Source organism: Macaca mulatta, chromosome 6 (genome assembly GCF_049350105.2).
Source record: "Macaca mulatta isolate MMU2019108-1 chromosome 6, T2T-MMU8v2.0, whole genome shotgun sequence".
NCBI lineage: Eukaryota > Metazoa > Chordata > Mammalia > Primates > Cercopithecidae > Macaca > Macaca mulatta.
The window spans coordinates 42727036-42986272 of NC_133411.1; the positions used below are offsets into that span (position 1 = coordinate 42727036).

General features: G+C 38.1%; 1 protein-coding gene across 2 annotated transcripts; it reads right to left on the bottom strand.

Annotated features, from left to right (window-relative positions):
• Positions 1-69053: 69053 nt before the first annotated feature.
• Positions 69054-218951, bottom strand: OXCT1 (3-oxoacid CoA-transferase 1). Of its 2 annotated transcripts, XM_015139915.3 has the most exons (18): positions 218677-218951; positions 210398-210506; positions 209077-209167; positions 200649-200784; positions 197260-197409; positions 192424-192530; positions 190159-190219; positions 156625-156732; positions 154861-154975; positions 152135-152229; positions 149454-149502; positions 142100-142172; positions 141427-141502; positions 107861-107950; positions 95596-95676; positions 89223-89324; positions 71699-71870; positions 69054-69881 (listed from the first exon to the last, which is right to left on the bottom strand). In XM_015139915.3, the coding sequence occupies exons 1-17, from the start codon at positions 218752-218754 to the stop codon at positions 71706-71708; spliced, it is 1686 nt and encodes a 561-aa protein (XP_014995401.1). In that variant the 5' UTR covers positions 218755-218951; the 3' UTR covers positions 69054-69881; positions 71699-71705.
• Positions 218952-259237: the final 40286 nt, after the last annotated feature.

Below are 259237 nucleotides of genomic sequence, written 5' to 3' on the forward strand. Positions count from 1 at the left end.
GGATGGAGGGAGGAAGAGCATGGAGAACTGGATGAAGCAAATTTCTAGCAGAGAGAGGACCATAAAGGGAGCATGATTCAGGATGAGAAAGAAATGGATAGGACCATAATATGGAGAGACTTGAACCCCAAGCCACAGACAGGAGTCTTTTATAAAAGCAGAAGGGAAGTACTGAGTATTGTTGAAGAGGAAGGTGACATATGCAGACCAAAGGTTTTGGAAAATTAATTTGCAATAATGTAAACAGGATAGTGAAGGGTTGGATCTGGAGGAAGAGCTGGCAGCAAATTACTCTTCAGGCTTGGATAAGGGAAAAGACAAGACAACAAATGGTGAGTCTTTTCTTAAGCCTTGTATATTCATCACCTGAAATGATTATAGTAACAGGGAGATGGCAATAATAATATTGCAGGAAAGACACCCCCAATTGTTCATTTATTTAGAAATTTAAAGTTACAGAACATTGACCAGTGACAGAAATGAACTGGAACTTTCTTTCATCTTATTCTCAAATGACTTTCCATAAAGCCTGTTTCCTGGCTTTCAAATGTTCCTGAACCTGTATCAGTTATTTTCCTTCCAGGTAAATCTAAGACACACCATGGTGTCGGGAAGAAAAAGGGCTGAATGAAGAATCTATAAACAGAGTGAAGAGTGTTGGATACTATATTAGTCAGGATTCTCTAGAGAGACAGACCTCTCTAAAGGGGAGTTTATTAAGGATTAACTCACATGACCACAAAGTCCCACAATAGCCATATGCAGGCTGAGGAGCAAGGAAAGCCAATCTGAGTTCCAAAACTGAAGAATTTGGAGTCTGCTGTTTAAAGGCAGGAAGCATCCAGTAAGGGAGAAGGATATAGGCTGGAAGGCTAGGGTTGGCTCTCTTTTTACATTGTTCTGCCTGCTCATATTCTGGCCACACTGGCAGCTGATTAGATTGTGCCCATCCAAATTGAGGGTTGGCCTGCCTTTCCCAGCCCACTGACTCAAATGTTAATCTTCTTTGGCAACACCCTCACAGACACACTCAGGATCAATACTTTGTATCCTTCAATCCAATCAGGTGGACACTCAGTATTAACCATCACAAGTCCGCCCCTTGTCAACTTGAACCCATACACATCTCCTGAGATCATACACAATCTTCAAGTAAAGACAATAATAAATTCATAATTATGCCTAATGTAATACAACTATCCTTCATACAAGCGGAAATGTACCAATCCCCAACCCAAATACTATTACATAAAGTTAATGATACTTAAATGCTGATGTGAAGTCAGTAAATCTTATGTCACACAATAAAGGAGAAAGGAAATAAAATGAAGATACTTTCTTAGTACAAGCGTATACATGTACAAACATGTTTTTAAAAAAAGAGGGAGAAAGTACTTGCGACAATTACAGTCCTCATTTCTGCAGCTGGTCATGTGGTCGTAGCTGGTATTGATGACTACCTTCTTCTACTACCCATTCTGTATTCCCCTTGCCTTCAACAGTACCTCAGCAGGTCGTGGGTTTTTTCCTGGTAGAGTGACCCAAACCTTCATTCCTGAAGGGTCTGGGTCATTTGTAGTCCTGCCTGGATTGGGCTGTTGTAATTTCCCATTGACCTTAATCACAGGGCATGGTAATAGTAAGAGACACCCTAATGGATCTCCTGTATTCCATGCATACACTTCCTTACCTCCATTATGCAGTAGAAGACTGATTTGATCTTGATAGTCCAGATCAATCACACCAGCCAACATTGTAACTCCCTTCTTAGCTTGTTGACTTACAGGTAGGAGGACCCAAAAGTGTCTAAGTGGCAATCTTCCAGTTTAATTGAATCATTCTCATGTCTCCTGGTGGCATCATTCCTCCCTCTGGAACTAAGACCTCTAGGCCAGCAGAATGTAATGTTGTGAGAACAGGAAGCAAAATTTTTTCTGGTGGATCACTAGGGTTGATGGTGAGTGGTGCCACTTCCACTTCTACCCTTGATTCCTGGACCCGTGTATCCTGGCTATGGGAGAAACAGTACCATATACTGGATGCTGATTCAGAACATACATGGCCTTCTGGAGAACTTTGCCCCAGCCCTGCAAAGTATTGTCACCTAGTTGGTGGTGTAATTGTGACTTCAAAAGGCCATTCCACCATCTACCAGTCCAGCTGCTTCAGGATAATGGGAGACTTGGTGAGACTGGTGAATTCCATGAGTATGAGCCCACTGCCACACTTCTTTAGCTGTAAAGTGAGTACCTTGGTCTGAGGCAATGCTGTGTGGAATACCATGATGATGGATAAGGCATTTCGTGAATCCACAGATGGTAGAAGCATTGCATGCAGGATAGGCAAACCTATCCTGAATAAGTGTCCATTCCACTGAGGACAAACCTCTGCCCTTTACATGGTGGAAGAGGCCCAGTATAATCAACCTGCCACCAGGAAGCTGGCTGATCCACCCGAGGAATGGTGCCATATCCAGGGCTCAGTGTTGGTCTCTGCTGCTGGCAAATTGGGCACTCAGCAGTAGCTATAGGCAGGTTAGCCTTGGTGAGTGGAAGTCCATGTTGCTGAGCCCATGCACATCCCTGCCACTGTGGCCACTCTGTTCATGGGCCTATTGGGCGATGACAGGGGTGGCTGGGAAAAGAGGCTGAGTGGTGTCCACAGAACGGGTCATCCTATCCACTTAATTATTAAAACCTTCCTCTGCTGAGGTCACCTGTTGGTGAGCACTCACACAGAATACAAATATCTTGGCAATTTTTGACCACTCACAAAGGTCCATCCACATACTTCTTCCCCAAATTTCTTTGTCACCAATTTTCCAGTCATGCTTCTTCTAAGTCCCTGACCATCCAGCCAAACCATTGGCTACAGCCCATGAATTAGTATATAATCGCACATCTGGTCATTTCTCCTTTCATGCACAATGCACAAGCAGATGCACTGCTCAAAGTTCTGCCCACTGGGAAGATTTCCCTTCACAGCTGTGCTTCGGGAATGTCCTAGAAAGTGGTTGTAGTGCTGCAGCTGTCCACTTTCAAGTGGTGCCTGCATATCATGCAGAACCATCTGTGAACTAGGCCCTAGTTTTTTCTTCCTCTGTCAACTATCATAGCGAACTCCCCGTGAGGCCATTGGTACAGGCTGGGGAAGAGAAGGCAGGGTGGCAGGAGTGGAGGCCATGGTCATTTCAGCCACTTCCTCATGTAACTTACTTATACCTTCAGGACCTGCTCGAGCCCTGTCATGCATATACCACTTCCATTTGGTGATAGAATGCTTCTCTGCATGACCCACTTTATGGCTAGATGGGTCAGAAAGCACCCAGCTCATGATAGGCAGTTCAGTTCGCATGGTGACTTGATGACCCAAAGTCAAACGTTCAGTTTCCACCAAAGCCCAGTAACAGGCCAAGAGCTGTCTCTCAAAAGGAGAGTAGTTATCTGCAGAAGATGGCAGGGCCTCACTTCAAAATCCTAGAGGCCGCCACTGTGATTGATCTGTGGGGGCCTACCAAAGACTCTGAACAGCATCCCTATCTGCCAATGACACCTCAAGCACTATTGGATCTGCTGGGTTATATGGCCCAAGTGGCAGAGCAGCTTGCACAGCAGCCTGGACCTGTTGCAGAGCCGTCTCCTGTTCTGAACCCCACTCAAAACTGGCAGCCTTTCTGGTCACTCAATAAATGGGCCAGAGTAACACACACAAATGAGGAATGTGTTGCCTCCACTATCCAAATAAGCCCACTAGGCATTGTGCCTCTTTCTTGGTTGTAGGAGGGGCCAAATGCAGCAACTTATCCTTCACCTTAGAAGGAATATTTCAATAGGCCACACCCCACTGGACTCCTAGAAATTTTACTGAGGTACAAGGTCCCTGAGTTTTGTTTTGTTTTGTTTTGTTTTGTTTTTGAGATAGAGTCTTGCTATGTCACCCAGGCTGGAGTTCAGTGGCGCGATCTCAGCTCACTGCAAGCTCCGCCTCCTGGGTTCAGGCCATTCTCCTGCCTCAGCCTCCCGAGTACCTGGGACTACAGGCGCCTGCCACCAGGCCCCGTTAATTTTTTTGTATTTTTAGTAGAGACGGGATTTCACCGTGTTAGCCAGGATGGTCTCGATCTCCTGACCTCATGATCCGCCTGCCTCGGCCTCCCAAAGTGCTGGGATTACAGGCATGAGCCACCGCACCCGACCTGGTCCCTGAGTTTTAGTCAAATTTATTTCCCATCCTTTGGCATGCAAATGTCTCACCAATAAGTCCAGTGTGTTTGCTACTTGTTGCTCACTGGATCCAATCAGCGTAATACCATCAATGTAATGGACCAGTGTGATATCTTGCAGAAGTGAAAAACGATCAACATCTCTCTGAATAAGATTATGACACAAACCTGGAGAGTTGATATATCCCTGAGGTAGGACAGTAAAAGCATATTGCTGGCCTTGCCAGCTGAAGGCAAATTGCTTCTGGTGGCCCTTATGGACAGGAATAGAGAAAAATGCATTTGCCAAGTCAATGGCTACATACCAGGTACCAGGAGATGTGTTAATTTGCTCAAGCAATGAAACCTCATCTGATATAGCAGCTGCAATTGGAGCCATCACTTGGTTAAGCATATGATAATCTACTTTCATTCTTCATGATCCATCTGTCTTCTGCACAGGCCAAATTGAAGAGTTGAATGGGCATGTGGTGGGAATCACCACCCCTGCACCTTTCAAATTCTTGATGGTGGCACTAATCTCTGCAATCCTTCCAGGGATATGATATAGTTTTTGAATTACTATTTTTCTAGTAAAGGCAACTTTAATGGCTTCCATTTGGCCTTTCCCACCATAACAGCCCTCACCTTACCAGTCAGGGAGCCAGTATGGGGATTCTGCCACCTGCTAAATGTGTCTATGCCAATTATGCACTCTGGCATTGGGGAAAAGAGCATAGGATGAGTCCGGGGACCCACTGGACCCATTATAAATTGAGCCTGAGCTAAAACTCCATTAATTACCTGACCTCCATCAGTCCCTACTTTAACTGGAGGACCTCAGTGATGTTTTGGGTCCCCTGGATTCAATGTCAGCTGAGAGCCAGCGTCCAGTGGTCCCCAAAATGTCTTATCACTTCCCTTTACCTAGTGCACAGTTACCCTGGTGAAGGTGGCAGGTATCCTTGGGGAACGATGGGAGAAAGATTCACTGCATAAATTGTCAGTAATGTAGTGGGGTCTTCCCTCTACATTACTTCAAGACCCTACCCTTGAAGGAAAGGGTCCTCCCTTTCATTCAAGTGGTTCTGGGTCTGTAAACTGGCTCAAGTCTGGAAATTGATTGAGGAGCCACAATTCTCTGTTTTTATAATTCAAATTAGTCTTTTGTCCATTCGACCTAGAAGTTTTCTTCTTATATAAATTAAGTAGGAATGCAGGAGGCATCTTATCAATTTCACTTCTAGGAACACTTTGATTAATTAGACAATGTCAGAGCTCTACACAAGTCAGACAATTTTGATTGCCACTTTGCCTCTGCTGTCCATTCTGGTAGCTATGTCCACCTTGCCTTTGACAGTTGAGTGCCTCCACTTGGCTCCTGCCACCTTGGGATCCAATTATTCCCATTGTATTTAAATTTTGTAGTTGAGTGACTGTGGTTCCCATTGTTAGATCTGACATACAGAGAATAGCAATTTCAGGGACCTTCAAAGATGCAGGTGCTGCCCTCACAAATCTATTTTGCAAGGTGTTGGTCAAGAGTATATCTTCTGGACCGTCCCAACTGAGATAAGTAGGTCTGAAGTGACTAATCCACTCCACTACCCCAATCTCTCTAAGCCTTTGGATCTCTTCCCCTACATTAAACCAAGGGAGATCAGGTATTTCCAGCTTGCTCACAGTGGACCATCTTTTAATCCATATTTCAGCTAACCAAGCAAATAAACTATTAGGACCTTTTGTCTCCCCAGGCTACAACATTAAATGCAGAGTCCCTACTTAGTGTGCCTAAATTAATAAATTTAGCCTGATCCAGTTCTGCGTTCCTTCCACCATTACCCCACACCCTTAATATCCATTCCCATGCCTGTTCTCCAAAGTGCTGTTTATGTAAATTAGAAAACTCAAACAGTTCTTTTCAAGTGTAGTGAACCTCCTCACGGGTCATACTCTCAACCTCATCTCTAGGGGCCTGCCAGGACTTTAGTTATAGGTCTAGTACCAAACAGGGGTGTTGGGGGTGACTCCTAATGAGAATCAACATTATTTTGCCTGGAAACTACATCAGGGGAGGCCATCACTGTTGCTTCAGCCAGCACAGGGTTTATCTCCTCAGACAAAGGTGGAAAGGTTGATGTCAGTTTGGATTGGGAGGAGATATTGCCACTACTGGGGATGGGGAGGCTGTTTCTTCTGGCAAAAAAGGTTCATCAGAGTTTACAAGCTCAGTGTCCCCAGCTTCATCAGGGTCCTCCCATACACCTCCACTCCAAATTTCAGGGTCCCATTCTTTTCCAATCAATGCCCTCACTTTAACAGTAGACACCTGGCAAGGCTGTGCATGCACCTTTTGTTACAGGTCAGCCACTTGCATGATAAGAGTTTGTGTCTGTTTTTCCACAATTTCAGCTCTTTCTCTACAAAAGAGAACACTCTCACTCAGGGCAATCTTGGCAGATTTGAGGTTCAGTTTCTGCTTCTGAACCTGGGAAACAGAATGCCTGAGTTCATCATTTTCTTTTTTTTTTTTTTTTTGAGACGGAGTCTCGCTCTGTCCCCCAGGCTGGAGCGTAGTGGCCGGATCTCAGCTCACTGCAAGCTCCGCCTCCCGGGTTTACGCCATTCTCCTGCCTCAGCCTCCCGAGTAGCTGGGACTACAGGCGCCCGCCACCTCGCCCGGCTAGTTTTTTGTATTTTTTTTAAGTAGAGACGGGGTTTCACCGTGTTAGCCAGGATGGTCTCGATCTCCTGACCTCGGGATCCGCCCATCTCGGCCTCCCAAAGTGCTGGGATTACAGGCTTGAGCCACCGCGCCCGGCCCCATCATTTTCTTTTATCACTGTGTCCACTGAATTTAGGAGCAACGAACCAGCTTTATTACATTCCTTGGTTCTCTACATATGGTCAAAGGTATTATATACAGAGTCACTAAACTCCTTACCTCTCAGGAGTGATGAATCAGGAGTGTCAAATGCATTTATTTTGCATAAGTCTCTAAACAGTTCACACCAAGGTCTATCAGTGTTCTCCATACTGTTAGAACTAGAGTCCTTAGCATTTTGGGGTCTAATCATATTAAGCAGCCAACTCCAGAAACCCCAAAACCAATGAAAGAACTTCATCCTTATTATTCTCTTCCTCTAGTACAAAATCTGTATTAGTCAAGGTTATATATATATATAGAAGTTTATTAGGTATTAACTCACACAATGTCAAGGTCCCACAATAGGCCATCTGCAGGCTGAGGAGCAAGGAGAGCAAGTCCAAGTTCCAAAACTGAAGAACTTGGAGTCTGCTGTTTGAGGGCAGGAAGCATCCAGCAAGGGAGAAAGATGTAGGCTAGGAGGCTAGGCCAGTCCCTTTTTACATTTTTCTGCCTGCTTATATTCTAGCTGCCCTGGCAACTGATTAGATTGTGCCCATGCAGATAAAGGGTGACTCTGCCTTTCCCAGCCCATTGACTCAAATGTTAATCTCCTTCAGCAACACCCTCACAGACATGCCCAGGAACAATACTTTGTATCTTTCAACCCAATCAAGTTGACACTCAGTATCAACCATCATAGACACTTTTTGCTGAACTAACATACCAAAGTTTATCAGCATCAAGGCACAAGCCATAGTCAGTAACATTAATACAGTCATCAAGCTTGGGATCACATTAGCAAAATGGGATTTTCCACATCAGTGAAATAAGTTAGTTGAGCTAAAGGGCCTTAAGGTCAATTTCCAGTATCTATAGAGTCTCTATATTCTAGGAATTCAGGTGATGCCTGCAGACTGGGGTGATAAATATACGTTAATTTGTCTATCTATTGAACAAATATGTTTTGAGAGTCTACTATATACCAGACATTTTGCTGAGCTTTGGGAATATACAATAATGACATGGTTCCTACCTTTGACAGTGTTTATGGTCTAGTGGGTGAGACAGATAATATAAAAACAGGCAAATCTGCAAAGGAAACAAACAAGATGTGGTCATAGAGAAGGTGGAGGAAGGGGCATCTAATTTAAATAAGCAGTCATTAAATATCTCTTGGAGAAGATAACATCATGTCTAAAGGATAAGGAGGCATCAAAACAAAGTGCAAAAGGAAAAGCTTTCTTGGCAGCAGGAACAGTACTACTAAAGGCTAAAATGAAAATAGCATGACACGGAATACAAAGGAGCAGAAAGAGATAATAGGTCATATTTACTAGATACTCTCTACATGTCCTAAGTGTTCACATTTGTGATCTCTTTTAGGCCTCACAATTTTCCTATATCTAGGTGATACCATTATTCTCATTTTATAGAATGGAAAAAAGAAACAGAAGCAAAGTAATTAAGTCTCTCTCTCATGGTCATAAACACAGTAAATAGTGAAACTGGAATTGGTTCTCTGGAAGACTGACTGTCATGCCCACACTCCTAATAATCATGCTTAGAGTGTTTAAGGAACTGGAAAATAGCCATGTGGCTAGAGTACAGGGAGCCAGAATAATGGCAAGAGATGAAATTGGAGAGGAGGTAGGGGCCAGGTCAAAAAAAAAAAAAAAAAAAATGAGAGAGAGAGAGAGAGAGAATGAAGGACTATGATATAGCTTTATTTAATCCAATGTGTAAAGGGAAGCACAGAAGAGTTTTAAGTAGGAGAGCGACAAGGTACAATTTGTCTCTTAAAAGACCACTCTGACTACTGAGTATAGATGGAACAGAGCCTAGCCTTGGACATTCAGCATGATCATCATCTAGGAGCTTGTTAGAAATGTAAACTGGGCCAAGCGCGTTGGCTTACACCTGTAATCCCAGCCCTTTGGAAGGACGAGGTGAGGGTGGATCACGAGTTCAGGAGATCAAGACCATCCTGGCTAACATGGGGAAACCCAGTCTCTACTAAAAATACAAAAACAAAATTAGCCAGGCGCGGTGGCGGGAGCCTGTAGTCCCAGCTACTCAGGGGGCTGAGGCAGGAGAATGGTGTGAACCCGGGAGGTGGAGCTTCCTGTGAGCCGAGATCACACCACTGCACTCCAGCCTGGGCTCCAAACCAGGTATACTGAATCAGAATCTTCATTTTATCAAGGAGCATGTGTAAATATATGTCCACTAAAACTTGAAAACCACTGGATTAGAGCAGTAGTCCTTAATCCTGGAGATATATTTGAGTCACTTGGAGGATACTTTCTATAAACTCCCTAGCCATGTGGAACTGAAATCCAATTAAACCTCTTTCTTTTGTAAACTGCCCAGTCTCAAGTATGTCTTTATCAGTAGCATGAAAACGAACTAATACAGTACCTTTTTGCTGCATCCTCCAGAGGGGAAACATGCTGTGTCCTCACATGGCAGAAAAGATGGACGGGCAAAAGGGCCAGGCAAGTCTTTTGAAGCCTCCTTTATAAGTACATTAATCTTATTCACAAAAGCAGAGCCCTCAGGGCCTAATCATATCCCCAAAGCCCTACTTCTTAATACCATTGAATTCCAAACCTATTGAATCAAAATTTGTGGAGATTGGGACCCAGACATCTCTAGATTATTCAATGTGCAACCTGTGTTGAAAGCTATTGGACCAGAGGAAACAAGAGGAAGAAGGAAGACCAACTCAGAGGCCCTTGCACTAGTGTGGGGTTTGGTTTCCCTGGAGATAGATAGAGGTGGATATACTTAAGGTATCTTTTGGAAGTATAATCACCAAAATATGCTAGTGGATTTTATGTGAAGATTTAGGAAAAAGAGAAATCAAGATGACTCTACAATTCTGAAGTGAATATCAATGGTGAATATGATAGTGATGACCTTTAGTAAGATGGAGTAAATTGTAGAAGAAACAGATTTGAAGAAGAGAGAAAAGAGGAGCTCAGGATTGAGCACTGGAGCACTCTACCTTATAATAGTCATGGGGAGAGGGAGGAGAAGCCCATAAGTGAGACTGAAAAGGTGTAGCTATTAAAGAAGAGAAATCAGAAAAGGAGAATTACAGAAGCTAAGAGAGAAAAATGTTTCAAAAAAGAAAAAGAAGTATGGGTTACATCAATGCTACCGAGATAACAAGCTAGATGAGGATCAAGTGGAGGCACCTTAGTTTATTCAGGCTGCTGTAACAAAATATCTTAGACTTGATAATTTATAAACCACAGAAATATATTTCTCACAGTTCTGGAGACTGGGAAGTCCAAGATGAAGGCATCAACAGATTTGGAGTCTGTTGAGGGCTAATCTCTGATTCCAAGATGGTATCTGATATGGTTTGGCTGTGTCCCCACCCAAATCTCATCTTGAATTCCCACATGTTGTGGGAGAGACCCAGTTGGAGGTAATTGAATCATGGGGGCAAGTCTTTCCTGTGCTGTTCTTGTGATAGTGAATAAGTCTCAGGAGATCTGATGGTTTTAAAAAGAGGAGTTTCCCTACACAAGTTCTCTCTCATTGCCTGCTGCCATCTATGTAGGACATGACTTGCTCCTCCTTGCCTTCCACCATGATTGTGAGGCTTCCCCAGCCATGTGGAACTGAAATACAATTAAACCTCTTTCTTTTGCAAACTGCCCAGTCTCAAGTATGTCTTTATCAGTAGCATGAAAATGGACTAATACAGTACCTTTTTGCTGCATCCTCCAGAGGGGAAACATGCTGTGTCCTCACATGGCAGAAAAGATGGAAGGGCAAAAAGGCCAGGGAGTCTTTTGAAGGCTCTTTTATAAGAACATTAATCTTATTCACAAAAGCAGAGCCCTCAGGGCCTAATCATATCCCCAAAGCCCTACTTCTTAATACCATCAGCTTGGGGTTAAAGGTTCCAACACTAATTTGGGAGGGACACATATGTTCTTTCAATCCACAGCAGGAAGGTCCTAATGACTATGTAAAAATAGGCCAAATGGAGGCTGGTAATGAAATCAGAAATCTGACTATAATCTTGGGCAAACAGAACAGGTCTCTGAGAACCCAAGTCAAGGTGCGGAAGATTTGAGCCAAATTGACTTACTAATGTCAGAAAGTAAATAATTAGGAAGGAAAGAGGGAATCCCATTATGCCAGGGTCAGGGTCTAGAAGAGAAAAGTTCAGAGAAACAAAGATCTATCCACATAAAGATTATCTGAGGGTCTTAACCACCAGTTGTTCTCTCCACCTCTCTTGAATAATGTAATGTACCTAGTGATGTCACCCATTTCTCAGGTAGGATCCAGATCAATCAGAAAGTCACAGTAAACTTGGGAATTATCCAAAAGATTTATTCACCTATTACATGCCAGGCAGTGGTCTAGATACTGAACAAGAGAGACCTCTCTGGTGCCTGCCTTTCTGATCTTACATTGGCATTGGGGAGAGGGAATGGGGGATGTCCACGGGAGAGGAATAGAAAATAAACAAATAGATACAAAAAATGATGTCAAGTAGTAACAGTATTGCACATCAAACTAGAACAGGGTAAGGGGAAGAGGAGGATGGGCCCCTCCATCTCCCTGGGGTAGCAACATTTAAGCAGAGATTTTAATAAAGGGAGAATTAGGATACATCAATAACCAGATTTATTTTTAAAGAACTTACCTACATAGAACAACCCTATACAGATTGTTTCGGAAATGCCAGTTTGTTCATTGAGCAAGCCCTCTTCCAAATTGATAATTACTTGTAATAAATAACTAAGGACCAGACCTCTAGGAAATTATAACAAGCCCTCTTGGGCAGTGGCTTGAAGCTCTGTCTTTTATGTATGTCTGGGCAGGATGAAGCCAGTGAATCTGTGAAGCCTTGAGGATGAAGGGGCTGTCTGAGCCATTCATCAGCTTAGTCTAGACACTGCTGAGTTATGGGATATGGGGGTGCTAAAGGGCCCAGCTCACTCCTACTCTCATAAACCTCTTTTCTTTCCTTCCACTTTAATGCATTATTATACCATTTTCTCCCAGTGGATTCTCAGAACCATAACTCTGTTACAGCACTGTAACGGTAATTCTCTCAGCAACAGCTTCTTACCAAACCCCCACCCACAAAATTACCTAACCAGACTGAGGAAAGATGTGACTCAGCTTCTATTAAAAAGTCAGTCTTGAATCAGGCACAGTGGCTCATGCCTGTCACTTCGGTACTTTGAAGGGGGAGGATAACTTGAGCCCTGGAGTTTGAGACCAGCCGACCAGCCTAGGCAACAAAGCAAAACACCTGTCTCAAAAAGAATAATTTTTTTGAAAGTTAGCCAGGCATGGTAGCATGTACCTGTAGTCTTGGTTAATCGGGAGGTTGAGGCAGGAGGATCACTCAGAGGATGCAGTAAGCTATGAGCCTGGGTGACAGAGTACGGCCATCTCAAAAAATTAAAAAGAGGGTACGTTTTTCACATCTATTTAAACCATTGCAATCTTTCCTCCATCTGAAGCCAAGACTTGAAAATATAAAGGTGAGGATTTTTCCCTCCCCAAAAAACACTATGTCTATGCTGAGTACAACACATTTACTCCAAATTTTCTATTTCAGCCAGTAGATATTTGTCACAATATGACACACTGTACATTTCCTTATAGCATATCAAGGCCATCTGAAAAACTATATTACTTCAATTAGATGTGTCAAACCATCTGCCACAAGAAAATTCGAAGTGCCCTTTCTGCCACCTGATGGAACATAGTTGATTTATTCAGAAGGTGGCTGGAACGTTGGCAAAGGCTCAGCTTTTCATGGAGGAGACATTGCTGTCATAAGACACAAAAGCAAAAACTTCACTCAAAATAAAAAGGGAAGGCCTGCTGAAGGCAATGTGAGAGATAACACAACAGATGCCCTTCTTAAATTAGTTTAGTTTACAGTAGACTGCAGATCCCAGGTCAACTTAATGTAAATGAATCTTGACATGATCCGTGGAACTTGGAAACTCTATCAATTATTCTGCAGCTGCTTTGCCATAACACCTGCATATTTTGGGTGTGGATGACATGCAGCTTCTACAAGCCTTCTCATTAAAGGCTGACATAGGAATCACCACATATGTACAATATACAACCCTTTCTAAATTTGGGAGGGAGGTGCATAGGACTGTAAGAGGAACACAGCATGTCAGTAATTTCTCTGGATTTCTTTCCTCCCTGCAGGACAACCAACAAGTAGGGAGGTAAACACCGAATGTTTTATTTTAGAAAATCAGTGGTGAGGTGTGAACAATATTAATGTAATCTCAAGAAGAGAATGGATAATTTGTCTTTCTTATAACAGGAATGTGCTGAATCATACTTTATCACCACCAAATCTGATGTTTCAAAATACCCCACGTGGAGTGGATCTGACCAACGTTTGTAATTCATTCTCCTTACCCTGCCAACTGTCTCTGAAACCCTTACCTTAAAGACAAAGTTTTCCTAACTTCGGCACTGCTGACATCTTGCACCTGATAATTCCTTGTTGTCAGGGATGGTGGCGCTGCTGTCCTGTGCATTGCAGGATGTTAGGTAGCATCCGTGGCTTCTGCTTACTAGATAACCAGCAGTACTTCCCTAGCCATGGCAATAAAAAATGCCTCCAAACATTTCCAAGTGTCCCCTGGGGTGGGAGGGCTAAATGGCACCCAGTTGAGAACAATTCCTATAAGGGTTTTGGGGAGTAGTGATGTCAGAGTTCCCTATGGCAAGCCACGTGACATTTTTCAACCTGTTGGCACCTTCAAGATGACAGCTGTGTCAAGTACTAAGTAGGAGTACCCATTGTTTCTTCATGCTGGTAATGAACCTGCCAATGAGACCCAATTCTTGGACATAAGTGATATGTGAATATGACATTACTAAAATCCCTTTTTCTAGCAGTCCCGATAGAGACAAATATGCCATTTGTGTAAGCTGGATTAAACTGTCCAAGATGTTGAGGTATCTTGTGGTCCTCTCAGCCAACCCATGGCAGAACATATCAAGAACTGGTAGTCTTCATTTCTCATTGTCTAGCTAAACACAACAAAAGCAAAGTATTATTCACCCAGATGACAGAAGATAGTAGCTCAGATTTCAGTACAACTCCTACATGAGGGGCATGTCAGGAAGCAGTGAGATCCATGAAATATGTGGGTTATAAATACTATGAAACTCAAGATAGTAGTAAGTTCATATACCCACATGACTTTATAAACTGACATGTGAAAAAATACTTTATGCTTTTAATTGAGAATAAATATGTCAGTAATAATATGATTAGCTAGATATGGTAGCACTGATATTTGACAATATTTTCCTTTTTATTTTACACACACACACACACACACACACACACACACACACAGAGTTACCCCATGGTATATTTTAACCTAGGATTTTGCTTCTACTTTACTGTATAAAGAATATAGTCCCAGGTCCTACATTACCAGTTTTCATTATCTAAAAGTAATCATTTTTCACTATGCATAAAAATGATTTAAGACACTTTAAAATCTCAGGAAATATTTTCTAAAATTCTGTTCCATTCTTTGTGAAGTGTAAAACATATTCCTTTAGTGGACAGGGATCCCCTTCTTACATGCTTATTGGATGCTCCATAGATCTTGATTCTCTTAACACTAGAGCATAATATTGCTAGATAATGATAGCAAGATTTTGCATTTTTATGGCACTGTTGCATATAGCACTTAGAACTGTCTCAGATATCATCTCAATTAATCTTCACAAACTCAACAATCCTCATTTGACAGTTGAAAAAACTGAAACTGATTTTTTTTTTTTTCCAGAAGTATCTGGGAAGAGGAGGAGGGAGACAGATTAAACACTGCGTCTCCAGTTTTCACCAAAAAAAAAAAAAAAAAAAAAAAACAGCTTCAACCACCTGTGTTTGTTGGATATAAGAGACATATTGGTTGCCGAAACTGTTCAATACCATAAATTTAGATGTTTAGATCTGAATGGTGGAAGACAAAATGTTTAAGGAAGAAATGGTAACACATTGTAATGTTACAGTCTACACTGGCTCTTAGAGAAGTTTAAGTGTTTGGTGTACCATATTCTTTAAGGATAGCAGTACCAGTGGTCAGTGAAAGTTGTAAATACAAACAGTCCCAAAGTATATCATTTAATGTATGCTCCTCCCCCTCCACCACAAATTTACCCAGGTGAAATCAGGCTAACATAAACACCAACAGTAGCCTGGTAGTTAAAGGAAAATCATAAAAGGAGAAGATATGAGCTTTGGCTAGAGAAGGAGGTAGTTTCCATTATCGTAGCTTGGTAATAACAGGAGGGCTTATGGGCACATTTTATCACGGAATCTTAGATACATTTTTAACACCAGCTGACAGAGCTACCTTCTTTTTTCCTTCCAAGCAAACTGCCTTTCTAAGCCATTACTTTTTAGCAACAAGCCCAGGTCAGCCCTCAGGCTTATCGCCCCAGCACCTCCAGAACTACTGGGTCTAGGGAAAGTGTTCTTACCTTGGGATGGTATTGACAGTGTGGAAGAAAAAAAAAGGCTTCATAATTCAGCACTTAGGAAAGCACGAATAACCTGAGTTTCATGGTCTGACACCCTCTTTCGGGAACCAAGTTACTCTTAGATATGTTTAAACGTTCAGGGGCTTATAAAAAAATTGAGGCTCATAATAGAAGCCAGCCTCCCTAAGGTGATGTGAATAGCTCACAACAAAACACTTTTGACTCAGGCAAATGTTCAGCAGACATCATAAAGAACAGTGCCCAAGTGATGGGCACTGTATAACTTCAAACTGGATAGATTTAGGAATTGAAAGCATTGAGGGTTAATCAGCCACTCCCATGTATTAACGTGTGGTCCTGCCAAACACTCTTGTCCACGCTTGTCGTCCTTTTGCAGTCACTGTGCACCAATTATCTCTGCACATTATTCTCCTTATCTCTGATTATAATAATGAGAATCCAAATGTTTCCAGAGCCTCGAGTTACTTCCAGATATTACAGAAAGAACGTTAACTCTTTTAAGTTTTTAGAGTGTCATGAAGGGCACAGCAATGGTAACATGCTAAATGGTACCGAGTGGCCAGAAAAAAAAAGCAAACCTGCCCCTTTCAGAGCCCAGCACAAAACCATGAGTTCAGAGCAGGTGACAAGAGAGGCCAGTAATAACCATGCCACATAAAATAGTGACAGAAAGCATTATCCTTATTTAAGCATTGAGTTACAATAATAATAATCCTAATGTTTTGGAGCCTCTCCTTGGTTGCAGCTGATTTTAATTTCTTAGCGTTTTTGCGGCACATAGGCTGGAACTTTGTTTTTTTGTACACAAATTCTATAGCCCTTGCTAAGTAATAAAGGCTTACGCCTTATAAGACAGTGTCTCTTGAATCTGATAACTCTTGAAAACACATTTTAAAGACTCAGGGACTTTCAAGAGAAGCCAGTCAAGAGAAGTAAGGTTCCTAGAATTTAGAGAGTATTTAGAGACTACAGAAGCATGTCATTGGTGTAGGAACCAGCTTCTTTGCAGTGAAAAGTTACTGAAGGGCTGAAACAACACGCCTGTCCTTGCAGCAGGATTACTTGCCTTTTCTCACCAGTCCGATTTATTTCTCAGTGCTGTGGGAATCCCAGACTGTACGATGGAAGCCACTGTGTTCAAAATGTATTTCATTATGCTCAATTCCTTCAACATAGCAGATGGCATTCCAAACTTGTCTAGAAAATGCCTTTAAAGACTTTCTGTTTATTACAGTGATTTTTTTAGACCCTTATACTTTGGGTTATAAACGATCACTACAATGTTTGAGTATTCATCAGTGAATCGACACCACATCTGCCTAGAATAGGAACATGTGTTCTTTTCCTCCCAAACTTGATGCTTACATACCAGCTGAAGAAATTCAAATAACAGGATGGGAACTTTCAGTTTTTCAATTAAACTTCTGACCATACTGTTAATATTGTATTCTCATTATTTTTTAATAAATAAAGAGACATGAAGGAGTTTTTTTCCAGCACAAATAGTGTCCTTCTTACTTAGGTAAGTGGATTTATTTACCTTATTACAGCAGTGTAAACTTGTATTTTTTCTGAGACCACATCACATTTCAGGATAAGACTCTCACCTATCATCTGTACACAGGATAACCTCCATGGCAACCTTCCTTCTTTTTAATTTTTTAGGATTGTCATTTTAAATGTAAATGATCTGGTTGTTTAATTGCATACACAATAGGTCAAAATATGCAACTCATTAAAATGTGCATAACATTGTGCTCTGATGTCTCTAGAAATGAAAGAATATTCAATAAAAGCCCAAATTTTTATTATCATGTAGCTTTGTGCTATTGTTTCCTACAGCTTTAACCTCTGGACCCATGCCAAAAAAAAAACAAAAACAAAAAACCAGCCAAAACATAACAATTACTTTAAAAGCTGATCCCATCATCAAGGTAGTTACTTTCCATTCCTTTTATCTTACCTTATTGTAGCTGCTAAAATGGGGGGTTCTGGAAAGATTTACATTGCCAGAGCTGCTGCTTCATAGATTCTAAGAGTCATCAGGTTATTTCAAGAATGCTTGACAAATTTGATGGAGAAAAAAACACTCCATGAAACATACACTTTAAATCCCATCATCCATGTGACAGTTTATAACAAAAAATTATAATAATTTAAGTGTATGTATATCACAAACATACACATCACTAATAGTTAACAACACCTGGGTGCCTTTGTCACTTGGGATCCATTGCTCAGCTGTGGTAAAGTGCACATCATAACCACCAACACCTGTGCTTGTTACTAACACCATTCAGGCCCTTCAGAAATGCTGCTTCTCATATCCTTTCCCTGTCCTAGAAACAGATGGCTACTACATTCAAACACCATGAAGGTTTTGGGCTATGTTCCTTTTGACACTGAAGATGAACGCAGCTATGAAGTCAGAGGAGGATTTAGGCAGCAGATTAACTTAGGTAAAAAGAAAATAAAAGACTAATTTATCAAATCCTTCTACTCCAATAGCATGGATACAATATTCTTGCATGATAAAGCATCATTTCCCAGTAGTGCTGAACATCTTTTTTCTTACCCTTTTATTATTTTCCAACTTGTAATTCTGAGGATATTCATGAATTAGCACAATATTCACAACAGTTACCCTTGGCTGAGAAACATTTTAAAATATTAAAGGTTCATGTTTCTCTTAAATGTGTACATCTAGGTATAACATCAAGGAGCACGATACCTCTTACTAAAATTGCCAACTAGTTGAGAGATTAATGATAAAATAATACTTTTATAATAATATTTAATAAAATTAAATTACATTTTAAAATATATTTTAATTTCAACTCTAAATAATTTTTATTTAAAATGTAATATACATAATTGCAATTTATATTTTTATTTTAAATATAGTTGATAATTATGAATATTAAGTTACATAAAGCTATGTAAAAACAATAACTTTACATAAATTTTTAAATTTATCATTACGAAGGTAAAATTTTCAGATAGTTGATTTATGACTTATAAATGCTCAAGCCACACAAATGTTAGGGGTGAGCTCGTTCTTTGCTTTTAGTCAAGAATTCCCAGTTTTGCGTTCAGCCCTACCATACCTGTATGGCCTCTCACCAGGTTCCTCTCTCCATACTATACTTCTAGAGTTTCCTTGGCTTATCAGAGGGTAATATGGATGGACCAGAGGGATGAAGCATCTCCAGAATTCACCCAGGTTTTTATCTTCTGCATTCTCTTCTGATACTCATAGACATACAAGGACAGGATCTCAAGGCTTTAAGGAAATAAAGGCTATCAAATGCTCACCAGAATGACTGGAAAACCCTCCCAAATCTATCCCTGGATATGCATTCAAAAAAAAATAAAAAAACAAATTTTCTTCTTGCCCTGAATCTTATCAGTTTATAAGAAATTCTAAAAATATGAAAGATTTGTTCAACTTAAGTATATAATGCATATTCTGTGAGCAAAGCAAGATTTTCTGATCAGTGAGTCATTCCCTCAAAACAAGAAAAGAAACAGTAAAAGTACTCACATGGGCTACAATCACTTGGTGAAAGTTTCTGAAACATTACTTCTTAACACTCTTCGTTATAATTTTAGATGTTTTCTTTTATGCTCTAAATTTGAAAACTTACCTCTTTTAACTTTATTTAGAATAAACACTCTTTGTATCATTATTTTAGAAATGCCTAGGATCTAGCCAATGAAGGAAGAGACTGTTTCACCAATCTGTGCACTCAAGTCTGCAAGAATCCATCTCTCAAGATGTTTAAGACATGTGTAAGCTACTATTAATAATTTGTCATGATTGGGAAAAAAATTAGGTAGTTGTTTGACTGTCAGGTTGTTACCCTAATGAAAAGCTGTCAAGATAATTTTATTTTACTCTGAAATGTCTCCATCATTTAACTGTATCTGATTGCTAGAAAATTAACCTTGGTTTTCCTTTCAGATCTGCTAGTCCCACAATGATGTGCAAAGTAAAACATAATATCAAATATTTCACTGTTTAAAGTTGATTTGTTGGATTTTTTCTATGCTATATAAATAAAATCTAAGATCCTAATCAGGAAAATGTATTAACTATTTTCCTCGGATTAAAAAAATATATCTATTAGAAAGCACCAAATGAATTCTTGATCCTATAGCAGGTACAAGTCTTATTTAGCTTTTTTGATGTCCATAGAACTGTATGATCACATAAAGCTGTAAAATAATTGACCCAACAAAATCACATCCATTGCTAGAAGTGACACCTATACAAGATTTCCTTGACAATGTTGGGATGGTAGGCTCCTCATACTAATCTTTTCCATGCATGAAGCAGGTTCAGATAACAGAAGAAAGCAGACTATATCAGCATTTTAGTAGCCCCAAGAGAATAGGTTTAGCAGGTGATAATATCTCTGGAACTCTCGTCTTCATCCCAGTTCTGTTGCTCAGTCCCCTTCTGCTGGAGCTCTTTCCCCTCATAGAAACCAGGACAAATTGGGGTGTTGGTGCAGGGAATAATGATTCGTAAGATTCTAGCCAGAGTTGAGTTTACAATTACTCCAATTGTGTTTAAGAAAAACATAGGGACATCATGTTATAGTGTTGATCTTTTCTACAATTCAATAAACTCTTGTATTAAATAGATTTTATGCACTTCCTTCCCTAGTTGATTGTAAATTCCTCATGACAGGAATAATATCTAATACATAATTGCCTTCCCCAAATATCTAACACAGTAGTAGATATTCATTAATTGTTGGCTGATTGAGATAATAAACGAACAGCCTTCTGTTCTCGAAGAAATGTTTGGCCAGGTATCCAACTAGGAATAACCACAAAAGACTGAAGAAAATATCTTTAAGCTTTTTAATTTGCACTGAAAACCTTGAAAAATTATAGGGATTTTTCAGGCCAAATTCTACCTGCAGGAGGAAACTCATAAAAATACATTAGAATCACTTTTGCCCTAAGAGCATTATTTGAACTTTACAAATTTGAACTTCACTTTTCATGACCTCACTGGTATGGGAACAGAAAACCAAGCTTGGGGCCTGCCAAAAGGGAAGTTTAATGGGAGACCCTCTCCCCAATAAAGTTCTACTTTCAGTTTACGTTCAAATCAGAGGTAAATTGCTTCTTCTCCTAACATGAGAGCACTTCAAGAAAATTTGCTTTGGTGTTGAGAAGAAAGAAAAGTCCTTAGGAAGTTATAAACAACAGCTGGCCATTATGCAGATTTGTAAACTAAATTTAAATTCACTAGAGGTCTTTAACAAATTTATCATACAGATAGATAGGGATATTGATGGTGGGGGATGCTGGGGGGAAGAGGGCAGATGTATAAACTTTCCTAAATTTTGTCTACTTTGCTGTGAACCTAAAATTGCTCTAAATAATAAAATCTATTATTTTTTTAAAAATATGTATAAGTGGGAATTTACAAAAACTTGAAACCAGTAATTTTGTTTTACATTTCAACTTTTATTTTTGATATGGGGGTACCTGTGCAAATTTGTTACATGGATATATTGCTTGATGCTGTGGTTTGAGGTATGGATCCCGTCACCCATGTAGTGAGCATATTGTCCAACAGGTAGTATTTCCGCCCATGCCCCCCGTCCTCCCAGCCCCCTCTAATAGCCTGCAGTATCTATTTGCCCACTTTTTAATGCAGTTATTTGGGTTTTTTTGTTTGTTTATTTATTTAAGTTACTTATGGACCCAGGATATTAGATCATTGTTGAATGCATAACTTGTGAATATTTTCTTCCATTCTGTAGGTGGTCTGTTCACTCTGTTGATCTTTAATTTCATTTCTTTGTGTTTTGTGCTGTGCAGACAGTTTCTAGTTTAATCAGATCCCACTTGTCAGTTTTTGTTTTTGTTGCAATTGCTTTTAGAGACTTAGCCAGAAATTATTTGTCAAGGCCAATGTTGAGAAGGGCATTTTCTAGGTTTTCTTCTAGGATTTTTTATAATTTGAGACCTTACATTTAAGTCTTTAATCCACTTTGGGTTAATTTTTGTATATGGTGAAAGGTAAAGGTCCAGTTTCAACCTGACAGACCCACAACCCACATCATATCGAATGGACCAAAGCTGGAACCATTCCCCTTGAGAGTTCAGACACGACAAGGATGCCCAGCTTTACCATTCCTCTTCAACATAGTACTGGAAGTCCTGGATAGAGCAAGCAAAGAAGATAAAGAAATAAAAGGCATCCAAATAGGAAAAGGAAGTCAAACTATCTCTCTTGAGTGATGATATGATCCTATGCCTAGAAAACCCTAAAGGCATCCATGTCCCTACAAAGGACACAAACTCATCCTTTTTGATGGCTGCATAGTATTCCATGGTGTATATGTGCCACATTTTCTTAATCCAATCTGTCACTGATGGACATTTGGGTTGATTCCAAGTCTTTGCTATTGTGAATAGTGCTGCAATAAACATACGTGTGCATGTGTCTTTATAGCAGCATAATTTATAATCCTTTGGGTATATACCCAGTAATGGGATGGCTGGGTCATATGGTACATCTAGTTCTAGATCCTTGAGGAATTGCCATAGTGTTTTCCATAATGGATGCAGCTGGAAACCATCATTCTTAGCAAACTATCACAAGAACAGAAAACCAAACACTGCATGTTCTCACTCATAGGTGGGAACTGAACAATGAGATCACTTGGACTCAGGAAGGGGAACATCACACACCGGGGCCTATCATGGGGAGGGGGGAGGGGGGAGGGATTGCATTGGGAGTTATACCTGATGTAAATGACGAGTTGATGGGTGCAGCACAGCAACATGGCACAAGTATACATATGTAACAAACCTGCACGTTATGCACATGTACCCTACAACTTAAAGTATAATAATAATAAATAAATTAAAAACAAACAAACAAACAAAAAGAAAACCCTAAAGGCTCCTGGAACTGATAAGCTAACAAAAGACCCCTGGAACTGATAAACAAATTCAGTAAAGTTTTAGGATGCAAAAATCAATGTATAAAAATCAGGAGTATTTGTATACATGTATAATGTCCAGGCTGAGAGTCAAATCAAGAACACAATCCCATTTACAATAGCCACAAAAAAATGAAATACCTAGGAATACAGCTAGCCAAGGAGGTGAAACATCTCTACAAGGAGAACTTTAATACACTGCTGAAAGAAATCAAAGATGATGCAAACAAATGAAACAATATTCCAGGCCCATGGATTAACACAATTGATACCATTAAAATGGCCATTCTATCCAAAGTAACTTACAGATTTCAACACTATCACTATCAAACCACCAAAGTCATTCATCATAGAATTAGAAAAATCTATTCTTAAATTCATGTGGAACCCAAAATGAGCCTGAATAACCAAAGCAATCCTAAGGGAGGAAAAGAAAAAAAAAAAAAAAGCCAGATGCATCATATTACCCAAGTTCAAACTATATTATAAAGTGACAGTAATCAAAACAGCATGGTACTAGTACAAAAACAGTCATGTAGATCAATGGAACAAAATAGAAAGTTCAGAAATAAAGCTGCACACCTATTACCATCTGATCTTCAACAAAACTGACAAAAATTTTTCCTATTGCTTAACAGGAAAAGGACTCCCTATTCAATAAGTGTTGCTGGAATAATTGGCTAACTATATGGAGAATTTCATTTAAAAGTGTTCCAGACTATTGAGGCTCCACGTTTCCCAAGCAAATGTAAGTCTACTCCAAAGAAATACTCCTTTACCATAGGCATCAAGAATTCCTACAAATATTTTAGTAAGGATAATGCACATAGTTAAAAAACAAAAATACCCAAGGAAACAAGACTTCACAAGTAAAATCTGGCAAAAATAAAGTGCTTAAAATTTCAAATAATAAAATAAGGCTCAGAATTGGAGATAGATCAACTATAAGCTTGAAAATATTTTCAGAGAGTATGAGATATAAAATATAATACAAAAGAATTGAACAACAATATAATAGTACTTTTAGAAATGATCAATGTAGTTAAAATAGAAAACTCAGCAAATGGATTTATCAGCAAATTGATACAGCTTACTAAAGACATTGTAAACTTAAAACTAGGCCAAAGGAAATGCTTCAGAAAGCAGCATAGAAAAAGGTAATGGAAAGTATGAATAAGTACCTAAGAAAGCATAACATACATATAGCTGGAGTTCCAGGAAGAGGAGAAAAAGAAGGGACTAGGGCAATATTTGAAGAGATAATGGCTGATATTTTCTACAATTGATGAAAAACATTGATTCGTTTATTCAGAAATCATAAAGAATTCCAAGAAGGTAATATAAATAAACTCATATCTAGTCATATCATGGCGAAATTGCCCAAAAACAAAGGTCATGAGGAAATTTAAGGCAGTCAGAGTAAAAAAAGTAAATTATCTTCAAAAGAGCAACATTTATATTAAGCAAGCCATTGGAGATGGAAGGATTTCTTCAATTTGCTGAAAGAAAATAATTGCCAACTAAGATAAGAGAGAAATAAATTCATTTTCAGATAAAAAAATTTGCCACCAACAGATCCTCACAAAAGGAAATTTTAAAAGAAGAAGTAAAGTGATCACAACTAGATCTGTGATTTATGAGTAATGAAGTCATATCCTCCAATTAAAGCATGATGAGAATTAACAATTCACCTTTGAATTTAGCAATATGATAGTCAATCATGACTTTAGATTTTTTAAAAAATTAAGGTCTTTGTGGGTATAAAAGCCTGGAGCAAAAGAAAGATTGAAAAGAGAGAAATTTGAGACAAGTATAGATCACCCATTCAAGGAGTTTGGATCTAAAGGGGAAAGAAGTGGGTATCTTTTGAGGGCAATGTCTCTAAGTGAACAGGGTAGATTGAGAGATATTGGAGGGTTTGACCTAGCTAGGAGTTCAGGGTAGTTTAATCAGTTCATTGTAACAGAAGAGAACACAGAATATACAGGTCCAGATACAAACAGGTAGGTAGATGCAGTGGTGGGAGTCTGTGGAAGAGCTCTCTGATGCTTTTATTTATTTATTTATTTATTTTTGTAACATAATAAGTAAAGTCATAGCCAAAGAATAACTGTGATAAAGAAGGTATAAGAGGTTAAGAAAAAGAAAATATGACATAGTCCTATGAAAAGTGGAAGAATGAATAGGCCAGGGAAATAGTAGATTGCCTGTTTACATTAAAGGTACAGTTGAAGCTCCAGGGTCAATAATTTAAAATAAGACTGTGCTATGTTTTTTGGTTTTTGTTTTTTCAGCCACATCTACCTACACATAAGCAGGCATTAAAGAGGGAGACAATTGTTTTTAACCACATAGGTGGTTTGGCCAAGCAAGCTCAACAAGGCAGAAGACAGCAAGGGAGTTAACAGTATGTATAAAAGAATATTTATAATAATTAATACTGAATGTGTTAAGCCAGGCCGTCTGAGAAGCAGACACCAAGATGGGATTAAACATGCAAAGATTTTTTTAGGGAAAATGCCTCCACGAGAGAAAATGAAGAGCCCAGAAAAGCCAGGCAAACTGACAGACATTGACGCATGTGAAACCCTGTGCAAAGGAGACGGGGAAGGTTGGTTTGCTGTGCAGGCTAAAGAAATCTAAAGAAGCTCAACTAAGCCTTTGACTCCAGCCACAGTGAGGCATCTAGCTCAAAGAAGAATCCAGTGTCTCCCGTGAACAGGCCTGTCTCTGCAACCCTGCTGCACTCACCACGGAGAGAGTGAGATGGTTGCAGGAAACACAGGCTGGCCACAAACATTGCCATGGATTTCAAAGCTCAAACATGGGGGCTCTTAATCGCTCCCTGTGGATGGAGGTCTGAGAGGCTCAGTCTGCGAGGCTCATTCTCATAGCCACCACAGTAAGCAAGGAAGAAAATGAAAATGAAAATGTTGTGAGATACAGTGTAAAGATTAAACTCATAAATGTCAGAATGAGAAAATTGTTACAAATAACACATGTATTATGATTCCATTTATAGAGTCCAAAGATGGACAAAAGAAAAAAAAATACATGTAAATGTATGTATAGCTTAAGTTTGCATACATAGGTGGTAAAATTAAGTAAAAGCAAAGAAATAACTAGGTAACCTGTAGGGAAGAGGGGGACACGGTGAGAAAGAGCACTCAGGAGGCGTCTTCTAATTAAGTGGTCACTGTTAGGTTCCTTAGATTACTTGGGTGTTTGCTATATAATTGCTCTTTAAAATCACTATATATTGGCCGGGCGCAGTGGCTCATGCCTGTAATCCCAGCACTTAGGAATGCCAAGATGGGTGGATCACCTAAGGTCAGGAGTTTGAGACCAGTAAGGTGATACACCATCTCTACTAAAAATGCAAAACTTAGTCAGGCATGGTGGTGCACCCCTGTAATCCCTGCTACTAGGGAAGCTGAGGCGAGAGAATTGCTTGAACCCAGAAGGCGGAGGCTGCAGTGACCTGAGATCATGCCACTGCACTCCAGCCTGGGCGAGAGAGTGAGACTCTATCTCAAGTAGTAGTAGTAGTAGTAGTGGTAATAATAATAATAATATTACTATATATGGTTTATACACTCCTTTGTGAATTTCAGCACTTTAATAATGAGAAAGAATACTGAATGAATGAATAAACAAATGATCAATGGCTCCTGCTTGGTAATTGCCTTTTCCACAAGAGCTTTTAATCTGGGCTTCATTTGACATGGCTGCTTACATTTGGGGAAAGTTAGTTGAACCAGTCCACTACCATCCTTATTTGAATTTCCAGCACTCTTGTGTTCTTTTAAGAGAACAATTTTTTTTCTTTTAAAATATAACAATAGCCATTCCTGGAAACTCATTCAGTAGCACTTTAAACAGTCATTTGGTACTTTTTAAAAGTCTTTTTATCTTCAAAGTCTCCTCTAAAGTTTCAGATTTTGTATGCTTTTTGTTCCTAAGCCAGGCAATCTGCATAACAACTGTATTTCTTTTGAAACTTCTGTGCAATTTCTGGAAACAGTCTGCTTGCCCACTATTTGTTGTATGTTATTGGTCCAGCTGAGGATTAGCCAAATGAGGTGAGAGTTTTAATTATTTTAGCTGTATTTAACTCCTACTCCTTTCTCAAGCTTATCAACAGGCTTTGGAGCTAAACATGCTTATTGTCAAATTTCACCTTTGTGATTTACTAATACCTCTCTAAGCTTCAGTTCCTTCAATTTTGTAGGGTTGATTAAAAAGATATAAAACAGATATAAAAGATATGAAATAAGACAGGTAGGACATCTCTCACCAATATCTGATGCATAATAGTGATGCATGAGTTTTCTTGGTCACTTTGCAAGCAGGGGACCTCTGGCCAGCAAAGCTCCCACCCAGGCGTCATTTCAGCATGCTACCTATCACAGGAGAGAGGCTGCCCACTCAGCCCACCGAGGCTGTGCCTGGCTTGTGCACCAGCTCAGTCTGTGGTTGGGCCAGGCATGCCCCAGCCTGCCTGTGTTACAACTTGTACCTGCATTCAGTGGTTCCTGAGTTCTTGTCCCTTACCCAAGAAGAATGAGGATATGCCAACCATTGAAGAGTGATGAAGGTGGAGAAATGTTATTGACAGACAAAACAGTTCTCAGGGGAGAGGGAACAGGAAGGTGGTCTCTCAACTAAAGTTGGGTTGTCTCTCTCCCAGTGTGGCTGGATCTGGGGCTTTTTTGGGCTCCGAATAAGAGTGTGAATGCTGATTGGTTTCTGAGCATGCAAAAAAGTTAAAACAAAGGCACCACTAAAAGGTGGGCATAACACTGCAAAAAATATAATTAGGGAAGGGTATGTATATGTAAAATAGGTGAAAGGTAGGGATCGGAGGAAAGCATACCAAACAGGAAGACAGGCTCTCACTCCAGTCTGTAGATTTACCTGGAACTTGTAGCTAGGCTTTAAATTGTCTTCAGCTTGAAGGTGGAGTTTCACTGAGGACTCACCTCTGTCTTCCTAGGCATTTGTCTGCTTCCTGCCACCATCAATAGTTATTCACTAATGGAAATAATTATTACACCTGACTACATCTGACTAATTCAAAGAGATGAAGAATATGAAAATGGGAGTAAGAGGAAAAGTCTAGGAGGGAGAATAGAGTCCATTTCTTCCTACAAATGCTTTTTTCAAAATGTAGGTAGCAGCTAGATAATTAACCAGTTTTTGCAGGTGACAGTGATTTTTCTGTGACCATAAACATATCAAACCTGAGATAGGAATGCTAGATTCCCCGGAGGCTAACCCTCAGTCCAGTCATCTTTCAACAAAGTCTCAGTGCCTCCAAGGACATGTAATCAGATTCTAGAGCCCTCCTGAAGAATGGAGGTGTTTATCTCAGTATCTGGCACCTGAAACTGTATCTGACACTTTGGGCTTTAAAGATACCCCTATGCCCCTGTGAATGCTTCCTTAGCTCATTTAACCTAATTTTCTCTAGACTCTGAGAGCACATTATGGTTACAGTTTCATCAAGAACCCCAAGTTCTTCCCAACTGAGGTTCTTGAGGCTATAGTTCTGTTAGCTACTAGGAGTTCCTCATTTTTGATGTTACATTAGTCCTTTATTCTCTCACACGCCTGTGGATTTACAAAGTGATCCTGGTCCTTTCTTCTCCGCATCAATTTAACTTCAGAGCTAGTCAAATTTTATAAGGGAATGAACAGGAAGTGACATGATCATTCATGTTATAGTAGGTCTCTCTGCAAGATTGTGCTTACAATTTTTCCTTGCTCTTCATTTTCTCTAAGTTTTATTTTTAAAATGTAATTTTTACATTTTTCTAGGTGAAACAGTGCCATGAATTATGTCACAATTTATACAGTTGCTTATATGTCCTATTATTTGTGTGTTCTTCAAGAAGCTTTCTTCCAACCCCTCTCCTGCCACCCTGCACCTGTGTTCTGTCTTCTCATCATGCCATGTTTGCCCTGCTATCTTGAAGGAGTTTGCATATTGTGATATAGTTAGGTATGGACAAGGCAATATTTCTTCTCTGTAAGCAGAATATTCTGCTTACCTAGAGTAGGAGCTAGTACAAATGTAATGCTCTCTGCGTGTGTAAAACCAATAGTTTCCATTTGAAAGAGCTAGGAGTGTGGGTCACTCAGATTTTAGTGAAGTCAAAGAAGTAAAGGAAACTTTATTACTGAAGATATCTTAATGTAGTCTAGGCTTTGATTTTTTAAGTCAAATATTTTAGTAGTTTAACACAAAAGGAATTCAATTTTTAAACTCACACATACACAAAAGGTATTCGTGGATAGTAATACCGTCCTCTACATCAAATTTGGATGCCATTCCTTGAAGTACCATGACCAAAGAACCAAAAAACAGGTTATCTATCCCTTCACACCCTGAAGAAAATGATGAAACAGAAACCAGATATTTGCAGTAGAAACTCCCCTCTCAGAAAAGGCAGAATGGGAGACAGTGATGCCTGTGATCCACAGCATTGATGTCATAGACTGCCCCAGCAGTGGTTCCATTCCTTTATTGACTCTGACCGTGCCTTAGAGGACTTGACCAGTGTTTGCATGGGGTGTATTATTTCATCATTTCAGCATGCTTCTTCCTGTTTATACAAGTTTAGAAGGCTGAAGGCTTTTTTTCTTTTTCTTTTTTTTTTTTTTTTTTTGAGATTGATTCTCACTCTGTCACCCACCACCCAGACTGGAGTGAAGTGTCACGATCTCAGCTCACTGCAACCTCCACCTCCCAGGTTCAAGCAATTCTCCTGCTTCAGCCTCCTGAGCAGCTGGTATTACAGGTGCACACCACCACACCCAGGTAATTTTTGTATTTTTAGTAGAGACAGAGTTTCACCATGTTGGCCACGTTGGTCTCGAACTCCTGACCTCAGATGATCCACCCACCTCAGCCTTCCAAAGTGCTGGGATTACAGGCGTAAGCCACTGCACCCAGCCTGAAGGTTTTTTGAGGCTTGAATACTCAGTGACTTTTTCAGATCATGCTGCTTGTTTCATTGTCAAATTAATTCCCTCAAAATATTATTAGCTCTTTTATTCATTTATCAGTAATCATACTTTTCCGTGTATCAGTAACTATACCTACCCAAGATGCTTTCCTAGACATAGTTGTCCTAGACATAGTTTTCAAGTTTGATTTATGGTTTTTATATCCTCAACCTCATTGTTACTTGTGAATGAATGAACACACAGTGGTAGAATCTTCTGTACAAGTCAGAAACTTCTTTCAATACTTATTGGGCAGAATGCAATGGGGTAAAAGACATGACCTCAGATCTCAGGAAGAAATATGGGTAGGGTGGGAGAATATATATGCATAAAAAGGAAAAAGAACAATTCAGGGTATTGTTTCAGTACTAAATTAATGGTATAAATCATGTTTTATACCAGTTCAGAAGAGGAAATAGTGGTCAAAGTGGTGGGAGGAGATGAGTTGTTGGCCTGGAACAAAGGTAAGAACTCAGATAGTCTGAGAAGGTTTGGAAGGAACTGTAAGGTATTGCAAATGGTGAGAAAACAGTCAGTGAGATACAAAAGCACATGATCTGCTGAGTAGACAAGTAGTAGACCAATGTGGCTGGCATGAATAGATCATTCATATAAGGGAGGAACAGAAGAGAACTTTGGTGAAATAAAGAGGGATCAGGCCTTAAGTAGCCTTAATGCCAGACTGAGCAATTTTGACTAGAAAGTCACAAACTGCAAAGAATTATGGGAATAATGAGAGTGGAAGCTGCGTGGAGACAAACATTATATATCTGAAGCATGACTCTGTCCCTACCAGCTATGTGATTTCATTTAAGTTGCTAAATCTGTCCTCATCCATACAAGGGGGATGATCCAACTTATGTCTTTGGTTTTGAGCAGATTCAATGAGATAATTCCTGTAAAGAGTTTAGCATACTGTCTTGATAGTACTAGGCAACAGTAATAGCTCCATTAAGAGATACACTGCAAAACTATGGAAACAGTAAAAAGATTAGTAATTGCCAGAGGTTAAGGGAGAGGGAGGGATGAATTCACAGAGCACAAAGGATTTTTAGGGAAGTGAAACTATTCCGTGTGATATATAATTATAGATATCTGTCATTACACATTTATCATAGCCCATAGAATGTTGACAACACCAAGAGTGAACTGTCATGTAGACTATGGACTCTTAAGGTGTCAGTGTGGGCTTACCAACTGCAACAAATGTACTATCCAGATGCAAAATGTTGGTAGTTGGGGATACTGTGAATGTGTGGAGGGAGGGGGTTTACAGTTTCTGCTAAATTTTGCTATGACTCTAGAATAGATTTAATTAATGAAGTGTATTTTAAAATTCCTTTAATTTTTTAAAATTACTATCACCAGGGATTAGTAGTAAAGTTAACTAATTGTGGCAAAATATTATAGGTAAATAATTCAATTACAACGATGTCATAAGTAGAGTTGAGTCTCTATACTCACAAAAAGTTTTCTAGAAGGAAGGTACATTTTACTTTGATTTCCAGGAAAGGCTTTATAATAGTTAATGTGTTGTTTTCAGTTGTGCCATCACTGTGATGATGCTTTTTCTGCCAAAAAGTAAATGACTTGTGTCTTAATTGAAGTAACTAATGTCCAATTCATTTTTTCTTCTTCATCCTATGGTATACAGATCTGAAAGAGTAATTCTTCTTGCCATGCCCTCTCCACTCCCCTACCCCAAACTAATATTTATTCTCTTCAACCTAATGAAAGGGGACACTGTGTACTCCCTCTCGAGTGTCACAGGGGCCTTATCTTATTTATTGTATTGATGTCATTTCCCTAGTAGGACTCCCATTCACTAGATTTCTAAGTGAACTCAGGATAGCCTGAAATCATTCCAAACAACAAAAAAGTATACTCCATAATTTAAGAGACAAAATATCACTTATTCATTTATATATGCCCTTAAGAAACTTCCGCTCATTACTGGTATAAGAAATGAACACAAATGAGGATTCATCAGAGGAAGAAATGACATCCTATTTCACTGAAGAGACACCACTGGGCTGATGGTAAAAGATGGGCATGATTTAAACTTCTAGAAAGGTATTTCAGAGAGAAAGAACAGAGTGAGGAAAGGCTAAGTGGAAAAGTATAAGACCATATGAGTACCAACAAGGTGTTAATTGTCCTGCTATCTCAATAACTCCTTACCAAGAAGTAATACAATACATACTTACAAAATAGTTTTTATTTCCCATAAAGTTGCCCAAGATATCTACGTCATATCGCATTAGGAAATTACCATATTAGCAAAAATTACAAATGCCTTTTCTACTGTCAAATACAAAAAGAAAGGCTTTTACATCATTTCAGTACATTTACTCTACTACATTTTACACATCTTTCTTGATAAAGTGATTAAGAAAAAAGTTGCAACACAGCCTAATTTTCTTTGCAGAATATTTCTGATTATCCAAACATCCAGGGCGGGAGAGTGCCTGATCCAGCCTACCACATTAGATTCATTGTACTTTGGGAGTTGTAAATGTATTCAGATAGAAATTAAATTTGTTTTTGAGGATCTCAACCATTTAGGGAGCAAAATTCAGGTGGAGAGCCGCATGGTATTGGAAAATGTGTCTGTCCTGTGCACTAATGTTTCTCTAGTTTTTAGCATATCTGGTATAGTTTACCAACCAGAGTGTCTTTTGAGGTTTTGGTCTCCGTACATGTAATATGAGGAACTGGAGGTGGACTCAGGTGTGATTCTCTTAATTTTTTTTACATAACAAAACTTATTTTTTAATTGTACATAATTATGGGGTAAAATGTGATATTCCTATACATAAATATGTTGTATAGTGATTCAATCGGGGTAGTTACTGAATCTATCACCTCATGCATTTCTTTGTGATAAGAACATTCAAAAACCTTTCTCCTAGCTATTTTGTAATATACAATACTTTACTGTTAACTATAGTCACCTTATGTGCGGTAGACCACCAAAACTTATTTCTTCTCATTTAAACTTGGTACCCACTGAGCAACCTCTCCTCATCCTTCTGTACCCCCTCCCTTCCCCAGTCTCTGATAACCACTGTTCTACTCTGTTTATTTCGCTTAACATGATGTCCTCCAGTTTCATCCATGTTGTTGTAAATGACAGGGTTTCATTATTTTTATGGATAAATAGTATTCCATATATCACATTTTCTTTATCTATTAATACATTGCTAGACGCTTAGGTTGATTCCATATCTTGGCTACTGTAAATAATGCTACAATAAATATGAGAGTTCAAGTTCCCATTAAGCATCAAAACCTGAAAATGGAAGTCATACATGCTGAAACTCATCATATCCAAGCAAATATCTCCTTAACGTACTGATTTCATTTCCTTTGAATCAATATTCGGTAGTGAGATTACTGGATTATATGGTAGTTCTATTTTTATTTATTTTTATTTTTAAGGATTTAGGTGTATAAGTGCAATTGTGTTACATGGGTATACTGCATAGTGATAAAGTCTGGGATTTTAGTGTACCCATCATCTGAACAGTGTACATTGTATACCCAATAAGTATGTCATTCCTCACTGCCCTCCCACCTTCCCATTTTTTTGGAGTCACTAATGTCTATTATTCCACTCTGTATGTCTGTGTACCCATTATTTAGCTCCCATTTATAAGTGGGAACATGCAATTTTTGACTATTTCTGAGTCATTTCACTAAGGATAATGGCCTCCAATTCCACTTATATTGCTGAAAAAGACTTTTTTTTTTCTTTTTATGGCTGAATAGTATTCCATGGTGGGGCATGTGTGTGTGTGTGCATGCATGTGTGTCTGTGTGTGTGTGTGTGTATTTTTTAATGCCATGATCCACTGATGGACACTTAGGTTGATTCATTATCTTTGCTATTGAGAATAGAGCTGCAGTAAACATACAAACACAGGTATCATTAATAAAATGATTTCTTTTTCTTTGGGTAGACACCCAGTAGTGGAAGTGCTAGATCACAGTGTAGTTCTATTTTTAGTTCTTTGAAAAATATCCATATTGTTTTCTGTAGACATTGTATTAATTTATATTCCCACCAAAAGTGTATAAGCATTCCCTTTTCTGTGGATCTTTGCCAACATCTGCTGTTCTTTTTTTACTTTTTACTAATAGCCATTCTGACTGCTGTAAGATAGTACCTCATTGTGATTTTAATTTGCATTTCTCTGATGATTAGTGATGTTGAGCACTTTTTTCATATGTTTGTTGGCCATCTGTATGTCTTCTTCTGAAAAATGTCTGTTCATGATATTTGCCCATTTTTTAATGGGGTTGTTTGGTGTTGTGGTGCTGATGGTTGTTGAGTTGAGTTCCTTATAGATTCTTGTTATTAGTCCCTTGTTGGATGCAGATATGGTTTGGCTGTGTCCCCACCCAAATCTCATCTTGAATTATAGTTACAATTCAAGTCAAATTTTGATATTTTGATATTGAATTATAGTTCTCATAATCCCCACATGTCACGGGAGGGACCAAATGGGAGGTAATTGAACCTTCCACTTCCGGTAAATGGTGGTTTCCCCCATACTATTCTTGTGATACTAAGTTCTCATGAAGTTCGATGGTTTTATAAGGGGCTTCCCCCTTCACTTGGCTTTCATTTTTTCTTCTTCCTGCTGCAATGTTTGCTTCCCTTTCTGCCATGATTATAAGTTTCCTGAGGACTCCCCAGCTCTGTGGAACCTTGAGTAAAGTAAACCCCTTTCCTTTATAATTTACTCAGTCTCCAGCAGTTCTTTATAGCAGCATGAGAACAGGCTACTACAGATGCATTGTTTGCAAATATTTTCAACCATTCTGTAGGTTGTCTGTTTACTCTATTGATTATTTCTCTTGCTGTGCAGAAGCTTTTTAGTTTAATTCTCTTTTCTCTATTTTTGGTTTTGTTGCATTTCTTTTTGAGGATTAAGTCATAAATTATTTGTCTAGACTAATGTCCAGAAGAGTTTTCCCAGGCATTCCTCTTGGATTTTTATAGTTTCGGATCTTACACTTGAATCTTTAGGCCATCTTAAGTTAGTTTTTGTATATGGTGAGAGATAGGGGTCCAATTTCGTTCTTCTGCGTATGCCAGCATCATTTATTTAATATGATGTCTTTTCCCCAGTGTATATTTTTGTTGACTTTGTGAAAGATCAGTTGGTTGTGGATATGCAAAATTATTTCTGGGTTCTCTAATCTGTTTCATTGATCTATTTATCTATTTTTATGCTAGTACTATGCTGTTTTGATTGCCATAGCCTTGTTGTATAATTTGAAGTCAGGTAATGTGATTCCTCCAGCTTTATTCTTTTTGCTTAGAATTACTTTGGCTACTCAAGCTTTTTTTGGCGTCATATGAATTTTAGGATTGTTTATTCTATGTGCAGAATCATGTTGGTAATTTGAAAGAAATCGTGTTGAATCTGTGTATTATTTTTGTCGGTATGGTCATTTTAATGATTTAATTCTTATAATCCATGAGCACGTAATATATTTCCATTTTTGTGTTGCCCCTTATTTCCTTCATCAGTGTTTTGTAATTCTGCTTGTAAAGATCTTTCACCTCCTATGTTAAATGTATTCCTAGGTATTTTTTTGTAGCTATTGTAAGTGGAATTGAGGTTTTGTTGGTTCTTAGCTTTATCATTATTGGTGTATAGAAATACTACTTATTTTGGTATGTTTATTTGGTATCCTAAAATTTTACTGCAGTTATTTAGCAAATCTGAGAGTATTTTGGAGGAGCATTTAAGATTTTATAGGTATAAGATAGTATTATCAGTAAACAGGGATAATTTGACTTCCTCTTTTCCAATTTAGATGATTTTCATTTATTTCTCTTGCCTGATTGCTCTAGCTAGGACTTCCAGTACGATGTTGAATAGACTGTTGAAAGTGAGCATTCTCATCTTGTTTCAGTTTTTAGGGGGAATGCTTTCAACTTTTGCTCATTCAGTATTGATATGGGTTTGAAGTTTGTGGACTCCAATCTCTTCTGGCTTTGAAACTTTCTGCTGAGAAGTCTGCTGTTAATTTGATGGAATTTCTTTTATTGATGATTAGATGCTTCTGTCTTGTCACTTTCTAGAATTTTTTTTCTTCATGTTGACTTTGGATAGTCTGATGACTATATGCCTTGGTTAAGTTCTTCTTGCAATGTATCTTCTAAGGATTCTCTGAGCTTCTTGTATCTGGATGTCTACATGTCTAGGAGGACCAGAGAAGTTTTCCTGCATTAGACCATCAAATAGGTTTTTCATACTTTTTACCTTTTCTTCTTCTCCCTCTGGAGTACCTATAACTCATAGGTTTAGATACTTTGCACAATGCCATATTTCTCAAAATTTTGTTCATTAAAAATTTCTTTATTTTTGTCTGACTGGGTTAATTCAAAAGACCTATCTTCCCACTCTAAAATTCTTTCTTCTGCTTGGTCTAGCCTACTATTAAGGCTTTCAAGTGTATTGTACGAATCCTTCCATGACATTTTTTAATTTCAGTTTTCGAAGTTCTGCTTTCCTTTTTAACATACCTATCTCTTCTTTATATCCTGAATTGTTTTCCTGATTTTTTTTTGTGTTGTTTTTCAACTTTCCCTTGGATTACATTCAGCTTCTTTAAAGTCAATATTTTGAATTCTTTATCTGACATTTCAAAGATTTCATTTTGATTGGGATCCATTACTAAAGAGTTAGTGTGTCCTTTGAGAGTGTTTTAACATTCTGTCTTTTCATACTTACAGAATGGCTTCTCTGGTTCCTTTCTATATGGTTCCTTTCCTTCTTACTTTTGAATTTATTTTCATTCCGATGGGATTTCCCCCCATTTTGAGGATGTGACTAGAGTGCGTGTTGTGCAGGATCCTTTGGCATCAGTTCTGGGTCTTTTCAATGTTAAAAATTCTGTATAAGTTCCTTGGTTATAGATAGCTTTTGTTTGGTGGCTTTCTCAAATGCTGGTTGAAGCCATGATATACTGGGTGTGGGAGCAGGCTCACTGCTTCCTCCTATGGAGCTGGGAGGGTAGTGGTCTCATGAGGCTTATCTCATTCCCTAGTGCTGTGCACTTATGTCAGCAGATTTTTTTTTTATTATATTTTAAGTTCTAGGGTACATGTGCATAACGTGCAGGTTTGTTACATACGTATACTTGTGCCATGTTGCTGTGCTGCACCCATCAACTCGTCAGCACCCATCAACTCGTCATTTACATCAGGTGTAACTCCCAATGCAATCCCTCCCCCCTCCACCCTCCCCATGATAGGCCCCGGTGTGTGATGTTCCCCTTCCCAAGTCCAAGTGATCTCATTGTTCAGCTCCCACCTATGAATGACAACATGCGGTGTTTGGTTTTCTGTTCTTGTGATAGTTTGCTAAGAATGATGGTTTCCAGCTGCATCCATGTCCCTACAAAGGACACAAACTCATCCTTTTTTATGGCTGCATAGTATTCCATGGTGTATATGTACCACATTTTCTTAATCCAGTCTGTCACTGATGGACATTTGGGTTGATTCCAAGTCTTTGCTATTGTGAATAGTGCCGCAATAAACATATGTGTGCATGTGTCTTTATAGCAGCATGATTTATAATCCTTTGGGTATATACCCAGTAATGGGATGGCTGGGTCATATGGTACATCTAGTTCTAGATCCTTGAGGAATCGCCATACTGTTCTCCATAATGGTTGAACTAGTTTACAATCCCACCAACAGTGTAAAAGTGTTCCTATTTCTCCACATCCTCTCTAGCACCTGTTGTTTCCTGACTTTTTAATGATTGCCATTCTAACTGGTGTGAGATGGTATCTCATTGTGGTTTTGATTTGCATTTCTCTGATGGCCAGTGATGATGAGCATTTTCTCATGTGTCTGTTGGCTGTATGAATGTCTTCTTTTGAGAAATGTCTGTTCATATCCTTTGCCCACTTTTTGATGGGGTTGTTTGTTTTTTTTCTTGTAAATTTGTTTGAGTTCTTTGTAGGTTCTGGATATTAGCCCTTTGTCAGATGAGTAGATTGCAAAAATGTTCTCCCATTCTGTAGGTTGCCTGTTCACTCTGATGGTAGTTTCTTTTGTTGTGCAGAAGCTCTTTAGTTTAATTAGATCCCATTTGTCAATTTTGGCTTTTGTTGCCCTTGCTTTTGGTGTTTTAGACATGAAGTCTTTGCCCATGCCTATGTCCTGAATGGTACTACCTAGGTTTTCCTCAGGGTTTTTATGGTATTAGGTCTAACATTTAAGTCTCTGATCCATCTTGAATTAATTTTCGTATAAGGAGTAAGGAAAGGATCCAGTTTCAGCTTTCTACTTATGGCTAGCCAATTTTCCCAGCACCATTTATTAAATAGGGAATCTTTTCCCCATTTCTTGTTTCTCTCAGGTTTGTCAAAGATCAGATGGCTGTAGATGTGTGGTATTATTTCTGAGGACTCTGTTCTGTTCCATTGGTCTATATCTCTGTTTTGGTACCAGTACCATGCTGTTTTGGTTACTGTAGCCTTGTAGTATAGTTTGAAGTCAGGTAGCGTGATGCCTCCAGCTTTGTTCTTTTGACTTAGGATTGTCTTGGAGATGCGGGCTCTTTTTTGGTTCCATATGAACTTTAAAGCAGTTTTTTCCAATTCTGTGAAGAAACTCATTGGTAGCTTGATGGGGATGGCATTGAATCTATAAATAACCTTGGGCAGTATGGCCATTTTCACGATATTGATTCTTCCTATCCATGAGCATGGTATGTTCTTCCATTTGTTTGTGTCCTCTTTTATTTCACTGAGCAGTGGTTTGTAGTTCTCCTTGAAGAGGTCCTTTACATCCCTTGTAAGTTGGATTCCTAGGTATTTTATTCTCTTTGAAGCAATTGTGAATGTAAGTTCATTCCTGATTTGGCTCTCTGTTTGTCTGTTACTGGTGTATACGAATGCTTGTGATTTTTGCACATTTATTTTGTATCCTGAGACTTTGCTGAAGTTCCTTATCAGCTTAAGGAGATTTGGGGCTGAGACAATGGGGTTTTCTAAATATACAATCATGTCATCTGCAAACAGGGACAATTTGACTTCTTCTTTTCCTAACTGGATACCCTTGATTTCTTTCTCTTGCCTGATTGCCCTAGCCAGAACTTCCAACACTATGTTGAATAGGAGTGGTGAGAGAGGGCATCCCTGTCTTGTGCCAGTCTTCAAAGGGAATTTTTCTAGTTTTTGCCCATTCAGTATGATATTGGCTGTGGGTTTGTCATAAATAGCTCTTATTATTTTGAGGTACATACCATCAATACCGAATTTATTGAGCGTTTTTAGCATGAAGGGCTGTTGAATTTTGTCAAAAGCCTTTTCTGCATCTATTGAGATAATCATGTGGTTCTTGTCTTTGGTTCTGTTTATATGCTGGATTATGTTTATTGATTTGCGAACGTTGAACCAGCCTTGCATCCCAGGGATGAAGCCCACTTGATCATGGTGGATAAGCTTTTTGATGTGCTGCTGAATCTGGTTTGCCAGTATTTTATTGAGGATTTTTGCATCGATGTTCATCAGGGATATTGGTCTAAAATTCTCTTTTTTTGTTGTGTCTCTGCCAGGCTTTGGTATCAGGATGATGTTGGCCTCATAAAATGAGTTAGGGAGGATTCCCTCTTTTTCTATTGATCGGAATAGTTTCAGAAGGAATGGTACCAGCTCCTCCTTGTACCTCTGGTAGAATTCAGCTGTGAATCCATCTGGTCCTGGACTTTTTTTCGTTGGTAGGCTATTAATTATTGCCTCAATTTCAGAGCCTGTTATTGGTCTACTCAGGGATTCAGCTTCTTCCTGGTTTAGTCTTGGGAGAGTGTAAGTGTCTAGGAAATTTTCCATTTCTTCTAGATTTTCTAGTTTATTTGCGTAGAGGTCTTTATAGTATTCTCTGATGGTAGTTTGTATTTCTGTGGGGTCGGTGGTGATATTCCCTTTATCATTTTTTATTGCGTCTATTTGATTCTTCTGTCTTTTCTTCTTTATTAGTCTTGCTAGCGGTCTGTCAATTTTGTTGATCTTTTCAAAAAACCAACTCCTGGATTCATTGATTTTTGGGAGGGTTTTTTGTGTCTCTATCTCCTTCAGTTCTGCTCTGATCTTAGTTATTTCTTGCCTTCTGCTAGCTTTTGAATGCGTTTGCTCTTGCTTCTCTAGTTCTTTTAATTGTGATGTTAGAGTGTCAATTTTAGATCTTTCCTGCTTTCTCTTGTGGGCATTTAGTGCTATAAATTTCCCTCTACACACTGCTTTAAATGTGTCCCAGAGATTCTGGTATGTTGTATCTTTGTTCTCATTGGTTTCAAAGAACATCTTTATTTCTGCCTTCATTTCGTTATGTACCCAGTAGTCATTCAGGAGCAGGTTGTTCAGTTTCCATGTAGTTGAGCGGTTTTGATTGAGTTTCTTAGTCCTGAGTTCTAGTTTGATTGCACTGTGGTCTGAGAGACAGTTTGTTATAATTTCTGTTCTTGTACATTTGCTGAGGAGTGCTTTACTTCCAATTATGTGGTCAATTTTGGAATAAGTGTGATGTGTTGCTGAGAAGAATGTATATTCTGTTGATTTGGGGTGGAGAGTTCTGTAGATGTCTATTAGGTCTGCTTGCTGCAGAGATGAGTTCAATTCCTGGATATCCTTGTTAACTTTCTGTCTTGTTGATCTGTCTAATGTTGACAGTGGAGTGTTGAAGTCTCCCATTATTATTGTATGGGAGTCTGTCTCTTTGTAAGTCTCTAAGGACTTGCTTTATGAATCTGGGTGCTCCTGTATTGGGTGCATATATATTTAGGAGAGTTAGCTCTTCCTGTTGAATTGATCCCTTTACCATTATGTAATGGCCTTCTTTATCTCTTTTGATCTTTGATGGTTTAAAGTCTGTTTTATCAGAGACTAGTATTGCAACCCCTGCTTTTTTTTGTTCTCCATTTGCTTGGTAAATCTTCCTCCATCCCTTTATTTTGAGCCTATGTATGTCTCTGCGTGTGAGATGGGTCTCCTGAATACAGCAAACTGATGGGCCTTGACTCTTTATCCAGTTTGCCAGTCTGTGTCTTTTAATTGGAGCATTTAGTCCATTTACATTTAAGGTTAATATTGTTATGTGTGAACTTGATCCTGCCATTATGATATTAACTGGTTATTTTGCTCGTTAGTTGATGCAGTTTCTTCCTAGCCTCGATGGTCTTTACATTTTGGCATGTTTTTGCAATGGCTGGTACCGGTTGTTCCTTTCCATGTTTAGTGCTTCCTTCAGGGTATCTTGGAAGGCAGGCTTAGTGGTGACAAAATCTCTAGCATTTGCTTATCTGTAAAGGATTTTATTTCTCCTTCACTTATGAAACTTAGTTTGGCTGGATATGAAATTCTGGGTTTAAAATTCTTTTCTTTAAGAATGTTGAATATTGGCCCCCACTCTCTTCTGGCTTGTAGAGTTTCTGCTGAGAGATCTGCTGTTTTTCTGATGGGCTTCCCTTTGTGGGTAACCCGACCTTTCTCTCTGGCTGCCCTTAAGATTTTTTCCTTCATTTCAACTTTGGTGAATCTGGCAATTATGTGTCTGGGAGTTGCTCTTCTCGAGGAATATCTTTGTGGCATTCTCTGTATTTCCTGGATTTGAATGTTGGCCTGCCCTACTAGGTTGGGGAAGTTCTCCTGGATGATATCCTGCAGAGTGTTTTCCAACTTGGTTCCATTTTCCCCCTCACTTTCAGGCACCCCAATCAGACATAGATTTGGTCTTTTTACATAATCCCATACTTCTTGGAGGCTTTGTTCATTTCTTTTTCTTCTTTTTTCTTTTGGTTTCTCTTCTCGCTTCATTTTGTTCATTTGATCCTCAATCGCTGATACTCTTTCTTCCAGTTGATCGAGTCGGTTACTGAAGCTTGTGCATTTGTCACATATTTCTCATGTCATGGTTTTCATCTCTTTCATTTCGTTTATGACCTTCTCTGCATTAATTACTCTAGCCATCAATTCTTCCACTTTTTTTTCAAGATTTTTAGTTTCTTTGCACTGGGTACGTATTCCTCCTTTATCTCTGAGAAGTGTGATGGACTGAAGCCTTCTTCTCTCATCTCATCAAAGTCATTCTCCATCAAGCTTTGATCCATTGCTGGCGATGAGCTGCGCTCCTTTGCCTGGGGAGATGCACTCTTATTTTTTGAATTTCCAGCTTTTCTGCCCTGCTTTTTCCCCATCGTGGTTTTATCTGCCTCTGGTCTTTGATGATGATGGTGACATACTGATGGGGTTTTGGTGTAGGTGTCCTTCCTGTTTGATAGTTTTCCTTCTAACAGTCAGGACCTTCAGCTGTAGGTCTGTTGGAGATTGCTTGAGGTCCACTCCAGACCCTGTTTGCCTGGGTGTCAGCAGCAGAGGCTGCAGAATATAGAATATTGCTGAACAGCTAGTGTACCTGTCTGATTCTTGCTTTGGAGGCTTCCTCTCAGGGGTGTACTCCACCCTGTGAGGTGTAGAGTGTCAGACTGCCCCTAGTGGGGGATGTCTCCCAGTTAGGCTACTCAGGGGTCGGGACCCACTTGAGCAGGCAGTCTGTCCCTTCTCAGATCTCAACCTCCATGTTGGGAGATCCACTGCTCTCTTCAAAGCTGTCAGACAGAGTCGTTTGCGTCTGCAGAGGTTTCTGCTGCTTTTGTTGTTGTTTACTGTGCCCTGTCCCCAGAGGTGGAGTCTACAGAGACAGGCAGGTTTCCTTGAGCTGCTGTGAGCTCCACCCAGTTCAAACTTCCCAGCGGCTTTGTTTACCTACTTAAGCCTGAGCAATGGCGGGCGCCCCTCCCCCAGCCTCGCTGCTGCCTTGCCGCGAGATGGCAGACTATCAGCAGATTTTTCTATTGGGTTTTACAGCTCAACCTCCAAGCCAGTAGGTGGCACTTATGGATAAGAGCTGTCTGCAGCTGATGAAGATGGTATATGTTTGATCTTTGTTTACCATGAAAAGCTCTCTGTAGATTCAGACATTAGACTGTCCTGTGGCATACATAATAGTCTGCGCTCCCTGCTTAGCCCCTGAGTGGGGACTAAGGGCCAGATCAGCAGGCCTGCCTACACCATCACTCAGTGGCAGGCATAATCACCAGGTCCAGGGTGGGATCCAGGGTACAGCCATCAAGCACCCGTGAATATACCAGGGAGGAGAGTGTACAAACCTCCACTGCTCCAATTTCTGTGCCTAGGATGGGTGGCCTAAACTCCTAATCTAAAAGAGTGGGTGCTCCCATCATATGCCTGCAGATATAACTGGAAATGTAGTGTAGAGGGTGCCACTGCACCAAGATGGGTGGTGAGAGGGAAATGGGGTGACTTAGGCTTCTACTCCAGGTGAGCAGGTGCACGGACTGCTTGGAATTATGCCCAGGTGTGGAAAGGAGAGGGCACCACTGCACCAAGATTTGTGCACAGGAAAGAAGGGGTGTCTCAGGCTCCTAATTCAGGCAGCAGGTGTGCTAAATACCTGGAAATATGTACTCTGGCAAGAAGTGGAGTAACTCCTGTGGAACATTTTAACAGCTGATGCAGAAAGGTCTTTGCAGGGGAATAAAGGGGCAACTCAGGCACCTATTGCAGTCAAGTGGGTGTGCCAAATGCCTGGAAATATGCCCAGGTGTGGAACAGAGGGAGCACCATTGCACCAAGTTCTTTGCAAGGGAAGAGAGATGTGGCCCACACTCACACTCCGGGTGAGGAGAAGTAGGGTCTGCCTCCCTGTTGCACCTCAGAGCTGGTGGGGCACTGTCTCCTGACTGACCAAGGGAGCAATCAGGTGCACCCAGCAATGACAGAGGCAGACCAGTCTCAAGCCACAAAGCTGTTCCCTCCAGAGATTACACCACTCAGGAAAACCTGCAGTTTCAGCAATTCTCCTCCCGCTCAAGTTTGAGGGGAGAAAGCCCAATTCTAGCGCCTTCTTCTGGGGTGCACTCTACCCTTGCCACTCAATTTTGGCTTTGGGGACTCTTCCCACACTCCAGAGCAAATGCTCTAATCTCTGGCTGGAGACTAAACTGCTTGTGACAGACACCACTGCCAGATCATCAAGCAATGACTGACTGCATGAGTCCAGATTAAAAATGGTATCTTCCGGCCGGGCGCGGTGGCTCACGTCTGTAACACCAGCACTTTGGGAGGCCGAGGCGGGCAGATCACTAGGTCAGGAGATCGAGATCATCCTGGCTAAAGCGGTGAAACCCCGTCTCTACTAAAAATACAAAAAGTTAGCCGAGCATGGTGGCGGGCGCCTGTAGTCCCAGCTACTCGGGAAGCTGAGGCAGGAGAATGCAGAGAACCTGGGAGGCAGAGCTTGCAGTGAGCCAAGATCGCGCCATTGCACTGCAGCCTGGGCGACAGAGCGAGACTCCGTCTCAACAGCAACAGCAACAACAACAAAAAGATATCTTCCTCTCAGTCCTGGGTGTGGGAATATGCCTGCAGCTTTACCCAGTGGCTTTTCCTGTTAGTGCCTCCCAGTGTTTCCCCAAGTTAGCTCCAGCACTTCAGAGACCCAAGGTCCTCCCTCATGGCCTGAGTTGCATGGATCCCTAATGGAAAACTGAATCACAGTTACGTTCTCTGCCTCTCGTATACTGGGGATTCACTCAATTTTATCAGCAAATGCTGTCACATAGCCTGCTTCCTGCCTTCTCTTTCCCAGGAAATGTAGAGTCCTTGGCTTTTTGGGAGAATCATTTATTCTTAAATAAAATTATTCATTATTCTTGAATAAAAGCTCACAATATTGATCTTCATGTACTATTTTACTGTGTTCAAGTGTATGAGGCACACTAAAAGCCTCTAATTTACCATTTTGGAAAAAAAAAAAACACTGATAGCTCTAGTTTCAATTTTTTGAAGAACCCCCATACTGTTTTCCAGAATGGCTGTACTGGTATACAATTGCACCAACAGTGTGTAAGTATTCCCTCTTCTTCACATCTTTGCTGACACTTGTTTTCTTTTGCCGTCTTGATAATATCCATTCTAACTGAAGTAAATAGACGGACAGCCAATTGATTTTTTCTACAAAAGTGCCAAGAACACACATTGGGGAAAAGACAATCTCTTCAATGATTGGTGCTGAGAAAATTGGCTATCAACATGCTGAAGAATGAGACTAGACCACTACCTGTCACCATATAAAAAAGTCAACTCAAAATAGGTTAAAGGTTGAAATGTAAAACCTGAAACTCTAAACCTACTAAAAGAAAACATAGGTAAAATGCTTCCCAAATTGGGCTGGGCAAGGATTTTTAAAATAAGACCTCAAAAGCACAGGAAATAAAAGCAAATACAGATGAATTGGATTATATCAAACTAAAAAATTTTGGACAGCAAAGTAAACTATTAAGAAAGTGAAGAGACAACATACAGAATGAAGAAAATGTTGTGAACTATACATCTGACAATAAGTTGATATCCAGCATATTTAACGAACTTAAACAACTCATCAGCTTAAAAACAAATGACCTGATTAAAAAATGGGCAAAAGATCATAATAGGAATTTCTTAAAAGATGACACACAGTCAACAGAAATATGAAAAAAAATAATGTTCAGCATCTCTAATCATCAGGGAAATGCAAATCTAAACCACAATGAGAAACTTTTAATGTTCTTTTGATGGCGTGCTCTAAAGTAGAGTTCACATGGTGGTCCAGAAACACTCTGTCTGATCAGCACGGTGATCTAAACTTTTTCAATTAGATGCTAAATAAATAAATAAATAAATAAATAAAATGGAGATTCACACATAAAATACACCTGAAAAAATCAAAAGACATGACACATTTTACCAAGTGATTTGCCAGTCAGATGGTTTAAATGAGTTCTTATGTCTCCCATGTGTGTACTATACTTCCCACCACTCCCTATTACTTATCCCACAGCTTATTTCACCCGTTTCCTCTAACTCTTCAATCCCTGTAGACATTTGATTTTGTAATCTTCTCAAACTTTCATAAAGTATAATATCCTTCCCATTTAATAGATGGGAGTAGAAACACAAAAAATGCTGTGTGATTATAATAAGGTTCTCATGAACTATCAAAGTCTGAAAAAGGAAATCAAATTCACTGAAACTTCATATTCAAACCATAATATACTTCTTCAAGCTTTCAACTTCTTACTACCAAGGATTATCTATCTTTCATGTGAAAGTATACTGGAGATTCATTTGGAAAAGAAAAAACACCATACTCCATGCAATTATAAGTTAGTTTCTATAGAAACTGTAGCACCAACTACATTTTATAATTATAAATGTGTGATTTTTATAAAAAAATAATTTTTCCATTAAGCATTAGCTGTAGTGACTCATATTATTGCATTAGTCAATTTCCATCTCCCTACCCTATAGATTATTGTTTCTTACATTCTTACTGTTAAGGATCTGAGAGATGTTCCAGTCCATTGTTAAAGCCATTTTCCATTGTCTACAGAAAGGCTGCTCTCAGTGGATGGCAAAAGTCTATGGTTTCATTGACAGAAGAGAAAAACAGGGCTCCTAAAATTAGGCCACTTGCTCACAGTCACAAAACAGAAAAATGGCAGAACTAGAAAAAGAACTGTATGTCCTCATCGTATTTGAACACTTTCCTTTACACCATTCGGACCATTCTGCTCCCATCTACACTCTTTTCCTTTCAGTGCTGCAAAGAGAATTGTTACTTTCTGGAAGAGTGGTGGTAATAAGTTTAATCATGGCCCATTCTACCAACCTTAGAGATGTCAACAAACTTGTGGAATTTCACAGATTGCATGGCTTTTTGTTTATTTCTGTAGAATCCTTCTTATCTAAAAATTGAACTGTCACTTCTTGACAAAATACTGGTTAAAATGGAATATCACTAGGAAATTCTACTGCTTTCCTGTTGGTCATGGCTAAATATTAGTCTATATTAGGAAAATGGTCAAATCATCTGAGAAACCAATAATTCTGCTAGCAATGTCAACCAATTAATTAAGATTAATCACCTAATTATGGACTCCCCATTGTTTGTGTTGAGGGGTACAGTTATAAGGTATCTAAAACAAAAAACAAAGTCTAGAAAACAATTATTTTCCAATCTGTGTGAGACTCAATTCTCATGCATTTTCACATGCATTTCCTGCTGTATTCAGAATTCAGTGAAGAAATTGATAAAGCAGTCTGGGATAAGAGGAGCAGGCTGCTCAGAAAAGATGGGGCTCTACCTGGGTCTTAAAGTAAAAGTGGATTACAGGTAACTGAAGAGGAAGAAAGGCAATGAAAATGCATGAGAATTTATGCCAAAACAGGAGCGAATATAGAGTATCTATAGGTTGCAAACAAGAACTCCACTTTAAATATTTCAGGAGCAGTGTGTAGGGAATAGTGAAAGAAGTAGTAGGTATAGGGAGAGACTAGACACAGTATGTAACACTGAATAACAACCAAGGAGGTGACTGAGTATGTAAACCTAAAAATAACCAAATCGAATATAAAAACAAAAACTAAATTAAAAATATTTTAAAAACCCAAATAGTTATTATTTTTTCATCCTGTTTAGTAATAGCTTTCCTTATTAAAAACCATTATATTCCATTTTATAATAACCACCCCGTGACAGACACATACAACTAAACATTGTGTTTGCTATTAGCAATACCTATATGAAAGAACTTATATTCCTGTAAAAATTTTGTTTACTTTCCACATGTTGGAAAACAAGATCTAAGGATTTACCCTGAGAGCCTTTTCACTTTAAAATTCTCTAATACTTTTGTCTGCTTAGTGATAAGTTTAGTTTGTCTTACTTTAAAATTTTCTGTCCATCTTTTATATGTTTGGGGGTATATATGCAGGTTTGTTAAATAAGTAAAATCGTGTATTGTAGGGGTGTGGTGTACAGATTATTGTGTCATTCAGATAATGAGCATAGTGCCCAATAGGTAGTTTTTCGATATTCAACCCCTTCCCAACCTCCACCCTCAAGTAGGCCCTGGTGTCTGTTGTTCCTATCTTTGCATCAATGTGTACTCAGTGTTTAGCTCTCACTTATAAGTGATAACATGCAGTAATTGATTTTCTGTTACTGTGTTAATTTGGTTAGGATAATGGCCTCCAGTTCCATCCATGTTGCTGCAAAGGATACAATTTCATTATTTTTATGGCTACATAATGTTTCACAGTATATATGTATCATATTTTCTTTATCCAGTCTACTGTTGATGGGCATGTGTGTTGATACCACGTCTTCGCCATTGTGAATACTGTTGTGGTGAGCACACATATGCACGAGTTTTTATGACAGAATGAGATATATTCTTTTGGGCACATACACAGTAATGGGATTGCTGGGTCAAATGGTAGCTCTGTTTTAAGTTCTATGAGAAATCTCCAGACTGCTTTCTTCAGTGGCTGAACTGATTTACATTCCTACCAACAATGTGTAAGCATTCCATTTTCTCCCCAACCTCTTCAGCATCGGTTATTTTTTACTTTTTAACAGTAGCCATTCAGATTGGTACGAGATAGTATCTCACTGTAGTTTTGATTTGTACTTCTCGAATAATTAGTGATGTTGAACATTTTTCCATATGCTTGTTGTTCATGTGTACGTGTTATTTTGAGAAGTGTGTCTGTTTATATCCTTTGCCCACTTAAAAAATGTTATTTTATGTTTGTTGATATGTTACTTATAGATTTTGTACATTTGACCTTTGTCGGATGCATAGTTTAAATATGTTTTCTATTATTCTGTAAGTTGTCTGTTTACTCTGTTTATAGTTTTTTTTTTTTCTGTGCAGAAGCTCTTTAAGTAGATTTCACTTATCAATTTTTGATTTTGTTGCAATTATTTTTGTAGTCTTTGCCATGAAATCTTTGCCAGGGCTGATCTCCAGAATGCTATTTTCTAGGTTTTCTTCTACAGTTTTTATAGCTTGGGGTTTTACATTTAAGTATTTAGTTCATCTTGAGTTTATTTTTGGATATGGTGAAAGGAAGAGGTCCAAATTCCATCTTCTGCATATGGCTAACCAATTATCCTGGCACAATTTATTGAATACAGAGTCATTTCCCCATTGCTTGTTATTGGTGGCTTTGTCAAAGATCAGATGGTTGTAGATGTATGGTTTTATTTCTGGGTTCTTTAATGTATTCCATTGGTCTACATCATCTTTTTTTGTTTGTTTGTTTGTTTGTTTGTTTTGTGCCAGTATCATGCTGTTTTGGTTACTATCACTTTTTAGTATAGTTTGAAGTTGGTTAGTGTGATGTCTCAAGCTTTGTTCTTTTTACTTAGGATTGCTTTAGCTATTTGGGCTCTTTTTTGTTCTATATAAATTTTAGAATAGTTTTTTTTCTTTTTATATATACTTTAAGTTATGGGGTACATGTGGAAAAACATGCAGGTTTTTTACACAGGTATAAACATGCCCTGGTGGTTTGCCACACCCATCAACCCATCATCTGCATTAGGTATTTCTGCTAATGTTATCCCTCCCCTAGCCCCCCAGCCCCTGACAGGGCCCAGTATGTGATGTTTCCCTCCCTGTGTCCATATGTTCTCATTGTTCAACTCCCACTTAAGAGTGAGAACATGTGGTGTTGGTTTTCTGTTCCTGTGTTAGTTTGCTGAGAATGATGGTTTCCAGATTCATCCATGTTCCCACAAAGGACATGAACTCATCCTTTTTTATGGCTGCATAGTATTCCGTGGTGTATATGTGCCACATTTTCTTTATCCAGTCTATCACTGATGGGCATTTGGGTTGGTTCCAAGTCTTTGCTATGGTGAATAGCACCACAATAAACATATGTGTGCATGTGTCTTTATAGTAGAATGGTTTATAATCCTTTGGGTATATCCCAGTAAGGGGATTGCTGGGTCAAATGGTATTTCTAGTTCTAGATCCTTGAGGAATCACCACACTGTCTTCCACAATGGTTGAACTAATTTACACTCCCACGAACAGTGTAAAAGCATTCCTATTTCTCTACATCCTCCCCAGCATCTGTTGTTTCCTGACTTTCTAATGATCGCCATTTTAACTGATGTGAGATGGTATCTCATTATAGTTTTGATTTGCGATTCTCTAATGACCAGAGATGATGAGCTTTTTTTCATATGTTTGTTGGCTGCACAAATGTCTTCTTTTGAGAAGTGTCTGTTCATATCCTTCTCCCACTTTTTGATGGGATTTTTTTTTTCTTGTAAATTTGTTTAAGTTCTTTGTAGATTCTGGATATTAGCCCTCTGTCAGTGAATAGATTGCAAAAATTTTCTCCCTTCTGTAGTTTGCCTGTTCGCTCTGATGACGGTTTCTTTTGCTGTGCAGAGCTCTTTAGTTTAATCAGAATCCATTTGTCAATTTTGGCTTCTGTTGCCATTACTTTTGGTATTTTAGCCATTGAAGCCTTTGCCCATTCCTATGCCCTGAATCTTATTGCCTAGGTTTTCTTCTATGATTTTTATGGTTTTAGGTCTTATGTTTAAGTCTTTAATCCATCTTAAGTTAATTTTTGTATAAGGTATAAGGAAGGGATCCAGTTTCAGCTTTCTGCATATGGCTTGCCAGTTTTCCCAACACCATTTATTAAATAGGGAATCCTTTCTCCATTGCTTGTTTCTGTGAAAAAATGTCATCAGTAGTTTCATAGGAATACCACTGAATCTGTAAATTGCTTTGGACAGAATGGCCATTTTAAGAATTTTGATTCTTTCTATTCATGAGCATGGAAAATTTTCCATTTGTTTGTGTCCTCTGATTTCTTTGACCAGGGTTTTGTAATTCTTGTTGTAGATATCCTTTACTTCCCGGTTAGCTATATTCCTTGGTATTTTATTCCTTATGTGGCTATTGCAAATGAGATCGCATTCTTGATTTGGTTCTTGGCTTGGGTGCTATTGGTGTGTAGAAACACTACCGACTTCTGCCCATTGATTTTGTATGTTGAAACTTTGCTGAAGTTGTTTGTAGGACTGAGGAGGCTTTGGGCAGACACCATGGGGTTTTCTGGGTATAAAATCATATCATAAGTGTAGAGAGACAGTTTAACTTTCTCTCTTCCTATTCGGATGCCATTTATTTCTTTCTCTTGCCAAATTGCTCTGGCTAGTACTTCCAATACTGTGTTGAATAAGAATGGTGAGAGTGGACATCCTTTTCTTGTTCAGGCTCTCAAGAATAATCTTGTTTATTCTTTCAAAGAACCTACTTTTGGTTTCCCTAATCTTTTTTATGACTTTTTTCATCTCCATTTTGTTCAGTAGAGCTCTGATTTTGGTTATTTCTTTTCTTAAGTTAGCTTTGGGGTTAGTTTCCTCTTGTTTTTTAAGTTCATCTAGGCATGATGTTAGGTTGTCAATTTGAGATCTTTCTAACTTTTTCTTGTGGGTGTTTAGTGTTATAACATTTCTTCTTTATGTCTGCCTTAATTTCACTGTTTACCCAAAAGTCATTCGGAAATAAGATTGTTTAATTCCATGTCATCATATGGTTTTCAGGGATCTTCTTGGTATTGATTGATTTCTATCTTTGTTGCACTGTGTTCTGAGTATAGTTAGAATGATTTCCATTTCTTAAAACTTGAGAATTGCTTTATGACCCAGTATGTGGTCCATTTTAGAGTATGTACCATGTGCAGATAAGAAGAACATATATACTGCTGTTATTGGGGGGAGTATTCTGTAGCTGTCTGTTAAACCCATTTGGTTAAATGTGGAGTTCAGGTCCTGAATATCTTTGTTAGTTTTCTGCCTCAACGATCTGTCTAATACTGTCGGTGGGATGCTGAAGTCTCCAACTGTTGTTATGTGGTTATTTAAACCTTTTCATAAGTCTCTAAGAACTTGTTTTATGAATCTGAGTGTTCCAGATTCATATATATGTTTTTATATATTTAGGATAATTAAGTCTTCTTATTGATTGAACCCTTTATCATTATGTAATGCCTTTGTGATTTTTTATCATTGTTGGTTTAAAGTCTGTTTTGTCTAAAATAAGATTAGCAACTTTTGCTCACTTTTGTTTCCTGTTGGTTTGACAGATCTTTCTCCATCACTTTGAGTATATAGATGTCATTGCATGTGAGATGGATCTCTTGAAGACAGCAAACAGTTGGGTCTGGTTTCTTTATCCAACTTGCCACTCTTCCAAGTGGGAGCATTTAGCCCAATTACATTCTAGGTTAATATCAATGTGTGAATTTGACCCTGTCATGGTGGTGTTTGGCTGGTTGTTATGCAGACTTAATTGTAAAGTTGCTAAAGCAATACCATAGATATTGGTATCAATAGTCTATGTACTTAAGTGTGTTCTTGCAGTGGCTGGTAATTGTTTTCAATTTCCATTGTTAGCATTCCCTTAGGAACCTCTTGTTAGGCAAGTCTGCAGGTAGTGAATTCCTTTAGCGTTTGCTTGTCTGAAAAGGATTTTATTTCTCCTTCACATATGATACTTAGTTTGGCTAGATATAAAATTCTTGGTTGGAGAGTTTTTACTATCCTTTTTTTCCTCTAAGGATGCTGAATATAGGCTTCCAATCTCTTCTGGCTTATAGAGTTTCTGCTGAAAGGTTCCCAGTTAGCCTGATGGTATGTCACTTGTAGGTGACCCACTCCTTCTTGCTAGCTACCTTTAATATTTTTTCTTTCATGTTGACCTTGAAGAATCTGATGACTCTGTGTCTTCAACATGGTCCTCTTGTATAATATTTCACAGGGGTTCTCTGAATTTCCTGTATTTGAATGTTGACTTCTCTGGTGAGGTTGGGGAAACTGTGATGGACAATATCCTCAAATATGTTTTCTATGTTGCTGTCTCTCTCTCCTGCTTTCTCAGGGACACTAATGAGTCACAGGCTTGTTCTCTTTACATTATCTCATATTTCTTTGAAGTTTTCTTCATTTTTAAAAATTCTTTTTTCATTATTTTTGCCTGACTGAGTTCATTCAAAAAGCCGGTTCAAGCTGTGAGATTCTTTCCTCATCTTGTTCTATTCTGCTGTTAATACTTCTGATGGTGTTATGAAATTATTGTAGTGAGTGTTTTAGCTCAAGATCAATTTGGTTCTTTCTTAAAATAATCATTTCATGTTACATCCCTTGAATTCTTTTACTGAATTCCTAAGATTGTTTGTATTAGATTTCTACTTTTTCATAGAATCTCTCTGACTTTCGTTGGTAATCAGATTCTGATTTATATGTCTGTTACTTCAGTCATTTCATTCTGTTTAAGAACCATTGCTGGAGAGCTAGTGCAGCTGTTTGGAGGTAATAAGACACTCTGGCTTTTAGAGCTGCTAGAGTTCTTGCACTTTTTTTTCTCATCTGTGTGGGCTGATGTTCCTTTAACTGTTGTGTAATTTGAGTATTGTTAGTCGGCTTCATTTCTGAATGTTTTTAGAGGGCCAAGACTTTGTGCAGGATCTTTATCTGTGGCTGAATTCTTGCCCTTGGTTTTGTAGAGGGATATATTATTATAGCAAAGTATTTTTGGTATTGTAGTTTGGGCTGCAATACTGCAGATGGCACTCAAGTGTAATGGTCAGTATAGGCTCTTACCCTGCTGGTGAAGAACAAGGGGGTTAGGGCTTACAGGGAAGATTGACTGGCTTCTTCTCCACAGACTGTCTGTGGTGTGATGGAGGTGCCAGTAAAGCAGACAGGCTCTTTGATTCTTTCCTAGTCCTGGGCGGTCAGTGCCCAGCATCAGTTCCCAGAGGCAACTGACAGCCGCTCTGCCACTGTTGCTACAGCCATACCTGTCCCAGCAAGATACTGGTACTGCTGCAGTGGCAGTGGCAGTGGCAGAGGGGCTGTCAGTTTAGCTGGGAGTGGGACAGCTACTCTGTGGGCCCAAGCTGAGGGCTCTGCTTGGTGAAGAGCAGGGGGAGTGGAGGCTCACGTGGAAGACAGTCTAGCCTCTTCCCTGAAGGACAGCTGTGGTATGCTGGATATGAGTAAAGCACGCAGGCTCTTTGTTCCTTCCCCAGACCAGTGGCAGCAAGGGAGGGTACTGCTACAGAAACATAGGCAGAGAGCCTGTGGATTGTCTCTGGGAAGTCCAGCCCAGAGAAACGCAGAGCCACACCTGGCTGAAATGATCCACTTGTTAATTACTTGTATATAAGAAAGTGATTGACTTTTGTATTCTGTGATTTTGCTATAATCATTTATTAGTCCCAGGACGTGTGTGTGAGTGTGTGTGTGTATGAATTTTTTGATTGTCTATTGTCTACATAGACAATTATGCAAACAAAGACAGTTTTATTTCTTCCTTCCCAATCTGAATAATTTTATTTCCTTTTCTTTTCTTATTGCATTAGTTAGGAATTCCAGTACAATGTTTAAAAGCAGCAGTAAGAGGAGACATGTTTGCCTTATTCCTGATATTAGTGGGAAGACTTCACGTTTCTCACCATTAAGTATGAGGTAGGTTTTTTTTTAATAGGTAATCTTCATCAAGTTAAGGAAGTTTCCCTCCATTTCTAGTTTACTGGAGTTTTATTTTTTATTATGAATGGATATTGAGTTTTATCCAGTGTTTTTATCTGAATCTATTGATATGATCGTGTGATTTTTCTTCTTTAGCATGTTGATGTGATGGATTACATTAATTGACTTTTGAAAGTGGAATACGTCTTGCATACCTGGAATAAATCCCACTTGGTCATGGTGTATAATTCCTATTATACATTGTTGGATTTTATTTGCTAATGTTTTGTTGATATTTTTTGCATTTATGTTCATAAAATATATTGCATAGTTTTTCTTTCTTGGAATGTCTTTATTTGGTTTTGATGTTATGGTAGTCCTAGCCTTACAGAATGAGTTAGAAAGTATTCCCTCTGCTTTTATATTTTGAAAAAGATTGTTAAAAAATTGGTATAATTTCTTCCTTATATGTTTGGTAGAATTCACCAGAGAATCCATCTGAGCTTGCTTCTTTCTCGTTTGGAAAGTTATTAATTATTTATCTAATGTCTTTAATAAACATAGGACAATTCAAATTGTTTCTTCTTGTGTGAGTTTTGGCAAGTTGTGTCTTTAAAGGAATTGGTCCATCTAGGTTGTCAAATATGTGAACAGAGAGGTGTTCGTAGCATTCCTTTATTATTCTTTTAATGTTCATGGTATCTGTAGTGGTGTTCCTTCTTTGTCAGCCTTGCTAGAGGCTAATCAATTATAGTTAATCTTTTCAAAAAACCAGCCACTGATTTTGTTAATTTCTTGTACTGATTTTCTGTTTTCAATTATGTTAATCTATGTTCTAATTCTTATCATTTCTTTTGCTTAATTTGAATTTAATTTGCTCCTCTTTTTCTTTTTTCTAAAGTGGAAGGTTAGATTATTGATTTTAGATGTTTCTTCTTTTCTAATATATGAATTAAATGCTATAACTGTCTCTTAAGCACTACTTTCATTGAATTCCACAAGTATTAATAAATTGTGTTTTTTATTTAGCTCAAAATATTGTGTAATTTCTTTCAAAATTCTTCTTTTGTCCATGTTATTAAAAATGCATTTTTTCTGTTCTTGTGATAGTTTGCTAAGAATGATGGTTTCCAGCTGCCTAGAACTTAAAGTATAATAATAATAAAAAATAAATTAAAAAAAAAAGAAAAAAATGCATTTTTTTTTAGTTTTAAACTGTATTTCTGTTATTACTTTCTAGTTTAGTCTCATTGTGGTCTGAGAGCAGACATTATATCATTTCTATTCTTTTAATTTGTTAAAATGTGTTTTATGGCTCAGAATGTGGTCTGTCTTGGTGAATGTTCCATGTCAACATGACAAAAATATGTATTCCGATGTTGTTGAATGAAGTAGTATAGATGTTCATTATATTAATTTGATTGATGGGGTTGTTGAGTTCAGTTATACCCTTACTGATTTTCTGCCTGTTAAATCTGTACATTTCTGATAGAGGGGTATTAAGTCTCCAACTATGATTGTGGATTCATCTCTTATTTATTGTAGTTTTATCAGGCTTTCCCTCATATAATTTGATACTGTTGTTAGGCACATACATGTTGAAGATTGTTGTCTTTCAGATAATTGATCCCTTTATAGTTATGTAATACTCTTTTTTATTCCTGATAACTTTCCTTGCATTAAAATCTGCTCTTTTTGAAATTTATATAGCTATTCCACTTCTGTTTTGATGCATGTTAGTATGGTATATTTTCTCCATCTATTTACTTTTGACATATATGTATTTTTATATTTAAAGTGAGTTTCTTGCAGACATCTAGTTGTGTCTTGTTTTCTTGATGTGCTCTGACAATCTCTGTCTTGCAGTTGATGCATTTAGACCATTGATGTTCAAAGTGATTATGTAGTTGGATTAATATCTACCATATTTGCTACTGTTTTCTATTTGTTGCCTTTGTTCTTCGGTCCAGTTTTTATTTTCCACTCTTTTTCTACCTCTTGTGATTTCTATTGAACACTTTATAAAATTTTCTCTTCTTTCTTAGCCTATCAGTTAGACTTCTTTTCAATGTTTCTCCTGGCTATCCTAGAGATTGCAATATACGTTTATAACTAATCCATGTCTACTTTCAAATAACACTATATCACTTCACAGGAAGTGTGAGCACCTTATAAACACAAAATATTCCTAAGTTTCTCTGCCATTCCTTCTGTCATCATTTACACATAGTATATGTAAACATATATGTGGTATATACATAAGCATACATAACTGAACATATTGCCAGTATTATTACTTTAAACAAATGGTTATCTGTTAGATCAATTAAAATAAGGGAAAAAACTTTTTTATTTTGCCTTCACTTACTCCTACTTCAATGATCTTCCTTTCTTTACATACATCTGAGTTTCTGACCTGTATTATTTTCCTTCCATCCCAAGGAATTATTTTAACATTTCTTGCAAGGCATTTCTGCCCCCTCAATTTTTGTCTGAGAAAGACTTCATTCCTCATTCAACCTTGAAAGATGATTCACAGGGTACAGAATTCTAGGTTGGTAAGGGATGAAAATCAACAGCTTATTTAGCTCCACTCTCTTCCAGTATGCCTGGTTTCTGAGGAGAAGTTGGTTGTAGTTCTTATCTTTGTTCCACTACAGATAAGTAAAATGTAGGTAAGGTGCTGTTTCCCTCTGCTTCTTTCAGAATTTTATGTTCGATTTTCTGTAGTTTACAAATGGCATGCCTAGACATAGGCTTTTGTTTTTGCATTTATCCTGCTTGCTGTTTTCTAAGCTTCCTGGTTCTGTGACTTGGTGTTGAACATTACTTTGGGGAAATACTTGGTCATTATTATTTCATATATTTCTTCTGTTTCTTTCTTCTAGTATTTCCATTATATGTATATTACACTTTTTTTTGTAGTTGTGCCACAGTCCTTGGATATTCTTTTGTTTTTTCAGGTCTTTGTTTTCATTTCTTTTCATTTTTGGAAGTTTCTGTTGATATATCCTCAGAGATATTTTCTTCAGCCATACCTAGTCTATTGTAAACCCATCAAGGACATTATGCTTTTGGTTACAGTGTTTTTTATTTCTAGCATTTTTTAAGAATGTTTATCTCTGTGTTTACATTGCCCACCTATTCTTGCATTCTGTCTACTTTATTCATTAGAGCACTTAGCATATTAACCATAGTTGTTTTAAACTTTGTTTCTAATAATTCCAACATCCTTGCCATATCTGATTCTGGTTTTGATGCTTCTTTTGCCTCTTCAACTTACGGAATTTTTTTTTTTTTTTTTTTTTTTTTTTTTATCTTTAGTATGTTTTGTAACATTTTCTTGATAGCCAGATATGATGAACCAGGTAAAAGGAACTGCTTTGTATGGGCTTTTAGTAATCTGCTGCTACAGTTGAGGGGTAGGGGAAAATATTCTATAGTCCCATGCTTAGGTCTCAAACTTTTAGTGAGCCTGTGTTCCTGGACTGTGAACTTCACAAGTGCTTCTGTTTCTCCCCTATCCCTTTAGGTGAGACAGGACAGCTAGAGTAGGCTGGAATTGGGTATTTCCTTTTCTGGGGTCAATTTGTTCCTGATAATATTTCAGAAAGTTAGGCTCTGGTTCTGGAGTTTCTTCTGGGGTCAGTTCTGGTTAAGGAGAGCATAGTTCTCTAGCATATTGTAAAATAATTCTTTCTTCTTGCCTTCCTCTCCCTTTCCCTACTAAAAGCATAAGGAAATTTTTGTCTGATATTTGCTGTAAGAACTTGGTTGAACTCCTCAAGGTAAAAGTCACAAATGTGTAGCAGCTCCCATGTGACTGAATTCCCCTTGGAGTTTTTAACTCTCAGGCTCTCTGTTTCATTTTTCCTCCTTTAAGAGTATTATGTCTTTTATCACTCTGACTGTTTCTAGATCTTTCTTTGTCTTTGACTTTTAGCTATTGGCCCCTTATATACCTACCTAAGTTTTTGTTTTTGTTTTTAATTCTGCTTAGGTTTGATGGAGCTCCTTTGAATCTGTTGTTTAAGTGCTTCTGATAATCTTGGAAATTAATTGGCCAAAATTTTACCTATTAAAAGCTTTTAGCCCCTCCCATTCTCACTCTCCTCTTCTTCTCTAATATTTTTACACAGATATTAGACCTTCTTTTTACCATGTTTCACAGGTCTTTTACATACTTTTTGTATTTATTAATCTGTTCATTTTTTCTGTGTTTCATTCTGGATATTTTATATTATGCTATCTTACAGTTTACTAATACTCTTTCATTGTCTCATCTACTGTTACACACATATATTTTTTGTTGTTGTTGTTGTTGTTGTTGTTGTTGTTTGAGATGGAGTTTTGCTCTTGTTGCCCAGGCTGGAGTGCAATGGTGCAATCTCAGCTCATTGCAACCTCTGCCTTCCAGGTTCAAGTGATTCTCATGCCTCAGCTTCCCAAGTAGCTGGGATTAAGGCATGTGCCACCACTCCTGGCTATTTTTTTTTTTTTTTGTATTTTTTAGCAGATACGGGGTTTCTCCATGTTGGTCAGGCTGGTCTCGAACTCCCGACCTCAGATGATCTGCCCGCCTCAGCCTCCCAAAGTGCTGGGATTAGAGGCATGAGCTACTGCACTCAGCTATATTGGTGTCTTGACTTTATTATGTTAGAGTTTCTCTGGTTAAATTATCCACCTTATCATTTATTTTCTTGAATGTATTTATCTTTTTCTATGTCCATATCTAATGGTTCCAACATATGACACATCTGTGTGTAAAAAATTGGGGTAATGCTTTGAAGCTCTTTCTGAGATCCTTTTTAGAGGAATTTTCTTTTTCTTTCTATTGGGTACTTCTGAAGTATAGTCTTCAGGAGAACTATAGTTGACCCTTGACCAACATGGGGCATAGGGAAGCCATCCCCCTCATGCAATCACTCTTTGACCCCAGCAATCCCATTACTGGGTATATACCCAAAGGATTATAAATCATGCTACTATAAAGACACATGCACATGTATGTTTATTGCAGCACTATTCACAATAGCAAAGACTTGGAACCAACCCAAATGTCCATCAATGATAGACTGGATAAAGAAAATGTGGCATATATATACCATGGAATACTATGCAGCCATAAAAAAAGGATGAGTTCACGTCCTTTGCAGGAACATGGATGAAGCTGGAAACCATTATTCTCAGCAAACACCGGAACAGAAAACCAAACACCACAAGTTCTCACTCATAAGTGGGAGCTGAATGATGAGAACACATGGACACAGGGAGGGGAATATCACACACCAGGGCCTGTTGGGATGTGGGGTGCTAGGGGAAGAATAGCATTAGAAGAAATATCTAATGTAGATGACAGATTGATGGATGCAGCAAACCACCATGGCATGTGTATACCTATGTAACAAAGCTGCACATTCTGTGCATGTATCCCAGAACTTAAAGTATAATAAAAAAATTGCATATAAATTTTGACTCCTCGAATACCTAACTACTAATAGCCTTCTGTTGACTGAAAGCCTTAACAATAATATAAGCAGTCTAGTAACCCATATTTTATATATTATGTGTATGATATACTGCATTCTTACAATAAGCTAGAGAAAAGAAAATGTTATTCAAAAAATCACAAGGGAGATAAATTATACTTATTCATTAAGTGAAAGTGGATCATCAAAAGGATTTTTATTATGATGGTCTTCACATTGAGTAGGCTGAAGAAGAGGAGGGATGGATCTTGCCATCTCTGGAGTGGCAGAGGTAGCAGAGGTGGAGAAGGTAGAGAGGAGGAAGGAGAGGCAGGCACACTTGGCGGAACTTAATGGAAATGCATCATAATTTCTGACTTTTTGCTTGTTTCATTTCTCAAAAAATATTTCTATACAGTACCAATACTTCTTCCAATATTTGCATTGGTTTCATTGCCTGTATCATAGAAGGGCACATGTCATAAAAGAAGTCAAAAGCAGTGTTGAATAACTGGAATCCTTCTGCCACATTATCTAATGTCAATTTGTTTTCTGGCACTGCTTCTTCTGTCTTCTTTTTCATAGTTTGGCATGGTGTAGAAGCACTCATCTTTATCAAGTCATATTCTGTTAATTCCTCTGCTGTGGTGCCTATTACCACTTGAATTTCTCTAAGATTCACACAATCCTTGAACACTTCGCCCCCTACTTTTTTTTTGACATATCTATAACTTCTTTCATGATTTTCTTGACTGGCTCTGTTATAAATCCTGTGAAGCCATGCACATATAGACGCAGTTTTCTTCAGCAGGAATGTATTATTTTGAGCTTGATGGTTTTCATCGGTTTTTCTATAACAAGGATGGCATAGTAAATGGTGTAATCCTTTTAGACTTATGTTACATTCTAACTATCAGGTTTCTCTGTCATAGCATTGACAATCTTTTCCATAGAGTAGCACGTGTAATGAGCCTTAAAGGTTCCTATGACCCTCAGTCTAGAGGACGAATTAGAGATGTTGTGTTTGGAGGCAAGTGGACCACTTTGACACCTCCAGTATTAAACTCACAGGGCTCTGGATGAGCAGGGGTATAGTCCAATATCAAAAGAACTTGAAAAGGCAGTCCCTTACTGGCAAGGTACTTCCTGACTTCAAGGACAAAACATCGATGAAACCAATCCAGAAAAGGGATCCTACTGTCCAGGCCTTCTTGTTGTATAATAGAAGACTGGAAGCAGGTGCTTATCTTTTCCCTTTGTCGGCCTAAAGAAAGAAACTGAAGCACAAAATATAATTTCAAACTTGAACTAAAATAGGAAGAGCTTCCCAGAAGACTCACACCCAAGCAACCTTGGATATGTGCTCCACGTAGCCTTTATTATAGTAGGTTTTTAAGGGCAAAAAAGGGGAACAAGGAGTGGGCTAATACAAAGTTGTTTGTCAGGAATTCTTCATGGGTTCACAAAAATAGCATTTGTTAGTGATTGTTGTACATTGTTGAACTCTAGGGTATGATTTATGGTGTCCAGTATGTGGGAGTGTTAGGTTAGTTTATAGCTATTTGTGTCATCGGTCAGTCTAGAGTCCACATAGCATGCAGCTTCAAGTGATGATTACTCAGCTCAAGGGGGAAGTTGGACACAATTGGTGTCTCATTCCTATGCCTCTCTAGGCCTGATAATTTAGAGGAGATGCACATTCCTCAGATAAAATGTTTATTTTCTTTTTTACCTTCAAGGTTCAGCAGATAGCAGTTTTATAGGTAAGGGCAATCCTGATCATAAACCTGACTGAACTTGCAAAAAACAGTAGAATTAGCCTATCCCTTCCTGCTTTAAATCCTGATGCTCTCTTCTTTTCCTTACTAATAAATTTCTTTTGTGGATATTCTGGAATAGGGCACTTTCATCTGCATTAAGAACTTGGTCAGGCAGATAGCCTTTCCCCTCAATGATTTTCTTAATGGCATTTAAGAACTCATCTGCAGTCTGTTGGTCAGCAGAAGCTCCTCCTGTTGTCTTGACATTATAAAAGTCAAACCTCTTTCTAAAATTATCAAACCATCCCTTGCTGGTATTAAATTTTCCAGTTTTAGATCCTTCATCTTCTTTTTGCTTTAAGTTGTCACATACAATGACTTTGCTTTATCTCAAATCATATTAGAGTTTATAGGTATGCCTTTCCTATAATGCAACCCTGCACCCATATAAAGCTGCATTTTCAATACAAATACAAGATACTACAAGATAAATAGGCACTTCACAAAAAGGGCAAGGATTTTGTGCCTGCTAGTATAGCTGCTGCAACAGCTTCCCGAATTTCCTTCTTTTTTTATATTTTGACAGTGGTCCTTACACTGGATTCATTTATCTTGAAATGGTGGGCAATCACAGCTTTAGACCTCGATCTTTGGTACATATCAAGTGACCCAAATCTTTCTTGTAATGCCATGATATTTCTATGCTTCTTGGGAGCACTTTCAGCACTACTAGTGGCACTTTGTATGAGACCTATAGTATTATTTAAGGTTTATGGTATTGCATGAAACACAACAAAAATGTCCACATGAGAAATCACTTTTTTACTGTGATAAGATATTTATGAGAGAGACAAACTGTGCACATGGAGATGATTAGTATGGCATGGCATTTTAAATGGAGACTTGGATACTCACAACAGGAGCTCACTGCATTTGCAAAAGAAGGTAGCTACAAAGTTATTATAGTAGTACAGTACTACTACAGTTAATTTTATGCAGTTATCACTTACTACTGTATCTTTATATTTATTTACATTTCCTTAGACTGCAAATGACACTATGTATAGTGAGTGTGTGCACAAATTTTGATACATTTTAACTTTTTATGTTAGATTTGTATATATCTTATGGTAGTAAAGGACAAACTAGATTAGTATCTACGTATATTTTATGTATTCTTGACATACCTAACTTTATTTTTCTAAGCTACTTGGTTCATCTGCAAGTTATTTCCAATTGTTGCAAATCTCCAAAATATTTTCAGTGTATTTATTGAAAAAATATCTGTGTGTAAGTGGACCCATACAGTTCAAACCTATGTTGTTCAAGGGTCAACTGTAATTGGAATTCTGAGGTCTTTAGTAGGACCATTTTTTCTTGGCTGGCTCTGATTCCTAATTGTTGTCTCCCCAACTGATAAGACAACTTAAGTTCATCTAAGCTTCTCAGACTCTTAGCTGTCACTTTGTATTTGCTTTCTCAGTGTTTTGGCCCTACAAGTTCTGTAAGTTAGCAAACACTTCAAAGGGAACAATGCCATGGAATGTCAAGTTTAAGAATATAAAACTAACCTCATTTTGCTTCTTAATTGCTCCAGAAAGTTTCAGCTTTTCTTTGATGTCCTCAAACATGTGTGTGTGTGTGTGTGTGTGTGTGTGTGTGTGGTGGTGGTGGTGGTGGTGGAGATAGTGGAACAGGTGTGGGGGTATTTTATCCAGCCTTCCTGGTAGCTTTCTGTTGCCAGATTTATCTATACCAATCTATGCCACCATTCCTGGAAGTAGAGAATTCCCAGCATGGTTTCTAAAAGAGTGATTTTCCTCATTTGCCTTCAAAAATACTCATTGTCTGCTTCATAAAATTACATGGATCTGGATATGCACATAGTCACTAATGGGACAATGCTGATATTTCACAACTCCTCATTACAAGAACAGAACAAGCTCTCAGTGCTTCTACACTTTTAAAGCAACAGGTGTCCTTGGTAATAAACAAGATTGATGAAAAATCACCGTGAGAATTTATATTCATCTTTAATGGCTTAATTAAGCAGCATTTTAAATTGCCATTCAATGTTGCTAGTTCCTGATTTCATATGCTACACTTGGCCAGGAAGAGGATATATCACTGAAAATCACAGATAATCCAACATCTCTTTTGGGTCACTAGTTTCAAGCTTTCTCTCCAAACTTTCTTTATTCTTAACCAGAAATTTTACTGTCTATAATATATTCATGTTCCGGGGAATACACAAACACATATGGAAATTCCCAAAGACAAATGGGAAAAAAGAAGTTAAAAAAGCAGGGACTATAAAAAACTTATAAATGAAACATTATCTCCAGTGTAAAGAATTTTTTTAATTGGCAACTATGTGCCAGGAACTTCAGATATATTTTAAATCCTTTCAACAGCCCTGTGAGGAAGGTATTATATCCATTTACATATTAGGAAACCCACCCAGTGAGGTTACGAAACTTGATGAGAGGCATCCAGACAGGGGGTGGCATTCCTAGGTAAACCAAGTAAAGAACTTCCTATCATTAGTAGGAAGATTACAACCATTTCTTTTTATTCCCTTTGAAAAAAAAGAAAGTCAAGAAGATCATCTATCAAGGTTTTGAGCAGATTAAAAAGGCAGCCTTTCAACACTGATTTTTGAACTTTATTTGTAGTTGAAATTCTTATTGAGATAATTTTAGTTTCACAGGAAGCTGTGAGAGATAACAACGGGGAGATCCCATGTACTCTTTACCTATTTTCCTCTGATGGGATCGTCTTACAAAATTATATTACAATATCACAACTAGGTTAATGAGAATATACTCATTTTATTCATATTGCTTATGCTCACTTGTGCTTTACTTGTGTGTGTGCGTGTGTGTGTGTGTGATTTAGTGCAGTTCACTTGTATTACATGTGGAGGTTCATATATCCACCACTACAGGTGAAATACAGAACAGTTCCATCACCCCAAGGATCCCTCCTGTGACTCTGTTATAACCACACAAACCTCTCTTCTACTTTCCTTCCCAGGTCCCTAACCACTGACAACATCTGATATGTTCTCTGTTCCTAAAATTTTATCATTTCAAAAATGTTACATAAGTGAAATAATATTGTATATAGTCTTTTGGCACAGGCTTTGTTTTTCTCAGTGTAATTTCCTGGAAATTCATCCTAGTTGTTGCATATATCAATAGTTTATTTCTTTTTATTGCTGAGTAGTATTCTATTTAAGGATTTCCCACAGTTTGTTTGACCATTCACCCATTTAAGGATATCTGGGCTGCTCCCAGTTTTTGACTTTCGTAAATAAAACTGCTGCTGATATTCTTGTATAGGTTTTTATATCAACATATGTTCATTTTTCTGGAATAATGCCCAATAGTGCATATATTGGGCCATACAGTAAACTACATGTTTAGTTTTATAAAAAACTGCCAAACTGTTTTCCAGAATGGCTATATCATTTTACATTCCCCCAGAAATGTGTGAGAGATTTAGCGTCTCCATATCCTTACCAGTATTTGGTGTTGTCACTGTTTTTATTTTAGTTATTCTGTCAGGTGTGTGGAAGTATCTTATTATGGCTTTAAGTTGCATTTCCCTGATAGCTAATAATGTTGTTTTTTTCATGCTTTTTGTACTTATTTTCATTCTCCTGGGGTTTGCATTATTAGTGATTGAAATAATAAAAGTGAACTTGATTTTTAAAAAGTCCATCCTCATCTTCTCTCTTCCAATGAGATTGTAGTTCCTCTTGACTAAATTTCTAATCCTAACCCCAGGGAATCATCACTAAGTTTTCTTATTCAAAACTGTAATTATCATAAATATGCTATAATGGATATTGCATTTATACCTTTCCTAGGAAAACTCTTCTAATATGACAAATTTCAAACATACAGCAAAGAAAACAGTATAATTAACTTTCATGTACCTGTCACCCCCAGCTTTACCCAAATTTTGCCAATATTATTTCATTGATTTTTCTATAATTGTCATTATCATCATTACTTGACAGAGCATTTTAAAGCAAATCCTCATGTCATATCATTTCACCCAGAAATTAATACTTTTCCTGACAAGGTCAAGTCATAAGATTCCCAAGATTAAGGGACATAAGTTGGTTGCGGAGCAAAGTTTCAAAATGCTTTCTATTTTTATTTTTTAAATTAGTGCTTAAAAACTATGACCTATTTGGCAGATGAATTTCTTAGACTCTTTTAGTAATTTTTAAAAATATAATTGCTCTTTTTCTGGACTAGATTTACAGGTTGTATACATATTGGTAGACTGATAGATCGTTTTGTGTTATGGTCTTGTTAAATGAAAAAAAAAATTCCTTATTAATTGGATACTCATATGAAATAAACAAATGGATGTATTCCATGTATAGAACAGGTATGTTTTCATTTTTTCCTTCTAATCATATAAAGTAGTTTTATGTTTATGCCAGAGTTGATTTTTATAAACATGTTCGGCTTTAACACCGGCTCAGATGTCCTTGGAACATTTCTGCTTCTCCATGATATTACAGATGACAATGAGGTCATTTCACAATTGCTTCTTCTCTGAAAAACACAGCTGGCTCAGTTTGGTTAGCAGCATTCTCATTGCTGCATTTCCTGAGTCACCAGAGTATTTCAATTGACCCCTTCAGTACAGATTGTATCTATGTAATACCCTTCCACGATAAAACATCTATAATCAAATGACTACAATAGCCACTGAGTGGTATGGCTTTCACCCTGGGCCAGAAGCATTCTATTTCACATCCTTTTAATAACTCTATTATTTCACTGAAACTTTAAAGTTGAGATTTTCTCAAATCAAGCATAAGTGATGTTTGATTTTTGTCCTCTAACCACTTCTTACCAGAGTTCTGCCTTGTGGCTGAATTCTTTTTGTAATTTTTCAGAGATGATAAGTTAGTTGATCTCCATATTGTTTTGAGGGCTTTTTTTTTTTTTTTGATTGGTTGGCTTTTATTGTCAAGAGTCACTTTAGCTTCTTTTTACACACGCTTACACATTTTATTGAACAACCTGTGGCAAATGTAAGGATGTGCTGAACAGAGGCAAGTAAGAAATATTAATATAACTTCAAGACCCTTTAAAATGACCTCTCATGGCACTCATCCTTTTTCTTCATAAAAAGAAAACTCAACACAATTATAAGTTAACTCTTAAGTGTGATTATGTGATTAAGAGCTATTTCTCTCCACTAGACTCTAAGCTCCATGAGGGTGAGACAATACGCTTTCTTATTGCCATATCCCTAGCATCTAGTACACTGCTGGCTCATAGCAGGCACTTATGTCAGTTAGCAACTTGCTGACCTCTGGCTCCAAATCCACCCTTCATTGCTTTGTCCAAGATAATACAGATGAAGCCTGCAAATATGACTTCTTTGCCAACTGACACTATATTAAGCTTTGTGAATAGAAGGTGCTGGAGAGACACGGGAAGAGGAAGAGCTTTATCCTCCTAGTTCTGGTGTGCTTCTCTTTCCAGGATCCTGCAGCACACATAGCTTCCCCAGTACCCAACAATCACAGCAAAATTGGCTTTTCCCATTCCTGGCTCCTGCAGTATGTGGCAGGCAATGGGGCCCAGCAGCCAGCTACATCCCCCAGCATTCTCTCAGGTGTCTGTGCAGTAGAATGCCCCAGATGAGACACCTCCCTGTTAACAGCTTCCCTAGGTGGCTTTGTGGCACCAGGAGAAGCATGGTTCCACCTCTGTGACAGCTTCCTGTTGCACCCCAGAAGCAGATTTCGAGAAAGTTCTGTTAGCATAGAATCATGTTGACTTCTCTGCCATCCAGTGAGCCACAGCCACACACTTTTGAGCAAGGTCTGGATCTCAGCCTTGGAGGCCTGTTCCTTGGATGCTGTATTTCAACCCTAAGTGTAGTAGTTGCTCCTTATAGCTGTTATTCTAATGTTGCTTAGAATTTGCTTTACTTCTTAATAGTCAATTATGCATTCCTCCAATTTCCTGTTATAGTTAACCATTCTTTATTTTAAACTTTCCCTATTCAACTCACCATGTACTTTCTGTCTCCTGATTGGACTCTGACTGATAAGACTGCTCAATACATCTTTTAAAAGGAAGTAAGGAAGGAAAAAAGAAAGGAAGGGGGAAAAGAAACAGTGACAGAGAGAGACCTTAACTATCCCTGGTATCTCTGGGCCAGTTGTGCTTGTTTGCTGTTATTATTTGGAGTTAGAAATTTTAAAAGACAAACTGAATTTTGTCTAAATATGATTCTGTGCCACTGAATTATTAGTTCATATTCTCTTTACTCACTCTTTCACTAAAAAGTTATTGAGCATCTATTATTTGCCAAGCATATACAAATAGATTTTTTTGGATAATGAAAGAATTAATACATTTACAAAGAGAATTCAGACTATAAAGCCAGTAGAAATTTCCTTGAATACCAGATTTTAGGAACGCTAGATTCCAGAACTGTCTTCAAATTAGACTACCCAACACCTCTCCTCTCTCTCCCTTTCTCTCTCCCCCTCAATTCCTACCAGTAAATAAATGAACATCATGGTGTATACCTTAAATATATGCAATAAAATTTAACATAAATGAATGAATAGGTCATTTAATTCCTGTTTCTTAAAATCTCATTGTCATGAAATGCTGCTTAGTGTTTAATTAAATTCCACACACTCTTCTTCTTCTTTCCCTTTGGACCTGGGCATTCTTTAGCTATAAACAGCAGTTCTCTAAATTCTTGTTAAATCACTCTTTTAACTTCTCTTCTGCAAGTTAAATATTCCATGGCATTTTATTCTTTCCCCATAGTTGTATACTTTTTAATTATTTGTCTTCCTGTGCCTTGTCCAATTTGATCACATTCATCCTAAATGGCATTGTTCACTTCAACAATCTCATATGGAGTTTCATACTACTGACTTAATAGAAGTACCTCCTCAGATGCACTGGCCTTCTATACTTTCTTTATATATCTAAGTATCTATACCATGTTAAATATCTTTAATTACAACATTAAAAGTTTTTCTCTTTCTTTTTTTGAGACAGGGTCTCACTTTGTCACCCATGCTGGACTGCAGTGGTGTGATCTCAGCTCACTGTGGCCTTGACCTCCTGGGCTCAAGCCATCTTCCCACCTCAACCCCCAAAGTAGCTGAGAGTACAGGTGTGTGTCACCATGCCCAGCTGATTTTTTTTTTTTTTTGTATTTTTGGTAGAGATGGGGTTTCACCATGTCTTGCCCAAGCTGGTTTCAAACTCCTGAGCTCAAGCTATCCACCTGCCTCGGCCTCCCAAAGTGCTAAGATTATAAGCATGCACCACTGCACCCACCTCAATATTTAAAATTTTTCACAGATAAACTTTTCTTTTTTTTTGATATGGAGTTTCACTCCTTTTGCCCAGGCTTGAGTGCAATGGCATGATCTCAGCTCACTGCAACCTCTACCTCCCAGGTTCAATTGATTCTCCTGCGTTAGCCTCCCAAGTAGCTGGGATTACAGGCATGAAGCACGCCCAGATAATTTTGTATTTTTAGTAGAGACGGGGTTTTGCCATGTTGGTAAGGCTAGTCTCGAACTCCTGACCTCAGGTGATCCACCTACCTTGGCCTCCCAAAGTGCTGGGATTACAGGCAAAACTTTTATATACCTGAGATAGAAACTGTGTGTATGGAAAAGATGGGAGTGAGGAGAAAAGGTTAGGAGGACACAGAGACAAACCTGGAAGGCAAATCATGATGGAAAGTTTCCACAATGAACACTTGGATTGCTGGAGGAACCATTTTTATGCATTTATTTACATACACACTAATATAATTACCAACTCTTATTTGTGAAAGAGGTCCTTAGGGATCATTTCCTATGCAATCAGTGCTGTATATTATAGAATGTAATGACAAGATGTTGCTTTAAAATATTCTTAAACATTATGTCAATTCAGAAAGGCCTGAGAGGACTCCCTGCAATTCACTGATTTTAGCAAAGATAAACAATTTTCCACATTTTATCACCTCTGATTTTTTTGAGATGCATCTCACAAATGGTGGCACACTACAATTGTCTTGGTGCCCTTGGCCTCTGGTTGCCCTACTGTTCCAGAGGGGCAGCTGAGGCAGGCACCAGCTCCCCACACCTCCACCCTTCTCCTGACCTGATCCTCACCCTGACCCTGTCTCTTTGACCGCTTGACTCCTCCTGTCTCTAAAAACTCCTGGATTTCAAATGCACAGATTTCAAGACTGGTCAATTTTCTTGGGTCATTAACTGCTTGCAATGCCTATCAGCTGCACAAGGCATCCATTAATGACTCTTGGGCAGGAAGTAATTGGTGAACTCACCTGGGACTGAGGAGAAGTCTAAAAAAATCTTAGTATCTACACAATAAAATTTCTAAGTGATAAGAAAGCAAACAAAATCATAGTGCATTTAAAAATTGATGCTGTCTTAACATTTAAAGAAAATACAATAACAAATGTTTCATATAAAGTGTGTCTTGCTGAACCCTAATGCTTTCTCACTCCAAACCCAACTCCGACCCACTCCACGGGCTCCAGTGCCATGACCAGTTTTCCTCTTTCCACGGATCCTGTTTTTCCTGTTGGAGGAAACATTAGATCTCACTGAGTATTCCTCTATGTCACCTGTAACATTTACTTTGAGGATGCAAATATTGAGATGGAGCAGGGACCCCTCTTTGAGGCCTGATGGGCCCACAGAACATAGAAATAAAAGAAAACCTAGAGTCCCTTCGAGGAAAATCCCAGGCAACTAGCTATCCTTGAGAAGTAGCTAGCCTTATAAGCAACCTGTTAAGCAAAAAGGTAACTATAGCTTAAAACAGCCAAAGAAGTGAGAGCGATGAAATATTTGGTTCCCTATAGAAAATCAAGAGAACATCTTAATTTATGTCCCTGAGTTGTTTTTCAGAAACCCAGATCCCCAACAAATGGAAAATGCTCTTTGCTGGCACACAGACCTCAGATATTAGGGAACTGAGGGCTGAACTCTGACCAATGTTCTTCATTCTGAATTTCTTCCTGAGGGGCCTGGAGGAAGTCATGCCCACAGGACAGAGCTTAACACTTTTTTTCTACTGACCCCAAGTTTTTAATCAAAGCTTAACCAATTGCAAATCAGAAAATCTTTGATTCCATCTATGACCTATGGGCCCTGCTTCAAGATGTCCTGCCTTTTTAGGCTACACCAATATACAGCCTCCATGTATTGACTTATGACTTCACCTGTAACCGCTGTCGTCTAGTCTTTAAAAACCCTTACATGTAAGTCATTGAAAAGTTTGGGTCTTAAGCATGAGCTGCCTAATTCTCCTTGCTTGCTGCCCTGCAATAATACCTCACTTTTCTTGCTGCATACCCCAATATCAGTATTTGGCTTTGCTGTGTCAAGCAGGTAATCCATGTTCAGTCTGGTAACAATCTCAGCTTTATTTCTGGGGCTCAACTGAATTAGTCTGAAGTACAACTCTGACTTTGAACATGGGTAAAGGTTAATTGCAAAGCAACAATTTCAGAAAGATGCTCAGCCACAAAGATAAAGCAAAGTCTCTCAGTCCCTCTGGTTGATGCCAGGTGAGCATGCTTACCTACATAGAACCTTTCATGTAAGCACATCTGGTAATTACAAGTCTTCCACAGGGACATTTTGCCTGGTGGGTGGCATCATCCTTTTTACTTGACAACTACATTTCCTTATAAACTGGGTTGTGTATAAGAACTGTGAGGGCAGAGGGAACAAAATTTGAATATTTGTTCCATTAGGTTTAGAGAATTTGGATTCTGTTTTATAGCTTACCAAAGAGCCACAAATCTAGTTCTATTCAGGGAATTTAATTCACATCTCATTAACTACCTTGACAAAATCCAACATTAGCCCTGAAAAGCTAATGTGATTAAAGAACTGACAGACATTACTTTTCTCCAACTAATCAAGTTAATTTTAATGGAGGTAATAATGTCTCCCTGGCAGGTTATTATGAGAATCAAATAAGCTAGCTAGCATATTGTGGGTGCTTTATAAATTATGAAGTGTTAAACATATGACCACTGCAGGTCTCTTTATTCCTGTGTTATGCCCTCCATATTCCACCTCTTGTTTTTCTTATCTCTTCCTAAGGTCTTACCTAATTATTTAGCTGAGGGAACTCCTCTAAGTCTGGTGTACTATGACCCATGTTTTCAACTAGCAAATTGATTCAATAAATATTAACAGAGCAATTACAGAAACAGATTAGAGAGTTGAGTACTCCAACCCCAAGAATGCAAAATGGGAGAAGCTACCTTCTATCCCCACATCAACAGAGGGTCTTCCAAGGGAACATCAAGGGTTTATATGCCAGCTTCTGGAACTGTCTGATTCCCTCTTAAAAACTTTAAAGGGCAAGAGATAGAATACCTGGTGCTTAGGAGTGAGCCAAAAACAAAAAAAATGGCTGTGTTGGGCATTTGGGATCCTGTAGTTTGTCAGCAGAAATAAGGGTGTTTCCAACATACACACTGTCGGCCATCCAAGAGTCAGGGTAGAGTTTCCTGAGGCCCTTTCCCACTGGACCATCCAGAGTGGCTCCCTATGAGAGGTGATAATGACCACAATCAAACACATTTGTTTCCCATAGACAAAGGAGTTACCAATTAGTTATCTGGAGTGGTGTAGGCATCATGCTCATGGAAGCTGCCGTGTGATCCACAAGGGGCGTTTGGATGATTTTACACAGATGTGTCTAACTTTATGGAGGCAGGATCTTCAAATATGTCACATAGATGCGCACTCAGATCACAAATACTTATTGGTATTTATACTTAAATCCACTTTGATATTCAGTATTGTCTTCAGTGGGAAGGCAGTGTAGACATTAAATAAAAGGAAAGGAACAATAAACAATTCTGTCACCAAAGTAATATGACGGCACAGCATTTTTAAAAGATGTCAGTTTTATAGCCAGATATTTTAATTACATCTTATAGAACCACAGTGGAAAACAGCGTATTCTCCCCTATTTTAAAGATGGAGGATCTGAAAATAAGCTTAAGAAACTCAAGATCACACCCTGAGAAAAGGGAGGAAGTTAGTGCCAAAGAAACCCACCTAATGATTAAATCTTTGCTTATACTTCCATTGAAATAACATCCCAAACTTGTGCTGAATACACTGAGATTGGAAGAGAATGAACCTCTACCCATAACTTCCCTACTCACTGTAAATACCCAGAAATGCTCTTGTGTTCTCTGGGACCAGGTGCAAGCAGTTTTGCTCATATTCTGCGTAACTTCTCTAGGAGACCAGGTCCCTCTCAGAACTCAAGAATTATGACATGCATGTTGGGTCATGCCTGTATTCCCAGCACTATGGGCGACTCAGGCAGGAGGATCACTTGAGACCAGGAGTTCCAGGCAAGCCTGGGTAGCATAGTGACACTCTGTTTCTACAAAAAATAAATTAGTCAAGTGTAGTAGTGCACACCTATAGTCCCAGGTACTCAGGAAGCTAAAGTGGAAGAATCACTTGAGCCCAGGAGGCCAAGGCTGCAGTGAGCCGTGATTGTGCCACTGCACTCCAACCTACGTGACAGAGTGAGACACCGTGGCGAAAAAGAATTACAAAAGCTGTATGATTTCACTGTGCTTACAGGTAACAAAAAGTCTGCTCAAGCAAAAAGGAGATTTATAAACTCTATCCAGGCATGGCTGGAAGGAAGTTGGCCTTAGGCACTTCCAGAACCATCTATCCAAATACCACCAGAATGCCCCGACTGACACGCTTCCTGTACAGCTCCGTGTTTTGTGTATCGCTTTCTTTCTCTCCAGCTGGAGCTCAGCTAGGTGTGTGCATGTGTGTAGCAGAGAAATGGGGTACTGGTGTCAGATTCACATTCTTATGGCTTCATAATCCAAGAGGAGTAAGAAAGATGACTTCTCATCTGTTTTTAAATGCTGGAGAAATAAACTGGGACATCCTTGGTCATATACACAACCCTGGGTATAACCACTGTCGACTGACGAGAGCTACCAGAAGTAGCAAATCCTGGGGACGTCCCCATCCCTTTGTTACCACACAGATGCTGAGCAGACTAGCACTAGAGCCAGTTCAAAATGGAAATAAACTCACAGCACTAGGCAACTAACGTGTACAGTAAAGGGAAATGTTACACAAAAAGCAAACAAGGATTCACCCATAAAGCCTTGGATAAATGATTTTTACAAACATAGCAGGCTCTGACAAGGAGCAAGTTGTGAAACTCAATGTTCATTTGATCTTTCTAGAAGAACAATATCTTTTCTCTGGTAAGATAAAAAGAAAAGCAACAACTTGACTAGAAGTGGTGATGTGTGCTGACTTCATTGTTAGCTATCCTGACAATCTGTTGCATTATTCCCACATTTAGCAATGCCATTCCCAAGTGAAATAAAGGACAGTCACACTGATCTATATCACTTTGGAATATTTATTACATTCAGTAATGCATTTCTTAACACGTATAGCACTCTTTAATCAAGAATATAAAGTCATCTACTTAGAATCACAATATCTTAAAGACGCATACTGGAATGATAAGCAAGTTTGAAGATGTAACTATCAACAATTCTTTTCAAAATCATATCAATATATTACTCTCATGAAACTTGCACATTCTAAGAAAGATCATTTTTTCCCCCCAGTACTGGGAAGGTATGCATTTCACCATGTGGCCAGCCAGAAAGGCTATTTTATATACGGTGTGTGTTACTTATTAAAAGCCTGTCTTTTCTCTAATATTGTACATTACACAATTGTAGCTACACCTGAAGACATGTGAGTTTCAATGACCACCATCACCTAAAAACATGAATAAATTCCTATATTTAGGACCAGAGGAATGATATATTGTACCGTACTATGCCTACCTCTGTCCAGAGGCCAGCTGTCTCACTTGTTCTTCAGGGTGTCTAGCCTTCTTACCCATCTATTATCTGGGATGCTTCTGAAGTCATTCCCATGGGCCCCTGTCTGGTATTGAGAATACCTCTAAAGAAGTTTTTTTCAAACCTGATCTACCCACCATGTTTATTCCCTAACACTAAAAGTTCACTGACTTCAAATCCCTAGACTTGTCCATCATTATTTTCCTTAGTTGGACAAGGCTGAATTAAAAAGACTTTGTTAAAGGAAGTAGCCTTGGCAGAAGAAAAACCGTGGTTCTGTAGAAGTGTCATTCAATATTTAAAATCTTTTCTGAACCAAAACGAGAGCCTGAAAGTGAAGCACCTTTTATTTTTTAACTCTGCTGTCACTGCTACTAAGGATTCATGGTAAATTATCCTGCAGCCCTTCTTGGCTTGAGAGGAGGTACAGTACAAGTAGCCCACAGGGTCTCAATAACAGAAATATTCTCAAGGACCCTTGAAAATACAAAGGAATACTGGACTGTTTTAAAATGAGAAAACAGAAGAATCAGTTTCTTCTGTTCCTATTCCTATAATATGCCTTAGTCTTTGAAAAGCACAGATAGATAGTTGGTTTGAACTAATTATTTCTCCCTGCTCTCCCGCACTCCTGCTTGCCTTCTTGGGCATTTGTTTAAAAGCAGTATGGGAAGAAGGGGGATGCTCTAGAAGATGTAATCATAAAATCTGAAGCCCCAAAAGAAAAGTCAGAGGAGGTTGAAGAAAACACAATCATGACAGCAACTCTCCTAACCACAAAATCACATGTGTTATCTTTCTTTCAGGATTAATAATAGTTAAGAGGAAAGCCACATCAATTTCTAGGACCCTTCTTGGGGAAAGGTTCATATAATTTAGCATACATACCATATTCAGTGAAAATGCATTCAATAAATTACCTATTATAAAGACAACTTTCTCAGTACTTAACAAATGAGATAATTATAAATGCTCCTTTTGCTTTTTATTAAAATGTCACAGCATGCCTAGAGAACAGTTTGTATGGATGCATAAAGTCTGAAACCCTAGAAGAAAACTAATCAAAAACCACCTGTTAAATACACAATTATGATTACTGGTGTCCTTTCAATTAAATCCTATGTGTTTAAAATGAAAACCACGCAGCCTGGTACAAATATTCACGTTTCAATTTGCGATCTGCTGCATTGGCATGAGTTTTGGTGAAACCTGGTAAAAGAGGAAAAAAAATCAAATTATGAAAAACTGCATGATATAAATCTCTGTCCTTTTACTTTCCAAATTTCAATCATGTAGGAAACAAGCAGCCTTGCCATAGACATTCCCTGGAGTTTCCATATGATTTTCCACCCTGAAACACTGAGACGGAATAGTTCTGTTTACATTTTGGGTATTTCGTAGTTCTCAACCTTCTTGTATTAGCTCCTAAATTAAGGATGAACAAGGCTAGCAACAAGGAGCAGGTGGAAAAGGAGCAGAGGAAAACAAAGGATCCCAATAACCAAGCCCCCTGTCAGATCAATCACTGATCTCTGAGACTGATGCCTCTGAGACTTCGTTTAAGACACAGTACAAACCCCAAGTCTCCAAAACCTCAAAAGAGATCCAGCCAATTCATAATATTGTTGAAAGATGCTTTATGTAGTCTTTCAATTACCTAAATACATATTAATGAAGAGACGTATGATCAATGATAAATCTTATTGGAAATTTCATAATCAGAACAGAAATGATACAAAGGCAATAAGAGGATTCAAAGTTATTAAAATATGGAAGTTAGAGCATTAAAACAATCAAATGTTGATTATAATTATGTTCAGTGTATAAAATAGTCAATGCTTTCCTGCAAATCTTCAAGCAGAGAAAAGTGACAATGTATGTATATTTAAGGTAGAGCTGGTTGCAGGAGAACCATAAATATAAGTGGTCAGTTTAACTGTGACAGATTTTTCAAAGTGTGGTACCAGGTTCAGATTCCTTAATTCAACATGGCAAATACTGATTGGGTTCTAGTTAGTAACAGTCCTCATGGAAAGAAGGAAATACCAAAACTTGGGTGCTTTGTGAAATTCTCAAAGATGTGGCAACTGAAATGAGCCCAATTAGCATTTTACCTTCCAGAATAAACAATATTTTCTTAAATTGATAAATGAACAAATGAATGAATAAGTAGATAATTAAGTTTCAAAGAACTAGAAGGGAGGTTCCTGATAGTTAAACCAGTATTAAAAACTGAAAGAACAGGCAATCATTTGGCTTTCATTAGGTTAAACAGTTTTAGTCCATCTATAAATAATGTCTGCATTAGCTCTTCACAATTAACTCTTTATGGTATCAAGAGTTAATGTCCTCTCTTCCATTTTTCTCCTAAAGTACTAAACCAGAATGGCAAAAAGGTCTACTAAAAGAATAAATAAGAATAAATAAGAATAAAAAAGTTCAGCAAGATTTGGTATATAGCTTAGGGTAAATGAGAACACATTATGACTTATTTCTAAGAGTAGACATAGAGACAAACAGAATAAGTAGACAAAAAGTAATATCACACATATGCACAGATCTTCAACTCTACTAAGAATAACATTTAGTATTTAGATAAGTATGTCTCACAGTTCATTTTCTTTCTTTTTTTTTAAACAACAGAGCATCTGTGGAAATAACTTAGTGAAACCTTATTTTTTTTTCTCTTTTTTTTTTTTTTTTGAGATGGAGTTTCGCTCTTGTTGCCCAGGCCGCAGTGCAATGGCATGATCTTGGCTCACCGCAACTGCCACCTCCCGGGTTCAAGCGATATTCCTGCCTTAGCCTCCCAAGTAGCTGGGATTACAGGCAGGCACCACCATGCCCAGCTAGTTTTTGTATTTTTAGTAGAGACGGGGTTTCTCCATGTTGGTAAGGCTGGTCTTGAACTCCTGACCTCAGGTGATCCACCTGCCTTGGCCTCCCAAAGTGCTGGGATTACAGGCATGAGCCACCATGCCTAGCCCAATTTAGCGAAACTTTTTTTTACTACAAATTATTTTCTATAGATGCTTCATAGCACTTCCTTGAAAAAGAAACTGGACACATTAATTTTTTTAACTAAACATCTGATCCTTTTCCTTGTTATGTCAGCCCTATTTTGAGCTCTTAATGTCATTTACTTTCTCAATGTCAAAAATGACATCAAAAGTAACACTTTATATAGACTGGCTTTGCTTGCTTTTTAATGAAAAACATCTACTAAATCACCATTTCTCATTCTGTTCTCCCAGTCTCATCAACACTGTAAATTCATGCAAGCCAAAGGAGCTTATTCTGCCAACGTGATCTACAGGCTAAGCATAAGGTGACATGATTTAGGTATAGAAGATAAGCCAATGATTTGTCTTCCCAGTGCATTAATATCCCAAAAGTATATTGCTTAACTCTGGTAGAATGCCAGTTCATAGTAGATACTGAAAGTATAAATTTATTCAATTTGGCAAGGAATGTCTGCAGCTGGCCTCTTTCAGATTCCACTGCAAACATATTAACAAGCAATGCTTTTACTAGTTTTTGTTTGTTTGTTTGTTTTGCCACTAGTTTGTTCGGGTATATTCCTGCCTGGAGAATAAGGCCAAGGCTCTTGGGAGCAAGAACTATAAATTAGTTCTATTTTATCCACATTTTACAGCTCAATATGGAACATACATTGGGTGTATGACTAGTGACGTCTGGAAGTTTATTCTACCACATAATCTTTAAATATGGATTACACTTTAATTTTTTAAGTTAAAAAGATAAAATCAAAGAAATATTGTTTCAAAAGAGGTCCACAGACACATGGTTTATAAAAACACCTATTTTACATAGCTTAAGCATTCATCAGAAAAGAAACAACCCAAATAACCAATTGAAAGTTGATATTTTCAATGGCAAAACCATTTATTAAACCACAATTACTTTCACATCAACCTAATTCTTTGGCCCACCAACTAATTGGCATACTGAATGCTGTAAGTATAGCCAAAAAAATGAAGAAATTTAACATATTCATTAACTTGTCACAGCTTTAATATGACATCATTTTGACTCTTTAAATATTTGGGAGACAGACTTCTTTCAAAATCTGAGGACAATGGGAGAAAAATAAGCCAAAGGATTCCTTAGTTGTAAAAATGTTGGGCCCTAGTAGCATAAAAGACAGAAGACTATATCGAACTTAAAAACTTCCATGTGCCAAAGAAAACAGTGAAAAACAAACCTATGGAATGGAAAAGAATATTCAAAAGTCATATCTGATAAGAAATTAGCATCCAGAATATATGAGAAACTTTGACAACATCACCAGAGAAATGCAAATCAAAACCACAATGAGATATCACCTCATACCCATTACGATGGCCACTATTAAACAGAAGATAACTGTTGGCAAAGATATGGAGAAATTAGAACCCCTGTGCACCAATAGTGGGAATGTAAAACGGGGCAACCATTGTGAAAAACAGTATGGCAGTTCCACAAAAAATTAATAATAGAATTATCATATGATCCAGCAATCCAAATTCTGAATTATATATCTAAAAAATTTCAAAGCAGAATCTCAAAAAGATATTTGCACATCCATGTTCTTTGCAGCACGATTCACAGTAGCCAAGAGGTGGAAGCAGCCCAAATGTCTACCAACAGATGAGTGGGTAATGAAAGTGTGGTATATATGCACAAAGAAATATTATACAGCCTTAAAAAGAAGAAAATCCTGTCATAGATGCTACAACACAGATGAACCCTGAATACATTATGCTAAGCAAAACAAGCCAGTCACAAAAGGGCAAATACTTATGATTCCATGCATATGAGGTATTTAGAACAGTCAAAATGATAGAAACAGAAAGCAACAAAAGTGGTTGCCAAAGGCTGTGGAATTAAGTGTTTAATGAATAGTTTCAGAGATGCAAGTTATAAAAGTGCTAGAGATCTGTTGTATAACAATGTGAATACACTTAATATTACTGAATTGTACACTTAAAAATGGTTAAGATGGTAAATTTTTTTAAAGTTTTTACCACAGTTATTTAAAAATAGGAAAGCATTACTGAAGAGCATCACGAGCATTTGCAGAGCATGAACATATGTACACGGCTCTACCAATAGCGCTGGGGACAGGGGAGCCTTTATTCCCCACTTCTCATATTCCATTCCATGCAGAAGGACACCTGTCTATTCGTGTAACTACCCTGGTCTCTGGTGTGTCCCTTATTGATGTAGTTAAATGATTATTTGGGCAGAGGAACCTTAACATGTGAAACTTAGCCTGACTCTTACTCTTCATTGAGGTCTTCACCTAGAAAGCAATGCTCTGTTTTGCTCTCAGCCATGTGGATGGAAGCTTAGCAATGAAGGCTCCCCTTGTGTAGGTGGCCTGGGTTTCTCTGGTGTTGCCTATACTTGGAAGCCAAAGCCTCTGTATTTGTGGGGTTCACACTTGGGAAGCCTGCTGTGGCTGTACACTGAGGCCACATCCCTCACTCTAGCCTGTATAATAGTAATACTTTTACCTCTACCTGCTCAGCTCCCTTCTCTCAAGCGATTCAGCACTCAATCCCCAAGAAACAGCAAAGTCCCTATCTTCATAGCATCCACATTTTGAGGGAGAGGAATCATATGGCTGGCTTCTCTATCTGTAAACAGCTCCTGACTAGAATCTCATTTTGGGTATGTGCTGAAGGTTCCAGAAATATAATCAATATTTGCATTTCTACAACAAAATTTCCACAGCCTCTACCAAGTTCCAGATATATGATGACCTTCAAGATACTGCCCTCCGATGGAAAACTCCAACTTTCAATTGATACAAAATCATGAACAAAACTGTGGCAGTCATTACAGATTTTTTAAAGAAGCTGTTTTAGGGGGTTGCCCAAGATGGCCGAATAGGAACACCTCCAGCCTCCAGCTCCCAGCGTGAGTGACACAGAAGATGGGTGATTTCTGTATTTTCAACTGAGGTACCGGGTTCATCTCACTGGGGCACGTTGGACAGTTGATGCTGGTTTGTGGGTGCAGCCCGACCAGTGAGAGCTGAAGCAGGGTGAGGCATCGCCTCACCCGGGAAACGCAAGGGGGAAGGGAATTCCTTTACCTAGCAAAGGGAAATTGAGACACACAACACCTGGAAAATCATGTAACTCCCACCCTAATACTGCACTTTACCAACGGTCTTAGCAAATGGCACTCCAGGAGATTATATACCACACCTGGCCCAGAGGGGCCCACACCCACGGAGCCTCCCTCATTGCTAGGTCTGAGATCTAACCGCAAGGCAGCAGCAAGGCTGGGAGAGGAGCGCCCACCACTGCTGAGGCTTAAGTAGGTAAACAAAGCCACTGGGAAGCTCAAATTGGGTGGAGCCCACCACAGCTCAAGGAGGCCTGCCTACCTCTGTAGACTCCACCTCTGGGGACAGGGCATAGCTAAACAAAAAGCAGCAGAAACCTCTGCAGATGTAAATGTCCCTGTCTGACAGCTTTGAAGAGAGCAGTGGTTCTCCCAGCACGGAAGTTGAGATCGGAGAATGGACAGACTGCCTGCTGAAGTGGGTCCCTGACCCCTGAGTAGCCTAACTGGGAGACATGCCCCACTAGGTGCAGACTGACATCTCACACCTCACACGGCTGGGTACACCCCTGAGATGAAGCTTCCAGAGCAAGAATCAGACAGCAACACTCGCTGTTCAGCAATATTCTATCTTCTGCAGCCTCTGCTGCTGATACCCCAGCAAACAGGGTCTGGAGTGGACCTCAAGCAAACTCCAACAGACCTGGAGCTGAGGGTCCTGACTGTTAGAACAAAAACTAACAAACAGAAAGGACACCCACAGCAAAACCCCATCAGTACGTCACCATCATCAAAGACCAAATGCAGATAAAACCACAAAGATGGGGAAAAAGCAGTGCAGAAAAGCTGGAAATTCAAAAAATCAGAGCGCATCTCCCCCTCCAAAGGAACTCAGCTCATCGCCAGCAACAGAACAAAGCTGGACGGAGGATGACTTTGACAAGTTGAGAGAAGAAGGCTTCAGTCGATCAAACTTCTCAGAGCTAAAGGAGGAACTACGTAACCAGCGCAAAGAAACTAAAAAGCTTGAAAAAAGAATGGAAGAATGGATAACTAGAATAATCAATGCAGAGAAGACCTTAAAAGAACTGCTAGAGATGAAAACCATGACACGAGAACTACGTGACAAATGCACAAGCTTCAGTAACCGACTCGATCAACTGGAAGAAACGATACCAGTGATTGAAGATCAAATGAGTGAAATGAAGCGAGAAGAGAAGTATAGAGAAAAAAGAGTAAAAAGAAATGAAAAAAGCCTCCAAGAAATATGGGATTATGTGAAAAGACCAAATCTACGTCTGACTGGTGTTCCTGAAAGTGATGGGGAAAATGGAACCAAGTTGGAAAACACTCTGCAGGATATCATCCAGGAGAACTTCCCCAACCTACTAAGGCAGGTCAACATTCAAATTCAGGAAATACAGAGACATCACAAAGATACTCCTCTAGAAGAGCAACTCCAAGACACATAATTGTCAGATTCACCAAAGTTGAAATGAGGGAAAAAATTTAAACGGCAGCCAGAGAGAAAGGTCGGGTTACCCACAAAGGGAAGTCCATCACACTAACAGCAGATCTCTCGGCAGAAACTCTACAAGCCAGAAGAGAGTGGGGGTCAATATTTAACATTCTTAAAGAAAAGAATTTTCAACCCAGAATTTCATATCCAGCCAAACTAATTTTCATAAGTGAAGGAAAAATAAAATCCTTTACAGACAAGCAAATGCTTAGAGATTCTGTCACCACCAGGCCTGCCCTACAAGAGATCCTGAAGGAAGCACTAAACATGGAAAGGAACAACCGGTACCAGCCATTGCAAAAACATGCCAAAATGTAAAGTTCATTGATGCTAGGAAGAAACTGCATCAACTAAGGAGGAAAATAAGCAGCTAATATCATAATGACAGGATCAAATTCACACATAACAATATTAACCTTAAATGTAAATGGACTAAATGCTCCAATTAAAAGATACAGACTGGCACATTGGATAAAGAGTCAAGACCCATCAGTTTGCTGTATTCAGGAGACCCATCTCACAGGCAGAGACATACATAGGCTCAAAATAAAGGGATAGAGGAAGATCTACCAAGCAAATGGAAAAAAAAAAAAAAAAGCAGGGGTTGCAATACTAGTCTCTGATAAAACAGACTTTAAACCATCAAAGATCAAAAGAGATAAAGAAGGCCATTACATAATGGTAAAGGGATCAATTCAACAGGAAGAGCTAACTCTCCTAAATATATATGCACCCAATACAGGAGCACCCAGATTCATAAAACAAGTCCTTAGAGACTTACAAAGAGACTTAGACTCCCATACAATAATAATGGGAGACTTCAACACCCCACTGTCAACATTAGACAGATCAACAAGACAGAAAGTTAACAAGGATATCCAGGAATTGAACTCATCTCTGCAGCAAGCAGACCTAATAGACATCTACAGAACTCTCCACCCCAAATCAACAGAATATACATTCTTCTCAGCACCACATCACACTTATTCCAAAATTGACCACATAGTTGGAAGTAAAGCACTCCTCAGCAAATGTACAAGAACAGAAATTATAACAAACTGTCTCTCAGACCACAGTGCAATCAAACTAGAACTCAGGACTAAGAAACTCAATCAAAACTGCTCAACTGCATGGAAACTGAACAACCTGCTCCTGAATGACTACTGGGCACACAATGAAATGAAGGCAGAAATAAAGATGTTCTTTGAAACCAATGAGAACAAAGATACAACATACCAGAATCTCTGGGACACATTTAAAGCAGTGTGTAGAGGGAAATTTATAGCACTAAACGCCCACAAGAGAAAGCTGGAAAGATCTAAAATTGACACTCTAACATCACAATTAAAAGAACTAGAGAAGCAACAGCAAACACATTCAAAAGCTAGCAGAAGGCAAGAAATAACTAAGATCAGAGCAGAACTGAAGGAGATAGAGACACAAAAAACTCTCCAAAAAATTAATGAATCCAGGAGTTGGTTTTTTGAAAAGATCAACAAAATTGATAGACCGCTAGCAAGACTAATAAAGAAGAAAAGAGAGAAGAATCAAATAGACACAATAAAAAATAATAAAGAGAATATCACCACCAACCCCACAGAAATACAAACTACCATCAGAGAATACTATAAAGACCTCTACGCAAATAAACTAGAAAATCTAGAAGAAATGGATAATTTCCTGGACACTTACACTCTCCCAAGACTAAACCAGGAAGAAGCTGAATCCCTGAATAGACCATAGTAGGCTCTGAAATTGAGGCAATAATTAATAGCCTACCAACGAAAAAAAGTCCAGGACCAGATGGATTCACAGCTGAATTCTACCAGAGGTACAAGGAGGAGCTGGTACCATTCCTTCTGAAACTATTCCAATCAATAGAAAAAGAGGGAATCCTCCCTAACTCATTTTATGAGGCCAACATCATCCTGATACCAAAGCCTGGCAGAGACACAACAAAAAAAGAATTTTAGACCAATATCCCTGATGAACATCGATGCAAAAATCCTCAGTAAAATACTGGCAAATCGGATCCAGCAGCACATCAAAAAAGCTTATCCACCATGATCGAGTGGGCTTCATCCCTGGGATGCAAGGCTGGTTCAACATACACAAATCAATAAATGTAATCCAGCATATAAACAGAACCAAAGACAAAAACCACATGATTATCTCAATAGATGCAGAAAAGGCCTTTGACAAAATTCAATAGCTCTTCATGCTAAAAACTCTCAATAAATTTGGTATTGATGGAACGTATCTCAAAATAATAAGAGGTTTTTATGGCAAACCCACAGCCAATATCATACAGAATGGGCAAAAACTAGAAAAATTCCCTTTGAAGACTGGCACAAGACAGGGATGCCCTCTCTCACCACTCCTATTCAACATAGTGTTGGAAGTTCCGGTGAGGGCAATGAGGCAAGAGAAAGAAATAAAGGGTATTCAGTTAGGAAAAGAAGAAGTCAAACTGTCCCTGTTTGCAGATGATATGATTGTTTATTTAGAAAACCCCATCGTCTCAGCCCAAAATCTCCTTAAGTTCATAAGCAACTTCAGCAAAGTCTCAGGATACAAAATCAATGTGCAAAAATCACAAGCATTCTTATACACCAATTACTGACAAACAGAGAGCCAAATCATGAATGAACTCCCATTCCCAATTGCTTCAAAGGGAATAAAATACCTAGGAATCCAACTTACAAGGGATGTAAAGAACCTCTTCAAGGAGAACTACAAACCACTGCTCAGTGAAATAAAAGAGGACACAAAAAAATGGAAGAACATACCATGGTCATGGACAGGAAGAATCAATATTGTGAAAATGGCCAACTGCCCGAGGTAATTTATAGATTCAATGCCATCCCCATTAAGCTCCCAATGACTTTCTTCACAGAATTGGAAAAAAATTGCTTTAAAGTTCATATGGAACCAAAAAAGAGCCCGCATTGCCAAGACAATCCTAAGCCAAAAGAACAAAGCTGGAGGCATCACGCTACCTGACTTCAAACTATACCACAAGGCTACAGTAACCAAAACAGCACGGTACTGGTCCAAAACAGAGATATAGACCAATGGAACAGAACAGAGCCCTCAGAAATAATACCATACATCTACAGCCATCTGATCTTTGACAAACCTGAGAGAAACAAGAAATGGGGAAAGGATTCCCTATTTAATAAATGGTGCTGGGAAAATTGGTTAGCCGTAAGTAGAAAGCTGACACTGGATCCTTTCCTTATTCCTTATATGAAAATTAATTCAAGATGGATTAGAGACTTAAATGTTAGACCTAATACCATAAAAACGCTAGAAGAAAACCTAGGCAATACCATTCAGGACATAGGCATGGGCAAGGACTTCATGTCTAAAACACCAAAAGCAAGGGCAACAAAAGCCAAAATTGACAAATGGGATCTAATTAAACTAAAGAGCTTCTTCACAGCAAAAGAAACTACCATCAGAGTGAACAGGCAACCTACAGAATGGGAGAACATTTTTGCAATCTACTCATCTGACAAAGGGCTAATATCCAGAACCTACAAAGAACGCAAACAAATTTACGAGAAAAAAACCACCCCATCAAAAAGTGGGCAAAAGATATGAACAGACACTTCTTAAAAGAAGACATTTATGCAGCCAACAGGCACATGAAGAAGTGCTCATCATCACTCGCCATCAGAGAAATGCAAATCAAAACCACAATGAGATACCATCTCACACCAGTTAGAATGGCAATCATTAAAAAATCAGGAAACAACAGGTACTGGAAAGGATGTGGAGAAATAGGAACACTTTTACACTGTTGGTGGGATTGTAAACTAGTTCAACCATTGTGGAAAACAGTGTAGCGATTCCTCAAGGATCTAGAACTAGAAATACCATTTGACCCAGCCATCCCATTACTGGGTATACACCCAAAGGCTTATAAATCATGCTGCTATAAAGACACATACACATACGTATGTTTATTGCAGCACTATTCACAATAGCAAAGACTTGGAATCAACCCAAATGTCCATCAGTGACAGACTGGATTAAGAAAATGTGGCACATATACACCATGGAATACTATGCAGCCATCAAAAAGGATGAGTTTGTGTCCTTTGTAGCGACATGGATGCAGCTGGAAACCATCATTCTCAGCAACCTATCACAAGAACAGAAAACCAAACACCGTATGTTCTCACTCATTGGTGGGAACTGAACAATAAGATCACTTGGACACAGGAAGGGGAACATCACACACTGGGGCCTATTGTGGGGAGGGGGGAGAGGGGAAGGACAGCATTAGGAGATATACCTAATGTAAATGACAAGTCAATGGATGCAGCACACCAACATGGCACATGTATATATGTGTAACAAACCTGCACCTTGTGCACATATACCCTAGAACTTAAAGTATAATAAAAAAAGAAACAGAAGCTGTTTCATGTGATAGAAATAATATTTTTTTCCATTTTTTTTATTATGGCTAATAACACTGATATATATGAAAAAGTCTTAGTAATCATTTTTTTAACAGTGCCCAAATACTTCATTATCATTCTTTTTTTGATATCCTAAAACCAAAATTTTGTCACGTCCTATTATCTGATGCTGTCACATTTAGTCTTTTACTTTGGAATTCCCAGTTTCAAAGAATTCACAGCTAATATCCAATCAGCTAATATCCACATTATGTAGGCTTTGCCCATTCACTTATCCATATCCTTAGGGATACAGGACTTTTACCAACACATTTTAAAATTGTTTTGCACTAGGATTTTACCTTTTTTACTTTATGTGGCAACATTGGCCAATCATTCCCTTCTAGAATGTTCACTGCCAGTTGAAGGCTGAGTTCTAGGGACTTTTCTCAAACAGAACTTTAGCAACTAGTACATAGTCACATATGGAGTACAATGCTAGCTATGCAGTGATAACCACAGGGAATATTTTCTGAATTAGGACATAGAATGTCTTCTGAATTATCAAAAAAGAAATACTATCTTCAATGTACTTTTGTAATTAAATGTATCCTTATTGATAATCCAGGTATTAAGTAGAACATTTTATTAATTAGGGCACTCCAGCTCTAGCTTTACAGAGAAACAACCTGTTATATGTGATTTCATCTGTCACAGTCTAAAGAGATGCCATTGATTGTCAGATGCTCAAAAGCTAGTCCTCTGGATGGTTCCATTGATACCATACCTTTTCATTCTCAGGATAATACTGACATACAAATTAACATTGCATCTCAACATCCTAATTTGGAGAAAACAAGATTACATATCCCTGTGAAAAGAAGAGATGGCACTGAAATAGAGAGGGTCTACAGAGATACTTTTCATTGGAACAGCACCTTTCATTGGAAAAACAAAGCAAGAACAGTAAAAACCCGTATTTTCATTCCTTATTTACCCATACGAATAAAAAAAGAACTATATAACCAGGGTCTTCCTTTGTACATTCTCTTTTGCTAAAAAACTGAACATTCTATGTATCTTGAAAATGTTATCTGATGAAAAGGTTAATTCTTCCACATAGAAAAAAAATAAAGAATAGCTGATTACAGACTGTTTGCTTTTCTCACTGGAGTAAGAAATCCTAAATAGTTAAAGTGTAAGCATATCCCTCCCCTTGAGGTTACTGAAAAGCTAATTAAAGATGTGCTTTGCATGCAAGGTATTACTGGGAGACTTGTTTTTCCAAAGGGACATTCAAAAAAGGTTAATAGACAAAGACCTTGGTAGAGTACCAGAAACAGTTATTATATGGATAATGAACTATGAAACACAAATTGTTTTTAAAGAAATGTGTAGGCTGGGCGCGGTGGCTCACACCTGTAATCCCAGCACTTTGGGAGGCCAAGGCGGGTGGATCACAAGGTCAGGAGATCGAGACCACAGTGAAACCCCATCTCTACTAAAAATACAAAAAATTAGCTGGGCATGGTGGCGTGCACCTGTAGTCCTAGGTGATGGGGAGACTGAGGCAGGAGAATGGCATGAACTCGGGAGGTGAAGCTTGCAGTGAGCCGAGATTGCGCCACTGCACTCCAGCCTGGGCAACAGAGCAAGACTCTGTCTCAAAAAAAAAAAAAAAATGTGTTATGCACTGATAGGTACAAGCAAAGCATGTAGTACACAAGAAAGACACACATAAAATATACATATGACTTCTCAAATAACTTTTGTTACATTAGTTTCTCCAAGATGCGTAGCTGTAACATTAACATATTTTCTTCTCATTATAAATATATTTCATTTTAATTAGGTTGGTTCTTAAATAGGTATGAGAATAATATCCCTTTCTGATATGGTTTGGTCATGTCTCCACCCAAATCTCATCTTGATTTGGAGCTCCCATAATACCCATGTGTCATGGGAGGGACCTGGTGGGAGGTAATTGAATCAGGTGGTGGGTTCTTCCAATGCTGTTCTTGTGATAGTGAATAAGTCTTTGATCTGACAGTTTTATAAAAGGCAGTTTCCCTGCACACACTCTCTTGCTTGCTGCCACGTAAGATGTGCCTTTGCTCCTCCTTCACCTTCCGCCATGATTGTGAGGCCTCCCCAGCCATGTGGACCTATAAGTCCATCAAACCTCTTTTTCTCTATAAACTACCCAGTCTTAGGTTGTCTTTATTAGCTCTGTGAGAATGGACTAATACACTTTCCTTCATTTCTTCAGAGACATTTTAGTTTTACTTTTGGTTAACTTCAAATAGACTGAGCCATGCTTTCAATGCCATTAGCTAGGTGATTGATTTATGAATAAGCACTTATATTAAAGAGCAATTATTTATATTTCAGTAATATTCTATTTTAAAAAGGGATTTGGAGATTTCTTAAATGGATACTCCCCTGACATATTTATCTGCTTTGTAAGTCTGAGTGTTTTATGTACTTATCTTCAAAGATAGGGCATGTCTGTCTTGTGATGATTAACCTGGTGATGTCAGAGGCCCAACATTTTAATATTTTCAACAGATGAAATATGGCATAGAATTTAGAGAAAGTCATAAGTCATAGATGGGTTTAAAAATAAGGAAGTATCATTTCTCTGTATGTGGCTCACATTTTTCAGTTAATCAAGTTCAACCACAGCTGCCATATAACCAAAGAACAGAGGAATACAAGGGCCTTCAAAACATAAAGTAACTTAGAGTTCAAGCTCAACCTTGTTTCTAGCAGCTCCTGGTGGTGAGTCCCCCTCCTGCTTCTGAGTCCTAAGCCAAACCTTGGCCCGTGAGCTAGAGCATAGCTCTGTTCCTACCTGCTCTCATCTAGAGGCACCCTTCCTTCTACTCCTGTTCACTGCAAAGGTCAACTCCAAAAATGATCACAAATTAATGGTTCATGTCCTGTAAACACCCATTAATCAAGCCTATAATATAAGACAAGTGGCTGGATTTGTTCACAGAAATACTTACTGCAAAATCACACCCGGTACTCTTCTGTATGTCATCTACTGTCAGCCCTTCCCAGAGCTCAATCAGAGTCAGCCCTTTTTTCTTGTCCACATCAAACACAGCCTGTCAGAGTGGGAAGAAAAAGGACAATGATAATTTCCATCACAATAATTATTATATGGCACAAAACAAAAATAACCTCACAAGTTATATAAAGGAAAGACAAGGCCAGGTGCGGTGGCTCACGCCTGTAATCCCAGCACTTTGGGAGGCTGAGGTGGGCGGATCACAAGGTCAGAAGATCGAGACCATCCTGGCTAATACGGTGAAACCCCCGTCTCTACTAAAAATACAAAAAAAAAAAATTAGCAGGGCATGGTGGCAGGCGCCTGTAGTCCCAGCTACTTGGGAGGCTGAGGCAGGAGAATGGCATGAACCCAGGAGGCGGAGCTTGCAGTGAGCCAAGATCACACCACTGCACTTCCAGCCTGGGTAACAAAGCGAGACTCTGTCTCAAAAAAAAAAAAAAAAAAAAAAGGAAAAATACGACCCAGGACAAAAGAAAAATCAGTAGTGGAAAAATGTCAACTGTAACTATGATATTTTGGTGAAAATAAATGCCAACTCCCTAATCAGCAATTACTTGTGGAACAGTGTTGATGCCAGAAAATAAATGAGTGTTGACCATGGATGGCATTTGTTACTATTGCAACCAGTTTTTAAAAACTACCTCCCTTTTGTTAAGTCTAACACTTTTGGTCAAAGGTCAATTCATGATTAATAATGATTTGAACAAAGAAAGGAATGAAGAAAGAGGGAGAGAGAAAGGGAATTTTTGGGAGGTGAAAGCACATGAATGATAGCAAAAAAGTTTATAAATGCTGTTGGGTAAAGAATTACAGGAAACAGAAGAAGATGCTTTGAAGTGTCTAAGAGTAATTATAAGAGGATAGCTATCCTGGTCCTGAAGGACATGCAAGTAACTGTTAAAAATATTCTCAAATCCTGTGAAAACATACAGTCTCAGAAAGAGAGCATGGGAATCTCCCTTTGCTATGCAAATCAAATGAAGATGCTTATATTTAGGGCAAGCACCAGAAAGCCAATCTCACCTGAAACATTATATCATTCTGGTCGGTAACACCAGGTGTTGGTAGTGCCAATTGATATGGCTTGACCTCAGCAGATAGACCCCACCTGTTGAATCTGATTTAGAACAAATGCTTTCACACTTAGAAATATAACTCGAGTGGAAATGACCTATGAGGTCACTTAATATAACCTTCCGCCCAAGAATTCTTCAAAACATTCTTCTCAGATAGTCAACGGGGTTCTGCTTAGATATTTGCAGTGGCAGGAGGCTCACTTATTTCAAGGCAGATTGTTTACTGAAGGGAAGCTCAAATCATAAGAGCTAAAACTGCTTCTCCTATGGCTTTAACTCCATGCTACAGTTACCCTCCAGCACATTAAGCACTGTTCCCTCTTTCAGTTCTCATGGTTTCCTCTTTCTCAGACTAAAATGTTATGCATCCCAGAGCTTTCCTCTCCTCTAGAGTTAACCTAAATTCAACTATTGTTTGCAGGCGTAGAATCTTTATTTTATTTTGTTTTATTTTTTTGAGAGTCTCACTCTGTTGCCCAGGCTGGAGTTCAATGGCCAGATCTCTGCTCACTGCAACCTCCACCTCCTGGGTTCAAGTGATTCTCATGCCTCAGCCTCCCGAGTGGCTGGGATTACAGGCATGCCCCACCACACCCAGCTAATTTTTTGTATTTTTAGTAGAGATGAGGTTTTACCATGTTGGTCAGGCTGGTCTCAAATTCCTGATCTTAGGTGATCCACCTGCCTGCCTCAGCCTCCCAAAGTGCAAGGATTACAGGTATGAGTCACTGCACCCAACTGATTTTTCAACTAGCTTGGAAGTCAAACCTTGAATTGCCACTTTTGAATACACTAACTAGGAGGGTAATATCAAGACACAGCAACACGTAGAGAAAAGAACCCTGGCTTTTGAGCTCCATGAGAATTCCACTCTGCTGCACAACAGTTATGCAACCTTTAGTGAACCTGTCTTTGCATCTGTAGACATATATAATAAAAATGTACTTCCCAAGATTGTGATACAAGATAAATATAAGAAAACATACTCTGAGCACCATCCCTGAGACAGTGGGGGCAGCACACAAGCAGTTTTTTACTTTTTACTCCTTAGTCGCTTAACATCTCACTTATATGTGACCCCAGATCAAAGCCCTGAAATGATTATTGACTCTAGTTGATTAATATTTTTCCCCAGAAACACACATCACTGGGACCAGTGATAACTGCATTCTTGGTTTGTCTGATGAATTCACAGATAACCTGGTTGACATTACTGGAAAAGAGGTTTGAAATATGAGACAAAATATTTCTTATTTCTCAGTAAACTTTTCTTTTGCTTGTACATTTCATGTTCCAAAAAATTTTCTGGCAGAAATGTATGTTTCAAGAGGAAAAAAATAAATGGATAATTTAGGAATGTTTGTATACTCATTAGCTTGCTTCATTCCAAAATGACAATAAAAATTTTAAAAAATGAACACTTTCTTTGCAGAAAATGTGTCTGGAGCACTATTGATAAGATTTGCTTTTTCTTGCATTCTGAACAACTGTCAATTTATAAAAATAGAACAAACAAGAAAAAAAGAGCATCTGGATTATGTTATTAAGAACAGGCACGGGAATGATTTAGAGAGAAGATAACTGTGGTATCAAACTTTAAGGCTTCAGTAATCAAGGAAAATAAATCTATCACAAATTGACTTATTGCTTTTAAAAAAACCTTATTAACACATTCATCAAATCCTAATTAGATATATTAGAAAGCCAAGTATCTATAATTTAAAAAAGGAAACTTGCTTTTGAAATATTTAGGAAACTTTCCATTTAGTGATACAAGGTGCAAACAAAAATTTGACAAAAATGGAGACTAAAACCTAAAAGCCACAATAAATTGTTCAACTATCCAGAATATTGCAAGTACTCTGTCTAAGAGATGAATGCTAATTACTTTATGACCATGACAAAAGCTTACATTATGGGTAACAGTGAATCACAGCTCAGGTGCTGGTGAGGAATACATCTTTCATTACTTCATTCTCACAGCTCAAAACCAGGGTCATAGCATCCTCCAAATTCTCTTTCAAAAGGCAACTGAAAGGAATTTTCTCTAGATCTGATAATGGCATTCTAGTCCATTGTTAGTGAGGGCTGTTACTGAAGGCTGGAGACCTTCATTGCCCTTAATGGCACTGCATTCTCATTACTCATTCAACAAGTATTTATTGAGCACCTACTATGCACAGAGCACAGCGATAAACATGCAACCTTCCTTTCCTTGAGGTACCAAAAGTTCCAGACGTAGATGTCCTTCTCTTTACTCATTCTAGCTATACAATGTCATCTATAATTAAGGCTCTAATTATCCCCATATGTTAATGACGCCCACAAATTTATTCCAATACTGACTTCTCTTGTGAGCTCTAGATCCAAATCTCCCAATTGTTTATTGCAGTATCTGACTGGGTATTCCCAGGAATATCACAGTGAGGCTGTCCAAACTGAACCTATTCATGTCTTGTATTATCCTCTTGCTTCTCCTCCTATAGTCCTGGTCTTCCTAAAGGATGCACAGGTCAACCATTCTCTCTAGTCAGAAAACTTAGGAATCTCCTCTGTCTTACCAAGAATGTGCAATTCATCAAGTTAGGTCGAGTCCATCTCCTAAATCTCTTTCAAATCTCTCCATCTGTCCTATGGTTTAGAATTTTGAGATTTTTTGCCTAGGTCTATGGATCCTCTTAACTGGCTTCTGCCTTATCTGTTTTCTGTCCACTTTACATAAAAGCTTACAGTGTTTTTCCTAATGCAAATCCAATTTATTGTGTCCCCAACCTTAAAAAAGCGAAAAATCACTGAAGGGTTCCTTACTGCCTTCCTTATAAGACCCACAGTTCTTAGCAAGACATCGACATCCCTCCATTATTTGACCCCTCACTGCCTTTTCCACATCAGCCTTCAGAATCCAGTCACACCCTTGCTCCAACCAGCTCAACTTGCGGGTTATAGGACAAGCCATGTTTTCTTCACACCTCTGTGACTGTATGTTTTCTTCCTTTTTTCCAGAAGGTCCTTGTTGGTTTTCTAACTTATGAAATTCCTACTGATCTTTTGAGGCTCACCATTCAATCCAGTTTTTTCAGCAAAAAAAGCACAAGTATTCACTGAGTATGGGTTGGCGCTGTGCCAAGTGTTAGATAAACAGTGGTGAGTGAGACAGGCAGAGATTAGAGTTTATTTCAGTATAGTGGTTTATGCTAAGTTAGGATTAGTACAAAGATTCAGAGAAGCACCCAGAAAATTTGGGGACGGATTGGGAAGACTAGCAAGAGAAATATATAGCCAAGATATAAAGGATGAGCAGAAATTAGCTAGATGGATGGGGTGGGAAGAATGTTCCAGAGAGAGAAAAAGGATGTGCAAAGTCTCAAAAGAACATGGTCCAGGGAAGAACGGAACGTAGTTCACAGCATTTTAGTATGGTTCAAGTAGGGAGAAAGTTAAAGTAGCAAGAAATAGGCTAGAGGAGAAAGGTACATACTGTGAAATGCTTTGCAAGATATGTTAAAAGCTTGTATTTAATAACACCAAAAAGCTTTCCCTGATACCTCTGCCCACGCTGCTGGGCAGCTTTTCTCTATGCCCCTAGATTAGCATCTGGTGTGTGTCTCCAGATGGCCTTTATCATGTCAATTACTCTGACTGCTGGCAAGGCTGGATGTTTGGTGTCTAACCCTTCTTCCACGTTGTCCTTTAGGACAGAGACTTTGCCTTCCTCCTTTCTGTAACACACTGTTGGGAACAATCTGGTTCAAAAGTTTTTAAAATGATAGTAAAGTTAAATATCAATATAAGTTATAGCATAAGAATACATTAGATTATGAGTGCCAAAATGAACAGTGGGCCACTATGAGAATAAATTGTTGTGTGCTATGATGGTGCAAAACCGCTTCATGATGAAGAGGGAAACTGCATTAGGTTTAAAGGACAGGTAGTATTTGGGGAGGCCGAGGATCAAGTGGGAGCTATGGCAGATAGAAGAACTGAACTGGTAAGAACAAGGGCAGGGTACACGTGGAGGTGAGGAGAGGGCTGATGGAAGGAGGAGAGGACCCACAGGAAGAAAGTTTCTGGAATTATCTTTAGAAGGACTACCACTTTATTTAAAAATAAACAAACAACCAACAGGGTAAAAGATTGCTTTGCTTTTATCTTCAAAGTAATGGATTCTTTTCAACAAGTCCTGTTCATAGTTTCGGGGGGATTCAAGAAATGGTAAAGATTCAGAATATTTGGTGGGATAAAATATTCTGCCCTTTTATCTTGTTCTTTATATGTTACCTTCATGGCATTCCACATAAGTAGTCCTGCAGAAGGCATCATTTAGGACAGAACCTCCCTTAAAATTAGCTTCTGGGAATAATAAGCCTCCTAGCCCATTTCAAAGCCTGCTTTAGGGTGCTCACTGTCACACCTCAATGAAGTTAGTGAGTCAGATTAATGCCAAGACACTAATGCTACTGTTCTTGGCAAATGGAACAGCACTAAAAGAACCTGATATACATAATTCTGTTTTATGGCTTCTTCAAGGTACTGAATCAAGAAAACACACCCTCCCAGCTAACTTAAAAGCATTGTCATTCCGACATACTAGGTTCAAATCTGAGTCAGAAGGGTGACTATAGGCAGCTGCTGGTGATGCTTCTCTGGTCTGAGCAGCTTTCAGTTGTACTCCTGACCAACATGTTCCAGCTAGTAAGAAGAATCTAGAGAGTCACTGTGTGTTTTGAAACCCCACTCTATAAAAGACAGCAGTAAGCATGCAAGAAACAGAATCCATTTCTTGGCTTACGGTGGGGCCTATACTATGATTTGCACTGAAACAATTAAAAACTCAACTTACACTGAATTTCTTAAAATCCAAAAATTTGTACTTGTGATTTAGAAAAGGTAGAAATAATATATTCTTAACTTTGCATATATCATCATCCAGCCTGACATTGTAATAGTCAAAATATAAAGATCAATAAAACTTCTCTGATTATAGCACACTGTCAAAGTTACCAAGGACAGTGATTCAATTTTGCTTGTATGTTTCCAAAGACTTGCACATAAAGAATTCTACATTTAGAAACATTAAATTGATGAGCTTTCCTATTCATTTTGCCCACAGGCTAAATTAATCCTGTGACTACTGGTGTAATACACTCTTAGAAGGTAACAACAATTTCTGTAAATGCTTACTTAAAACGTGTTTAATAGATAGCAAATAAGAGAAAAAACACATTTTACCTTTTCAGTAATAATGCGGTTGACACATTGCTTTCCAGTCAATGGTAATGTACATTTCTCCATGATTTTATGTGCATTTCCCTGTTTTAAAAAGAAAACATCAAAAAGAGTAGTTAGGGAGCAATTTTTATTTATAATTGACATAACTATAGGATAAACAGAAACTATCAGAGAAATTGTCTCCTAAGTACAGACTCTTTCAGAATTTTTGCACAGTTACGTTTTTTACTTTTTATTTGGAGGCAGCTTCTGTCCCTGAAATAATTTAGGTAATGCCAGATGAATGGCCAAAGGCAGAAATGATTTAATTGGGAAACACCCTGCCAGAAATTTGACTTCTCAATCCTCAGCCCTTGTATCATTTGATGTGAAATTTCACTAATATCCTGCTTATTCTTCCCTTCCAATGAATGGTCTCCTTAAAAAATGTGAGCAGACATCTGCCCAGGATGCAAAGCACATACAGAACACAAATGCATAAGTCCTCTTTTTAAAAAATATTTTATCTGTTAAAAAAGTAATATGTACATGGAAAACAGCAGTGCCTTGCCTCCCTTCCCCACTCTTAGAGTTGCTCTTAACTGGAATCCATTCTAGTGTTTTTTGTTTGTTTGTTAGCATTTTCTTCTGTTTCTAACATTTTCTTCTTATATCCACTTTTAAAATACTATGTTTACCATGTTATTTCTTGATTAATCAATTTTAGACCGTATCTACTAATTTCCTATTGTGGCAGAGGAAGACTTAAGAAAAACTAAAAGTGGAAAAAATGTTTTCATTCATTGACTCCCTCCTCCAGCCCTTCCTCCCACCTGCAATGTAGAATTGGCCTCTGATGCATGTCTGAGGAACGGAGTTGAACATTGGCTCTGAGGATCTGATCTTCAGATCATTTTCTTCTGTTCATGATTAAGCTACTTTTTAAGAGTCAAGCACCAGGAGCCTAAATTACTGTCTCTCTTGGGGCTGACCGCTACTCTACCACATTCTAGATCTTCTCCAAAAATGACAAAATGCTTTTATTGCTTTCTTTTGGATCTAATGTACCACATGTGACACCACTGTCATCCTTAGCCATCTCAATGTTTTACCTACTTAAATGCACACCTACTATCTAGTTTATATCTCTCCCAAAACTGGTGTCAGGCTAAGTATATGGGCAGAGGCTATGAATTTCAGATAGGTGGGCTCCATTAAGATTTCATTCCTTGTGATAGCCTGCCAACTCAGCAATGCACTAGTAATTAAAAGGCTTTAATGTACTTAAGCCAGTGAAAGGAATAAAAGACATTCAGTAGTTTTTGAATAAATGAATGTAAGAATGAATGTGAAGAGAAAAGGAGGTCTATTGGGAATCTTGGATAGATTTTTTAAAAAAACTATTACCTTAGTTCAGACAAAACTGGTGCTAAATACATATGAAGTAAGTTGACATAACACCTTTTAAAACAATCCCCATATGTTTCCAGATCTTATTGTATAAGAAAATTTATAGTTGCAGAAATAAAGTCTAATTTTCACTTCACTTCTAATTATTTTTCTTTTAAGATTTCAAATTCTGCACATGACATGGAAGCTAAATTAAACAGTTGAAATTAATGACGAATATTTGAACTTCTACAGTTGTCAGGTCTCCTTACATTTAATATATATCAAGGCATGTCACAACGAATTCTGGGCCTGACTTCAAACAAAGTGAACTATCTGCCAGCCTCTGAAGAACATTTTCTCCAAGGAGCTCTTATTTAGTTCTCATTATTTGAGCAAGATCTACATCTGGCATGAAAGCAGCCACTTGGATTTTAATGAACAACCAACTTCATTTTAGGAGAAATCAAGGATTTCAACTGACAGAATTATCTATGTCCTACCAATGGAGACCTTTTTCTAGACCATTCTCTGCATACACCCTATAGCATAGTGGTTAAGTGTGTGGGCTAGAGCCAAAAGACCTGTGTGTAAAACCTGGCCATGCCCCACATTGTCTCTGTAAGAGCCACATGCCCATGCTTCTCCATCCACCCTACCTTGAAAAATTGGGGTAAGGTCTACATGAAATGCAAGGGTCCAGTACTTAGTGCTTAATGAATGTTAGCTGGTACTGTTTTTATACAATCCATAATTAATATTTCTATAACCTGTGAGGAAATTAAGTTCCTATATGAAGTCTGACACAGGATTATGTAGAAAATGGCCTAAATACAATTCCTGAGACACACAAAACTAGCAAAAACACAACACAAATTTGGGGGCAAACCATATGGCTCTCCTAAGAAACTGGCACCAAATGTATTCCTGTTAGAACAATGGAGCTAGATGATTCCATTCACATTTATAGTGCCAAGACATAACACAGATCAAGAAGGAAAAAGAAAATGAGATGCAGAAAGATTTTAAAATGTCACAATTTCAATATTCAATAAAAGGTTAGCTATGAAACCAAAATATGACTAGCTCCTACGTTAGCACTCTATTCTAAATATGCTGGGCTGAGCCCTACAGTGTGCTATGGCAGCTGCATATATTAGTGACACACAAAGGAGGAAGAAGTGCTGAGTTTTTAGCATTTAAAAATAAATCCTAATAAAGGAATGCAGTATGGTGTGGCAGCAAAGAGCACTCTACTAGGAGTCCAAAGACCAGGTTTGTAGTCTTAGTTCTGCCATTTAACAATTTTTTGGTCCCTTAAATTCTTTGTGTCATAGTTCTCTCTTATCTTTTGCCTTATCCTCCTTACCTGATCATTGTAGGAATCACATGAAATGTTCTGAAACTGCAATAAACTAGGGCGAGTTGAATCTATGTGCAAATATCCAGGGTTACTCGGATCTCATTCATGCTTATATATGGTGTTTCTTTCCTTACCCATGAAGGGTGGTCAGAAAAGGCAGAGAAATAGATACAAAGTATAGCATTAAAAATGCTTTGTGTATTGTGGGGTGGGTCACACCTGTAATCCCAGCACTTTGGGAGGCTGAGGTGGGAGGATCACTTGAGGCCAGCAGTTCTAGAACACCCCAGGCAAGACCCTATTTCTACAAAAATTTTGAAAGTTAGCCAGTTGTGTCTGTGCGTGCCTATAGTCCCAGCCATTCAAGAGGCCAAGCTGGGAGGATTGCTTGAGCTCGGGAGGTTGTAGTAAGCTATGCGCATGCCACTGCACTCCAGCTTGGGCAACAGAGAGAACTGGTCTCAAACAAACAAACAAACAAACAAAAACTTCACTAGTCCTGAGGCTCCTGATTTCAATATGTCCTTACTTATTAACTTCATCACAACCTTTGGTGAACATCTACCTTCTTTCCTGCATCAACTTCCCTAATCTTTCTCTTTCTCCTTGAGCACTTACAGGCCTCGAGCAATACCTAGGGTAATTCACCATTTTCAAGTGACTAAACACTCTAGTACTTTCTATTGCTTGCTTCATGGTGATCTCTTTAATTCTTTAGATGTCTGAATAAAATCCTGGGCCTAAGTTCTGCAGTATTAAACAATTCTAGTTAAACAGTAATAAATCCCTTTGCTATCATAACAATAAGTTTCATGTTTTTGCAATGAACTTAATCCCAAATCCAAATAAGCTCTTTATCACAACAGAATGATTTCTTGCATTTCATGTCAACACGTTCTCCTGAAATCTTTAAGACTGTGCTTTACATAAAACCTCATTTCACGCTCATCTTTTCTGTTAAGTGCTTGTTAAATATGGCTGCAATACACACACACACACACACGCGCACACAGACACACACAGACACACAACACGCGTGCACATATTTTTTCTCTCAGGCACTTTCTTTGGCAAAGCCCTAATGATCAACTACAGAGAAGGAAAGTTCTGGGATTTGCTTGTTCCTAAAAAGACCAAGCCTTTCAGCTTTTGTTCATGCTGCCTGTTACCTGGAACACATACCACCACATACCCCATCACCCCAGATTCAAATGGCAACACCTTCCTATTCAGGATTTGGCTCAGACACCATCTTCCCTAGAAAAGCCTTCATCCAGCATCCTCATCTGCTGCTGCAGTCATGTCCCAGGGGTGTCCCCAGTCTGTGGCCCTCCTGGGTGCTCCTGTGCTTCCTCCTCCCTTCACATGTTGACCTCTTGCCACCATGTCCACTAGATGCTGAACTCACTAAGCTAAGACTATTTTTCTTCATATGTACAGCCATGAGTAGAACATTAGGCAAACCACAGTGATCAATAAAGGCTGCATTTCTGATTCAAGGAACTCCAGAGGGGAGCTATAAAATGCCATGTGACTAATGTCTATGGACCACTAGAGGCTGCTTTTCTAGTTCTAAGATAGGTATTTGTACAATCCTAGTATCTCTGAGCTCACTAGAAGCAGCACAGCTAGCAGAAGCACATGACGGGGCTTATAAGACTTTGGTAAGACAGATAAAGGTGTGATAAAAGGAAGCAGCAAAGACACTTTAGGACTGTAGCCCAAAATATACAAATGTGAAAGTGAAGAGAGAAACACTGAATTATAGTTATTTTACCTTTTCCACCTGCTCCCTTCTAAAGCGTAAAGGAACTTGCCATAATTTACTGAAAAGAAGGACTACAAAGGCTGAATTTGGCAAGAGAATATTAAATACTTTGTCTGGTAGAACAAGGAAGCCAATGGCAGGTCTCTCTTTGGGCTTGCCAAAATATCATGGATGAAGCCTGATTATCAACATCCTTGCTCACTCCTTCTCCTGCTTAATCTCAATGCTTAAATCAAGTATACCAAATACACACGCAGATATAATAATGGGAAATGCTGTATTTCAAAATACATGACTGTCACATCACTATAACTGATGTAGCTGGATTATCTGTAAGACAAAAGATACATGCTTGAGAAGATAGATACTCCATTCTCCACAGTGTGATTATTTCACACCACATGCCTATATCAAAACATCTCATGTACGCCATATATATATTCTTATGTGCCCACAAAAATTAAAAAATTTAATTTTTTTTAAAAAAGAAAAGAACTGGATTTGCTAAATAAAGAAAATCAAGGTACACACAATAAAAGGAAAGAATGAGATTACTCACACTGCATTTGTCCTCATGGGATACGATTGACCTTTATACAGCGCCTACTCTATAGGGTTTCCAACAATCCACACAGGACTTCAGTGGAGAGGCTTGGCTAACTTAGAAATACAGAACATTTGCTATTACAAATGATATGTGGAGGTAACATATGGAGGTAATAAAAGTTTGTGGTTACAGGGATATTCTCAAGGGGAAGACTAGCCAAATGAAATAGTAGATACAGCAAGCCATTTGCCTGAAAACCCATCTTCAAGATTTTGAGATCTTAGAATAGAAGGCCCCTTATATACTGTATCATACATATTTCTTATACACTGTATCATAAAAATCATTATCATAGACACACTTATTTTTTCTAAAGGTTGCATCCTATGATCTCTAACCTCTAGATGGCAGAGCACAGAAGTCAGCAGGAATTACTTTCTCTTTTCATTCATGAAGTGTTGTGGTACCTTAGAAAGCCTCTGTTAGCATTCGTTTTCCTTTCTATTTTAGAAAATGGGAGCCTTTGCACACAAATGCACAGCTATTGAATTTAAAGTGATAAGCTTAATTAAATTCTGTAACACATTTTAAAGAGCTTTACTAGTTGTTGGACTGTGTTCTGCTTTTTTCCTCCTATTTTATAATGTTTTTGCAGGCATTTCTATCATAAAGGAGAAATAAAAAGGCAAAACCAGGTAAGGATTTATATTTTTTAAAGGTGAATTTTTTTTCCCCAAACAGAACCTGGCTACTATATATTCTTATTGAAGCTAGGAAAGAATTATAAGCTTTCATAAATGAGAAAAAATTAAGCCAGATGAAACTCTTATTAATTATGAATTCTCCTAGCAAAAGAATACTTTTATTTTGAGCTACTTTTCAATGTTGCTGAAAATTATTTGAAGAATGTCTCCCAAGAAAGGGTTTTCCTTAAAAAGCCTTCATATTTTTTTGGCTTTTGATAACATATTTCATCCAAAATAAACAGGATTAATAAACTCCATTTACCTTTTATAATTCTTCTCCACAAAAAATGAAGTCAAGATAAGATAGCTTTCTGTTCTATATGAGACCTGTGCTATCAGACACAGATTAAAGGCTGAAATGAAAGGATACTTGACTATAATTTGAATCAAGGTGAAGAAATAAAGAACAGCAGGAAAGGTAAATGTAAAAGGTCATCTAAAAGTGAATATAGGTACACATAAAGGTACATACATAAATATAATATTTCCTTTAAAAGACTGTAAACACAGTTGCATAAAACAGCAATTACAAATATGCTCTGATGGGCAGATGACTACAGAGATCGCTACAGTTTATATGACAAAGGCAGCACCAGCCAGGAGAGAGTAAGTGAAGCTATATAAGAGTATACTTTTAACACTAATAAGATTAAGGTAATCCAAACTAAAAAACACAAGGTTTATTCTTTTATTCACAAGGTTTATTCTCAATTTCATAACAATTATTCTTTTTATCCCTTCAGAATCCAGACCTCCTCCTGTAATATGAAAATCTAAACCTGTTTTGGTAATAGAGCTCTCATTTTGTCTCCAAAATTAAGAAACCAAGCTTTGTTTGTTGCCATTAAATGACAACGGTAACTGAATTCCTTTGCTTTTGTGGTCTGAAAGTTATACTCAGGAACACATTTCCTGTATATGATATTGAGAACAAAACAGATTCTTCATGTTGTTAGTGGTAATGGTACTTGCCAGCAGAAAAGCTTAACAAAAGGAAAAGGAAGCCCAGAGGCAGAATGCATGGACTCTGGGCTTGGTTTTCCTTTCTATTTTATTGGGCTACTTAACCTCTATGAGATTCTGCCTCTAGAAAGAAAATATCAAGAACCATCTCATGAAAGGGTTATAATGATAAAATGGAGACAGAAGTATGTAACAACTTGAAAAGGTTAGAAGTGCTTTCTATATGTTCAAGGTGGATTCTTTGAAAAACTAATTCAACAAATATGTATTCAGCCACGATGTACATAAAGTTGTATTCTACTTGGTGCTTATAACAGAGCCCGTCTTCATGGAGTTTGCATTCTGCTGAGGAAGGGGGAGGAAGGATCATCTGAAGACAGAAGACTTCTGTTGTATATAATAAGGTAGTCAGAGAAAGCTTCTCTGGTATTTTGAGTCTGAGTGAAGTGAGGGAGTGAACCACATAGATAGCTGGGAAAAAGCACTCTAGGCATAAAGAATAAAAAATGCAAAGGTCCCAAGGCAAGATATTCTTACGATGTTCTAGAAACTTTCAGGAAGTGAGTGAGGGTGAAGTTAAGTGGGCAAGAGAGAGAACAGATTCAGAGAGGTAGTTGGGATGGCAAAGCAGGGGGAGTCTACAAACCATGGAAGTCTTGGAGACAGTAGTAAGGACTCTGGACTTGAATCTAAGTGAGATGGGAAGCCATGGATGGTTTTTGAGCTGAGGAAGAAGTAGCATGATCCCATTTACATTTTGGGGAAAAAAAATCACCCTGGCCCCTGTGTGTTTTTAAGTGTGAGTATATTTTTTCCCACTCAACCTTTCTCCCTTTGTTCCCTGAAAAGAGGGACCTAATTACAAATCTCTTAACATGCACCATCCGCACACCAGTGTCTCTTATTTCCTGCAAAACTTAACCCCTGTCAAGCTGCCCCATCCCTCAGATCTGCAAATACTCTGTACATCCCATGGGAAGCCTCTTTGTTGCTCCCCAACAATGGAACTGGGAATGAGATGCCAGGTTCTGCAGGCTCTGCTTTGCTCAGCTTTCATGTTAAGTACTGATTTCCATGACTCTACCCCCATGAGACTAGGCTGCCTGAAGGACCACCTCTCTTTTTTTATTTCCTCAGTGCCTATGATAGTGCTTTGCACATATCAGGTCCTCAGCAAATATTTCATGTCTGAATAAACAAGTAAATTAACACACTCATAAGGTAATTTTACCGAAATTCAAGACAAAATATCAAAGAATATTCCTTTGGTCATTCACAATATCTAGAAGACAGAAGGAACTAAACCAGCAAATTCATAAAACATTGACTCATTCATCTGTGATTTTACAGAGGTAGGAATAAGTCAGATAAAGAGGGAGTGGGCACTGAATTTAGAAACACCTAAGAACAGGAAACATTAGGATGCCTTTCTTTAGATCTTAGTAGACCTTAAGTTCTGGGGGCAAGGATGAGGTAGGCTGCTGGGGAGAGAATCGCAAAGGCAGATGGGCTAAGTAGAACCAAGCAGTGTTGACTATGTTTACAGATTTTAAATAGCAACAACTCCATCCAGCTTTAGTTTTAGACTAGTCAGTCTGGCAATCGTGTGCTTGATTACCAGGATGTAGGGGCAGTCAGCAGTCAGGGACCTTTGGAATGCTGCAATAGTGATCTATGCAGATGTAAAGAAGGCCTTAACAGGGATAAGCAGAGTAGAAATATATAGTGGGGAGCGGACGGCAAGAGTCATGTTGATGCAGTATTTATAGTGCTTGGTGTATGTAGGGGTAGGGGCAGAGAGGGACCATGGATGCCCTGCAAAATGATAGCTGGGAGATTATCACTTCTCTAATTGGGCCAAATAAGCAGAACATATTTAGGGGGAATGATGATTTAGTTGGTGAAATTTGTTGCAGCTGAAGTAGCTGTGGAACAACCAGGTGGAGTTGTCTAATAGGAAGTTAGAAATATAGTTCTATGGCTCATCAGAAGATTCTAGTGTGGAAAAATGATTAAGGAGCCACTGAGTGAAAAATAATAGTAGTTGGTACCAAAGATTCAGATGGCACCTTAGAAGGCTGCAGAGGGCATTATAAAGAGTTCTGGAGGGAACCCATAAATGAAGGAATGGGGAATCTATCTATGGATACAAGTGGTGGAGGCAGCTCTGCAACCCGCAGCACATGGTTTACAGGTTTGTACCCAAGGCTGCTGCTGCAGTCAAGGCCTTTATCAGACAGAGAGGACACAGAAAATCTAATGCAATTGGCTTTAACTTTAAAGACTTACCTCAGAAATTACATACATCATAAATACTCAAATCCCACTGACCCAAACTTGGTAGCATGGATGTATCTATGCACAGGAAGGCTAGGAAATGTAGCCAGTCACTGGGTTTATCTGTGTGCCCGGATAAAACAGAAAGGAGTCTAATGCAAAAAGGAAGAAATGGAGATAGGTACTAGAAGATATAATTAGATTTTTGGGTTATTTTCTTTTAAACACGTTGCTGATGTAAGTCTCATCTAAGCAAAGAGAGCTTTGTCCAGGGAAAATGGAAAAAAAAAACCTGAAGCTTCCCAAAAGGGCAGATGTGGCTGGGACGCTGGTGCAGAGGTAGCTTTGTGAGGATGTGGCATAGTGCAGTATGAACACAGGCTGCACCACACTGAATCAAACTCGAGCTCTGTCACTTTCCTGGATAAGCTTCTTAATACCCATATCTCAACCTTACTTCAGAGGATCAATGAGATTAAGCATATGCAGTGCCAAGCACAGCATCTCCACCTGGTAAGGACTCAGCTTATTACTCCTTTCCTTTCTTCTCATTTTTAAAGGGCAGAAGATAAGATATACTTAGAAATGAAAAAGAAGCTTAAGAAGACAGGTGGCTGGACACCAAAAAAATTTTTGCCTACTTTAAAACTTTGCCTGCAACTCTGATGTCTAGTCTTAAATGAAAATCAAGTTACAATGCCAGTCTGCCCGTGTGCCTGACATACGTTGCAGAGGTAGTCTAAGGGCAGGTGTTACTCCAGAGGAGCACCCGTAGGTAGTCAGGTCTCAGGTTTTAGAAGGTGCTGGAGTTTGAACTAAAGGCAGTAACTGGTTGCAAGGGTTTTCTTTTGTCTTATTAAAATAACAACAAAAAACACATTTTTCCAGTCAGGTAATGCTATATTTATAAACAACCTGTAACTTAACTGTAACCTTATAGATAAGGAAAAAGGTAGCCCTACCCCAAAACCAGTTAATAGCTCCATCCACTTACAGAAAAAAACAAAACAAAACAAATGAACAAACAAAAACAGCAGCACAAGAATACAAGACTATATTTCTCAGGTTTTAATCCTTCTTTGCAAACTTTACTCCCATGTCTTACAAAACCCTAGAGATTGCTCCCCTAGGCTGTTCACTTAATCATAAGGCAGCAGAAGTTACCTGGCATGTCTAAGAGAACAGATCCTTAACTGGAGAGGTTACCAGGAGCGAAAAACCTCTCTTCCCTACCTCTTTCCCAGCTCCTCTCAACTTTTAACAAGAGCAAAAGATGCAAAAAAGAAATAGCAGGTTCCCTGTCTTCCTGTGAGCTGGGCCAGTAACCATGAGTCCAGATGAACAAAATAGTAGCAGCTACATATTCGAGGGCCACAAGTAAAATGAGAGGGTGGTGAGAAGAGAAAGTGTTGATTAGTTTTCAAAGGTTAAGTGTGAATAAATCATTACTATTATTTTAGTCAGAAGTACATTGTTTTATTGCCTTGTTGAAATGAAACTTATCTACGGAAAAATACCTGATTCCAATTCTGTTCTAAAACTCAATGCTAATTTCCCCACTGACAGAAGGAAAGAGGTAAAAAATATGATCTTTCTTCTGTGGAAAGCTTTAATAAGATATTTCTAGTCTGAAGTTAGTGACACCATTTATTTTCCTCTACCAGAAATTCCAGCTGAGGAGAAAGAAAGGACTTGGGGGGAAGAAAAGAATTTGCAAAATATAGGCCTAATGTTTTAAAAATGAGTACACAAAAATAAACTAAAATAAGTTGAACTTCAGTGCCTTCGTGTGTCAACAGTAAGGTTAACAACCAAAAGAAAGTCTGAAAGAGTTTTTTCCAAATAGACATTATGTTCCAGAAAAGATTTGGATTTGATTTGCATGCTTAGCATCTTCTTGCCTCTGAAATGAAGTGTTTTGGATGATTTGCAAGGCATTCTCATAAGTCACCTGTGTTGGTTCCATTTCTATTGTTCCATATTTATGCACCACTGCTCACCTCCCACTGTTTACTAAACAATTTATGATAACACACATTTATAGCTGTTTTCACAACAAAATCATTTTGTGGCATTCATTTCTCTGTAACCAAACTTCACAGGGGAAGCGGGTGGGATGTGAATCTTCTAGTTCCGTGCTTTAACATAATGCTGCATCACTAAACAAGAAGAGGGCAAATGAACTGTCATTTCCACTCAGATTAGCAGGTCTCAAAGTGAGAAGAGGTAGATTTTATTTTAAAACTAAGAATGATAAATAATAAAGGAAGATGAAGAGAAGGCAAAGAAGATGAAGAAAGCACTCAATATCAACTTTTCAAATCAGCAGAAGTCAACGGATTCAGGTTAGGAAGACAATTAAGCTCAGTTCGTTCAAAGACACTGAGTCAGGAACAAGGAAGAAACTTACACTGATAGTTCCTTGGTGAGACAACTGGGCTTTGGAATCAGAGACACCAGGTCTAATCAGAGCTCTACTACTTCAGGCAAGTTACTTAACCTCTAAAGCTCTGTTTCTGGACATACTAAGAACACCGATATCAAGTTCATGGGCTCATACATATACACAGAGCTTGGTGTATTGTTGGCACAGAGTAAACACTAAAACATGGTAGCTATTATTATTTCAACGTGAAAGAAGAAGAAAAACACTGAATGTAAGCTTCATGAGATCAGTAATTTTTGTCCAGTTTTGGTCGCTGCCACATCTTAGCATGCCTAGCATGAAATAGGCACTCAAACATTTAATGATTTATCAAAATAAAAGAGCTATCACCTAGTCCATTATTTTGTAACATCTTCTGGATACGGCATCTCACAGCTTTGAAGGCCATATGGTCCATTTGAAAATAACTGTTGTTAAGACGTGTGTTCTGTTGTGGCTTTTCATTTCACTCACAGATAGCAACCACTATAATCATCTTAAAACCTGAATCAGCATATCCATACCAATATCTTTTCACTTCCTTTGGAGATATTGAAGCTTTTACTTTTAATATATATGCAGGACAAATATTTGAAGAACACGCTGATATTTGGTTTCACTCAAAGTTAAACAACTATTTAGCTAAATAATAACTGTTTTTGTCATCTTTTTCTCTCAAATGTAAATGCTATCACCTTGAACGAGCCAGAGAAAATAAAATCCACAGTTAGGTGACCTGGTGGTACACTGGGTTTTGATGTATTGTAAATTTCCAAAAGCAGTATTTGGGGAGCATAGTATATCTTACCTTTGCAGAATGCTCCATGGTGACCACCACTTTGGTTTTGGCACTGGACACTAAATCCATAGCACCTCCCATTCCTTTCACCATCTTCCCCTGCAAAACAAAAAATAAACAGCTCTGTATCTTTCACTTCTTTTATATGTGCCAGAACAAAATTAACTTGCAAAAAATAACCTACTAGAATCATTAAAAACTCATTGTCCTTCATTGCTTAGTGCTTGAAGTCTTATAACGTAATATTCTGTCATTCTATTATTCTGTGGTTGAAGGGTAAAGTTAAGGATAAACATTACGTCACTTTTATTAAGTGTGGCTAATATGATTTTCTTGACATTTTAGCAATAAGACAATCAGTGGATTAAAAAAAAAAAAAAAAACCTTTCCAGAATTCCGGGACATAACTATTATTACAGTATCAGATTGAAATCCAAACACCCCTGACATCCACTTCTTTCTTTTTAAACACAATCTTTATTGCGGCACTATTCACAATAGCAAAGACTTGAAATCAACCCAAATGTCCAGCAGTGACAGACTGGATTAAGAAAATGTGGCACATATACACCATGGAATACTATGCAGCCATAAAAAAGGATGAGTTTGTGTCCTTTGTAGGGACATGGATGCAGCTGGAAACCATCATTCTCAGAAAACTATCGCAAGAACAGAAAACCAAACACCGCGTGTTCTTACTCATAAGTGGGAACTGAACAATGAGATCACTTGGACTCGGGAAGGGGAACATCACACACCGGGGCCTATCACAGGCAGGGGGGAGGGGGAAGGGATTGCATTGGGAGCTATACCTGATGTAAATGACGAGTTGATGGGTGCTAGCTGACAAGTTGATGGGTGCAGCACACCAACATGGCAAAAGTATACATATGCAACAAACCTGCACGTTATGCACATGTACCCTAGAACTTAAAGTATAATAAAAAATAAAAAAAATTAAAAATAAACACAATCAACTCTACTGAGTCTTCAATTAAGGGCACTTTCTAAAGTACTCTTGGATTTCCTGCAGATTAAAATTCCATTATGTAGTAGTAGGCTGAGGCATTAATGGTGTTTTTCTAGTAATGGCTAATAAGAAAGGTGGCTCTGTCTTTCTAACATTTGGCATTTATCTTGCTCTTAGAAAAATAAAATGAAAAACATGGTTGCTAAGCAAAAACAGAACACAGAAACAGAGTTCAGGAGCATTTCACCATTATCATTCTATTTTTGATCATTTGGCCATCCCTTCTTTCATTACACATTTTACCAACCACCTTCTATGTACCACATGCTCTGAAAAAGTCCCTCCATCTATTCTATCTCCTAGTTACAGAGTTTGGAAAAAGCAAGTGTTTCCAGAGATGGTAAAATGATTCTTACTCAAGTATATTGAAGAGAAATGTCTTTGAACTGAAACCTCCTTAACATTTTATCTGTTTTTTAGCCCAAGTCCTGTTGCTGATTTGCCAGTAAAGTCTTAGAGGGCTTTTAGCTCCTTTTTGATAATGGTAGAGCTATAAGGAGATCAGGAAACGCACTCAACATGCCTTTAAAACAGGGTCTCGAATTCCATGACTTCGGAGACATTTTACAGGTCAATGAAACAGAACATGAACATGAATTAGATGAGCAGTATAAAGAAAAGAAGTAGTCACCACAGTTTTGTGGTTTGGAGTCTGTCAATAAATAAGATAGATGGCAGCTGGCAACAGGTAGGGGGCAAGGGATGCGGGTGGCAGGGGAAAGAAGTGCAGAGTACAAGATGAGCCTGGTTTCAGACAGTTTGAAGCAGAACATAATGTGCAAATGCATACTTTTAAATTTCTATAAGCAATGCCTTCATTCTTAGCTGCAACCCTAATAAACTGGGGGCCAATTTATTAGGTTGGTCATAATATTTCTGTAGAGAACACTGATATGGTACAAAATATAAATAAGTGAGAGATGGAAGCAATCAATGTCTATCAAACTCTAATGAGAAAGTTTGAGATTTGTAGAGCAACAAAAGACACTAAAGCAACCCTATGATAAAATGTGTCAATCTGCTATGGTAAGAACATCCAAGCAGTCTCAGCTTCTATACATAGTGTCCTTGGCAGACTGAGGGGGCGAGCGCTGGAAGAATGAAAAGGCAGCAGCCAAAGAAAACCAGAAACCAAGCTAGAGAGTTAAAAACTCCTTGAATTAAAAAAAGTCCCTGAATTAGAATATCACAAGCAAATTCTGTCCCCTGTGCCACAATGGTTACATAGGTAAAAACTTATGCCAGCCTCTAACGAGAAGGAAGCCTGTCCAATTTAGATGAATCTGATTTATACAGTTTAAATTACTGTCAATTAGTTTAGAAATATGTATAGAGGCCCTGCAGGGTATGAACCACTGTGCTGGCAAGAATATAACACACTATAAAACACGGTAGGACCAAGCATGTCTGTTTTTGTTGAAAACACTCTTGATTCAATATAAGTGAATAGCCTTCACTCAAAGAGATTCAGCTGGCTTGATGTCTCATCCCCAAAGCACATGTTACAACCTTTACAGCACTATTTTGATTCTTAAATTTAATGCTTTTTTCCAAGAGTGAAAAATGCACAAGATTAGGTGCAGAACACCGGAGATCTATCCTGTTAACTATGCAATGGCAAAACACCAAATCTCTCTGAATTTGGGTTCATTATCTATACACCGGGAATAAGAATATCTGTCCTACCATAGAGCTGTGGTGAGCACTGTATGAGACGATGTATGCAAATGTGTAATAAATAGAGTTTATAAATGTATTCACTTATCTTCAATCAATTCAACTTACTGAATATCTAGTTTAAGTGTGGCTCTGTACTAGCGTGCTAGAGAAGAACAAGGTTCTTCTGGAAAAGCTTGTTGCCTATGGAAGGAAAAGTATCCATGAATACTAAAAGACTCAGACTACAATTCCTTCCTCTAAAAGGAACATTTTCATCTCTCTCCTATCACAAAGTAGAGATAAGTGTCTTTTCCCTAAGCCTTTGTACTATTCGGTATGTAAAGCAATCACAATGAATTTCAACTGTTCTCTTTTCCTCTCTTCCCTCTTTTTCTCCTTCTCTCCATGATAAATATTTGGAAGAGTGAGTGGATGAATGAATTAAACCAACAAACGTATAACACTGAGGATGCAATTGCTGACTGTGGCTGGGGAAGCAGGCAGGGAAGGAAGTAGCTCAGGGAGATTCACAAATGAGAGGATTCACAAAAGTAGCCCGTCAGCTGAGAAGAGCAATACTGTGAAAGAAAAGAGCAGTATCTTCTAACAGCATTTCTAGCAGGTTACAGAAAAACTTCAAATATCTGATTTTCCTGCTTTTAGCGTGTTCATTGTATTGGAAACAGAAAATAAAATATTTCCTTCCATTTTAATTCACAAAGGATTTCTGAGACAGTCAATTACTAAAAAGAAGAAAAGTCGTTCTATTTATGCCAGCAGGAAAACAAAACAGGGTTATACAAGGCATACTCCCTGACAAAAGCAGGAAATGCATCATCATGCTTCACTCCAGCTTAGCTAGGCATTCTTTTGGGATGCCACTACTTGCATCTCCCAGATCTCTATTCCAGTGAGGAGTGGCCATGTGCCTGAGTTCCAGACAATGGAAAAAATAGAGGTGATATCTATGATTTTCAGACTGGCCTACAAAAATCTCTTTCATGCAATTCTTCATGTTTTTTCACCTTCTGCAATCTGGATGCTGACATCCAAAGCGACTTTGGAAGATGGCCGAGTTTCCTTCAGCCTTGGTCCTTAAAGGACCATCTGTTGTACAGACCACTTCTTTGGAACCACATTGCACCATTCAATATGAGTAAAACATAAGTGCACAGGGTGCTAAGCCACTCAAACTGAAGGGTTTATTTGTTACAGAAGCTAGTATGACTAATATATTAAAGTGGCACCCCAATTATATGTAAGGGTGAGAATTCGGTGTCAAATTAGAACTGTTATAGCTGCACAATGGAAGGGGATCTGAGCAAGGCTCTTAAGGGGACATTTTACTACTGCTCTCTGAGTGAGGTGACTAGGCCAGATGCTGTGCTAAGCACAGTAATTCACCTTTCTATCCAGATGTCCAACACACTACTTGACATTTTGCAGAGGTACAACATGATTTCTGAGTGAATAAAATGAGTGAGTGAATGAATGAATGGAAAGAATTTTGAGAAGATGAGAGCACTACAAGTTAAGGGAATAGCTGAACAGGGGAATACAGATTCCACCCCCATCCCTCATCTTCATCCCCAAAATTCAACATCCTATTCAACATACAAAACAAGAAGCTGATAAAACGGGGAGATTAAGGAGCTAAAAATATACCTTTAAATAAGTCACAGAGGGAAAGTTATACTTGGGGAAAATAGGCCTATAATGAAGAAGAGCTTCTGGGCATGATTGAAGCATTGGGCCAGCATGACACAAAGTATGGCTTTCTTTGAAATCTCATCAGCAAACATACATTTCTTAAATGATGCAACTCTAGTTCTGAAATGCGTTCTGGCTAGCATAATGGAGAGATGATTGCTGGATGCTCATTTCATAGCCAACTCATCTTTTTGCTGTTAAGGATTGACCCTGATATCAAGTATGGAAAGATTCTGCAATAAAATGAGCTAGCAATGCCGCATACTCCATTACAACAATTATACAACCTTTCTAAAGATACTGATTCAAGTATCCTCAATTCACAAGTATTTACTCAGAGGCTATTATAAACCAGGCACAAAGATAGGAATTAGAAATAAAAGATGAATATGATGATCCACCTTTTTCTAGAAAATAGATTTAAGTTGAAATCAATAATTTCATCTACTTTGATCCTATTTCCTAATACTAGAATTTTAAAGAAAGTAGGAGAAAAACTATTATAAATGCAGTAACATTAAAAAGTCAACACATCAAAGTATAAATATTACATTGTACTACCCCCCTCCAAAAAAAAAAAAAAAAAAAAAACAGGAATTCAAGTTGTAAACATGACCTTTGGTGATATTTTATGGATTTTACAAAAAGGAAAAATGAATGCATTTGAAAGGTTCTGTGAAATGCTATTTAAAATAAAGTACGGAACACACTGAAAATCATTCTTGACATCACCTTTATCATTAGTATATAGACAGTAATGGTTCATTTCCAGATGTTACCTCTAAATATTCTGGTCTTAAGTGAGAAACAATTTATAATACATAGAAACAATTTTAAAAGCATTTTAAAGTAATGCTATATGCCATAGTAGAAAGTGTGAATCTATTGGAAGTCACAGAGAAAGATGTTGTAGAATGATTTATTAATAAAACTAGCTCTTATTGCTCAATATTAAATACCAGAACATTAAGTACCCACCTCATCAATCTAAATGTAAGCCTCTTTATATCTGTCTTCCCCATTATTAAAAAATGCTCTATAAAAGAAATAGTCCTCTAAGCATGCTCCTAAAGAGTAGGAGAGAAAAAAAAACTGAGAAAGATAATAATTTAAACATATACAGGTTATAAACTCCTTTCTCTAGGAAAAATAAGAGACTTAAAATTTGCCATAATATAGCAAAGTTACAGCACAGTTACATAAGAATATTTCTCTTTTCTGTGTTATATTTTCTTTTAAAAAACCAAGAACAGTTCTTTTCAAAGATTAATTGCATTTTTTAGGACAGGTGAATTGATTATGTAAACCAACTAATATGGAACGAGAAATATAATTACATTCTCTATTGTTAGGTTAGAAAAATTACTTACAATAAAAATCAGTTATCAATCATCATATGGGCTTTTCAAAAAAGCATGTCAAAAGAGCAGTATTCTGATAAACTCAAACTTTTATTTTAATAAGCTCTTTTGTTCCTGTTCTCTCAGGGACCCTGTATGTCATCAATTAGCCCCATTCCTCCAGTTTCTCCATACTGTCTCCACAGCTACTCTCTGCTAATTCCCTGGAGAGAGAAAATCTTGTTTCTGCTTGACTGTGCCCTTGAAGTGAGAAATCTACTCAGTCATGTCTCTAATAGTTAATCATCTGATTCAACAGACACCTTGTGGGTTTACTTTACTACATTCCTGTATCTATCTATTGCAATCACAGTGTCTTCCATTCACTCCTTGAAACTCTCCACTTAGGGTCTTCTATAGTCCTGGTTCCTCCTACTGCTATTGAGGCTTTTAGTTTTCTACCTAGCATCCTTTTTCTCAGAAGACTTTATATGTTGGCCAAATTAACAGCCCTGTCCTCAGCTCTTGTTTACTTGTTCTCCAAGAGTGACTTCATCTAGTTTCATAATATGAACTGCCCCGTCTCTGATGAGTCCTAAAACCACATTTCCAGCTAAGGTCTTTCCTCCAAGTTTCAGACTTCAGTATCCAAAAGTGTCCCTGTCACCCTGTGGCACATCCTGTTAACTGATTCCCAAAATTGTTCCTTTATTCCTGAGCTCATAGTTAAGCTACATTTTCCAGCCTTCCTTGAAGTTACAATTGGTCACATGGAATAAGTTTTGGACAATGGAAAGTGAAAGTGATGTATAGTACTTCCAGAGCTGGACCATAAAACCCTGCAAGAACAATCCTCCACATTCTTCTACCTTCTGCAAACTACAAGTTGAAAATGGTGGAGCCATAGGATGGAAGGAATCTCAATCCCTGAAGTACTGCACAGAAGAAAGCTGACTGACAATTACTCATTTGGTTCTAGGTGAATGAGAAATAAAAACTTCTGTTATATTAATACATGACTCAGCTCAATATGATCCCAACTAAATTAAGTATCTTTATAAAGGCAAATCTCACCCACCTGCAAATTTCCTAGATCAGTTAATGGCCAATCATCCACCTCAAGATCCAAATCAGAAACCTCCTTGTCTCCTGCCTCTCCCTCATAATCCACATCCAATCAGTCACTCAGCTACTAAGAACTCCACTTCTCCCAACATTTCTTGAACTTGACCTTTTCTCATCCTAGCTAAGATCCCCATGATTTCTCCCTAAAGAGTTATAGTAGTCTTCCTACTGGTCAACCTGTGTCCAGCTTTGTCCCTCTCTGTCCAACTTGCAGCCACAAAAACCGCCTCTCTAAAATGCACATCTGAATACGTTGCTCCTCTGCATAAAACCCTTCAGTCATTCAGGGTAAAGTCCAAGCATCTCAGCCTGGCATTCAAGGCCTGTGATAACCTGGCCCCTCCCCTCTTCATTTCCTCACACCCCAGTTCCCATTTCCATGCCAGGAATAGTGAGTTGCTTGTACACAGCATATGGCTCCCACATGCCTTGAGGTTTCTGCTTCATACTATCAAGTGAGCTTTAGCTTATTCTTTTTGTATCAAATCATGATGACTTCTCTCAGGAAGTGTTCACAGATCTCTGTCCCACGCTATCCACATGATTATTTTAGGAACCTCTCACAGCATCCTTGCATATTCCCATTTTAAAATTTACCGCAGCTTTAAGATCAGGGCTGATGTTGTACTGGCAGGTAGTGGCAAGGCCATACAAGTAGTTATGACCTCTCCCTTATGAGACACCTTCTCCCTTCTCTCTAACCACTCTTCCCCGCAAATTTAGCAATTAAAAACACAATAGGGAGCCTCCAAGACCCCATGGAGCTATGACTACAAGTGCTCTGATTTCTCACATCTGTTCTGATTAATCAGTGCCTATGCCTAATCAAGATCACCTGTCAAAGGGCCAGGTATGGCAGTTCACACCTGTAATCTGGACATGTAGGAGGATCACTCGAGCCCGGGAGTTTAAGACCAGCCTGGGCAATACGGAAAGACCCTATCTCTGCCAAGAAAAAAAACAAAAACAAAAACAAAAAAACCTCAGCTAGATGTGGTGATGTGTGCCTGTGGTCCCAGCTACTCAAGAGGCTGAGGTAGGAAAATCACTTGAGCCCAGCAAGTCGAGGCCGCAGTGAGCAGCCACTGCACTCCAACCTGGGTGACAGAGAGTGACCCTGTCTCAATTAAAAAAAAAAAAATCACCTATCGCAGACATAAGATATCATCTTGCTCATTATTATTACTATTATTATTTTTGAGATGGAGTCTTGCTCTGTTGCCCAGGCTGGAGTACAGTGGTGGGATCTCAGATCACTGCAACCTCTGCCTCCTGGATTCAAGCGATTCACGTGCCTGAGCCTCCCGAGTAGCTGGGGTTACAGGCATGTGCCCACCACGCCCCACTAATTTTTGTGTTTTTAGTAGAGACGGGATTTCACCATGTTGGTCAGGCTGGTCCCAAACTCCTGACCTCAGCTGGTCGAACTGCCTTGGCCTCCCAAAGTGCGGGGATTACAGGAGTGAGCCACCATGCCCAGCCCTTGCTCATTATTTATTAGACTATAAGTCCTTTGCCTTCCCTGTTCATCTTCAACCCAGTGCAGTTACTGATACATAATAGATTGTTTTCAGTATGTATTTAAGTAAAACTGAATTCCATCTTCAAGTAAAAGTTTGTTTCTAAAAAATACAGAATCAAAAGGATATTAAGGTGTACTAATGAGAGTAATCAAAGCTAGGGACATTATCTACAGAGAAAATAATAGCAAGAAGAAAAAAAAAGAGGTGGCTAAAATAAAAAGTAAAATTAAAACTTCACCTCAGGAAGTCGCAGTTATAGAGAAGAGAACATGATGTCCTTCAAAATTGACCCTACTAAGGACATTTTTTGTTTTATATCTTCTTCAGTGCTGAATGTTAAATAAACGTTATTTAATAAATATCTGAAGTACACTGAATTTGTTTTTTCAAGTGGGGAGAAAAATCATTTATAAGACACCCAAGGAAAAGTCCTAAGAAACTGGATACCTCAATTATTAGTCATTAACTAAGCATCCACTTAAAACCTATTAGGTGTTCCGTGCTTTTCACTAAGCACACAAAACTCCTGCTTTTGAATAGCTCATAGGTCTTGAAAACCCTCTCAATGTTTCTGCAGCCAAATGAAATAAAAAATGCAAATTCTAAAATCCTAAAGCTACCACTTCTGTTTTCTTTCAACATTCACAAAGGGTAAAGTTCATTTTTTCCCTTAGAAGGGCAAAAGAATAAATTTCATTATAATAAATAACAGAAGCACTGTTGTGTATCAATTCAAAATGATTTTATAATTACATACATTGGATCTGATAAATGTGCTATTTTCTGATTCCAGGCAGAATATCTGAAAATAAAAATTTACTTTACAGAAACTATCTATACTAGTTTATACCAGAAACTATACCAAAACCACATCAAGTTTCTCTAACACATTGTCTATTGCAAATGAACCTGAATAAACAAAAATGATCCTGGTGTAAGTGAAACTCATTTTATTACCATGATCAGAGTCTTCATTCATCTATCGTAAGACAGTCCAGACCAACCACTTTATGCAGGCTAGAAAATGTCACAAATGTAATAGGTTTGATTCTTAAAGAAATCAATTAACTTCAAATAAGAAAAATGAGTTCTGTTCCTAGCTATTAATTACACGAATTTATCTCATTTTGTAAAGTGTAAATACCATTCAAGAGAGTCTCCATAGTTCACTTATGAAACCTCATCGCTCCAAGAAAAAATTCCAATGCATATAAAATTGTCATTAATTATACAAGGTAATTAACTCCACCTTTGTATAGGAAATTAATAAGCATTTATTAAGTTAACAGTTAGAACTATGAAACCAATGTATTTTCTCTTCTTAAGGTACAATCAATATGTGACAAAGTTTTTTCGTTGTTATTAAGGCACTTTGGATTGGTTAAGCTCTTTGTATAAGGTCACATAGACTAACACTCTGATCTATTTGTTAGATTTTGAAAATGGACAGCAAGAGAAAAACATACTCCTAGCTCTGTTCTGAAGCTGTAGTTGCAGTTTTCATAGAGTCTATTCATAATACTATAGAGATGAAAATAAACATCAGACAATCTGGCTAAGTGAGTTCACCTTGTTTTATCAGGCCTCTTACAAAAGGCACTGATGGAGAGAGCTTGACCAAGTGTTTCAGGATAAATAAAAAGGTACTCTAAGTTATTTAATTGAGTTTATTGAATACAGCTAAGCACTGGAGCTTCTGGGCCTGTATACTACCCAGAAACAGAATAAATTACATATTTAAAAATTCAAGGATAATTTATTTTCTTCCTTCCACTGAATCACTGAGAGAAATATATTAGAATCATATGAAATTGCCCACATAGGAGTATGACCTGCAAATATAGGAATTTCATGTGGTTGGTTCAACCTATGCTCTAATGGTGAGGTTTAAAAGATCACAATTACTATCACATGATTTTTTAAAGGTTTATAATTTTAGGAGGTCTCCAATAGTCACTACAAAATAGGAAACTAAAATACAAATGGAAAAACATCATTTATGTGTCTGCATGTACTAAAATATATTAATCTCAACTCATTTACATGGAATATGAAATTATTACTATTTTTTTTGCCATCAGGAAATAGTCGTTCTCAGAAAGTTTATTTTCTGATTCCTCAAAGAGGGTGTGGGTTGGCTGGGGAGAAGGCGGAGGGAATGAGAACTACAACCACGGGCAGCACACACTTGCTCCATCACCTCCTCCCACTGTCTGCAAAGCTCTAAGAGGACAATTAGACTTACTGTAATTATACTGCCATCACTGACAGCTGGATGAGATTAAAAAAAAACAAAACAGAGAGACAGTGACTGAAATAACATTAATAAATCGAAATCATCACCAGTGTTTTTTCCACAATAGAAAGGATCAGAAAATAACACAGACGATAAATTTTAAAGATTAAAAAAAAAAAAGCAGTTAAGAGCAATTGCAAAAGAGCATGCTATGTATAATAAATGTACGTGCCCTATTAAGCAAGTATTATAGGATTGGGTGGAAGAATACAAAAGTATTTTGATTCTACATTAAATTAATAACTACTGTTTATCTCACGATGTCCTCTGGATTCAGTTGATGACCTCGTTTAATGACTCTTAAGTACCTACTGGGAATTAATAGCTATGACATTCATGGCAAATTGATAACTCTGTGTTGGAGTCTTAATTTGTTCCTCCTGTGCAAGTCGTACTCTATGAAATAGGGATCCAGTGCTTCTCATATGTGGAGGCAGGTCTAACCTCTGGTTTGCTAAGAAAGCGTACCCTACTCTCAGGACAAGGAGAACCATGGGCCTCCTATGTAACATCATTCCACACAGACTAGGGGCATGGAATGAGTCTCAGGTCTGAGTCCCAAGAGGGAAAAGCACATCCTCTTTGTGAGAATGACCCATCTCTGGCAGCAACAGAGAATGCTGAAGAGCAATGTCACTCTGGGAGGGTCCTATCATCACAGGCAGGAAAAACACAATTTCTCCTTTCAACACCAAAACCAGTTAAAAGAATGACTTTGGGGGATTTGCCACAAAGTTAATATTTTTGAAAGATATAACAGGAGATTCAAAGAGCATTAATTTCTACCTTACCTTTTCAAGTCAACTGTGCAGGCAATCTCTAAGATGGGGAAAAAAAAGTGATGTGTCTTTACAGAAAAGTAGTAGTAAAACAAAAGCTTTGGTGAAGAACTTGGTGGTGCAGAAATCAAACTACTGAGAACAGCTGGGCATGGTGGCTCAAGCCTACAATCCCAGCACTTTGGGAGGCCAAGGCAGGCAGATCACTTGAGCCCGCGAGTTCAAGATCAGCCTGGGCAACATGGTAAAACCCTGTCTCTACAAAAATAATAATAATAATAATAATTAAATTACCTGGGTGTGGTTGCATGCACCTGTAGTATGAGCTACTTGGGAGGCTGAAGGGGGAGGACCACATGAGCTCAGGAGGTCAAGGCTGTACTGAGCCATGATTACACCAATGAACACACTACAGCCTGGGCTACAGAGTGAGACTCTATCCCCCCGCAACCGCACCCCACTCCCCAAAAAAGTGAAAAATTGAGAATAGAATGGAAAATTGTTTTCAAAGTGAAATACAAAGAAAGATCAGAAGAGGTAAAAGATATAAAGGAATATACAAAGTTTAACTCATTTCTTGATAGGCTATTTTGACTCCCTGAATTTCATAGGAGACCTTTTAAATTTCTGATCTTGATGTTTTCAATAACTTTGACCATTCATAGTAGCAGGAATGAATGTTAAATGTGTGAAAAAACAGTATTTTAAAATCCCTGTGAGTAAAATCCCTGGTTACTTCCATTTCATTTTATAGGGACCTACATTGAGGTACATGTTAAAGCTAGTACATTCTCAGATGAGGGGCAGGAGTTACAGTAAGTGAGAGGACTTTATTCCTTTTACAACATTACTATATGGCTATATGGCAGATATGACCTCATTCACATTCGTCTGGAACTCAAGTGTCGCAGATACTTGGTGGTGAGATGTAATTGCTGAAATGTCACTATTTTTAATTCTAAGAATGCCATTTTCTAGGTCTGGTATTTGGAGGAAAGCACATTCTGTTGATACCACCTTGAGACTGTTACTCAGTAAGGAATTACTTTTTTCCTCTATCCTTAGGAAAATGGTCTAAAATGAAAAGTTGTTTATTATTTAAAACTGCATGAGCATGAGTTAGTATGTGTGCATATATTACATAGCTCTGTCCATTGAGAAGGCCTAGAAGCAACGATAGGCCAGTAGCTACAAGCATGCCTAGCACCCAGATCTTGGTTTTCTATATGTCATTCTCTTATTAGAGAATGACTTTTGAAGAAAAAGTTGACTCTAGGGGCACAAGAAATAATAAGATGAGCCTCTTGTAGTAGCAGAAAGTAAGGAAGTGCTCAATGAAAAACAAAAAGAATGGAAGGGCACCAAAGAGGTACAGGAGAAAACCTGAAAGAGCTCCCAATGACTATAGCTGGAACAATGCGAGCATAAAAATAAACACGGGGTCAGGCGCAGGGGCTCACACCTGTAATCCCAGCACTTTGGGAAATGGAGGCGGGTGGATCACGAGGTCAGGAGATCAAGACCATCCTGGCTAACACGGTAAAACCCCATCTCTACTAAAAATACAAAAATTAGCCAGGCATGGTGGCACACACCTGTAGCCCCAGCTACTAGGGAGGCTGAGGCAGGAGAATCACTTGAACCCGGGAGGTGGAGGTTGCAGTGAGCCAAGATCAAGTCACCGCACTCCAGCCTGGGTGACACAGCGAGACTCTGTCTCAAAATAAATAAATAAATAAATAAATAAATAAATAAAATAAACACAGTAGTGTATTACAACCAAAATATAAAACATACTTGAGAACATATTGATATAAACAAATGATTAAATAAATGGGAGAGAAGAGACAAATCTTTTCTCCAGAAGAATTGCAAAATACATAATACCCCTTCAACTGTTTATACTCAACACTTCTGACATCATATATGTGGGTTTTTTCCTTACATCACCCAATTCTGCAACCAGCTGAGTGCCCAACAATTCAACTCACTCCTGACCCTAACTACCTGGAGTTAGCACAGGACACACAGGTTAAGGGTTCAGTCTTACAAAACTGCTCCCCATTTCAAACCCTGACAGCAAGTCCAGGCCACCAGTACTTCTGACGAACCAGCTATAAAGCCAAGAGGTTTCTACAACCCCCTCTCAGGTTCAATAATTTGCTATAACAGCTCACAGGGATTCAGGAAGGCATTTTGCTTGCTATTATTGGTTTATTATGAAGAGACAACTAAGGAATGGCCCAATGGAAGAGATGAATAGGGCAAGGTTTGGGGGTGGGAGCACTGCTGTATGCAGGTATGCCACTCTCCCAGAACACTGATGTTTTCAGCAACCCAGAAGCACTTAGAACCCTGTCGTTTAGGGGTTTTTATGGACATTTCATTACACAGGCATGATTAAGTCATTGGCCATTGGTGATTGAACTCAATCTCCAGAACCTCTCTCCTTCCTAGACATTGTGTGTGGGGCTGAACTTTCCAGCTCTGTAATCATGTCTTGGTCTGTCTGGCAAACAGCTCCATATTGAAGTTATTTAAGGGCCCACCGAGAGTCATATTAGCATTAATTCAGGTATGGTTGAAAGGGGCTTATTATGAACAACAAAAATGCTCCTATGGCCCTATCACTCAGGAAATTCCAAACATTTTAGAAGCTCTGTGTCAGGAACTGGGGGTCAAAGACAAAATATATTCCTTATCACAGTTTCCCTCCAAGAGGTAAAGCTTAATTCCCCTCCAGACCTTTGAGAGTGGGCTAAAAGTACTAAATTGCTTCCACAGGGAACAAAGTAGGGAAAGGAAAAAATAGTAATTTTATATAGTGAACAAACCTGGTAAGCACTATCTTCACCAAGTGATAAAGATTATCATCACCAGGGATGCAATGTAGATATCCTATAACCCCTGATATAAGAAGGGCACTCTACTTCTATGATATTCTTTCTAAAAACCCATAACCTACATCTAATTATGAGAAAAATATCAGACAAATCCAGATTGGGGGACATTCTACAGGACATCCAGTTAATGCTTCAAGACTGATAAAGTTATGAAAAACAAGGAAAGACTGAGAAACTGGCACAGATCAGAGAAGGCTAGGGAGCTATGACAACTAAAATGAATGCAGTACCCTGAACGGGATCCTGGAAAACTGGGTGGGGGGAATGTGGAAACTCTGTACTATCTCTGAAGCTTTTCTGTGAATCTAAAATAATTTTAATTTTTACAATAAAAACTTTATTTTAAAAACTCAATATATGGCCTGTTCCTCTGTGTGTGTGTGTGTGTGTGTGTGTGTGTTTTTTTTCATCACAACGAAAACAAAATGGGTCTCAGATTTCCTAGTAACTCTTTAAGCCTGTTGCTAAAAGGCTTTGCAAAATCTGACTCAGAAAACATGTAAATTTGAGAGAGTCAAATGAATCTTGCTTTGTTTTCAACAATGACTTACTTTCTTATAGTAACTGAACTTTATTTCTTTGCAGAATCCAACACTTACCAGAACAGAGTACGCTAGCATAACAAAGTCATGAGTTAGTCTCTGAATAAATAAGATAAATCTAAGAACGGCATGCGTGGGATTTTTGTTTTTATTCCCAATGAAAAAAACTTTACTATCCAATTCATTATGTTGATAAGCCTATCTCGACGCTAGACATCTTAGATTCTGATAGAGCTTTGGAAAAAAAAAATCATACATGGTCTTTAGGATTTTTAAAACAATGTTCTTTGATCATATTATTACCAGTTTGAGAAAATCAGAAATACAGACTGGACTTTTGCTCTATAACAAATGATGTACCATTTCTATTTTTTAGTATTCTTATTTTTCTTGTTATGATTTACTTTGTTCATACTGAATATCTTTTAATCAACTCAATTATCTAAAGATAGTCCTCATCACCTAAAAAGTGCTTGCAGAATATATAACAAGCTCTCCTTTACAAAAAAAGGGGCCGGGAGTGGTGGCTCATGCCTGTAATCCCAGCACTTTGGGAGGGTGAGGTGGGCCGATCATGAGGTCAGGAGTTCGAGACCAGCCTGACCAACATGATGAAACCCCAGCTGTATTAAAAATACAAAAATTAGCCAGACATGGTGGCGTGGGTCTGTAATCCCAGCTACTTAGGAGGCTAAGGCAGAAGGATCGCTTGAACCCGGGAGGTGGACGTTGCACAGTGAGCTGAGATCGTGCCACTGCACTCCAGCCTGGGCGACAAAGTGAGACTCCATCTCAAAAAAAAAAAAAAAAAAAAAAGGAAAATACTGTTCAATGAAGAAAAGCTAAATACATCACCTGAAGTCACAAAACAAGTCAGAAAAAAACCTGGCTGAAGTCTTTTCCCCAGACTCCAGAAGGAGGTAATCAAATCCCCATAAAAGATGCCTCCTATTTTTAAAAGTCCAATACATTGAACTTATTGCACTATTTTCTTTCTTATTGTTCCTAATCTGTTGGATGGTGTTAATTAATTTTGTTAATAAGCAGACAGCAAGCCTAGAGATGTCCTATGTACAATTTCTAAAAATACAGTCAGATCCTTCAGAACTAAAGTTACAAAGCTTTCCAATATGCTTATAAACAAACCATTCATTTTTCACCAACCTGAAAGCCATGATTTATAAAAATTAACTTTCCTAAAAACTACATGATTATAAGCAGAAGTTACATTCAGGATGGAATTATGTTAGCAGATAAAGTTTCTAAGTGTTAGAGTAATAAGTTTGTTTTCATAAAGTTATGGCAGTAAAAAAGTAAGAAAAATTTTGCCTTTTAATACAGCAATTTTTGTAATATTTGTGGATTAATTTTTGAGAGTCTGGTTATTTAGATCTGTCCTAGGCTACAATTATAACCCAGAAATATGCCAAACAAATAGTGAATGGCTAAAACATGTACTTGAGTCAAAGCTTATGAGGAGTCTGTGTCAGGCCTTCATGCAGAACCTATTTATTTTCCTTATACACAAATGTAAAAAGATTGATTAGATAATTTTCTATTCAGAACTATATTTAGAAATTGGTACTTACATAGCTAAATTTGGATAATGTAAAAAAAGTCATAGATGGAATATCTTACTCTCTAATAATTCTCTATAAATGAAGTATTAGTAGAAATACTCCGATGATCTACCTGAGTTGTCAAATGGTAATATGGGTAGTGTTGAATTTATTGGAAACAAAGTTTAAGACTCTGCCTTTTACTTAAAATAATTCCACTGCACTGGTTAAAAGGGGAGAGAGAACGGTAAATGTAAAATACTGTGCATTCCTTACCTATCTAATGCATGTAGGGGGGCATTGTTGAAGAACTTGCAGCATTCGATCATATTAGCAACTGGGATAGGTATCAGCACTGGAACAGATGATCATGGTTATTGTTAGACAGAAGAGGTCTGGAAACAGAGAGGATAAAATGGGAGATGGAAAACTCATGTTCACCCAGTCCCAATCCCATATTGCTTTCATAATGTGAACTTATCAAGATAACTCTAGGGCTTAAGGATATATGTCATATGACCCCCAAATAAAAGCCAACTGCTCTATCTGGACCTTAACAATAACGATGATCATCTGTTCCAGTGCTGATACCATCCCAGTTGCTAGTATGATCAAATGCTGCAAGTTCTTCAACAATGCCCCCTACATGCATTAGATAGGTAAGGAATGCACACAAGCCAGAAGTGGTCAATGTATCATTTCTGCAAGTAATAAAAGCACTTAAGGTTCTCTTATTATCCTGAGTATAATTTTAATTGTATTCCTCAAGCTTTGAAATAAAGTTCTTATTTTTATTAGTTTCTAGATAAGTTATAATTTGTCTTTCTTTTTCAATCCAATGCCCCTTGGGAGAACATCATATGTTAGATTTTATGTGTTTTGCAACTTTTGACAAGGAAGTAAAATATACTCAGAAGCAATACTTGAATGTGATTTTCATCATAGCATTGACTTTCAGAAGCAAATCCTCATTAAAATAACTCTCCACATTTAAAAGTCTTTAAGATTACTATAGGCTAAATTATTAAATGTAGATTATTTCTAGGTCTTATACATGTTAGACGCTTGAACCAGGTAGAAAAATGTTGAAGTTTTACCACCTCTCAAATCTCGATTTTTTTCTAAGTATTCAAAATTCCCCATTACATCGTAGCATCTTTAGAAATGTGTAAATCCACAGCTTAGAGGTTAAATTTTAGCTTTCAGTTCTGTTAGGGATTTACTGAATCCAAGAACTTGATTTCAGAGATCAGATATGCACTGTCTGATAAGTTAGACTAGCTACATGTGGCTATATAAATCTGAATTAAACAAAATTAGGAATTGAGTTTGTCAGTTATACTAGCCACATTTCAAGTACTCAAAAGCCACATGTGGCTAATGGCTACCATACTGTACAAGCACATATAGAATGTCTCCATTATCACAGCGAGTTTTCCGGACTGTACTGTATTAGATCAACAGAGAGAGTGTAATCTGTATAAGGCCACAATTTGTTAGTAATAAAGCTAAAACTAGAATTCAAGTCTTTAAATTTCTATGCTTACTCGCTTGCTACTAACCACACTATCTCCAAGAACTAACACACAAAGAAAGTAAAAGATCTGAATACAATAACTAACAAGCTCAATCTTATATAAAATTATCTTATTTTCATGTGAAGTTTAGAAAAAAAACCAAGTTACCTGGCCACCAAGAAAACCCAATAAATTCCAAAAAGCAATGTAAAGAGTAACTCCTCCAAGCCTTTGAAATTTGAAGGAAAAAACAAGCATTCTTATACATCAGTAACAGACAGAGAGCCAAATCATGAATGAACTTCCATTCACAATTGCTTCAAAGAGAATAAAATACCTAGGAATCCAACTGACAAGGGATGGAAAGGACCTCTTTAAGGAGAACTACAAACCACTGCTCAGTGAAATAAAAGAGGACACAAACAAATGGAAGAACATACCATGCTCATGGATAGGAAGAATCAATATTGTGAAAATGGCCATATTGCCCAAGGTAATTTATAGAATCAATGCCATTTCCATCAAGCTACCAATGACTGACTTCACAGAACTGGAAAAAAACTGCTTTAAAGTTCATGTGGAACCAAAAAAGAGCCTGCAGTGCCAAGACAATCCTAAGCCAAAAGAACAAAGCTGGAGGCATCACGCTACCTGACTTCAAACTATACTACAAGGCTCCGGTAACCAAAACAGCATGGTACTGGTACCAAAACAGAAATATAGACCAATGGAATAGAATAGAGTCCTCAGAAACAATACCACACATCTACAGCCATCTGATCTTTGACAAACCTGAGAGAAACAAGAAATGGGGAAAGGATTCCCTATTCAATAAACGGTGCTGGGAAAATTGGCTAGCCATAAGTAGAAAGCTGACACTGGATCCTTTCCTTATTCCTTATATGAAAATTAATTCAAGATGGATTAGAGGCTTAAATGTTAGACCTAAAACCATAAAAACGCTAGAAGAAAACCTAGGCAATACCATTTAGGGCATAGGCATAGGCAAGGACTTCATGTCTAAAACACCAAAAGCAAGGGCAACAAAAACCAAAATTGACAAATGGGATCTAATTAAACTAAAGAGCTTCTTCACAGCAAAAGAAACTACCATCAGAGTGAACAGGCAACCTACAGAATGGGAGAACATTTTTGCAATCTACTCATCTGACAAAGGGCTAATATCTAGAACCTACAAAGAACTCAAACAAATTTACAAGAAAAAAACCACCCCATCAAAAAGTGGGCAAAGGATATGAACAGACATTTCTCAAAAGAAGACATTCATACAGCCAACAGGCACATGAAAAAATGCTCGTCATCACTCGCCATCAGAGAAATGCAAATCAAAACCACAATGAGATACCATCTCACACCAGTTAGAATGGCAATCATTAAAAAGTCAGGAAACAACAGGTGCTGGAGAGGATGTGGAGAAATAGGAACACTTTTACACTGTTGGTGGGATTGTAAACTAGTTCAACCATTATGGAAAACAGTGTGGTGATTCCTCAAGGATCTAGAACTAGAAGTACCATATGACCCAGCCATCCCATTACTGGGTATATACCCAAAGGATTATAAATCATGCTGCTATAAAGACACATGCACACGTATGTTTATTGCGGCACTATTCACAATAGCAAAGACTTGGAATCAACCCAAATGTCCATCAGTGACAGACTGGATTAAGAAAATGTGGCACATATACACCATGGAATACTATGCAGCCATAAAAAGGATGAGTTTGTGTCCTTTGTAGGGACATGGATGCAGCTGGAAACCATCATTCTCAGCAACCTATCACAAGAACAGAAAACCAAACACCGCATGTTCTCACTCACTGGTGGGAATTGAACAATGAGATCACTTGGACACAGGAAAGGGAACATCACACACCGGGGCCTATTGTGGGGAGCGGGGAGAGGGGAGGGATGGCATTGGGAGTTATACCTGATGTCAATGACGAGTTGATGGGTGCTGACGAGTTGATGGGTACAGCACACCAACATGGCAAAAGTATACATATGTAACAAACCTGCACGTTATGCACATGTACCCTAGAACTTAAAGTATTTAAAAAAAAAATTATTGAGACAAAAAAGAAATCAAAACTGAAATTACAAGCTACCCAGAAATTAATGAAAATAAGAACTTTCTCAAAGATTATGACATGCAATTGAAATTATTTTCAGAAATATAGAGAGCCTTAAATGATTTTAATAGTAAGGACTGCAAATAAACATTTGAATTTACAAATATAGAACTACTATAACATTAAAAAATGAGTAAAAGTAAAGAAAATTAGTAACTCTGAACATCTACAGCATTAGGATAAAGAGAAGATAAAATAAGTCTGAGGAACTTAAAGGTATACAAGAATATGACATGTTTTGGGTGAATGAATTTGAAAATCCAAAAGAAATGGATGCTTTTTGGAAAATGTAAATTAACAAAATTGCCACAAGAAGTCAGAAAATCTGAGATGAAAAGGCACAAGAATAACTTACAAATTGTTAAAAATTGACTATTTGTATTAAAAAACAAATTCAACATCAATTTAAATAATGACATTGATAAATTCAGGGTGAAGAACTTTGATTAAACAGATGGAAACACACTGACTACATTCAACTGCCATTCAGTTTAAAAAATTAAGCAAAGGACTAAAGGCAAACTGCTAGAACAGTATAAAGAACATTTATTAGAAGCACAAACAGCAAACATAATATTAAGTTAAAACTCTAAATTAATTCACCAAAATCAAGTTCCTCAATCATTACTATTTACATTGTTTTAATGATTAAATTTAAAATATTTTCAGATAAGAGAATTGTGTAGAGTGTCTAAGAATTTTTTAAAAATTATTATAGCTAATAAGAAACTTTAGTAAAATGAATAGGTATAAGAAATATACAGAAATCAACAGTTTTCCTTTATATTAGCAATAGACATTTGGAAACTGAAATCGACTATTCAGCTGAAAATATTGACAAGAAGTATAAAATAATGTAACAAATGTAATGGAGGTAAAATGATACCTGGATAGTAAACTATACCATGTTACTGGACAAGATGACTTAAGTAATGCAAACTCATTTAGTTCTTCCTAAACCAACATATTTCGTGTTTAGTGTACTGCACTGACCTTATAGTACTGTCTCCCACATATTATTAACCTCATCATAGATATAAAAATATTGTCTACACAGGAAAGGACTTTATTGGGTTTGCTTCCACTCTACTCCTCATTGTTAATATAACACCTAATGCAAAAAGAAAAAAAAATCTTAATTTTGTTGAATAAAAGCTATGCCATGGATCACATTTTACAAATAAAGAGCTGAGGTCTAGAAAGGCAAAGTGACTACAGGGACACAGCTGCTGCTTTTTTTTTTTTCCCTTCAACTTTTATTTTAAGTAGTAGGGTACATGTGTAGGATATGCAGGTTTGTTACACAGGTAAATGTGTGCCATGGTGTTTTGCCATATAGATCATCCCATCACCTAGGTATTAAGCCCAGCATCCATTAGCTATTCTTCCTGATGCTCTTGCTACCCCCATACCCCAACAGGCCATCTGCATGTGTTGTTACCCCAATAGTGTCCATGTGTGTTCATCATTCAGCTCCCACTTACAAGTGAGAATATGCAGTGTTTGGTTTTCTGTTCCTGCATTAGCTTGTTGAGGATAATGGCTTCCAAATCAGTCCAGGTCCCTGCAAAGAACATGATCTCGTTTCTTTATATGGCTGCATAGTATAGCATGGTTTATATGTACCACATTTTCTTTATTCAGTCTATAATTGGTAGGTATTTCGGTTGATTCCATGTCTTTGCTATTGTGAACAGTGCAGCAATGAACATAACACACACGTTTCTTTATAACAGAATGATTTATGTTCCCATGGGTATATACCCAGCAATGGGATTGCATGGTCAAATGGTATTTCTGCCTCTAGGTCTCTGAGGAATTGCCACACTGTCTTCCAAAATGGTTGAACTAATTTACAGTCCCACCAACAGTGTAAAAGTGTTCCTTTTTCTCTACAACCTTGCTAGCATGTTTTTTTTTTTTCTTTAATTTTTAGTAATAAGTCATTCTGACTGGAGTGAGATGGTATCTCATTATGGTTTTGATTTGCATTTCTCTAATGATCATAATGATCAGTGATGTTGAGCTTTTTTTTTTTTCTTCTTCTTTTTAGTTAGTGGAGTCATGTTTTGCTGCTCAGGCTGGAGTGCTGGAGTGCAGTGGTGTGACCTTAGCTCACTGCAACCTCCACCTCCTGGGTTCAAGTGATTCTCCTGCCTCAGCCTTCCAAGCAAATAAGATTACAGGTGCATGCCACCATGCCTAGCAAATTTTTGTATTTTTGTAAAGATCAGGTTTCACCGTGTTGGCCAGGCTGGTCTCGAACTCTTGACCTGAAGTAATCCGCCTGCCTTAGCCTCCCAAAGTGCTGGGATTATAGGCATGAGCCACTGCCCCTGGAGATTTTCTTCATATTTGTTGACCACATGTATGTCTTCATTTGAGAAGTGTCTGTTCGTGCCCTTTGCCCACTTTTTAATGGGGTTAGTTTTTTCTTGTAAATATGCTTAAGTTCCTTACAGACTCTGGATATTAGTCATTTGTCAGATGGATATATTGCAAATATTTTCTCACATTCTGTAGGCTGTCTATTCATTCTGATGATAGTTTTTGGACACAGCCACTTCTAAGTGTATTTGAAATAAACACGGAAGGTTCTTTGTATTGGGATGTTGTTTTTCAAAGGTAAACTTTCCTCTGTGTAGTGGAAAGAGCATCCCTACAAAACTATAGACAGAAGAGATGGGTCCTAGGGCTTAGCTACTAACTAGAGTTTTGCAGCCTGAGCTGAGTCACTTCATTTCTCCTGATTCAGGTTTTCTGCTAATAACATTAGGGTGCTGTATAGCTGAATGATATCAAAGAATTATATCCTTAATTCCTTACTGTTAGGTGGGATAACGGAATTGCAGTTTATGAAAAGAATCCTTTTATAAAGAAATTTGAAAATAATCTTTCAGATAATGCCGAAATGTTTATGGATGGAATACGTGCAGCATTCGCTTCAAAATAATCTGAGGAGAAGGGAAATTGGGTACAGATGAAACAAGACTGACCATAAGTGGATAACTGTCTAAGCTGGATGTATGCATTTACTATTCTATTTTTATAGAGACTATATTTAAACATTTTTTCAAAAGTGTTGATCAAGATGATCTCTAAACCAAAAGAATAGAGAAAGATTTCACTAACTGGGAATGCGAAATTCAGTCATTTAATAAAATTCAGTCTTCAGGATTCATTAGCCTTTAGCTGCAGGGTCACCAGCAGTAGTCATTAGCCCTTTGGTTTCATTCCCTGCTAAGTCATATCAGCAACACTATGATTTATCATATTACTAATAATGGGTTTTGAGGAAGCCTCATCTATCATTTTTAATGTGTCTTCTCCTCCCTTTAAGTGAGCTGTTTAATGAGAAGAGGCTGCTGCAGTTATACAAATGCATCATTAGCCAAAAGGATATTTATAGCAAATATCAAACTCACTCATTGTTCATGAGACAGAGATCGACTGATTCAAAAATGACCAAAATCCTACTCTATGCAAAGAAGTCTGCCTTTCAACAACAGAGGAGATGGAGAATATTTGATTAAATTCTTACAAGAGTGTCTGGTAGGCAGTGTAGCAGCATGGTTTGGAATCAGGTATCTAGCTGACCTTTCTTTCAGTCCATGTGTTGAATATATCCACGTTCCAGTGAAGAAACAAAGTCTTAGAAGTAAGCAGTTGTTCAAAATATATCATATGAAACACAGCAAGGAGAGAAATATTTCCTTTCCTCCAGATAAAAAAGACTCAGGTAGCAATCAAAAGGCAAAATCTCTGTAAGATTGTTGAAGATGGAGAAAGTCTTTCACATTCTCATGTCCCTTTGCTTCTGTCAAAGGTTAACATGTGTGAGGGCCTAGGCTGGGTGAAATGGCTTGCTAATGAATTTGCTTTTGTTCCTTTCAGATATTAATCTTTTAAAAAATTATCTTCAGTATTCCTCCCTTTGCAATAATTCTGATATTTCTCCAATTGTGCTTCAATGTTTCCCATTTAGCAAGTATTGCAAGATAATTTTATAAACATTCTTTGTGGAGGGCCTGAAATTTTCCAAAGAATTCTTTGATTGGTAGATTATAAAAAACAAAATGGGTAAATAAAGTGGATAAAGTACTTCATATATGACATTTAAGTTAATTATAAGTGACTGGGCAGTGGAAACTTTTGAATTTGGGTAAAAGCTTAAAGAAAACAGGATGCAGAAGAACAAACATGCAAATGGTCCACCTACAATAAAATCCCACCATGAACAACAGTCATGTATACTCAACATATATCCTTCAAACTACAACAGGCTTTACCTGACAATCATTTCTTCATAAGGCTTACAGAATGCTATACAGATTTTTATGTGTTTTGCACGTTGTTTTGCTTCCATTCTGAAAGGCAGTTAAAAATCCCCAAAAGTACCTGCGGCAGAATGTGAAGCACGTAAGAGCAAAGAAGACTGTAATTCCACTTCTCTTTCCATCACTTGCCACAGATGTAAACTTGAATAGTTAACTCCCTTGGCCTGAATCTCTTCATCTATAATAACAGGAATATTTGTATTTAACTCAGTTTCTGTGAGGATAAAATGGCAATAAATATTCAGAACCTGGCCAGTGGCATATGCTTAATAACTATTAGTTCCCTCCTTGTAAAAATAGATTTAGAATTTAGCTGTGGCTTTTAAACCTTAATCATAGCTTTTAATCATTGACAGGATCTTTCAAGTAAGAGAAATTTTCCTCACAAAATGAATATATCAAATATGTCAGTCTCTAAATATACCTTTAGTCTGAAAAATATCAGGTGTAAATAAGGAAACTAAACATTAATTTTCAACATGTTTTCCAGATAGTCATAGATAAAAGTATTTTTGGATAACCAAATATAGCACCCAGGAAAAGTATAATAAATAGCTTATGTTTCTAATAACATCCTAAATCAGTGAATCACTAATAAAAAGTTGCCTTTCTGAAAAAAATGCATGTCCATTTATTAAATTGTATGAGAGAAAATAATATTTTGCTCTTGGAAATTCTGAAGACATTAAATGCACTTTTAATCAGCACAGGAAGTAAAGCTCCATCCCAATGGGTCAGTATTTTTATTCTCTAGTAGGGCAACAGGGCTTGGCTGGGTTCTTCCACAGTCCTCTGTGGAAAACAGAACAGGCTAGGGGGAACCACCCAGAGGTATTAGAACCATAGATGGAAAACACCCTTATATGCACCAAGGCTTAGCTGAATATGAGCTTAAATGGGCAAATATGTTGGAAACATATTAGAGTTTTTTTCCTCATTTTTAAAGATTACTTAAAAAGACAGTTGACTGTTTAGAGCAAAAATAATAGCAAAATATTGTAAGATTTATATCACGTGCAGAATTAAATATGATAAATAGGGAGGATTAATGGCAACAAGAAAAAGCCAGGTTCATGAGCAAAAGTGGTGGTAACCATATGTTAGATAAGATCTTACTGTCTCACTTTTGATTAATAGAAGAGCTAGGAGATACCAGCATGTAGGATAGATGCTCAGAAGTAGAATTTACAAAGGAAATAGTCAAAAGCACATCCCAAGGCTCTTGGGACCCTCAGCAGGACCAAGGAATACAGTATAGGAATAGCAAAGGTTTTGTATGAAGGATTTATTTGATGAAAAGTATCCTACCTACCCCTACATTTCTCAGCAACCAAGGAAGGGGTAAGGGTATGCCTGCTGCTCACTCCATTGACAACTAAGAGCCTGAAAGATGGGGAGCGCAGATAGGGAGTGCTGCCTGACTCCTACCTGAGAAAGTTAAAGGGGCTGTTTTGAGGAAGTAACTACGCTATCACTGGAGGCAGTACAAGAAATGTGAGTGCTTCCCACATGGGGGCCATGTGAGAGAGGACCAACCTCAACAGGTTTTAATGCTTTGTCAACAGGATAGCCCAGGAAGAGGGACTCTACCAGTAAGAGTCTATGTGTTAAGTGGACCACAGAAAAGTCAGAAGCTGCTGGGGAAGCATCCAGCCATCACCCATAGGAGCAGCTGCTGCAGGAGGAACTAAGAAGGGGGTCTCTAAAGATGACCGCTCACCCCACTCCACATACACAGAGGGATCAGCTTTAAATACTTTTATGGACCAGAGATCATGGAGCCAGCAAACAGTATTACCAGTCTCCTGCTATGTAAAATCTTTCCTGCCCTATTTCCTTGCCTTCCCTTTCTCTTGAATTTTGATCCTGGTGGGCGCCAAACAGTGAGCTAGAAGAGGAGAGGAGTAGAGAAAGAGCAAAAGAATACTATATAACCTTCAAATGCAGGCAGACTGTAGCTGGGAGGTCAAAAACGAGGAGATGCATTGCTTTTGAGTGATTATTAAAGCATTGTTCACTGTTTTGGAATGGACCCTCTAATGTCTGAATGAAGACTGAGTTTATGAATTAAAGTGACCTAAGAGCTGTTTATTTTCCTGGAGTGAGCTGAAACGTCATGCGGTATTCATTAATGGCAGAGGAAAAGCTTCCCTAACAGACTAGGTTAAAGAGTACCACAGGAGATAAAAATAGCTATGCTTTTATTCTATCCCACATCTAGAGTTTGTTCAAAATATTATAAACAGAAGAAGTACACACACATTCACATACATGCTTGTTACAGTGGAACTCCTAAGATACATTCACTAGCACAGAATAGTCATTATCAATGTTGTTTTTTAATATAACTAAGAGAGCAACACTGGAATTTGATGAGAGATAATTGCTAGAAGCCAAAAGGAAGGTCTCCAAAACAAGAAGAAAACGATTAAATGCCCTCCAGAAGAGTAAGGTACGGCTGCCCTTTAAACAATCCCAGAGAGCAGCTTTTTAAAGAAATGCCAAATAACAGAAGAAAATAATAAAGCTTTTAAAAAGCTGATCTCAGTGTTGGTAATACAGTAAAAACAGTGTGAAAGTAAACGGGGATAATTTTTCTGGCCAATAACTCAGTGATACATCAAAATCCCTAAAATACTGACAAAGATATTCTATTTCTAGGGATTTGTACTAAGAAAACCATCAGTAAATACACAATGACATAAATTCAAACATGTTATTAATGATATTAAACAGTCAGAAAAACCAAACTGACACGAAAAAGTAGCTCTCAGACATGAGACAACACACAATATGGGACTACCATTTCTGAAAGAAGAGAAGCCAACAAGATAGGTCTACAATTTCCCCCAGCTTACTGCCTGGAGAGAATCTGCAAGCTGCAGTACAGGAAGTGAAACTCAGCAGTTTTGTTGGCTTCAGAGAGCCTGAGGCAACTACAATTTGAGATCTGAAAACACCAGAAAGGAGGTATTATACAGAGTGAGAGCTCAGATTTGCAGAGGAAGAAGGTCTCAAGTCTTTGGCAGGGTACGGATATGTGCATACATAAGAAGAAATTAGTCAAAGCCTGAAAAAGAACCACTAAGCAAGCATTAGACAAAAAAAAAAAAAAAAAAAAAAAAAAAAAAAGGCTCAAAACAAACACAGATCTAGGAACAATTCACAATCCTACCAAACAGTGAGGAAAGATTTTGTAATATATGGAGCATCAGGCAGAGTCCTCTGAAGAAGACTGCCTTAGTAGTGGGGCTAAATTAGACTGCAACTAAATGCTACTCTTAACTAATCTTAACACAGCTTAAAAGCAAATATTGAAAAAGATCAACCTGAGAGACATCCACAGATTTTATACCACAAGAGACATCCAAGGATGTCCTTCAAGCAGAAGGAAAACAACATCAAATGGCAATCTAGATCTGTGCATAGAAAAAGTGCAACAAACAGAAAATATGTTGGAAAAATACAAAAGATTTTTCCTCATTTTTAAAGATTACTTAAAAAGATAGTCGAGTGTTTAGAGCAAAAATAATAGCAAAGTATAAGGTTTATGTCACATGCAGAATTAAATATCACTAAAGAACACACACAATAAGGGCAGAAAATAGAAGTTTACTATTGTATAATTCTTACATTATATATAAAGTGATATATTACTTGAAGTAGATAAGTAGATTGTGGTAGACCCTAGAGAAGCCAGTAAAAAGTAATCCAACAGTAAAGATAAAATACTCAAAAAATACTTAACTGATCCCAAAGAAATCAAAGGGCAGAAAGGACAGATGAAGTAAACAGAAAAAAAAAAAATCCTGATAGATTTAAACCCAACCATATTGATAACTACATTAAATGTAAATGGTCTAAACCTCCAATTTAGAGATTATAATTATATGATTTAGAGATTATAAGATAACAATCTAACGATATGATTACAAAAACTTACTTAAAAATAAAGGTGTTCACAGGTTATAGGCAGAAGAATGGAGAAACATACTTTGAAGAGTGACTATATCAGCATCAGATAGCAGACTTCAATATAAGGAATATTATTGAAGAGACAAAATGACAGATCAATTCATCAAGAGAATGTAAGCTTAAATGTGTATGAATGCAAGCAGTAACAGCTCTAAAACAGATAAAGCAAAAAGTCATATAACTGAAAGAAAAACAGACAAATCCACAATTACAGCTGAAGATCTCAAGACTACTCTCTCAGTAATTGATAAGACACAGAACACTTGAACAATACTAACTGCCTGTTTGAACCAATTGGCACTTACAGAACATTGTACCCAACAAGAGCAGAATATATATTCAAGTGCAAATGGAACAGTTACTAAAATAGACTACATTCTGGGCCATAAACAAGTCTCAAGTTTAAAAGGACTGAAATTATAAAGTGTGTGCTCTCACCTCAAAATAATTAAACTGAAAATTTTTTTAAAGTTATGTGGAAAATCACCAAATATTTGGAAACTGACATACTTTTAAATAAACAATGGGCCATACAAAAAATAACAAGGAAGATTAGAAAGTATTTTGAAGAGACTGAAACAATATAAAAATCTGTAGGACATTACTTGCTTATATTAGAGAAAAAAAGTTTCAAATCAATGATCTAAGGCAGGAGTTGGCAAACTTGTTCTGTAAAGGGCCAAATGGTAAACATTTTAGGCTTTGCAAGCCACACAGTTTCTAACCTAACTACTTAACTCTGCTGTGGCAGTACAAAAGCAGCCATAAACAATACGTAAATGAGTGGATGTGGCTATGTTCCAAGAAAAATTTACAAAAATAGGCAGTGGGCCAGATTTGGTACAGGGAACACAGTTTGCTGACCCCTGTTAGAATATCAGCTCCATAAATGCAGAGAATTTTGTCTGTTTTGTTAACTATTGCATCCCCCAAAACATTGTCATTTATATTTAACAGTGCCTGACCCTTAATATATGCCAGATCAATACATGTTGAATGAATTAGTGAATTTAATCCTCAGAACAAGCATGAGTTAAAAACTGTCATTTTTACCAATGAATATAGTATAACAGTGATACACTACATGATCAATAAGTAAAGAACCAGTATTTAAGCTCAAGTATGTCTAATTCCAAAGTTTTATGAGCTTTCCACTGCATTACACTAATAAGACAAAGGCATTACTAATTGTAAAAGTTTCATATGACCTCATATGGATTTTCCACCTGTCTTTCTTTTCCTGAACCTCAGGACCAAATGAACAATACACTAAAGTTAAAACAGTATCTAGAGATTTATGCTTATTTCTTCACCTATGTCATAATATATTTAAATATCTATATTTTGGATTAATATTTGGATTACAATTGATGCAACTAAACAGATTGAATCTTGAACACAAACTCCCTTGTAGTTTTATAACCAGGAATACTAGAGACTTAACTTATTTAAAACAGGTAGCATGTCTAGAGAACCCAATCAATTTTATGTGCTCAAATATGTAGCACATATGAGTATGACATTAATTAGTATTTATTCTTTTCAAATGCACAAAGATGTGAAAAATGTGAGGGAGTAAAGGGAAAAAAAAGACACCAAAAGTGTCCCATTCTTTCTTGCCCTAAGAATGCCTCATTCAATCCTCTCCACATAGAGGAGGGCTCTTGGCTCTTGTGCCACTCACGTACTGCAGCCCTGTCCAGTGGGCTGCTATTTTGTGCTTTCATAACCAGCTCTCATTGCTGACCATACACATCTGCTTCCCTTCATAAGTCAATAATCAATGCCAGCTGTTCTCCAAAAATAGGCATTCAGAAGGCACTAGAGAAGCTCTGAATATAGATTCAGCGGACTGCACATCTTTCCATCATTTATTTGCTTGCCTGGGGTTTTACCATCATCACAATCAACAGGGAGCTTGAAGGAGCCAACTACTGTTTTGTCAAGTTTTCCTCCTTTGGATGCTCAGGGTAGAACTGTTAAAAATCTCTGTACATGAGACCAACACTGCATACTAAGAAGCTATTAAAGGGTAAGACAAATAGCACCCACACTGTTTGCTTGCCCTGAAGGCTTAATGTTTATTGTAATCTGATGCTGTAATGATTGATGATGATGTCATGATGCTGAGAACTCAGCCATTGAAAGATTATTAAACTCAGGAAAAAGATAAAAGTAAATGAAAAATGATATAGTAAAGTTGAATTTTTCAGCTTCTTGACTGCCAGATCTTGCAATAAAAACATATTTAAATTATATAAGTCAACAAATCTTTGGGACAAATAAAAATAGATAGCTTACTGAAATTACATAAGGAAGGTAAGCTCTATCTTTATCCATAACCAATAAATGAAAAAAATGTGCCCTCAAAGGGCTTAATTTTGGCGCTTGAATAGGGACTTAGGATAAGCAGGTTGTGCTGGCTCCTGTAAAATCACCTCGCTTATACCAGTGTATTTTAAGGTAAATATTTCCTGTTTAATTTTAAGTAATAGAGTATTACTTAATAGCTACTATTTAGAGAGTACTTGCAGTGTTCACTTCATTTTCTTCTCACTTAATCCTAGCCAAAACATGTGCTCCAGATCACATAATTTGTAAGGGGTAGGGGCTGAAATTAAAACCAAACTAAACCTCATGGAGTTGATTCTGAAGCTGCCCTGAGTCTCAAACAATGAAAATATGCACGGTGCATCCCATACAAAGAAGTTAGGAAATGATTATCAGTTACAAAAGCAACAAAAAAATTGCTAATCAGAAGTAACACTACCAACTTCCACTACCAAAACAGTGGAACCAAACCCCAGAACACTTCTTATGCTTAATTTTTCTCAACTAGATTTCCATGATGTTCCTACAGAACTCCAGAGCTGTTCACCCCACTAGGTCCATTCCTTCAGGAACTCATGGGCTCCAAGTTATATTGAGAAAAGTATAAAGTAATAAACATTTGTATTTTAATCATTCACAGGAATCTTAACAGGATATGTAAAAATATGATACGCATCAGCAAAGCTTTCCTATAAATAACTACATAGTGTACACTGTCACTATGAGAACTTCCAGCCTTACTACGTGCTAAATCATAATATAAACAAATGTTATACTGATATAAAGATGCCCATGTTCCCCGAAGGGAAGAAGATATTTAACACATTTCTGCTTCATACTCAGGACCACTGTGCAAACTGATTTCAAAAATCATTAGTACAGAGAAATAGATGTATTTAAAACCCTATTGCGTTTGTTCATAGGACCCAATGCTTTTCTCTTCCTTGCCAGGAATCTGCAACTTCTTATAAGAACAACAACCTATTTACCAGGTACTATGTGTTAAGCTCTGTGCTATGTACTTTGTATGCATTGTCACATGTATTCCTTCATATAGTCCTATAAAGTAGGTACTATAATATGATTCCCATTTTACAGATGAGGAAAAAATAGGAAATTAGCTCAAGTTGCACTGCCAGCAAGTGTCAGAAACAAGACTTTAATCCAGGACTATCTCACTACAGGGCCTTGCTCTTACCCACTAAGCTAAGAAAACCAAATGAGACTCCTAACGTTATCTGGTCTCAAACCCTCACTTTATAGATGAGGGCATTTTAAGCCAAAGAGCATAAGTGAAATGTTCAAGGTCACGCCTTGATTACTGGTAGAGTCAGTGCTAAAATCTAGGGCTTGCTTTCCTATACTCACTCTACTACCCCATATGGCCCTTTTCTAAAATTTGAAAACAGAAATACATTATAATATCCTACGCAAGTATTTCCATAAACTTTCTATCTGATTCACTGTGTGATACTCAGGAGACCGTCCCTGGTTTTTTCAAAGCAATCAAAAGCTGCTAACCCTTGTAACTATGGCTGATTCTGAAAGATTAATATTTTTACAACTAAACTAACAATATAATCCACAATTTGCTAAGAGTTCTTACTATGATGGCTCAATGATGTTTTTCTCTTACATTTTAAAATGAGGTGAGTTGTAATCAATCTTTAATATGCTGGTTCTCAAACCTGGTCACATATTAGAACCATCTGAGTTGCTTTGAATGACCCAGTGTCCAGGCTACAACCCAGACTAATTAAATTAGAGACTACCTGGGCTGGAACCCATGCATTGAAATTTCTTAAAACTCTGAGATGATTCCAATACACCACCAAGTTTGGAAACTAGGGTTTGAATAATTATCAAAACTTAAACAACATTTCAGGTGACATTAGATCAAATGAGCTAGACTAACATGATCTCTAACACTGTTATCAACTGCATTAATCCAGCTTCCTCAAAAAATTACTAGAAAACAAATTTAAGAGATTTCAAGAAAACTGTCATATCATAGACCACCAGCCTCAGTTATTTGACAAGATTCTTCTTTGCTGGTTCTATAGAAAAACATAGAAATCTTTGAATACACACACAAAGAGCAACTGAGCTACCAGCCAAAATGAGCTCATAATCATAAATATACCCAATGTTGTTTCCAAGCATGTACTTGGGAAGCAATAACCTGGTCTACAATGAACTACACTCATGAATTAAGCAGTGATAACAGTCCTCTTTCCAAAGCTAATTCTAGGAGGTTTCTTCCTTGATTTACGTCATTAAATGACAACCGCGCATTTCACAATGATAGTAAACTCTCATGCTTTGAATTCCATAGTAGAGGACAGTGATTATGGGATCACATAACCAATCAAGATGATTTCAATCACTGATTAATAGAATTAACAATTAACAACATTAATTAACAATTAACAATGCTAACAAACTTATTAATTGTTCTTCCTAGTTTAAAACTTTAGTTATGGTAAATATTTGTATTTCTTACTTTCAGAGTATAATTAGCCCTTTTTCTGTTTTTTAAGTCTTCTCTAACTTGGTTTCTTCTAAAGAAGATGTTTTGGCTCTGATCTTGCCTAGTTTCAGTCCCAGCTGAAGAGCAAATTGGCAAAGCTGAATACTTCTCAGTGCTTACTTAATTAAAATTTGATTCTAGTAAGAAATATATATTAAAATATTTCATTTTCAAAGAATTGTGATCTCATGGCCCTTTTTCTTAGTATTTAAAAAGTAACTATTCTGATCCAAACGTAATTCAGAATAAAAAATGTCTACTTACAGGTATCATCCAGTTAGCCAGGTCACCATATTTGGAAACCTGCATCGCTCCTAGCATTGTCAGATCGACATGTCCCCTGAGAAAGAAGGAGGAAGAATAAAGTGAACCTCACAATCTTTTGTCCCCTTTGCTTGAACTTGCTAGCAATCAGAATAACTTCATGCCACCAAAATATATTTGCTTCCCCCCACCACACAACTGATTTCCTAATAGAGCTCCACGCTGACAGAGAAATAATCATTAAGAATTCTTTTGTGAAAAAAATGTTATAGTATATATTGGCTCAATAACAAACTATGAACAGGTGTACACAGGAAGATTGTTTCCTTCAGTGAGGCAGAATGTGACTATCTGAACACAAACACTAGCTAGAAAGTGAACACAGTTTGAAGAAAATGATAGAATCCTCAGAAAGCACCTTATAAATGCTTATTTCAGTCTGGTTAGCACAAAGACATGGATTCCATTTTGGGGGTTCTTTTCCTAACAGTGGGCTGGATATTCAATGTCCAACATTCGATGTGAATAATTTCACATCATGCAGCCAAACAAACTCCTGATAGTTTTCTGGCTGGGAAATGTGACTGTGTTTCAGAGCCTTGCTAACACACTCAGAGGATGACTCAGCTCATTCCACACAGTGTGAAACATGAAGGGCTCTGTTATTACGTACCCTCTAATCATTGCAAATGATTCATCGCTGGAGAAAAAAGAGGCTCCTGGAAGAACAGTAACTGTTTCCTTGCCTAAACACACACACACACAAAAGAAAGAAAAGGCTATTAGATTTCTAAGAGTATCATGGTGAACAGAGGTCCGTATCTTCTCCATTCCCAAAAGAACTTAAACTCCCTTTACCAAAATGCAGTGACATGGCAGGTGGGGGGACATAATAGGAACCTTTTGTGGTGGAAAGTATTTTGTCACTGACATTGCTTTTGCCTTTGTATGATGATAATAAAAAGCAGATCACTTTTCGTTTTCTTATTGTTTGGAAATTCTCTACAGCAGCAGTCCCCTTTTTGGCACCTCAGCACAGTTTCGTGGAAGACGGTTTTTCCACAGACTGGGGAATGGAGATGGTTTCAGGATGAAACTGTTGTTCCACATCAGCTTATCAAGCATTAGGTTACCATAAGGAACGGGCAACCTAGATCCCTCATATGCACATTTTACAATGGGTTCGGTTGGGCTCCTACCAGAATCTAATATTGCTGCTGATTTGAGAGGAGGCCAAGTTTAGGTGGTAATGCTCATTGGCTTGACTGCCGCCCACCTCCTGCTATGCAGCCTGGTTCCTAACAGTCCATGGACCCGTACTGGTCCACGGCCCAGGGGTTAGCGACCCCTGTTCTACAGGAAATGCACTCCTCTATTGTCTATACCTCTCCAGCCTCTCACCATCCCCATTCCCTTCACAATCCTCTGCTAAATACTACTTAGGAATGAGGAGGAAGGGAGTTCTGGGGTAACACCTGTCAGAATCCAATGCTACTGTAAGTCACTGGGACAGAGAGACTGTGGAATCAGTATGAATATAAGAAGGAATGCAATTTTGAAGAGAATTACACAGGAGATGCACCGCAGTTTCTTTTTTAATCAACAAATAACTTTCAGTGATAAGAATAACTTCTGAGACTCTAATGTACAGCATATAGTATTAACTATAGTTAATATTATACTATATAATTGAAATTTGCTAGAAAAGTGGATCTTAAGGGTTCTCACTACAAAAAAAAAGGTAACTATGTGAGACGATGGATGTGATAATTAACGATTGTGGTAATCATTTCACAATGTATATATATATCAAATCATCATGTTATACATCTTAAATATAAACAATTTTTATTTGTTAAGTATATTGCAATGAAGCTGGGGAGAAATAAAACTAAAATTAGAAAACACATATAGAAAAAAAGGAACCACCTAATTCCTTTATTTCATTTGGCCTGAACTCTCCACTTTTCATCTCTCTCCACTTTTCTTTGTTTTTCTGACTCATCTGTACCCTCTTGCCCCATAAGCTTCTATTAAAACCACAGGATTCTCATAAAATCAGGGAAAAACATGGTAATACTGGCCAATGTATTTAAGGTTAACTGCCAAGAGGTCTCCTTGGAAGGACATCTCCCAAGACTTACACCTCATAATGAAGTTCAGAGCTGGAAAAGATTTTCAAGGTCATCGACTCCCCATAGAACTAATAAAATCACCTGACTCATATCTAAGCCGCTGCCATCTTGTGATCTATTTCCTGTCTATTCAGGAGCTTCAGGAGCCTGGGAATAGCTTCTGGTCTCAACCAGGAAGGTGCTAACATACCACTGTGCCAAAGATAAGTCACCTGTTTGAGAACACCCCATGCATGGCCCCAGTATAATAGGACAGACAAAAAGAAAGAGAAGCAAAACTGTTATTCCAAAATTGGAAAGGGAATAGCTCTCAGAAACAAAAGGACCACAAGCAGTCTGAATATCCCTAGCTGTGCAACACAGTTATATCCTCAAATTCTCAAGTCGTTCCCAAAAGCTAACTTTTCCATCAATATCCCCCTCCATTCAAACTTGAGTATGGAGAAAGAGTAAGCTTATTTATAAATAAATAAATATTTCATCTTGATATAAATATATATCTCTCGAGGGAGTTTTATTCTAAATGATGGAAACATCTTTGTATCTTTTAAAGTACCACAAAACTGAAAAGTTTTTAAAATACTTCCTGGTATGGTTAGCAGGGGCTTTTAAACAGCATGTAAGACATAGTGGATTAAATTAGATAATGCATGCAAAGTCCTTACTCTAACTTGCCTGGATCAGAGAAAGGGCTCTATAAACATCACCTTTAATTATCGCCATTTTTGTTATTCTTCTCTCCAAAGCTACCTATAAAAGAGACAATGCCATTGCCCCTCTAGGGATAAATGTCACAGGACCAAGCAATTGGCTTATATGGTGGGGATGGACGGCCAGCCTGTGTGAGCTCTAGGTTTTAAGACAGGCATAACACAACTAAACCTTATTCTAGACACAACGTGTATAACCTGCAAATTCAGATCCTCATCAGTCCTATAAGGCAGCAAGTCGAAGAGGAGGAATTTGTAGGACAAAAAGGAAGAAAAACATTAAAAATCCCAGCTCTTTTTTTTTAGGAGCTAAATAACACTGACTTCCAAAAGATAATCTGTACTGGCTGATAATACATACAATGCGTATTTACCATGTTACAGGAAACTGAGATCAATGGGAAGAGCTTTGGATCTCCCTATATTATTTGTGAAGCATAGTTTTATTAAAGAGCCCAGAAAACAACTCTCTTGAAAAAACATTATCAAGTCCTCTGCTAATACATTATAGCATCTTAAAAATTACATTCTTTTGAAGCAAGGTTAATTTTCAGCATTTTTAAACATCTAATATCTAAACAAAAATAAGTATCCTAAAGTTGAATCCATGGTTTTCACATACAATGTCCAAGTTTGGTCAAGAAAAGTCATAACTAAAGACAAGCAACATAAAGAGGGCTTTCTTATTTGGCTATTCCTGATTGATTTCTGTCTCCTCCAATTTTTCTTTATGTATATCTGAATTTTTCATATTTGGGCAATAGAGTTATCAATTTCACGGTCACTGAGTCCTTTGGCTCATGATTTAAAAGTCATCCACACAATAGTAAATGCCTACTATATGCCTTAAACAGTGTTATACACCAAATTTGGGTGATCTAAACTAGTGGTTTGCAAACTTTAACATTCATCAGAATCACATGGAAGATTTCTGAAATGCAGAGTTTCTAATTCAGTAGGTGTGTGGTGAGGTCTGAGAATTTCATTTCTAAAACATTTCCAGTGATGCTGATGCTGTGGGTCTGGGGACCACACTTGGACCACACTGCCCTAAGCAAAAGGAACTTACTATACAGCAGGAGAGATAAACAAATAATTACAAGGCAAAATGTGATATGCTTCTCAGAGAGACACTAGATATGTTGTGGGTTTAGGGGAAGGGCATTTCTGAGCTACAGCAGGATTTGGAGAAGAAAAATGAGCTAGAACTTGAAGGATAAGCATAATGAATGTTGATAGAAAGTTATCAGTAAGGAGATGGGGTAACAATGGAATGGAGCAGAACAAAATCTCATGAAAGACACACCAAGAGCAAAGACATGCAAAGAAGAGTATGAGCCATAATCAGAAAACACCCAGCAGTCCAGAATGGGTACACAAAAATACCCTTGAAGGGTACAGCAAGACAAAAAGCCATAATGGTTGGTTGCAACCACTACAGAGACCTGGAATGCTGTGTTATCTGTACTTTAGACTGCAGGCCTGTGATTTTTCAGATGTGATACGTATACCTCTAGAGCAGAGTTTCTCCTGCTTAGCACTATTGACAATTGGGCCTGGTGAACTCTGGGGGATGGGGAGACTGTTCTGGTTGCTGTAGGATGTTTATCAGCATCCCCGGCCTCTACCTACTAGATGTCACTCCCCCAGGTGTGACAATCGAAAATGTCCTCAGACATTGCCAAATGTCTCTGGGGGCAAAATCAGATCCCACCTCATTGAAAACCACTAGTGTAGAGGGATATGGCAGGGGGCTAGGGATATTAAACATGGTGATTCTTTCTAAAGCAACTTTAATTAAAAGTCAAGTCATTTAAAATACTGTATACTAAAGTAAGAAAATATTAAGAAATGAAGAACGCAAAACACACAATACAGAAGCAAAAATATGAGACTTAGAAATTTCACAACTGCATTGGGTTAATCTAGGTTAGAGCCCAGATCTTGATGGGACCTCTGGAATGTTCCAAGCACTGCTGTCTGCACCTCTGTGCAAGTGAGGTTATCAGCAGGTATAACTCAGTGTATACAGAAGAAGGCCAGGGTCACAAGCAGGAGACTGGGTATGAACTCAGTCCCTAGCAATGTTATCTTGAACCCGTCACTTCAATTTTCTGGACCTCAGTTTCCCAATTTGTATAACAAACTTTCATCTGAGGGTCCAATGGTATAATACATGTGAAAAAGTATGCTCTAAGCCATATAATACTATACAACTGGTAGTTCATTTTTACATAACCTTATAAGACTCTTTAAAAAGAGATCCTTGGAAATAGTTCTATTATAATTTTGAATTTTTAATATACCAATTATATCCAGAAACATAACTCTTTATTCAAAGAGATTTCCATAAAATGCTTTGAAACTAACACAAATAATGGGTTGATCTTCCAGTTAATTTTGGGAATTGAGGAAACCACCAATTTATATTCTAGGTTCTCCAGCTTAAAGTATTTCCTCCCTAATTTAAAATCAAAAGTATCAAAGTATCGAAACTCCCAAAAAGGACTTTGAAAAAGTTATAATATTATTAAACTAACTTGCAGCTTGGCTTCCCATAAGCAATGAATTCTTGTTTTGTAAAGTAGTTTATAAATGTGGCACTTCATGTGTTGAAGTTGAAATGTAAGATTAGTGGAAATATAAAATTGGTGGCTTTATTTGGACTGAGTTACTTCTAAGCTCTATGGAATCGGAAAAACCTACTGTCAAACCATGTTGAAAAAGTTAACAACTTTTCCAAGGAAAGTGGGTTTTATAAACTGAAGCCTGAAATTTGGAACATGCAGTTATTCATTTTGCAAATAACTCACTAACATCATAAATTAATTAAACCAAGCAGCAAATATTTTCACAGATCAATGAGCTAATGCTAAAGGGTACAGTACAATTAAATTACAGCCTTGGTTAAATGTCATTGCTTTATCACAGTAGGCCTTTCAGAGTTGAGTCGTGTTAACTAATTCAACTATTCAACCAGAAGCTGTTTCACTTCCAAAAATTCTAAGTATCAAACATCAATTTTACTTGGCAGCTGGCCTTTATGTTCAGCTCATATTACTTGTCATCTGAAATTTACACATACTATTTTTGAATGCAAAGTAAGAATAACAGTTTTGCAGGGGCAGAATGAATAAAAGAAGGATACAGAAAATCATGCTAGAACCTAAAAATTAGCTTCTTATGGGCAGCTGCACTCCAGGGAAGATATACGGCTCCAAAGTGGTGGCAGTGTTGCCTCAAGCATAGGCAGTGAAGATGACCAAAAGACCTGACCTGTTCTTCCTCCTCTAGGCTGTTAATATATGAGGCTATGTCCCAGTCAAAGAAAAGGCTAGTAATAAAAGGCAAAGCATATGCCTGTAGGAACAAAAGGGAAGACAAGGCTCTAGTCTCCAGTTCAACAAAACTACATTTATTACATCACCAGATCGTACTTACCAGCAGAGAACCTCCTTAAGCTCCTCTCCTGCTCCAAGGAGAACTAGAAAATAGTAAGCATCACCACCAACGAAAACCCTGGTTTTTACCAGATCTTTTCTTTTTGCTGCTATGGATTCACTCCCACCTTTCTCTATCCTAAGAAGGCTGACCTACTTTGACTTGAGATTCACCAATGGAAGGCACAGGCAGGCAACCCAGCAGTGGAGACCCTCCACCCAACCAGGTTGCTGTGATTTGACTGAGTTATTCTACCAAAGGTCACAGTTCCTATTAAGAGGCCTTTGGTAGAGGAACTCAGTCAAATCACAGCAACCTGCCCCATAAAGCCCAGAGGTGATAATTCCCTGTGGAATTTTACCATCCTTTCGTGGTCTCTTTTAATCCTATCCATGCCTTTGTAAATTGTCCCTTCCTCTAACTCTCAATTACCCTATGTAAGAGTGGGATCTCATTAAACTAAAGAGCTTCTTCACAGCAAAAGAAACTACCATCAGAGTGAACAGGCAACCTACAGAATGGAAGAACATTTTTGCAATCTACTCATCTGACAAAGGGCTAATATCCAGAACCTACAAAGAACTCAAACAAATTTACAGGAAAAAAACAAACAACCCCATCAAAAAGTGGGCAAAGGATATGAACAGACATTTCTCAAAAGAAGACATTCATACAGCCAACAGACACATGAAAAAATGCTCATCATCACTGGCCATCAGAGAAATGCAAATCAAAACCACAATGAGATACCATCTCACACCAGTTAGAATGGCGATCATTAAAAAGTCAGGAAACAGCACGTGCTGGAGAGGATGTGGAGAAATAGCAACACTTTTACACTGTTGGTGGGATTGTAAACTAGTTCAACCATTATGGAAAACAGTATGGCGATTCCTCAAGGATCTAGAACTAGATGTACCATATGACCCAGCCATCCCATTACTGGGTATATACCCAAAGGATTATAAATCATGCTGCTATAAAGACACATGCACACGTATGTTTATTGCGGCACTATTCACAATAGCAAAGACTTGGAATCAACCCAAATGTCCAGCAGTGACAGACTGGATTAAGAAAATGTGGCACATATACACCATGGAATACTACGCAGTCATAAAAAAGGATGAGTTCGTGTCCTTTGTAGAGACATGGATGCAGCTGGAAACCATCATTCTTAGCAAACTATCACAAGAACAGAAAACCAAACACCGCATGTTCTCACTCATAGGTGGGAACTGAACAATGAGATCACTTGGACTCGGGAAGGGGAACATCACACACCGGGGCCTATCATGGGGAGGGGGGAGAGGGGAGGGATGGCATTGGGAGTTATACCTGATGTAAATGACGAGTTGATGGGTGCTGATGAGTTGATGGGTGCAGCACAGCAACATGGCACAAGTATACATATGTAACAAACCTGCACGTTATGCACATGTACCCTAGAACTTAAAGTATAATAATAATAAAAAATAAATTAAAAAAAATGTTCTCTATTCACAGGCAGGACCCTGACTGACCCATCAAAGCTCTTCCACTAAATGTGCTGTCATCTGCATTTCCTCCTTTATCTTGTTCATTCCTGAACGAGGGAAGACCTAAAAAAATCTTGTCTCCCCTCCTCAACAATGAATACTATGGAGTGCTCTCCAGGAAAAGACAAAGAATTGAGTCCAAACTCTTATTATTTAGCACAATATTAACAGCAAAGGGAAGGGCCAGAAATAAGTGAGCTTACCTGCATTGATGAGATCTGCATCAGCTTCATGTTGTCGTGGATATGGACCCTGTCAAATACAGTATACATCCAATCAGTAAATGAAGATTCTCACTGAATCACATATTAAAACTGTAATATAAGTAACTTCCCTAAAAACCCTAGAAATGTATCATCCGAAGACTAGAGGTAAACTTTTGAAAAATAATTCTGTTGTGTCCATGGCTCTGTTTCTTATGTTAGTCTTTTCTATACTAAAGTTGTGATTGGGCAAATGAAAAATATTTTCTAAAAATTACCAATTTAAAAGAAATGCTATACTATTAGAAATACAAGTCCATAAAACAAAAAGTAATTATTTAGTCCCTACTATGAAAATGTATTAGAAATGTAGGTCAACAAAACTAATGGCAAAACTAATGTAGGCCAGGGCAGTGGCTCATGCCTGTAATCTCAGCACTTTGGGAGGCTGAGGCAGGATGATCACTTGAGGTCAGTTCAAACCCAGGCTGGCCAACATAGTGACACCCCATTCTCTTAAAAATAAAAAAATCAAAGAAAAAAGATTTAGTACCTACTATGCAACCAATGTTATTCAAAAACTTTTCCATGAGGATTAATGAATACGAACTACATCACATTATTTGGCCAGAAGGACCTGGAGAGACAAACTTTTAGCTTTCTGATTTGTAAACTGTAGGCCTGAATTTGGGTTTCTAATCTTACTCCTCACTACATCTAAGTTTTGATATACTTATGTCCTTATGTTCCTTTTGCACAGCTACTCTCAGTAAAGTTTTTTAAATTTTCCATATGTTTTTATAACATAACTCTATTTAAATAGGGCAAGTAGTTAAAGAATATCACATATATTCGATGAAAAGGGAGGAAACTATAAAAAAATAAAAAGGCATAAGATATAAGATGGCCGGGCGCGGTGGCTCAAGCCTGTAATCCCAGCACTTTGGGAGGCCGAGACGGGCGGATCACGAGGTCAGGAGATCGAGACCATCCTGGCTAACACGATGAAACCCCGTCTCTACTAAAAGATACAAAAAACTAGCCGGGCGAGGTGGCGAGCGCCTGTAGTCCCAGCTACTCCGGAGGCTGAGGCAGAAGAATGGCGTGAACCCGGGAGGCGGAGCTTGCAGTGAGCCGAGATCCAGCCACTGCACTCCAGCCTGGGCGACAGAGCGAGATTCTGTCTCAAAAAAAAAAAAAAAAAGATATAAGATGGAGCCAAAAATGAAGAAATATTATTGGCTGTGAAATTTTTACATACTTTCTAGAGAGAGACCACAAATTTATCCTGTAAACTGAGGTGGCAACTAATGTTCAGAACTATGTAAATTTTCCTTTAAACACTGGCCACGGATAATCCACAAATTTATTTCCCTTTTCTCCAAAACTAGGAATTTGATCACTCTATAATCTCTAAGGCACCTTAAAAACGCAAATCTTTGGCCAGGCGCAGTGGCTCACGCCTGTAATCCCAGAACTTTGGGAGGCCAAGGCTGGTGGATCACAAGGTCAGAAGATCGAGACCATCCTGGCTAACGTGGTGAAACCCCGTCTCTATTAAAAATACAAAAAATTAGCCAGGCGTGGTGGCGGGCACCTGTAGTCCCAGCTACTTGGGAGGCTGAGGCAGAAGAATGGCCTGAACCCAGGAGATGGAGGTTGCAGTGAGCCAAGATTGCGCCACTGCACTACAGCCTGGGCGACAGAGAGAGATTAGGCCTCAAAAAACAAACAAAAAAAAAAAAGCAAGTCTTTGACTTCCACATGAATCTGCTTTTATCCAAACATATATCATTTTTGTGTCTGAAAATGTCACGATTATTGCCTCAATGAGTATCAACTATATGCCCATGATCATTATTTATATTTTGAATTATGAATATGTTTCCATATGCATAATTTCTATTGCATTAACAGTTATGATCTACTGAGAAATAAAAGATTATGAATAGACAAACCAAATCCCTGCCATTGTTAATTAAATTAAAATGTCATACAGGAAGTAAAAAATATATGATTTTATTATAATAATGAAAAAATATGGCCTAACTAAGAAAACTGAGCTCATTTGGATGCTTAATCTTAAGGAAGAAAAAAATTTAACCTTTTGGACAATAGGGCCTCGAAAGGAGAATGAGATGAGAACTTCTACAGTTTTTTGAGGCAATCAACTCAAACAATGTCCCTGTCCTAAAGTGGAAACCTTCCTCTTCAGTTTCGCACTCTGAGGTTTAATTTTATTTAACATAGAACTGTTGAGAACCTTCATTATCTTGTCCAACAACAGAAGGATGAGAAAGAGTTTACACAGGAAATCATGAGGTCTCTCTGAATCAGGTTCCACATGGGAGATGCAGTCAGAAAGCCCAGAGTCAGGAACGCACCATCTACTACGTAAAATACAATACTATCTTGCTCACATTTTAAGGGAAAAATTCAATATTTTATTATGATAAAAAGAAAAATAAGGTTGGGCACTTTAAGCAACAACTCAGATTTCACTGTGTGTGACGGATGCACTAAAATCTCCAGTTTCAGCATCATACAATTTATCCATGTAACCAATAGTCACTTGTACCCCAAAAGCTATTGAAATAAAAAAATTTAATAAAAAATTTCACAACATGAAATATCTCATTCTTCATTAAGATTGGATTTTAAAAAACAAATTTTCATCTTACCAAACCCAGGACTCCATTTTCACTTTGAAGATGAACAGTCATATTTGGGCTGATAAAGTTGCTAGCCAGGAGAGGGATTCCTATGCCCAAATTAGCTAGAAAAAAAAGATGTTAAGGTCCAGCATATAAAAGGTAGAGAAGTTATACCATAAATCTTCTACATATATAGACTCCAATCACCCTCTGGGCATTATTTTGTAATTTTTCAAAAAAAGTCTCTAATTAGTCATATCTTTTTCAATAACATTAATATGCTTTCCCACCAATATCAAAGTAGTGGCCTCAGAAGCTAGCCATTTGTTACATTTTAACAAAAATATAAGCACATTTTCATTAATGTGCTCTACAAATTTGGGTTGATGTATTATGACTGATTATTAAACACGGCTTGACTTTTAAAGAATTATTTTCACTATTCAAAACTCCTGCCAAAAGATCATTTTTTATCATCTTTATTGATAAATGGAGTTACCATTTTTAAATTTAAAAAAAGTTTTCTGACAATACCAAAATTTCTGCCTAAAAGTATATCAGATCCTTTGGGTCTCTATGGTAACATTCATTGGTAACTGAATGTTCTGTGACATAAAAAGAAAAGTGGGGAAGAAATTACATTTCAGCAAATACAATTGAGCTCATATATAAAGTAGCTGTTGTTAAGGCATCAAAGAGTTAACTGAGGTTGTTGCATCATCTTCCTTATATGATCAAAACAGGAGTGATGATGATTACTACTCAATGATGTAGGTTCAATCCTGCCTATCAACACAGGCAGGCTGATCAGATCAAAGATACACTGCCCAGAACTACTGCCCACTACTGTTCACTACCACTGCACACCAAATACCTCACCAGAACTAGTACAAAGAATGATGGCACTCTGATGAGATTCTAACAGTGAAATCTTCATGAATCAAGGCCAGAGGAGGTTTATATATGGTGCCATATTATAAACTACAAAGGCCAGCAGTACAACTGAATGACCCAGGTCACTTCTTATGGATACAGTAAATCTATGAAGCTATGATTATAGCTACCTGATTTACCTCTAATGTTCTCTCACAGTCTAGTACAGTGTTATTTGTGATTTATTTCTCAATAATGCACAGAACACATTGGGATATTAATTCCATTATGAGCAGGTATTTTTAGGACAGAGCAACCCAAATTACAAGCCTGGTACCTCAACTCTTTCATTATATTGTAGCATTCTCTCAGTTCTTTAATATTTTAAAGTCAAACACCAGGGAGGAAAAAAGTCTATGTATTTTGGGTTGAAAAAAAGTAGGAGATATGGAAAGACCATTTACATAAACTGACTTGCAAATATTTTTCACAGGCAATACAATAACTGAATAAAGAACACCTACAATCAGTATTATAGTCAGTGTTTAAATATCAATGGTAAGTCAGGGTAAGACAGGTTGAGAAGAAAGTCCAGTGACCATCTTTCACCTACTAATTCAACTTGGTTGACTCCGTACCTTGCTGATACAAGAGCTGGAAGAGCAGCAACATGCTATTCTTTTCCCTTATGTGGGTTTGCACCATAACACAAGGTGTAAACTGAAAAATGAACAAAAATGAGGTAGAGGTAAAAAGAAAGGAGAAAAAGAAAAGTTCTCCCAGTCAAGATCACAGTCTGGAAGACTGACATTCATGGACTAGGGAAGCTCAGAGAATGGAGACATTTGTCATGTCTCTCATTCTTTTGGTCCTAGGTCTTTAAGTATGGCTTTACTGTATCCACCATTCAACAAAAATTCATTTTATCATATGCTATGTGTATTTATATGTGTTATTTGTATTATATAATTCAATGTCTGCTGTAGTGAAAACTAGCAAAATGGTGAGCAGACTTGTTAAATGCATTCAAAATCCAAATATTAATTATGTCTACCTCCTTTTCTTGACAAAGTATCTAAAGCAGAATTTGAATCATTTGTTGAATACCCTTACAAAATATCAGATATAAAAGGGTACTCACAGGATGTTTTTCAAGAGAATAAGAGGGCTGTTAAGAAGTTGGATCTTTCTTTGTAGGTTCTGGATATTAGCCCTTTGTCAGATGAGTAGATTGCAAAAATTTTCTCCCATTCTCGGGGCCTATCATGGGGAGGGGGGAGGGGGGAGGGATTGCATTGGGAGTTATACCTGATGTCAATGACGAGTTGATGGGTGCTGACGAGTTGATGGGTGCAGCACGCCAACATGGCACAAGTGTACATATGTAACAAACCTGCACGTTATGCACATGTACCCTAGAACTTAAAGTATAATAAATAAATAAATAAATAAATAAAATAAAAAAAGAAGTTGGATCTTTCAATGAGTATGCAAATGTCAGGATAGAGAGCAAGTAAATAGCACTGGTTATTACTAAGAATTCTGAGATTTGAAAACACTCATCTTGGGTAATCTCTTTTCCCAATAATCTCCCATTAAATGCAAGTTGTACTGAAATCTATTGTGTATTATAAAATAGCTAAGCAAATTATTGATTGCCATTTTGTTTCAAGAAGGCAAAGAGATATCTGTTATATATCTTGACATCTTTGGGTTATATGCCACATTTTGTAAAAAAAAAAAAAAAAAAACATTGATTAATTACCTTAAAAGTTACCGTAGACTAGAGATGACTCACTATGCAAGAGGTCTAATAGCCTGATCAATATGGGAAAAGCAAAGGCTACGTCTTTGCCCAGGCTCAGAAGGATAAAGGATACCATACATGCCATCCTCAAACTCAAGAGCGGCCCTCTTGATGATTCGTTCCCTTACGTCATCTCCAGGTTTAGCAGATTTGGCTTCCTCATCTCCCTCTTTCCGGATTGATAAACGCTTTAAATTAAACAGAAATAAATCATTCGTGGTTGAAGGTATGCTTTGTATTTTATCACTGCTGAAATAAATTTTACTGGAAAAAAGATGAGCTCGCTCCCATTATTATGAGACAAATCTGCAATATACCAGAGATTTAAAAAAATACTATGGGTGATATTTAATGGTAGAAATAATTCTTTAGGAACTAAATGAAAGTGGTCAGATTTGTTTAAAGAGGAAGATATGCTCTTCAGTCTGTTTGAAGCAAATAATCTGTTACTATCATCACACTGTCTGCTACTTCTGTTACTCTTCCAACTAACTTATCCTCTGGTGCACAGGGACTGGCCAGAAGAATGAAAGAGGAACAGACTTTGGGAATGTGTTTTTCAGGGCTATCAGAATGTGTTTACCAGGTGTTGCTGCTGCCAATTGCCTGTTTCCACCTGCAAAGTCTAGACTACTTTTACCACAAATGCATCACAGGAATCACAGAAATACGCAGAAACCAGCCAGGAAACTATTTCCTTTATTAAGTCTCTTTGACACAAACAGGCTCATGTTTGCAAAAGTCGCATCCTTTCTTCCTAGGCCCCAACACTGGTTTTGTATTATAAAATGTCTTCCTGTTTGATATCTGTAAGGTAGATATCTCTGGCACCCTACTATATGTCTATTCTGTTGCTGATCCCTAGACACTTCTGAATCATGATAGTAATTCTGGCAAAGTGGCCGTTCTCTGTTCTCACTGGCTGATGATTTAGATATGTGTCCCCTCCAAATCTCAGGTTGAAATGTACTTTCCAATGTTGGAGGTGCGGCCTAGTGGGAAGTGTTGGATCATGGATGCAGATCCCTTATGAATTGGCTTAGTGCCATCCCCTGGGAAATGCAGGAGTTCTCCCTCTGTTAGTTTACACACCAGTTGGTTGTCTAAAGGAACCTGGCACCTTCTCTCTCTCTCGCCATGTGACATGCCTGCTTCCCCTTTTCCTTCTGCTCTGAGTAAAAGCTTCCTGAGGTCCTGACCAGAAGCAGATGCTGGTGCCATACTTCATGTATAGCCCACAGAAGTGTGAGCCAAATAAACTTCTTTATAAATTACCCAGTTTCAGGTATTCCTTTACAGCAATGCAATAGGGACAAACACACTGGCCTTAGAATACCTTCAATGCTCCTGGTACCTACATTCCTTGCCACAATCTCATACTCACCAGCTACCCACAGCCCGAAGCTAATTAGAATGACATTCTGCACTCTAGAAAAGTGCAAAGCACCTTCAAGATAGACAATTTTGAACAACCAAACATTAAGATAAGACTTCAGCAGGGGTAAAACCACCAAAGACATGATTATTCTTATGTCCCCTCTAAGACAGCCAGAAAAACTATACATCATAAATTAGGACAATAGAAGCCTGGTAGACACAGCCTAGAGAATCTCATGACATGGTGATACATATTTTGTGATGACAAGGCACTGTCAGGCTGCACAGAGGCATAGATCATCGTATCCCCATTATGATAAGACACATGAGAAGCTCTTACTAAGATCCAAAACCAGACTTTCTGCTCAGCTCCAGTTCCCCATCATCTGGAATGGTCTCAAGGATGCATTATCTCTGTAACTGGATCCGTGAATACTGACAAAGCAGCTAAGTCAATTACCTCAATTCTTTTCTCATATTTTTCTCCCTTTATAAGGCGATGTACATAAATCTGAGGAATATGGATGTCTTCTGGAGCAAATGCTCCAATATCCACAATTTCTTCAACCTAGACAAACAGAAATTTCTTTCAAAGTTAGTGAAAGCTTAAAGTGAATATTTTTAATTTTTTTAAAAGTATATACATCTTCACACACAACTTAGGCTGGATACACGATGTAAATATATATGACAGAATATGAACATTTATCTATGTATGTCTATGTGCACATATGGGTAATGTCTATACACCTCCTGGACCCACAAAAGAGAAGAAATTCAAGTGCATGTTTCTGAACAGAAAATACAGACCATAGAGCTCCAGAAGTTAGCCTTTGCTTAAAAGAGTCTCAGTTACAAATTTGTCAAATTGTTTGTCAGTACGGCTGCTTGAACTTTCACAAATTGCAGCTCAACAATGCAAAACTTGATAGCACATTCCTTAAACACAGATTTTCCTAAATTAATGGGAAATTTATCATATCAAAGACAAAAATCTGTAATAACATCTGCATGGTCAATTGAATAGCTTTTTAAATAAAGATACGAATGCTATTTGTAACAGTTGTAAACTATTCTTGTTAGCTTCCTGGGATTGTGATACAACTGCAATTGCTGAAATAATTTACTTAAAGACAGATAATTCCAATATGGAAACTCAAAACTAAAATATTAATTAACAACTAGAAATACTCAATTTAATTAGAATCAAAGTCATTCACCAAGAATAAGGTCATATCATAACAACATGAAACGCCTCCACATTAGTCTGTTATTTTAGAATTCATTTAAAAGACAATTTTTCTATCAACATAAAACAGTTCAAAATAACAAGGATCAAGAAAAACTAAACTTGACATTGTTGTGGTCAAAGAATTAGCTTTCTGGTGACACACACGCACACAAACACACATACCTTTAAGTTGTGAGTACTCAGCTTAACAGATACACTATCTAAAGCAAATAATTGTTTGCTTCCATGAACTGACTTATACAAGGAGAGTTGTATTGATTTTTGTTTCCTAAACTATTCACTGAAATCTGGAAATCTGTGAGGTTAAGTAGCCCTTCTTATGCTGTTGTACTACTATATGCCTTCACTAGGCTCTTCCTACAGTGCAAGAATACCAGGGCTTACAGAAGACATTTTACTCATTGTGCAATGCACACAAATAGCTGAAAAAGGCAAGGACATGGTGGATTAAAGCTATCATCTTTGATAAACAGAAAAATTTTGACCAAAATCAAACAAAAATTCCAAGGAAAGATCAGAAAACATGTCAGCATCCAAGTTGAACTACTGGGTGGAGAGGCACCTGGGGATGAGTGAGGAGACAGGGAAAGTGGGGCCGAAGACCCCTTGCCACTGCACTCTAGGTTCTCCCCTTGAAAACTCTCTATGCTCCAGTATTTTCTATTCAAGGTGGAGGTGGGGAATGCAGAGCAGCTAAGCACTACTGCTACCTCTTCAACTGGCTGGAACTTTCAGCCATTAGGGCTCATTCACATCTTTACATATTCAGTTTTAGCCTTCAAAGAAGTTGGTGACTTTAAAAATGTGTTTGTACATTAATCCAGTATCCTGAGGACAGACATGAAGATTTATTATTCATGAAAATACTAACCTCAAAATTTATGGTGTATCCATGTGATTAATCAATATTATGCACTCATAATATTTAATGACATCTCATAATATCATGTTTCATAAAATCAAGATTTTGTATAAGTAAATAAAAATTTATAGAAATGCACTTTGACATAGACAATTATTTATATACCTACAGAAAACAAAAGGAAACACATGGAAATGCCAAGAATTGTTATCTCTGGGTAACAGCACAAGTTGTTTTTATTTTCCTTTTACTTTTATAATCAAAGGGAAACCCACAATGTTGTTTTTTCAAAAGATGTGATAAACACTAAGTTTCTAAAACTAGGAGATCATAAGTGGGGCATGTGATGAATCTCACAATTAGTTAGACATGTACCAAAGAGGGTATGTTAAAAAGAAAATAGAGATTCCAAGAAAAACTGAAGTTTCTAAACCCTAAAAGCAGTCACAACATTATGAGCTAAACTAAGGAAACCCTTCTTGCCTGCGTATTTGAAAATAATAATGCGAATTATTTTTCACGCCTAATGTTGCTCCAAAAGGTCAGGCCCTCAAATCTCTTGCTACAATTGAGACAGCAGCTTCCTATTTGGTCTTCCTGCCTCACCCTCTAGCAGGGGCAAGGAACATAATAAAAAAGGAAGAAAAAAAAAATCAGTATTGCTCACTTAAACTGAAAATGCTGATGGAAACCCGTCACTATTTTCTTTTGGTTCCACCAAAGAATGTTTCAACAGAAAACACCAAATCAAGACAAAGCTTCATTACCAAGGACAATTACATCATAACTCTCAGAACTAACAGAATGAATGTGTCCTGGTAAAACAACTCTGATAAGCAAGAATCTAGCTAAACATAAACAATTACATGTTTTGTCATCCTAATATGAATGGTTTTCAGACTGTAGAAAATTCATGTGCAGCATTTGTCAAAATAACAACACTCAACAGTATTGAAAACATCTATATAAAAATCAAAGCTTTCTCAGAGTTGGTTAGCGGAGTTAATAGCTAAGAAAGAAAATATTTGAAGTACAAACCAAAAGAAGAAAACATGTTTTCAGACAATCTATGAAAAGTGTTAAAAAAAAAAAAAATGAAGAGGCAGAACTATCTTAATGCTAGCTATTGAAGGGACTGACTTCAGTGCCAGTTTTGTGTGATCTTGAGAACAGTAAGAAAGAAACAATGGAAGGATTAAAAAGTCTAGTGATATCAGGTGATAACATAAGCATTACTGGAAAACCTGATGAGAAAATGATGACTAAAATGAGCTGGTTAGGAAAAACTAAAAATAAAAGACCCCCAGATCCCTTACCAAAGACTGCAGAGTTTTCCTCCTGAAGTTAGAAATGGGTAAGACAGAATAAAGGACAAAGAAAAAGCCTCAGGGCAAAGCAATAGGCAGATCTAAGTGTCCTCAGGCAAGATCGAGATGGAAGAAAGGTAGCTAAGAACAACCTGGACTTTTCCATGGCACTATGAATAGATGTCATGTCCCACCACTTGCTACAACCAGAAATCCAGACATTTGAGGCTTCTCTAATTGGTACTCGTCTTCAGTCATTAACAGAAAAATAGAGACTAGGAAATGTTGTTATTGATTTGAACTTTGTTTTAAAAGGTTGCTTTCTCTGCCCTGCACTCTTCCTACTTTATAACTCTGAAAACTTATTTTAAAGCTTAGAGAAGGATAAGAATTCATCCCTTGGTGACAATGTGTTTGTGATTGCTTGGCAAACATTACTTATATCTAGGTAAGGGAAGAGAGGAGCTGCAAGGCAATAACGTCCTCATTTTTTATTTTATTTTAGTGACAACCTCAATCTGTTATAGACGCAAAAACGGGACCAACCCTAAATGGTGTTAGTGAAAAATGCTGCACACCTGCAAAACTCTGTGTATGATACAAAGTAAGGGCTGTTGAGGGGGAGGAAGGGGAAGACTCACATTCCAGACTTTCTTCCTGACTCATTTTAAGTTTCAAAAAAGTTTAGGAGGAACGTGCTTCTTTTGCCAAAAAGAAAAGAAAAAATCAGAAAACAAGCAATAACGTCTAGAATCATGAGAAACATTAACTCCAAAAGAGAGGGGAGAAAAAGCAGCTGTGGAAGACTAGAAAAATAGAAGGGGGAGACAATAAGCAATAAGAGAAGTTACAAGTTAAATGCAGAGGTGCTCTGGATGTTAAAATGAGTAAAATGAAGAGAAAATGTGAATAAGACCTCATGTTCAATAGATCAATAGGATAACTATAGTTAATAATCTACTGTACCTCTCAAAGCAGCTAGAAGAGAGTAATTTGAATGTTCTTAGCATAAAGAATAGATAAATATGGTAATGGATATCCCAATTACCCTGATTTGATCTTTATGTTATACGAATATATCAAATTATCACAGGTACCCTGAAAACATACAGGTCTATTATGTATCAAAAAAAATAACTTTTTAAACAAGAGGCAATGTAGAGAAAGGGGAGGTCAGCATGTAAGGCATCTTTCTCAAAGATTCAAATGAAGAGAAAAAAATCCAAAGGAGCAAGAAAGTGAATATATTCTTAGGCTTCATGCTAAGGAATGATAGGATCAGTACAAAAACACGGAAGAAAATGGTATGAAAGCTAAAAAGGCCAAGGACAGATACATATGGTCTTAGATGTCTATAAGGAAATGCACAAAGATGGAAAAGTTGAGGGGCTACTAACGAATTCGCAACCTTTAAAATGGTGGTACATATGATTGCATAGTCATTATTGAAACTGAGTAGATGGGATCTCCTGCCAACAGACATTCCACAATGCCCAATGAAAAATAAACATAACAAAAAAGCATGTTCTGTCAAGAAAATATGCATACAACTGGGATGCCACTGACCTAGGCATGAAGTGTGGTAAGGAATATTTAAAGTGAGTTTAAAGGGAGAAAGAATATCACACTGATCATTATATAATGCCCAAAGACAGAGATGATATATTTGTAATAGAAGTGACAAAAATTGGCTCAAATAAGAGATGCCAATTATTTGAACATCTTCTATTCATCACAGTCTGCTGATAACTCTGTATTGCCTTCTGGTAACTTCTGTATTGCCTTCAGAATAAAACAGTGAGAGAAACCATGATTCAGGACCTCTAACCAGCAAGAATAAATTGCTTGGTAAAGTAGAAATGACAGAAATATTGAGAAAAAAATGACAATGTAAAATTGGAATTGGAAATAGACCAGGAAGTGAATCCTAAACGTACACAGAAATATATCCTGGTCTTTGAAGAAAAGATTTCAGTAAGTTCAGAGAAAAGAGAAGCAGGATCAAGAGGTCAGAAACTCAAAATGACAAATGGGTTTATGAAAGATGAGGACTGCAAAACTTCCATTCTGACAATATGAACATGGGTTATATTGACAAGGAAGAGAATGGTTATAAAGAAATGGGTGGGCCAGGCGCGGTGGCTCAAGCCTGTAATCCCAGCACTTTGGGAGGCCAAGACGGGCGGATCACGAGGTCAGGAGATCGAGACCATCCTGGCTAACACGGTGAAACCTCGTCTCTACTAAAAAAAAAAAAAAAAAAAATTACAAAAAAAAAAAAACAAAGAACTAGCCGGGCGAGGTGGCTGGCGCCTGTAGTCCCAGCTACTCGGGAGGCTGAGGCAGGAGAATGGCGTGAACCCGGGAGGCGGAGCTTGCAGTGAGCTGTGATCCGGCCACTGCACTCCAGCCTGGGCAACAGAGCGAGACTCCATCTCAAAAAAAACAAAACAAAACAACAAAAAAAGAAATGAGTATAACAACATGGATAGCTTTGTGTTTCTTCATATTTTATCAGGGCTCCCACAAAAGAGACACATATGACCTAGGACAAATGGAAGTTATGAAACCTTAAGAGGTCTATCAAAAGATACAAAATCAGAATGAGATGAGGACTCCTCAAAATGCTCAAGATGAGGAAAGGGTGGTTCCTGGGGTGATTTTGTCTTTGCTGCTGCTGCTGGAGAATTTGAAAATGATAATCACTACTGTTTGGGCAGAAGACAGGAAAAAACAGAGCAGTTGAATTTCATTTTGTTTCTGACTTCACCAGGAAGAAAGTAAGTAGAACTAGTATGATTATGAAGAAATTCAATTCCAAGAAGAGATACCCAGATTCTCTGTACCAATTCTAGGCTGTAGACTCACAACATCTATATCCCAGGACCCTTAAAGAGCCTGAAGATACGATAACAGAATTACAGTCAAGCGAAAAATGGTAGAGGTGTCAACTGAGAGGCAAATATACTCCTTTTCAAAAGGAGGGCTCAATCTACAACAGTATTCTAAAATGGATTATTATATACGTGGTCTAGATGGCCATAAAGAGAGAAAACAATTGGACAGCAGTCTAAGTCTTCCCCCCAATTAAATCATGTCATACGATCTTTATTAATTTGTGATCAGGCTAGAACATAAGTAGGCCAGGAAAAAAGCACAGCGTGTAGTTCCACAGAGCCTCTGATCCAGCCCTTCACATAAGAGTCTTATAGACATAGCAGAAAAATGTGACTTGAGCTCATTCACTTAAAATCAACAAATACAAACTAAGCACCTACTAGATTTGGCAAGGAAGAAAACAGAAGAGGTGTATGCTCTGGTGTACGGAAAGGTAGACAAATATTTGAAGAACCATAAGTATATGGTGGCTTGACAAAGCCTTAGGGGGAAGTCTTCAGTGCTGTGGTTTTTAACTTTTGAGGGTACATGTACTACTTTAAGAATCTCATGGGTCATTTCAGGTACACAAAGGTTTCTTTAGGTATAAAATCCTTTGTAAGATTCCACGGAATTACTCCACAGACATCTGTCCACCCTCGTCCCCTAGCTCCAGCCTAGAACCCCGCACTAACGATTTGATGTCTTTGTCCTATCCTGTTCAGTCAACATATTTACAAGGCTTTAAATGAAGATAAGGAAGTCAGCATTATAGTTAAGGGGCAAGGGTTTGGGTGCATCTCTTTCTCTAAGAGAGAAGACAATCTGATGCTCATTCCTCCAAGTATTTACCAAAAGAAGTGACAACCATATTCAGGGAGTTGAACCACTCTTTTAAATGCCCCAAGGACGGTATGCCCCTAGAACAAACCAATTACCTTTATACCACAGTCATAAAGAGTCAGTTTTTCTTTCTTGCAATCAAGTGAGCTATTTCTTACCATTAAAACATAGTGCCTGACATAAAACTGTCTGGTTGTAGTAGCAAGAATAGTTGTATTTCATCTGATCATTAGCTTTCTTTTATATGTACTATTAACTATATAAATACTTTGATTTTTATTTGGCATCCCAGGCCTCACTCATGTTTATCATTATAGCATCAATTTTTAGTCCGATCCTAGAACCACTGTACAGTTCTACCATTCCTTTTCATTCTTATAGCTCTGTTCTTAATTGATGCTATCATGTATATTTATGTCTTATAAGCTATTTTAAATCATCTTTGGGAAAAAAACAGGTAAAAATTAAACAGCACATTTATCAAACTGGAAACTGATCCAAGGCCAGAAAGAATAGCTAATTCAATGAAGACAGAAAATGATCTCTACTGGTTAGGGAAATAAAATGGACAAGTGTTAACTGAATGAACTTCAGCAGGGAGTAAAGTTAATGTCCTAAAATACCTGGCCTAATAGTTTTTTGAAATGCAAATAGAAAGGTTTAGCTAACCACCAGTACAAAGACTATTGCATGACAGAAGTACTTCCAAACACCAAGAGTCTTCCTTTCTCTGTTTGCTGTCCAGTCTCAGAGTTGGTGATAGCACCTTCAACGTAATGTACCTCAATAGAAAACAAAAACAGTCCTTCCTCCCTACAATGCCTCATTTTAAAATGCAGGATGTGAAAAATGGATAAAGCAGTCTGAACTCTAGAGGAAAAGCTTTATCTGAAATAACTCAGTTTGTTAAAACTGACTAGCAGCAAAATTAATAGCTTACATATTAAATCCTTATATTATACAACTTCTGACCCATATTGATTTGAAAAAAGTAGAAATGTTACTTCATATACCATCCCAATAGTTTTTGTAATATGGAAGAATTGTTTAAAAAAATTAAAAGCAGTTTAAATATTTTCATTTCTACTGACTCTCAAACCAAGCTAAAACAGCAAAATACCAGCATTGATTAGACTAACACTTTATTTTTATTTTACTTTTTGAGATGACATCTCATTATGTTGCCCAGGTTTGTCTCAAATTCCTGGGCTCAAGAGATTCTCCTGCCTCAGCCTCCTGAGTAGCTGGGATTACAGGCATGCACTACTATGCCCAGCTGCTAACATTTTTTGTTTGCCCAGAAATGCCAATCTTCTCTTTATGTGTGACTTACTAACATTCAGGCAATATTCTAAATATCCAGATTTCATTTGTCATATCTCTTTTAAAAAAGAAACTTCATTAGGACTGTAGCAAATCCAGAGAAATAATTAAAATGAATACAGCTACCCAAAGGAATTAAAATACATCTAACATGTTCATTCAAAGCACCAGTCTTATCTGTAATAGATTTTAAAAAATTACACCATTATCATATACCCCAAGGAAAACAGGGAGACCTAATATAATTAATAGAATTAAACGAGGAACATTTTCTAGTGAAGAGAGTCACAGAGAAACAGTAAGAGAAAAAGTTTGTGTTGGGTTTTTACAGCTACAGAAAGGCTGCCTATTGGTAATGCCAATTCAACTTTAAAATGTTACTCTAAGACTATTTCCTTCAATTTGAGGCTGTTAATCATCCCTGAAGCACTTTATAATGCAGGAACACAACACTTAACACATAAAATGCAAAATGGGATTGGGTTAAACCCTAGCATTTCCAGAACACAGTTAATGGCTGCTAAATCTAACAGATTTCATTTGAATTCAGCATGAGAATGACTCAACAGTCCCTAAATTTAAAATTGTTTAGCATGTGCATTAGAAGAATTTTACTTTATTTCATTTTTTTAAATGTCCTCCACGTTTTCATTTCTGCAGAGCAGTAAGTAGAGCAGAATCCTACATATTTCATTAAGAAAATTAAGATGCCATGTTTGTTTTCCCTGATTTATATGAGGTAGATATGAAATGGAAAAATAAACTTTAAAACAAAATATTTATTCCTCTCTGTGGTTCAATTTTCAAAACTAGATCTTTAAGTCCTAAAGAAATTCAAACATGTTTATCACATTTCAACTATGACTTTAGCATTATGATCATATGGCTCTTCTCTTAGTACAAGTAAGGGGATGCACAATCAGTTTTACTGCTGGCACCACTTGGTTCAGGTTTTTCTAACTCACTGAATTACAGCATCTAGTCATCACTGGGAAAACAGGGCAAATCTTAATTTTGGTGTTAAATTAAATAATTCAAACTTAAAGCTCTTGGAATTTTAAATCATTCTGACCCTTGAGAGGAGTGTGGCTGTGCAGCCAGGGTCTCTTGGCATGCAGCTGCAACTTCTGCCCTTTTTTCTATAAATAATTAGAAAAACCAAACAGCACTAGAGATAAGACCCCCTTAAGATCACTACCCTTCTTCATGGAGTAATAAACTAACCTTCCTTGAGTCAAATCATTACAACATATTATCTAGTCTCATATGGAAAATGTTGTAGTACTGCTAGAATTTCTGTGCCTCTATCAGTGAAAACTTTTCAATATTGGCATGCTAACCCCATTTGTTTATAGAGTGTCTCCTGCGTGGCTACCCTCAGACCGTACTCAAACTCTACACTTAATCATATCTTCTGAATCTCATTATTTATGGCTGACAGTAGCCATCATTCAGACAATGACTGAAATCTACCATGAGTAAAGCTGATCAAGGTCCCAAATCCAAAATATCTTCCTGGCATATAAACTCATCCCCAAAACTCAACACCATATTTGAAAAGTCTTAATTTTTCAAATATGGTGATCAAATATGATGATTAAAAGAGTAGGAATGGTTGATAATGAACAGCAATTTATTGATGTCAATATTTAGTAAGGGACATTTTAGCCCATATAATTCTAATGCCATGTATTTCACTGAGCTTTCCTATGGATAAAAAAAATAAGACAGTATGATAAACAAAGTACTGGATTTGAAGTCAGAAGACATAGATTTGTGGTTTCAGCCCTAACATCATCTAATACTACGTTCTTACATGAATCACCTAAAGTCATTTCACCTTTAAAATGAAAAAGTTGAACTGTAAATCAAGTCTAATATTCTTCCCAGCACTTGCATGATCGTTAAGTCTATACTAGTTCCTAGATATTCTATTATAAGACCATAAAGTATGCACATTATTGTGTAGTATCTTTCTAACTATTCTGGATATTGAACACTCTAGATTAACGTCATTTTACTGGACATATCGGTTAAATGAAAAACATGATTTTAATTCCATGCCACGCAGCATATCTTCAATACCCCTCTGTACTTGTGTACTTGCTATATCCATCCTTTTCTTACCAAACAGGCTGTTGAATTTACAAGGCCAGTTTATTTGCCAATTTATTACTTTATAACCCTTTGTATAACTAGGTAACTACCATATGGCTTGTTTTGCTTTTGCAGAGTAATAAAAGCTTACTGAATGAGACACACTATACCAGCCAATACTAAAAGGCACACCTTGAGATAAAATGATCTCAGAGAAGTCAGAGGAAACTAGTCACAGTAATAAGGAAGGGAGTTACAGAACAGTTGGTGGCACATTATCAAGACTCTCAATGCAGGACTGACAATGGCCTCAAATATAAAACCATCAGGAAGAACCACTGAACACAAGGCATTTTTGCTTTCTTAGACCATGGCAGGATAATGATGTCAATCAAGTAAAATACATAGAACATTTCTAAGCCTGCGAAGTGTTGTGTATGTTTTGAACCTGCTGACTCAGTGACTTAAATATCATTTAATGAGCAGCTATTATGTCCCAGGCATTGTGTTACATACTGGGACTACTGAGATGAGTAAGACAAGGTCCTACAAGGTGCTCACAGTTTCATGGAGAAGACAGGTAACCAGAGAATCACAATAAAACATGAAAATAAGTGCAATAATAGAGGGAACATTCCACTGACCAGGCAGAAAATCAGCCACAAAAAGAGGGAGAACATTCTAGGCAGTAGGATTGTCAAGGGCAAAGGGTAGGGAAGGATGTGATCTCATGAGAGAATGTGAGGATGTGTTATTTGTCAAAGGACCTAGGGTACACTGGAAATAAAAGCATTGCATCAGAAGTCCAAAATTTTATTCTGTGGAATGAGGAACCTAATTTTGGAAAAGCTATCAGAAATGGTAAGAGCTAACTGAACAAAAAAGGAAATATGATGTCCTTTACACTTCAAAAAATTCTCAAGAGAGTTCACTTTAGTTAATGCTGCTGGGACAGTTTCTACTGATTATTGTGGCTTCTCGCCAGAAAAAAATTTAACACATTGGCAATTACCTTTTCTCGCTTTTATTAATTTTTGGTTGTGCACCTGGATTTTCAAGGGGCCTAGTAAAAGGCCATATTTGCATATGTTCTAATATTAGGAGACTGCCAGATGCTACATGCTCAAACTATACTAATACATGAAAATAATCTGTTTGTAAGACAAAAACTAACAAAAGGGGTCAATGAATCACATTTATCACTTTTTCCCACATTTCTTACAAAATCATTTATATAAGCCATGACTTTAAGATGCCTTCTTTCAGTTTTGTCCTTTAACCAGAAAGATTTGAAGAGTGACTCCTTTAAAAAAAAAAAAAAAAGAAGAAAGAAAGAAAAGAAAGAAAAAAAGCAACTAATTTTTCAAATGAAACAATCTTGCATAAGCCCTAATTATCACTTCAGTATTTGTAGACTAGATCTATATTTGAAGTTGGAAAAAAATACCATTTTTTGACAAGATCTCTGGAAGGAGTGAGGAAAGCCACTATTATTTTTAATCAGAGTGACTCTCAAATCATAAGTTATATTTTTAACACAAACATGAAATAAATTGATAAGTAGGTCACAAGTTGTTAAACCAAAAGAGAGCAAAATTAGGAAAAGGAATCCATGTCATTCTTTGTATGAAGATAATTTTTTTTAGGAGAACATCCCCTGAGTTTGTATCAGTGACAGTGTACCTTATTTAATAACCTTTCAAGAGGGAGTATCATAAAGATTCTAAAACCATTAATATGTTAGAAATGCCCTCTGGCTCTTCCTTTTTTGGCAGGTGGGGGACGGAGCTTCACTCTTGTTGCCCAGGCTGGAGTGCAGTGACGGGATCTCAGCTCACTGCAACCTCTGCCTCCCAGGTTCAAGCAATTCTCCTGCCTCAGCCTCTCGAATAGCTGGGATTACAGGCACACGCCACCACAACGATTAATTTTTGTATTTTTAGTAGAGGCAGGGTTTCACCACATTGGCCAGGCTGGTCTCGAACTCCTGACCTCAGGTGATCCGACTGCCTCAGCCTCCCAAAGTGCTGGGATTACAAGCTTGAGCCTTTTTTTGTTTTTCCCTAACATAATCTATGTCCTCATTAGCAACGAGATTATTTTGTGAGAAATCACGACTGTAAGTTTTAGAAGGTTATCTCAAAACAGTGAATCAACAGCACTTGACTCACACCTTATTTTATGAAGGGGCTCTGTGGGTATAGCTGCTGGCCATGGTTACCTTCTCTCTGGGAATCTTATCCATCTTTACTTCCACAACTGGTTACTGCTCTAGGTTCAAAATGTTCTTCCTTTTCTAGTCTACTAACTATAGGCAATCAAGTTCTTGTCCTGGGTCAAGCAGCCAGGAGGATTCTCCAGGAAGCTGGGTTCTAATCTAGAGTGCCTGGCTCCAGAGCACACATATCAACCATACCCTGTACCTTTTCTTCCCTCTCACACAACTCCTCAACTAAGTGGGAGGTTTAAGAACACTTGGGAATAAAATACTAGTGACATTCCCATTAAAATAAGACACAAAATCACAAAAGAAATAGTCAATAAATATATGGAAAATATTTCATGTCTCGGCCGGGCGCGGTGGCTCAAGCCTGTAATCCCAGCACTTTGGGAGGCCGAGGCGGGCGGATCACGAGGTCAGGAGATCGAGACCATCCTGGCTAACACGGTGAAACCCCGTCTCTACTAAAAATACAAAAAAAGAAATTAGCCGGGCGTGGTGGCGGGCGCCTGTAGTCCCAGCTACTCCGGAGGCTGAGGCAGGAGAATGGCGTGAACCCGGGAGGCGGAGCTTGCAGTGAGCCGAGATCGCGCCACTGCACTCCAGTCTGGGCGACAGAGCGAGACTCCGTCTCAAAAAAAAAAAAAAAAAAAAAAAAAAAAAAAAAAAAAAAAATATTTCATGTCTCTTGTCAAAGATATCCAGTTAAAACTATAGGGTGGCATTTTTCACCTAGCAAGTTATCAAGTGTTTAAAGTACAACATCCATGTTGTTGAGAGTAGTTCCAAATGATAGTTTTACATATCACTGAGGGGTTATAACTGAAGTTATCTTTCTAGAGAATAATTTAGCAATACTTTCCAAAACCTTAAAATGTTGATGCTCATATAAAGAAAACTACCTCTAGAAATGTGGTCAAATAATCAGACATGCACAAAAACAATATTCACTAAAGCATTAATAGTGAAAGATGGAAAATATGAAAGTCCAACAATAGAATTGTTGATATGTTTTACTATTAAAATATCTTCCTTTAGGGATTAGTGAGCTGCAAAATCATGCTTAATGTTTTATGTAATGAAATATACATTATACTAAAATGGTCCCTATTTTATAAAAAGAAACATTATGTATGAACAGGAATTAAAGAAAATCAAGCCAAGACACTTCCATGTTTTCTCTCAAGTCTCTTTGTTCCATGCAGAAAGTGTCTCCCCATCCCATTATGGCCCATCCTCACCCAAATGTCAATCAAGATGGCAAGTGTAAAATGCCTTAAGTCTTCTCCTTCCTTCACAAATGACCTTATTTTTCTTGTTTATCTGCATAAACAAGGCCAAGAAGTGGAGAGGGGTTGCATGGGGTTAGTGCCATAAACTCTCAGCAAACCACCATCAGGATCCCACAGCAACCACTATCTTTATTATTGAATTGGTCACTCACTGCTCTATGTACAACTTATTTTCAGGTTAGTCTTATCTCAACTAGATTGTAAGATGCTCTGAAACAATCACAGTGTCTTATGTAGCAAATCCTTAACATTTGTATACCTAATAGCCATGTTGTTGGCTACATCCCCAAGCAACTCTGAAGGTAGCAATTTGTAGTTTTGGTAAGCTAGAAACTTCACTCGATATGCAGCTGAAATGGACTTCAAAGACAATTACCTGTCTCCCACATTTAACCAAAGAATTATTTTTATCTACACAGGGACACACATGCAGTCACTTCCTGAAGAAAACATTGCCTCTTTATGAAAGTCAGTACACAGTGCCAATAAAGTGGTTCTTAGATGTTTAGGAAAAATACAAGAAATGAAATATAAAATTCAACAATGGCTCAGAATCAGAGCATGAACAAGTCTATCATATATTCTACATGGAAACAAAAATAGGCAATTTATTAATCTTTCAGGAAGCATTCCAACCAACATAGTGGTTTAATTCCAAGGAGTGTAATTGATAGATTATTTGGTAAGAGTTTGTTTAGTTTTATAAGAAAACACCAAACTGCAAAGGAAGTTGTACAGCATTTTGCATTCTCACCAGCAATGATTGAGAGTGCCTGTGGTTTTACCTCCTCATCAGCATTTGGTTATTAGTGTTCTGACTTTTAGCCATTCTAATAGGTGAGTAATAGTATCTCACTTAGGTTTGCAATTCCCTAATGATATGACGTTAAGCATCTTCTCATATGCTTATTTGCCATTTGTGTATCTTCTCTAGTAAGGTGCCTGTTCAGATTTTACCTATTTTGTGATAGGGTGATTTTCTTATTGTTGAGTTTTAATTGTTTTTGTATATATTTGACACCAGTCTTTTATATGATACATGTTCCAAATATATTCTCCCAAACCACAGTTTGCCATTTTATTCCCTGTACAGTGCCTTCTACAGAGCAGTGGTTTTAAATTTTAATGAAGTCCAACCTATCAGGTGTGTTTTCTCTCATGGATCATGTTTTTATCTTAAAAAGCATGGCCACTTTTTCCTTGTTATTTCCTATGAGTTTTCTATTTTACACTTTACATTTAGGTCTTTACTCCTTCTTGAGTTAGTTTTGTCAGGTATTTTAATAGAATTTAAATAAGAAATTGAGAACCAAAAAGGCAAAAAAGCACGCAGGTGACACGATCTAGTAACTGCAGGAGGAACAAAGAGAAGTAAATGGAACTGGTGCTGGGGCCAGGGGTTTCTGAGAGCTGGGATCCAGACCCCTAAGGGGAGTCACAGGAAGCAGCCAGTACTGGTACTTCTGAAGCTCATGAGGCTAGTTCTGCAGTAGCAGTTTGGGAGTTGGGGGGAGACCAGATATAAGAACTGCCACACCATAAACATTAAGAATTGTTCTGTTTTTGTGAATAACTGACCTTTTTATCATTATGCACCACCCCTCTTTATCCCTAATAGTTTTCCTTGCTTTGAAGTCTACTTTGTCTGAAGTTAATATAATTGCTCCAACTTTTGTTTTGTTTTCTTTTGAGACAGTTTCACTCTTTTGCCTAGGCTGGAGTTCAATGATCTTGGCTCACTGCAACCTCCGCCTCCCGGGTTCAAGCGATTCTCCTGACTCAGCCTCCCAAGTAGCTGGGATTACAGGCATGTGCCACCATGCCTGGCTAATTTTTTTTATTTTTAGTAGAGACAGGGTTTCGCCATGTTCATCAGGCTGCTCTCGAACTCCAGTCCGCCTGCCTTGGCCTCCCAAAGTGCTAGGATTACAGGTCTGAGCCATTGTGCCCAGCCTAATTGCTCCAGCTTTCTTTTGATTAATGTTAGAATAATTTTTTCCATCCATCTCTTTACTTGTAATTTGTGTCTACATATTAAAGTGGATTTCTTGTAGACAACATATAGCTGAGTCTTGTTTTTAATCCACTTTGAGTCTTAATTGTTTGGTATATTTAGACCAGTAATGTTCAAATTATTTAGTTGGATTAATATCTACCATATTTACTACTATCCTCATCATGGTCCTTGTTCTTTATTCTTTTTGCCCTCCACTCTTTTCTGCATTCTTTAGTTTTACTTAACCTTTTTCATATAATTCTTTTTCTGCCTTTTTTGTTACACTTGAGTTTGCAATATATATTTACAATTAATCCAAGTCCTCTTTCAAATAACACTATATCACACTATATTACTTCACAAGTAGTGCAAATATCTTAAAACATGGTATCCCCAGCACTTGTCTCTTATAACATTGCAATCATTCATTTCATTTGAAGGCCGGCCTTGTTAACGCTCTGGGTATATTTCAAAATGTCCACTTTTCCCTACTCCCCTTGCCAGAAGCACAAGGAAATTTTCCTTTAGTCTTCACCAAAACTCTGGTAGGGATCCTAGAGGTAAAACTCACAGAAATATGAAGCCCCTCCCAAGACCAGACCACTCTGGGATCTAACTCTCAAACTTGTCCACATGAGCCTCCAACAATTCATCAATTATAGTTTGAGTTTTTCTACCCCAGGACAGGTTCCCATGGAGATTTCTGCTACTAGGCTTCTGCTCCAGTAAGTTGTGATTCTCCATATTAGCCCGTCTCTCTCCAATTTGGGGGGTAGTGGTTTGCCCTGTGACTTTAATCCTCTGATGGATCTAAGAAGAATTGTAGATTTTTCAGTTTATTCAGCATTTTTCTTATTGTGAGAATGGGTGTGGCAACTTTCCATCTCCTTGCATGTTTGACCTGAAATTGGAAGTGGTTATTTTTTAAATAATCATTACCAGTAGTTATTACATAGAATCCTAAAGTTTCTATTTTGAATTCAAACAACTATATAATACTATCTACCTCATTTTCAATTGGGGGGAAAAAATTATATCTTCCTAAATGTGAAGGTTCTCATTTTACAGCTTTTAGGAGATTATCCTATTTCATATGCTCTAAAAGGTTAACATTACTGAACAATTCTTAATTTTGCATTTATGAAAGTATTAACATTATTCTGGGGCTACACTAAGTTAACTGAAAAATTCAGTCAACGAAAGGTCTATGAACCTGCAAGTAAGGAGACTGTAAATTAGATAAAATTGTTAACATTGCAAAGCATAATGTAAAATGCACCTCAAAATATACCAAACATCATTTGTTTTTGCTTCAGAACATAAGCTTTAGAGGCACAAAGAAGTGTTTAGATCTTAACTCTTCCCCCTACCACTTCTTAAAGTCTTTCCTTATCCTTATTTGTTCTTCTATAAAATATAGACAATAAAACTGACCTCACTGGGTTACTATAAAGTGCTTTGCATGTAAGTGCATGGTATAAACAGAAGTTGTCGCTATTCTTGTTTTCATAATTATTAGGTTATATATCTCCTTCAACTGATATTACCACTATTGAAAATATGTCAATTATAGCATCTACCACACTCTATGTAGAGCACACCTTAGCTATATAGAGTCTACTTGGACCATTTCACTGCCCCTATTTCCTGGGAATGAATTACATTAAGAAAGTTTTCCATTCCGTTTTCCTATCTCCTTATAAAACCTAGTCCTCAATCTACATATAAAATATTACCTTGTACATTAAAAACACAAACCACAGAGGAAAAATAAGTGAAAACACTTTGAGTGCAAACATATTCAGATGCCAAGAGCACTGAACAAAAAACTATAAATAAAACAGCAGCTAAAATACTTTTTATAGCAGAAGCTGAGTTATAAAAATGTCTTTCAGATTCTACTTAATACTACTTTTATTTCTAAAGGTCTAATTCCAATTCTAAGAAGCCAATTCAAGATGAATGAGTTTTGTAAATTCCTCAGAGGAATTTAAATTACACCAAAACTTTCAAACTCATTCTTAATCTCATAGCTTTTTATAGTTAACCTGTATTCATCTGAGTTTGGTAGTAACGACGAATTTTTCTTGAGTTTTGTCTGTGTCGGCAAAGCTTTTCCAAAATTTAAAGTGAAATTCAAAACTGAAAGAAACTTTTTCACAATACATGGCAAAACTTGTATCCTTTTCTGCAATTATTAAGGAAACTAAAATAGATTCCTTAAATGAATGACCCAGATCCTTTTCACAGAAGGCACAGAAAAGGTAGCAGGTTCTTCACATTCCAGTTTAACTTTCCTCAGGTGGGATTTGTATTTAGAATTCTGAAGAACCCAAATGTGTTACTCAGTGGCAGAAACAATGTATATTATCATTAAACTTCAAAAGCTGAATCAGAGAGAAGGTGACCTATACTTTTGGACACGAGTGGCTGAAGAATCTGAATGTGGACTTTGTTACTCAGTGGCAGAAACACTGTATTATCATTAAACTTGAAAAAGCTGAATCAGAGAAGGTAACCTCTAGTCTTAGACATGAGTGAACTTGATTTCTTCATGGAATAAACCACAGAGCAGAAGACCATTACATTCTAACAGTTAAATAATCCTTAGCTCCTAGTCTTAGGAACTATTAATTGTTTTAAACTGTTCCATCCAAAAACAAAAAGATGTTTTCATAATTCTATAAAAATTCAATAAGGCAAAGCTATCATAAGGAAGAAAAGAAAATACTTCCTTCCACATAACTTACATTTTGAACCTTAAGTCCCTCTGTGTTCACGGAGTGGTATGCCCACAGGTGAACAGAAAGCATCAATATCTGAGGCCCTCTTTATTTATGCCCCCAAAAGAACAACAACAGATGTGACTTTCGTTCAAAAGAAGTCAAATAGCTCTTGCCTCCTCTCTCATCGCATGATCTCTTTGTGCACACCCACTCCTCCTCCGATTTAGGCCACGAGTGGAAGCAGCATGAGGCACTCACCATACACAGCTGCCCAGTCTTGGACTTTCTACCCACTAAAATCATGAGCTAAGTAAACTTTTCTTTATTAAAGAATAAAAAAGTCAAGTGGTTATTCAGCATGAGCAAGTTTTAAGCAGAAAATAACTTTACTCTTCATCCCAAACCAAAATATGTGAATCTTTTGAGCCAAAGTATAAAAAGAGATAAAATGGGTCATTAACTAATGCTCCATACTTCAAATACAAAGGCAGAGAGAGGTCATCAATTTGAGGGTGTACAACTCAAACTAATGAAGTGACAGATTTATAAGAACCTTCCTCTCTTGAAGGTGTCCATAATATTCCCCTCAAGAGTCATTATAGTTTTTGCTTGATGTAAGGTATCAGCATGTTTAAGTTGATTTTACGGACTTCAGATACTGGCTAGTTTTCTGAAGGATTTAAGCTAACAATATTTTTAAAACAAAATTTAGTTTTTTGATCATGCACTAAGATTTTAGGAATTGGAGGCATTATGGAATTTTCATTTTCTTAGATCAAGAACTTTGGAAGACAGGGAAAGGATACAGAGGATATGCCTTGCCAGCTGCCATTTATAATGTAGTTCAATAGTCATCATCACTGGGTCAATGAAAACAACAGTCATCTAGGGTTTATTAATCAAAGCAGCAGGAGGGATTAAGGTGAGAATGTAGCACTTCAAAGCTTTGAAAACACACTGAAATCTCTATCCCACTGATGCTCAAAATAAACCCATGAAATGAGCAAACAACAGAGGCTGTAAGGAAGCCGAGATTCTAAAGTCATTTGTCTAAGGTTGCAAAAGTAGTGAGAAGCAAATCTTAATCTCAGATTCTGTTAAAAAAAAAAACAAAAAAAAAAAACAAAAAAAAAAAAAAACAGAAAGAAAGAAAAAAAGAAAGAAAAGAAAAAAGATAAGACTCCTCAGGATTAGTCCCAGAGCTTCTTTCCCTACATGATCTTTTCCATTCCATAACCCTAACTCAAGTATTTGTGAATTATCCCCAAATGTGTAACTACCTTCCCGACCTCCACTCTGACCACTACACATAACATATCCATCTGCACCTGTGTCACTACCAATTGAATGCCTAAGAAGCCAATCAGTCCTAAGCGAGCTCTTGATTCATTCCCCAACAGGTTCATTCAAGGTTTCTCATCTCAGTAAGTGATATATCATTGCTCAAGCCAAGCGTAGGAGTAATTTTAATTTCTACCTTTCCTCTATCCAGGCTCTCCACATCTCAGGCATGGGCATGTTGGATAGATTCCTCTCCCAACATACTGTATCTCTTAATTCTATCCTTCTCTCCACCACTCAAGTCCAAGCCACCAACAAGCTCTCACCCAGATCACACTGGTCTCCTCATTGGTCTGCCCCTTTGTGCCTCTAAAGTCTGTTCTACATACAACATGCAAGCTAAAATTATGACCTTTCCAAATGCACTTAAAATCCAAGCTCCTACAAATGCCTATATACCTACCTACATTCAGATTTTTATAATTCCTCTTTATACATATCCTGAAATAAAGCCTCAATATTGTCAGAGCAACCAGAAAGTCACAGAGGGACTCAGGACTTAAGTCAGGTCTTCTAAGTGTCCTTTTCATGAAGCCATTCAACTGCCTAGCTTTCTAGTCCAAGAAATTTATCGACATCAGTTTTCTCACTTACAATATTGTAACAAAACTGCATCTCCTCCAACTTCACCTGGTGATTAGAGGATCTGATGAGCTATTATACGTGAAAGTGATTTGAAAAGCCCAAAGCATTATGCAAAGTAATATCAAACACATGGTACTTCAGAAATGGTGCTCAAGTGTGAACTTCTGAACACTGTTTATAAGAAAGGGGAGTTAAGTGAATCGAGCTAAATAATTGACTTGCCACTCATCACTAACCTTGGCTGCTTCAATCCTTTTCTGCTGCGTAAGAGGACTGGTGCAAGACAAGAAAGCACATTGCTACCCTGGTTAAACTTCCTGATTTGAGGCTTTACCTTACCAACAAATAAGAAATAAATAAGTCTTACAAAAGTGTTTCTGACCAAAAAGAAAACAGAGAGTTACAAGGCAGTTTAGAAAGCTGGTGGGGGGAAAAAAAATAATCAGTCTCACCATCCTCAAAGTCTCTCCATCACTGCCTTCCTCCTCCTAAGATGCTGATGATACAGATGAAAAATCAGATATATAAGGCTCTCCCAAACCCCAAGAACACAGCATGACTTCAACCCTGGACTATTTCTGTAGCTCTTGGAAACTCTGCCAGCCAGCAGAAGCTACAGCCACGTGCTGGACACTAGTCAGGCTGGAGGAGATTCCACCCATTATCCTGGTTAGTGACATTCATCTGGCTGTGCATTTTTTGTTTGTTTGTTTCATTTTGTTTTTGAGATGGAGTTTTCCTCTTGTTGCCCAGGCTGGAGTGCACTGGCAAAAATCTCTCACTGTAATCTCTGCCTCCCAGGTTCAAGCAATTCTCCTGCCTCAGCCTCCCGAGTAGCTGGAATTACAGGCGCCTGCCACCATGCCCCGCTATTTTTTTTTTCTTTTGCATTTTTAGTAGAGACGAGGTTTCACCATGTTGGCCAGGATGGCCAGGCTGGTCTCAAACTCCTGACCTCAGGTGATCCACCCTCCTAGGCCTCCCAAAGTGCTAGGATTACAAGCATGAGCCACTGCACATGGCCTGGCTGTACATTTCTATACATGAGAAACTGGCCCTCAAGTATAAGTCAAATAATCAAGAAAAAGGCAAGTGCTTCTAATAAAATGAGTCCATCAATATGTAATTACATCATATTAATGTCAGATCTATTGACAGAAGCATTGTGCTGTTAAAAGATGGTAGCAACTGGAGCTGGATATACAAATTGCTTGCACAAGATCTTCCCTTCATAGATGCCCCAAAACCAGTCCCACAAAATTGCAGTCATTTCTCGGCATCTATACAAATTCACATTATTCTAATTAATTTTCTATTCATTGTCTTCAAACCAGCTATTTCAGTTCTACTTAAGTATGTTGGTCCTTTAAGAAATACTGAGTGACTTAATATGTTCAGACTACAGAAATAGAAGTTATGCTGTAAATGAAGGGTCTGCACACTTTTTTCTGTGAAAGATTAAATAATATTTTAGGCTTTGCAGGGTACACACTGTTATATACTTTTTTTAAAAAATGGTCTTTTCAAGATATAAAAATATTCTTAGCTCTTGGACTGTACAAAAACAGGCCATGGACTATATTTTGTCAATCCTTGTAAGTAGTAACTGTGAACCAATATTACAGAGGGAAAAAAATGTTCTATACAACATGAATCATCCTCTCATTTAATACAAACCACATTAGTTCAACAGGCTCTCCTGATGTCCTGAATTAGGAAGTTCTATATTAGAGAAGGATGAGGAATATGCCCTATTTTTCATGAGGCAAAAAAATTCCAAAAAATTCCACCCAGATATTTCTCTCTTAAGTGGTCAAGGATAAAAGATGTTCAACAAGGACTATGAAGCATCACTTATAATGTGTATATTTATAACATTTAAAAGCCTGGATTTACATAATACAGGTTAATAAAAAATTTGAGGCCTGAAAAACTATAACTAAAGACAAAAAGCCAAAAATAGCTAGGATAAAATTCACCGCTCCATCAAGAAAGGGGAATATATTATTTAAATGACTTTCTTTTAGGATCTCTATACAAACTATAAAAAATAGCTCCAAAATTTTGTAAGGATAATGGCATATAAATGACTTGCTGTAATTGGTATTTTTACCCCACAATGCAATGAAGTCCATTGTACTTGAGATAATGGAACTCTCTCACATAGCTGCAGCATTGTTACCAAGCAACAAGAAATAAAATGTCAAGATTAGCACTTTGTTTAATACATTTTTATCACCAATAAACTATTTCTATTCTGCTATTCTTCTGGGTGTAAAAGGTCATTAAGCTAAGAATTATATTTATTTGTTAATATACAAGCGTATGTAAAATAATGCAGTAAGTTAATACTAGGCATTCATTCAAGTCCATATTTTTATATTTATTGCTTCCTTGGTAGAAACAGCAAATATTAACATAACAGTAATTCTATTAGGTTATTTTGCCAAACTACTCAACTACAATATGTCTTCATTGAGTACATCTTCATTAGCATCCAAATATTTTCAAACCAACCTAGCATTTCATGAAAACTCAAGGAAACAAATGAATTGTCTTTAAATACTGCTTATGTTAGGATATTATATTTTCTTTTTTTTTTTTTTTTTTTTGAGACGGAGTCTTGCTCTGTCGCCCAGGCTGGAGTGCAGTGGCCGGATCTCAGCTCACTGCAAGCTCTGCCTCCCAGGTTCACGCCATTCTCCTGCCTCAGCCTCCCGAGTAGCTGGGACTACAGGCGCCCGCCACCTCGCCTGGCTAGTTTTTTGTATTTTTAGTAGAGACGGGGTTTCATCATGTTAGCCAGGATGGTCTCGATCTCCTGACCTCGTGATCCGCCCGTCTCGGCCTCCCAAAGTGCTGGGATTACAGGCTTGAGCCACCGCGCCCGGCTAGGATATTATATTTTCAAAGCATTCTATACCTGGCTAAATATGTGGCACAGAATTTACAGATATCTTTAAGAATGATTTAGTAATCAATTTTAAAAAGTCTAAAAGCACAAGTAAAATATATAACCGAAAAACAATAAGGAAAATAAATATAAGTTGAAGATTTTATATAATTTACCATGTCTAAAAAATCAACCTGTGTAAAATGATACCCATCATTCACCACATCCATCCCAAAAGTTAACACTTAGGAAGGTGATAGTATTCTGCTGAAGGACTAAGGATTCTTCAGGGAGGGTTGGTGGAAGGAAGGTATTTCTTTTTTCCATATTGTATCAAACAGACACCTTATTTTTTTTCTCTTAAAAGAACTTGTGTCAAGTGTTCAACTCAACTGGCCCATGTGAGTAGATTCAAGAAGATTAGGAACAGTTTTTTGCTAACCTCATTCTACGTAGCTACCTGAAATAGAGAGCTTTAACCAGGTAAATTCTAAAGAGCAGCAAAGAGCATGTAGCATAGTAAGTTCACACAGTGAATGCCAAATTTGACATTTCAGCCAAGTTCTCACAAATATGCCTCCATATGTCAGAGATATTTATGTGTGAATGTATTTCACACAGGAATGAGCCTGTGTATGGATGTGTGTGTTCTTGAAATGGAATCTAATGACGTTTTTCAACATGGTGAGAAGTCTTTGTCTTATATGGACAGAAGCTTCATTTTTCTTCCTACCCCAACTTTCTTTTTATTGCCTCTTGAAAAATTATGAGTTCTACTGCTTTTAAAACTGTATCATTAGGGATTAGCAGTCTAAAGAATAACAAAAATTTAAGAGGGAAGGAATTATGCTTACTCCTTAGGCATTTTCATTTCTCTAAAGCAGGAAGCAAGATGGCCCAAATCTCTAAAACACTGATACATTAATTGGCCTGCTTAATAATGAAAATTAAATGTTCATAGGATCCACTTTAGTGCTTAAGTCACCTGGTTAAAATCCACTGTGTTCCCACCTTCTATTGTAAAGTAAAACAACCAGCTTGATTACTTCTAAGATAATGTATGATGAATTATTAACACAAAGCTCTCCAAACAGGGCCAGAGTCACAAATACCAGGAGGCTCCAATGTCAAAAGTCACAAAGTCTTTGAAAAAGATACTGCCATTACTCTCGAGAAAGTTAATTCTTGAGACTCCACACCCTACGACCATACAATGAAAATAGTTTGTCATCCCTGTTCTCCAAACCCACCACGGATGCTCTTGCCTCAGGCCTCTGCACATACTACTCATTTGGCCTTAAAAGGCTCCACCATCAGTTAGCTGCAAATCTAGCTTCCTCACTCTCTTGAGGTCTTTACTCAGAAGTCATCTTACCAAGGCCTTTCACTGTACCACCCTAAGTTTCAGTTTCTTTCCCTGACATTTCAGGCACCTTTTCACGCTTTGTTTTTCCTCCCTTAACACTTAGCAATATCAAATATACTACAAATTTTACTTATTATTCATCCTATTATCAACATAGACCATCAGAACGTAAACTCCATCATGAGAGCAGTGAATTTTGTTTTGTTCACTGCTATATTTCCAGAACCTATAAAAATATCTAGTACACTAGAATTTGAATATCAGTGAACTTTCCTTAAACTATCTTTGCACTGTAGTATCTGGTACTTGCCTCAAATCAATTAGAGGAGGGAGAAGGCAAAGAGATGGGGATGTGAATGGGGCAGGAGTGACCATGGGTTGATAGTCATTGGAGCTAAGGTGTTGGGCTCATGAAGGTACATTATACTCCTCTGGTTACTATTGTATATGTTCATTATCCTCCAAAATAAACATTTAAAATGAAAATTTGTGTTATCAGTTACACTGCAATCTTTACCTTTCCTCATTCACCAACCAGAAACACTACATGTCTGCTTGGCAGGACGGCAGACACACCCATGATCTTTTCCTCTGATCAGTCTCCTAAAAAGAGATAGAGAGGTGGTGGAGCAAGATGGTGGAAATGAAGCCATTTGTCCACGCCTCAGGAGTACCAAATTTTAACAACTATCTGTACACAGAAAAGCACCATCACAAGAACCAAAAATCAGACAGCATTTGGGGAACTCACAGCTCTGAAGGTGAGAACGCACACCTGGCTGGCTTCACCACCTGTTTATTGTAGAGCCCCAGGGCCTTGAGTTAAAATAGGTGGTAGTCAGGTAGTAGTTACAGTAGGCCTTGGGCAAAACCCAGTGCTTTAGGCCTGACCCAGCACAGTCCCAGTAGTGGTGGCCATAGGGGTGTGTTTGACTAACCACACCCCCAGTTCCAGGGGGTTCAGCACAGAGAGAGAGAGAGAGAGAGAGTCCACTTGTTTGGAAGAAAGTAAGGGAAAAGAACAGCAGTCTCTACTGGTAACCCAGAAAATTCTTCTGGATATTAACTAAGGCCATCAAGACAATACCTCATACAAGTTTACAAAAACCACAGCAATTATGATTGGAGCCCAAGTCCCTCTGAATACCTAGAAAGCTTCCCAAGGAAAGGCATTAACAAGACAAGACTGCAAAGACTACAATAAATACCTAACCCTTTAATGCCCAAACACCAACAAACATCTATAGGCCTCAAGACAATCTCGGGAAGCATGACCTCACCAAACAAAATAAGGCACCAGGGACCAATACTGGGGAAACAGAGATATGTGACCTTTCAGACAGAATTCAAAATAGTTGTTTTGAGGAAATGCAAAGAAATCCAAGATAACAAAGAAAGAATTCAGAATCCTATCAGATAAATTTAACAGATTGAAATAATTTAAAAGAATCAAGCAGAAATTCTACATTTGAAAAATGCAACTGACATACTGCTGAATGCATCAGAGTCTCTTAAATAGCAGAACTGATCAAGCAGAAGAAAATCACTAAGCTTGAAGACAGGTTTTTTGAAAATACAGTCAGAGGAGACAAAAGAAAAATAAAGAACAATGAAGCACACCTACAATATGCAGAAAATAGTCTCGAATGGGCCAATACTAAGAGTTACTGGCCTTAAAGAAGAGGTAGAGAAAGAGATAGGAGTAAAAGGTTTATTCAAAGGGATAACAAAATTTCCCAAACCTAGAGAAAGATAAACATTCAAGTACAAGAAGGTTATAGAACACCAAGCAAATTTAACCCAAGGAAGACTACCTCCAAAGCTACCTTTTGGGAGTTAATCAAACTTCCAAAAAAGTAAGAGAAAAGAAGAAAAGTAAGAGAAAAGGAGAAAAGAAACAACAGACAACAGAGCTCAAATATGTCTGGCAACCGACTTTTCAGTGGAAACATTACAAACCAGGAGAAAGGAGCATGACATATTTAAAGGACTGAAGGAAAGAAACTTTTGCCCTAGAATAGTACATATGGCAAAATATCCTTCAAACATGGAGGAAAAATAAAGAACTTCCAAGACAACCAAAATGGGAGGGATTTCATCAACTCCAGACCTGTCCTACAAAAAGTGATAGAGGAAGTTCTTTGATCTGGGAAAAAAAAAAAGGATGTTAATGAGCAAAAGAGAAATCATCTGAAGATACAAAACTCACTGGTAATAATAAGCACACATAAAAACACAGGATATTATTAATATAACATTGTAACTGTGGTGTGTAAACACTCTTAAGCATAAAGACTAAATAAAGAACCAATTAGAATAACTACAATAACTTCAAGACATAGCACAATAAGAAATTAAGAGAAACAAAAAATTAAAAAGCATAGGGATGAAGTAAAAGCGTAGAGTTTTGGCTGGACACAGTGGCTCATGCCTGTAATCCCTGCACTTTGGGAGGCCGAGGTGGGTGGATCACCTGAGGTCGGGAGTTCGAGACCAGCTGGCCAACATGATGAAACCCTGTCTCTACTAAAAATACAAAAAAATTAGTGGTGGCGCACCTGTAATCCCAGCTACTCAGGAGGTTGAGGCAGGAAAATCGCTTGAACCCAGGAGGCAGAGGTTGCAGTGAGCCGAGATCTTGCCACTGCACTCCAGCCTGGGCAAGAACGGCAAAATTCTGTCTCAAGAAGAAAAAAAAAAGCGTAGTTTGTATTAGTTTTCTTTTTGCTCATTTGTTTATGCAATTAATGTTAAGTTTTCATCAGTTTAAAATACTGGGTTATAAGACAGTCTTTTCAAGTTTCATGCCAACATCAAATAAAAAAAAACACAACAGACACATAAAAAATAAAAAGCAAGAAATCAAAGCACCCCAGAGAAAAATCACCTTCACTAGAAGGAAGACAGGAAGGAAGGAAAGAAAGAAGACCACAAAACAACCATAAAACAAAAAAACAAAATGGCAAGAATAAGTCCCTACTTATCAATAATAACATTGACTGTAAATGGACTAAATTCTCCAATAAGACACAGTAGCTGAATGGATGAAAAAAATAAGACCCAGTGGTCTGTTGTCTACAAGTGACATGCTTCACCTATAAAGATACACAGAGATCAAAAATAAAGGGATGGAAAAATATATCCCATGCCAATGGAAACCCCCAAAAAACAAAACAAAACAAAACAGGAGTAGCTATACTTATATCAGACAAAATAGATTTCAAGAGAAAAACTGTAAGAAGAGACAAAGAAGCTTATTATATAATGATAAAGGGGTCAATTCAGCAAGAGGATACAATGATTAATGCACCCAACACTGGGACAGCCAGATACATAGAGCAAGTATTATTAGAGCTAAAGAGAGACAGATTAAAATACAACAGCTGGAGACTTCCACACCCCATTTTCAGCTTTCTCGGGAAGAAAATTTCTCGGGAAGAAAATTCAGAGACATAGGACTTAATCTGCACTATAGAATGAACCTAATAGAGATCTATAGAACATTTCATCAGATAAAAATTACTAAGAGGAAAATTTATAGCTATAAGTGCCTGCATCAAAAAAGAAAAAGAAATAACCTAATGATGTAACTTAAAGAACTAGAAAAGAGCAAACCAAACCCAAAACTAGTAAAAGAAATTCAGATCAGAGCAGAAATAAATTTGAAATGAAGAAAATACAAAAGAACAATGAAACAAAAAGTTGGTATTTTGAGAAGATAAACAAAATTGGCAAACCTTTAGCCAGACTAACAAAGGTGGGGGTGGGGGTGGAGGTGAAGACCCAAATAAAATGAGACATGAAAAAGGGGACATTACTACTGGTAAGAAATTCAAAGAATCATTAGTGGCTACTAGGAGCAACTATATGCCAATAAATTGGAAAATCTAGAAGAAATGAATAAATTCCTAGCCATATATAACCTATCAAGATTGAACCAGAAAGAAATTAAAAATCTGAACAGCCCAATAATCATAAATATATACACCTACTATATACCCACAAAAATTTAAAAATTTTAAAACGATGCCACATGCCAGGCACTGGTACAGAACACAGAAGACGCAGCTCCCTGAAGCCTGGCTCTTATAAATATAGGTCTTAGGATATCACTTTTGAAAATAATTTTCTATATGTCCATTAACCTCTAACTCTTAGATGGGTTCACCGATATTCAGTTTATATTGTACTTCATAAACCACACAGGCTATAGTAAATATTTGTGTGCACCAAATATCGTATCATCTAAACAATTCTTTTACAGGCAAACATACCATAATATAAATACAATAAAAGTAAGTATATTTATGTCATGATAAATATACTTATTTTGACTGAAAGCTGAAGTTAACTAAAATAGTTGAAAGAGCCTTGGGTAAACCTTTGCTGTCTTGTAAACTAGCCACGGCACAAGCCTGACAGCACAAAGAAATCCACAGCAGCGAGGTTATTTCAGTCACAGGCAGCCTCAGCAGCTTCAGTGGCTGAGTCAGACAACCTTTTCTGACAGCACGTGCATGCCAGGCTGCTTGCAGGAGACAAAGCATCAACAGTTTCCTGAGTGAAGCACTCTCATCCCTCCCCATTGGTTTTCTATTATAGGCTCCTTCAAAAAAAAATAGAAATAGGTCATTTCCAGAGAAACTTGGATGGTAGCTTATGCACACAGAAGACTAGCAGGGGGGCTCATACGGAGTTGAAAGCTGAACACAATAACAGGATTCCTCCTGAGAAACAGCCCAATTAGTTCCCTTTGGAAGACTCAAGAGTCCTTGCTACTCCTTGTCATACACATGGAAGGCAACACCCAAGAGTCATTCCCTGGCTGGTTTTGCACTTGAACTTGTAAAGCTTATCAGGGAAGACTTCACCCTCAAAGAGAGGGAGGTCCAGAAATAACACTGTCTGGACTGAAAAGAGAAACATCTCTCTGGCATGTGTGGCAATATGTGCCCATGTGCACTATTTTTCCCAAGTAGCTACCCAGGTCTATAAGAAGGGTAGGAAGATACAGCCAGCATCAACTGTGTCACAGCTTTGTGGGGAAGCATGCAAATAGCTGCACATTTAAATAAATATGAATGTAATGTTCATATTGGTTTTGTTAAAAACACACATAAGTGATCACCTCTATGGTTTTATACAACTCATAAGTTTGTCTAGAAAAGTGGTCCAACGTTTTTGGCTGGTACTAGGGATCAGTTTTGTGGAAGACACTTTTTCCACAGACGGAGGTTGGGCGGGGGCATGGTTTTGGGATGAAACTGTTCCACCTCAGATCATCAGGCGTTAGATTCTCATAAGGGCGAGCAACCTAGATCCCTCACATGCACAGTTCATAATAGGGTTCCCACTCCTATGAGAATCTAATGCCAGGGCTGATCTAACAGGAGGCAGAGCTCAGGCAGTAATGTTCACTCACCCACCACTCATCTCCTGCTCTGCAGCCCAGTTCCTGTACAGGTCCATGGCCTGAGGGTTGGGGGCCCTTGGTCTAGAACACATCTGAAAAAAAACTTTGCCAAAAAGGACTAATGTTTCCCTTTTGCAGAGTCTAGAAATAAACATACTTATTTACTTCTCGATGTAAAACACTTGCTGTAAATTATATAATTTAAAAATTATAAACAGAAAAGCAAGAGGTATGTTCCTTTGCCACCCTGCTTCCAAATCCAAAACAAATTTAAGATGCCTAAGGGAATCATTATTAGTACTTTAAATATTTATAGTTCTATCTTCCCTAAAACTCAAGTCAAAACTCAAATCACCAGGGAGAAGAAAGGTTGAGAATATACAGCACTGTGGAGTGTGAAGATGCTGGCATAGAGCTTTAAGAGACAAGCTCTAATCCAGATTCTACAATTCAAAAGAAAGAAGATGAGCTAAGAGTTTTTTATTTAAGAAAAAAAAAAAGACGCCATTGACTATGTTATATAGGGTGTAGTCACGCTGGTTATGCCTCCCACTGCTTAAGATACTGTAGTACTAAAACAGACATTCAGTCACCACATTTAGAGAAATACGTAAAAAGCTTAAAGGTCAAAGAGGCTAGACAACAGAATGAAAAGAGTTCAAGAGAAAGACTGAATGAATGCACGAGGCCACTGAACACAGGATGATGCCTTTCTCAAAGACATCTCTAAGGTAGACGGTACTGGAAGAAAAAAAAAAAAAGACTACAACTGAAATAATTGTCAAGGAAGGTCTGGGACAGAAAAATAAGCTGGGGAAAAAAAAAAAAAAACCTCCTTATTTGCTTGTATCTAATAGTTAGCATTCAAATGGGCTACTTCTGGAGATATCTTCCAAGAGTTTAAAGCACCCATTGATAGATAATATGGAAGCATTTCATAACATAATGGAAAAGAGTAGACACCCTGGAATCAGTTTCTCTGTGGGTCTATCCTGGTTCCACCTAAGCTGTGGGATATGGGGTATATAACTTAACTTCTCTATGCCTTTAAGTCATCACCTCTAAAATAAAGATAATTATTATTCCTATCTCATAAGACTATTGTGAGAATTTAAAATAATGCACATAAGGAATACGGTAGTGACTGACACATAGTAAATGCTTGAATAGTAGCTAACATTATTAGCATTTTGCATGCAGAAGAATATGCAGTTAACTTAATGATCTCTGAAGATTCCTCTTAAATGTTGCACTTTAGAGACTAGCTCATAATCATCCATCCCACTATGACCCCCATAAAAGAAAGCAAGATAGGGCTTGAAAAGTCATAGAAACCTGGAGGCCAGTGCAGGGGGCTAGAGGTCCAGGGTACTCACTGGACTCAAAATACAAGTCACAAAGCCAAATCAGACTTCATATCAGAAAATGCCCAATCTAGGCACTAACTCCAATTCTAAATTATTTTCCACTTTCGAGAGCACAGTTCTTACAATTCAATCTATGGTCATGTTTCTACTATGTATACTATATGTTTCTACTATGAACAGGTGTCAGGGGTAGGTTTACAATAATCCTATAGTCCAAAGAGCTGCTTTGCTTATGTTCCTGAACTAGTATAACAGATTATTCTTGATCCTTCTAATCCAGCTTTGTCCAATAAAACTTCCTGCAATGATAATGTTTACTTGTGCTGATCAATACAGTAATCACTAGCCACATGTAGCTTTACTTGATATGGGACTATTATAAATGTAAATTCAATTTCTCAGTCAATTTTTTTTTTTTTTTTTTTGAGACAGGGTCTCACTCTGTGGCCCAGTCTGGAGCACAGTGGCACAGTCACAGCTCACTGCAGCCTTGACCTCCTGGACTCAGGCGATCCTCACACCTCAGCTCCCGGGTAGCTGGGACTCACGCACATGCCACCACATCTGGCTAATTTTTTGTAATTTTTTGTAGACACAGGGTTTCACCATGTTGCCCTCCAACATCTGGGCTCAAGCGATCCACCTGCCTCAGCCTTCCAAAGTGCTGGGATAACAGGTCTGAGCCACCATGCCATAATTTTAATTTTACAAGTCACATGTGGCTAGTGGCTACCATACTGGAAAGTGTAGTGAATTAGGAGTGGTTGCCCACATCACTGTATTGAAAGAGACCCTAATGTGTGTCTTGGCCTACCAGGAAAGCATTCTGTGATCCATCAGAGATGTCTGTTCCAGGACACAGAAGGGCAGGCTTTATTACATTTGTAGGCTCAGTTAAAGCATTTTCTCTCTTTAGGCCAAAAGAGTCTCTCTTTCCTAATACCTACAATGATTCTTCAACACAAGGTTATTTTCTGCTCTTGTAAGAAATGAGATGAACTGAAAAGAATCAGATTATAACAGGAAAAATTTTAAAAAGAACTTCACCCAGGATAATGCATAATGCCCCTCTGTACTCTGGGAAGAAATACTGGTTTCTGACAGTTTTACAGAAATACAGGAAGTCAACAGGGTATAAAAATATTGATTATTTTAAGCTATGCTGTAGGTCTTTTTTCAGTAACACTAAAGTTGTGTGCCACAGACAGGTCATTAAGATGGATGAATAAATTAAAGACAGGTTACACAGAAAGTGTAAGCCACATTATCCATTTTAAAGGCAGAAAATGTAAAGCCATTGCAAAAGGAACCCCCATGTGTCGGTTGAAAGTAACATATACCTCAGCACTTTAAAAATAGCACACTTCTTTTTCCAAGAAAGGAACAAAACTCTAACATTTGATTGTTTCAAAATACACTGTACTGACTTCATGAAACATTACCTTAAACTTGTATAAATGAATCAAAAGATACCACATACAACACCTGCCATCAGGAGAAAAATCACTAAGGAACCTATGTATTTTCAATTCCAGATCCCAATAGGGGTCCTATAAAGTCCTCCCAAGGAAAAACTATCTCAAACTCCCACAAAATTCGGTTCCAAGTTGATCCTCAAGGCCTCAAGTTGAGAACCATCTGAAGTCTTCTTTGAGGTTCAATATATTACAACCAAAATGGCACAGTTTTGGTATAAGCCCCTGTTTCTGCCCTGGATCCTTAAGCCTGGGAAGGCTACAGAATTATTCAAGCCTCTTCCAAATACTGAGATACTCAAAGGACAGTCAGTGCCTGAATATGCTCTGAATGGAACCACCTCAAAGTAGTTATTTGTGCAACGCTCTTCCCTTAAAGTCACAAAATCTATCACAGTAAGATCATGAACTTCTTCTGACACATTTACTATTTTCCAGGGATTCCACATACATAAATTCATCTTGGGATTTCACTCAAGGAGATCTATTTCATTTAAGGATCAAAGGACTTTTATAAGCTGGTCCTATTGCTTGATTCCCAAAGAGAGCATTCTAGTGAGACCCTAACCAGAAAGCTGAAGTTACAGCAAAATTTTAACTATTATATATTCAGATAGAATGGATCCACTTCCAAAACAAAACAAAAAAAATCTGTCATTGTTATCCAGAAAACAAATGAACTGTGGTACTTTTTATTGAATTAATACTTAACATCAAGTTAAATAATTAACACCAAGAATTCAAAAATAACCTCTTACCTCTACCACTGTGGTGTCTGCAGCTTTGCACATTGGCAAGTTGAAATTTCTTGCACTTTTCCTACATCAGGGGTGGAGGAGAAAAGAAAGTTGGGGGGAAAAGACCAAAACTAAACATCTCTGTCACCTTTAAGGGTTTATAGATTAGAATTTCTATGAACTAAGAATCTAAGAATCTTTCCAAAAAGAGTGTATCATATTTTCCATTAATAAAGTTTCATAAATATCTCATAAATTTTAAAAAATCATAACTACTTTATTCAATGTATATAGTTTTGTTTTGAACAGGATTGAGGGAAAGAGGAACTATTTTTTCACATTCAACATATAGCCACAACAAAAAAAGAATATTAATAAATATTTTATTTGAAGTTAATTTCCCTTAATCTTTTAACAAGTATGCTTTGTCCCTATTAGTTAAATATTTCATTCAACCAGTTGCTTTCATTAAAATATCAATAAAGGAAAAGTAGCAAATGCTTCACATGAGAAGGTATAGTAATTACATTCTCTATTGAAGAGAAGAAGCCTATTGCTGAAACTAAATGAAACATTCATTGATAATTTGTGAGTCACCTATAAAGATAATTCTGGAGAATCATTTTCTGATGAAGTTTTTGAAAGTACAACACCCACATCAGACTTTGAGGTGTAAAAATTTCGAAGAGGTGCCAATTTTGCTGATGGTTTTGCACTCTGATGTTCCTCAATACAGTTCCCCTAATGATAAAAATTAAAATATACTTTTTGTCTCTGGGAATATAGGTTGACGGCAGAATTTCTTTGGTAGAAGGAAGTCAGTCACAGCTATGTTTTACTAGCTCTTTTGAGCCACCAATATTTCTTTTGCTCAGATTGAAGAATTAGTACAGGAATAGGAGCATCCTTGAGAAAGGAGCCCTCGTGAACTTTCACAAGTTGCTGGGTTAGATCCCACCAGACATCCAGGCATCAAAAGCTCCAAGGGCAGAATGGTCAGAGGCAAAGGAATCCCAAGTCCCTCACTTGAATAACCTAGACAGACTTCTGTTCCAGCTGTCCCACTAAATATGAAGTCAGTCCTAAGGTCACTTGATCATTGGTGATGCAAGCTTTCATTTCAGACCAGAACTCATTAACCACCAGCATAAAGTCAGTGCCTAGAATAGCCCTTGTGCAGCCTTTAAATACCAGAGCCAGGCACTGTAGCACAGACTAAATGTGGGAATATTTTCAATAATTCCTTTCTGCTTTGTAGTATACAATTTTGTTAATATTTTTAAAAAAGCAACTAAGCATTTGTAAATATTACACAAACGTGTCACATAAGGTAAAGATGATGTAAAATGTCTCCTGTTATTGCCAAAATTAGTTGTACTTTAAAACACTGACTAGATTAAAGAAATCAAGGAGCATTAATATCTCGTAAGTCCTTCAGAAATAAAAAGCGGTATGAGGGTATCACTGAGAACTTAATTGTGATTGCACCAAAACTGCATTTGCTAAAGATTTAAAAATTGTTAATCGAAAGCAGCAAATGATAAATGACCAAAACAATGATTTCTGTAATCTGATACGTGAAGTCTTCAAGATCAAACAGTTTGGAAAACTCTAAAGTGTACACTCGAAGGTTTCATAATCCTCAAAAAACAACTATATAAATCTATAAATCCAGGAAATAAATACTTACTATGCTTAGAATAACCAAAAGATTTTAAAATCTATAAAGTCTGTCACTAACCAGAGAGTGAGGATTGAAAATTTAGTATTATAAAGGTTAACCAATTTTTCAGATAGGACCTTTGTAAGCATTTCCTAGAAGACACTAAAAGGACTGAAGGACTGACCCCAAAGATTATTAGCAGTATCCTTTCAAAATATCAAATTAACCTTGACATTTTAAGACAACACATGTAAATTAGAGTATCGATTAAATTAAATTGTATGATGTCATATTCTCTAAACATGTAACTGGTCTTGGCAACTAAAATACACAAGAAGAAAAACAATTGGACGAGCCTATATAAAAGGGCATATAACTTCAAATATTTAACAAGCAGTGCAACATGGATATCAACCAGTCCAAACAGACTCCCACAAGTGGACATACCAGCAGCCCTGCACACACCTATATATGTGCAATACACATGGGCATGTATGATCTTGGGCCATTTCCGAAATACATTTTTAAACTGCAAATTTGCTCTGATGTCCATTTTTGTAATCGTAATTTAGAAAATATAGAGTTGCTGATATGTACGAGTGTTTTTAAAACTATCACAATACCTGAAAATCACGTTTCCTGCTCGGTCCGCCTTCCAGGCTTTCACCAAAGCAAAATCCCCTGTAATTGCTTCCTCCAAAATAAAGTGCTGACCATTGAACTCCCTCACCTGCAGAAGAGGGAGAAGGCATTGTCAGGTATTTACACAGGTCTTGCTTGTGATAGAGGCCCTCTGATAGAGACACTCTGACAGAGGTAGATAATAAGGATACAAGCCTAGCAAGGGAAAATTTCTGAGAGGGAAAAGCATCTCAGAAACTTCAAGGATAAGCAGTGTTAGGCAAAAAGGACTTAGTCAAAGTGGTCAAAGGGGAGCTAAGGAAACAGATAAGTAAAGGTCCAGTGACAAAAGAAAACGTGTGCATTTGAGGAACTGAAAGTTCTATGGCCTGAGGGATAGACTATTCTCATTTTACTATTTGTATGTATAGGTTATATATTGAATACGAAAAATAGTCCCTCTTTCACTCCCACTGAAAAAAATAGTTTGCATAAAACGGTCTATGCAATATTGTTTTTCTACATAAAACAGTTACAAAAATCTATCACTCGGATATCCTCATTAACCTATAATCACCTGTTGAGATTTTAAATGGGATTCACAGAATCAGTAAATTTGGAGAAAACCAACATGCCCTATCTTCCCACCCATGAGCATAGTATATGTCTCCATTTACTGAGGTTTTCTTTGACCTCCTTCAATAGCTTTATCATTTTCTCCATAAAAGCTTTATATATTTTTCTTAGGTTTATTTATAGGTACTTAGTGGTTTCTCTTGCTACTGTGAATATTACATTTGCTCCTATCTACTCTTCTGACATTACTGGTCTAGGGAATGCTATTGATTTTTATTTATATTTATTGCCTTTTAATTATACTATGAATTTTGGGGGGAAGAACATAAAGCAAAACTGTCTTGCCATCATGTTCTTTTATTCTTGAGGGTTTATCTCCAGGAATTAAAACAAACATCCATTGCCACACTTCATCATGGCACAAAATGGAGCCATGGGAATGCAGAACTCCATTCTCATCCCTATTGCACCCCCTAGTGGAAAAACAGACTACGTTTTACAAAAAGCTGCTACAGAAAATTTTGGTACATTTACTTCAACCACGGTTTGAAACAAAACTTTTCTTAAATAAAAGCTACTTTAAAGACATTAACCAAGTTGCCTGCTAGAAAAAAGACTAATGAACTTAGGGAATAACTGATGAATGAGGATCTTACTATAGGAACTAAGATAAATTATATGAAAGATATTTCTGAACCACATATCAATATACTAAGTTATTTTGTAATGGCTTATGTATTTCAAAAATCACTGTAAATACCAACAATGATAGTTCAGTATTTTACACACAGATCTAGAAAACTGGGGTAAATATATGCAAATGTAAGGCAAAGTCAATAAACAGGCTTCTTTTATATTCCAGTTACATAATTTTCTGATATGTCTACACAGCTGTTGCTGAGTGTTAGTTTTACTGAAATTTAAAAATGGGGAAGGAATTGGTTTTATCAAACTAGCTATTTTACTCACTTGAAAGAATTGTCCATTTCATAGTCACCACTTCTCACTTTTTGGTTCTTTCTCAAATCTAATGAGATTTTCATCCCCTCTATTCCAAAAAGGAATAATTCTTAAAGTTGTCAATGACCTCTGTTTTTGCAAATCCAGTTATTCAATTCCAGGTCCTGTATTACCAACCTCTTCACACTCAGTTAATCATTTTCTTCTTTTTAAAATTTCTGTTATCTTTCAAGTTGCCAGATGCCCCTGGGTTTCTTCTTCACTTACTAGTCACTCTTTCCCATTTCTCTTTGCTGCTCCTTCTCTTCCCAATCTCTAAATGTCAACGAGGTGTTCTCTATCTTCACTCAGCCCCTAGACACTCATCTAGTATATAGATTTAAATACTACATGCTGATGCCTCCAAAGTCTCTGTCCTGGCTCTAGACTCTGCCCTGATCTGAAGTCCACTAAGCACCTCCTCTTGGAGTCTAATGAACATCTCCAATGCACCATGTCCCAAACAGAGCTCATTGATAAGGCCCATGCTTCACTCATCTTACACAGTATGCTTGACTCCTCATACCCCTTACCCATCCACCAGCAAATCCTGTGAGCTCTACCATCAACGTAACATCAATTCCAACCACTTCTCTCAAACTCCACTGTTACCACCTTGGTCTAGCCACCTTCCAATCCCACCTAAATTAACACAACAGCCTCCTAAACCCTCTCTCACTGCTTCTGCTCTTGGCTTCCTAGCAAAAAAAAAAAAAAAAAAAAGGCCGGGCGCAGTGGCTCATGCCTGTAATCCCAGCACTTTGGGAGGCCAAGGTGGGCAGATCACGAAGTCAGGAGATCGAGACCATCCTGGCTAACACGGTGAAACCCCGTCTCTACTAAAAAATACAAAAAATTAGCCGGGCATGGTGGCGGGTGCTTGTAGTCCCAGCCCTTGGCGGGCTAAGGCAGGAGAATGGTGTGAACCCGGGAGGCACAGCTTGTAGTGAGCCAAGATAGCACCACTGCACTCCAGCCTGGGCGACAGAGTGAGACTCCGTCTCAAATACAAAAAAAAAAAAAAGAGAGAGAGAGAGAACAAGAACCACCACCCCAGCAGCCACAGTGATAGTTACAAAACACAACTCAAATTACATCACTCTCACTCTTATTCAAAATCCATAGGCTTCCCACTATGTCCAGTAAAATTCAAACTGCATGAATTTGGCTCCTGCCTCTCTTCAGTCTCCATCCTATCACTCTCTGTCTCATGTGCTGTTCCAGGCTCACCACCCTCCTGTTCCCCAAACACCGCAAGCCTGTAGCTGCCTCAGCACCTTGTACTTACTCTTCCTTCTAAATAGAGCACAAACCCTCTTATCTCCACTTGCCTCGTTCTGCTACCTTATTCTGGTCTCTACCAAGTGTCACCTCCCCAGAGAAGCTCTCCCTGGCCACCAATCTGGAATACCAGCTGCCTGGCCAATGATAATTAATTCTCTTTGCCCTTAATCTACTTGATTTGTCTTCACAGTACTTCCACTAGAGACACTATGCATTTATTCATTCACTGTCAGTTCTTTCACTTGTAGGAGGACTTGATCTAGATCATTTTACCACAGTGCTTAGACCAGGGCTAGACAAAGAGTAGGACCTTAATAAATATCACTAATTTAGAAATTAACTCACTTCTTCCTACTATAAGTAAAAAAAAGAAAGTGCTAAGAATTAAGAAATAAATTATCCGTCACATTCCTAGGGAATTCAGACAAAATTACAAAACTACTAGTTTGAGGCACCTGACTCCAGGCAGAAATGAATAAAGAAATATTTTAGTCTCATATTTTCCCAAGGTGAATTAATTCTCCAACTTCTAGGAAGCTATCAAAGTATTTATCACAAGTTTTCTGGGAACCTTTATGACATACTACTACAGTTCATTTTAATAATTAAGCTCCTGTCTTTTACTTTGTCAAGAAGCCTTTTAAACTTATTTAGACAGTAAAGGAAAAAGATAAAACATAAAAAACACATTAATAAAAGCTTTGAATCCACATAGATCACTCTCAACAGAAAGATGTCTCCAGATGGAAGACACGGCTGGAGACCAACACTGAACATCAAAGGATGTATTCAGTGACCTCTGATCTTCCCTCTGATCGTTCCTTAGAATGGGAGGGGCAAGGCCGGGCGCGGTGGCTCAAGCCTGTAATCCCAGCACTTTGGGAGGCCGAGACGGGCGGATCACGAGGTCAGGAGATCGAGACCATCCTGGCTAACACAGTGAAACCCCGTCTCTACTAAAAAATACAAAAAACTAGCCGGGCGAGGTGGCGGGCGCCTGTAGTCCCAGCTACTCGGGAAGGCTGAGGCAGGAGAATGGCGTGAACCCGGGAGACGGAGCTTGCAGTGAGCCGAGATCCGGCCACTGCACTCCAGCCTGGGCGACAGAGCGAGACTCCGTCTCCAGAAAAAAAAAAAAAAAAAAAGAATGGGAGGGGCAGAGCCAGCATCCCCATATGCAGAAAAGTGATAAGAGATCCCCTGATTTACGATGTTCACTTCCCCAGAGATAAGTACAGCATTTCTGCAACCTGTGTTAACTCTCTTTGGCCATCTGGACAAGGAGAATGGAAAGATACTAAAAAATACTGTAATGAAATACTGGCCAGTGTAATTTTTGAAATTTTCTCCAATCTGAGCATCTCAAATACCTTTATCTGAAGTTCTGCTCTTCTATAATATGTAAGTGATGTTGCCTACAATAAATGTACCCCATCCTACTCAGCACTTTAAATAGAAGTAGGTTATTCTGTCAAAAGCTCAAATGTGTCCAAGATACAAAATAAAAAGTGATCATATGATCTCTCTATTCTATCATAACAGTTCCTTTCAAGGTTTCAGACAAACATATTATTTCCTTGTATTTTTCTTCCTACAGTCACTTTAGGAAGGGCCTGAGCATAAAGAGTTCGCTAGCATGCATATCACAACTGCTGTATTTTCCATATAAGCATAATCAGCAAGTACAACTGTTTCTCAATTTGTTAAAGCCTACCATAAAATCAGTTCAAGTAACTAACCTTGACTAGTACATCACATGTGGATTACACCTTTTTTCCTTCTTTTTATTCTAGTTTCTCTATGTGATTTTAAATGCTAGTAGATGCCTAGATTTAGCTAGATTTTCACCTGTTTATGAAAATGAATGAGTGCTTTTTCTCACACAGAGGTGATTTTACACTTATTTGCCCAATGAGTCCACCCAGAATTCCACGTGGAAAGAGGGATCCTGGCATAATCTGGATAAGAGTGTTTCTTACCTCTCTTGGCTTACTGGCAATGGCAACACTGCCATCTTTGTTGTATTTGATGGGCGATCCTCCTTCTTGTACCAGGGTCCCATACCCTGTGGGGGTGTAAAATGCAGGAACTCCAGCCCCGCCTGCACGGATCCTCTCTGCAAGTGTGCCCTACAAGTGAGCAACCAACACCCTATAAGTTCACTAAGCACACTTCTGTATGTGAACACAAACATTTAGACATGGCTCCTACTCTCTAGAGGCTTATAATTCTAAAAAGCAGCTAGCATTGTATATTAGCATGAGTATTTCACTAATATTGTATGCTAGAAGATCAATTTTAAGAAGTTACTGCCCCTCTAGATCCATTCTAAATCCGCATTCAAAATGTAGCTGCTTACTTGTATAGTCATGCTTTCAGTTTCCATACCTCCCAATGATCTCTTGACATATTTTAAATGTGTCTATTTTTGATATTCTAAGTCAATTTTAAAATCTGAATTATGAAACTTTACTTATATACATTAAGTAATGCAATTAAATTTTGTTTTATTTCATGCTCTATGTAGGTATGCTAAATTTTATTCAAGTTAATAATGTAAAGTGTTCAAATTTTAGAGCTTATTTTAAACCATTTTCATAAGTATTTTTATCTACAAATTGTCTAAGAAAAAAAACAAAGTGAAAAATATGGCACACAGGTGAACTGGTTTTTAAAAGCCAAGAGTACATCAAATGGTTTCAGAGTAGAAACAGCTGCAAGCAAAGTTTCTTTGTATCTTCTTTGGATCGTCACCTTTCCCATGGGTGACTCTTCTTCCTAGGTACCAGTGATTTCAAGACTAGTTTCCCTAGTTCTCTCACTCTCAACTGTTTTTCTACCCACGTTTTCCCTAAGGAATCAACTCTGGCCCTGAACCTTGACACCCTTCCTAACACTGAAGCCTACTGTGATAGCCTTGTTACATGACAGTCTTACTAGAAAACTGACAGGCTAGTCAATAGTCAAAAATTGGGGCTGGACACCATGGCTCATGGCTGTAAATCCCAGTGCTTTGGGAGGTGAAAGATCACTTGAGGCCAGGAGTTCAAGACCAGCCGAGGCAACATAATGAGATCTGTCTCTATGAAAAAAAAGAATTGGTTCATGGTATTAATGATGATGTGTTCATATTGTCCCAACCTTAAAAACTATTTTCTACTTTAACAGGACTCTAAGTATTCAACTCGAAGAAGAAACTAACAGTTGGTACTTGAGACATTGAGTCACTCAAGTAGGTGGAATATTCTGGGGAAAGAGAGACTTGGGGTATAACTGAAAATCTTCCAGATAACTGATTATCTAGTCAATGGAAAGAGATGACTCTACCTTGTGTTGTGAAGTTAGTAACATTCACAAAAAATTAAATCATCAAAATTACCATAATACTACTCCCTGCCTTAAAATATGTTTTATATATACCGTCCCTGAATACTCCCCTTCTATCATACTAGGTAAGGGCCTGAAAGTAGACTATTTCTGCAGACAGGCCTTCCGTAGGTGCCACCAGCTCCTTACCTTCACCCACCAAAGAAGTCCTGATCCCCACCATTGACACTCCTCCCCCTAGCCTTCAGGCTGCAAAATAAGCTGCCAGAGCCAGTGTTTACTAATGGACCGCTAAGCTGGGGAAAGAGACACTGACCTCTCTTAGCCTGAGGAAAAACTATAAAAAACGATGTACATACTTTCTGACAAAATAAGGAGTAACATAAAAGATACCAAGGGTAATCAAAAGGTTAATTTTCAATAGCTCCACAACCCAAAGAATACTGTATCTCAACCTATCATGTGAAAAATACTGCTATGGACTGAACTGTGTTCTCCCCAAAATTCATATGTTGAATTCATAGTCACCAATGTGACTGTATTAAGATAGGGCCTATAAGGAGGTCATCAAGGTTGAAGGAAGTCAAAAAGGTGGGGCCCTGATCTGGTATGATTAGTGTTCCTACAAGAAGGGTCCTACAAGAAGAGACACCCAGAGTGTGAGCATGCATGCCCTCCGCCATGCAAGAACGGTGAGAAGTCGGCCATCTGCAAGCCAAGGAGGACTTCCAAGCCTTCAGAACTGTGAGAAACTTCTGTTGTTTAAGCCACCAGTCTGTGATATTTTGTTATAGCAGCCTGAGCAGACTAAGACATCTTTGTTTTTCTGGGGTTTTTTTGTTTTTGTTTTTTTTCAAAAAACTGAGAAAATGGAATAAATACCAAGCCCAGTGCAGTGCTATGGTATGTACAGGTAAGAGTGCTATAGAGTGACCAGGTGTGACTACAACACATGAGCCTCAGAATAGTTCCCCACGTGTGCTTTCTAGACAAACACACCATGATTTAATTATTAATTTTTTAAAATCTACTAAATTATGTTATTACCAACTTGGCAAAGTCAGTGGCAGTATTTTCTGTTGACTAAAATGAAGCGGAGTGACTCAGTTCAAGAGTTGAGAGCAGAGCATGTCAAAAATGAAGGAAAACTGTAGACCCTTCTTTTACTTAAAGGCTTCAAAAAGTTTTCCTTTCTTTATGAATAACTCCAATTAGTTAAGAGATGATACAGAAAATGAATGAAAAGTTGCTAGATTAATTATAGTAACCGCTTGCTTTGTAGTAACACGAGTTCCCTGGAAATCTAGGTTCTGATCCCAGCACTTACTCAGATATAGTCACCTGCACCTTTCATGGGCTTCACTCTGATGTGTCTCAGCAAGACCAGATCACTCACAAATTTCTAGTTCTAAAGCTCATAGAAATTGGAGGGGCATGGTGGCTCACACCTGTGAGGCCAAGGCAGGTGGTTCATTTGAGGTCAGGAGTTTAAGACCAGCCTGGCCAACATGGTGAAACCCCATCTCCACTAAAAATACAGAAAACAAAGTAGCTGGGCGTGGTGGCACATGCCTGTAATCTCAGCTTCTCAGGAGGCTGAGGCAGGAGAATTGCTTGAACTCGGGAGGCGGAGGTTGCAGTGAACTGAGATCACACCGCTGCACTCCACCCTGGGTGACAGAGTGAGACTCCACCTCAAAAAACATTAAAAATAAATTCATATAAATTAACTTCTTAGGATGATTCTCAAACATTCCAGCAAATCCTTTTTGTATGCTTCTGGCACAATACACATTACAGTGCCAAACTTAAAATCTTATCTTGCAGACTGGATATCTTTTAGAAATATCTCCTTTTTCAGTATACAGTAGAAGAAAATATTAATCTTTCAGCAATCAACAGGTGTGACTTAGAAACTAAATTCCTTGGTTTGGCAAAGTAGTATTCCCTCTGCCTTACCTCTCTTGCACAGCGAAATTTCTAGGGAGAAAAAATGAATTTTTAAAGTTTAAGTTAGTACTATAAAAGCAAATCTTCTCACCTGTGGTGTCAGCTCCACTTCTAATTCACCAGATAAGTACTGTCGTTCAAATTCTGCATTTTCTCCCACATATGAAGAGATCATGCGTTTTATCTGGTTGGACCGAAGCAAAAGCCCCAAACCAAAATTGTCAACCCTAGAAGGAAAATGAAGGGAGCTTAGCAATGAGCATCTGACAGAACACTATTACATCTTTTCAAAGAGATAAAACTTGGTTAATTTAAAGAAAAATAAATCCTCTCTTATAGGCATTTAATCCACATTTTCAGTCTCCCATAACCCCAAAACTCTTGCAAGGTAGCTACCCTTTTATTTTACAGTTGAGGAAACTAAAACTCAAGAAGTTTAAGTGATTCTTTTGTGGGGTCGGGGCATGCACAGGGCAAGGTCTTGGCAGTAAGGGACATACGGCCAATATTCACACCCATGTTCACCCTACAGTTTTACTCCACACCTTTTGTTATTTTCATGGCTACAGAGTGATTCCGAGTTAGAAGATAAGCAAAGAGATGAATTGGTTCTTGTCCTATGCTTTGAAGGAACACATAAATGCAGTGGCAATATACTGACCCAAAAGAAGATTTGGATGGAGAAGCTCTTTCTCTTCTAAAAAGGAAAGAGGGCATTCTGGTATTTAAAAGAGAGATTAACATACTCATTGAAATGTGGACCCAAATTATAAATAGCTATGAACATTTTCCCTATATCATAAATATTTTGCTCAAGATTTCCACATTTGAACATTCTCAACAAAAACAACAACAACAAAAAAACAAACAAACAAAAAATTAATCACAAGCCAGTGAAGAGTATAAGTGGAAACAATAATCCTGTATCTGTTAAATTATATATACTATAGTTTAATATCTTCATTATTTTAAAGCTGGTGCTCAATTTATTCTTAGAAATGGTATACATAGTGTTGACTATTTTTCCATTGGGTGAAGGTCTCCAGGTTTATGCCTTTCTTTATTTCTATTATTTTTCAAAGCAAAATATGCCTAGAATTTAAAGCAAAGTCAATGTAACAGGACAGATAACTGAATGAATTATTTTTCCATTACAGTCACCTTAAAGACTGAAGATCATTTTCCATTCAAGAGTCAGAAATATTTTAACCAACTAGAGAAATAAAACATTTCTAAGACAAGAATACTTGACCTTAAGCTGTTTTTAATGGTGAAATTTTTTAATGGCGAAATATTTTAATGATGAAATATTTATTTAATGGTGAAATATTTTAATGGTGAAATATCTTTTAATGGTGAAATATTTTTTAATGGTGAAATATTTTTAATGGCGAAATATCTTTTTATGGTGAAATATTTTTTAGTGGTGAAATTTTTTTAATGGGGAAATATTTTTAGTAGCAAAACACTTTTAATGGCAAAAAGTATGATGAGACACTACCACAAATATGAAGGGATGGCTAAAAAAGAAGAAAATACCAAATCTCAACAAAGATGTGAAACAATCAGAACTCTCATATGTGCTAAGGGGAATATAAACTGAAATGACCATTTTGGAAAAACTGTTAGTACCTACTAATGTTGAATATATCCGTATCCTATGGGTCAGCAATTCCATTCTAGGTCTATAACCAACAGAAACGCATACTTAGGTTCACCACAAGACATATACAAGAAAATTCATAGCAGCACTGTTCATTATGGCCAAAATTGGAGCCTCCAAAATGCTCATCAGCAAATAGATAATTGTGGCATACTACATAATGAAGTGGGTATAGCAGTGAGAATGACTGATCTATAACCATTAGCAACAATGGTTGAATTTCACAGATTAATGTTGAGCTAAAGCCAGACACAAGAGTATACACTGAAATATTCCTTTAATATGATGTTCAAAATCAGACAAAACAAATTTATAAGGATCAAAAGTAAGGCTAACGATTAACGTTGGTAGTGGGATAAGAGAACAGTGACTGGAAGGAGCAGGAAGAAGGCTTCCTGGGGTACTGGTCATGTTCCATTTATCTATCTGGGCATTGATGACATGGGTGTGCAGCTTGTAAAACTCCATCAAACTGTATTTATGAGATGTTCACTTTTCTACATTACTCCACACTATGCTTCAAGAAAGCCTTTTAAGAGACAGAAATGTACTGATAAGGACCAGAGTGCTTCCTAGAAACAGAAGTTTTTATTTACAATCTCTCCCTCCTAATTCCTTTAGTGCTCTGATGGTTCCTTCCCTACAGAGCTTGTGTCATCTACACAGTTCATTCATCTAGAACTCCCTTACTGAGTGCTTATTCTACCACAGGTTTCTTAACTCATCTAAAACTCCCTTACTGAGTGCTTATTCTATCCCTGTGTCAGGCTCTGGAGCTACAATCATGAGTAAGACCTGGTCCTGGGCAGCTCTGAAACTGACAAAATAAACACGTAACCTATAATTACAACAGAGGGAGAGACATGCTAAGGGAATTAGGCGCAAATTGTGATAATTCTGAAAATGGAGAACCCAACTTTTGGGGAGGAGAAAGATAGCAGAAAAAAATCTTACAGGAGGTGGCACTTACATAGACATAGGAAAAAGAAAACATTTTGAGAACAGAGTGTGGGGCGGACTTGTAGAGAGAAACAGGCAGATGGACAGCTTTGCAAAGATGCACTCAGGAAACTACATGTTGAGTGTTCCTGGAATATGGACTGAGGGCAACAGCATGTGGGAGGGGAGAAGGCAAGATCAGTTGTGATCAGCCTTGTGGGATTTCATCCTGAAGGATAGGAAGTCCCTGTAAAAAGTTTTAAGTGGAAAAGTAACAGTATGATTAGCTGGGAAGGTTGAAAGATGAAAGGCCGGGATATCAGTGAAGAGGCTCAAAGTAGTCCAAACAAGCAACACTGAGAGTCTGAGCTAAAATAGTGGGAATGGGAATGGAGAAGGGAGAAATCAAGAGGGTCTTTCAGGGAAATAATTCGTAAGACTTGTTGCCCATCCTGATGTAGCTGCAGACCCACACCAGAATTCTGGCTTTAGTGATGGAATATAAAGAAAGTTGGTTGGGGGAAATTAACGAGCACTACTGACGCCTACTTACTTGATCTGGAAAGGTATTAAGTATGTGACAAGCCACTGACATTTCTCCCGATACCACCTGTTCTCCCAACTTCATTCCACTCTCCACCCTCATACTCCTCACACCCACAAGTGACCATTACAGCTCAGCTGATTCTTTCCCAATTCTCAGAATTTCATTTCCAAACCTCTTTCCTACCCCCAGCACTCCTGACACAATGAACACTTCAAAGTGTTTGGGTAACAGGTAACTGTCAACCTCCTATTCAACTTGTTTTGCACCCCTAGCCTTCAAATGCTGAATCTGATAAGATTTCCCATCCACCATGGGTAGAAAAGAAATAGCTGCATGACTTACTCTCACTTTGTTCAAAAGAAAACTAATGCCTAAGTAACAAGTATTTTCAAGAGTGTAATTTTGAGCGAGAATGCCCTGCAAGTTAAGAATACGTTTGTCCACTAGGGGTCACCAGATGCCTAATGCTTCCATTGTTCAAGGGTTGTCTCCCCATACTCTCAATGCACACAATGCCTTCTGAGTTTAATTTAACCTACTCCTAATACCTAGCTAGGTCCCTACAATTCTATTCCCCCAAATTCAACTCCACTGCAGCCTTCCCATCTCACCTCATGGCAGGCCCACCTTACAGATCCTCAGCCCAAAACTAACGCAGCAATCTTCGACTTCTCTCACAAACTCCACATTGAATCTCTCAGGAAATCCTCATTCCAACTTCAAAGCCTATTCAGAATCTGACCATTTCTCTCTCACTCCTTGTACTCTGCACTATCTTGCCAGGAAACTGCAAACCCTCCCTGCTTCTGCTCCCTTACAACATGGCAGCCAAGTGAGCCTTATAAAATGTAAGTCAGAACACATCACTGCTCTTGCTCACACCCCTGTGATGGTACTTTCATTCAGAGTAAAATCAAAGGTCTCCAGAGTGGCCTGCAAGGTCCCATGAGATCAGATGCACTTTGATGTCCCCAACCTCACTCCATCCATTCTTCTGTTTGCTCACTTCTCTTCCTCTCCGGACCTCACCATCCCTCCAACACACCTACATATCCCCCACCTGGTGCCTTTGCACTGGCCTTCCCCTGTCTCAAACTCTTCTTCCAGACATCTGCATGGCTCACTCCCTCACTTCCTTCAAGTCTCTGGTCAAATGTCACCTCAGTGAGTCCCATCCTGATCACCCAACTGAATATTAAAACCCGCCCCTCCACTTTCACATTCCCATTCCCTATTACTTTTTTTTTTTTTTTTTCTTTTCCAAGGCACATATAACTTCACATATTGGAAAGTTTACTTATATGTTATGTCACTATTATAGTCCACCTCTCCCAAACTAGAGCATTTGGTCCATGAAGCAGAAATCTTGGTCTGTTTTATTCACTATTGTATTCTAAGCTGAACATCTGTTAAATGGATTTATTGCTCAATTCCACTGTCCCCCTCCTCACTGGCTCTTCTCTAATAATAGTGAAAACCTCCAAGTCTTTACACTGGATATTTACCGTTTGTCCCTCTGGATCTGTTCTCCAACCTCCAGCCTGCTCTGGACCTCAGATGGCTGCCCTGTAGACTAAATTGAGGGGTCCCCTTGCCTTCTGGCTTCTGATCGAGTTCAGCCACTCTGACTGGGTTCACCCAGGGGGAGGCACCATCAAGAGGATGTGGGTGAGGGAAAAATGTTGGGATTTATATTCCTCTGACTCTCTCCCTGAGAAGTTACAGCCCATTGAATAACCCCCTCCATAAAGCTTTCTTCCAGGTCCTACTAACAGCTGCCTCCTTTCACTCCTTCAGACCCGGGGCTGGTAACAGCACCCCTCCATTACAAACTCCAGGGTTCTTTATTATGCATGTTTTCCCTCAGCCCTGACCATTCCACTGAAAAGGCTCCCTTTGGTAAACTCCTCAACTACTCAGAAAATTCAATTACATTTGATATCCTCTGGAACCCAGACTAATAAAGTTATAATGAAATAATTCATGAAGGTGGATATGATCCATTTTACTTTCTGTAGTTTTAAATATCTGAAACTCCTATAGGCCCATAGTAAAGCCAGAATACAGTTGGTCATTGATTGACTTAGGAATTTTTCTAATTACTCTCTTCTGGATCTCTTTGGCTTTTCAACCCATTACCCATTTTAAGTTGGCTCTATTTGGAGATTACATCTCTTTATTCATTTATTTTAGCTCTGAGAATCATGGTTTATATGGGCTTTGCTTTGTTATTAGACTAGTATCCTGGCATAGCAATCAAGCAATGCATAAGACGCTAGCCCCAGGTGCACTACCTGACCAGTTCTTCAGGTCTTGAAAATGCTGTCAGCTTACAATGAGAGTGTTTCTTGCCACATAATTTACAACTCAAATTTGGCAAATGTATATCTTACCTATTATCAGACATTGATGATAGAAAACGAGTAAGACAAGTCTCTTACCTATAAAGGCTTACAAGACAAAGAAAAATAGATGTGATCTTTTGCAAACGGGGAACATATCATTTCTAATAGAGACATGAATATTAAAACATCTTATAGCTCTTTAACACTAAAGACAATGCTGATAAGACCTTCAAAGGATTGTTGCTTTCCTTTAGGAGCCAACATTTTTTAGCATACTAAAGAGAGATGTGATCTTTTTTCCCGCATCACAACAAACCTGGATTTCAAACATTTTGGTGACTAGAAAAAGTCTAAGGCCAAGAATTCATTAATGAGACACATTATTATAAAGCAAAAAGATACTGTATCGGAAACAATGTTCTGGAAATATTTTCATGTTCTGAATCTAAAATTTAATTTGCTGATTTTCTGAAATCTCATTAACTGGCAATTCTTGTCAGAATAAAATAAATAAAAATAAAGTTGCGATCACTTACCAAGTTGTATTTCTTTTGTTTACTTTTCATTTTAGATATACTTAAATCTGGATTAGATAATTATATTTAACATAGCAAGAGTACCAAAAAGAAAATGCTGCATTTAAATACAAGGCTAATTTATGACATACAGTAATTTCCCCCCTGCCCAAACTACAGTTTCACTTTCTGTGGTTTCAATTACCCAGTCACCTGCAGTCCACAAATATTAAATGGAAAATTCCAGACATATAAAATTCGTAAGTTTTAAGTTGTGCACCATTCTGAGTAACAGGATGAACCATCATCATCCTACTCCATCCTGCCCGGGATGTGAATCCTCCCTTTGTCCAGCATATCTATACTGTATATACTACACTCCTGTTCTTCACTTAATAGCCATGATGGTGATCAGATAGATTGTTGCAGTATTTGCTGTGCTTATGTTCAAGCGGTCCTTATTTTACTTAATAATGGCCCCAAAGCACAAGAGTAGTAGTGCTGGTAACTTGGATATGCCAAAAAGAAGCCATAAAGTGTTTCCTTTAAGTGAAAGATCCAAGTAAGAATTAATCTTTTATCTATTAAATTTCAAAGAAAGAGAAAAATATGTGCTAGTTTTGCTGTCGTATCTCAAACTGCAAAAGTTATAGCAACAGAGCATAATAAAAGCTTAGTTAAGATGGAAAAGACATTAAATTTGTGAGTGGAAGACAAATAGAAATACATTCCCATTGACAGCAATTGGGTTGAGTATTAGCCATGATTTCAGAACACATCCCCCTCGAATAAGGGAGGACTACTGCAGTTACATGAGACAAATGAAATCTTTCATGAGCTGAGCATAGAGGTTCAAGTATACATCCCAGGAATTAGTTAGCCCTTCCCAAACAAAATAACTAAATCCTAGGGAATGCCCATAATCAGCTCATGGCCTACATCTGACTATTAACTCCTTCAGAGCTGCAGCTTCCTCAATAAAGAACAAGGGCACAGCAGAGGGGTCACTGCTTTATCTCAAGGTTCAAAGTCATTGGTACAGAACCAGACATTTTAGAGTGATAGACTGACCATTGGGCTCTCAAAAAACTATTATAGCTGACTAGTACAGTAATATATATATACACACACACACACACACGCAAGTAATTATAAGTGTAGGTACACATGTATAATCAGATTTCTTAGCCTTTGACAAAACAGCATCTATTCTGCATCAAGAATTTTATATTGATCTGCAGTATCCCTTATAAGCATAAAGCTATCTGGAAAACTGAAAGTGCTGATAATCAAAAGTATGTATAATCAAGTCAAATTAAAGGGCATAAAATATGTTTAAGAGTTATCAAGTTGTCATAAACAAGTTACTTCTCTATTTTCAGCTGATCTGAAAAGTCAGTTAAACAAGGGACAGATGATTTCTACAATCTCATTCCCCTCCAACACACAGTAACTCTGAGACTCACACTTACAGGCTCAGGACAATAGGGAATACAAAACTACTGTAAATAAACGAGATCGGTAATGTAATATATATATCAAAGATAAGTAAAATTCAGCATACAAAGAAAAGCTAAAAGTCTCTAAAGGAACTCGAAAAGGGGCAAGATCAATAAAGACTAGAAAAGTTTCTGTAATTGGATAAGGATACTTTGAGGATATATAATTTAAGTCTAATTTTGAGAGATGTGGATAGACAGGAAAGAGGAGAGACAATCTTCCAGATGGAAATAGACCCAGAAAAGGAAAAATGGGCACAAAAATAGCATCAGTTTTATTTCCTAAATAACCTACACTATTTATTCTAAACTGCTTTTGTAATCGGCTAAAAGGCCAATTGGGTGATTAAAAATGTAAAATCCTTAAAGTCTTTAATTGTTGAGAGCTGATGACTTACCATTTTGTAAAAATAAAAATATAGCTTTTCCTAACATAGCTAAATGTACCTTAATGTGCATGCCATTATTAAAATGATGGCTTATTTCTGACCAACATAATATGGAATCCTATTATCTTAAGTGCTGGCTGCATATCCACCTTCCAAGACCAGCCATGTTTTTATGATTAATGGTATCCTTTTATGTATGATCTAGAATGATGGCACTGCTAAAAGAAAGGGCTTTAAACAGATTTCAAATTGATGCCCACCTTGCTTTATAAATGATCTAACAAATAACATAAAACAATACCTTTAAATTTTAAAATGCAAGGCTTAATTTGAAGATATATATTCTAACTTCAATATATTTTAAGTTTAGAAAAATAAAAGCACATCACATTGAGATATAAAGTCTTAATTTATATCTTTATACTAGATGAAGCAAGTCTGATTTACTTATGAAGGATGGTACCAAAAACATTTGGATAAATGTAACCCTCTTGACCTTGTTAAACACTAGATTTTGATGCTCATGTGAGTAGGAGAAAATTTCATTTCACTGATAAACTCTGCTTAAACATTGAGAATTGGCATTTCTCTCCAGCCAGTTGTTTTTAAAATGTACACTTACCCTGCGTTGTTGCTGACTGCAGTTAGTCCTTTTACTCCAGTTTTCAGTAAAGCATCTATAAGATTCTCTGGAATTCCACATAGTCCAAAACCTACATTAAGCCAAAAAAATAAACAATTTGTAAAAGGGGTAATAAAGTTCTTTCAGAGAAGTGTGTGTTATTCTTTTTAAGAGGGAAATTAAACAAAGCACATTATTAGATCTACTAAGCAAAATACACATATATATCTCAGCGGCTTAATAAACGGTCATATAGCTGTATCCAAATGTTTTGCACCATTATATCACATATCACCGCCCAGTCTTTGAACCACAAGTATAAGGCCAAGTGCAACCAGTTTATATAGCTACACATTGCCCAGCTTGCACTTAACTATATATCTATTGTTGTCCTGCTTTATAAATCAGTTTTTCTGTAACTTTTTTAAGAATGTTTACATGTCTGAGTAGATTTTGCACAGTTGGAAGCCTAAGCCCAAAACGGTCATTTCTTTATATTTTCCATGATTACACAAATTGTTTTGGGTTTAAAGTAAACATTCAATGACTTACTTGGATGAGCGGGGATCAATCCTAAAAATAATCCTTGATATTATTTATCAGAAGCAGGCAGCAAGTTGGGTGCGGGTGGCTCATGCCTGTAATCCCAGCACTTTGGGAGGCCAAGGTGGGCGGATCACTAGAGGTCAGGAGTTCGAGACCAGACTTGCCAACATGGTGAAACCCTATCTCTACTAAAAATACAAAATTTAGCCAAGAGTGATGGCAGGTGCCTATAATCCCAGCTACTTGGGAGGCTAAGGCAAGAATCTCTTGAACCCGAGAGATAGAGGTTGCAGTAAACTGAGATCGCACCACTGCACTCCAGCCTGGGCGACAAAGTGAGACTCCCTCTTGAGATTCCAAACAAGCAGCAGCAATAGAATGGGCAGTGGGGGAGGTCAATACAGATGTCTATGTCTACAGGGTCTCTGAAGGTGTAAGCTTATGAGATTAATGCCAACTTTTTAAGTAAAAAATTGGGATCTAGGGATTTTTTTCAAAGCTATTAATAAAACATGACTACTTTGAAGCTTCAGTTTTTCAAAACAGAAACACACAAATACACACACACACAGAGAAAGTAAAATATTGAATGCTAAACCTTGCTAAACTTTTAGGAAGAAGACACTAATAAAACAGATGATACTATAATATATAAAATAAATAATGTATAATAAAATAATTATCATTTTTATACATCTTTGTCATTGTGATTTGCTGGTTTCATTTAAAAACATAAGGACATTACTGTAATATGAAAAACAGTATTAGTACTCACCACCAACCAAAACCGTCGCACCATCAGGGATGTCTTTTACAGCTTCTACTGGATCTGTATAAAACTTGGTATGGCGATGAGCACTGGTGGAAAAGGAACAAACACATCCCTGAAATATCAAAAAAAAAAAAATTGATAATCATTTAGAGATACAGCTTTGTGTGTGTAGCAATTTATTCAATTGACAGACAAATGATAATTTCATTATCCCCTTTATATATACATGTTTTTAATGTCCAGGTAATAATTGTATATAATGTATATATTTATACAGGTAATAACTGTATATATTTATGGCACACATGGTTGTTTTTATATGTATAGTAGACCCCCCTTATCCACAGTTTCCCTTTCTGAGGTCTGTCACCCCAGGTAAGTATGGTACAATAAGATTTGGGAGAGAGAATGCATTCTTGTAACTTTTATTACAATATATTGTTATAATTGTTCTATTATTAGTTATTGTGACTAATGTCTCATAGTCTAATTTGTAAATTAAAATGAATGACAGACGTATGGAGGAAAAACAACTTATATAGGGTTTGATACTACCCACAGGTCAGGTATCCACTAGGGTTTTGGAACATATTCTCCTCAGATAAGGGAGGATACTAATGGCTCAATCAAGCTCTTTATAAATGCACACTTTTTTGTGGTAAAAATCTCTAAGCAATTTTCTAGTATACAATATATTATTAACTATAGTCACCGTGGTGTTCAACAGATCTCTTGAATTTATTCCTCCTAAATAAAATTATGTATCCTTTGACCAACATCTCACCAACTCCTCACCTCCAGCCTCCATAACCACCATTTCACCTTTCTGTCTGTGATACTATCCCCCTCTTTAAAAGCCTGGAGCTTTAAGTGACTCATACTTAAAAGTAGGATGGATATTTTATCCACAGATTATCACTGAAGTCCCCTTGTAACAGATGTCTTCTATTACATAAGGGAAAGTTCTAATTCCATCCTTTGTGGTCACCCCAAAGAATGAAAGTAGAAAGAAAAGTCTGTAGGGTCCAGCCCCACAGGGTCAGTGGGTTTTCCTCCCCGTGTGCGGAGACGAGAGATTGTAGGAATAAAGACAAAGACAAAGAGATAAAAGAAAAGACAGCTGGGCCTGGGGGACCACTACCACCAAGACGCGGAGACCGGTAGTGGCCCCGAATGCCAGGCTGTGCTGATATTTGTTGGATAGAAGACAAAGTGGCAGGGTAACGAGTGAGAGCCGTCTCCAATGATAGGTAAAGTCACAAGGGTCACGTGTCCACTGGACATGGGGCCCTTCCCTGCCTGGCAGCCGAGGCAGAGAGAAAGAGAGGAGAGAGAGAGAGAAAGCTTACACCATTATTTCTGCATATCAGAGATTTTTAGTACTTTCACTAATTTGCTACTGTTATTTAAAAGGCATGGCCAGTGTACAGGATGGAACATGAAGGCGGACTAGGAGCCTGACCATTGAAGCACAGCATCACAGGGAGATGGTTAGGCCTCTGGAAAACTGCGTGTGGGCCTGACTCCACAAGAGGTGGAGGAGTAGAGTCTTCTCTGAACTCCTACGGAGAAAGGGAGTCTCCTTTTCCTGGTCTGCTAAGTAGCAGGTGTTTTTCCTTGACACTGACGCTACCGCTAGACCACGGTCCACTTGGCAACGGGTGTCTTCCCAGACGCTGGCGTTACCACTAGACCAAGGAGCCCTCTGGTGGACCTGTCCAGGCATAACAGAAGGCTCACACTCTTGTCTTCTGGTCACTTCTCACTATGTCCCCTCAGTTCCTATCTCTGTATGGCCTGGCTTTTCCTAAGTTATAATTGTAGAGCAAGGATTATTATAACATTGGAGTAAAGAGTAATTGCTACAAACTAATGATTAAATGATATTCATACATAATCATATCTATTATCTATATCTAGAATAACTATTCTTATTTTATATATTTTATTATACTAGAACAGCTTGTGCCCTCGATCTCTTGCCTCGGCACCTGGGTGCCTTGCCGCCCGCAAAAGTCCATATACTTGAATTCAAATTCATAGCAAGGGTGTCATCAAGCATCAGTTTCTGGTAACCGAATCTTCCATTAATAAATAAGTATTTACTGTAAACCTACCATGTGTCAAGTCCTGTACTATTTGTTCCAACATAGTTAAGTATTAAGACATGAGCACTGCTCTCTAAAAAATTAAAGCCAATGTGAACAAAACATATACCTACAGAGTTGGGCTCCAGGTTCAATCTTAAATGTCAAAGAATGCCTCCTAAAGAGACAAGAACACCTTACAAAACAACTCATCCTCCTACGGGGCTTAAGGTTTATGGAGCCTACATAAAAGGAACAAACCATTATCTACAAGGAAGGTAAGTCTAGCCTTACCAGTGTACTATTGGGTCCCAAATGAGTCACCTAGTGAATATTCATGAGCAATCACTTGTAAACATTTCCCTTTCCCCTACTTCATCCACACTATGCACAAAAGGAAACAAGAAAGCAGATTCTGTAGCAATCATTCATACACAATATCACCTTTCCTTTATTCTCATTACACAGTCAGCCTAAAAAGAAAGAATAACATCTGAATCTTGGTATACTGCCACCTTAACATGCCAGTTGTGAGCTCACATCCACTGCCTAACAGTCTCCCAGACAGGCACAACTGAAGTAGTCAAGGTGACAGCATAAATGTCTATCATTCTTTTCTTCCTCTAAAAATAAGTGAGCACACTGCCCAAACCCTGAGAAATAAGTCTAGGCAGAGATAGAAAGGGCTTGAGCCACAAAGAGTTTTCCCTCTTTCCTATCCTCAAGTAGCAAGTATTCATCTGCTTCTATTTTAAACATACATTTTTTTAATATATTGAAAATGACAAGTGTGACAGCCTAAATAAACAGGCCAACAGAAGGATCGCAAGATAAAGTTGAGGATATCTCCTAGAGACACTTAAAATGACAGGTCAAGTTTTTGAAGCTTAGAAGGATCTTGTAATTTACCCAAAACTGTGTTAAAGCAAGACCAGATCCAAGATTTTCTATGGCCTTCTACCTCAGGATCTTTCTACTGCAGTATGCTTCTCTCCAAGTTTTTTGAAACCTCTCATACTCTACTTCTCGTTTATTGATATACAACAAATCTTTGTGAGTGTTCTATTTCTTCCTGTATAACTCTGCTGTCATTATCTCCACCCAGAAGTGAAGAGTCAGGCCCTTATAGCTAGAAGCAGAAGAAAATTAAAGAGTTTATCCACAGCTCAACAGTCTGTGCAGTAAGATCACCCTAACTATTTCAATATGCTGAGAAACACAAATCCCACATACAGAGGAAGTTGGAAGAAAACTCATTTCCCCTATACACCTATACAGGCTTTTTAGATTCAGGTATCCATTCCCTCAAGCATTTACCCTTTGAGTTACAATCCAAATACACTTAAAGTTATTTTTAAACGTACAATGAAGTTGTTATTGACTATAGTCTCACCCTATTGTGCTATCAAACAGTAGGTCTCATTCATTCTATTTTTTGGTACCCATTAACCATCACCACCTCTCCCCTGCCCACAAATAAAAGCATATAACCATAGGCTTATCAAGAATTCTATTCTTTTGTTTCATCTGATAGTTTTCATTACAGTTAGAAATTACCAAAGAGCTTGCCACACTCCCTGAGAAAAAAAAAAAAAAAAAAAAAAAAAAACCTCAAAAGTATTTTAGAGAAGGAGGTATGTTTAGCCAGATAATCAAAAGTTAAAAGCATAAAGTGAAGATGTTTCCCAGGTAATCTGAGAGGGGCTCAAGACAATGAAGAACTTGCAGGTGCTCAAGTTTGTTTTTTTCATTATTCATATATTCAGTTAACAGTATTTGTTGACATTTGATATCTATTTACTAAAGAGTCAACTTGTACTACAACAGATTCTATCCTAAGAAACCCTAACATCTAGTTTAGGAGATAGTATGGCATGAAAGATCATGCTCTTGGGATCAAAAAAACCCTGCTTCAAATTCCAATTCTGCCACAGTTACATGAACCTAGGAAAATTACTTAACCACTGCATCTCTTTTTCACGGGGGGAGAGGGTATTTTAAGTTTACAAAAAGATGATAATTGTTTTCTAGGAATGTAGTAAGGATCAAATGATGTTATATACAGAAACCCTATGCCAGGACCATAGAAGATACCCAGGGGATACTAGCTTCCTTTAGAAAATGCAAGCTTTTCTTCATTCTCCACTAGGGCAGTAAGATCAACTTGTCATTTATTGGAGTTTAGTTTTAATTTTAATTGTATATAAATATATATATTTATGTAGGCAATAAATGTATATATTTATGGCATACATGGTGTTTTTATATGTACAGTAGACCTCCCCTTGCCCACAGTTTCCCTTTCTAAGGTTATATATGTATAAAACATATTCTGATGTTATATACAGAAGCCCTGTGCCTGGACTATAGAAGACACTCAGGGGATGCTAGCTTCCTTTGGAAAATGCAAACTTTTCTTCATTCTCTACCAGGGCAGTAAAACCAGCTTGTCATTTATTGGAGTTTAGTTTTAATTTTTAACCACCTCACTCTACCATATATATACACGCCACTGATTTTACAAAGAATGTTTTTAAACACAATTCTTACTGTAGCAAATTAACCCAGGTGATCTTTGTTGAAAGTTTTCAAAAAACACGGGTCTTAGCTTTAAGATTACTTTAACATGAGGTGATATTTATTTTGTCACCTTATGGTTAAATAAATGACAAGGAACAGCTGATATCGTCCAAGTCAGTATCAGAGTTTGAGAAACAAAAGTGGGGAGAAGTTATATGGAGAGAAGTCAAGAGATACATGTCGTAAGGAAAAGGCAGTAATATGTGAGTGAATGCACTCACAGACCTGCAGAGCATGGCATCACTGCCAAGAGGTGGTGATGTGTGTGAAAACACTTTAGCTGTCCAGAAGTGAACCAGTGTCTACCAAAGGTGGAATGTTCACCTTCAGCTAAACACTGCCAATTATGCACATGTAACAAGAATAAATCTCAAGGAGCTCACAGGGAGTTACAACACTAGGCAATTTTCTACAGCAGTGGTGTGCATTGTTATCCAGTGCTGGAGGGGTACTCAGTGCTCCAAAGGAGCACAGATGAAGGAGTAATTCATTCTACCTGGTGGACTAGAAAACCAGAGTTTGCCAGGTGTTAAATACTTGTCAGGACGGTGATTCCAAACAAGGGAGCCACATAAGTAAGAGTTCAACGATATGAAAAGGCTCTGTGTACTCACAGACACGTGGGATCAGGTCTTATGGAGAGAGGTTCATGAAGATCAGGCTGGAGAAGCAGATTGAGGCAGTTTGTAAAAAGTCTTAAAGACTACACTGCAGAGTTTCTTTTTCCTTTTCTTTTTAATTTTTTTATTTCCATAGGTTTTTGGGGAACAGGTAGTACTTGATTACATGAGTAAGTTCTTTAGTGGTGATTTGTGACTTGATCGTTCAATGAGGAAGGGACAGCAAAGCTTTTGAAACAGATGTCATAACTCAAAGGAAGCCTGAATTAAGAAAGTGGTATGGAAACTCATTATTTCTTTCCTTCACCCATTTGTACCAACTATACAAAATACTGGGGCTACAAAGTTAAAATAAATATTAAAAATAAAACACAGACATAGTCCCTGCTAGGATGAAACTTACAAACTAGAAAAGACAGTAGTCATTATATAATTACAAAATTTTAAACACAATCATAGTATTTACTTGTGGAGCTATAAGGAAGAAACAGTTGCTGAGAAAGAATGCCAGGGACAGCACTGAGGAACATTTCAGAAAGAGGCACATATGACACTTGGTGATCAACTGGAAGTGCAGCAAGGAGAAGAGAAGATGGTTCCAGGATTGCCAGCTTATATACTGGATGGATACTGGTGCTGTCAAGCACAGTGAAAGAAGAACAAAACAAGGAATGGGAAAGCCACTTTATGGCTGGTTTGTTTTGGATCAGAAAGAGTTTTAAGCACCAAATGACATCCAAGTGAAGTTCACCAGTTGCAACAGAAGGACTGCAGCTCAGGATAGTCTGAGCTTGGAAAGAGATTTTGGAAAAGATAGTGTCAAGGATGAATGGTGGGTAAAGTGTTAGTGGTACTCTTATAATCTTTTTCCCACTAATAATTTTCTAACGTGAAAATAGTATTAAATGCTCCCCACTGCCCTGCAGTAATAATGAAGAAAAGAAGATACCTTCCAATAGTCTATTCTCACCTAAGTCCATGCCAGATAACTCTGAAAGGGGCAGTCAGTCCCCAGACCAGGAGCATCAACACCATCTGGAACTTATCAATGCAAAGTTTAGGGCCCCACCCAGGACCTACTAAATTAGAAATTCTGGGGCTGGGTACAGCAGTCTGTTTTAGAAAACCTCCAGGTAATGCTGATGCACTCTCAGGTCTGAGAGACACTGGGCTTGCCCATCATAAAAATTGTACACATTTAAGAAAATAACTATCTCATTTTAGCTGTTAGTTCTGTTTAGTGGAAAAACTCAAGGTTTCTGTTTGCCTGCAGGGTTCTCTCATCCGTATGTTAAACACGTGTAGAATATCTCATCTATGCAGAGTAGTGTATTTGTTGAGGGAGACTGAGTGTAAGGCATAAAAATGGTCTCTGCCATCAGGGAACTGTCATCTGGTTGAGGAGACAATATACACATCTGAAAAGTTCAACAAGCAGATAAGTGGTACAGTTCAACAGAAGCAGCAGGTGAGGATTTAAAGTGCTAAACAATAAGGGCACTAAGAGTCACAAGCTAGGGGAACAGCGGGAGGCAGGAGTCAGACCTATGATAATTAAGCCTGACAGGGGTAAGTTTGAACTCTGTATGAACTTTTAATGAGATACAACAGAACCCCTTATTTGCATCTCCTCCCTCTAAGAAGAGGTTTGCTGAGCTTCGGAAATGGTTTAATGATATACTCAAAGTGGAAAAGACTCGAAGTGAGTAAATTACAGTTGGGCAAATAACTGTCAAAAGAAGGAACGTTCTTGACCTCGGCCCAAGGGTATCGCTGTGCTCTGGTTTGCACTAGCTTCAGCACCACTGCAGGCTCACTGAAGGTCAAGTTCCCTTTCAATAATGCTTTATATATCCAAGTCTACCTGCAGTTATCAAAATGCTTCCTAAGAGGCATTTAAGAGTAAAGGAGCTCAGCGGCTCCTCTGTGTTCTCAGCGGTCAGGGATTGGATGCAGGAAAGAAGTGCAATGGGGGCTGGCAGGCACGCTTCAGGAGTAAGCACCGTGTACATGGCACGCTGTTAAGCTCAGATCTATTATTGAATACCAAGGAAGAGGCTCCCGCGATTGAGACAGCGGGGATAAAGCCACCCTCCTGGACCTGGCGCTCCGGTCCTGCAATTCGCTCCTAGGGCTTCAGACAAGGGTGGGCTTACAAGCGAGGACAGTGCATGGGGCAAAACCACAAGTCAGTCCACGGTGGGAATGCCTCCGGATACCACTGGGTGGAGAGTTGGCAGTGGGGCACAAAAAGGATTTCAAAGGGCTCTGAAAACCGAAAGCCCCTAACCCGGATACGAGGGGCCTTGAGAGAAAGGTTTGTCCGCCCCTGCAGACCAGACGCGAGCCAGGGACACACCTCGGATGGTTTCCCAGCTTGGCCGGCAGGACGCTCTGGCGAGCGCTCCAGTCTGCCGGGCAGCAGAGCCAAATAGGGGAGGAGAGGATGGGAGCTGTATTCCACACCCGCCGCACCCGGCATCCAGCCCCGGTGAACTCGAGCAGAGCCATGGCGAACCCGGCCTCAGATTCTGGGCCTCTAGGGGTTCCTCTGCCCAGAGATCCCACATCGGGGGCGCGAACCTACCCGCTGTTGCCTCACTCCTTCACCTCCATACACTGGCGCCCTCCTCCCCCAGTTCAGACCCTCAGAGTCCCTTTCCAAGGGCGGGTGCCAGGAGGGACGCCGGCGACCGCCAGGGAGCTCCAGAGCGCTGCCAGGAGTCCTCCCGCCCCTTCTCAGCCTCTCCGCGCGCTTCCTTGAGCTTCTCGCTCCATCAGGGAAGCGACTGCAGAACCAAGCAAAGGCGGTCATCCAAGGGGCCGGCGAGGCCAAAAACGCGTCGCCGCGTGTCCGTGACGAGGGCACCGCGCCACGGATGCCAGATCCCAGGCTGGAGAGAGGGGGTAGGGGCAGAGCAGAAAACGCGGGCACCACTCAGGGTTTGGTCCACGTCCTTCCTGCCCGTGGCCTTCCTTTTCCCCCGCACTTTACCTTGTACCAGGCTCCTCTAGATCCGCAGGCAGAGGCGCAGAGCCGAAGCCCGGAGGAGAGGAGTTTGAGAGCCGCCATCTTCGGGCCGTGAGGCAGGAGGAGGCTACCGGTTGGAGCGCGCGTTTGGGTGTAGGTGCGCGCTGTCCTGGGCGCCGCCGAGTCACTGCGAAGGAAAGCGGGGCGTGCTGGGGCCTCCACAGCGCGGCTCTGACGTCCTCCCGGCCTTTCGAGCCGCACGCCGCTGGCGCGCTGCTGGCTGCTGCTTTTAAAAGAAGTGAGGCTGGGCGGGGCCCCGGCGGGGAGAAGAGGCTCTGCGCAGCCTGAGCGGATCGCCGGGAAGTTCCTCTCAGAGCCTCAGGTGTCTGGGCGTATGCGAGACCCGGCGTGTGTTGGCGCGCACTTGCCGCTGCAGCCCTTCTGACAGCCCTTTAGCTTAGATGGGGCGCTGGTGGCCGCCTCCCCCTAGGTTGTGGATGAGTCTTGGCCTAGGGTTCAGGGCCCTCCAGCCGCGGGAGGACCTCCCACCAAGCTTGTTGCTTTTCCAAGTGAGTGCTTCGTGTGTGTGTGAGCTGCATAGGGGCACCCCTCGAAACCCCCTTCTCTTCTCCCGCCTGGACTGCGTTCACGTTTCTAACATTTCTCAGCCCCTTCTTCCCAAACCTGGCCTTGGCTTACGTAGAGTAAGTTTGCTGCGAGGACCTGCCTCGAGCTGTCGGTCAAGAGGTGTGAGCAACAAGGCTTGCAGAGGAACAAGATTAAGACTGAACCTCTGTGACCTGACTTTAGCACACCTTTTCTTCCCCATCATCCAAGTTTGCAAATTTTAGGCTCTTTCTCGCACTGGAGTCCGAGCAACCCAGAGATTTACTAAGGAGATGCAACCATAAAGGTAGCATATTGCTTTAACCTTAGGCAAGTTAGATAACTTCCCTAAGCCTCAGTGTCCTCATCTGCAAATTAAGATAGCTTATAATACAACGTCATAACGTTTCTATGAGTTAATTCATGCAAAGTTTCTGGCCGTATTATGAGGAGTCAATAAATGTTAGCATTATTTTAAGTTTATTCCATTGTAGCAGTTCATTGACATGGCACGTACATATTCTGCAACCTTTGTCTTTTGACCAACTCCTTGAGGACATGAGCTAAGACTGATTTCTCCAGAACTGTCTTTGCACTTAGCAGAATGGAAAGACCAAGTGGAAGCTCAATAACATTTTATTTGATTAAGGCCTGACCAAGTTCTGAGAATGTGATGTTAGTTTTGAACCAAAGCAAAGCACACAAAAATTAAATGAGATCTTAGCTTCCTTAGCAAATACAGTAAGGTAATGAACAGTGAAGATCCAGTTCAAAGTTTGTCCATAAAAGCATTTGCCCTTGCATGGTATTCTTTTAACTCTGAACTTTTTTTCCCTGTAAATGTTATAATTTTAGGCAAAATCTGTTAAGGACTAAAATACCAAGTTAGACTATTCAATTACATTGGAGAAACTAACTTAGTAATGGTTGGTATTTCAACACATTTTAAGAAGTTGGAGTGAGGGGAAATTCAAGTACTGTAACTAAAGTCCCACAACTAGTGATAATTTAGCATATAGCAGCTGTTGTACCTTTAACTTACGCAATGTGAAAAAAAACTAGCATTCCAATTGAGTCTACTTTTCCACTTTTGCCCATTCCAATTGGGTCTACTTTTCCACTTTTGCACTTCCACAGGGCACATGAAATGGAAAAACTGCATTGGCAACTTTGCCGGTGGTCATATGACTGACTCTTGGCTGGTCTCACTTTGTTGCTCTTGGCTGAGGAAGACACATTTAAAATGTTGCATGTTATGTGACTAAGTCGTCTGAGAAAATCAGCCTCATTACTGTATGGTCAAAACACACTGTACTGTATTTTTCATTACTATGACTTCATTTTATACTTTTTAAATAATGTGTAAGTCTCCTCGACTTGAATAAATTGGATTACAAATTACAAAAAAGTTCTTATATGCTGATTTGCCTTCTAGTTACACAAAGGCACTTCAATTTTAATTGATGTGCAAAATTTTACTTCTTTTAAATATCTGAACTTTTCTAAACTAGTAAGGATATTTTCCACTTGCTTTGAAAGGCAGTTTCTGGCAAATATGTTATATTCTGGAAACTTTTCTTTGTGGAATCTTACAGTTTAGCTTCCACACTTTTAAAAACTGGGAAAATTGTATTCAAAGCCTTTAAACAAAAGGTCTGATTCCAGTCATTCAATGAGGAAAGTTTTTTTTGTTTTGTTTTCTTTGTATTATGGGTTTTTTTTTTTTTTGTATTATATTATGATACATATGTGTATGTGTGGGTGTGGGTGTGGGTGTACATACACAGAGTCATGTGCCACATAACATTTTGGTCAATAATGGACAGCATATATGATGGTGGTCCCATAAGATTATAATAACATATTTTACTATAGCTTTTTTATGTTTAGAAATGTTTAGCCAGGTGCAGTGGCCCACGCCTGTAATCCCAGCACTTTGGATGGCCAAGGCAAATGGATCGCTTGAGCCCAGGAGTTCGAGACCAACCCAGGCAACATGGTGAAGCCCCATCTCTACAAAAACAAACAAACAAACACAAAAAGTAGCCAGTGTGGTGGAGGGCACCCATAGCCAGCTACTGGGGTGGGGTGTGGGGTGGGCAGTGGGGACTGAGTCAGGAGGATTGCTTGAGCCTGGGAAGCAGAGGTTGCAGTGAGCCGAGATCGCTCCTTTGCACACCAGTGCAAGACCCTGTCTCAAAAAAAAAAAAAAAAAAAAAGAAAAGAAAAATTTAAATACACAAATAATTACCATTATGTTACAATTGCCTACTAAATATTGTGCAGTAACATGCTGTACAAGTTTGTAGCCTAGGAGTATAAGCCATACCATATAGCCTAGGTATGTAGTAGGTTAGACCATCCAAGTTTATGTCAGTATATTCTATATTAGCACAATGACAAAATAGCCTAGCATCTCATTTCTCAGAACGTGTCTTTGTCATTAAGCAAGGCATGACTGTGTGGCACTATTTTATCAGATAAATGCAGGTAATGTGTCAGAGTTTAATTCTTTGTTTTAAGGAGTTTCATTTTAATTCTCCTTAAATATGATGCATTAGCATCTCTCATTAGTGCAAGATAGAACATCCTGTTCTCACAGTTGATGGTGTACTCCTCCAGGCTGATAATCAGGGGCATCTGAAGACTTGTTTTTCAAATGTTGATTAACTGGTTTCACTAGAAATAGCAGTTTTTAAGTAGGTCATTTGAGTCACTTATAAAAGTGCATGCGTGCTTCATTTTATGACAATAGTCCTTTAATATATGGAGAACACAGTCCTTCAAACAATTTGCCTTTAGTAGGTTTGAAGAATATAAATCTGAAACTTCACATAAATCTGTAAATCTAAGTATTGTTTTATAATGCAAGTCATCACCCATTAATTTGCATATTTTGCAAGCTTATTTGCATAGATCCTTTGAAGGAGTCCCTTGTATTAACTAGTGTGTATTTAATATTTGTTCAATGAATAAAGAAAAAATAAACTGTTTCTTTTTTTTTTAATGTAGTTTTCTCAGAAAAAAAGTAAAATAAATGCATGAGATACTTGGAGAATGCTTAAGGCCTGGAATGAAATTGAAAATTATGATAAGGTACTAAGGAAACCTAAAAGAGTAAAATGCACCAGAGTGATATACATTCAAAACTGATCATCTTATTTCTGCTTAAAATCTGTCATTGATTTTCTCCACTGCCTTTGAGATCCAAAGTTCATACTTCATAACATGACATAGAAGAGGATCATCTCTCCTGGTCTTCCTTTCCCCCACACATCTGCTTTTTATTTCAAACTATATGTGCTTCTTGATTTTTACACAGTGAATTTGCACAACCTCAGAATCAAGTGTTGACAGCAAAATAATAAAGAGCAGGAATTCTGTGGTTAGGTTGCTAGGGTTCAAGTCTCAGCTCTGTAGTCTCAGCTATGCGGCCTTCTGTGGTGCAGTAGTTAAGCAGGGCTTACAGAATGTCAAGATGTAAGGTAATCTCTAGATCAGTATTTGTATTATTCAGGTGTTAAAAGATTATACATTATTATTTCCCAGATGCTATCTTAGTCCATTGTTGCTCCTACAACAAAATATCTTAGGCCAGGTAAGTTACAAAAAGAAATGTATCTCTCACAGTTCTGGAGGCTGGAAAGTTCAAGATTAAGGCACCAGCATATTGAATGTTAAATTAAATTAAATTTGGCCTAAAGCTGCTTCCATACTTTGAAATTCTGCATAGCAAACTGCACCTAAGTTAGTGTTTAGATAAACCTTACTTAAGAGTATATTCTTGTAACAAATAGCTGAGTCTCAGCTAATTACACCAGCCAGATTTCATCCAATCACAGACTACCAACTAATAAGACCATGTCCACATAAGGCAAATGCCTCATTGCATTGTGCCTAAATAAGGCAAATGCTGGGCCATAATCAAGCAAGCTGTTTCTGTACTCTCAATTCCTCTTTCTGCCTATAAATATTGCCTGCTCACATTGCTGAGTGGGGCTTTCTGAATCTCCACTGGTTTAGAGTACTGCCTGATTCATGAATTGTTCTTTGCTCAAATAAACTCTGCTAAAGTTAATTTGTCTAAAGTTTTTCTTTTAACAAGGGTCTGGTGAGAGCCTGTTCCTCATAGATGATACCTTCTCTGTGTCCTCACATAATGGAAGGGGCAGAAGGCACAAACAGTTCCCTTGTACCTCTTTTATAAGGGCACTAATCCCATTCATGAGCTCTCATGATTTAATCACCTCTGAAAAGCCCCATCTCTTAATACTATCACATTGGCAATTAAATGTCAACATATGAATTTGGGGAGGACACATTCAAACCATAGCAGATGCTTTCTATATTTTCATAAACTGAAAAACACAAGGCAAGATTCAAACTCCAGACCATATGTTATTAAAAGCTGTTATTTCTTTATACCTCCCTCTTTCTGAGATATCTTTGAATCTTACCCCAACTCTCCAGTTTCACTCCTTTTGCGCTATTTCAGGGCCTCAATTTCAGTTTCTTTCATCTGAATTATTTCAGTTTCTTTCTAAATAAATTTCCATTCTCCCTCAATTTAAACATACTTAAATTATCATTTCAAATACAGGATCTGGACTTCTCACATCTTTTTCTAAAATATTTCAAGAAATCCTCAAAGGCTACAAGTGAAGTCCAACATTCAATTACAGCCAAGATTTTGTTTAATCTAGCCTCAACAAACCATGTGGCCTTAAGGGCTCTGCAGAGGCATTTTAGGGGCTATGCAAACATGATATTTTGAAATTAAATTTTAGATTACATTTTTACTATCCTATCAACACTAATAAAGAAGGAGCATGCACACTCAATTGTGATCTATCTTCAATTTAAAAGTATTAAAAATTACCAGATTGTCTCTGGGCATGGTGGCTCAGGCCTGTAATCCCAACACTTTGGGAAGCAAAGGTGGGAAGATCACCTGAGGTCAGGAGTTCCAGACCAGCCTGGCCAACATGATGAAACCCCATCTCTACTAAAAATGAACAATTAGCATGGCATGTGGCACATGTACTCCAAGCTACTCTGGAGGCTGAGGCAGAAGAATCACTTGAGCCTGGGAGATGGAGGTTACAGTGAGCTGAGATCGCACCAAGTAGTCCAGCCTGGGTGACAGAGCGAGATTCCATCTTAAAAAAAAAAAAAAAAAAAAAGACCAAATTATGCAGCTGGGAGACAAACCTTAAAGTTTCCTCATCATCGAATTTCCTATATTTGGATATATAAAATATGTCATTGATAAAGAAGTTTGTAGCTCTGTATTTATCTTTTTATCATTTAGACCTCTGCATTTTGACTCACTTAAATTTGTATAAATATATAATACTTTGAGGCTCTGGTCAGAGACATGTACTGCCTAGAATTATTTCTTACCACAGCATAGTAGTTGTTCAAAAAGAGCATATAAAACACTTCATAATAATATTATACTATAAATAATTTTAGAGATTATTTTCCATTTTGGCTACATCTTGTCTGACCTTTACATATGTGAACAAGAGATAATTGACATTATTAGTTATTGACTATTGAAGTAAACATTTCCTGCTACTTTTCTTTCAAGCTTCTAATCTACTTTAATTGAAGCATATAGTGAAATTCTAGGACAAGCTGCAGTGTGAATCAGAAATTTCTTGTTATTGTACAGCCAAACAGAAATAAAATAAACAAAGTATCAGATATAACTCCATGGTTGCAATTTTTTAGGTTCTCAGAAGAGTGTTATTATTCTCATTTTTTCCATGTATAACAGGAAAATATTTCATAATTAAAATGATAAAATGCATTTAAACTGTAAAGTACCACTTTTATGCATTGTATATGTTGGGTTCTAAATACAGTTTTATTTGAAAGAGTGACTCATATTAAATATGTTTGAAAATTATGGCTTTAGCTAAATTGGACTACTTTCTGCTCCCTGCACATACCAAGCACCTTCTGACAGGGAACATTTGCTAAACCCTTTTTTTCCTGTGCCAGCTGAGCAAACTCCTACTCCTCTTTCAAGACTCAGATCAAATGTCACTCCTCTGTGTACCTTGACTGTTCACACTCCGAATTCCACCTCTTAAAAAACTACTTTCTTTTTCTTTGTGCTCTCAGGTCCCTTGGTTACCTGGATTATGAGCTTATCAAGTTTTGTTCATTTTTGTATCCACAGTGTCCTAGGATTTCTTTTAAGCATAGAGCAGTTCAACAAATATCAGTTGTGTTGACTTGACTTGGGTAGCCCTTTTTGCTGCCTTAATACAAGCCATGAACTTAACCTGTGTCTTTCAGCTCAGCTCTTTAGATTGAATATTTTCTTTCTAATCATAATGTGATAGTAGTAACTATTTACATTTGCATTCTCTTTTACAGCTTACTTTGTGCTCACCATCATCCCTTGGCCTTTCTTCTCTAACACAGTTCCTGTATCCAGCCTCATGCTCTGCTGTACCTCTAGCTGTCTTCTCCCCACAGATAACCTGACATTGAAGTACATGAAGTAAATAGTCAAATAGTGAGATACAAATTGTACTTCCCTCTTTCAATTGGCCCCTGTTTCTCTCATTATTATTTTCTTCCCTTCTCGTGAATATTCCATTTGGTTAAATCTTTTTCACAATAAAGTAACCCAAACCAAGTATGATATTTTGGCTACATGATCCCACTGTTTATGTTGCCAGACAATCAGTAATACCTGCAATAATAGATTTCAAAAAAGATACTGCCAAGAGATTGTGACACCCTGGCTCAGCAGAATATGTCAGGGTCACTTATAAATATCCAACCAGAGAAATGATTCATTACATTATAGTGCATCATCTTGAAAAACTATTACACCACTATTCAAAAGTAAAAATTTTAAATTATATGTGGAAATGTTTAGGATAAGTGTAAAAGTCAGAATTCAAATTGTATTATATAACGATTACAATCATGTATTATATATTTTTGCAAAATAAGTTAAAAGACCATCTAAAAGTGAGGAAAAAAATCAATACGATGAGGGCAAGAATTTAGGTGCTTTTATTTAAACTATTGTACAGCTTTTATTTAACTTTTAAAAGCACTAGACGTATAGTTTTAGTATAAGAATTCTAAATATACATGTTAGATGTATATTTGGTTACTTGAAAGAGATATTTGCACACCAACGTTCATTGCACTATTCACAATAGTCAATATGTGGAAACAATCTAAATGTTGACAAATGGATGAATAGATAAAGAAAATGTGGTATATACATACAACAGAATACTGTTTAGTCTTAAAACAGAAGAAAATCTTGCCATGTGTGACAACATGGATGAACACTGAGGATATTATGCTAAGTGAAATAAGCTAGTCACAGAGGAACAAATACTGTATAATTCCAATAACATGAGGTATCCAGGAGTTCTAGTCAAACTCCTAGAAACAGAGCAGAGTGGTGGTTGCCAGGGGCTATAGGGAGGAGGAACTCAGGGGTTCCTATACAGATATCTGTTACAGAAGGTTAGTAAGTTCTAGAGACCTATATACAGCACTCTGCCTGTAGTTAGTAATACTGTATTGTATAGTTACAAACATATTAAGAGGGTAGATCCCATGTTTAGTGTTCTTACCACAATAACATATATATTATTTGGTTGCCAACTTTTGCCTTCTCTGGTCTGAACCTGTGAACCCAGGGGAATGTTTCAGGATAATAGATGCTGTGTTTCACATCACACACTAATATTTCCTTTGGCTGCCAATTCAGAAAATGGAATAACAGGTTAATCTTTCAATATGCACTTCTCTACAGGTGAATGAGGGTGGTAGCCTTCAGTGAAATGAAACCAGTAAGTTGGAAAACCAAAGATCAACAATATAGAAACCCGTCCTCACTTGTAAATCATTAATGAACATTAGCCAGTTACTAGTAGCTTTGAGCTGTGACTTGAAACACTGCTACTCTCTAGCCGGATCTATATCTGTGGGTTTTCTATCTATCTCATATTTACTCTGCAGTCGTTTGTTGATGTCTAGGAAAAACCTCCTGAGTGTTAAAATTATAAAACTGATTATTTCACTGGCTAGTCCTAAATCATAATCAGTACAAAAGTATTGAACTGCTATTCACTAGAATGCAACCAGGAAAGTACTGGGAGAAAAGGAAGTGCTATGGTCTGAATGTTTATGTTTCCCCAAAATTCACATGTTAAAATCCTCACCCTTAAAGCAACGGTGTTAGGAAATGGGGCCTTTGAAAGGTGATTAGATCATGGGAGTGGAGTTCTCATGAATGGGATCAGTGCCTCTATCTGTGTCCTTATCACCAGGTCTGCTGGTGCCTTAATCTTGGACTCCCCGGCCTCTAGAATTGTGAGAAATAAAATTGCTGCTGTTCACAACAGCAAACTACTGAGTTTATGGTATTTTATTACAGTAAGCAAAACAGACTAAGATAACAAGGGTCACGGAATTTGTAATGAACTTTTAATGACCAGATGTGGAAAAAAGGCAAAGCAAATTTTAACAGCACTCAGACTTCATTCCCTGTTTTCAATAATAAACTTGGATGAAAAATTGGTTTTATATCAACATCTTATGACAATTATGAATCTTCACTATTTTTATTCTCTGCATGTTTTAGAGCAGTGATGTAAAAACTTTTGTTTGTGTTGTCAGTATAAATGTATATAGAAGTTGTATCCTACACATACATACATATGTGTAAAGTATGTATATGTTTATTTTTTATAAATTAAATAACATACACTACAGTACATTTTAAACACAATTTTGAAAGATTAGTTAAAAACCAATATAAACAGACCTTTTTATATTTTTTTCCAGTGTGCCCATGGGTTTTCCTGAGTACTTCCTACAGGGTGTGCAGTCCACTCTGAAGATCACAGCCTAGTACCATAAGTATGTGGTGAATATCTTAGAGATAAGACAATAAAGCTCTATCCACATAATTCTGAGGATGGAGCTGATGCTGGAAAATCAGTATTCTCTTATGCAATGTTGCATCATCTCCTTATAACTATGCTACATGATCTCAGTATTATTTATATCATCTTTCCTTCCCTTCCACCCAGCAGTCTCATTTCAAGAGATTTAACCTAAGAAGATACCAGAACAGGCACAAAAATATATATGGACAAGGTTATGCATCACAGCAATTTTTAAAACAGCAACAAAAATAATAGCAGTATGGTTAAATGTGTCAATCATGTATTGGTCTATAAAAGTATGCTATATCATTAGTCTACAGATTAATTGGGCTACAGACTAACCATTAAATGCTTTCCTTCATGTGGCACTATACTAAGTGTTAGGTATTCAATTGTGAATAAGACAACAGACATGGTCCCAGATCTCCAGGAGTTTACGTCTTATGAAGAGATGAAGACCGAACAAGGATACACACATTCTTATGCAGGGTATTGTCAACGAGAAATAAAGAGTGTTAAGAATCTGTGTGACAGGCTGACTCAAGTTGAGGAGGGGTGATCAAGGAAGGCTTTGTCAAATCATCTCTGGTCTTCAGAATACCACAATTCTGGTTTTTTTGGAAGAAGTAAAGCTATGAGAGATAAATAACAATAATTTGACAATTAAAAAAGAGAATGTATGTGTCAGAACAGAAAAAGTGATCTATTCTATTAGGGTACTAACAAAAAACCTGAAGAAAAATTGTAACCTGGTTCATCTTTAGAGGATTATTATAGCTAAGGAATAACTCATGATTTAATCTGCAATCAAAAGAAAAGTCAAGGCTGCAATCTAGTAACAGAGGTTATAGTTTTCCTTTAAAATAATTTTTCTTTCTAGCCCTCCTTTTCTACTAAGGAAAAGTTATAGTAAAACCAATTTGTGTGTAAAGTAAGTTTTAGGCTTATTTTGTAGGAATCGTCTTTAAATTAGAACCTTAAGAATGAGAAGAAATTACCTAGGTGAAGGGAGAGTGGGAAACACTGTCGTTAGGACAATACATACAAAGTATTGACATTGAAAAAAAGTATGGTGGGTATAAGAAATAAAATCCAGAATGAGTAATGGTGGACAGGGTACAGATTTTGTAGGACTTCATAAAGTATGTTAAGAATCTGTTGACAAAAGGAGTCAAACCTAAAATATTTGAAGATAATAATTCTGAGCCAAATATGAGTGTCCAATAGCCCATGACACAATGCTTAGGAGATCCTGAGAACATATGCCCAAAGAGGTCAGGCTACAACTTGACTTTATACATTTTAGGGAGACATAAGACATCAATCAAGGCATAAAAGATGTACGTTGGTTTGGTCCAGAAAGACCAAAAGTGGGGTTTTCCAGGTCATCAGTAGATTCAAAGATCTGATTGGCACTTGGTTGAAAGAGTTAAGTTATTGTCTAAACACTTTGAACCAATAGAAAGGAATGTCTGGGTCTTCAAGATAAGCGGCTGTGGAGACCAAGGTTTTATCATGCAGATAACGTCTCCAGGTAGCAGGCCTCTGAGATAATAAATTGTAAATGTTTCTTACCAGACTTAAAGAGTCTGTGCTATGAGAAATTTCAAAAGGGTAGAGGGTATAATGAGGCGTGTATGGCTCTCCCTTCACATCATGGCCTGAACTAGTTTTTTCAGGTTAACTTTGGAATGCCCTTGGCTGAGAGGAAGGATCCATTCAGATGATTGCATGGCTTAGAATTTTATTTTTGGTTTACATTCTCTCCCTTCTGGCCAATATTTGCCAGAGGCAACACCAATGGCCACCAAACTTTTATTTTGTCCCATAGCATTGCCAGGGTGGCCTGGCTGCCTGCCCCAGGTCCATCCTGCCCCTCAGTTGAACCCCAATGGCCAAGAAACTTAGTGCCAAAAGACTTATAGCTAGATTAAATGTTCCTAGGCTAGACAGGAATAAACGTGGACAGGCATTTATTAACTCTTAAATTTTTTTTAAGTAATATAACAGCCAACAAACAAAAACCCTAAGGCAAGGATACAAAATTGACTTATCTTTAACTTCTACGCATTGAACTATTGTAATCTCGAGTTTAGTTACAGACTTGTAGCAATTAGCATAAAAACATAGCATAATAAAGCATAAGCATTGGTAAAACCTTTTAAGCTAAGGAACTTAGGGATTTTGTTGTGCCACAATGCTTTTTGCAGTCTTTTAGTAATTTGTCCTAAGATGGCTGATAAAATTTTTTTGATAAATATATATACATATATATATCTGCATGAAACACATTACTGGGAGTATTGTACCCAGGAGACTTTGCCATGAGGTATCTTTATATCCTTTCAGTAACAATTTTCTTTTAATTCTATAGGAAGCAGTAAATTGTTTATAGTTGGGATGGATGAAAAGATGCCACATAATAGCTCAGAAGGCAAAGTTCCTTATTTTACCAGCTGTTTAGGCATTTGTATACCTATCCTTGATTTGCAGGGTCTGAACAAATTCTATTCCTCAAAACTAGCCCTTAAAATCTCATATGCCCACCACTTTTGCAGTGGTTTCTGGGGCTGGAGAGAGAGTGCTTGTATAGTTTTAGCAGCAGGGCATTTGTAGTAAAAAAGGGTGGCAGAGCAGCAGCGTCAATGATAGGTGTGGAAGATACTCTGGCATAGCCTGCCTTTGCTGGAGAGTGGTGATTAGGCCTGGTAGAACTACCATCAATAAACCAAGTGTGTTCAGGGTGAGGAACATGAAAGAATATGGGGAAATGGAGTGAATGTCAGGTGGATCAGAGAGATACAGTCATGGGGGTCAGGTATGGTATCAGGAATAATGTGGGAGGCTGGATTGAAGTCTGGGCCAGGAACAATGGTAATTGTGGGAGACTTAATGAAGACTGAGTATAGTTGAAGGAACCGGGGAGCAGAATGTCTATGCATCAGTTGGGAGGAAGAAAATAGATTTTGGAAGTTATGAGAAATGTAGAAAGTGAGTTGAGCATAGTTTGTGGTTTTTAGGGCCTCTAAAAGTATTAAGGCAGTGGCAGCCGCTGCACATAGACATTAAGGCTAGGCTAAAAGAGTAAGGTCAAGTTGTTTGGACAGAACAGGACATGGTCCTGGCTCTTGTGTAAGAATTCTGACCTTACTAACTATGTCTAGGAAGGAAAAGAGTTGTTGTTTTGTAGAAGGGATTGGGGTTTGGGAGATTAGCTGGACACGATCAGCAGGGAGAGCACATGTGTTTTATAAGAATTATGCCAAAATAGGTAACAGATGAGGAAGAAATTTGGGCTTGACTGAAGTAATGGGGGCTGTCCCTGAAACTATGCAGCAGCACAGCCTAGGTAAGCTCTGGGACTGATGGGTGTCAGGATCAGTCCAGGTGAAAGCAAAGAGAGGCTGGGACGAGGGGTGTAGGGGAATAGTGAAGAAAGCATCTTTAAGATCAAGAATGTAATAGTGAGTTGTGGAGGAAGGTATTGAGGACAAAAGAGTGTACGGGTTGGGCGCCACAGGGTGGATAGGTAAAACAATTTGGTTAATAAGGCGCAGATCCTGAACTAATCTGTAAGACTTGTCCAGTTTTTGGACCGGTAAAATGAGGGAATTGTAATGAGAGTTTATAGGTTTTAGAAGCCTATGCCATAACAGGCGAGTGATAACAGGTTTTAATCCTTTTAAAGCATGCTGTGGGATGGGATATTGGCATTGAGCGGGATGAGGGTGATTAGGTTTTGATGGGATGGTAATGGGCATGTGATCGGTTGCCAGGAAGGGAGTAGAGATGTCCTACACTAGTGGGTTAAGATGGGGGATACCAGAGGAAGACGCAAAGGAGGTTTTGGGTTGGGAAGAAGGGTGGCAATGAGATGTGGCTGTACTCCAGGCATAGTCAGGGAAGCAGATAATTTGGTTAAAATGTCTTGGCCTAATAAAGGAAGTGGGCAGGTGGGGATAACTAAAAAAGAGTGCATAAAGAAATGTTGTTCAAGTTGGCACGAGAGTGGGGGAGTTTTAAGGGGTTTTGAAGCTTGGCCATCAATACCTACAACAGTTATGGAGGCAAAGGAAAAAGGCCTTTGAAAAGAAGGTGATGTGGAGTTGGTAGCCTCCATATTAATTAAGAAGGGAACAGACTTACCTTCTACTGTAAGAGTTGCCTAAAGCATCTGTGATGGTCTAGGAGGCTTCCAAGGTGATCGGGCAGTGTCAGTCTTCAGTCACTAAGCCGAGAAGATCTGGGAAGGAGTCAGTCAGAACCTTGGGCCAGTTGGACAGTCCAATTTCTAGTGGGGTCCCTCACAGATGGGACACAGCTTAGGAAGAATCCTGGACTGCGGGCATTCTTTGGCCCAGTGGCCAGATTTCTGGCACTTGAAGCAAGATCCTGGGGGAGGAAGTCCTGGAGGAACACCTGGCAGCTGCGGTTCAGGCATTTGGAAGTTCCTGTGTGCTGGAGATGTGGCTGGGGTTTGTCTCACGGTGGAGGCAAGGAATTGCAACTCAGAAATACATTGCTACTTGGCTGCCTCTACTCTATTACTGTACACCTTGAAGGCGAGGTTAATTAAGTCCTGTTGTGGGGTTTGAGGGCTGGAATCTAATTTTTGGAGCTTTTTCTAATGTCAGGAGCTGACTGGGTGATAAAATGCATATTAAGAATAAGGTGGCCTTCTGGCCCCTCTGGGTCTAGGGCGGTAAAGCATCTAAGGGTTGCTGCTATGTGGGCCATGAACTGGGCTGGGTTTTTATATTTGATGAAAAAGAGCCTCAATGCTAACTGATTTGGGAGAGGTAGGATAAAGAAAAAAGGAGCATTAACCTTGACTATGCTTTTAGCTCCAGCCACGTTTTTAAGAGGAAATTGTTGCGCAGGTAGGGGAGGTCTAGTCACGGAATGAAACTGTAAACCAGACCCGGTGTGAGGAGAGGAGGTGATAGAAAGATTATAGAGTGGGGGAGCAGAGGCTGAGGAAAAACTGGGGCCTGGCGAGGAGCAGCCTGGGGAGAAGGGGAGAGGTCAGATGGGTCTGTAGAAAAGGAAGATTAGAAAGACTTAGCGACGCTTGGAGTTGGGACAGAGGGGACAGGCGGGAGGGAAAGAAGGAGGATTTGGGACGAGTCACATTGGGAATAGAGACTAGGGAGGGAACAATGTGTAAAAGAATGCCTGGACATCAAACACCTCAGACTATTTGCCTATTTTACAACAAGAATTGTCTGCATCTTTTAGGATGGAAAAAATAGAAAAGTGCCATTTTCTGGCCACTTGGAACCACTGTCGAGTTTGTATTAGGGGTCAAGTGGTGTTGCAGAAGAAAATAAGACACTTAGATTTTAGGTAAGGCGAGAGTTGAAGAGGTTTTATGTTCTTGAGAACACAGGCTAATGGAGAAGAGGGAGGAATGGAGGGTGGAAGGTTGCCTATAGTGAAAGAGGCAAGTTTAAAGAGAAGGGTAGAGACACGGAGAAGTGGTGTGGGGACCAGTCCTGGGCTGTGATGTGGGTGAGCAGCCAAACCAGGAGTCCTTGCAATTGACTTGCCACCAAGGGAACATGGGTGAATGACCAAGGCAGGCATCCCCGCAGAGATCAGACACCAATGGAACAGGGATGAATAATCAGAGAAGCGTCCCCGCAATGATTAAACACCAAGGGAAGGCTGTCTTCCCGAGTCAGTGACTGGCACCGGAGTTTTGGGTCCACAGATAAAATGTGTCTCCTTTGTCTCTAGCAGAAAATGAAAGGAATTGAAGTTAAGAGAAGGGAGAGACTGAAGTGTGGCGCCAAGATTGAAAGGAGAAAGAGGTTGAGGGATAGTGAGAGAGGTTGGAGAAGAGAGTAAAAAGAGGCCACTTACCAGATTTAAAATTCATGAGATATTCCTTGGGCTGGTTGGTCTCAGGACCTGAAGTCGTGGGTGAATCTTTCTCACAGAGCAAAAAGGAGGAGGACAGGGGATTGATCTTAAAAAAAAAAAAAAAAGGGAAAAAAAAAAAAAGATAATGCTGTATTTTGGGTAGATAAAACCTACTTAGTTTTAATCCTAAAATAGAGAGATGCAATTAGGGGCCTTCCATGTAGAAAGTGAGGTCAGGAGGCCAAGAAAAGGAATATGAATGTATATCCAAGTCACAGCACCAAATTTCATGTATGTCCGTGTGAAGAGACCACCAAACAGGCTTTGTGTGAGCAACAAGGCTGTTTATTTCACCTGGGTGCAGGTGGGCTGAGTCTTAAAAGAGAGTCAGCAAAGGGAGATAGGGGTGGGGCTGTTTTATAAGATTTAGGTAAGTAAAGGAAAATTACAGTCAAAGGGGGTTGTTCTCTGACGGGCAAGGGTGGGGGGACACAAGGTGCTGGGGGAGTTTTTGAGCCAAGATGAGCCAGGAAAAGGAATTTCACAAGGTAATGTCATCAGTTAAGGCAGGAATAGGCCATTTTCACTTCTTTTGTGGTGGAATGTCATCACTTAAGGCAGGAACTGGCCATCTGGATGTGTACGTGCAGGTCACAGGAGATATGATGGCTTAGCTTTGGCTCAGAGGCCTGACAGTTGTCACTGGAAGTGCTCATCAGTTTGTTTTGTTTGCCATAAGCCCCAATAAATGTTCCACAAAGAGCTGTTAAGTGGAAGATTTGTTCCAACTATAGCTCCAGTTTCTACACTATGTTCTGTGGGGTCAGATAAGGTTACTAGTTCCCATTTAGCGTGTCAATTAACATACTTTTAAAGCACAGCTTCACATGTCTTTAGTTTTATAGTACTAGATAGGGGAAACATCCCCTAATCAGGTACATTACCCATTTTCATAAGATATTTAGGTAAAGGAGTCACAACCAGTTTACATAAAGGCTGTTTAAGCATCTCAAATTTCATAATTTCATAATCCTCTCAACCTTTACATTTTTACTTTCTGGTACCAGGAACTTTTCTTCTCTACTACCAGATCATTTTACCTTTTCTGGTGCAAAATGGTTTGGGCTCCTAACAGAGAGTTGAGCCAAGGAACTCAGGCCCTTTTTTGCAATCTATATCTGTCTTAATTTGCCTCAACATTTCTCCAGGCAATGTCAGATTTCTCATTATAACCTTTACCTTTTGATTTTTTTTTTTAATTTCTTCAATCCAGGGCAAATGCAGAAAACTAGTTTGAGGGCCCATAAATGTTGGGGGACCAGCAGGGGTTCCCACTGGTCCACCCAACCTTTGATGGTTATTAACCTCATCAATTTTTTTAATTAATTTTATTTCATAATAATCATCTAAAGATTTCCACCACCCTTCTGGGACAAGTCCTTTGACTCCTTTCACCTGTCTCCTTTTTTGTTTAGTTTTGTTAATTACCCTAATGTTTTATTAGTGTCTGTAAGAATTTGATAAGGCTTCTCAAACAGTTGTTTGATTCTGTAGTAGTAATGTCACCCAGGGTGCCCATGTAGAAGCGGGCCCTCTTAACCCCAGCATTTATGATGACCTGGGTAATAGGCATATGAAGTAGGAGAATATCCCATTCATCATAAAGCCAATCCCACATGGCTTGCATATGAAGCATACAAGCTGCTTCATCTGGGGTGTTCCACTTGGCAATTTATAGGGAGATTTGGGAATTCCCCTTCTCAGCGTAAACAGAAATTATGGTGTTGTTTATTCCATCCACTAGGCTGGCCGTTCTCTCAAGAATAACCTCCTGTGCACCTGAATCATATATACTCATCAGCAATTGTTTATAGTGAGCTGTGGGTCATGCATCAACCCAAACATGCTCTTTTAGTCTGTTGCATTTAAAACTAAAGATACTGTCCATAAAGTAGTATTTTTACAGTCCTTTATAGTAAAGGTTTCTCAGGAAGCTGAGGATACCAATCTGCAAAATGAAATAATTCCTTTGTATTATACACTCTGGTTTTAATAGTTACTTGGTTTTTACCCTTTTCACACATTGACTATCTTTTTGGTAACTACAGGTCTCAGAGGTAACTTTTGTTACCCTAGCTTAATTTTTCCTTCTGTGGGTAATTTTGAGGCTAGTAGCCTGAGCTGAGACAGACCCTCATCTAAGCTTCCTCTGGTCTTAGGGCCCAACCCAGCACTCTTTTACTATCATTTTAGCTATTACATATAACAATAAACAAGAGATTGAATGTTTTGCTACTTTTTTTAAATTAGTTTTCATTGAGTAAACATGTAGACATAAAGCAAATCCTATGAGATTTTTCATTTTCCTGTTTTTAAAAATTCTCACCCTTACTTTGGACTATTAATTTTTAAAAAAATTTAAAACAAACATTGAAGGAGAGAATTACCACCACAGGCCTTCCCAAAAGGGAGCTGAAGCAGAAGTATACAGTAGAAGTTAAACTGAAATATCAATATGAAGAATTTCAAAAATAAACAGATTATACAATTTTAAAACTTAAAAACTTCTTGTATTAAAAGTTAACTTTAATAAAATATTGTTCTAACCGATCCTTTAGTTTTGTATTAGTGTATTTTTAATATCAAAGTTGAGTTTCCAGAAAGACTTAAAATTTTACTTTATTATAGTCAACTTAATTATATAACTTTTTAAAATAAATTTTTTTAACTAACCTATTAGAGCTTACACAGACCATTTACAACATGCTTGGACTTTCTGGTTTATCCTCAAAACTCCTCTTTCTTTAACAACTAGTCATTTTATTTTAGGATAAAAATTTATCATACAGCATTCTTTCTCATAGCCTTTTCCACCAAAAATACTCCTTTATATTTATAACTTTCTTTACATCTATCTCCTAATTCCTTTTACCTTGTTGTATATATAACCTTTAAATAGTTTTTGAATTAGACAAAAAGTATTTCCCTTTTAATAAGAACACTGTTTAAGAAAAATGTTTTTCTATAATTTTTAATTGAAAATTACCCAAACATTTAATGAATATTTATTATTTAAAATAACTTTAGATTCTAAATTATATGTCACATTTGTTTACAAGCATTTATTCCATTATATTTACCTAATTATTTATTTTTAATAGCTTACCTAGATTATTCATGAAAGCTGTGATAGTCATCATTTAGTGTTATTTCCCTGTTAACCATTTTTATAGCCTATGAATTTCAGGTGTTTACCTATGTAAGAAACTAAAGGTTAAATATATGGGTATTTTACCTATAATTCAGGATTTAGCTATTTTCATTAAACCAACAATATTAAAAGCCTCATGTATCAAAAAATAAACGAGCAAAGATCATTCTGTTTTGAGCTGGGTTTATACTTTTTTAACTCATTTGGCAAACTTTGACAGCTTATAGTATCTGTTAGGGTACATTTGCAATTGCTTAATTAATAAATGCAAACAAAAATGCTGACAATTCTGAAGACATCTCTAATATTACTTTACCAATAATTTTAAAGCCAGGTTATTTATTAAAGATTTTAGTTAAGTCACAAGAACTTAAAAAACAATTGGGCTGAATATTCACTTAATTTATGATTACTCCTTAACTTTAAGCCAATTTGATACCTTGTGGTAACAACACGTAAAATAGTGTGTGAACATAAATACATACATAGGCACTCATAAAAAGATCATATAGCTTTTACTTCAGAACTCAAGACATGAGATGCTAATATAAACTCACCAGTTTAAAAAAAAAAAAGTGGTTGGATCCAAACAGTCGTTTTTATCTCAATAGAAAAGTAACAGCAGAAAAGAAAGTAGAGAACTTAGGAGCTCTATAGTTACAGTCAGTGGAAGGTCAACCTCTGGACTCCAGATTTTACCTCAATGTAGTTCGTCCATGAGTTTAAAGTGTGCACAACAGACCATAACATATACAGAGCTAGAAAAACTGGCATGGCCTGGAGCCTTTCTATTTCACACAAACACTTCCAAGTAGAGGTGCCATAAAACCAATGGGGTGCCTGAAAGGGGGTCATTCTCATTATCTTTCTTCATTCTTAGATTTTTTTGTTTCTTATCTTTTTTTCCCTAAAAGAAGTACCTGAGCTGTGGCTTAGGGTTTAGTGTGGTGGATCAATGTGTGCTGATTGTGGGCAGGATTCCAGTGTTTCACCACTGAATCATTTTTGCCCTCTTACATATTTCAGTTTCTCTCTCTTGAGGTCTGGCACCTTTGAGATGATCCAAAACACATAGTGATCAGGTTTTATATGTGTTTCCTAGATAAGGCTTTTTGATCTAAGTTTTTGAAGGGGCTTTCTGTAGGGCCACCATATGTCATGGGGGTCAATCCCCCAGATACTCCCATTCAACCTCTGGTCACCCAGGGATGCCTTTCAGCTGAGAGAAGCAAAATGCCCCTTTTCTTCAGAGCTGAGGAGCTCAGTCTCTTATTTATCTGTGAAAATAACACTTCAGTTTCTCATGCAAATGCACAGATGTGTCAATTGAGTTTAATTTGGGGACAAAAAACAAAAGAGAAGACCCTTTAGAATGCACCTTCAAACTGGAAACCAAGTTGGGGTCTCAAAAGGGGGTGTTTCTCCTTATCTTTAGAAAAGGGTAATTAAGAAATCCCTTTAGAATGCACCTCTAAACTAGAATTAGGGTCCTACACAACAACTTCCTTGGGGAAAATAAAACCCAGCTCAGAATAAACCAAGGACCATCAACCAGAGAGAGGTCCAGTGCTCGGGAGGACATACCTGTTCCACTGGAGAAGACTGAAGTCAGGTAGACTTTCAATGTGGTACTATAGCTCTGAGTTTTGGCAACTCCTTTGGTGTTCTGAGTCTTCTCTGAGGCCCCACATGTGTGGATGTTAAATTATTGTTGATGACAACAACGAAATTCTGTAAAATATTTGAAGAGATTTATCCTGAGCCAATTCTGAGTGACCAATTTCCCATTTCACAACTCTCAGGAACTCCTGAGAACATGTGCCCAAGGATGCCAGGATACAACTTGCTTTTATATATTTTAGGGAGACATAAGGCATTGATCAATACATATAAGAGGTACATTGGCTTAGTCCAGAAAGGCAAGACAACTGAAAGTGGGGTTTTCCAGGTCATAAGTAGAGTCAGATTTTCCAATAGGCAATTGATTAAACAGTTAGGTTATTGTCTAAAGAGTTAGAATCAATTGAAAGGAATGTCTGGGTCAAGATAAGGGATTGTGGAGACCAAGGTTTTATAATGCAGATAAAGCCTTCAAGTAGCAAGCTTCAGAGAGTGTAGATTGTAATTTCTTTTTATCAGACTTAAAGAGTCTGTTGTATCAGTAATTACAAAAGAGAGGAGGGTACAATGAGGCATGTCTGGCTCCCCCTTCCTATCCTGGCCTGAACTACTTTTTCAGATTGACTGTAAAATGCTCTTGTCCAAGAATAGGGATCCATTTAAATGGTTGAGGGGGCTTGTAATTTTATTTTAAATTTACAAATTGTCACTTTGATATTATGATTATATAACTATAAATATATACATATATATATATATTTTATCCATGATTCCTAGCTCATAACTTCTAAAATCCTTGGGATCTGCAAAATGCTGTATTTTACATGTCTTTTGTTTGCTGGCTTCAGGTTGGTGCTGGTCACTTGAAAGACCAAGGCAAAATTAGAATGTTGGGCTTTCAGCACCACCATCAACCTCAGGGGATAGGAGAAGGACTGAAGGCCAAGTTGATCACCAGGGGCCAATAGCTTAATCAATCATGTCTACATAAGGAATCCTCTATACAAACCCAAGAGGACAGGTGATATGGTTTGGCTCAGTGTCCCCACCCAAATCTCATGTTGAATTATAATTCCCAATGTTGGGGGAGAGACCTGGTGGGAAATGATTGAATCATGGATTAGTTTCTAATGATTTAGCACCTTTACCCTAGTGCCATTTCATGTTCTTATTTGCTTGTTTAAAAGTGTGTAGCACTTCCCCCTTCATTCTCTCTCTCTTACTGCCATATAAAGATGTGCTTGCTTCCCCTTCACCTTCTGCCATGACTGTAAGTTTCCTTAGGCCTCTCAGTCATGCCACCTGTACAGCCTATGAAACTCTGAGTTGATTAAACCTCTTTTCTTTATAAGTTACCCAGTCTCAGGTAGTTTGTTATAGCAATGTGAGAATGGGCTAATAACTAATACAGTAAATTCGTACCAGAGAAGTGGGGCGTTGCTATGAAGATACATGAAAATGTGGAAACAGCCTTGGAACTGGGTAACCGTCAGAGGTTGGAACACTTTGGAGGGCTCAGAAGAAGATAGGAAGTTTGGAACAGTTTGGAGGGCTCAGAAGAAGACAGGAAGATAAAGGAAGTTTTGGAACTTCCTAGAGACTTGTTGAATGGTTTTGACTGAAAGGTTGATAGTGATATAGACAATGAAGTCCAGGCTGAGGTGGTCTCAGATGGAGATGAGGAACTTTTTGAAAACTGGAGTAAAGATAACTTTTGTTATGCTTTAGCAAAGAGACTGGCAGCATTGTGCCCCTGCTCCAGGGATCTATGAAACTTTGAACTTGAGAGAGAAAAGTTAGGGTTTCTGGCAGAAGAAATTTCTAAGAAGCAAAGCATTCAAGATGTTATATGGCTGCTTCTAACAGCATATGGTCATATGCATGAACAACGAGATTATCTGAAACAGGAACTTATATTTAAAAGGGAAGCCGACATAAAAGTTTGAAAAATTAGCAGTTTAATCATATGGTAGAAAAGAAAAGCTCATTTTCCGAGAAGAAATTCAAACCATATTGCATAAATTTGCATAAGTAAAGAAGAGCCAAATGTTAATAGCCAAGACAATGGGGAAAATGACTCTGAGGCATTTCAGGGACCTTCACAGCAGCCCCTCCCATCATAGGCCCAGAGCCCTGGGAAGGAAAAATAGTTTTGTAGGCTATGTCCAAGGCCTCGATGCTCTGTGCAGCCTTGGGACATGGCATCCTGTGTCCCCACTGCTCCAGCTCCAACAATGGCTAAAAGGGGCCAAGGTACAGCTCAGGCCATTGCTTCAGAGGATTCAAGCCCCAAGCCTTGGTGGCTTCCAGGTGGTATTAGGCCTGTGGGTGTGCAGAGAGCAAGAGTTGAGGGTTAAGGGCCTCTGCCTAGATTTCAGAAGATATATGGAAATTCCTGGATGTCTGGGCAGAAGTCTGCTGCAGAGGTGGAACCCTTGTGGAGAATCTCTACTAGGGCAGGGCAGAGGGGAAACGTGGTGTTGGAGTTCCCAAACAGAGGCCCCACTGGGGCACTGCCTAGTGGAGCTGTGAGAAGAAAGCCACTGTCCTCCAGACCCCAGAGTGGAAGATCAACTGATGGCTTACACCATGTGCATGGAAAAGCAAAAGACACTCAATACCAGCTCATGAATGCAGCTGGAGAAGGGGGTATATCATGCAGAGCCACAGGGATGGAGCTGCCCAAGGCTGTGGGAGCCTTTCCCTTGCATCTTCGTGCCCTGGATGTTAGACATGGAGTCAAAGGAAATTATTTTAGAGTTTTAAGACATAACTACTGCCCTGCTGGGTTTCAGACTTGCATGGGACCTGTAGCCCCTTTATTGTGGCCAATTTCTCCCATTTGGAATAGAAGCATTTACCCAATGTCTGTACCCCCATTGTATTTAGGAAGTAACTAACTTGCTTTTGATTTTACAGTCTCATAGGTGGAAGTACTTGCCATGTCTCCAATGAGACTTTGGACTTGGACTTTTGAGTAAATGCTGGAGTGAATTAAGACTTTGTGGGACTGTTGGGAAGTCATGATTATGTTTTGAAATGTAAGAAGGACATGAGTTTTGGTAGGGGCCAGGGTGGTAGGAATAGTTTGGCTCTATGTTCCTATTCAAAATCTTATGTTGAATTATTCCCAGTGTTAGGGGAGGGACCTCGTGGGAGATGATTGCATCATGGTGGTGGCTTCTAATGGTTTAACACCATCTCTCTAATGCTGTCTCATGATGGAGTTCTCATAAGATGTGGTTGTTTAAAAGTGTGTAGCATTTTCCCCTTTGTCCTTTTTCTGGCTGCCTTGTGAAGATATGCCTCTATCCCATTTGCCTTCCACCACGATTGTAAGTTTCCCAAGACCTTGGCCTCCTCAGCCATGCTTCCTGTAAAATCTGTGTTAGCTGTGAGTTGATTAAACTTCTTTATAAATTACTCACTATCCTGTATTTCTTTATAGCATTGTGAGAATGCTATAAAGAACTCTAATGCTATAAGGAACCCTAATACAACAGGGTTAAGAGAACTTCTGGAGAGCTGAACACATAGGGATTTCTAAAGGGTGGTGCACCTAGGGAGGTTATGGAAGCTCTACATCCCTTCTACCATACCTTGCCCTATGTGTCTCTTCATCTGTATCCTTTGTAATGTCCTTTGTAATTAATTGTTAAACATAAGTATTTCCTAAGTTCTGTGAGCTGCTCCAGCAAATTAATCGAACCCAAAGGGGAGGTCATGGGAACCCAGACTTGAATCTGGTTGATTGGAGGTTCCAGAGGCCCAGACTTGTGACTGGTGTCTGGTGGGGGAGAATGAGGCAGTGTTGTGGACTGAGCCCACAACCCACAGGTTCTGACACTATTCTCAGGTAGAAAGTGTCAGAATGAAATTGGAGAACAGGCATCTCGTTTCCACTGCTTGATGTGTGGAGAAAACTCCCCACACATTTGGTCACAGAAGTCTTCTTCTGTGTTGATTGCTGTGGTGGTATAACAGCTCAGGGAAAATTTAGTTTGAGTGAGTTTTTTCCAACATAGTGCTTCTTTTCATAAAGGCAGAAGGAAGCCATTGAAAACTTGAATCAGAGGGGAAAAACCAATTAGATTTGTACTTAAAAAAAAAAAAACTCCAGTTGCCATGTGTAGAATTTATAGTTATCAATTTGTGTGATTTTTAAATTAATACCATTGAAATGGTGTTCTATATTTATTGACATAGAAAATCATCCACTATTCAATGTTAAGTAAGAGAAGGGTTACAGAAGAGCATGTATGAGTTCATTTATGTGAAACTATTAAAACATGTATGCATATATAATACACAGAGATATTTGTAAAGAAGTGTTTGAATGTGTTGCTTAAATGTATACATGTTTTAAAATAATTAAATATGAGTCTTTTAAATTGCCCTCTAACACCCTGGCTTCTGAAGTAAACAAAAAGAAACAAGCTCAAGCAATCACAGGCAAGGATTGCTCATTCTCAAACTTTGCCAATCAGAGACTGCCACTTTCTAACTAGAGATTTTAAGGCTGCTGTTCCACTTTAACCAATCAAGTATTTTGTTTATCTTGCTTCCATAAACACCTTAGAAAAGTTTTCTCCTTGCTGCCCTTCAGTGGAGCCCAGCTGCTTGCAGTTTGGCACTGCCCAATTTATGAATTGCTATCTACTCAATAAACTTTTTGATATTTTAAATATACCTAAGTATATCTTTAAACACATGTATATAGATATATGTGTTCTTAAAAGAGAAACTCTAGACAAACTGAATTTAACAGAGAGTAGCTGAGTTAAGAACAATTCACAAATTGGGCAGCCCCTTAACTTAGAATAGACTCAGAAAGACTGCCGCTGCAGTGTCGTCAGTGAGAATTTGTGGACAGAAAAAAAAAGTGACAAGAAGAAGACAGAAGGGAGGTACAGAAACAGCTGGACTGGTTACAGCTCAGTGAGTGCCTTGTTTGAAAAGCTGGCCACCTTTGATTGGCTGAGGTTTTAGTCCATTCACACATCTATTTAGGTTGCAGTTCACTATCTATAGAGAAACTTTTAGGTCAAACTTACAAGGAGGCAGCTTTAGGCTAAACTGAATTTAACCATGTGTATTTGTATTTGTGTGTATGTATATTATGTATTATTTATGCACACACACACAGACACACACACCCCAAAATGTTAATAGTGGCTATTACTGGATGGTAGGACTTTGAATGAAATTTGCTTTCTTCTTTGCACATTTCTGAATGATTTTATTCTGTGTACAAATCATGTTACAGGAGTAAAAAATATATTTTCTATAAATGTTTACCTGTATTTAAATACTTTTTAAATGGCAGGAATATGTCGTTTTGTGACTTTCTAATGCCCTTTGACCTCTTACATAGTATTTAGGCTTACCTAAGCAGGCCAACTTTTCGGGTAAGAAAGTAGAATCAATTTGATAAAAACAAAAGTGCTTCTGAAGCTGTTTGTGATAAGACGGTAGTCTAATAGTTTAGGTCATGCTTAGCTTTACATCCTCTAAACTAAGGGTTGGGAAGAGGAACATTCTTTCTTGCCAGATCACTCATAAGTAAACCTGTGTACCCATCAAATCACTGAGGTATAAAGAAACAAGATGCCATCCCTCTATTACCCTGCTGGATATTATCATCTAATACAGAGGTCAGCAAGATTTTTCTGCAAAGGACCAGATAGTAAATATGTGTACTATTATGTGCCATACAGTCTCTGTCTTAAGTATTCAACTCTGCCTTTGTAGGACAAAAATAGCCATAAATTATATATTACACATTATGCAAGGTTGTGTTCTTAGAAAATTTTATTTACAAAAACAGTTTTGCTGACTGGATTTTGTCAGCAGGCCATAGTTTATCACACTTGAATTATAATCCATCAAAATGACTTTTTTAGAGTGTGGAATTTTAAGGTTCAGTCTCTGCATAAAAATCAACAACCAAGGGAGAGATTTGTGTACAACAGTATGAGGATCTCATGGACCCACTCCCTAGGGAAATGGGTTTAAATTAATTTTTGAAAGACTCAACTGTATATAGTTTCTGAAAATGGCTTTAAAGACATGTAGCAAATAAGAAACATTTACTCCAGAAAATCTGTAAAAATCTGGCAGAGCAAAGCCAAACACCAACATTGGCATTTGCAGCAAGAGAAAGTGAGGCATTTATTTCAGGACTCCAAGAAAGGAGAATCAGGTAGGATGCTTAAGACCAGAACTCCTCAATGGCTTACATGTAGGGGTTTTAAAGGCAAGGAGGCAGAGTTACAGGCAAAGCCATAACTCAATACATAGAGGCTATACATTGATTTGGTCTAAAGAGGTGGGGCATCTTGCAGCAAGGGGTCACACATTATTGGGAGATTTAAAGATTCTCTGATTTATGATGGGTTAAAGAAACAAAGGTTTGTCTAAAAACTTGGGATCAGCAGAAAGGAATGTCGTACTCCGGCTTGTGGGCATGACTCTCCAGGCTCCGCAAGAAGAAATTTAGAACAAAAAACAGTGCTCTGGGTTCAGTCTTCAGTTCTCCCTTATCTGAAGTCTATGTGCCAACAGATGGCATTTTCCATTTTGTGGGGGTCTAGGTTTCTGAAAACAATTCAGGAACATATGTTAAGATGCTATCTTTAGTTTCTATAGGAAAGCAAACATTTTGTGGCTCTAATTTCCTTCACTATTGTTTTAAGCTACGTTCTTGTTTATCAAGTTGCTCATTTACTACTCAAGGCTAGCTAGGTCCTTGGAATTTTCCTTGAAGGAACTCAAGATTTTCCTTTATTACCATGCTTGTGGGGGCTTGGAAGGCCCCTAAAAAGGGTCCTTGCTCCACTTCAGGTTCATTGATGATTTAAGTTGTAAACCAAAAATAAAATTTTAAGTCTCCCAACTAACTTTATGGACCTCCCTTTCAGCTAAGGGGATTCCAAAGAACATGAAAAACTATTAATAGTTTAGGCCAAGATGGGAAGAGAGGGGAGTCAAACATGCTTCATTATGCCCTTTCCTTTTGGAGTTTAGACAGAATTGAACAGTGTTAGCATTAAAAATAGAGATCCTAAGACTGACAGAGCCGACTCTTGGTAGCAATGTGTTACCAACTCAAACCTGATTGTGGTATAACATCATATGACAGATAAGAGGCCCTAAAAGAATTAAAAGTATTTTACTCCAAAACGTATTTTTTGTTTGTTTGTTTGTTTGTTTGTTTTCTTGCTCTGTCACCCAGGCTGGAGTGCAGTGGCACGATCTTGGCTCACTCTAACCTCTGCCTCCCAGGTTTAAGCAATTCTCATGCCTCAGTTTCCCAAGTAGCTGGAATTACAGGTGCATCCCACCACACGTGGCTAACTTTTGTATTTTTAGTAGAGATGGGGTTTCACCATGTTGGCTGGGCTGGTCTCAAACTCCTGACCTCAAGTGATCTGCCCACCTCAGCCTCCCAAAGTGTTGGGATTACAGGCATGAGCCACCACACCTAGCCCCAAAATACGTTTCTTTGACATATTTTGGTATAGTCCTGCAAGTCTGCCTCATGTAGGGAAAACATACATTCTATAGAAAATCCCCTTCCCTTTCCAGGTATTTTCCTGATCTACAAGAGATTTAACTAGGAGTCTGAAAACCTTTAAGTCCCAATTAGAGACATTTACCACCTATTCTCTCTGAAGTCCAGTACCTGGAAGCATTATCTACATAACAAGAACCTTGGCTTCTATAACCTCCTTTATCTTAACCAAAAGCATTTCTTTCTGCTGACTTCAACTCTATAGCAAAGCTTAACTCTCTCAGCCAACTGTCAATAAAGAAACCTTCAAATCCACCCATCACCTCAAAGCCACCCCCATCCCTTGGAGATGTCCTGCCTTTATGGGCTGAACCAATGTATTCCTTACATATATTAATTTATGTTTTTGCCTATAACTTCTGCCTCCCTAAAATGTATAAAATCAAACTGTAACTCAGTCACCTTGGGCACATGTTCTTAGGACCTGAGGCAGTGTTATGACTCAGAATAAGCCTCATCAAATATTTTACAGAGTTTGACCTTCTCTGTCAACAAAGCAAAAGGCAACTGGAAGGTGATTAGTAGTTTCACTGGAGATATAAGGTAAACTGTAGGTCTGCTAGTTTGTTGGAGAGAACCGGAGGAAGAGGCAGCTGTGGAGAGATCACCAGGGGTCAGAATAAATCTCAATAATTGACGACAGGAACTATTCTTTCAAAGGAGCCTCGTTAGATTGATTTGGTCTGTGGAACTATTTATGCCCTCAAGGCATTACTGAAAATAACAGAACACTAACTAGAAGTTACTAGAGCTTGATAGTTAAGTTCTGGTCAGGGAAAGACATAATCAAAAGTGACCTAACCACAAAAATTGTCATCTAAAAGTGACTCTGAGAGTACCACAAAGGCTTGATGAGCATCAGAGGCTTCACACTGGGGCTTGGGGGTTGTGGGGATGGATATAAATTCTGTTAAAACAATTCTGCTGGTCACTAAGCAAATAGCAATAACAAATATGGGCAGGGAGTGAGAACAGTACTACAGTTTATTATCTAAAATGTTGAGTTTTCAACAAAAAAATTATGAGACATGCAAAGACACAGAAAAGCATGACCCTTATAGCAGGAGAAAAAAAATTAGGCAACAGAAACTGCCTGTGAAAGTAACTAGATGTGAGATTTCAATAGTACCTATTATAAATATGTTCAAACAACTAAGGGAAATCATTGTTTAAAAAGTAACATGAGATGACCATGTCACATCAAACAGAGGTTACAAATAAAGAAATAGAAACAGGTCAAGTGCAGTGGCCCATGACTGTAATCTCCCAGCACTTGGGGAGGCTAAGGCAGGAGGATTGCCTGACCCCAGTAGTTTAAAACCAGCCTGGGCAACAAAGTGAGACCCCATCTCTACAAAAATTTTAAAAATTAGAGAGAAATGGTGGCATGCATCTGTAGTCCCAGCTACTCAGGAGGCTGAGGCAGGAGGATCACTTGAGCCAGTGAGGTCAAGGCTGCAGTGAGCTATGATCCCACCACTACATTCTAGCCTGGGTGACAGAGCAAGACTGTGTCTCAAGAGAAAAAAAAAAATAGAAATAATAAAAAAAACTCAATAAAAATAATGGAATTTTCAATAAAGTATAATGTACATGAAAAATTCATATAGGGGCTCAACAGTAGATTTCAAGTGGTAGAAGAAAGAATTTACAAACTCGAGCATAGATCAATAGATTCTACAATCCAAAAAATAGAAAGAAAAATAAACCAAGGAGAACGAACAGAGTCTCAGAGAAATGTGAAAAACATAGGGCAATGACATATGTATAATGGAGGTACTAGAAGGAGAAGAGAGAGAAAAAGGAGCAAAAAATATTCAAAGAAACAGGGGCTGAAGCTGGGCGTGGTGGCTCACACCTGTAATCCCAGAACGTTGGGAGGGCGAGGTGAGCAGATCACTTGAGGCCAGGAGTTCAAGACCAGCCTGGTCAACCTGGTGAAACCCAATCTCTACTAAAAATACAAAAACTAACTCTGCATGGTGGCATGCATCTGTAATTCCAGATACTTGGGAGGCTGAGGCACAAGAGTCGCTTGAACCCAGGAGGCTGAGATTGCAGTGAGCCAAGATCACACCTATTATACTCCAGCCTGGGGAACAGAGTGAAAATGATTCAAAAAAAAGGAAAGGAAAGGAAGGGGAGGGGAAGGGAGGGGAGGGAGGAAGGGAAGGGAAGGGAAGGGAAGGGAAGGGAAGGGAAGGGAAGGGAAGGGAAGGGAAAGAGAGAGAGAGACAGAGAGAGAGAGAGAGAGAAGGAAAAGAAAAGAAGAGAAAAAAAAGAAAAGGCCGAACACTGAACAAATTTTTTTATTGAAAAGCAATCTGGACAACCAGGAAGCTCAATAACTCTAAGCAGGAATAATGCAAAGAAATCCACAAAAAGACATATTGTGATAAAAATAGTGAAATCAAAGATCAAGAGACAATCTTCAAAATATCAAGAGAAAAATGACTTGTCACTTACAAGGGAAGCTTAGTGATATTAAGAGCTTACTTGTCAGCAGAAATAGTGAAAAACATAAGATAGCGGTATAACATATTCAAAGTACTCAAAAAACAAGGTCAACCACAAATCCTACACCCAGCAAAGCTGTCTTTCAAAAATGAAGGCAAAACAAAGACAGACCTTCCCCAAGAAACAAAACTGAAAATATTTCCTGTTGTCAGACTTGCTATATAAGAAAAAATAAAGGGAGTTCTTGAGGCTGGAATTAAGTTACCCAGACAGTAATTGTCAGAAAATATTTGTAAAACATACCTCTCATAAGGTACTTGTATCTAGAATATATAAAGAACTATTATAACTCAATTAGTAAAATATTAATAACCTAATTTAAAGTGGGCAAAAGATCTGAATAGACACTTTTCCGAAGAAGATACGTAAATGACCAATGAGCACATGCAAAGATATTCAACATAATTATTCACCAGGGAAATTCACATCAAGACCAATGAGATACCACTTAATATGGACAAGAATGGCTTATGAGAATGGCCATTAATCAAAAAGTGACATAATAAAAGTTAACAAGGATGTGGAGAAATTAGAACCTTCATATACTGCTGGTGGGGATGCAGAATGATGTAGCCACTTTGAAAAACAGTCTGGCAGTACCTCAAAAATTAAACATAGAGTTGCCATATGGCATGCAATTCAACTGGTATGTATATATCCAACAAAAGTGAAAATGTGTCTTCACAAAAATGTGTATGGGTATGTTTCTAGCAGCATTATTCATAATAACCAAAGGTGAAAGCAACTCAAATGCCCATCAGTTGATGACTAGATGAACAAAACATGCTATATCCTAACAATGGAATCTAATTCAGCCACAAAAAGAAATTCAATACCAGTATGTGCTACAAAATAGGTGAACTTTGAAAACATTACACTAAATGAAAAAAGCCTGCCACAAATGGCCATCTATTATATGATTCCATTTATAAGAAATGCAGCACAAATATAGACCATTTCCTTTACTGCAGAAAGTTGTATTGGACAGTGCTGTTTTGCCTGTTAGTAAAGGAAAAGATGGTTATCTTTTAGGCTTAAATAGTTTCTAAAATTAAATCTTGTAAGAGCTGGCATCAAACCAGTAGATGTTAGATTCTTAGGCAAGAATGTAGGATGTAGATTTTTTGGTACAGATTAGAGACAGATCTGCATAATTCAAAAGTCAACTGAGGAAATGGATATGTTAGTGTTCTGTTGCTTCAGCGACATACTACTATACCTTTAATAGCTTAAAACAACACAGATTTGTTATCTTATTAGTTCTATAGGTTAGAAGTCCAGCCTAGGGCTCATTGGGCTACAATTTAAATATTGGGCTTCTTTGAGAAAATATCAAATGATAGATATTCCTAGTGCTGCCAGAGGGCCCCCCTGCACCTGGGTGTCCTGGAAAGAGAAGCCTTGGCTTCCACGGAGGTTTCTGTGGCAGCATTTGGTCCAAGTTCAGAGCTTGTGAAGGAACTAAAGACAAGAGATGGCTTCCTATCACCAAGCTGTGCCACATGGATCAAGTCCGCAAAGGAAATCTTTCTGTTTTCCCTACCCATTCAGTAATCTGAGATCATGTACTTTTTCCTGGGAATATTCCTCAAAGTCAAGGTTTTAAAGATTAAAGCCTTGCAAAAGCAGATTCATGCTGTCCAGCTGACCAGGAACAATGCATTTTTCGCCATCTTGGACTATAAGCAACATGTCATCTGGGTGTGAAGTGCTCCGAGGAAGTAGCCATTGCCATCAATAAGGCCGTCATCCTGGCCAAGCTCTCTGTAAGTCCCCATGCAGTGAAGCTACTGGAGGAACAAGATTGGCAAACCCCACATTGTCCCTTGAAAGGTAATAGGCAGCTGTAGCTCTCTGCTGGTACTCCTCACCCCACCACCAATGAAGCTGCTAATAATGGCCGGCATCCTCAACTACTATGTTTTAGCCACCGGATTGCACTACCACGCTGGGCAACTTCACCAAAGCCACCTTTGTTGCCCTCTACAAGACCTATAGCTATCTCACTCCAATCTCGGGAAAGGCACTGTCTGCTTATCAAGAATTCATTGACCCACACCAGAGTGTCCATGCAGAGGATTCAGGCTCTGGCTGTGACCACCATGCTAATGTCTTTATACAAGAAGAATAAGGTGATTTAATCAAGCCATTAAAAATTGCTGGTAGTGCTTTATTTTTCTGGAGTATATAGGTTAAACAACAGTCCCTAAGATATCCAGATCCTAATCCTTGAGACCTTTGAATGTTACTTTGTATGATGAAAGGAACTTTGCAAATGTTACTAAGTTAAGGATCTTGAGATGGGAATATTATCCATAATAATCGGAGACAGGAGACAGTGTAGACTGTACTTCTGTAGTGTTTGGATTTGGGGACTTACATAGATAATAGAAAGGAGCCAGAGAAAAATTCAGGGACAAGAGGTTGGAGAGATTTGAAGATTTTTAAGGTGTACTCACTCATTTAGTATAAATGTTAATGAATTAACTCATTAATATTTAATAATTTGACAAATATTTAAGTGTTCACTATAGGCAAGTCAGTGGTATGTGCAAGAGATGCAGCCATACATGAGGTATTCACTCTGCCCTCAAGGAGTTCACTATCTGAGGAGAATGCGCCAGAGGAAACTGACTAGGGATAAGTAAGAGAACTGTCAGACAGCATGAATGATCTAGTTCAATTTATAGCGGCAGCAATCTGTGTGTAAGTGAGGCTGTTGTGCTGCAGAGTTCACCACCTGAATGGCAGGGCAAAGAAACATTGATTGAAGATTTGTTGGATTTTATGGGTTAAAAGGATAGGGAACTGAGAGTGCTGAAAAGATAAGAAACTGAGGGTTTTGGCTTAAGTGATCAATCATGTGACTCAAGCTACAAAAAAAGGGAAGAGAGGCCAGAAGGGAGTTAAAAAGATTGGGAGAAAATGTTGCCAAAAGGTTTTCTAGATGAAAGATCTCTTATGGTATGAGATCATGAGACAAGATGCAGTCAGAGATTGGGCTTTAGAGTTTAAGATTTCTGAGATCCCAAGTCTTTGCTATTGTGAATAGTGCTGCAATAAACATACGTGTGCATATGTCTTTATAGCAGCATAATTTATAATCCTTTGGGTATATACCCAGTAATGGGATGGCTGGGTCATATGGTACATCTAGTTCTAGATCCTTGAGGAATCGCCATACTGTTTTCCATAATGGTTGAACTAGTTTACAATCCCACCAACAGTGTAAAAGTGTTCCTATTTCTCCACATCCTCTCCAACACCTGTTGTTTCCTGACTTTTTAATGATGGCCATTCTAACTGGTGTGAGATGGTATCTCATTGTGGTTTTGATTTGCATTTCTCTGATGGACAGTGATGATGAGCATTTTTTCATGTGTCTGTTGGCTGTATGAATGTCTTCTTTTGAGAAATGTCTGTTCATATCCTTTGCCCACTTTTTGATGGGGTTGTTTGTTTTTTTCTTGTAAATTTGTTTGAGTTCTTTGTAGGTTCTGGATATTAGCCCTTTGTCAGATGAGTAGATTACAAAAATTTTCTCCCATTCTGTAGGTTGCCTGTTCACTCTGATGATAGTTTCTTTTGCTGTGCAGAAGCTCTTTAGTCCATCAGTGACAGATTGGATTAAGAAAATGTGGCACATATACACCATGGAATACTATGTGGCCATAAAAAAGGATGAGTTTGTGTCCTTTGTAGGGACATGGATGCAGCTGGAAACCATCATTCTTAGCAAACTATCACAAGAACAGAAAACCAAACACCGCATGTTCTCACTCATAGGTGGGAACTGAACAATGAGATCACTTGGACACAGGAAGGGGAACATCACACACCGGGGCCTATCATGGGGAGGGGGGAGGGGGGGGGGATTGCATTGGGAGTTATACCTGATGTAAATGACGAGTTGATGGGTGCAGCACAGCAACATGGCACAAGTATACATATGTAACAAACCTGCACGTTATGCACATGTACCTTACAACTTAAAGTATGATAATAATAAATAAATTAAAAAAAAAAAAAAGATTTCTGAGATCCACAGCGTGGTGCTGGTTACAAGGACATTGGACTCTCTTAGGATTATGGCAGGATTTAGGGTGAAGATAAATAATTTAACCCCAAATTCACTGGCTTTACTGGATATGAGCAAGGGATCCAGAAGTATAGTCAGGGAGCTTGACCTCATAGCAGATGAAGCATGGATTAATAGGTGTTTGCTGGACCAAATTTCCGTCTAATTTTGAAAATGTGAAGGTATCTTTTAATGTTGAACAGAAGTTCCAGGCAATAGAGTGAAAGGTGGGAGGAGGGTGGTTGTTGGAAAGAATCTTGGGAGAGGGAGTTCAGGATAGTAAGGAGACGATGGCGTGAAAGCAGATTGGAGATTGTAAAGTTTCCATTGTATGAAGACTGTAGGGCTAAGAAATATGCTTAGAATTGACAGGCTTCAAAGGATTTAACCTGGGCATAAGTTGTGTTTTGTTGTTGTTGTTGTTGAGACAAGGTCTCACTCTGTGTGTAGGTTAAGATGCAGTGGTAACATCTTAGCTCACTGCAGCCTCAAACTTCTGGGATCAAGCAATCCTACCACTTTAGCTTCCCAAGTAGCTGGGACTACAGGCATGTGCCACCACACTGGCTAATTTTTTAATTTTCTGTTTTGACAAATTCTTGCTATGTTGCCCAGGCTGGTCTAGAACTCTAGGGCTCAAGCAATTGTCTCACCTCGTCTGGCCAAAATGCTGGGATTACAGGCATGAGCCACCATGCCCATTCATAAATTGTTTTAAGCCAGAGACAATTATATTATTAAGGCCAATAAAGTAAAAGGAGGAAATTTTCTACCTTGAATACAAGAAAGTGTATTTAATTCATGCAGTTCTCTGGTTTTGTATTATATGACCTGCTTATTTTTATCAATTAATTGAAGATACAAACTAAACTTTATAAATGTTGTGCATGGTCAAACTACATTAATGCTGTCTTTAAATCTCCAAAGTTAATATAATCAACATTGTACAATGGAATGGAGAGAACTTTGACCTCAATAGATTAAGAATTTAGAAGGTAGGTGATGGATTTTTCTTGTTAATAGGCACAAAGCAGTGATCTTGGGCTTTAACTTTGTGCTAAATTAATGACCATTTCTTACTGATTTTACCTCTTAATAATATTTATTTTATCATGTCCCTCTTCCCCTCATATGCTGATACTATCCTTGTTTAGGCCATCATCCTCTCTCTCCTGGATTACTTTAAAAGTCTCCCCACTGGTCTCCCTCTCTCTAAATTTAAACCTACATGTTCATCTTCCTTACCACCAGTGTATCTTTCAGAAATCTAACCTTGTCATTATCCTACTGAAAACCATTCCAGTCTCTCCACTGTCTACAACTGAGACTACAAACTCTTTATCATGGCATCACATCGGCTCTATAATGTGTCCCCTCTCAACTTTTTCAGTTTAATTTTTTTTCCTTGCTGCCAGTAGATTCCCTTCTAATCAAATGCAGTATATCCTAGTTTTTTAAACAATTAAAAACTGGGATATACTGCATTTGATTAGATGGGAACTCATACTATCGGTGTACATATGGGTGACTTTTAATTTTTTTAATTAAAATTTAAAAAATTACTAGATATCCATCTAAAATATATGTATGTTCTGTGCTTGACAAATTAGTTTCAGAGTAACTAATCTTAAATGAGTTGGCATTTAGACATGGCTATTCCACTATTGACAACTGGATTATTTTAGGAATTACATACAGTTATATTGGAGCTACAACCTTTGAATTTGTGCATAGAAATTGCTATGGATTAAGCTTCAGATGCTCAGTATAGGACACATTTTTTAACAGTTTTATTGAGATATTCACATACCATATAACTCATTCATTTAATGTATACATTTCAATGGTTTTTAGGATATTCACATATATCGCAACAATCACCGCAATTTTATTTTTTTATTATTTTTAAATTTTCACACCTTCATGAGGCATCCGACATCACCACAATTTCAGAATATCTTAACGCTCCCCCCCCAAAAAACCCTATGTCCATTAGCTATCATCTTCATATACCCCATCTACCTTAACTCTGAGCAAGCATTAATCTACTGTCTGTCTCTATGGAATTTACATACCATGTGCATCTAATATAAATGGAATCATATGACATGGTCTCTTGTGTATGGCTTTTTCACATACCATAATGTATTTAATATTTAGATTCTAGCATGTATCAGTACTTCATTTGTATAACAGAAAAATATTATTTTATTCTATGGTTGTACCACATTTTGCTTCTCAATTCACTGACACTGAGGTTGTTTCCAGCTTTTGGCTATTATGAATACTACTGCTATGAACATTTGTGTAAAAATTTTTGTGTGGATATATATTTGAATATCTCTTCCGTATATAACTAGGAATGGAATTGCTGCATGTCAAGTGGAATTGCTGCATGTCAAGTGGTATCTCATTGTGGTTTCGATTTGCATTTCCCTAATGCCTGATGATGTTAAACATCGTTCCATGTGCAAATTGGCTATTTTAATTTTTTTCTGTGGAGAACTACTTATTCAAATCCTTTGCATATTTTTAATTGGATTATTAATATTTCTAGTATTTCATTGTAAGAATTCCTTGCATATTCTGGATACTAGTCTCTTGTCATATATATGTTTTGCAAATATTTTCTCCCATTCTGCAAGTTGTCTTTTTACTTTTTTGATAGTGTCCTTTGAAGTACTGAAGTTCTTAATTTTTAGTGAGTTTAATATATCCATGTTTTCTTTTGTTGCTACTTTTTTTTTCCTTGGTGTCATATCTAGGAAACCATTTGTGCTATTATTTCTTCAAATATTCCTTTGACTTAGCTGCCACTTTGATTTCAGATTTCTTACTGCCAGAGCTGTGAGCAAATAAATTTCTGTTGTTTTTAAGAAACACGGTTTGTGTTTTTTTTTTTTTTCTTACAGCAGCCACAAGAAACTAACTCTGTTGGCCTCATCACATTCTCTTTCTCATTTTCCCCAAGGAAGAAATAGGTCATCTGACTGAGTGTGGCTCTAGGGAGTATCCTTTCATTCCCCTCCTCTAGCTGCCAGGGGCTGTCATCAATCCGTGGTATTCCTTGGTGCATCACTCTAATCGTTGCCTCCATCTTATATCTGTGTCTTCTCTTCTGTCTTCTCTAAAGATATTTGCCATTGGATTTAGGACTTACCTAGATAATCCAGGATGATCTTATTTCAAGATAATTAAATTAGTTCCATCTGCAAAGACCCTTTTCCTCTAAAAGGCCACATCCACAGGTTCTGGGGTTTAGGACATGGACATATCTTTTTGGAGGCCACCATTCAACCACTACAATTACTCTCATGGTGGTCTCTCCATGTGGAAACATGGGGGAAGGGAGAAAAGTTCTACTTTAACTTATGGTCATTGTAGCATTTATGAAACATAAAAGAAAATTAAAAAAATTGAAAGTCACCCATATGTGCACCCGTAGTATGAGTTTATTATTCATAATTAATATTCTCTCAAATTTTGGATTCATAAACCCAGATTAAAACTGACACTTGGCCAGCACCATCGCTCACACCTGTAATCCCAACACTTTGGGAGGCTAAGGTATGTGGATCTCTTGAGCTCAGGAGTTCAAGACCAGCCTGGGCAACATGTCGAAACCCCATCTCTACAAAAAAATACAAAAATTAGCTGGGCATTGTGGCATGCACCTGTAGTCCCAACAACTCAGGAGTTGAGGTAGGGGGATCACTCGAACCTGGGAGGCGGAGCCAAGATCACACCAGTGCACTCCATCTTGGGTGACAGAGTGAGACCCTGTCTCAACAAAAACAAAAATGAAAAGCAAAACTAAAGTGCTACTCTATGTAGTGTTATGTTTATTTTTATTTAATAAGAAATTATGATCATCTTAATCTGTCAGTAGATATGGAGATAAAACATCATTTTTAATGCCTACAGTATATCCTGCTGCATAAATATATCAAAACGTACTGAATCAATCTCCTATGACAGATATCTGTGTTATTTCCAAATGTTCACAATTATGAACAAAATTGTGCTGAACCTCCTTGTTTTATTGAGTTTTACACATTTCTCCAGTTGTTGTCTTAGGATAAATTACTGGATCAGTTATTTTTAAAGGCTTTAATACATAATGCCAGGTCATCCTTCAGTAGTTTGTATAAAAGTATATTCCTAACAACAGTGTATGAGAGTGAGTGTTTATGATTTTGGGTATTACCCATCTTTTAAATTGAGTATATTCTAATTAGAATTTTTGCAAATATATTCATGATATTTGTTTGTTGTGTCTCCTTTTGTACCATTTTTGTAACAAAGCTTGGTGTTTACCATAGAGGCCTAAAAATTAGAATCACACTCATAGCTAGAGAGAAAGACTTTATTAGGAGTCTGGCAAATTTGAGAGAGTCTTAACTTCAGGACTCCATGCTCCTTGGTAGTTTCAGTTTAACCACACAAGACTGGCTCAGCCTGATAGAGCCAGAAGAAATGTAGCAGAGTCTGAAGAGATTGAGCAAAGATAGCAAGGAAGAAGTTATGGGGGTAAGGGTGATTTTGTTTTGTTTCAGTATTTTACAGTTTATGTACACTTTGAACTAAATAAAATGCATTACCAAATATGAAGTTTCTATATTGGACCACGGCATTAACTAGGGAAAGAGAACATAAAGGAAAACAAGAAAAAGACTTCGAAGTATTGGAAACACACTCCACTAAAAAGTTTTTATTTTTTATTTTTATTTATTTATTTTTTGGGACAGAGTCTCTCTCTGTCACCCAGACAGGAGTGCAGTGGCACAATCTCGGTTCACTGAAACTGCCACCTCCTGGATTCAAGCAATTCTCCTACCTCAGCCTACTGAGCAGCTGTCACTACAGTCATGTGCCACCATCCCCAGCTAATTTTATTTTGTATTTTAGTAGAGAAGGGGTTTCACCATGTTATCCAGGCTGGTTCCGAAACCCTGACCTGCCTAGGCCTCCCAAAATGCTGGGATTACAGGCATGAGCCATTATACCTGGCCTAAAATGTCTTTAATAGCCTCATTTATGGAGAGGGAACAGATAAAGCTGTGGTTGTAATGAAAAAACTTTTTGAATATTTGACTCTAAGTTAGTTTATTTTAAAAAGGAACTCTTGATTCAAATGGCGATCCAAGATCACTTCGAAATTAAGAGCAAGATCTCTGAGACCCAAATTTCATGGCTAGAAAATGGATGACCTGATTACATAGACCCTAAGATATCTTTTATAAAAACCTGAGAAGAACAGTGGACCTGAGAATAAAACACTTCTGCAGAGATAATCTGTAGGTCCAGTCAAAATATTTCAGCTGTGCCTTTGTCTATTGCCCAAATGTCCAGGAAATTCTTTTTTTTTTTTTTTTTTTTTTTTTTTTTTTTTTTTTTTTGAGACTGAATCTCACTCTGTCGCTCAGGCTGGAGCGCAGGATCTCAGCTCATTGCAAGCTCCACCTCCTGGGTTCACGCCATTCTCCTACCTCAGCCTCCTGAGTAGCTGGGACTACAGGCGCCCGCCACCACGCCCACCTAATTGTTTGTATTTTTAGTAGGGACGAGGTTTCACTGGGTTAGCCAGGATGGTCTCGATCTTCTGACCTCGCAATCCGCGCGCCTCGGCCTCCCAAAGTGCTGGGATTACAGGTGTGAGCCACCGCGACCGGCCAAGATAATTATTTTAAGTAGTTTAAGAATGGTAAATTACACATTTTCTAGGAGACTGAAAATTCCTGATCAAAGGTTAATTATTTTTTGAAAATTATTTTTTGAAAAGTTTAGTAAAAACTTCCGAAGCCTTCATTTAGTTCTACATCTTGTAGAAGATCCAGAAGGCATCAGGTGTAACCTTCTGCTCTTTTCTCTATCCATTACTAGCTCCCTACTTTCATTTTGAATTTCTCCCTATTTTTTCCCCCTTCGTGTATAGATATGCTAATTCTCCACTCTACCTTCCAGCACCTGCCCCTCCTCAACTACCACCTTCTCCACCCCTTATTGAGAAAGCCTTCTCTCAACTTCTTGTTTATACTTAGATTCTTTTTCTCCTCACCTACAATTCCCTAACTATTGAATAATTGTCTTCTCCCACAGACCACATCATATCTCCTTGCCATCTAGCTTGTTGACAAGAGTGCATATGTGCCAGGCACTGTATGAGGACCAAGGAC

Excerpts from the sequence above, each read along its gene's own strand:
- OXCT1 (XM_015139915.3), bottom strand. The coding sequence starts at position 218,754 with ATGGCGGCTCTCAAACTCCTCTCCTCCGGGCTTCGGCTCTGCGCCTCT. Across the intron at positions 142,173-149,453 it reads TGCAGATCTCATCAATGCAG|GCAAGGAAACAGTTACTGTT; the intron begins GTAAGCTCACTT and ends GTGTGTGTTTAG. Across the intron at positions 71,871-89,222 it reads GTACCGGGTGTGATTTTGCA|GGAGCCACTCTGGATGGTCC; the intron begins GTAAGTATTTCT and ends CACCTCTCATAG.